The sequence below is a fragment of the Halichoeres trimaculatus genome, unplaced genomic scaffold (genome assembly GCF_033239565.1).
Source record: "Halichoeres trimaculatus isolate MK-OKI-2021-1 unplaced genomic scaffold, fHalTri1.1 fHalTri1_scaffold_5, whole genome shotgun sequence".
NCBI classification, from domain to species: Eukaryota; Metazoa; Chordata; class Actinopteri; order Labriformes; family Labridae; genus Halichoeres; species Halichoeres trimaculatus.
This window is the reverse complement of record NW_027437183.1, coordinates 17,658,197-17,878,965: the sequence shown is the minus strand read 5'-3', so window position 1 is coordinate 17,878,965 and position 220,769 is coordinate 17,658,197. Positions and strand designations below refer to the sequence as shown.

Here is a 220,769-nt window from a genome sequence, read left to right as displayed (position 1 = left end):
CTGATCTGCAGGATTTTTACTCAGATATTAATTATGTGAAACAGTTTCTTTGGATACCATTTTTTTCTTTAGTGGAGAACAAAAAGGAAAACAGGGAAACAGAAACACTGGCTCTAGAGCAATGTTAATTTAGTCAACGAAAACGTTAGGTATTCATTGACATACTTTTTTCATGACTAAATAGAAACTAAAATATAAATGGTAAAATAGCTGACAACAAAAACGGTGGTGATATCACAGTCCTTGGTGCCCCGATGATGTTAAAGATGATGATGGTGACTGCCATGGCTATCACCACCTGATTGGTGAACAACAAAAGTTGCATCACTCTGTTCCCCTCTTTAATCCCTCCAATCAGTCATTTATGTGTTACAACTGCAAGAATCCACAAGCAAATATTTTTCATTGTCATAGATACAGTTGGCATTGCGTCAGATTTTGAGGGCATATCGTTACCAAAATTATCCTTTCCAAAGACTATCCTTACAGACCAGTTATAGAACAGGATCAGATTGTCGTTCAAATTTAACAACACTAAAAAATGATCCTCCTCAGGGAACAAATTATATATCATGAATGGAATTTTATATTATCTCATGGAGACAAAGGTACACATTTTTATGAATTCATGAAGAATTAGCATCCACAATAAGCAACACTGAAAAAAATCCCTGCACTGTTTAGGGAGGTGAATATAACGTCAAAGTTATTATATGGCTGGCAGACATGCACATAGTTGGATTTTGGATCCCAGGGGCGTCCTCCCTCTCAAATGACAGTCAAAGTGTTCAGCAACCCTGCTCTGTGCTGCTTTTTAGTTTATGTATCGTTCAGTAAGGCAAACAACAGCTCTTCCGCGTTGTAGGTGGTGGTTTGTTGTCTTCCTGAACCGGATGTGACGTTTTTATGGGATGGATGCTGACTGTATTGGATAATTGTTGCCCGATGCAGAAGTCTGTGTGAACTGTCTCGTGACGATACAAAAATAGGTTCCTCTAAGCTCGCGTGGCAAAAGTCCTACCAAACTAGCACTGTCCGCTGACATCGTGAAAAATGAGTGCCCGAGAAAAAACAGCTACCCGTAAGGTGGGAAGTAAGACAAGAGACGACCTGTGGGAACATTTTTGTTATATTAATAACGAAAATAAAACTGAGTGTACCGTGCCCGATCATAATGGAGAGCCTTGTGGACACAAGATGGGAGGGAAAAAAACTGCGAGTTTAAAGAGACACCTGGAGACGAAACACCCAGAAGTCTCTGCCCAGGTAAACAACAAGGATGAGTGATGTATGAATTATCTAAAACATATGTTAACACAACTGTTTGCGTTTGTAAACAGAAAAGTGGTCGCTATGAATACGCGCTTCGGTGACTCGACATAACATCTAACTATTGTCAGGCCCTGCGACGTTAGCAGAAAATCAGAGCAACATAAATTGTATAAATGCAGTGGATTGGGGATTTGGTTTAGGTGTGACTTTGCACTTTTTAAAAATATTTCTTGGCATTATTTTTGAAAAGAAGTCAGAAACGCATTTGCAGTCTAGATGACTAAAATAGCAACTTATTCTTTCTTCCTACTGATATTTTACAAGGAAGTATCTTACTGTAAACAGTTAGAATAGAACTGAGAAAATGGGAAATAAAACCGACTGAAAAATGAGTAAATGAACACAGACTAAATTGGGATTAAGTTGCCAACTAACTTTCACTGACTGATAATCAACCAAAAAATCAAAGACTAAAATATGACCGTGTCCAGGTTTTTTTTTCTTCTAGATACTAAGTTTCTGTTTCTTGTCAACACTGCTCTAGAGTAATTGTTTTAACATGGTTGGCATACACCGCAGGTTTTCCTGCATTAAGAAGGAGCGGGTGGAGGAACCATTTTGTCTATCAGCTGCATTTTGCAGACTCACTGCTTTGTTCCACTAAATCTTACACCCTGGTACTTGAAGTTGTTGCTGTTTTTCTCCCTGTATAGCACAGATTAAAATAGCAACTGATCATGAATCATTGATGATGTTACCTAGAAGTTGTTACATATTGTGAAAATTGAAATAGGTAGAATCATCCTTAACTCTGGTTCTCTATGGTCTGATCTAATTTGCCTTCTCAGTTACAGCCGTGTGTGTAAACTGTATAGGAAGTAATACCTTAACCAACATTGTTCATAAAAAGTTGAATTCGATTACTTTTCTTGCCCACAATATTCCCTTCCCTATCATGATTTGCTGAGACGCAGAATTGAAGTTGAAGTGCCATGTTGTCTCTCATCCTCAAAGTTTTAAAACACAAAGCCATGTGTGCAACTATGAATGTGAAAGTACAGTTATGATGCAGCAGAGCCATAAGGCATGATGTTGGTGTGATACAGATAACAGATTACTAATGACCTGCTCTTGGTTAACAAAGCCACAGTTTGACTGCTGGTTTATGGGAAAGATGTCCTGAATATTTTGAACTCTGTAACTGATGACTGCCATTTTGCCCTGACCAAATGGAGTGAGTATTGCTGAGAAATTTGGTCTGGTGCAAAACTTCTTGTAAATGTTTGCAATTTGCACTAAAGAATATTCATGTGAGATTATGTGTGTTTGTGTACAATCTGTAAAGGTGATTGTTTTCAGGTATTAAAACATTAAATAAAACAGAAAGCTTGGACTCGATTGCACTTCATTTTGGCTCCAGACCAAATGACATGAACTGATCACTTTCTCAAGAGTTCAACAGAGTGATCTCAGGGTTAAAAACAACAAAAAGCTTTTATCATAGAGAGAAAAAGTGCAAATTTCATAATGGAAATAGGAAAAGGGTTAAAAACCACACACAAACAGTATCTGAGTTTCAGTAATCACTCTCTATATTCTAGCCTACCTTGTCTAGGGATGGGTACCTTTCACATTTGAAACCATACAGTACCTGTGCCCTGTACCTGATAATCGGTATTGCAACTCAACAGTATCAACTTTAGGTACTTTTAGGTAATAGTTTTTTTTTGTGAAATCTCAAAACTTTTCAATTTGTTTCTCAGTTTTATAAACTTGTAATGCTGTGTTTAAATTCAGCGTGGAAAATCGCCTACTCTTCCACTCTCTCACAGTCCTTGTACCTAATTTGGTATCCATCCCTAACCTCATCTGCAAACAATGACAAGCAAATGAAATTTTGAACACTTGACTTTATTGCTTATTTCTTCAGGAACTTTAACCACTGCTTTGCAAACTAACCTTACTAATGTTGTGGTGGCTGAACTTGTTTTCATCACTGTAAACAAAGTCTGACTGTAGAATGTTTTCAGTTGTTTCTTGCATTGTTACACAGCTGACTTAATACAAACACATTTTATTCTTTGTGACCACATACCCTACTTTGAGCCTCAATCAGGGAAATTTATTCAGCTACTTTTTGCTTGGTAGCTTTTTTTCTATCCAGTAAAATGCGTCTGAAGGTGAGGTTGATGCGAGGCAGGATGATCTTCTTGCGAGCAGGAAGGCTGTGATACCAAAAAGTGTTTGTGGGAGAATTCATGAGGAGCAGACTTCCGTGAGCAAGCTCCAACTTTACAGGCTCAATGTGTCGGCGGTTCTGTTTCCCCCGATTGTCTCTGTGTCTGAATATAAAGTCTCGAGCTGCTCCCAGAGAGACTGAGGCAATGGGACAGAGGGGGTCCAGCTCCTTCTCATCATCTCGATGCTCCCCCATGTGATCCCGGCCATCTTTGTACCTGATAGAGAGAGGAACACAAATACCAGTCTGACTTTAATGAGTATCACTTATCACTTAGGGGTTGCCATGCTCTCTCCCCTGAAATCTGTCTGCTCATCATAAAATCCTACACCATGATTGGCTCTATGGCTTAAGCTAAAATCTTTTTTAATCTACTACACATACATCCAAATTCATATACACAGGAGTATAAGATCTGTTTTTGTGACGTGTATGAAATGTGAGTAGTTAGGGTGTTAATGTTCAGACAGAAGAGGTGAATCAATGTAATTTTCCCATTTTGGCCACCCCATCCAAAAAGGTCCGGCTCCAGTCCTTGTCTCACCTGTTTACCAAAACAAAGTTGAATGTATGTCCGGTTGTTTCTGTGACAGCATCCCGGATGTATTCCAAGGTCGGAGTCCAGGGGCAGGCTAACCGTGTCACTCCTGAATAAGTGTAGGTCAGGCCTTCATCTCCATAGGTCGCCTGCTTTCTAGGTATGTTGTACACCTTTCCAAACACCTGCACCTTCGCTTCCTCCCCTGAAAGACAAATAGACACAACTGTCAGAGCAATACCCCAACCTCTGATTAAAACTGCAGTGTGAAAGGCAGAAGTTGCACCTGTTGAGTACACCAGCTCCTCCTCTAGCCGTTTAAAAAGCTGGTCTGCCTCCTCTTTAGAGAACAACAAAGCATAATCACAATCCAGTCCTTCTGCCTCGATTTTCCGCCAGGGGACAGGATTAGAAAACTCTTCTAATAATGCCTGTTCATCCTCAGTGTCCTCCTCCAGCTTCATGTCGTCATCCTCCAGTTTGAGTTTCTTACATGGACTTTTCCCATCACTGCTGCTGGAGCTTTTCTTCCCTTCAACCACTAATTTTTCCATTGAGAAGCTGGTTTTTTTTTCAATGAAGCCTGAATGTTAAGAAAAGAATAAAGCAGTGAAATTAATAGACTGAATTATTTATCTGTGAAAAAGAAACAGCTTGTTGGTCTATCGTTACAAGCTCATTTCCTAATTTCCACCACAAGCTTGACAGAACAGCACCAACAGTTTGTTTTGAACAGCGCTCAGCTCATTATCATAACTGCTTACGTCACTTTGATTTGGCGCGAATCATTTAGGTGAGTTTAGGCTCTCGTGGGCTAAATCGCACTTTTGCCTCGCCACAAGAGAGGACAATAATTTTACAGGATCTTACTGGCGTGTTATTTTATCCAAAATGATTGGACAAAAGACCATTAACTCGTTTTTTTCGCCTGTCTCGAAGAAGCGCCTCTCTCAGGAGCTGAATGAAAAAGAAGAGGATGCTAAAGATCCGGTGAGAGTTGCTTTAGCCACGAACTGTCTACTGAAATTAGCCACATTTTTGTCAGCCTACCATTGACCATAGCGATATTGATGATTGGACGACATTAACAATGCACTTTAAGTCATTGAAACTCCTTTGTGTGTTCAGAGTTTGCAGTTTGATGCCAGCCGGGCAGCGTGAATTAAGCTGCGTTCACAAGCACTGATGCGTTTCAGACTGTTACTTACCGTGATGCTATTAGCTTCGTAAACACAAGCATGTTTTCTGGACGGTGTGGATGGTCTCTACGCCCTCATTCATTTAAAACCACATTGCTCTTATCTTCTCCGTATTCTGCCCAATACACTAAAATTCTGCAGAAGAAGCTGAAGCCTTCGACGGCGGAGTCAGAGCGGTCCAGTCCGCCTCCTGCGTCCCTGTCCCAGGAGCAGCTCGACAGGATCGCCCGCAACAAGAAGGCGGCGTTGGAGAAGCTTGCTTCCGCTCAAACACCTCCAGGGTTCGGGGAGAGCTGGAGAAGCGGACTCAGAGCTGAGTTTGGAAAGCCCTACTTCAAACAGGTGAGAGGAAAAGTCAGCGTACTTTACACTGTGTCCCTTTCGTTTCTCGTGATTTAAACAAACGTATTTCTCTATAAACAGCTGATGACTTTTGTTGATGAAGAGAGAAAACGCAACACCGTGTACCCACCTGCGGACCAAGTTTTCACCTGGACTCAGATGTGTGAGATCAGAGACGTAAGTGAGCCTGTTATGACACTTCCTGGAAACCTGGCTTGCAATCAAATCTGAAACGTTTAACGTGAATCAGAAGATCTTTGTAGATAAAACGAAACCCAAGGAGCAGGGACGTACTTACCACAAAATCAGAACTTTTACATAGGGATGCACGATATTATCGGCACAATATCGGTATCGGCTGAAAAAAAGCTTAAAAAAACGTTTATCAGTATCGACAGATGTGAACATTTCTGCCGATAGGCACAGCTGATAAGGTGCTATTCAGTTAGGATTATTGTTATTTTCCATCTGAAAAATAAGCTCCTTGAATAAAATGTAGCACTTCATTTATTTGCACTGCAGAGCTCTGTGTCTGTCACCAGGTTGTTACAGTAGCTCTAAAAAAATCAAATGCAACTTGGTTATGTCTAAAAATGCATTTTACATTCATAATGTTCATGTGATCTAAAGGAATTATTTTTCTGTATTTTAATACTGAATGTCTTGAGTTTGAAAAAATGATACATTTCTTATTTATGGTAAAATCAAACGTTTTTGTCTTGTTTTATGTGTGTTTCTTAAACAAATAAGACAGTCACAATAAGAGTAACATAAATTCCAGTACAGGACAGACTTAGCTTTCTTTACTGTGAAAAAAGGGGTCAAAAGGGGTTTCGGTATAATCGGCATATTGGATATCGGCAAAAATCCAATATCGTGCATCCCTACTTTTACAGTTAGAGATGCATTCTAAGATGTTTTAATTGTTTTGCATTGCTGGGACAGTTTGGTAAATGTTCAAGAATGAAATGTTGTGTTGCAACCTCTGTACACAAAGACTACTCAGTCAGGTGTGATTAAACTTAAATATTGAGTTTCCTCTGGCATTGACACTTTTGAATGATATCACTGTGAAAACATGCTTACAAAAACAATCAAAGCTCCTCCTTTTGTAACTCCAGTTTGTGAAATGTCTCTTGTCCAACTCTAAAGATATTGCAACATACACAAACAAACCAATTTTTGTTAATGCTTCGAGTATGTCAGTTTGAAAGGGGTTGTCCCAGCAACACCCCTTTAAGATGTCTGTATTTTTTCAGGTGAAAGTAGTGATTCTTGGGCAGGATCCGTATCATGGTCCCAACCAGGCCCATGGACTGTGCTTCAGTGTTAAAAGACCAGTGCCACCTCCTCCCAGGTAGAAACCGTTGTTTTTCATACATTTGAAACTATTGTCTGTGAAATGACAGTTTTCTGATGTAGAATCTTATAATGACATGTTTATTATGTCCCTGAAATTTTTCATTCTCCAGTTTGGAGAACATGTTCAAAGAGCTGGTGTCAGACATTGAGGGCTTCCAGCACCCAGGGCATGGAGATCTGACTGGGTGGGCAAAACAGGGTAAGTTTAAACCAAGTCAGTTGAGTTTGAATCACGGTGACACAACAAGAAATCTGTTGGTTTTTAACCATCCCCTACCTTAAACCTTTCCCTCCAGGTGTTTTGTTGCTCAATGCGGTGTTGACTGTCCGAGCACACCAGGCAAACTCCCACAAAGACAAAGGTTGGGAGACATTCACAGATGCTGTGGTGCAGTGGCTCAGCAACAACCTGGATGGCCTGGTCTTCATGCTGTGGGGATCATATGCTCAGAAGAAAGGAGCTGCTATAAACAGGGTGGGTCTGCAGCCTCATTCTGATTCAAACACTGAAAACCAAAAATGTTTACATGTCATTGCATCTAAGAGGAAAATTTCTCTGTTTGTAGAAACGCCATCACGTCCTGCAGGCTGTGCACCCATCTCCCTTATCTGCTCATCGAGGATTTTTTGGCTGCAAGCATTTCTCGAAGGCCAATGAGCTGCTGAAGAAATCAGGAAAGTCTCCAGTAGACTGGACAGCACTTTGAGCTGTCATTCATCTCAGCTTTTCCAACATGTGCCACTAAACTGACCATAACCATATGCTGCCCATAAGCTTGTTCTGTTTAGCATTAGTTCAATGCAGTGATTTAGGTTGCACTGTTATTTTTGTGCTTTACACTGAACTTTCATAAAACCAAATCAGAAGATGTATTGATACACATTACTATCTGCAGCTGCCAGTTTGAGCTTTGTAAATATTATTTAGGGTTTTCTTTGTTTTATGATCAATTTATTGTTTCTATTAAAACAGTTTCAAAAGAGGATGCTGAATGCTTTGTCTCTACATTTTCTTCACCCTTAATATTAGGACTTACTGTGAGGCCAGGGCCAGAACCTTAGAAACAAGCGTGGAGTGTATGCACTGATGTTCTACACTGAGGTTAAAAAAATAAAATAATAAAATAAAATGGTAAAGAAAGGAAAACATCATCATTAAAAGAAAATGTACACAGCATAGAAATTCGGATGTTTCTTATTTTGTGTCCTTATATTTTATCTGTATCCTAAGCAGCTGACTTTGAAGGATTTTTGACAACTAATATCACCCCATAATTGAATCACACATGACTGTGTGTTATTTATTATTTTTCGTGAATTTATAGGCCATTTTTTGCCTTAGTTGATGGAACAACTGAAGAGAGAAAGGACATGTTAAAAGAAATTCACAAGTCATCTAGCAGAAGTGCCAAGGCCGGGGTTCAATCCGACCGCTTCTACAAACTTTTCTCTGTGCCCTCGGGTGTTTCGACATATCTAAAATCAGACACGTATGTTGAACTCCCAGAGTACTGTGGAGGTCTGTAAATAAAGTCAGAGGGTCGGAATTGAAAAGCAGAACATCTCCCGTTGTCCTCAGAAACGCATGAACATATCAAGACAGGCCGCCCAAGTAATTTGCTGTGACGAATGGAGTCCTGGGCATTTATTGGTGGACAAAACCGCCCTCTTAAGCTGGCAGGGTTGCCAGGTCAACATATCCTGCAGCGGAGCGCGAATTTAAAGTATTGGCGTGCAGCTTTGTGGTCTACCCATCTTCAGACAGTTTACATGTTTACTATGTAAATAACACAGACACACTCTCAAGCAAGCAAAACACAAGACAATATTAGGGAACAAATCAACAGCCCTGCGCACCAATAGCCCCCAGCACAAAGATAAAAGTAATCATTCTCATGTTGCCAATAGAGCAGTTGGTTAACACTTTGAATTACCTTATTACCGAAATTTTCTATATAAATGCACTTCCCTTGCCTTGGATATTTATCTGTACAATCTGCATTACAGAAAAAAATATCCAAATTACACATCCACAGGGATGTGATTCATCGGGGTCGTGATTTAGACTAGCATGGTGTTCATCCTACCTTAGTAAACAAACATTTGTGTTAAGGATAGAATATAAGCTATATTGCAATTTCGACAATACCTTGTGTAAATATTTAGTCAACAGGCACTGTTTAAGTGTTTTTTTTTATTAATCGTAACGCCGGACGCAATAGCTTTGATGATTGGAATTGTGTTTTTTTTTTTTTTTTTGGAGCACAGAATTAAGTGTCATTTGGCTGGATTTGTTGTGAGAATCTGGCAACGCAATGTGCTGCATTCCAAACTGCTTCTTGCACTGTGGAAGGTTTTTTGAATGTGAAGAAGGGGAAAAGATGTATCGCCCGAACAGGGACTTGAACCCTGGACCCTCAGATTAAAAGTCTGATGCTCTACCGACTGAGCTATCCGGGCTCATGAAAATTGCTCGAGGTGTATGTTGAATTTGAAAAAACAAAAAGATAATGAAGTATTGAAATACTATTTCAATGATTTTTTTTTCTCCACGTACCATTCACCATCTTCGAACACCGGCTACCGTTCCGTGTATGGAACCTGTCCAACAGTTACAGCTGCGCTTACGGAAAAGATGACAACAGTAGCTACAGATAGACATAACGAAATCTGTGTGTTTTATTGTCGTTTTAATCAACAAAAGTTTTCTATGGTGTTTCTGTAAAATGCAATGACAAGCACCTCAACAATCTTAATCTATCTCCAAAGAAGGTTTGTAAACACAACGGCTGAATTACGTTGCCTACGAAACAGGAAGTGAGTCGGAGGGAATACTCCTCTCCTGTCTCGTGCTGCCTCTATCCTGTCTTGCTACGGAAACCGGAAACCCGTGTGCTGTAATGTGCCCCTTACTCTTATCCCAAAACTGACCTTCCCGGTGATTTAGTAAGGTTTAGGAAAATGCTTTGTACTATTTTATATATAGTTGGATAGATGAGTGTTCAGAAATGTCAGCGTTTAGCCTCGTTGTGAAACACACACACTGTGGTGTGCTGTCACGTATTTGGTGTCCCTCTTTTAACCGGTTAAACAGCGAAGTAAGCCTAACCTGCCGCAGAAGAAGAAACCTCATCATAACCGCAACACGACTATTTTGCTCAAAATCGCTCAACCCCAAGGTATGTGCATATACTTTAAGTTACGGTTCGGTTATTGAGTTTTTAGCGTTCTGTGTTGATTACTGTGTCACATCTTATAGATTCCGAAGGTTGCTACATGGGAACCAATACCAGAGGACCAACTTCCACCGGTAATTATCTTTCAGTGAATATGAACACAATTTAGTTAAAGCAAGTTGTTACGACAACCCATGCTTGTGTAGTTAATCAAAGGCAAAGGGACCTACTTTTCTAAAATTTCACTGAAGTTGTTTAGCAGAAGTGAACTAGACTTTCTTGAAAGAATCCCTCTTTTAATGCAGGTTTTGTACGCTGAATTTATTCACCTGTCTTTATTTTCCGTTAAGTGGCAGCTTACTTTTTTTTTAAGCCTAAACAAATCTCATGGCTTCATTCTATACTTTCTTTTATACAAAATTATTTGAGTGACTATTGAAAGGGTGCTCTAAAATTCACAGTTCACACCTTTGATTTGACAGCCTTCTCAAATCCCTGCTGACCTGGTGGACAAACTGGAGCGTCTTGCCTTGGTCGATTTTCGCACCAAACAGGGTCTGGATTGTTTGGAGAAAGCTATACGGTTTGCAGATCAGCTCCATGTTGTTAACACAACTGGGGTTGAACCGATGGATTCGGTGCTGGAGGATAGGTGTGAATATATTTGTGAACAAAGAACTTGTTCCAATGCTTCTCTTTTCATTTTAGTAATAATCAAATAGCACAACACATAACAGCTGTAGCGTCATCTGAAACTCTTGAGAGATCTATTATTATTATTTAATTGTTTTATCCATGCACATTCAGAGCACTATACCTGAGGGGTGATGCTGAGACAGACGGGGACTGTGCTGATGAACTGCTTCAGCTTTCCAAAAACACAGTTGAGGAATACTTTGTGGCACCACCAGGTAGGGGAGAAATGTAAATATATATATAAATATATATATAAATATATATATATATATAAATATATATATATATAAATATATATATAAATATATATATATATATATATATATATATATATATATATATATATATATATATATATATATATATATATATATATATATATATATAATCTCAAAATATAAGAGCTAATTTTGATGAACTGATGAAATATCGTGTGATACTAAGGATAAGTAAATGGATGTAAACTAAAATACTGTTTATTGCACAGGTTTCTTCACTAATATTTTTCTCATTCTAGGCAATATCCCTCTACCACAGAGAGAGGAGAGGACTGCCATGCTGAAAAACTCAGAATTCTGATGCTTTTGAGTTTGCCATATTTTATAATGTTTTTTTTTTTTCTTTTTTTTTTTTTTAACTTTTGAACTATTAAAAAAATGTTTGGGTACTTTGTTATTATTTTCTTCAGCTGATTTCTTCCATCCTCTCTTTTATTTTTAGTTTCATTTTATTCAATTTGAAAGTTAACAGTGCTTTGGACACCAGTGATATGCACCCTTATTGCCTGTTGTTGGTACATAGGTCCACTCTGTGCTGTGCGTGATGCTCTTTATCAATATCTGTGTGTTCCGTTCCTCCAGAAACTTTTTAAAAATAAACTTCCACATAACCCCAGTCATGCAGTGTTTTGCGAATTCAACAGATGATATATATATTTTTTCCCGCCCAGAACAAAACATTCTGACTTCACATTACCTGAGCAGGAAGTCCCCTTCAAACCCAGCGTTGATTAAGTCATACAAGATTATGACCACACTATGTTGTTCTTTTATTCACCTGCTTTGAACCTTAAACTTCTAACGCTGCGTCATGTTTTGAGAATGGAAACCGAAAGTTATGAGGCAAATGGGAAAACGAATGTTAAGTCAAGTGGGCGTGCTTGATCAGCTGCGGCAGGCTGTACATAAACAGTGCTCAGCTGAAACCCGCTGTTACAGCTACTACACTGTATCGTCCGGAGATCTGTGAGTGACTTCAAACTTTGTCAGAAGTTTCGAGAAGGAGTGCACGACGTTAATCGGAGGTGAGATTCTCTCTTTATCCACTCCAAATTTCAACTAACCGTGTTGTATTTTTAAAAAAGGTTTATTAATGTTTATTTCCCCCTTTTATTTCAGACATTTGGAATGATGGATATCGTCATTGCAATGCTGGGTGAGTCCCACACCCTGACCCTGAGGGTGAACCCTAACGACACAGTGGCCTCTCTGAAGAGACTGATCCAGCAGAGTCTCGGGGTGCCCTCTGAGAGGCAGAGGCTGGTCTTTGATAACGGGAACAGAACACCTCTCAACGATGACACGAGGTCCCTGAGCTCTTATTCCCTGCAGCCCGGCTCCCGGGTCAATCTGCTGGTCACCAAGCCACCGGCGACCATCGAGGTGTCCCTCAGGAATGAGAAGGGGAAGTTGTCAACATACGACATCGCACCGGATGAGACTGTGAACGACTTCAAGATCAAAGTCCAGGACCGAGAGGGGGTCGCTACGAGTCAGCAGAGGCTGGTTTTCCAGGGCAGAGAGATGTCGGGGGGAAGACTTTCAGACTACCACGTCAAAGAGCACAGTACCATCGACATGGTGATGCGACTGCGAGGAGGCTGAGGACTTTTCTGGTTAAGACCTCTTTCATTCTTCTGTTCTACTGTTAATTGTTATATTTAATACAACAAGCAATATACAAATGCCGTATGGCTGTTTGTTATTTATCACTTTTATTTTGATCAATGCATTCCTGAACATTTGTGTCATGTAAACAAAACATTTAATTGCTGGCTAGTTCAATTTTATTATACGCAAGGCACAATGTGTTTTTTTCCTTCTTTTGTGTTGTAAATTACATGTTGTTATGGATGATGTTCAAAAATAAATCTAAATTGTGAAATAATGTGTCTTTATATTTTATGTCCTGGCCAAATTTTTTAGCTCAGAGGAAATAAACAAAATTAATCTTTTGCAGTAAAGTATGAAACTTGACGTTACCTAAATACAGCAGTTTCAAGAGCTCTTCCACTCTTTACAAAACTTTGTCAGTGTTTAGTGATAATTTATTTTTGTAAGCTATGTTTACTTAATAATTACAAAGGCAGTGGTGTTCAAAATGTTACAGCAGCATTTTATGAAGGCTTGATGTGCAGTACTTTGGCAGACAGTCATCACCAGAGTTAATGGAAATTATTGTCCGGATTAGAAACCGAAAGAGCTACATTAAACAAATTACGCTGATGCCACTATAAGACGGAAGCTCTCCAGTTTCACTTTCCTCCAGTTAAGGGACTTCATTTCCTCACTGATGCGAGGTAGGCATACCAAAACAAGGCAACCATGTTGGCAAACAGCACTCTAAACTGAAAACATAAACAGACAAAAACATTAGTGGTGTCATTATGTGACTCAGCATGTGATCAAAGACAGCTTGCCAGTAAAATACATACCTGGACAGGCACAAAGTTGATATTGACAAACTGGAAGGGAGTCCACACTTTCCAGTTCATCTTTAAGGCTGACCAATAACTTGCTTTCACCTTCCTCTCGAAGTCTTCCCAACTCCTAGCCTTAAAGATAATACAAGTATATATTTTTAGCCCATACTGAGGATTAAATAGGTATTCACAATAAAATCAACACAATAACACGGAGGACTACATACCAAAGTAAATTTAAAAGATGGCATGAGTTACTACAATGTACATTTAAAGGGCAGTTTAGCATTTCAACACATAGATAAGATGCCACTGGGAGTTGAAAAACTTGTGTCTTATCAGCTTATGACAGAAAGAAACAGTGTTACAAACTGGATGCATGAAGTTTGATGTGCCACAGAAAGAGGGTATGATAAATAATGCCTACTAGCTTCACTATGGGAAGCATAGGACCCTGAACTTCAACCCCAAAGTCTTAAAAATATAAATATAAAATCAAGAAATCCTTGCAGCGGCAGTAGTTGTATTTTTTTCTTCCAAACTGATTATTTGTGAATCTGACAACCTTCAATCACTCTCAAATAACATGACTGAGGCTTCTATCTATTGGGGTGATGGGAGATTTTCTGAGAAGACCCACCTCCAGGATATTCATAACAAAGTAGAAAAGAAGGAGAAAGCCTGGTGCAAAAAATAGTCGGTCCAGAAGCAGACGTTTGACAATACACAATGGATCTGTGGTGGGTATCCAGTACTCCATCAGCTGGTAGAAGAAATGGCTCACTGGTCCTGTGATAACAAACCTGTAACAGATATAAAAAAAAAAAAAAGGACATGGGTGTGTTTGAGTGAAGTTTGACAGATTTCAACTTGGGACACTGCATTCTTACCAAACATTTGATCTTAGAGATAGCAAAGTGCTAAATGCCATCATGTCTCAAACTGTCAGGGACATAGATGACATTTAATAAGAAACAAGGAAGAAAAATTATCATCAACTCTGTTTTTGCATGAAGTCTCACCCATAGATGGCGTATCGTGCAGCTCCAACTGTATCAATCTCACTGACTGGGGCTCCATTTTTGGCTTTTTTTCTTGCCTCCAGAACCTGAGACAGAAGATTTCCTAATGCTGAGAGGATGCCACTGAAAATATCAAGGACAAAACCAATCACATATGTTTTAATCCACAGCACAAGTATGGACAGCTGAGAAATAAAGCATTTGCAAACTTTGTAGGGGAGGTTCTCCGTGCAGATGCTGATTGGTTAGATACAGAGTGTGGGGTCAGTGTGTGACCAGTTCAAGTTTGCACTGGTCACACACTGACCCTGCACTCTTCATTCACACAATAATGCACCCTTGAAGTCAACGATCAAATAAGACATGTTTTAAAATCGCTTTCCAGCAGTAATTTGATAAGCTTAACTGTTTTTAGGAAAGGAAGTCAATGACAACGCCCCGGATTGTCGGGCTCTAAAACACACTCCAGAAATCAGTGAGCATGCAGCAGAATAACTACAAACCAGTCAGTGAACAAACATGTAACAGACCTCGTAATTGACTTAGTGAGGATGGGGTACTTCTTCAGAAGAAACAGATACTGCTGTAGTAAACGGTAATGTACGGACGCATCACGGACTGGCACACTCTGCACAGGCATCGTCACTCGATCAACTGTTAGAACATTTTCCAAAACAGACCTAAAGTTCAACAGAAACTCTGCCAAAGACTTCCTGTCAACGTAATTACGTCACTTTTGGAGACACGCCCTCTGCCTCCAACATGACGGCAAAAACGATTGTTTTACACAGTCTGTGGGCTGGACTCTAAACTTTCTCATCTGAAACTGTTACAGAGGAGTTGATTTAAATAGTTACTAACTTAACCCTACCATTCATAAAAACGTCAAAGAATAAAAAATTTAGAATTCTCGTTAGTCAGATACATACTTAATTAATGCTCGTCGTTTTTCCAGACAAAAAATAATTAAAAAAAACAAAACAAAACAACAACAACAACAACAACAACAACTAAAAAATGTGATTTTAGTTACTTTCTGACAGTTATTGTGGTCCCACCGTGTGATTATATTCTTGACTTAAACTAAAAAATAAAACCCTGCATATGATACATTTCTGAAGCCTTCGAGGTGTCTACCTTGATTTTATGAAACAAATAATTGTGTTTTATTATATCCAACAAGTGTGTCTTAACTTTAAAATGTAGTGGACTCAAATCATCATTTTGTGTGAAGTATTTTGTAACTTGGAACAACAGGTTAGATTTATATGGACAGATGTCAGTCATGTTGACCAATTGCCTTAAAACCTATGTTACTGGAAAAAATTAAATCAATTTGAAGAAAAAAAAAAGTGTTAAATTAAGCCTTTCTTTGATCACTACTCTGTACTCATCAGTGGCTCCTTTAATCTCTTTCTGCATTCAACTTGTAAGTTTTCTTTCTGACAATTTTCTTTCCACTTTCCTTTGCACTGGCATTGAACAAAGTAGGCTGAACCATAGACAGGACAGAGTGATCAAGACGAATGAAGAGAAAACAAGAACTGGTTTCAACATTCAGTTATTATAGGTGCTTTGACACCACTTACCCATTTAATGTTGAAGCCCCATTTTGTTTCAGCTTTGCTTGAATTAAATTAAAATAATCAGGGTTTGTTTAAACAAATTGTAAGGTCTGAACATGACAGAGTAGAGGAATTAGCTTTTAATTTAAGTGTTTTTTTTTTTTATGAAAAATTATATACTTTAAAGTTAAATGTTGTCTGCATCTCAGTGAATCTGTGCTAACAGAGGTGTCAAGTGAATCTGATTAAAGGCCTGCAGCTGTGACGTCACTCCATTTTTTTCATGTGATTTTGGTCCAAATCAAGGTCTCTGCATTAAACGCTTGGAGTTGTACCTTTAAAGGCTGGAACACAGAGCTGCCTTCTTAAGCTGTCCCAATTTACCTGAATCCTTTCTACCTCCTCATCAACATGATTCTTATACCTGCATGGTTACATGATGCAAATCCAACAACAGCTAACAACAACCATCTTCGATAATTTTCTTCAATCTCAACGACACATTGGCTATTATTAATTCACTACTCAACCACCAAGGGGGGGCAGTTAAAGCCCTAAATCTCTGTGAATTACATTAAATATATTTCGGAGTTGATGGTGGGTTTTTTTGTTTTTGTTTTTGTTTTTGTTTTTTTGCTTACTCATTCAAATTTAGTTAATGTCTAGAATTTGAAAATAACCTGGGATACTAGTAGATTATACCTTATACCATATATATATATATATATATATATATATATATATATATATATATATATATATATATATATATATATATATATATATATATATATATATATATATATATATATATATAAACGTTATGCTGTTAAACGTTATCGCTATTAAATTTTTATGCAACCATCTTTACTTTTGGGTTGTAGACACAGCATTAAAGTTTTTGACCACATGGAGGCGGCAAAAATCCGGCTGTAAATGAACACTCACATGAGACGCCATATCAATAGTGTAGTTGACTAAGCAAAATTCTTTTTCTGCAGATGATCAAACTAGAGAGGATATACTGATTTAAGATGTACTCAGCGACAAGTTATAATTATCTTTCTGCTGTTTCTTAAAGTGACATCACTTCTACTACTGTCTAAGATGAAAACACATGTCAGTATGTTATGGAAAAATAATGATAATTCCATTTTATTATTTTATTACAAGAACATATACCATTCAATATATATTGTGTATAGACTCATAGAACTCTAAGCTTAGAATTTGATTGTTTTACAGTACACATTTTTTACTGGCCACAAAATAAAAATATCAGCTTTTACAAATAAAGCAGCATATGACAGGGAAAAAAAGAATAAATTATTAAATAAATAATTTGGCAAATACATGTTACAATAAATAAAAAGACCTTTTTAGACAGCAGTCAGAGTTCACAAAAACACAAATATTAAAAGCAGTTGATCTCATCACATTGTAAAGCGACACTTAAATACAAACCAACTGAAGTTTTATGTAAGAATGACACTGATGAAGTCTAGAGACAGACCAACTTTAGTTGTAATATAACCCGTGAAAACAAATTTTATGTCATCTTGAGCCAAAAGTCTGTCAAAATACCAAAACAATTTCCTTTCTAACAGGGGGTCATGCACTGTTCTTGAGAAACTATATCAAACTTGTCCTTTTACTTTTATCTCCCTCTTTAATCACCGAAGCCTCAAATATCAGAGCAGCGTGTTAAACCTTTTACTCTCTTCTTCATAATCACACTCACACTGAAACAGTGCTAGACTTACAAGACAAAGTACAAGGTGAGTAACAATGCAATTTACAAAATATACTGGATCACTTCATGATGAAAAAGATCAGGTTTGATGCTTCATATAAATCTCCACTTACACATCCAAAAGTCACTTAAATATCAGGTTATGATTTTACAAGCTTTAACATAATTTAACCTTTATAAGTCACACACATCTATCTCTCAGTACAGTACACACCACACATAACAAATAGGACATAATATTTGGCAGAGAAGGCAGTCGGACATTAAAACACTGTTGGATGCTTAATCACTAACATGGTGCAAAAGCAAAACAATTCTCATTGATGTGTGTTGAAATAACAGAGGGGTCTACATTAAACTACAGGCCAGTGTTCTCATTCAGTCATCTGTGAAAATTAAATGTAATTTTGGGGCTTTTTTCAAATTTCTTCTTTTTTCTGACAGTCTTTTGTAAAGTGAAAGAATAAGAGGTGCATTCTGTCAATATACATTCTGTTTAATCTTGTTCTATTAAAATACGTAGTACAAACTATCATCTTTACGTCTTCTCATAAATATAGCTTCTGAGTGAGTTCTGCTCTGTATTTCTTGGTTCAAAATATGCAACAAAAACCATCCTCACCTTAAAATATTAAGCTCATTCAGATTATGACTGACGCTTGAGGGATTTCTGACAAATTTTTAAAAATGAAATGTTTTTGTTATAGTTAGGTTATTCACTCAAACATACTGACAAATACAAAGGAAAATATACTCTTACAGCTGTTGACAACACAAACAACATCGTGGGTACAGTTGATAAGGCTCATAGCAGCAAACTGTGATTGTAAAGGCCTTGTGTAATATATGTGTGTTTGTGTGTGCTCAGAAGTATGTTTCTCCAATGCTGCTACAGCTGTTTGCACATCACTGGGAAGGAGAGCAGACAAACAGAGCCATCACTTGTTCTCTATCAGCATCTGCACTTTGCACACCAGATCCCTGGCCTGGGTCAAAATCTGCTTTATGTTGTGGTGTTCAGCCATTTCTGAAAGACAAAAGCATATTTGATTATTTTTACTGCAAAGCTGAACTTTGATAACAAAGAGATAATGGACCCTGTAAACTTTACTAAGTCTGTAAGTTTAAAAAAAATTTAGCCAGTGAAGCATCAGATTCAGTCAAGGTAGTACTCCAGAAATGTATTATTGTACTATCAGATGGTGTCCTGGTATAGGACCTAAAACAATCTAATATGTAACATTAGTTGTACTTAAATAATAATGGGGGCTTTTCCTGTGTGAGCGAGTGCAGCCAGGTCATTCAAAACTCTATCTTGACGCCCATTCAGGGCATCATCTTATAATGTCAGAGCCTAAACAACCTAAACAAAGACAAAATTATCTAAAACTAATAAATCATCATCTATAAATTAGATGGACCTGAAAAAGGGAAATGATGGTAGCAGATCCAGGTCCCAAACACTAACAACGCTTGTACCCACGATTTCTATAATTCCTGACCAGTCTTCACATGTAACTCTCTGCTTAAAGTAAGCACTGTGTCTATTATAAAATTATTGTCTTTGCTTCAAAGCTGAGAAAACTCCAATGAAATCGCTCAGGTGAATTCATTTAAAGGTCCCATATTATGCAAAAATCACTTTATTAAGTCTTTAAGCGAAATTTGTGGGTCTTTGGCTTTCCTCCCAGCCCACAAAATGTGATATTTAATGACAAAACCTGTACTGAGTAGAGCTTGTGAATGTAAAATCCTGACCTAAAACGAGCTGTTTGGATTTGGGGATTTGCCGATGTCGGTATCACTGCTCTATTTTTGGCTGTAAACAGCCACATCGTTCCATGCGCAAGCTTCCCATCTCGGAAGAAGGCAAGTCTAAGTGGCTAGAGTTCATTTATGAGGTAAATGTGCCAGCTACACTCAGTAAAAATGTGCATGTGTGTACTGGTTACTTCACGGCCGACTGCTTTTCCAACTTTGGACAGTACAATAGAGGGCTAGCGAATAGACTGGTCCTGAATCCAGGCGCATTACCAACCATCTGCCAACAAACCTCAGACCCTGGAAATGTGAGTATTTTAAATGCTGTGTGCTGTGGAGCAGATGTAAGAGCTTTTCCTCATTGTCCCCCCTGTCTCTGTGTAAGCTTCAGGATGCTAACTTTAGCTGCAGTTAGCCTGTTGTTTTAGCCTGTAATGTTATGGTAAATGAGCTTTGCTGTTTTTTGAACGTTGTGTACTCAGAGCTCGTGGCGCCGCTCTCAGTGGCGTGGAAGAGCGGGGCGGTATCAGCGTTGGCTCATTTACATATGAAGGTCACGCCCACTAAATCAGAGCGTTCTGAACAGAGGGGCTATGAGAGCCTGGAAACAATGCTGCTGTGCTTGATTTATTGGCTTTTTGGATGAAAACATGTTACTACCATTTCATGAAGACATCAATGATCCATATCAAACTGCAGAAAAGGAGCACAATATGGGACCTTTAACTTGACAAGGCTTCTTTAGGCTCACATACAACATGCCTTTATTTATAATGTGAGCTCTGTGTCAAGGGGAAGAGGGTATATGTGGATTTCAACTGTGGAGGGACATGATTTACCATTGAAGAACTTAATGATGTCGGTGAAGTCCATGTTGTTCTCCAGGATGATGTCTCTGTAGATCTCCACCAGTGCCAGAGCAATGAAGAGGACAAAGTGACTGGAGGAGACGTTCTTTGCTGCCCAGATAGTTTCCCAGACTGAAAACACATCGTCATACACCAGCTCTGGAGAACAGGACACACAAAGAAACAGGAGTGAAAGTGCGACAGTGCTGGAGGGCTGGAATGGGAGGCAAGCTTGAAGGAAACAAAGTTATCAGGAGAGAGGGGTAAAGGAGGGGGCTGGTGTTTGTCGGGTGTGAGAGACGATAAACTGAAAAACCACAGTGAGAAATTTCACAGAAAACAAGACAGTGCATTGTTTAATCTCAGTTTTATGCAGGCAGTTTTTCTCAGTGAATGCCTAAGCAGCTCCCAGTGTTGTTTTCCAGAAATAACATTGATTTCTAAATCCTTACCAGACCCTACTAACTGGATGTCTTGTTAACAAACTGTCAAGAAGTTTTCATCCACCAAATGAGGATCAAGAACAGTGCAACTCCCTCTCCTCTAATTGGCATAAAGTCTTTCAAACCCAGCCATCACTGTACCTCGCTTGAAGTCGAGGAGAAACCAGCGGTAGCAGAAGTAGAAGTGGGTGTAGTCTCCATTCTGGTGCATTAGTTCAAACAGCTCAGAATCCAGGATCTTCACAGAGAGGGGATCAAAGAAGATTCAGAAGAGGATTTAATGAGACAGGTTGAGAAAAAGCAGGTTGTTTATGGGGTTAGACGTGGATCAAGCGGAATCAAACAGCTACTTTTCAGCGGCTGTGTCACCTGGATTAAAGAACGCATGTTGGCAAAGTGAGTGTCCATAGCTCCCCCATGTGGAAAGTTCTGATTCATCCTCTTCATGAGCTCGGTGAAGCAGCTGAAGGCGAGGGCCTCTGAGACAAGGAGAGACATGGGAAGCAGGAGTGAGAAAGTGAGTGGGCAAACTGTTCACTGCTGTTTCATAAATAACTGTAAAAAATACACCAAAATGTCAGGGAGGAGGAAACACGAAGTGATTCAGAGTGTTGACTCACCATCATCCAGAATGACTAGAAGAGGAGCGAGCAGATCACACATGCCCTGCACGTAGCCGATGTCAAGGTGCCTCCAGATATAGCTGAAAATACAACACTAAGACATGTGAGCTTTACCGTCCTCGGCTGGCTTTGTCTGCCAATCTGAGTCACGCACTGCTGGTAGTGTTTAAATTTTACTTCAGAAAATAAGTTCAACAAGTTATTGTTTAACAATTATCTAGGCAGTTGTTGTTACTTAAATACTTATAAATTAATGTTACATCAGGATTTGTTTTAACTGAAGAATAAAAAATATAAAATTTTCCTTAGGTGAATTCACGTTTCCTATTATCAGGACTAGTAATTTTCTATCCCAGTATAAAAACCTTGAATTTGTCAGTCTTTCACCTGCACATGATGTTGCGCAGCTTCTCCAGGTTTGCAGGAGTGAAGTACCAGTAATTTCTGTCACATCGCTGGACATCCTTATCAATGCGGTGCAGGTTTAATGTATACAGGTCCAAAAGCTCATGCTGAAACAGACAAAGAGTTAACAAAGAATAATGCCACTGCAGAGTTTATTTGCAGCTGAATGAATCTGAAGCTGAGAATAAATGTGCATACAGAGAAGGTGCCCTCAGAAGACCCTGGATGAGTTGCTTCGTTCTTTGATTTTCCCGGCCCCGCCTCAGAATCAAACTGAGGGTAAAGGCTCTCCATCTCCGGCTCCTCGGACAAAATGGACTCTGTGCCTTCTGGACTGGGCTTCTCCTGCCCCACCTCCTCCACATTAGGAGCAGAGTCCTCAGAAAAAGAAGACCCTTTGCAACGCCCCTTCCTGCTCCAAGGCACCATGGAAACTTTGGCTGTAGGGATTTCCTCCATCTCTATGGCGGAGGGAGACTCATCAGATTCGGTCATGACCTGAGCCTCCTCTTTCTGAGGAGTGATGTAATGGTCCCTTGCCTGTGTTACCCCAGTGTCTGCTGGGAAAACAAGGCTCTTCACAACGTCAGTTGCTACGGGTTCTGTTACATTTTCTTTACATTTGTCCAAAGAAATCTCATGTGGTTTGCTTGAATCTGATTGGTCCTTTGTCTTTTCCTCATCTGTTTCTGCAGCTTCCTTTGATGTTTCCTCGGTACTCTTTTCCACACCTTTTCTTTGCTGATTGAGATCTTTTAACATTTCTGCTGCAGCTGCTGAGGCCATCAGGGTATCCTCATCAGACACTTCTTTTTTTGTTTCTTCTGACTCTAAAGATTCAACTCCTTTGAAGTCTGCTGATGCATCTTGGTCTTTAATCTCTTCTTTATCAATAACTCCAGGCTCCTCCTCAGCTTGTTGTGTTTCGTGCTGCATGCTTTTCTCTTTGTCCTCCTTCCCAAGCCCCTCTTCCAAGTGTTGTATCATGCTATCAGCTGTTCTCTCACTTTCTGTATTTTCAGCAGTTTCTGATCCTTTCTGCTCATCCTGTGTGTCATTCACTTTACCTTTCAGCTGGCTTTCTATTTCCTCTGTCAGACCTTCACTCTCCATCCCACCCGGTTTCACAGTTGTAGATCTCTGAGACAGATCAGGTGCAGCGCTGTCCTCTGTACTAAGTGAGCCATCTGACAGGCCTGAGGTGACGGAGAAGTTACGGGAGGAGGGATGTCCGGAGTCAGGAGAGCTCGTTCCATTCTGCAGAGCTCCATTTGGCATCTTTGGCACCTGTTTGGTCTCCTCAGTCTTGGGCTCCATCTCGATCTGGTCCACCTCCTCCACGGACTCAAACACCTGAAAGAACAAGCCAAAGGGAAGCAGGCTACTCCAGGGGAAGGGATGGGAGGATGTGAAGAACTAGCAGGAGAGAGTGCAGGGATGAGGAATAGTGGTACAAACAGTTGAAATGACATACTTTAATTTAGCCACCTTTAGGAAGAGCTATCAGAAAAGACTTGATGAGGCTGTCAGTGCTGTTCAGTTTAAATGCTGCTCGGTGAGAAACCTGAGGGCATATTTCAGGCTGTAACAGAGAGAGCTTTGATACCTGTGTGCTGCTGCTGGAGTCACTCTGCAGGTGAGCCAGACTCTGCCTGTCTGAGCTCTGGGAGGACTGGGACTGAGTCATAAAGAGATTCAGGCAAAGCAAATTATTATTTTATGAAATCATTTCTTTTTAATATATAGGTTTAATGTTTTTGTCTGTGCTCACGTCATACTCTGGTGGTTTAACATAGCTCTTCCTGAGACCACCCATATTGAGTAAATCCTCTTTCTTAGCTGTCTGTTTTGATGATGATTTAGATAGTTCTTTTTAATAGAATATGTTCAGACTATGCGACTGGAATGAGTAAAATGAAACCACCAAAGTAAAACATGCAGGACTTTTTTGTTCCAAAGTATCGACTGAGGATACAAAGGGCTGCGTTATCATTCCTATACATCTGATTCTTTCTCTGAATATAAAACTATTTCCTCCTTTCACCTCAGTACTGACAGTTGAATCGTGGTGGACCATCTTCTGGCTGGAGCTGTCCATGCTCGCTCCAGAGGAGCACTTTGCTAAAGCTACAGCGTGCTGCTCCTTCTCCCGCTGCTTGACAATCTCCTCACAGCTCAGCCACTCACGCATGGTCTGCTGGTAGCACACTCGGACCTGCTCGTCCACCTGTGGGGGGGGGGTTCAGAGATAGGAGTTTAGATAGGAAGTACTGAAGAGTGAGTAAGGTCATAGATCATCAAATACAAACCTCCTTTCGCTCCTCTTCAGACATCCCAAACTGATAATGACCCAGCAGGAAAGGCCACACCTCTTTTCGCAGCGAAGCCTCAACACCACCAAAGTAGACGAGACGAAGCAGCTCCTTCTCCTCATACGCCTGAAGATACCAAAGATATCTTCTGTCAACTTCTATTTAACAGGATAAATATCCTCTTTTGTAAGACATTTAGAGAACATCAAAACAACACAGCGGTCTGTCAGGTCTCTGACTCTGTCAGCGTAGAAATTGCTGCATCTCCAAGCTGTCATTCAACATTATGTGCTAATTATGTGCTAATTATCTAAAATTATCTACACGAGAGGATAAATGAAAACCTTTTTTAGATGTAAATTAAGTCCTGGTTATTACTGAAACTCAACGAGTCTATAGTCATTCTGCTATTAATGCATTTAAACGGTGAAATCACTCTCTGAGAAGTTTTATTTTATTTAAAGGTTTCATAAAATAGCTCACAAGTAATTTAATCAGTGGAGAAAAAGTTCAAAAACAAATTTTGTTAAAAGCAACTTCTTGTCATTTTATCCTTGGGTCTTGTGATGATAACACATTATCTCCATAACCATGAAAACTCTATCTGCTTTTTCTGATGTGCAACTGAATCTTCTCTCAAAAAAACAGACAAAAACAAATTAATAGACTTTTTACCCTGAATCCAATGTTGCTGAGTGACTTCAAGTGGGATTGAGCTCACTCTTTGTAGAAAGTAGCCCTCAAATATACCTTGTTTTATTGATCCATTAGTTACTGCCTTCTTTGAGCAGTTTATTCCCTTTATTTCACATGCTGGCAGTGCTTGGGTTAAATTTCTGGGTTGATTCTGCATCTACCTGTCATCCGTGGGCAGTACACTTGCTGGTTGGTCTCTCACTTTCTCACAGATATAAAAAAGGGTCTATTTTTCTATGAGAGCTCCCTGAAATAATCAAATATTTGTTTTTAACTTTTCAAAAAACACAAAACAGTTAAAAGGAAAAAAAAGCATTACAGGTAAGTGAGAAAATGTTTGTATTTGTTGAGGTCAAACTCTCCGTGGTTGCAGGTAATAAGCTGCTGATGTGGACAGGCCTATTAGTCATGCTTCATGCACACTTCTGTGAGACTAATGTTGTGAGCTGCATAATTAGCAGAGGATGAATATGGATGAGACGGACCAGTGACAGAGTGAGAGGGAAAGCCTTGTGGTGGAAGTGCGTGTGTGTATATGTGTGTGTGTGTGGACAGAAAACTAGTGGCAGTCAAGCATGTGATGTTTGTGCTGCGAGACAAGCGATGCTTACTGTGCAGTCCTGGAGAAACGTCTGCCACACGTCGGTGGTGAGCCCTTTGTAAGCATCACACGGCACATCGGGGGCCACAATGGTGTGGTTGACAAGAGCGGAAAGGTGTGTACGCACAGTGGACAGGTGACGGCAGTAGGCCAACCCTGTTAGACAACACAGTTAATCATCTAATGCCTCTGGGGTGCACACTGTATGCTAATAGTGAATGTGAAGACAGGACCAATGCTTCTTAAAGAGAGCACCAAAAGTGACCACATACAGCCATAAAACGCCCGAGAGATGATCTGATTCTTCATGTTGTCACACAGCATTTTCAGAGGAGTCCTGCAGGCAGAGAAAACACACTCACAGTATGTTTCTTTCCTTTCATTAAGAATGTCATCAAAAATCCTCTGTATGGTTTTTCAGGAATGTATGAGAGACTTTATTAAATGTAGATGTTGTAACAGTGTTCAGCTGAGCATTTATACTTCAAATATTAACCTACTGTGCAGCTGTATAGAATAAATTAGCCTGGCAGTCTGTCTTTTCATCCGCCGTGTTCGCCTCGCTGCTTATCAGCTCATTTTCTCAACACGTTCTCATTCAAGCGAGCTAAATGTCACATAATTGTCTCCTGGGTAATTGCTATGTTCATTTTTTTTCCCGCTGTTTAGAATTTCTTGTTGGCTCTAAGGGATTTTAGGTGATTCTTCTGTGTCTCTGCAGCCTTCAGCCGTTTTCCTGTCACAATCTAACACAGTTCTGTCTGGCTACAAAAGTGTTTACCACCCACCTCTCATGGTTGCACCCCTTGGGTGTCGAACCATCCGAGAAGCTCCCCTGAGAACAAGAGGAACACGAAGCCTTCCTGAGAGTGGGATGCCACATTGTCGCTCCCTGATCCATCAAGTCTGGAGGAGTCACTGCAACAAACACACACATACTGGCGTCACGAACAAAACATCCTCCAGCTCAGACGTTCAATTACATTTTATCAAAGCAGAAACATTTCACGGAAGCATGATGAAGCTAATCTCTCATCATCAACTGAAAGCACTTTAGAGCACAGTTTGTTTGTGCTTGGTTCGTGTTAGAGCAAAGATAAAGCACATCAACAAAACATTCAGGTTAGATTTGATGCATAATTTTGGGGTAACACATAGCTATCAAATCCAATTACATTATTATCAAGAGAAAGATGAATTGGGAAGGAGCGTCTCTCAGAAATTGATTTATCAGTTGTCAACCCATCAGCTGTTAGAAGGTTACAGCGCTGTAATGCAGTAGAGAAGTCGTGGCACAGGGTTGCACGGGGTGGGAGGGGCTTTAATAAAGCACATTGATAAAGTTGGCCAGAGGCGCAGGAGGATATTAGATGCTGTGAATTAAAGCAAGACATGCTGACAGACAGACAGGCAGACAGATAGAAGCGCCGAGGTGTGAAAGTGTTACAGATGCTTCCTGTGAGTGAGGGAGATTCTTCGGGACAGATGCAGGACCTCTTGGGTACAACCACAGTCCCTGTTTGGGTGGGGAGCTGCCCACCCAGATGAAGGGAGAGGGAGGGAGTCAGGTGTGTTGGGTGAGGATGGGTTACAATCACTGCAACAAACAACGAGTCACATTTTCACAAAAATGCAACAACACAGAGCAGCCCATGGATGCTGCTCCTAATTTTGCTTCTCTGGAGGAAACCTCACCAAACTCCGACTGGCTGTTTGGGAAGAGGATGCGGAAGACGTAGTCTGTGGCCTCATCCTCCTCCTTATCCGAGACTGAGTCTGAAGATCCAGATCCCTGAGGGACCCTCTTTCGCAGCTTTGGGAACACCTTGCCCTGGAACGAGAATATAACTGATATTAAAGTAAAGCTCTTAACAAAAAAAAATTACTCAGACATTTAAGCCCCGCTAAGCTCTCTGTGTGAATTAAAGATGATCACTGACTGCATGCTAACGCCGATTAATAGTGAGTGGATATGCGTGGGTGGTTTAGCTGCAGATATAATGCTGCTCACAGTCCCACAGAAACATCCATTCATTAAAATGGGCACTTTGTGTGATGCTGTGGTGGGAGCATTAAGCCACACATTCATCAGTATCACTCCAACCAATAATACACTCAGGCACTGCACCTGCATCAGAGCACTAAATGTGTTTTTTATTGACTTATTGATCAGATTTGATGTCTTGAATGCCTTTTACAGGTCATTTATACTCTCAACCCCTGTGACAGACCCCCTGTGCTGACCTTTCCCCTCTGGGACCAAAGAGGAGGATCCAGCTGGCCATGAGGAAGCAGGCCGTTCTCCAGGCATGAGAGGAACTGGAGTAGGTGTCCTCCTTTGGGGAAGCGAAGTGGAGGCCTTTGGATCCCATCCTGACTGACCAGCACCACCGTTCCTCCACTGTCAACTACAGGACACAAGCAGGACATCACTTCTTTACTTGATTGATAATGACAACATTTTTTTGATAGCTGTGTTTAGACACTAAGGAGCTGAGAAAAACTCACAGTAAAGGTTTGTGTGCACCCACCTTGTTGATGACAGTGCAAGTAAACTATCTCCTCCAGAGGGATTGTCATGGCATAGTCCCAGTAAACACTACAAAACATCAAATTATAACACACCATCACTAAACTCCATAAGTCTGAGCAAAACAGGCGCACCAACAGCTCACAGCAAAACAAAGAAACCTCAGGGAACATTTATGCATCATCTGTGAGAGTCCAATCTCAAGGATCATTAATTTAATGGCTAATAAAGACAGAAGTTACAAGAGCGCACACAAAGGACCAGGAGCGGAGTCAGATAATGGGATAATCAATTAATGGTGAGAGGAGCCATGCAAGGATGCAGGAACAAACCATGGTATGCTAGTTTGAGAGAACACTGACAGTGACTCTGTCAATAAACCATCTGCTGGCTGCTGGTGTGCTGAAAATAAGTCTCATATGATCAGATACCCACTGAGCCCCTGCCTTACACAGCACTCATAACACACTGCATTATTTAGTTCATCTCCTCAGGGTTACACAAACAGCCGACAGACTGAGTAAAGAAATAATGCAGAGTGTTTACAAGTCTTTGAGTCAAGGAGGATTACCAGCTTTGCAGACACTCACAATCAGCATTACGACACTATTACAGTTTATTCGCAGTTGAATAATCCCGCACCTGCGTTCGTAGTCCAAGTCTCCAACAGAGCCATTCATTAGCTGATTGGGTGTCCACTTCAGGGTCATGATATCAGCATTCTGGTGCAGAGAGAGGTAGCCTGGGATGGCCTCCATGTCATCCCTCTGAAACAGCAAGAGGAGGGGTGTTTTAATTTGATGAACAAAAGAGACATTGGTGTCCAAAAAGCAAAAGACGGCTTTTTTTCTTTAGAGGACGAGGCAGACATGTAAAAATGTCGAGCAATTAAAACAACTGTTTTTGTGAGTAATCAGACGGATGAGAAGGAAAAAGTTTTTTAAGGGTGCACGCATCTCTTTCAGGCTTTTAGTCATTCAGTGTTTGAAGCCTTTAGAGAAAATAATTAAAACTTGAATTAGCTGCAGAGGATTTCAAGCACATTATGTTCTTATGCAATATTTTGTGATGTTTGGCATGACAACAAATTTAATGACTGGCTTTTAATTCAGGGCTCTAACTTACAAACAGAAATTTCTCTGGTTTTAATGATGCTTTTAGCACTGACATAGCTGTAAAGTGTTATCTAAAAACAGTCTAATAAAAATGTTCTTTCAGCAGAGTGTGCAATGGCTGTGAAAACAGCACCCTATCTACACAGAGGAAAGAGAAATCAGATAGTTACCGGTTGTACAAGCACATTGTTTTTGCCAAACAGCAGGGTCACTCTGTTGTTTTGATGCAGTGATTCCACATAATCACGAGCTGATGGTGAGGGAGAAGGGCGCTCATCCATGCTGCTGCTGGAGTGCCGCTTCTGGATCTGCAGGAATATGTCAAATCAGATAACAAACATCGTAAACTGGTGCTGAAGCGATGACTGTCTTTGTAGAAAGAAATACAGCTTGCTTGTCAAAGTGTAGCTGTTTCAAAACACAGCAGTCATTCATGTGCACCAATGCCTCCTCCCTTGATCTTGATTTCTGAGACCAGTCGACTTCTACTCTGGACACACAATCACACAGAGTGGCAAAAAGTTTTGCTATGCTGTAAAATAGGCCAAGTTAATATTGGTTCAGTGATAACCTGAAGAATAACAAAGTGTGAAAGTCTCAGATACACTCTGTTCTTCCTGCCGGGACATGCTGTGCTTCATTTAACACAATAACTTTAGCAGGTCCTCTTTGATCTGACAGATGGCACTTGTTTTTTTAGAGGTGCGGGAGAAAAAAAGGACTCCCAGATTTAAAAGATAGATCAACGCCAAAGTGTAAAAAACTTCTGCCTGGCTCCAGAAACCAAGAGGGAACATCATTAGAGGTCATATTAAAAGGCAATAGATCACTTCCTTATTCATACATCCCTTAATCATTTATGATTTTGAATGAATAAGGGGGCACAGGGGTTTAAATTCTATCTCTTTTCTGGTTAGTTACCCTTCAGGGATCAGTGAGTGACATCCCAGAAACTACATCCATGTTTAAAACTGCCTGTGTGTAAAATTAGTGTGGCCTGGCAATAATTCTAACTGAGCCATTAACATTAACCAGTTTCAACACTCACACACAGTGCGGGCCTTTTAGTGGGAGAATCCTGTCTGCAGTGGCCACCATGGATGCGATGTCTTTGTACCAACTCGTCAGCAGATGGGTCTGTCCAAAAGTGGTCTGCTGTCTTCATCTTTGTGTACTCTAAGGCGCAGGGTCCCACTGTATGTATGAGTGAATGGAGGTGAAGAGTAACACAGTGTTGATAAAAGCTATGAAACATTGTTCACAGGTAATAGGTCTCAGAAGTTTTTTTTTTAACATCAGTGAGAAGGTTTACAAATAGATCTGTGAAAGCATTTAACTGCTTTACCAACAGTTGGAATTGTCAGAGATTTTGTTTTCCATAGAAGGTACCAAAGACCTTTAGGAACTACAATGTGTTATCTTTGCAGAGCAAAGACAAAACAGAAGCTCCACAGAGTTTAATGCCAGGAAGCTAGCGAGGGATCGTACCCCTGAAGCTGCAAAACAGACTTTGACTTCTTACCCTGTCAGTTCTTTGATCTACAGGCCCTGACCAAGAGCAGAGGCAGGGGGTTCTGAGATTTATAGAAAGTTCAATTCTGCTCTTCTTGTTTATAAGTCCACCAAGATCTCACATTTTGGTGCAAACAGTAGCCTGGGTGAGATTATGACACAAAACGACATGCGGTTTCACATTACCCAGCAAAGAGGCCAAAATAGGTCCGTCCACAGGGTCCATTAGAACAGCCTCTTTCTCGTAGTATTTACTGGGAGAAGAAGAAGAATGGGCGGTTTTGAAGGGACTTTTTGCAACACTAACAGTAGAAGAAAATGTCACAGGCCCATCTTCACTAACCTGCTGTTCTCCACCAGGTAGAGGACGATCTTGTCCAGCACTTTCTCAAAGAGAGCTGTCCGGATCCACAGGTTCTTGACTCCCTGAGGGGTGAGGCTGGGCAGTCGAGGCATCTTACGTAGACTGTCTTGACTTTGCAAACTTTGACTTCTTCTACAGATTGACAGAATCAAGTTTAAGTCAAACCAAACATAATCATGTTTTTATGAATTCCATTAAATTCCATCCACGAATCAAGAAGCTTTTCAAAATAAAAAATAAATCCTTTCAATAAGCAGACAGCTGTTTTTTGGTTGCTGCTTTCATTTGCTCTGGGCTTTGATATCTGCTTTGAAGTCTACTGTGATGTGTGAAATCATGCTGTGACGTCTTTACTCTCACTTTGTCTCGATGATCTGCTCCACTTCCTGGGCCTTTCTACACAGCTCCTCAGCCGGGGCGAAGCTTTTCCCCACCTTCATAAAGAGAGCTGCTATCTTGTTGCTACGCAGAAAGCCGGCTGCTCGCCGTTTCAAGCCGTGCAGGACACACGCCTCCACTGCAGCTGTGGGGACAACAACACACAGTTGTGCATAAGATGATACAGTGTATATGATAAAGGGCATGGACTTCATACTGTGACAGAAATCTGTAACAGTAAGGGAGAAAAAGGTGAATTTGTCAAAAATGTATTTTTACGGTTATAAGAAATCATATATGTATGTACTTTACTTTAAAAAAATGCCTTGAAACACATTTCTGGTACTTAAAAAGAATAAATTGGCAGAGGTTATCCCACTTATTCTAAATTTAGTTTATTCTATCAGGAAAATCCACTCTGAGGTATATCACTGCCAAGAGTCTTCGCCATAACTTTTAGAAATGAACAGATTACTTGGACAGATTAAGTCCATTTTGCCAAATTCCACTTTCTGCAATACATTTTCTCAGACAGTTTCCTTTGAATTTCTTTGAATTAGTCTGGCATCTGGATATTTTTAATGGCAGATTTTACTCTTGTTTTTACACTACATACTACAAGTGGCTCAATCAGTATATTGCTTATACAGTAGGCGTTTTCAAAAACAAGCTCTGTGTTTCCTTTGACAGCTCATTATGATCTGCCTGTGTCTCTGCCCCTGTGCTTCCTAATGTGCTTTATCACGGATTTATTGTTTCCTGTGTGAGTTCAGTTGGAATTTCTTTTATTTCATCTCAGTTGGGTTTATCAAACCCTTTTTTAAAGCCTGCAATTTGGGTCCTCCTCCTTTGTTTTATCTGTAAGTGTCATAATGTTATTATTATATTCAAGGCCTATCTGCTGCTCAAATTATTGACATTAGCAGCAGCCAGTGAAAAACTTATTGGTTGACTACTGTTATTATAAAACATTTAATATTAAGCATCAGTTTGTGCGCAGCGTGTCAGATGTCAAGAAAGCATCTCCCCTTCCTACAGTTCTGTAAAGAGCACATCTCCTGTTTCCTTTTTTATCCTGATTCATTTAGTGCAAATTGTTACTAAGTGTGATTTTTATAAGATACAGAGAATGTGGAAGCTGACCTATAAACGTCTCTCTGCGTATCCAATGTATAAACATGAATGAGGGAAGATGACTCAACACTTAAACATACGATCTGTTGGATTCATGTTTTGGATTCTGAATGCTTTCTGCCTCGTGTTTTTGGAAACACCCCCTTTCACTGTTTCCTCGGTTGAATATGGCATATTTTTAGAATGAGTTTTCTCATTGATAACTATACTCCTGTTTACAGAAGCCTCCTGTGATCGGTCTCATTCAGGGAGCTGTAGTGGACACGTGGATGACGAGATGAGACACTTGTACGATCACTCAGCTGTGCAGAAAAACAGACACCACTCTTTCCTCTCAGGCCTACGTGGCAGCGCCTGGAGCTGTGTTGACATTTGAGTTCTCTTTCTGGACTAATCCTGTGGCTCTGTTCACATGGGGTCGGGGGAAGGCTGGGGTTGTCATGGAAACCCCCGCTGATGGAGCGATAGAGCTCTTGGAGAGACAAGCGGAGGGAGGACTGTCTGCAACTCATCAGCATCCTGATTTCTCTCTTTCCATCAACCTCACTCCTTTGAACATAACCTCTTTCCTGAATCTAGCCTGCTGCTCTGTTAATCTGTCACCGCTGCAATCACTGTTCACAGCGTTTTACTCCAGCACAAGCAATAAAACCACAATTACAACTCCCATCACTCACTTTTTCATTATAAATTCAACTATATCCTCATTACCTTCCCTGCATCATCATTTCTTTGTTCATTCGCTCTGTCATAACGCTCCTTACCTCTCTTTTCCTCCACATCAATACAGGAGCAAGAGGTAACATGTCAGAACAAAGTGTTGTGTTACAAGGTCTGCAAATACAGCTCGTCAGCCAACAGTCTCAGGTGGCAAAAGTGCAAAGATGAAAACTCCCAAACCTTCACACTTTTTCTCTGTCGACCCAGTTACAGAAAAATCTCAATTTTTCCACAATGTCTGTAGCTCCAGACTCAACAGCGAATGAACAATAAGCTGTGTGCCTCACACATGGGAAATTTGTTTGTTATTGTACAGTGTGAATAAAGAAAATCAAAAGGCTCAGTTGGAAGTACAAAGAGCAGTCGAGAATATAAACCTGTCATCTTTGACACAGATGAGAAGGTGAAGTTATTGAATGTTCAGACCAACAGCAGTTTAAAGAAACACCACATCAGTGTGGGCTCAGCCCTTTGTGCAGTCCATCCTGGTAAAAAACAGCCAATGCACTAAATTGCCTCTAATCTTCTGTATCTGTGGCAACTGAGTGCATTAAGAGATGAGACACAGCTGACCAGCTCTTCACTCAGGGCAGCCACATTCACAAACATGAGGTCTTGAAATAGACTCTGGTTCAGATGGGGAAAAAGCCATTTTTTAGACAACTCCTGAGGCTGTAGTGCTTGCGGAGTTTGTAATTATGACTTGACATTTTATACTCAGAATGATTCACATGTTGTTTACTAAATTTACCCTTAAAAAAGAATCAGTTATGAAACAGCAATTTGCCGCCAACCAAAATATACACACAAGGCTCTACCATCATCGCCTCTGAGCAGAATAATCTAATTTACTTTTTGACATTTTGTAATAACATGTTATAATTTTCAAATAGAAGGGACATTTTAACCAGACACTTTATTAGTTACACCTGCTCAGGTGCTTGTAACACAAATATCTCATCAGTGGGGGTGGGTACCTTTCACATTTGAAACGATACGGTATCATTGCCTGGAACCAACTGGTATCAGTACTCAACAGTACTAATTTTCGGTACTTCTGTTTGTGTTTATGTTGTAATACATATTGACTTGTTGAAAAATAAAATCTCAAAGTTTTTAAATTAACACATCTATTTCTCAATACACAAACTTGCAATGCTGTGTTAATGTCCAGCATGAAAAATCTCCAACTTTCCCTCTCCTCCACAGTCACAAAGATGCATTTAGGTACCTAAACATTAGAGGTAGACCGATATATCAGCCGGCCGATATATCGGGCCGATATTTGGACATTTGTCTCTATCGGCCATCGGCCGTATTTTCTTTTAAAAAGCTGATTTTTGATCCGTTGTATAAAATGACGCAATTTTTGATCAGGCACAAAAAAGATGAGCACCTCAAACTTGTGGAACCACTTGGATACATTACATATTTTTGTTCAAATTATATTAATAAGTTTAAATTTCTTTTTGACGTTTTAAGAAGAGTGTGAATGTTTACTACTGCTTGTTACATTGTGTGTTTACTCAGACAAAATATTTCATTGTTTTGAAAGCTGAATAAATGTTCAGAGGACTGGACACGACTTGTTGTAATAGATTTCTTTTAGTTGCTCAGAAATTGCTGCGTTTCACAAAAATGTGATAAATATATATTTATTTAACAATTGGCCTGAATATCAAATTGGAAAAATCGGCTATGCATATCGGCATCGGCTGCCCAAATTTGGAAAGCATCAGCATCGGCATCGGCCCCCAAAAAACCCATATCGGTCGACCTCTACTAAACATGGTACCGCTTGATTTACATGAACCTGTACTCAGTACTACAGACATAATTTGGTTGGTACCTAAAAAAATACCTAATCCAGTGCCCATCCTTACTCATCAACCAATCACAACTTAACACTTTTAGGTTTTAGGGCTGAGCAATTAATCAAATTTAAACCAACATCGCACTGTAATAGAATGCAATTTTCAACTCACAAAGGCTGCAATTTAAAAAACAAAACAAAAAAAGTTAAAGTGCATTTATTTTAGTTTGTGTTTCATTACTGATGAAAGATCAGTATGAATTCTATACAATAAATATTTAAATTTATGTTCACACAGTGTTTCTTTTTCATTTTATAAAAAAGTGCATTCTACATGTTGACATATTTCAGTGGTTGAGCAAGGGATTTGGTCTTATTTACATTTCTGCGCTGTATTTTATGTGAGATCCATAGATGATAGGATTCATGTTTATTTTTTCATTTTATTGCTTATAATAGGCCTGTTGTTCTGCAGTGCTTTGTTCCTTTCTCTGATTTTATTCAAGGTAATTAATGATAATTTTATTTTAGGTCTATGAGGCCTAAAGTTAAATCAATGAGTCAATATTCTTCTGCGATTGTAAGAGTTAAATAAAGGTATATGTTATTTGTAAGCATGACATGTAGGCCTGGCAAACAGGAAAAAAATGTTTGTATGTTACACAATCCTTTGTTATGTTGGTCATATAGAACGGTTTATTGCTTGTGTTAAGTGAATAATGTAGAAGATGAATATAACCCTCCAAAAATCGCATGCTAAATCGCAATATTGGTAAAAAAAAAAAAAATCGCAACTAGATTATTTTCCAAAATCCTTCAGCCCTATTAGGTTTGTAGACATGGTTAAGACGAAATGCTGGACTTCAGGCCAAGCATCACAATAGGGAAAGAGATTTAAGTGACTTTCAACTTGGCATGACTGTTGGTGCTGGGCTGGCTGATTTGACAAAGAGTAGATATTTAGTGAGCAGCAGTTCTTTGGGCCAAAAATGCTGAATTAATGCAAGAAGTCATAGGAATGGACAGACTGTTTCCCAATGATGGAAAGACAACAGTAACTCAAGTAACCACTCGTTACAACATATACAGACAGAAAACCATCTGAACGCACAACAACCACCCCAAAGCAGATGGGTTACAGCAGCAGAAGACCACAATGAGTGACACTTGTGTCAGCGAAGAGCAGGAAACTGAGGCTAGAATTCACACCGGCCCACCAAAAAGTGGAAAATAGAAAGTTGAAAAAATTTCCTGGTCTGATGACTCTAGTGCTCCACATTCAGACTGTAAGCTCAGAATTAGGCGTTAACAACATGAAAGCATTGATCCATCCTGCCTTGTATGAACAGTTCATGCTGCTGCGGCTGTATCGGCACACCCCACACCCCTTAGTACCAGTTGAGCATACCTATCTTCTGATGGAAACATGTCAAATCATCTCAGGCTGCTTTCTTGAACATGTCAATAACTTCTCTGTACTCAAATATCTCCCATAGTCACCAGATCACAACCTAACAGAGCTCCTTTAAGACGTATTACGCAGTTCTAAAAGCAAAAGGGGTCTAACACGATACAAGTAAGGTGTGCCTAATAAAGTAGCAGGAAGGATTATTGATCAGACAGCTAAAGAGAGACAGGAAATGTGGGAGTAGTGTGTGAAGGAGAGCAAGCAGAGAATGGTAGAGGCAGGGAGGGGAACATGCAACCACTGCAATGAGGACTACATAGCCTCTATAACTGTGGTGTGCACTAATACTGCCGGGACAAAAGTGCCCCTGGTTCAATATTTTGGCAGAGAAAACAGATTTCAAATCAGATCACTGTGCCATTAATGGAATAAGTGGTGCAAACTTGAAAACGAAATACTCTTATAAAGAAATTGGCGTTAATGTTTTTTGTCTCACAGAGTTCTTGTAACACTTGTTAAAGCACAAGTCTGCCTTTGGCTATCTTGGCTTGACCGCCCTCACACTACACATCTTAAAACAGAGTGGTTCATCTCTTATAAAAGCTATGGTTGTTTCCAGCTTTGTTGAGCTTCTTTACATTGCTGTTTCACTGAAGTTAGCAGTAGTCTTCTGACACACTTTCCCTCGACATGCTCCACATTTGAGACTGACTGGGCAGCTCATCAAAGTAGCCATGATGGCGGGAGCTAATTGCTCCCTTATGTGCTCTTGTACCATCCTCCACGCTGATCCTTTGACAGAGCACAGCTGAATGAGGGTGAGTAGTTAGAAGAGGATCACATGAGGAGTCAGGAGAAAGAGGAAGCTGGCTGAAAATACAACACAACAGAGATGAGAGCGATAACCTGGGCTGCTAAGTGTCCATGGAGATGTGTAATAGTAGCAGATACGCCTCAGAGTGACAGGCAGCTGTTAAAACAGACTATCAGGTGATCTGGTGGCTGCTGTCCAAATCACAGGCCAAAGTAATTCATGATTCAGGGATACTCAAGGTCTGACAAAAATCAATAGATGTCAGGCAATGCTCAAAATACTGGCGTGTAAAGAAACATACTCACTGACAGAGCCTGTCAGAGGCAAAATACATTCAAAAAATGAGAACTGGGGAAAAACTGATTACATGGTGCGACACATTGACTTATGCTGGTTTAATAAGTTCTCAAGCTGTGCAGCAAATTTCTTTCACAGCAGGAAACCCAAATCCACTTTCCTTTCATCCTGGAACAATGAAGTCACCTTCAAGAAAAAAAAAAACATGAAATGTCTCCTGTGTGCTCCAGGATACTGATTATATGAAATGCTGGAATCACTGTGGTGAAGTCTGTTTCAGCAAAATGCTTTGTTTGCTGACATCTAATGTGACAGCAGTGAAGATGGAAAGGCAGGGCTCACTCAAACTGTGACTTTGATACTTTACCATACATCACACACAGATTTCAACCTTCTTTACCGCCCTAAATATTGAGTATCTGTCGCAACATCAACACATCAGTTTAGAGATACTACCTTTTCAAGACCATACACGGCTGATCACCACAGATTTTATCACCAGTGTGATGAGGAAAAAAAAAAATTGATCTATTCTGTTTAAATAACCTTTTTGTGATGATTCCTTCTTGAGTTTGCTTTTTGTTGATTTTTGTTTTGGATTTAAATTCCTTGGTTATTCTTTGTGATTCTTGTCTTGAGTTTCTGGTGTTTATCTCAGTTATTCTTATGTGTGTTCTGTGTTTCCTGTTTTTGTCTTAAGTTTGTGTTCCTTGGGGTTCTTGTCATGTGTTGGTCTTTTTGTGATTATTTCTTAGTGTTTCATCTTGTCTCTGTCTTCAGTTCCCCTGTGTTGGCTTAGTTTTTCTTGTGTTTCCTTCCAAGTTGATGTGTTTCACCTGTGTCTTGTTTCTTGCCTGTGTTTGATTGCTCACTAGGGCTGCACGATTATCTCAATCGCAATCGCAATCGCAATCGCAATCCCAATCGCAATCGCAATCACAATCGCAATGTCAGCACATGCAATTCAGATTTTTCTCCATGATAACCAAGCAAGTCTGTAGACTCATCATGACACAACTTTTTTTATTAAATCGCAAGCACAATCGCAATCGCAATATTGTCCACCTAATCGCAAATCCCACCTTTTCCCCAAATTGTGCAGCACTATTGCTCACCTCCATATATAGTGTCCATGTTTCATGAGTTCTTTGTCGGTTCATTGTCTTTGTTGTCTTCATGCATCTTCATATGCTTCTTGGTTTTCATGTGAGTATTTTGGCTTTGTCTTTTGTAAGAGTTTTTGAACTTAGTGTTTTTGGATTTGGGGTTTAGTTAAATTAAAATTTTTGGTTGCATCTGCTATTGGGTCGTCCTCTCTTGTTTCTTGTTTTCCCGTGGTCATTCCGGACACTTTTTTTTTCTGAATGTTTCTACATTTAATTGGCTTTCCAAAAGTCTCTGGCACTTTTGTCAGTACATATGGCTTCCAGCTTGTAGATACACAAATTATCTTTACAAACTGAGAGTTTATTATCACACTGCAATCCTAAAAAATACTGAGATACTCAATGGAGCTCTAGACTAAGACAGATTCCTACTGAGGCTGATTTTCTGCAATGTGCTCCTCACAGTTACAGCTCTTCACTTTGTTTTAGAGACATTTCAAGGTAAAGTAACTTAAGTGTTGTTTATTTCTTTCTAATTATAAATATACAACTGGGAAACCTTTAATGATGTGCTTCTTTGTGTCCATTAGCTGAAAGCCTGTTTTTTTCATATGGCAGCTTAAGTCTCAACTTCCTTCCTGATTAAAGAGGTAAGAGGCATACATACTTCTGCTGTTTGAAAAAGACTCTTGTTGTAGACAAACTAATCCAATAAAAAGGAAAAACATCTTAACTGTATCCGCTGCAATGAGATAAGCTAAGTGGAGGCACAGGTGAGTAAAGACGTGAAGCTGCCTCATTCTTTTTTCGGTTTAATGAAGTTTTCCTAATGATGTCATTTACACTCGGGCGTTTTTGTTTACATCCCTGTTATGACTGAGAGAGCACTCTTGCTTTCTGCTCGCAGACCTGGCTCATTGAGTTAGTAGTCAAACCTTAAATTGGACTGAATAATTTGTAAGTAATCGTCTGCAGCTTGCTGCATGTTGAAGTTAAATGCTTTTTTAACTCCTTGTGTATTTTACCCTTAATGAAATAATTTGTTTGTTAGATCCAGGTACGGGTGCTTTGTTACATATGATCTGTGACCAAGGCTACATTTAAATATTTGAGGAGGTAAATTAAACAAACCCAAGCGACAGATGTGTATTTATGTAAAGAAAAAATCAGGAACATTCTTTGGAAAAGAAATCATCGCTTTGATGCTTAAACTCAAAACCTACACATAAGTCTGACTCAAGTCCTGATCTGTAGAACCAATGTCTCAAATTGTGCACTGAGAAGATGGACACAGCACTGCAGCACTGACTTCATGGACAGTTTTATAATTTTTGTTCTTTCTGTCTCCCCAAATAGGAAATAATTTAATCAGCATGTTCAGAAACAGTTCTTCTTAAAATGAAGAAAGACAATTTTTACTTTGTTTTGCTTTCAAGACTTAATAACTAATGCTAACAATAGCAGGGCTAGATACTAAAAACTAAAGATGTAAAGTTAAAGTTAACTAGTGCAATGCATCAACAATTTGGTAAAGGTGCTGTGAGGACTATCCTGAAAAGCTGGCGTTTTTCGGGGATAAAGACTTAGTTTCCCAAGAGCACGAATGTCATGCAGAGAAAAACACAGATCTCTTCTCTCACTGCTGGTGTGATGCTGTCTCGGAGACTAGGGAGAAATAGCATTCAGAAATCACCTACTCTGGTGTGGATAATCTCATTTTAAATCCTGGAGTACGATCAGACATATATCTAGAACTGATACTTTTTCGAGATCACTCAGTCCCATTACAACTGCATAGGTGAAGCAATAAAATGTTTGATATATAGAAGAACTATCAGGGCAGTGACAGGAACAAGCCTAAACTTAAACAGGATGTACCCAGAAGACTAAGTGAGCAGAGTTACTTGGGTTGTTGATTATGTTACTGCTAGCAAGCTGCTAGCTAACGATGACTCAAGCTTCAAAAGTGACTCAAGGACCAAGATGTTTGGTGGGTTAAATAGTGAGTGGGCTGCAAGTATTTTTGAGCTCATCAAGCACCTGCAGTGATCCCACAGAAGAAGAAACAATAACTATTGCTCCCTGTAAAGGCAGCCACTATGATCCTGTGAGCCTCTTAAATCATTTAAATCTCCAGACAGGATCAGTCATAATCTAAAATTAATAAATGAAATGTGCTTTCTACGCATCGCAAAGGTGGTTCACAGTAAGTTGAACTGATGCAGAGAAAAAGTGAGGTTTGGAGTGAAACAGCAGCTTAAGCTTTGGTGACTTGACAACCACACTCTGTCAAACATAAAGTGAGCTTACAAAAATGAATTGTTAGCTGTCAGATTTAAGTCAACATGGAGGTGATGACACAAGTTACTAATAGTCACATTTGTTAAACTCAACCAGATAAAATAAATGTTTTGCTTTGGCCCTTTTCAAGGCTCACTTAAAAGCATGAAGTCATATGAGCTACATGAATCACTCGTTTGTTTACTCACCACAAAAGGACACAATATGGCTGCTGTCTTCATGAACAAATTTCCTGGTGACAGCTTCCTCCATGATCTGCTTCACCTGTTAATGACACGTCAGATGCTTGATGAGTCATTCGTTAACATGCCACGACTCGTACAAGCACACACAGGGACACACACCGGGACACACACACTCAGGGGTCCTTCTTTTGAGTTTGACTGAGTGTATCAGAGAATAATGTTAATGAAAGCAGTTCTCTGTCTGAAAAGGGTGAATAATTGGAAGAGAGCACAGTTCTGGGAGATGAGGTGGGATTGAAAAGTTAAGAGGAAGAGAAACACTGAGGGGGGGGAGTGCATGTTAAGTTGGTGGATGAGTCACCAGCTCTCATCCCAAGGACCTCTACAGGGAGTTGGAAGCGGTAAACTCGGGGGATGTGGGGATGAAAAAAGGGAGGAGCTTTTATCCATCATAGACCCCCTTACTCTCCCTGAACAGTTTGCTATCCTCAGTGGGAGTAATTGATTCTCTTGCGTCAAAGACCCAATGACGAAACTTCGTATTTAAAAGAAAAGGAGAAGGTCAAACACACTGGCTTACAACATCATTCATTAACTAGATTTTATTGACCCTCTCTGTTTACAACTGATGCATCAGTACCATCTGAGCATTTGGAGACATCCCTCTATGTGGGCACTGCTTTATAATCTGCAGGGGGAATATCATCCTCTGGACACAGTCACACAGATCACTGCAATTTCCTGTCAGATGAGTCTGTCCACAATGACCACATTACACTTCCTCGTCAATCTACTGCACGTACACACAAATACACACAAATACATGCTTTATATGCAGCACCACTTCTTCACTTACACATTTTATTCCAGTTAACATATTGAACCAATCATCAGGTTGATTGATCTTATCACTGTAAGCAGGCCGTAAAGTAGACGGCTCGTATAGTTGCCCTATAGTTTAACATTTACAGCTTGAAGAAAGATAAATTCCACCCATGGGCTCCGTGTTCACTAATGCTCCATTTCAGAGATCAATAACTTTCATACTTTGCTCACTATAAAGTTTATGGAACCTGAAACTGTCCGCAGATGAGATGTATTAGTTACATTACATTAGTTTCTTCAAGTAATTAAAAACAACCACTACATTATTAGTCGCAGTCAAACATTGTTGGAGCAATGGTTTGTTTTGTCTGCTTGTATTAAAATGAGTGCCGCGTCATTACAGCTGTTTGAAACATGCAGAAGTTGTGCCATATAACGTGCAATGTCCTTATCAAATAAACCATATAAAATTATAAAAAAACACTTTAAGCCTTTTTTATACTTTGCGTGTAAATCAACATTGTAGCAGATAGTGTAGGCCTGTGTACCACTTTTCCAACCAAGAGGACTATGCACGTAGCTTGACATACGCATATCCTAACCCTTACCCTAACCCCATATGTAGCTACTTGTCAAAATGACGCAGACTGAGAGCCCTGTAATTAGTCCACTTGGCAGCACTGTTTCCTGTATCAAAACATTTCCAGTACTGTTTAACATAAGCTGAACATTACATCTCCTCTGATGTCTCCTCTTTATTCTTACTGTTTATTGTTGCCTTATGCTCAACAGCAACACGTAACTGATCCAATAAACCAAAAAAAAGCAAAGAAAAGTGAGTAGAAAACACACAGCAGGACCAAGAGCAGGAGGTCTGACTGTCATAGAGATCACAGTCGTTCTGGCAAAGTACTTCAGAATGACAAAGGACACAATTGCGCACAAGTCCAGTGTTTATGACCATGTCAGCCTCGACAGCATGGGGTAACATCAAAATACAAAGCTTTTTTTTTTGTCCCCAAATTGGTGGTTCTATAACAAAGTGTATTCTTTCAAGAGATGTTCAAATACTACCAGTGAAATCTTGGTCTTTAAAGCAATTGGTAGCTGTAGCTATTGCACAAAGGAATAGTCATGGAGTTAACATTACGAAGGAATTTTAACTGTGTTTCTGAAAGAGTAGTGGGTAGCATATAATGACTCTTTGCAATCTGGTCACAGCTTTAGTAGTTCTGAGGTACAGGAAGATCAGGCACCAAGCTAATCCCAATAAACCATAAAAAAAGAAAAAATGCAATTCATGGAGTGTCCACTTGAGGCTGACTTAAGAAACCTCAATGCCTATTTTTACAGCAGAATTAAACATGGTTACAGCCTGGCACCTAAAGAGTGGCTGTCTCTCAAGCGCATTTCTCTATTCATTAAAATTTGCATGTGAAGAGAACTTTTGTCTTCCTTATTCCTTATCCTTTTCTCATACCAGCTAAAACATATACACATAAAATCAGCCAGTAGTAAAAGTTCACTAGAATGGTTTGCTGGTCAACATGGCTAGCCTCTACTCCCCATCTTTCCTCTTTTTTTGTTTTAGAGGTTAGTTTGAGTTACGATTTCCAATATGGAGACCACTGCTGTTAGGCTCGTCCCTCATTGGTTGGAGGTTTGGTTCTACCTCCTGCAGTCTTTGGGCAAAACACTACTAAACCCTGAATGGCTCCCTGTAACAGGCAGCAGTGAGTGTAAAGGATTAATTAATACTGATGTACTCTGTACATGGCAGCCTGTGTTCAGTGTATGAATGAGCCATGAATGAGTGAATGTGACAAGTACAGTAGAAGCCTTTTAAATGGTCAAAAGACTTAGGAGTTACATAAGAACAGTCCATTTACCAGTAACCATCAAGAAACTATTCAGAGTGGCTGACCATCACCGTTATCAACATGTATTATGAGGAGGACCTTCAGTTTCACAGAGTATATCAGTGAAACTAGATATTTAAAAACACAGTGTGAAGTAGGGGGACAGAAAACCTTGTTTCAATTGAAAAAGTAAAGATATCTGACTGCACGCATCCCCATCTGTCCTTGTTGGCTTGTTTTTCTCTCAGAAAAAAAAAATTTGGAGGACAAGGAACAAGACGTGTGGAAATCAGATTTCATTGTGCCATGCAACAACTTGTTTTCCTATCATAGTCCTGGGTGTAATCTTCTCACTGAGCACTGATTGCATCCTCACTGTTAAAACACAACAAGAGACTAGAAATGATTCCTCTCTCATTGCCAGAAGAAAACCAAAAGGTTTTCAAAACACCTTGAAAACAACCCTGCCACCATGGAAAACATTTATGAACACATTCAGTAATTAGACGGAGTCATCAGGCACACTTTGGTCTGTTCCCTTCAGCAGCATTTTAGTCTTCAGCATCAACAGATATGATTCATGCTGCCAAAACAACACAGACAGTGCCAGTCTGATGGGATGTACAATTGCTCTGCTGATGATCACACTTGTAGACTGTCACCAACACACACAGACACAGACACACACTCTCTCTTTCTCTCACAGTCACACACAACCAGAACACAGGGGACCTGTATGAACTAGTTTTCTTTCTGAGTGCACCTGACATACAGAAACCTGATTGATTTTCCAACCTGAGGGCGTCGACTCTTTGTGCTCCCCTCACATCGTCCGAGTCACAGATTAGGCCTGTGAGGAATTTAATATGGTGAAGTGTCTAAGCACAGACAACCAGCAGGTTTCTATGGAGACCGCACGTGTTACAGAGTGGATCACTTCCGCCTAAGGAGATGCGTCAACAACATCCATTCATCTCTGAAATGAACAAAAAGGACTGCAGGCTTTTGACAGTAACCAATAAGACTCTAACTTTATTTCTTTGCAGCATTACACAGGACATTCAACAAAACAGTGTGGGAATTTGACATCAATAAAGATGGAATCTGAGGTAAATTTACCACCCACGGACGACACAACTGTTAAAAAGAAACCACTCAGATATTGAGATAGAAAATGCATAGATAAAACAACATGCTCGACATGTAACAAGTCATTACCCTCTCTGTTATCCCTGATATGCCTGATTTAACTGCTCTGACTAGCCTCTGTAGCTCAAAGGCTTCAGTCAGAGTGATGAAAGATCTTCAGAGTATTCCAATTAACCCCTTTAACAGCAGAGCTGAGGAATAAGAGCCAGAGAAAAAACCTCATCCATTAACATCAACCAGTCTTCATTCATCATCTGTGTTGAAACTGATGAATGAAGGGAGCACAACGCCAGTAAAATAGAAATATAATCTCATTAATCTGTACATACAGCAACACAAATATGATTCAAAGTGACGCTAGAACTATTACACATTCTAATTAAGAGTTGAATACTTGAATAACAGATTAGTGCTAACTGGATTCCATCACAAAAATCAATGCAACCACAACAAAGCCTCGACAATCTCATCTTTGTGCAAGGTGTTCTAGTTTAAACAGCATTTCTAGTTCAGGGGCATTCTGACGTTATTCTATGGAAATCATGCCCCATCAGTATCGCAATCTGATTATAAATGCAATCCTCTATATGGATTAAAATATATAATATATAAATAAACCATATGTAAAAATGTATATGCTTGCTAGGCGCCGCCCTGTTGTATCGTTGTTTGTATTGTATTTGGAGTGGATCATTACTTTGTATGGCTCATTTGTTGGTCATGGACACCAAACTTTTTGTGGTTTAAGCAATATTTTTACAACTTTTTCTCCTGTGTTTGTCTGGAAATCCTACATGTAACCATGGCTGCATTGTTTACATGTGAACTCAGCTGTTTGCAGCCTGTAGCATGTCAATGCTAACTGGTGTAAGGCCTGATGTCTTCTCACAAGGTGAGGAGAAGGAGGTGAGGACGACGTGCTGGTTCTCAGGTGTGAGCTATGAAGTGACGACATGGACCTGTCCCTCCATCCATCGTTATTGGGAACTTAAGATCTATTTCAAATAAGATGGATGAGCTAGCTGTGCTAACCCAGCAACAGAGGGAATATCAGAGGGCAGAGTAGCATCATGCTATTCACAGACATGGCTAACGGAGCTAACATCAGACACCAACACCACATTGGAAGATCTTCACGTGCTGTGAACAGACAGGATCCAGGAGACAGTGACTGAACAGACTGCTTAAGAAGCTCAGTCCTGGTCCCTGTGGAGGTGGAGGCTGGCTGAACTGGAGAATGATGGACAAGCTGTCATCATCTATTTTCTTATGGACCTTTTTGCACATTCCATACACTTTTTTACTTTTGTTTTCTTGATTGCTGCTGTGACTTCAATTTGTACTTGTTACAATGACAATAAAGTTCTATTCTATTCTATTCTAAAAACTGCATGAATGTCTCAGTATGATAATATCTGTGACAGTCTTTCCTTGCAGATCATTTCTGCATTGGGAATCAGTCCTGTATAGATGTTTATGCAAGCAGGTGTAAGTAAATGTAGAATAGAACACAGAGTAAACGTGGTGGCTTAATACACTGTGTGAAATGTAATCCTAACTAAGCAAAAGGCCAAAAAAGGTGAAAACAGGAAGGCCAGGAGCGCTGCAGCCTGTTTTCTGACTGTCTGTCCATCCCTCTCTCTCCTTTAGCAAACACAGGTGTGTATTTGTGTTTGTGTGCACGGGATGTACGAAAAGACAAAAGGGTGGAGCATTATTCAGAAGCCTGATCAAGAGAAAGATAAAGAGACAGGCAGACTTTGAGGGGCTCTGTATCAAAGCTAAGGCAAATTAGAGCTCTCATTCAAACCAATTTTGTGCCACTGAGTAATTCTGCTGCTACACATCCGGTGCTTTCTGGATAATGGCCCACATCCAGGTATATCTGAGCAGACTAGTCACAAACCACCAGCTGGGCTTTGAGAGTGTGAGGACACACAGCATAGGGACAGCGTATGGTAAAACCCACACAGAGTAATGGTGATGATAAACTGACAGGACACAACATTTATCTGACCTGTAAAGAAACAGATGTAACAGAAAAATACTAAAATAAACTTTTCTTTATCTCCTCTGACTTTTTAAAATAGGTGCCATCTGGGAATTAAGAGAGCCATCATGCTGTGCTGTTGGTTCATTCACAGACTCCATTAGGCTACATCTGTGGAACAGCCACTGTTAACGAGCAAGGCCTTATCAGCACAAGAAGGCAGGTTTAATCATGGGAAGGGTCTGGTTGCTACTGATAAGACTGCAAACAGGACATAGGGAAACATATCAGACCAAAGTGTCTGCATTTCTCCTTCCACAAGATCCAGGGTGTGATTTTTATCCTTGTTTGTTGGGTTGAAACAAATCTCTGCATTTACTGGACACTCTGGATTGACAGTAATAGTGTAAATCTATCAAGGCTGAGCTATATTAGCAAATTAAAATGAATAACACTCTCCACTTTAAGAAATTTCAGTGAATATTCCTCAGTTTTAGTTGAGTTTTGTTTCAGATGAAGAGAGCTAACACTGGAAGAGGAGGTAAGGTAATGTTTGTGAGCAGTGAGGGTTAAGGTTGTTTGCTTTAAGTGTGAAATGTTGAGTGAGGTGTAAGAGATTTCCTAAAAGACATACACTTCAAAAACAGAGGAAGAAAAGTTCAAACAAACACCACCCACCACAAAGCACAAACTGCTGAAGGACACCCATTAAATAGGAAGTACACAAGTCTGCTGATATAATCAGTTATCATTTTTTTGCTAAAAAGCAAACATTAGCCCTTTCCCATAACATTAATGTTAATATTTATTAGCAGACAAAGTTATTAGAGGATTACAATTTTTACAGTCAACATAATTTATGGCCTAAAACTTGATACAATATTAGAGAAACAGACTGTGTTTTCAGCTTTAATAAATGACAAAACAATATCCCAGTAAACTTAAATTTTCCTAGCTTCAACACATGTTTGTTGGTTTGAACTATACACCTGTACATGACTTAATGTATATATGAAACAGGCACCTACATATGCACTTTTTTTTTCTTTCTACATTCTACTTCTGGAGTGGTTATTTTAAACTGGTTTTGTAGCTTAACTTCAAACTTGCTTGATCCTGATTGGACATATTTGGTCTTTAGCCAATCACTTTAAAGCCTTCTTACCACCTTTCTTACTTTGATGAAATCTGAATTGATACATTACTCAGTAGTTTGCTAGCTGGGATGCTTCCTTGAAATATGAACAGTAGATTTATGATACTTCAGTTCTGTTTTTAAAGTAGATAGCAAAGACAAAAAGGGGCAAATACTATTAGGCTGAATGTACACACACATACCCAGGCAAACCCTGGGCTATGTGAATATCCCCCTTTGCAAGGCAACCAAGTCAAAAAAGCCTGGACACACCCCAGGTGTTGTAATGCAATTTCCCTATCTACATGCAGCGGTTACCCCCCTTTTTACAAAATTTAATTGGAAAAACAAACAAAATAACTCAGTAAAAGCTGTCTATGTTATTCTGAAGTGATGAAGTTCATCTACTGGAGCTTTATTATTCTGTGTTGTCATCAATTTCATATTCTTTTCCAACCTTTAGACCCATGTGTTCAATGTCACGCATCCTAACTGGTTCAAATTTAATATCTACAGAAGACTTATTCAGTATCCACAGCAACCTCTATTCATGAGTGACATGAGGTGAAGAAAAACACATGAGTAAACCACCTGAGCTACGACATATCTATGATTCCATTCAACGCCAAATAATCCATCACTGGCACCACACACACACACACACACACACACACACACACACACACACACACACACACACACACACACACACACACACACAGTTCATGACGAAGAGCTGATGGTTTTCTGTGCCATGAACACCACAAATACTGACTACAGACTGTTTCCTGAGTGCTGCTTCTCCACCCAAATAATTATTTCAGAGCTGCAGCATGTCCACCAAAAACAGACCCCTGAATACGAATATTTACACAGCTTTCAGATAAAACAATTAACTTACTTATGCTTTACACCAAACTAAAGCTGTCGAAGTTAAAAGTCTTTATTTTCTGAGATAGAGATGAGCACCAAATCCATTTATCTGAGGAGTCATCACCTGTCAAAGACTCAGAGAAACACACATGAACCAGCGTTTGTTTGGGATCACCTGAGAAGCCTCTCTTTACACTGGTTAAACAACACAGCTTTATACAGTTCAGAGTGTTTGTTTTTCCTGCTCGATAACTGCCGAGTGAGCTGGGGGAGAAAAAAAGAAAAACACCCACCTCCTTCTTGACGGTGCGCAGCAGCCTCTGGCGGGTCTCTGCCTCTGAAACACAGAAAAGCCCAAACAGTCTTTTTTACACACAGTCACTAGTTAACTTACAACACATTCGCACAAGAATGCTAAATAAATTCAGAGATATCATCTTGAAGTGCTTTTTTCCTGCTCCCACCTGCCATGATTGTTGCCATGGATCCTGTCTCCTGTCTGCAGGCAGCGACCCTCCCATCCACTGACTGCTGCTCGTGCACTGCTCTGACTCCTCCCCCTCCCGTACACGCCTCTTAAAGACACAGGCACCGTGTCCGTTGAATGGTCAACGCATAAACAGGCTCTTGGACTTTTTTTATTTTATTTTATTTTTAATCAAAGTAACGCTTTGAGCAACAGGAAAATAATATAGACCACATATAAAAGGTTAAGATTCAGAGGATTAACTCATTTAAAATAGGCTACCTTACATTTTATTTTGAAGAAATAGATGCTTTGATTGATTTTCTATTATAATGCTATAGTTAACTTGATCTTAGAATACTGATCAATCAGTACAAAAATAAACCCATAAACTGAACACAAACACACAATAACGTATGGTTTGTTATGAACTCCCTGTAATTGAAACACTTTTCTTTCACGCCATCTAGTGGTGAATATTGAGAAAGACTTTGAGACAAAATCATGCCTCATCGCCACATTGCAGTGATATCTGACAAGTCACCACGTCACTAAATTCAAACCTGGCAACAGTTATGCCCACAACCCTGAAAAAGTAGTTGTTGCCTGGAATCACTCACACTTTGAAAAACAGTACTATCCCCTGTTTAACAAGCATCTTTTTTTCTGGATATACTTAGAAAAAAATTACCTGGAGCACAACATTGAGGATTTCAGGTCTAATTGCTGGATTAAAACCAGTAGGAATTTTAAAAAAGAACAGAATTTTTTTTTTCAAAAATGTAGGCCAAACTTATCAAGACTGAATTTCAACATTTTTGTCGAGACTGAAAGGTGGTCATCTCAGTTCTTTTAAAAAAAAAAACACACAAGGCTGATGTCCAGAAGGTGGCAACACTGTCATATTTTAAGCTCCAGAATCCAAAGAGGTTTTTCTGTTTTGCCCCCCGGAAAAAATAGCGAGAAATTTTAGGTGGAGATGCAACAAACAAAAATATGAGTAGGACAACTTTTTTTCTGGATCAGAAGAGGAGAAGGAAGTCCTGCAACAGTGCACTGGAGTGTGGAAGTTCGTTTTAGGGAAGGGGCTGATGTCCAGCTCTGCCTGCAGGACTCAGCTGTCAGGTAGATGAGTAGGCAAAAAGGATGGAGGGTTAACATGGAATGACAGACCCCCATGCCCCATTCATCCTCCAACACCCCCTTGCCAGAGCTTCCTTCTTGGTTAGGAAAGCAGCAAAGCCCATTGTCTTCAACATGTGGGCACAGATATATGATTACTTCACCCCGTGATAGTCACAAAAGGAGACTAGTTGTCTTCAAACTACTTTTATGCATTGGTAATTTTAATGATTTTCACTGAAAAAAAATAAATAAAACAATGACAGGTAACCCCCCTCTCCCTTAAAAGCAAGACAACTTGATCCTGTTTTCCCGTTATTTTTTTTTTCTCTCTTGAGCCCAAGATTCCCCTGCTAGAATGACTAATGCCTTACAGTGGCCTCAGATAATATGAGGTAGTAGCATGTTTGTTAAATGCCACACCAGGACTTCTGCTTGAGTAAACAGCACACCAAAGCTCCCCTCAAGCTTGCAGCTTTGCTTACTTTTCAGTGGAGAAAGACTTTTGTATTCATAAGTACATATTGATTAGTCTGGTGCTTTTACAACCAAATAAAAACATAATGATTAACAGTGAGTGCATCAGGTCATGTACAGCAACTTAGACAGGTTTGTGTGAATAGATGCCATGTTTCAGCAGATGGTCAGAAAATCCAAGTGTCGTAATCACATGAGACAATCAGTGAGACAGTGGAACACTGCAGCCAACAGAGAATGCTGTTCAAAACCAGATCTTTCCCTAAATTTTGGAAACATCTGTGCGGTGTCATATTGTTGTATGTATGCCCATCAGCAAAGTTTGCAGGCATGGCCAGCACGCACATGTCCATGTGTGATTTGAGTCGACATGCTTAAATAGGCACCAGGGCATGCAATACGGGCTCCTGTCAGTCTGATGTTCTTCTGCCTATGTGTGTCAATGCAGACTGACAGATTGTATGTTAGAGAAGGCCAGCACTGTTTGGTTTGTTGTGGCTTTTGGCCCTCAGGGGCCCCAGCACCTCAGCTGAGCAGCAACAGCCTCTTTTCCAACAGCCAATAGTTTACTCCCACTCTGTTCAGGCAAAGACAGGATATGTTGAATCTGAAGAAATCTGTCCATCTATCCATCTATCCGTCTGTCTGTCTGTCTGTCTGTCTGTCTGTCTGTCTGTCTGTCTGTCTGTCTGTCTGTCATTCTGTTTGTCTGTCTTCCTCGTGCATCCAGAGACCAGACACTTTGGCTTCCTCCTGGCTTTTAAGTGACAAATTCTTGATGGCGTTGAGTATCTGTTTGTGTCTGTGTCATATCCATTTCCAGGAGTAACTTCATTTGATGCACTCTCTTCTCTGGCAGAACCTGCGTGACTGCAGCTCCCTGAATATCCAGTTAGCAGCCTTTTCAAAGGCCTCAGTTCTGAAAGCGTGGATTTGATTATGAGGTCTTTTTATTAGGTTTTTCCTAATGAGAGCAGTTAAGGGGCTGTGATTCTCCTGCTGTCTTCACCAAACTATATTAACAAGGGATCAGGAAGCCAAGATGGCCCAAAGTGCTATTTATAGCATCTTTGACTCAAAATTGAGTCATTTAAATAAACAGCCATCCATTGGTATGAGCAGTGTTGTCTTTGTATTGTTTTTCTCTTTAATCTGCTGCTTTCATGGGTACTTTTCATCTCTAAAATGTTATAGTTGAAGCTTTTACTGCGGCTGATGGCATGAGACACTGTTTAACGGTTGCTTTGCAGCATGTGCCATGGCTGACACTTTGTCTTTAGGGTGCTTAGGCAAACAAACCGATGGGTAGGCGAGCAACTCCCATATCCTGCAACATTAAAATTCCTTTTGTTGTGGTACTTTGGTATTCTATATTGTTAGATTTTTTTTTATGAAACATTTGTGCAGCACACTACAACATTTTTGCTGGGAATTCTCTGTGATATGCCACTCCACCTCCAACAATATAAACCATTCTTAAAGGCAGGTGCCACCTGAAAATGGGAGGCCACAATAGGACAATGCAGTTGCCAATGATAACTAAAACTACTAGGCTTGCTTAAAGACAGTTCATAGCCATGCTCTTGTTAATGTAACCAGTGAGTATGTAGCAATGAAGACACCATCGCATAGGCAAAATATTCAAAAGCAAAATGGAAGCCAACATGACACCATAACAGGCAGTCAAACATCTTTTTCAATCATAACTACACCTGTAAGGATGAAAATGCAATGTAAATGTCAAAAAGAGGGCCATGCAGACATACCTGCATGTCTGTCTTGTGATAGGCACTTACTGCTGGCACCCTAGGGGCCTATCTTTAGCCATACCATGTGGATACCCCACCAATTTAAACAGTAGTGGATGCCGTGGTATACCAACAGATAAAAAAAAAATGCTTTCGTTTTTTGTTTATTTATTTTGCCATGACTCTTTCATTGAAAATTTCGTTGTAAGAAAAAAATAGTTATTCTTTTCACCCTGAGGCTTTTACAGTTTTTCTCTGTTGCTTTGGTTCATTTCTCAGATCAGAATTGAAATTCTCAAATCTACTTGTTCGATCTTCACATCATTGTGTCACTTGTCCACATCAAAAAAGCTGTTTCCCATTTCTTAGGACAAGTTGCAAATGCTTTGGGTCAGCCATGCAAATGATTATGTACAATTCTCGGATGTTTCCTACTCATCAACTGCTTATGTCATGCCGATCAAAATGGATTATTATGGTTCTCTGCTGAATAGTCTTACCCGTTCATTGCACAAGTCTTTACATGCAAAAAGGTTGAACAAGTTATCAGAATATGTCAAACATCTTTACACACAATTCCATTAAACTTTTTTTCTAAATCTGTCTTGATTGGTAAATTGCTCCCTGGTCAATCTTGACTTTCTCTAACAAATGGAAATTTGTGAAGCATTAGATCAACCAATGATCAACCAGTTTTCTGGAATAGCTCAAAGGTACATCTCCTGAACCATCACCTTGTAAGTATTATTGTTAACTTTCCTCTGTACAGACAGTGGCAACAAATTTCCTGTAAAGGACAATAAAGATCGATCACACTCGTGGACCATGTTCTCAGTCATAAGCTTTCAAAGACTGCGGTTGGTCCAAAATCCAAAAGTTGGGAGAACAACTGTGTCCTCAATCATTCAGGCTTTTTGTTCACAGAGAAGATCTTTGTTGTGATGCAGATAACAATTTGTTGCCCATTAACAGGAACATAAGGAGGTGTAGGAAGACTGCACTGCACTGTAATTCCCATAGCACTGTGTATACAGTTTTTCCTATGTTCACATTTCTTTTTTTTTTCCCTTTGTGCTTTCTTCTCCTTTCTGTATTGCAATAATGGGGTCAGTCAACAAACTACAGCACAAACAGTGAAAGTGAAAATGTGTATTTTGTCCAGTCTCTTGTAATCAATCTAGTACATACACTAAGATGTAACTTATCATTTTTAACAACTGTTATCAAAACTTCAGGCATAGTTTACATCAGAACGTTCCTCCAGAGTACACTGTTATTCTGAAAATATGACCAAGCACTTTGACTGTCCTATCCGTACACAATGACACAAGGACTTGTCAGTCTGATGGCACTGACATGTTCACTGACACAGACATTTACTTTTGAGATATGACCTCTGAATTTTGAGTAAGAGATTTGCTTTTGCAGGAAATCCACGTTTGTTTGTTTTTTTTTTTTTGCTATTTGTATGAACTGTTTTCAGAAATTCACTTACTGTTTTGCAAATGGTGAGGATGATTTTAGAAATGTTCCAAAGAAAATTGTGTTTTAAATTGGTCTCAGAAGATCCACACAGTCCCCCATCCTGTTTTTCGTTTCAACTAAGGGTGACCCACAAGGTTTCAGGTTCCTCACTTTTCTCTATTTATATGCTTTTTATGGGTTAAATTGTCAGTTATAATATGTAGTTCCATTCTTATATGATAACAGTATGTCCTTTTCCTTAAGAGAGACGGTGAGTAACCCAAGGCCCCTATCAACACAAGACCAACTGCAAAAAACAAGTTCTGGAAAGCTGAACCTCTCTGCATTAGCTCCCTGATCATTTCTGCGTTGATTGAAAACTGTGCTGGCATCAATTAAAGTCTAAGAGTTTGAATATGCATAACCCTGTAACCCCTGTATGAGGCTGTGTGAGACCAGCTCATATAGTTTCTCCAGCTGTGACTGCAGTGTGACTTATGAGGTTGTTAAACTTTACCAATCCTCGCATCCCAGTTCTGAAACAACCTGGTTACCATACTCAACAGTGTGGCTTATGCCTAAAACGTAACTTGTTAGAGATATTAGAGATATATTTTAAGTAGGATTGCCCTGATCCGATCATATGATCGGACTCGGGGCTGATCGGAGCATTTTTTAATGATCGGAGATCGGGGGAGAGGGAATCGGAAAAAGCCTGGGGCCTTAGTTCTTGTTTTTAATAAAAATGTGTATAATAGCACATCATCATTCATTTTAGAATATAACTTAATTTGTCATTATAACAAGTACAACAAAATTGCAAACAAGAAATTGCAACCTTATTGTCACACACATACAAGGTAATCTTGTGGCGCACCACTGAGAAGCTTTGTTTTTATTTTGTTGATCCAATGCTGCACCAAGTGGAGAAAAAAAGCTATATCCATGTTGGCTAGAATGATACCTTCATTTAAATCACATAAAAAACCTCAAAGGGCAACTTGTAGGAGTTTTTCTTCTTTTCTTTTTTCTTAATGCATTGCTGAAAGATCGGATCGGGAAATATCGGCATCGCAGATACTCAAAATAAAAAAATCGGATCGAGAGCAAAAAGAAACATGATTGGAACATCCCTAATTTTAAGCAATTTCCTCTCGGGGATTAATAAAGTATTCTTATCCTGATTTGATAATCAGATTTTTATGAAAAAATAAATCTACATGAAAACACACTACAAACCTACTAAAATAAGAACTCAGCAGAAATGTAAAACCATGAAATTAGTGGTTACAATGGGAGAGCTGGAAAAAAAAAACAAAAAAAAAAACAAATTCTATCTCTTCATTCGAAGGCCATTTAGAGAAGATTAGATACTTCAATAGCACGGCCGTTAGTTGTTCAGAACACCACGTCGTAACTGTACCAAACAGAAGAACCTATGACTTCTGGAAAACAATACAAGCGTTTTCACAGTCGAAAGCTCTGGTTGTTTTAAACTGTCAGTTCAGTGGATTTTCTAATGAAGTGAGCCCCACACAGCACTGTCACTTCTGGGGTCTTTTTGTCTGACATGATATTGAAGTAATTTTGATTAGCCAAACACTCGTATGCATTAAAGAGTATAAATCAGCAGTCTGTGGTGAAGACGTTGAACCTCCAAGTTGCAGTCCCTGCCTGTGAGCTTGTTAAAACTTACAAAGCTGCTGTCGATCAAGATCCAGGAAACTGAACAAGTGGTTTTGGCTCAAATTGCTGAAAAGTTGGTGCGTTATTTCTCTCCTCCAACAGGTAGCCTCTTCTCAGCTCCACCCACTCCTCCAGCCGGCCCGTCTGTCATCACCACAGAGAAACATCCTCCTCCGTGTGGAACTGCTCCTCTGGCTGACTTTTCACAGTCCGATGCCCCGACTGGACTCAGCGGTCATGGCCGGCAGTCAGACCCACCAAGGCTCCCCGAACCCCGGCTACACCGCAAACAACAATGCGGTCCCGGTTCCGGTTATGACCCAGACTAACTCTAGGGACAAGTGGAGCAAAAAGATGGATTTTCTCCTGTCAGTAATTGGCTTTGCTGTGGATCTAGGAAATGTTTGGAGATTTCCCTACGTGTGCTATCAAAACGGTGGCGGTGAGTGGATTTGACATTTTCAAAGGGGTCATTTAGCTGAAATTGATAAGTTAGGAGTGGAGCCACTTGGCAAACATTTTTAAGGGTCCTCATATCTAATTAATGACAGAATTCACATCATTGAGAGACCAGACTGAAGCTACGCATCTGGCTGCAGAAACTGTCCATGGTGCTGAACTGCACATCTGTAGCCTCCACGTCCCTTAAAAGCATTTAAAAGTTTGACTCTTACCTACATTACTTCATTCTTATTTTACTAGGCTGCTTTTTCACTTGTGTTTATTTCACATGAGCTTCAGAAATACAATTTTTTCCATTAAAAAGAAAAAAGTAACTTTTTATGATTAAAAAAACAATGTTTCATATGCATTTTCATTCATATATAGCTAAAAACATTTTGTTTTCACTTGGATCTAGGATCTGGGCAGCAACTACTGAAAAGCAACCGGAGTTTTAGAGAAAAAAAACAAAAAACAAACATTTAATTTCAAGGAATTTCAAATTGAGCATTAACATGAGGTAGTGTATAAAAAAAGAAAGCAAGAAAGCTCCAAAAACATGAAATTAATAGAAGTTTATGCACAATTGCAGTGCAGAAAAGGAAAGTGTTTGTCATCTGTTCCATGCTTGCTTAATTTTGCATTTTACTTTGGCAGCTGTAATAGTTGGTTTTCCTGTGGACGCCCTGCAGAATGTGTATCTTCTTGCATGTGTACAGGTGCTTTCCTTATTCCATACATTACCATGGCTATCTTTGGTGGTGTGCCGCTTTTCTACATGGAGCTGGCACTTGGACAGTTTCACCGCACTGGAGCCATTTCCATATGGAAACACATTTGTCCCATTTTCAAAGGTAAGTGCTCACTGGCAGATGTTCAGATGCATAACTGAAAATTTGCTCTTTAAAGCAAAAGAGTTCATTTATTTATTTTTAACCTCTGACTGACCTTTTTTCTGTGTTTCAGGAATAGGATATGCCATTTGTATCATCGCTCTGTATGTGTCATTCTACTACAACACCATCATCGCCTGGGCCCTCTTCTACTTCTACTCCTCCTTCTCCAGCATCCTGCCCTGGACAAACTGTGACAACGTGTGGAACACCCCCGACTGCACCAACTACTTTGGCATGGACAACGTCACCTGGACCAATGCCTCCAGGTCTCCAGCAGAGGAATTTTACACGTAAGTGCATGTAAGTGTGAGTAACAAAACCACATATATAAATAGCTTTACAGTAATGCTCTACAGAAATAGATTAAGAAGGAGGGAGGTTGGCTGCTGTGCTGAAAACACACTGAAATGTGTATTTTGTTTTTCCAGGAGGAATGTTCTGGAAATCCACAAGGCATCAGGGCTGAAAAACGTTGGCGGTGTTCGCTGGCAGTTGATGCTTTGCCTTTTTCTCATTTTTACCATTGTCTACTTCAGCCTGTGGAAGGGTGTGAAAACTTCAGGGAAGGTAACACAATGCAGCAAGTTAACAACAATTTAGACATTTTCTGCATTTATTAACACTAATCTTATACAACCATCATTTATCTCATTCTCATCTCTGGTTTCTTTCTTCCAAACCAGGTGGTGTGGGTGACTGCTACTTTGCCCTACATAGTGCTTTTCATTTTGTTGATTCGAGGGGCCACTCTGCCCGGAGCATGGAAAGGTGTGGTGTTTTACCTGAAACCACAATGGGAAAAGCTGCTGGAGACAAGTGTGAGTTGTAGAAAGTTGGTTTCATAACTGTTGTGACAGTAAAGGGCACAGTGCATGGTGAGCATGATTTAGCCTTTTTGCTTTTGATTCAAAATGCATATTGATTTTATAACAAGAACTTTTTAAAAAAAATTGTCTGTAGCCTGATTCATTCATGAGGAAAAAACAGCTGTTATTTAACCTGGTTTAGCCTGTTTTTCCAGCTATGTGTCAAATCAGTTACTCCTATTATTTTTGGTCTTTTTTCCCAGGAGACATTACCTCCCAAAAAGGCTTTAACTCTTTCACCAGAGTTAGGACTTACTGTCTTATTGTGTGTTTCTTTACCATCCCCCCTGAGTGACATTTAACCTACTGAACCATTATAATAATACATACATCTTTCATACATGACAGGCAGTAGCTAAATATAAACCATAATTTATTTATATCTACTACTCTGATGAGAATCTGTCTAAATATATTTTTTCACATCTATTAAATGTCCTCATCTCCCTCTACAGCTCGTGGTGCTTGGTTTGCTCAACATGTGTGAGTGCTTTGGTTGCAGGAGAATATGGATGAGATGAAATGAGATGCATAAATAAACCACAGAGCAGGATAATAAGATGCATAATTGGTTTAGATTTTCTGCCCATTAACAAAGGCCTCCCTTTCTATCTCACTCACCAATACCCAACACTGCCCTCCTCTTTTTACTGCCGAATGCGTGCTGCTCTTCAGATCTCCCTGTGTACAGCTGTGCGGCCACTACATTACTATACGACTGATACAACACCTCTCTGCATGGAGAATTAAATACTAAGGGGTCACAAGAGAAGTAAGAAAATAAAAGTTGACAGATAAAGTTACAATAATCCAGAGGAAAGACTTGGCAGACAGTTGTTTAATTCAATGATACGGTAATTATGCTTCTAAAAACATCTCTTGAATTGATCTGCCAGAATTCTTCAAAGGTGTAATGCCTGTTTTTGTCTCTTTCTAACATTTTCAGGTGTGGGTAGATGCTGCAGCGCAGATATTCTTCTCTCTGGGGCCCGGATTCGGGGTCCTCTTGGCTCTCTCTAGCTACAACCCTTTCACAAATAACTGCTATCGGTGAGAACTGACGACACTGAGTCATGAGAACTCATATTTGTGGTTTGAACCAAGCAGGAGCAGAGCATCCAAATGAAAAGCCAAACACTCTTCACCCTCCATTTGATAAGAAATCACACCACCTGCTAAGAATCTGTTTTGATGCCTTTTTTTCACACCCTGTTGTCAGAAGAGAAGCTCCGGGATTTGTGGCATGACACTGATGCTCTTTTTTTAAATCATGACTTCTTCTGAAGAGCTCTCATGGAGACAGGAGACTTTGTCATTCTAAGCATCCTGCAGACTGATGCTCGCTAATTAGCCTGAGAGTTTTATGTCTCCAATGAACACACAGTATACATACTCCTGCAGAGTATCCCTCATTAGTGTGTCAGGGTAGTTTTGGTTGCTATCACCGAGTACCTCTATGTGTCCAACACAAAGCTTCAGAGAAACTATAAAGAGCCATTCACCACGTGTCACAAAGGTTGGAAGAGGTGCGTTTAGAGGGCAGAAAAACAAGGTCTAGCAGCTTGGAAGACAATATAAGATGTAAAATTAAAAGTTTGGTTTTTCAGGTTGATAAGCACAACCAATAACAATCAGAAATATTTTTCTCCCTGTTTGTGAATTGGATTTTATCTCTTCCTCCATAGAGACGCCATCGTGACCAGTTTGGTGAATTGTCTGACCAGCTTTGTGTCAGGGTTTGTGATCTTCACCGTGCTGGGCTACATGGCAGAGATGAGGCAGGTGGATGTGGAGGATGTGGCCAGGGATAAAGGTCAGCAGATGTATTCAACATTTAAAATAATGAAGGGAAGTAAGGAGAAAAATGGTGTTAGAAGTTTAAATGCTCAGCCTGACATATTTCGTGTTCTTTCAGGACCAAGTCTGCTATTCATTACCTACCCAGAGGCCATTGCAAACATGATGGGCTCCACCTTCTTTGCTATTATCTTTTTCACAATGATGATCACACTGGGACTGGACAGCACGGTATGGACTGTGAACTCAGGTTGCAACTTCACAACATTATTGACAAACTGCCTATTATCACTTTGAATGGAATATTTATAAATTAATAAATTTGATTTAAAAAAAATAGATCTTAAAAATATAGGTTTTATTTAAATTCAGCAAAATCCTTACATTAATTTCGTTTCACAAATACTTTAGTTTGCCAGTGTGGGCTTGAATTCAATGCTGCAGTGAGGACATATGTTCCTAACTATCAGTTGACACAGACTATCCAAATTAATTGAAAGGCTAATGAAATATAAAGCGAAGGGTACAATGCATTTTGATAGATTAGGATCTCTTTGTGTGTGTTTTAGTTTGGTGGACTGGAGGCCATCATCACTGCCGTGCTGGATGAATATCCTGATCAGTTCTCTCACAGACGTGAGCTGTTAGTCCTGGGCTTGGTAGTTGTCTGCTTCTTGGGCTCTTTGAGCACCCTTACAAATGTAAGTCTTTTCACATTTTATGCAACTAAACCAAAAAGAACAAGAGATTTGTATCTTTCAAGAAATGTCAAAAGAGTGAAGAAAAATAATAATGTTATTTACAGGGTGGTGCCTACGTAGTGAAGCTGCTAGAGGAATTTGGAGTTGGGTCTTCCATCATAGCTGTGGGTTTCCTCGAAGCCATTGCTGTTTCTTGGTTCTATGGTAAACAAGATTATTACCCGCACCTGTCAACTGGTATCCTGTTTGGTACAGTTAAAAACCAACACTGTGGGAGACTGTGTCCTTTATTTATTTGGTTGTTCTCAGGTATCAAAAGGTTTAGTAATGATGTCCAGGCCATGCTGGGAAAAGCTCCAGGGTTATTCTGGAGGGTGTGCTGGGTGGCCATCAGTCCTGCATTTCTAGCGGTAAGATACCAAATATTCTTATTACATTACCATCAGCAGGGGAATGCTTTCTAATGTTATAAAATATTATATAACAAAATAACAGAGCTTTCAGAGCCACACAGAGGTCCAGGGCACAAAAAAGTTCAGTAAGAGATCTAAAACCAACCTGATGTGGCCTTTGAAGGCTGCTCCGCCACTCCCTTTCTTTAGATTAGATTCCCCAATATTTTTATATTGTAAAATACTTGGCTAAATGTCAGAGCCCCCTCTCTGATAATGGTTTCATATTTTTAGTCTTATTTGACTCTGTCTCCATAAAGAACCCCCATTTGACATTTTGTATTATTATTCTATCATTCCTTTTTCCTTTATAAATATCTATTACAACCCATGTGGACAGTTATATTACTCTACCTCAGTATAATGTGTTACAACTCAAAAGTGACATTTGCATATATAGCAATAACGGGTATGTATTCCAACTCCTCTCAGTACATTATCGTGAGCTCCTTGCTGAAAACACCACCCCTCACGCTGTTTGACTATAAGTACCCAGACTGGAGCATCACCGTGGGATACTTTGTGGGCCTCTCATCCTTCATGTGGATCCCCATCTACATGGTCTACAAGCTGGTGTGGACTCCTGGGTCCCTCAAACAGGTCAGTGTGAGGTTGTAAAATGCTCAGATATTTAACTTAATTTGCAGTTTCCTTCAACTTCTATCCTTTTTCTTCTTCGGTTTGTTTTACACAGAGGTTGGCAGTGTGTCTAAGACCAGAAAGGACCATACCCGACATCCACACCGACAACCTCACCATGGTTACTGTACCTTAGGAGGATGAGTACTTCAGTGTATGAAAAAACACACAACTCATTCCCTGCTTGTAGTCTTTTTTTTTTCTACCCAAGATTTAAGTGATGTGTGTTGGAACCTGGACATCATCTGACATCATGACTGTGACCTGCTCATGATGCCGACACTGTAAAATAGAAAATGCTGCTAAATTTGTAACCCTGAAGAGTTGACATAGCAATACTCATCTTACTGTTTGCTCTGTGTGTATTCAGAATGACCTGCGTCACTTGGACAGTACATGACTTTCACTTGTTACTATCTTCAGGTGTTACATTTGTGCAACTCTAGGGGTCGTGCTTGTCTCAAATCAGATACTTCTGTAAGTACACTCACATGAAGTGCACTGTGTACACACTGTAGTTACTAGAATGGTACACAAAATCTCACGTTGTAGTGTTGTTTCAAATCAAACACTGCTGCTTCACATTTAACCGAAGTGACGACAGCATTTTACAAGCGTTCACAGGCGTTCATAGGCGTTCTTCCGTTATTCATTAATTGCAAGTATCAACCATTGTGAGATCTGTTCCCACCCCTTCCTCTGACTGGTCAAGATGGCGACCACTGAGGAGGGAGAAGTGTCCAGAGTTCAACACTCAACTTTTTGACTGTTTCGAGTGCGTCAGCTGAGGGATCAAAATGCACATTCTTCCATACTCTCAGTGTGAATACACTTATACATTTAAAATTGTGAGCGTAAGTGCAGAAGTGCACATTTTGAGACAAAGCCATATTTATGTAACTGTCTGCTTCCCCCGTAAGTACAACATGCCAAGGAAGTTAAAAACATGTATTTCTGCAAATGGCACATCTTTCATAATTGCATGGGGCTGTTTTTCTTGTTGAGGTGTTTGTTTCTTTAGTTTGTCAAAGTTGAAAAAATTCAGCTCAGCATGCTTTTCTACAACATCAGCTTTCTACTTGACATGATAGCAAAGTAACAGATTTAGAACCCCTATAGCATGTATTATATGCATGCATATGTGCATTAAAACTGTGTACCAGGGCTTTTGAATCCATTCATCGAGCTACATGCTCTACAGTAAGTTATTGTTTCTTTCACAGCAACCATTTTTCGTGTAGAAGTGGATGTGAGTGGTCTGAAGTCCAAATATTGTCATGATGAGATTAAAGAAAACTAGATCCCAATAAGTCCAACAATGAATCATAACCGCTTTATTATTTTTTCCACTGCTGTAATATATATTAAACAGTAGCTATGTAATGGTGTGCTTGTTACAGATCTGATGCCAATTGCTTGTTATAGCTGCAAAAAAGCTGTATTCTCACCATGTGTTTGTGTCAGCGATAAGATGGCCATCAAAAAGACCACAACAGTTCATTTTAAATGATTTTTTTAGACTACAGTACAAGTATTTTTTTTTTCAAGAGCCCGTGTACTTTGTGGATATCCCACTCAACATTACTGTATTAATTCACTGAGTTCAAATGAGCTTTTCGATCTCCAGCTGATGGCTCCATTTGACTACAGATAGCCTGTTTTGCCTTAATCAGCCTAAATATTACAGTCTGTACAAAAGTGTAAAGCTTGTATCAATATTGTGGCTCTCTGATGTTTACACTATCATTTAAGACTGTTCAGATCTCTTTGCAAGGACAATAACATCGCTCATGTTTTTGTCCATGTGTTTAACTTCTCTGTGAGCTCTTTACACTTAATTTGGAGAAAATAATGTGGTGAGCAAGGTGATGATTGTTGTGTGATTTCAGCCAGGTTTATGTAACTGTCACATGTGTGTAAATTGATCATAGTTGACATATTTTATCTGTCTTTTGTTTTATTCCTTGAGATTAAAAGTGAATATGAACTGCCCAAACATGAAGCAGTATTTCAAGCGTTTGTATTCCACTGTGTGCATTAAAAAGTGGATCTTTTTCCACTCTGACTGTAAGTATGTAGGATATCATGTGAGAGATTTGCTCTTGTGAATCTCTATATGGGGATCTTCTGGTCTTTGTAATGGTTGTTGGCTGTTGCTGCTCACCTCTATTAGATATTCTAATTAACAGACTAATTTGCAACATCCAGAATCCATCAATATACAAAGGAATAGAGCAGCTTGTACCTTCAAAAACACAAACACACACACACACTTACATGTACTCACTAACGGTAGTCTTCAGATCTTTACTCATTCGGCAGATTTATATTCTTGGGTAACCCTGGCCTGATCTTTTAAAGGATGACAGGTATGAAGCCTCACAGGAGCAGGGAGTGGATGGGAACATATGATTCTGTATTGAGGTGCTGGTTGATGGACGTGCAGATCAAAGGCCCTTTGTGTCAGTGATGGCTATTGAAGCAGAGAACAGGAGAGCACAGGAGACACATAAAAGGGACACTGCTTGACACATGCTTCTTCTCTATGTAACAGAGGCAGCTTGACAAACAGTATTTTAAAGACACAATGACAGCAAAGGTGCTGCATGTCTTACGACTAAACCTGCTACTGAGCATTTACTCATACTCATGTAGTTGTAATTGTTAATTCCTACAACATCCTTTAACACCACTGGAAAGTGTTTGAATCTACAGGAAAGACTGTCAAAACACTATTCACATTCAAGCTACAATTTGCTGACATTACCCTTTCATAGATTTTGATTGTTGTGATATTTGTATCACAGTATCTCCCTCTGAAACATATTTCAATGTATGAATTAATGTTTCAAAAATAATAATAATATAAAAAAAATACATACAACAACAGTCCTATCACTTTTATCCCAAATTATAAGTTATGGGGAACAGGTAATCCAGCTCCTGTTATGAATAGATCAGTCTTAAACTTACCGCAGTTGGGTATGATAGAGATGAGGTACTTGTCAATGGTGGGTGTACAATCCACCAGCTCAACCTCTGCTCAGAAACCTGCCACACCCACAAGCTAGGCTAATAACTACAGCAGAGGAGGTCAGCTGTGATATGTTTAGATATTGTATGTTTAATAAAGCTCATTTTAAAGAATTTAGATCTTAACACTATTTTAAGCGTAAGTATACACTCGATTAAGGACATTTTCAGCACATCTCCAGCACACTACTCCTTCTGCCCTGCAGCACACTGATCAGCTCATCAGTTCTTTAATAAATAAGCCACCTTGACTTAAGCATAGTGCACTGATATAAACTATTTTAATTTTCAGTACATTTCCATTTTAGTGTGTATGCTGTAATGTCGGCATGATTTGTTATTTAAGCTCTGCCCTTCCTTTCAGTGACTGACACACTATTTTAATAAGGTAAACATATCTTGGAGTGTCATTAAGCAGGAAAACACAAACAAAAAATCAACAAAATGAGAGACAAACACTTTTGGTATAGTGTAATTTAAGCTGCCTGGTTTCTGATTAAACCTCTTGACAAAGAAGAAAGTAGGTTAAAAAAAAACAACAAAAAAAACCTAACCCATATTCCAGTTAGCCCTTACATTTTCCCTTTCTCTCCTTTGGTCCACTGAATCTTATTCCCCTTCTGTAAACTCTGGTTGTGCTCTGCAGATGTGTTCTGTTGAGTCCACAGTAACCAGCATCTCACTGTCAGCATCAGAGACTAGAACTCCCTCCATTTTATTGTTTAGTTATTTTTTTGTCCCTGTTAAAGCTGGTTGGTGTGCTGTAGGTGGGGTACGCAATGTGAAGTCAGTTATGTAAAGAAAGCATGTTGCTTTGACACTGCAGCCCACTGTCATCAAGCTGAGAACTGGTTGAGGAAAATATTGCCAAACTCTCTCAATATCACCCTACATCAAAAATGTATTTCAGGAGAAAAGTGTTAATCCAGCTGCTGTTGAGCTATGCACAGGTAAATAATTCTTTATGTGAAAAGATGTAATGCCTGTGATTATGCAATGCTCCTTCATACCTGTTGTCAAAACAATGTTCAAATACACATGAATCAGCAGGAAAAGAATATGGAGCTCACACTCCCAGAACAATGCTTAAAATAAACTTACAACAACATTTTTTTTCCATTCATACTTTGTTTACTTAATTGCTTATGGGGGAAATAGAATAAATAACTTGTTGAATTATGTTGAACACCTACAGAACAGGTTCATGCTGTAATGAAATGTTACTTTGTTGATGATGCATTTATCCAGGAAGCCGTGAAAGACATTTGAGAAAGCTCATTAAGCTTCCCTTGCTATTAATTAAGAGCAATAAGTGTATAAGTGTGCAATCTTAAGTTCTGCGGTGATAAAGGTAAAAGGCCATATATCAGTCATGCAGAGTAACTATATAAGGATATAACCCCGAGGAGCTTGACCTTTATCTCCATTCTTCATTGCTCTTTGACATTTCAGAAATGGGAAAATGCGATGGAGGCCTCACACTTGTTTGATGGTTACCAGTAAGGAAAGAGATTTTATACACAGTTTCCACAGGAAAACCATCTTAAAAAATGGCACAGCACTAATCTGTAGTCAGGGCTGCAGAAAAGGTTGTGCAGTTGGGATCATGATGGAACTGGCCAGAGCTCAAATGATAAACCTTTTTCCTCTCATTAACAAAACAATTTATAATCAACTCAATACATAAGTCAAGCCTAAAGTAAAATCACACATTGCTGGTATAGAGTTCTCAGAGCAAGAGATATTCATAGCACAAGCTATTCACTGGGTTATTTGACACATACCTGGTTAGCAGAAAACCAACTCGCGTTGGTCTTTGTCCCGAGCTGCTCTCCACATTCCCTAAAGCAAGTGAAAGTCAAACCAAGCCTTACGTTCACGCTCCTCTTTCAGGAAAAGGCTTTATCTGTTTGGCTTTTCGTTTTACTTTGGTTGTTTTTCTTGCTACATGCTATGTTAGCTAGTTGCTGCTCAGGATAGCTTCTTCCACTCGCTAATCAACACGCAAAGTAATTTGCGCACAGGGTGCACTGTGATTGGTTGATAAACCTCCCTGCCCAGAAACGTCCCGTACAGATACAACCAAAACATCAACATACTGGTAGAGGAGGGGTTCAAGGCACACACTGGCAAACAAATGCCCAGAAGTGATAATCCAGCTGGATTATTCCTGTAAAAGTTGACATTCTGTTTTTTTTTTTTAGGAAAATCCTGCAGACTCTACCTTTAATTTCCAATTCCCAAGGTTTCTGCTGGTCCAGAAAGAAAAGGCAGCGTTTTTACAGGATAAAGACTGCATTTCCCTTGAGCATCACCCGCTTTTGAAAGGATGGGGCTCTCGCCAAGCATCTGTTTTGATAGCAAATTAATGGAGAGCAGATCTTTTTAACAATACTTTTCTTTGACAGACTTTTGCAAGATGCAAATTAACAAGGGTATGTATTTATTCGTAGCGAATTTCATAGACATTGTTTAAAACAAGACAATGTACAAACTTTTTAAACTCAGTTTGTAATTTAACTTAGTCACGGGCTACACTTAAGCTAGTCTGGCTGATTTAAATGTGGATTATGAACAGGGCTTGACATTAACACCGGCCAACCGGCCAAATGCGAGTGGATTTCGGCAGTGGCTGGTAACACTGCTGCTCCCACTGGCCACTTTGGTGGGTTGAATTTTATCTCAAACATGGAGCAGAGAGACAAGCAAAAAGATGACTCTTATTATGAAAGCTCTGAGGAAATTTAATTAACCTCTCCTTAATTGTCATTCTCATAAAAAAAAGAAATGATTTTCTGATTACAATCATTAATAAATATTTAAGCAGACAGTGTCTTTTGCTGAGTTTTTATCAGTTCAATTAATCCCCTTTACCATTTTATTATAAGCAATAACAAACTACTATTTTAATTACTATGTCTTAATAGACTGCATATTTTCATATGAAAGGAGCACAATGTTACACACAACTTTATCAGAGCTGAATTCCTGATTAAGGACCTGTGGATTTTAACATTGATGTAGTCTTGTTTTGAGTGTGCATAGGAGTCATTTACATTTAAAGAGGTTGTAAATCTTTTTTTAAGTAAACTTTAGCATGTTATCATCGGCTTTAATCATATTGAACATAATTATCCAACAACAAATTGTGGCAAGTGAAAATACTGAGTGGCTAGTAACTCAGGGATACCACTAGCCACAGTGGCTGGTGAGCAAAAGAAATAATGTCAAGCCCTGGTTATGAACACACAAATGTATTCAAGTGAGACTATTGCAGTAACGCTTATAAAATCCACACAGGGGCTTTAACTGCCCAAACATACTTCGTTCATGCACACTGGCCTTCTAAATAGATAATCAACCAACCATCTCTGTGGTAAATGCCAAGAATCTCAACCCAACGGCCTTAGGACCCGGATCCGAAGTGCGGAAGAAGCGGAAGAAGAAACGCCTCACCCTCATTCAGCATCATCACCATTATCATCATCATCATCACTCTCCTCCACCATAAAGGCATGTCAGGCGCCATCTCTGGGCCTAATGTTAAAACTACATCGATGCTGCAGCACTATGATGCCAAACCTCATTTTACCAGCTTTAATGATGTATTTTATTGAGCTAGTGAGTGGGCAAACAGAGGACTTCAAAGCGGGCGAGAGGCCTTATGTGGTCCTACAGAAGCAGAATTTAGGTAAGACACGATGGGAGCTCATCCAAGGCCCAGATCATGTGGTGATGCTTGAACGGGGTTAATGGACTTCTAACCCGACTTCGGCTTTCTGTTTGAGTGACAAACCTGAACAAAACGTAGTAACAGTAGTGTATCTGTGCATTTATTCAGCCAGTTTACGTGTGGTCACCGTTTATTTTTGTCCCCACAGTCACGCTGGGGAGCGTCCTCGCAGTGCTGCTATTGTTGATGGTCATCATGGCTGTGTGTGTCTACAAACCGCTGACTCGCCGGTGAAAACTGGACTCAAACATCCCAGAGAAGCTGAAGACAAGAGGACAAATCTGCTCTGCCCCGTGTGGGCCACCGAGGAGCTCAACCTGGGCCCAGCGGATATATCCGGGCTTATGGGAGAGCCACCATAGCTCCCAGACCGCAAACTGGACTTTATTTTTAACGAAATCAGGTCACCTGACACTTAACATATCGTACTTTATCATCATATCAGTAATTTATTTATTTAATTTGTCTTTAAATTAAACCATGCTTTGGCATACAGATGGAGAAATAAAAGGAAGAATCTGCACAATATATTTTATTATATATGTTACAGCTTAGCAGTCACCTTCTTTCTTAAATTAGGCCTGAATACAGTTGTAAGTTAAGTGGTGCAAAACCCAACATCAAAACCCCCATATTAAAAAATAATGATCAGATAGACCCCCTGCCAAACCCTCAAACTTTAACCAAGAGCAGTTAAGGCCTGAATGGATGACCCCCACAGTGAGGTGATCTAGCCCCTGCATGTTGTGGTGACATCACTGGCATGGTTCCTTAAACAGGAAGGGCTAAGCAAATCAAAGAGGTTTCCCTAAGTGATCCTAGATATCCTTGTAAAGCGTATACAAAAGCTTTACCCTGGTGGGAATGGTATCAAGGATTAAAATGCCCACAGAGCCCAACGCATCACCAACAGTTTGATAAGTGTGAAAATCAAGCTAATCATGCTTCATGGTCTCAAAGTTGCTGGATCTCAACTTAATTCAACACCTCTAAGAAACTCTGCCATTGAAAACAAAACAAAACAAAAAATCATTATCTACACACTGATGAGAAAATGATTTTAAAAGACTGGTGTTTGTCTCATTTTGGTTAAGTTCTGGCTCTCAGGTACATAATCTGCTCTGACAGCCTGTAATGGTCCATTACTTGATTTGACTGAGATACTTTATGCCTCATCTGATTTTTCACAATACATCCATTTACTGGAGTTTGCACTGATCTTTTTTCTGTATGTAAATCTGCACATACATTTTTTTAAATGAACTGGAGACAATGTTTATTTTTTTGTGTCCCCTTTTAACTTATTCCTAATAAAATGTTTTAAGTATGTTTACCTCGCTCGTCTTTTTGAAAGCTTACAAACCTGTAAGTTTGTTATGAGACTGAAGATGGCTCAGCTGTTTCAATACACAGTCACTTGAGAAAATTTGACTATTAAATTACAGAAACCATGAACACTATTAAAAGTACAATTGTTAGGACAATAATTACTAGATCACCTATTTTTTTACGTTGTCTTTGAAAGATAAAAATCTGAGCTAAAACTAAAGGAACCCCTGGTTTAAGACAATATGGGACAAAGTAACAGTAGTACTGATGTTCATTAAAACACATGAAGTCAGGTTTGATCCTCATTGAAATAAAGTGCTTTTATTTTAGTTTCAACATTTAAAAACCAACACATTTTCTTAGAATTTCAACTTAAAAAAAATCTTTGCAGCTGGAACGGTGCAGTTTAAAGGTCTGCATAAGATGAACTAGAACGTCTGTTAAGTCAGCTGTTCAGTCATTGGCTTTGTTTTAAGCTGAAGCTCCAGCAGACAGACGCAGCCTCACAGAGACACTTCTTATATGTGGCCGATGATCAGTGAAATCAGCTTTAGTGGTTAATTCATGTACCTCAGCGTCACACTGGTACAACTGAAAACTTTCTGCTTGTATTTTGAACCAACAAAAAAATCTTAGGAGTTAAGTTGGAGTGGCACCACAGAAAATTGTCCACACCTCTTGCAAATACAAAGCTTTCCCTTGGCACATGCTGAAGAAATACCTCTTTCGTATGGCGAGCATGCTTTGTCTTATTTTCTTTGCTTGGAGGTGTGGAGTTGTTCATGGCTACAAAAGGCTAACTCACTGCTTTTTAGGAATCTAGGTAATCTCTGCAGCAGTTTTGTGACCTCTCGTTGAAACAGCTGTAAATCCACAGAGGGTCTGGTCTCTATTGTTATATTTCTAACATAAGTGATTGATGTTATACAAGGCTGCTTTGTTAAAAACTTGTTTGCGATGAAATCTGTTGAGTTACTCAGTAACATCCTTGTTGCAGCAAAGCCATAAAAATTCCATGCAGCCAGTTTTAATTTCCCTCACATCAACATGCTTTGTTTTCCCATCTGCAGAGTACATTCACTACATGATTTACTCATAAACTTTTGACTCAATGAACCAAACTTTCTAAATAAATGTCAATATGGAAAATAGTGATATGCTTTAGTCTCTCCAGAGACATTTATCAGGCTACAATTTCAGATAGTTTCATAAATGATCAAGAAATTAAAAGTGAAGGGAAAATATGAACCCTGAGATTTGTGTTATTCAGTGTGCTCATGGTTCTCAGCAGCTGACTCTGCGAGAAAGACTTCACCATGGAAACACTCAAATCTGTCCCTTTGAGCCCAAAGAACAAGGAGCTTTCTATTATGCTATTCTATTATTGCGCAAGGTTGTTTACGTTCTAGCTCTAAGAGTGACTGAGGAAACTGGTACCAGGAAACAACATACAAAGCACTGGAGCTTGAGTGAGTGCTATCACTATATGCATTCATTAAAGTCAAAAAATTTGCTCACAGAACTTCAATACACTGATATGACACCCCCCTTTCCTAGCATGATAGGAAAAATGGGTTGCTGCCAAGTTTCTGAATTTGAAAATAACATAAGGAAATAATTTAAAGGAAGAAACGCCCCAAAATAATGCAAGAGTCCAAGAATTAAGTTTGAAGGTGAAAACACACACACACACTATACTGAGATACAAATATATAAAGGAGTATGCTCTTACCAAAAATACCTTTTGGAAATTCTTGGTTACCGAAAGTCTGCTATTGCAAGAATGATCTGTTACAGAAAGAAATCTGCGGTTGCATAGATGACTTAAGTGGTTAGGAAGGAAAACTGAGGTGTGGTGGTTGCATCTGCATCTGCACAAAGTTGTATTATTATTCCCTTTTATTCCCTTTACTTCTCAGTGAGAGATAGCTGCAGTATCCTTTCCAGCTCCTCTTCCTCCTGCTTCCTCATCTTCTCCTCCTCTAGCTGAGCTTTTGTAGAGAGCTCCATGGCCAGGCGGAGGTCTGAGTCAGGGCTGGATGCAGAGAGGGAGCTGGCAGGGCTGGAAGTGTCTCCGTATTCCACCAGCACCCCCTCTGGGACACTCCTGGAATGACATTGAGAAGGGAAAAAGCTTTGGTCTGCCATCATACGAGAAGAAAACAAACACATTTGAATCCTCGTAGGACGAATAAGTAGCATGTCTGATGCCTTTAACCACATGTACTTAAGTAATTGCTATGCAGGTAACTCTGACATGTAATCCTACCTGTCACTTTGACTGCTTGGCATGATATCAGAGAATTCCCCATCAGCGTCATCAAACATCCTCTCCTGCAATGACAAAAACATCAAAGGGCTTCAAGGCTGCAGCAAATCTCAGCAAAAAAGGAGAACAGAAGATAACGAGAAAGAGTTGTTGGTGAGCTGTGCAAGTAGTAAAAGGAAGACCTGGCTTGGGATACCACGAGACTCTAGGAGACTCTGATGGATGGCATACTGCAGAAGCTCCTCATCATTGTTCGACACAGTTGTGTGCCGGTTGCCTCCTCTACGATGGTAGCTGACAGGCACCTCAAATACTGATGGACATACTTGAAATGGAGGCAAAGCTAGAGTGATAAGAATGAAAAAAGAAGAAGTTTGGAGATTAAGAGTAAGTTTGAATTCATATGTGATGTTTCTATTTTAATCAAAGGTCTGTTGTGCTCCTCTCTGTTATTTCCCCTTAACCAGGGCCCAAACAGGTCACATTCAGGCTTAAACAGGCTTGACACTTACCCGCAGCCTCCTCTTCTTCTCCTGAAGATGTTGGTGTGGCTGCAGGCGTTGGCTTTGCTTCCTCTTCAGTACTGCATTTATTGACATTACCAAATGTGATCCTGGCATTTAGCACATGAAAAAGTGGGATCTCTGCGCAGAATGAATAACAACAGACTTGATGTAAAAAAAAAACTTCAGAAAGAAGATGAGAAAAAAGTATCTTAAAAGTGTGACAGGAATTTAACACACCTATTTTCACAGGGAACCCAGGAGGAAACTTCAGTGTCACAAAGTCTCGTAGCCGTGCAAAATGGGAACTGGTGCGAGCCATGAGGTCAATGATGGGGGTCACCTGCTCTACCAGGGACAGGGGATGTTCCTCACTCATCCACAGTGTACCTTTGAACCTGCACAAGAAAAGACCCCAGTACAAAGCTCTCAAATGTTCACACTACTTCACTTTGGATTAAAACAAAGAAAAATCCCCCCAAAAACAGTCAGCTGTTCATCTTACTTTTGTGTGCGAATGCTGAGCTCAATGGGTCGCCCGATGTCTCTGTCTCCCAGGTCAAAGTCAGGATCAAAGTACTCCTCTGGAGTGATGGCAGTGGGGTTGGTGGCAGTTGCATACTCAAGAGTGAGGTCCTACAAGTCAAACAGTCATATCACATCAGCAAGCACATGGCATAAAAATGCATGATTTTAATGTAATCACTGAATTTGTGTTTCACCCCTTGTGCACTTATGTGCTGCTCCACAGTCCCCAGCAGAGACTCCAAAATGTTCCTTTCACCTTTGGACAAAAGAGACCAACTTAAAAAAATAATGACTATTAAAAAATCTACACATAACATCAGACCAAACATTTCACTTCAATTTTTATTCATTTATATCGAGTGATTTATATTGATCACATGAAACATAACATAACACAACATAACCATCCATACATCCATAAAAAGTATTTTCAGTCCAGCTCCACTTACTTTTTATTCTGGCTTTCTCCTCGTCTGTGAGGTGCTCCGTCCTTGTTCGGATTACCACATTAACATTGTTTACACTGAAAACCTAAGAAGAAAAAAAAACTGAATTTATTCTTTCATTGATCATAATAACACACAACCTTTTCATGGTACTTCAGTTTAGCTTTGTTAGGGGGAAATGTGTAACTTCTCTGAACCTTTGCTTCAAATCCATTGACTATTTCAGTTTTGTCGCTCCTCCAGCCCCAAATTCCAGACTTGCTCCTGGGAAAACAAAAAATTATAATAGAAAACTTCATAATCATTCCTATTTTAATTGAGAGAACTAATCTGGGATTGGTTCCCCATTTTATAGACCTGAACTTTGTTACAATCCATTGCTAAACTTTCTGTTTAAATCACATTCCTCTCAGCCCAATAAGGCTTTTCACAGTTTCCATCAGACATATTTTCTCTTATCAGCCACAAAAAATAGAATAAACCTTACTCAGCAGATAAAAGAAAAACTAAAAACTAATATTATGAATGCTGAGTATATTTAGGTATGGAATAACAACATAATACGATGATGATAATGATGATGGTATAATATGTGTCCCCTCATACAACTGACTATCACAACTAGTTTATTTTTTTCATATTTTCAGCATGAATAAAAACTTAATGTTGTTAGTTCCTCGTAAATTCTGTTTACTGAAAGGTGAGCACTGAGGCTAAAAATTCCTCTGAATAAGTGCATTGAAATATGCTATTATAAATCTTTGTAATGTTGAACAGAAGTCAGAACACTTCATAAGATCCACAGGTGTCTCACGAAAAGAGATACAACTCTTGCCTCTCAAAAGCGATATCCTTGGTGTCCAGGTAAGTGTTGACGATAGGAGTGGTCAACCTTTTGGCAACTTCCTGTTCAGCTGGCTGCATGGATTCCAGAGTGACATCCTCTATTTCTTGAGAGATGTTGAAGCGTTCAGTGTCCACTACTTCATCGTCATGGTTCACCTCCATCAATTCTGCACAGGAATCTGTAAACATAAAGTCATGGATGAATTCAGATCATTTTGAAAGTAACAGCATGACTCAAAGAGATCACTTTTTTATGTTATAGTTAAAAATCTAACCATCTCCTCTAAAGATGTAGCTTCTACGCCCTCTGATCCACGTCATGTTTTCAAAGCCAAGAAGAGTAGCATCCACTCGCAGGCTGGCGCCACTTTTCCATATGCGACAAACGTCACTTGGACAAACCCGTGACAGAAGAGGGACTGTGACGAAACAACACATGAATGTCCCATTGTGGAAAGAGAAACACAAGTAAACACAGAGTGAGTGAGTGAGTGTTAAAATGGAACCAATGCTTCACCTATTGAGAAGAAGGTATGTTGTTATTCCTGAACTACCTGGTTAAACCCCTGGGCTGCCAATGATGATTTATTTTGTCTGAATTTTCAGTTAGAAAATAACAGTCATAAGAAGATAACTTCCTCTTTTGCATACTTCATCACTGTGAACCATTCTGTCAAGCATAAACTGGTTACTCTGTGCACACAAGCATTAAGAACTTACTCCAACTGGTGAACTCCCACTTCATTTCCATATAGAAGTCTGGAGACTGTTAAAAAAAGAGGAGGAAAATCAATTGTTTTCTTTGGAGGTAAATATTTCAAGACACATTTACAGATGACTAATAATGTAATAGCAAAACCATATGTGCAAAACCTCTCGGATCTTTGACAGCAGCTCAGGCACTCCTCCCAGAGCAGTGGAGGCTTTGAGGTAGTCTCGTCGTTGAAGCACTAACTGAACCATCTCTGGATCTCCTGTGCTGACAGCCTCCTGCAGCACTGCATACAAACAGACAATCAGACACAAACCACTAAACCTTTTAAGGTAACAGCATCTGCTTCCCAGGAGTGGCAACTATCCATTAAAATAACCTCAACAGTGACGGTAATGACAGTGGAAAGTGAAACCATTTTGCTGCAGTCAGTTGAGTCAGTTTGCACTTTCACTACAAGCCCCATTAACAGCAGATGATGTGAGACGGTCTCTAAGTGATCTCCAAACCTTAGAAGAATATCTGCTTTGTACTTGAAAAAAGATAAAGACTTTCTATGTCTGTTATTGAAAAGGTCTTTAACTAACCTGTCCAATTGTAGGCGTTTTCTTTTGTCACTTGAGCGCCATGTCTAAGAAGAACCCTCACTGACTCCAGGTGCCCAAGTGACACTGCCAGGTGCAGAGGAGTGCGACCTCTGGGGTCCACAGCCTCAATATCATTCTGGGAAAATCAAGGAGAAATGCATAGTTATGTTACACATTTGACTACCTCAACAAAAATACATACTGCAGAGATGACGTCATTACTTGAGGTCATCATTTTAGACCATGCAGTTTGGGCCAACATCGATAATGATATGGGATTGCAGTGATCAGCATACTAGCAATACTAAGCATCAAGCCTGGTCCTTATGCCAGTCATGCTTTTGACGTAAATGTGTCATTAGTGATCATTTAAGGTCACAAGAACAACTGAATAACAGTTGTTACACTGAAACAACACCATGTATAAACTGTGAGGTAAACAATGATTGAATGACTTCTGATAAAAATAATAACACATCCTGTTCGATTATTGAGCCCGAATTACATGCATTGGCAGTTCCAATTAAACTCCCAATGTATGTAATTCTTATGACTGTCTGCAAATTCCACCATAAACTAGTACATTTATTTGGTAAAGCTCTTAGTGTGCTACATTACACGGTATGAAATTTCGCTTTTTTTCAGAAATAAATTAATTACCAAAACTGAATCAACATGTACAAGAATGTATACTGAAATGAAATTGTGGGTAAAACGGTGAACCTGTTGATGGTTGAAAAGCTACAAATCTGTTTCAATCTGTATTAGACTCTGTAAGGCATCTGTCAACACGACTGGCCTACTTAAAGTGTGGCTACAGAGATTTATCATCTTACTCCAAGCTTCATCAAGCTAGCAGGCTTCAAAGTGAACGTTTGCTGTATGATCAGGCAATGTTTCACCAACCTGTGGTATCGTGATTTGTTGTTCTAGATTCCTGTAATCATTCTCCCACACTGCGGAGTGCAAGGGAAACTTCACTCGGATGTCTTCGCTTATGTTAGCCATGGACATCTTCCTCTTTGTGGAGCCGCTCAGCACAACGTTAGCCAGCTACTTATTATTACAGCCATGGGACTAAATACTTACACTCCGTTCATGCCCAAATGTGTGATGAACATTTTCCGTGCCCATATTATTATCAATACAAACGTCAAAACATCCAAACCGGCGCTTAACTTTTCCCCAAGCCTTCCCCTAAATAAAACTTTTGAACAAGGAAGTGCCAGGAGCAATGCCCAATAACAACAGGGGTGTCCTATTTAGAAACAGACGCAAAATCCAACAAACCCCATTAAGTTAAAACTGCGTACTGTGACCTTTAAAAACAAACAAACATTGTTTTTGTTTAACAATGTGACTTCAGAAAGTAAATGGCACGGTTTTAACGGTTTAATAATGAAACGTAGCTTCAATTAAAAAATAGACGATTCCAGTTGGACGGAACCATTTTACATGTCCGCATGGGGGGTTGCACTGCATTTAAACACTACATTGTGAACAGAAATAAATATTTACAAACGTATTTCACCTTTATAAAAATGGTAGCTTAGATACATTTAAAAGCGACCAGTGATAAAACGAACTATTATTTTCATATCTAGCACATATATTGACGGTGTGCGAATAACTCAAAGATGAGATCGACGTGTTGACGTCGGGTAGAGACTGGGAGGTTGAATATCTGGTACTCTGCCGCCGGTGATACCGTCAAATGGTTAACGTTACTATGTTGTTCTGAGCTACCAATACCAAATATGTTTTTAGAACAGTTTTTTGGCTGGTGATTTGCTCTATTGATATATACTTACTATTTGACCACATAAACTTTTTAAACCCTATTATTGGTCAGTTGTCCCGAGGCTGACATCAAATGTACAACAATATTGATCTATTGTGAACTTATCATTTCTGAGTAGTAGAGCAATGTAATTGGCACGAAAAGATGGTATCTGGTGGTCAAAAATGTTGACACCATGGTCAAAGTTTCAGTTATAGAACGTTTTTTTAATGTACCGTGTCACGGTGGTGCATAGATCAAGCTCACCTTATGTGCGTGGGCTCCGCAATGCGTGTAACCCCTGAGTTTAGACTGTAAGGCGTAACACCGACCTAATTTACCGTTTTAAACAATACAAATTGGTCAATTTTTACTTAGCGATTGGTACTAGATTTGCTTTTGTTTATGCTTTGGCCATGATGTGGGCATTATTAATTATAAGAAGGGAAAGTGTCTCTAATCAATAGCATTTAGGTAGAGGTTTACCTCCTGTAAGTCCCAGCACTGGGTACGGTATACATCCCTGCATAGGTCAGAGTCGCAGCTGCCACTGGGCTTGCTCGGGCTGTGTTTAGTCTGCTGTCTATACAGGCTGAGGAGTAAACTACCGAACTGGCAAAGGCGAGCTAATCAGGTGCTAAGTCAGCTAAGTTGCAGGCAAGCAGCCGTGTACCCTACTCCTGGGGGTAGCCTCATAATGGTTATAAAGCAAATGGTAGCCCAGTCAGAAAGGCCAGCAACAGTTAAATGAGGCAGCAGCTCGTTGTTTGGATTGTTTTTTAATTAGCTAAGTCTAGCTAATGCGGAAGGCACCCCCCAGAGTGATCAATGGTTAGCGTAACGTAGGGGGCACAACAGTCTGTTCATTTTAAAGGCAGGTCTTTTCGACTTAAGGATGTCTAAACGTCTCAGAAACACGGAGCTCTGTGCCGATTGCAGTGTCCCAGGTAAGCTAATTCTCGCTTTCCCTGAAACGTTGGGCTGAGTCTTTATTTTTCAACAAGCGTTTGGTGAGGGGGTCCGTAATCCAAAGCTTTGCACCAAACTGGGTTTTGCCTAAATCTGATTATTGGTGCTACTGGGACATGCTGCTTTCCTTTCGGCAGTACATTTGAATGCAAGATGAACTGTTATTTTGACAAGCAAGTTGTTGCTGACGGGTCCCGGGGATGGAGATGCAATTAGACCTGAAGCAGCTGCCTTATCAACAGTTAACATCCGGTGATACTTGCTTTAAATAACCAAGGCAGCACTCGTGAGGTGTCCTGTGAAGGTTTTCCACAGGTAACGGGTAAAACGAATCCTGCATTTGCTATAATGAACATGAAAAGCCTATTGGCTTCATGTGACGGAAAATGTTCTTTTTGAAGAAGTACCTGGAATTAAAGAAATGATTTTATTTGGTTTCCACAGTAAGTCAGTTGAACTGTGAAAGCTCAAGTTGCATTGTGTGTGAGGTGCCTTCAGAAGCCCCATTTATACAGAAGTGATGTAGTGTTTTTCAGCAGGCACAGGAAGGAAGCAAAACAGGATGCTGAGTGAATTGACCACATACTTTCAATGCAAAGGAGTTTTTGTCCTCTTTTGTGACAATTCAATCTGTTAAATATAAGATAAATGTTAAAAGAGTGCAATGTTGTCTTTAGATATGTTTTTTTAAACTTACATGCTCAATTGCCAGGGACACCATCAAACCTTTAGAAGTATGTCAAATATTCAGTAATGGTACCTTGTCCCTCATCATGTCATTCAGGCTAGTTACAGTCCTGGGTCTTCACAGCAGCTGGCCTGGGTTGCCCTCTCATACAACTGTTGCCAGTTGTTGGGTGTGAATATTTTTAGAGTTTCAAGATGTGGTATTAAATTTAGAAGCACTTGTTGAGGAAAGGGTAAAACAGGCCTGTCAGCACCATAGGTCTCAGTGAAAAGTTAAGTTAGAGAATAAGACTCTGGAAACGAAGGGACCAGGTGCACGAATTTGATCAGCAACTCCTGCAGCTGTTCCTCCTCTAACTCAGCTGCTGCTAAAACACTTAGAGTCCTCGCTGTCTGCCCTGTCACAGAGCCAGCAGCCTCTCAATCTGCTTTACAGTTTATTGGCTTCGTGAGAGCCACATGAATTTACACTATTACTGTTCATGAGTTGTTTTTGCTGTCAGAAGAGTCTCTGAGAGATGACTGAGCTCTTTGACATTTGTCTCGGATGAAGTGTGTGAAATAGGTCAAGGTTAAATAAACACGTTTATTTTAGTCAGTGTATACTGTATCAGTTAAGTGTACCATGTATCAGTGTTTCAAATGAGTTTCTTCTATATGAATGTAACTCTTCATAGTATTTGTTGGGAAATTTTAACATATTTTATGAAAAGAGGAAGCAGCTCTATTTCTAAACAATAAGGTGGAGGTGCTTCAGGCTTCAGCTGCTAGTCATCGCTTCCTGTTATACATTGAATTGCTTTAAATCCAGTCTCTAAAAGACCCCAGTACGTATTAAAGCTTCCCCTGTTACTGCCCATGGGCTTTCCCCACTCTACACTCATCTGGTGGCATTGTTTTTGTCTGCATGGGATTTGAAATTTATGATCCTGAAGGCATTTCTTGAGAAATGAAAGTGTACCAATGTTGGAAACTTTTTTTTTTAACTGTCAGGAATGTGCTTTTCATTGAGTTATCTCAGTGAATCAGAAACTAGCAGTTCTGCACTGCCTGTAAAAATAACTTTCAAAAAGACTGCTAGGAAATGTATGGATAGAAAATTTACACCAGACATCATAACTAGTAAAAAAAAAAAAAAAGTCATACCTTACCTTAAGTGAGCTGCCCACATAATTGCAGCTTCACTCGTAATTGCTTTCTGTATTGAGAAAAAGGTTTGATCCCGCAAGGCTTTGCACATAATCTTCACATTCGTTCTAAAGAAAAATGGCTTTTTTTGGCAAAAGGTGTGTTTGATATTGTTGTTTACTTTACTTTGACATACTTGTAATCTACCAAAGAGGGGCCCTGCAGAATTAAACTTCAGCCTCAGAAATACTTCTTATTTATAATCCTCTTTAATCATCAGCTAGTATCTTAGCTGTAAACTGACTCTGAGTGAGCTTTACAGGATGATGCTAACATTATTCTGTGCTTTATTTTTGTCTGATTATTTAACAGAAAGACCAAAACCAACAATGCTAATCTGTCTCTTGGGACCTTAAGAAAAATCTGTGATTGGGGAGGATGTTGTTCAATCCTACTATTACAGTATAAAGACTGATAAATAGAGAAGAAATAAGGAACACATAAAAGCTTTAGGTCTCAGTTTTAAAAGTAACTGCTGTTCTGCATATTCTTCATATTCCTCCCAATTCCTGTGCCTAAAAGCATTTTTATTTTTTAGCACTTAACAGGCACCTTTAAATCTAAAGAGGTAAAGCAGGTAGCTACCTTGAAAGCACTTTTGCAATGTGTTGATTAAGAGTGTGTCTAATGTAGTATTGATGGAAAAGCTGTTAATTGATGATGGAATGATGTGGCTGTGTAGCACAAAAATAAGTTGCTTTAGAAGAGGAGAGGATCATGGGAAAAAGGAAAGTAGGATGGAGCGTTGTAACAACAGTTGGATCCCTCAGCGATTCCTCTAACTACATCTGTAATCAGTTGTGAATCGTCCTTTGCATCATTGTGAGCGCCATGATATTAACTTTGTCGTTTGCCTCTCAGAGCCTCGCTGGGCTTCGGTGAACCGAGGAGTGTTGATTTGTGATGAGTGCTGCAGTGTTCATCGCAGTCTTGGCAGACACAGCTCCCAAGTCCGTCACCTAACACACACACCATGGCCTCCTACACAGCTACAGGTAATCAACCTTACCAAGAACACTGGAAAGATACATTTATTCCTAATCTTTTCTTATCAGCTAAAAATTCAAATCTCTGTCACGATTCAATCACTTTTCCCCTTCAGTCCCACATTCAGTATTCCTGCAGTTTTAATTCAGCTTCTGTCCTCATCAAGAAAAATCTGATGTCTGCAGTTTCTCATCAGATCCCACCGAGCCGTATTGATTTTGACTAAATATAGAAAATGTTGGTTCAGGGAGAGGACTGTTAACAGCCAGTCAGCATTATACAATGTGAATCAATGTGACACATTTTGAAGTTTTTTTTTGTCATTTGACCGTAGATGGTTCAGACATTGTACAGCAATGGTGCAAACTCCATATGGGAGCACTCCCTTCTGGACCCTGCGTCTGTGATGAGTGGGAAACGCAAGGCCAACCCTCAGGACAAACTGCAGTGAGTCATTACTGTGTGACAATAATGACAAAGTCCTTTCTTCTCACTGGGTTTATACTTTGGTAAACACAAAACTTGGTTGTTGATCTCCCACTCATTCATATCCTTCTGTGTTTCTGTTTGAACCTGCATGAATTATGTTTGTCCAAAAGCCCAAACAAATCAGAGTTTATCAGAGCCAAATATCAGATGCTGGCCTTCGTTCATCGCATGCCCTGCAGAGAGGATGACAGCTCGACAGCTAAGGATTTAAGCAAGGTGAGGAGAAAACTAAATAAAATCCTTGTGAAGTTCTTTACGTTGAAGCATCTTCAGCACAAAGTGACATGTTTTTCTGTTTGTTTTTTTTTCTTGTTTCCAGCAACTTCACTCAAGCGTGCGCACCGGGAATCTCGAAACGTGTTTGAGGTTGCTTTCTCTGGGAGCACAAGCAAATTTTTTTCACCCTGTAAGATCCAGTCTCTCAAGAAAAACACAAGAGTTGCCAACTTCATTTTTGCCCATTTGATATCGAAGCTATCTGTCCTTCTGCAGGAAAAAGGAAACACTCCGTTGCATGTAGCAGCAAAGGCAGGACAAGTATCTCAGGCTGAACTTTTAACTGTTTATGGGGCAGATCCTGGAGCCCCTGACAGCAACGGCAAAACTCCCATTGACTATGCAAGGTTAGAAATCTTCAGTAGTCAAAAAACAAAATGTAATTGGTGATTCTCTGTTTCTGGTACTGAAAAAAGATGTTTTGATGTTGTGTTCAGGGAAGCTGGCCACCTTGACCTGGCGGACAGACTGGTGGAGGTTCAGTATGAACTAACTGATCGACTCGCGTTCTACCTATGTGGGAGGAAACCAGGTACACAGAGAGGAAGAGAGATCTGCATTTGAAAAGGCAGAGAGTTTAGGAGGAATGTGACTGTGTGATTAGAGTTTGATCATCTCTCCAAACAGATAAAACTTAATCATGCATGTCATTTAATCTGCTGTGTGAATATTGATTACGCACTATACCCACATCATGTGGAACAGAGCGTTGTAGGCAGTCATCCCAAAAAATGTTGTCTCTTCCAGATCATAAAAACGGGCAGCACTTCATTGTTCCACAGATGGCTGACAGGTGAGAAAGCATGAACTATAACTCAGCGTAAAGTAATTTGTGTCTCGTGAAAGAGTTCAACCGAAATCCAGCAGACAAAGTGAGCAGGGTAAGACAGCTGTTTACGGGTGTAATTCTGCTCTGAGGCCTGTTCAAACATGCTGTTAACTGCCTGCAGTGTCTATTATCTGTGAGAGGGCACTGACTCTCTGAAGCAGCTGACAGGAACAAAAAATCTCTGTGTTTAAGCTCAAATATTGTTTCAAACAAACAGGGTCAGTCAGGGTCAGTCATTTTAAATCAATCATCAAATTAAATCATCCATTTGATTTCTTTTATTGCTCTCTTTGAATGGATAAGGAACGTGTAAGTATCTCTCAGACTGAAGTTTCCATTACATCCACCGACTGATTCACCAGCAGGGTGTTAATGAAAGTTATTTTTCTGTTTTTTAGCAGCTTAGATTTATCAGAGCTGGCCAAAGCAGCAAAGAAGAAACTGCAGTCTGTGAGTATTTTTACAGAGTTGTGTTGTTGAGCTTTATTTCCCCCTGTACTCTGACTAAGTTTAATTTTCTCATGTATGCAGCTGAGTAATCATTTGTTTGAGGAGCTTGCCATGGATGTGTATGATGAAGTGGACAGGCGAGAGACCGATGCAGGTAAAATCATTCATATTAAGCACACAGGCACATTGAAACGTTCACATGAGCTGCAGATATACTCACACTTCTAACTGGAAAAACATCTTTTTTTCCCTGCAGTGTGGCTGGCTACACAGAATCACAGCACCCTGGTGACAGAGACGACCGTGGTGCCTTTTCTTCCAGTGAATCCAGAATATTCATCAACAAGAAACCAGGTGAGTCAGCTCTGCACATCTCCCATAATGAAAATGCTTTTTTGCTCTGCATGTATGAAGTTTTATTAAATGATGTGACTCTGCTTTTTCTTTTTAGGGCCGACAAAAACTTGCTCGATTTAATGCTCATGAGTTTGCCACACTTGTGATTGATATATTAAGTGATGCTAAGCGCAGACAACAAGGGAACTTAGTATCCAGCCCTAAAGGTTTGTATCTTCTTTCATGTAACCAAAGTTCTGACTGACACTGAAGTGTGGCACAAATATTCAATGCTAGTTTGTGCCTGTTCATTCCAGACAATGTTGAATTTATCCTGAAGAGCGTGGCTGTGCGGCATTGCAGTGACAGTCAGGACAATGACCAGCCAGACTATGATAGTGTGGCGTCTGATGAGGACACAGATCAAGAGCTCCCCTCCAGTAAAGGAGACAGGACAAAGGTATCACCAACTCATTTTCAGAAATAAAACGCACTGACAGGCCCAGCCTCTACAAGTGCCTTTACTTTACCCTGTACCTTTGACAGAGCCTGGACTCTGACCTCTCAGACAGCCCCATAACCATGCACGAGTACTTGGAGGTGAAAAATGCGCTTACAGCCTCTGAAGCAAAGATCCAGCACCTCATGAAAGCCAACAACAACCTGAGCGACGAGCTGCGGCTGATGCAGAAAAAGGTATCCTCCGCATCCCATCAAAATGATCACTAACCCCGGGGGGGGCCAGACCGAGGGGGGGCCACAGTGGTCAGCAGAGCTCTTCTCCTGCCCAGTGCAGTCGCTCTCTGGAGTGGAGGCCGAGCTATCTGAACAAGAATGCTTTGTAGAGCGATAGTGCTGCTGTGACACCCTGCTGGTCCGCCCTCTGTTTAGGCCAGCATGTTTTCATTTTGAAACTGGAGATTTTCTTTTCTTTTTTCTTGATCTTTTGTTTGTTTCTCCAGCTAACGACCAAACTAGTATTGTTAAGTCTCTTTTTGTAATGAATTAAGACTTGCGCCTAATGTAACTAACATGCATGTTTGAAACAAAAAAGCATGACGTAATTAACAATGAATTTTTTTAACGTTAATAGGGAGTAGAGACTAACGGAAATTGTATGTGTCCTTTGCTTCATCACATATATTGTGTATGTTTCATAAGATGTTTTTGATGATTTCTTTGAACATGTTTTTTTTTTGTTTGAAATCTTTTTCAAGAGGTCAAAGTTAGAAAGTGAAATGCTATAACTCTGTTACACCAAACTGCTGATTTTATTGGCTCTGCAAAAATGTTTGCAACAAGCTTCATCTTAGCGCGAAAAGAGAAGTCTGATCACAGATGTTTCCAGCATGTTACAGCTTTTTGATCATTTTTGGTGTTTAAAGGTTACTTTTTTATTATCAGTTCTGGTTAACTTGACCATCCCCCCAGCACTGTAGAATACTGCACTGTTTTTTATTGATGTGTTTTAGTGTTGTGCTACTGAATAGTTACACAGGTTCTCAAAAAATATGCATTTTGCTCATCATGACCTAAAACAGTGACAGTTTCACTGCAAAGAAACGTTTCCCTCAATTTACAAATGTTTTTTCAATTTAAATGACAGCTTTAACCCCTAATACTGGAAGTTAGTCACTGGACAGAACTTCCCCTGTTTTTTACCGTTAACTTTGGATCAAATGCAACTTGTATTATTAATCGAGGCCAGTTTTCCTGCACCCAAACTTTTGCATCTGCAACAAAATCTTTGTGATTTTGTTCAATCACAGATGCCTCTTGACCTCTTATAGTTTTTCAGACATTCCATCTGTACTCTCAAACTTTCACTAAAACTGCACCTGTGTTGCTTACCTATGCAAGAAACTTTTGCTTTCTTATCACTTGCTTTGCATTTTTAGGACTTCAGACCCAAAGGAAACATTTATCTTCTTATGGCTTTGGCCACATTGATTGATATCTTGTAGGAAATTGGCATCATTTGCATACAAGATACCATAAAATTGGTTCTCAGGGTTCTGTTTTGATTAAGTCCAACTAGTGGCTTAACTTTGATTGATTACAGAAACTAAATAGATAAAGGAAAATTCTGCAATCTTAAAGCATGGTTCTTCTCAGAGATGTGTGATAACCTTGGCAGAAAGAAACAAAAGCATGCTGGCTGTAGCAGACTCTAAGCATAATGTAGCTGTAATCAGAACAGGGATCATATCTTGCTTTGCTGAGAGCTCCTCTTAGTGTGTTGCTGCCCGTCTCTTCCAGCTGCAATCTCTGCAAAGTGAGAACACCTCTCTCAGGCGGCAGGTCACTACCAATATCTATCAGGTCCCCAGCACTTCAGACTACCCCGACCCCTCCAGTCCCTCAGCCCTGAAACGCCGGCAGTCTGCGCGGGCCAGTCGGCCCATGTCTATGTATGAGACCGGCTCAGGCCTGAAGCCCTTTCTCCCTAAGGGGGAAACCCCCCACCCTGAGGAGGCCCTTCCCACCCTGCAACCCTTCCCATCTCATGTAAGTAAGACCCGTTCCCTGCTCTTCTCTGCCATTTCCTCTCCTCTGCCCTCTTTTCCACAACTTTCCTCTCATGTTCTTCACCCTGTTTGCAAACCCTGTCCTCTTTAGTGTCTCTCCTTCCTCATTTGTCACTGGGTGGTTTTCTTTGATATCAAAGAAAAAGTCATCAAAAAGAGCATTTGGACACGGCCAGTCACATCCCATCTTGTCCAAATTCATGTTCACAACTACGTGTATCTGCTGTTATTAGAGTGCTGCTTGACTGTACATGCAGGATGCTGTGATTTTTAAAAATTGAAGGTTTGTATTATGTTTTATGTTGATGAAGCATTAAAACTACCATACAAGTTCTCCGTGTTTTTTTAATGCATGGCACTTTTTGTTAACTCACTTTTTCTTCTCATCTGTTTGAGTCTTCCTGTTTGTCCGAAATCACATTTTTGTGAGTTAAATTTTAGTGTATGGTTCACAGTTTTGGGTACTTCATGGATTAAGTGGAAGTTGTATTTTTTTCTTTTTTTTTAAAAGATAAGCTAGATTATTTTGTGGATAGATCATTAAAAAAGCTGTGATCGTCATTGCACAGCTTGAGTTTTTTTCCCTCCCAACTTAGTATTTGTGACGGACCCTGGCCCAGAAAGGGTTTTGGGACTATAGCCTTCTCATCACATTTGTTACAGATATTTCTATTTTAATTTGAACCATCTGTGTCCTTTAAATGTGCATTGAACCCTGTCTTCAGACGGAAAAGGGCGCTTTTGTGACCACATCTTCATCCCTCCCCTCATTTCCATCCACCCTCTCCTGGCCGCGGGACGAAAGTGCGCCAAAGGTTAAGTACATCCTCACGCGGTCCACATCTCGTGGGATACAGCGTATCCCTTGCCTTCCTCTGTCCTCCATATGCTGCTCCATATCTGCCCTGCTGCATGAGCCACCCCTCCACCAGCTGCCCCCACCATCAGATACCTGCCTTCATTGTGCAGCCAAACTACTGGAATTGTTTGGTTTTGTAAAGACAAAATCTCTGCCTGACTGCTGAGCACTTAGAAGAAAGTTGAGCTTGAGATAGAACCCCTGCTTCTCCTAACACTTTCTTCCTTTGCTACAGAAACCTGCAGCTGACCATGTTGAGAGAGTCTGATTGACCAAAATGTTCACAAGAAGTGTTAGATTTTAGAAATCCTTGTTTTGAGAAAAAACAATTGGAGCACCTAGTGAGTTGGATTGTTAATTTTGTACAAGTGTTTTTTCTTCTGGAATGGTTAATATCATCACGTTTTTCTGTTTACACACATTTAAAGCAGATAAGTTGTTAAATTCAGTCATGTAAGAGCCAGGCGTACATATGTGTTGTTGGTACTGCAGGAAAGAATTTGTTGTGGTCTAATTTAAAGAGAATGAAAATGTATGAGTGGGCTTGAGTGTAAGTTGTTGTTGCATCATCCTGTCAATGTAGCGCTGTGAGTAAATCTATAGAAAGACAAAAAAAATCTTAAATCCTCCTTAGTGAGGTCTATCAGTATAGGTATTGGTTTAGTTAAGTGTGATTTGGTTTGATTGATTGGCTCTTCTTACACTTCTCTTCTTATCCTGATCCTGAAGCTGAGACTCTCAGAGGTCTACCCTTTAGTTTGGAGGACGAGTGAAGCTTGCATGTCACAGCTCTGATGTAATGTTTTTGCCATGTGTTGCTTATTATCGGTGTTGGCTTTTGTTTAACTGTTTAGTTATTTGTCATGAGTGAAACAGTCCCTACTGCAGGGGTTTTCATACATCCATAAACATTTGATGATCACATGAGTGATCCAAGAAGATGAGGTCAATTTCATGAGCAGAAAGTTACTTTCAGTGGTCATGACCTACTTATTTGAATAAACATTATTAACTCTGTATCATCTCTCTTACTAACCCCAGAATGAATGCTTCAAATTAATGATGTGCTTAACAGCTTCACAGGCTCGTTTCAGTCCAGGTCGTCTGCACTGCTTTCTGTTGTTAATATTCCTGTTTGTCACTCAGCAAACAGGAACAGCTACGTTACAGATGAATGCTTTGGAAGCATTGAAATCATAATATTCCCACAGCCTTTTCTTTTTCATATAGACTGTGATTTCTTTTTCAAGACGCATCATCAATATTATCATCCTCTCTCTTCTTTCCAGGCTTCTAAGTTAGAGAAGCAAAGCAGCATGCCTGAAAGTGACTATGACAACACATTCAATGACTCTGAGATGGATGAATCAGGGTAAGAGATGTAAACTAGGAACACGGTTGAAGTGAAAGGATGTGCTGTGTTTTCTTTAGACTAATAACATTGGGGGTTTTGGCAGCAGAGATGATGTGTTCTGAACTTCCCTCTGCAGTTTGAGCAGGAGAGTAAGGCTGAGGAGCAGCGGCTGGATGGGTGAGGGCAGCTCCATCCCTGAGCTGGCAGATGCGGAGATGGAAGCAGACCCCACACTTCCCAGCACAGAGGACGTCATCCGCAAAACTGAGCAGATCACCAAAAACATTCAAGAGCTTCTGCGAGCTGCTCAGGAGAACAAACATGACAGGTCAGAGTCTGAAGAGAAGAAGAATATGTCTGTATCAGTTTACTGTCTGTTTTTTTTTATCTCATTTCCTTTCTTGCATTTTCAGCCCCAAGTTCCTCTTACATTCATCATTGTTCAGTTCTGTTTAGCTACGTTTATCTTCTGCCATTTCCTCTTTTTCTTTATCATCTTTACTCTTCCCCCTCTTTTCACTTCCACTCTTCTCCCCTGTCGTGATGTGTGTTTAATGTCCCTCCCCCATGCGAGCAGACCATGTGAGCGGGAAGGTGTGCGCAGGCTCAGGCACAGCCTGGGATGTTTCAGCACTCTGGTGCCATGGGCCGAGAAAGCCCCCCCTCCCCTCCAGCCTCTCAGCCTCCGGTCCCCTGATCCCTCCTCCTGGTACTCTGGCCTCTGTCCCTGCCTCCCAGGCACAGTTTCATTTTTCTCCCTCACGCAGTTCCAACCTCACCCTCTCTGTCCTGTCTTACCTGCTAACATACTGCCTCTCTTTCTGTGATATAACATTTTAACATGTTTGAAAAATTACAGTTTTATCTCCTGAAACACTGACTTTAAGTTCACTTCAGTGGGTTAAAGATGACTCACAGGTTGCACCCTGCAGTGGCTTGTATTTTATGTAAAGGGTAGGCAGAGTATTTAATTGAAAAAAAGTGTACAGATTTCTCTTGTGTGGCTTTTATTTTGAAATACAAAAAAGGTTTGAAACAAAAATTTCTGTTAAATAGCATGTTAACCTGAAGCTAAAGATGACATTGCACGTTGTGCTCAGAATACTAAATTGCCATATGACATGCATGTGAGAGCTTCTGATTGACTGATAAAGAGATGTGCTATTAATTTAGTTATATATTCAAAACATGTTGAACTGATCCTCTCCCCTCTTCTCCTCACAGCTTCATACCCTGCTCAGAAAGAATACATGTGGCTGTAACAGAAATGGCAGCTCTCTTTCCTAAGGTAAGGAATGTCTTAGCACAAATGTGTTAATTTTTACACTTTCCATGGATATTAAAGTCTTTAACCTCCCTCTGCAGAAGCCGCGCTCAGAGACAGTGAGAGGGTCTTTGCGCTTGTTGACCTCTAGTGCGTACCGGCTTCAGAGTGAGTGCAGGAAGGCGTTTCCCTCAGAGGGCTGCCCGGGACCGGACATGCAGCTGGTCACCCAGCAGGTCATTCAGTGTGCTTATGACATTGCCAAGGCAGCCAAGCAGCTTGTGACCATCACCACAAAGGAGAATACAAACTAACACTACTTACAGGCTGCAAAGCAGTCAGCATCTCAGTTTTGTTTATATATGAATATATTTTAATGATTCTGTTGTTTTTTGTAATTGTGATATATGCATGCATGTTTTTTTTTTAATTTATGAATGATTATTGACTATATCAAAGCCAACTCTGGACAAAATATGAGTGCTAAGGGAGGTCAGCAACTTTACTAAGTGATGCCTGTCTTATGTAATAGCACAATTTCTCTTGAGGTTATACACACAAATCATGTTGAGCCTAAATACAGCAGCTAGTCAGCCTGGGTACAGTAATATAATACCTTTCAGAATGCTCTCAAACAGTTCAAGTAATGTCAGTCCGTTGTCAGTTTGTGATGTAGATAGCTATAACTGAGTGGGAGCGTTAAGCACAGTACAGCAGCTCCACTTGATGATATTGGTTACTGAATTAGTCCAAAGCCAGACATGGATGCTGAAAAGCCATAATGAAGCCATGAATCCACGGTCACTGAAGGCTTTTGCTTACACTCATAGCTTAAAGAGCTTCCTGTCATTAATTGCACTGTGCAAGAATGATCATACTGCAAAGTGAAACTCCAAAAACAAGCTGACCATTTTGCCAACTTCCAATCGGATGTTGGGAACTTAAGTCACGCACATGTTGATGTAGCTCTGTAATGCTAATGTTTCTGCATCTAAGAAGCTATTTATATGTTTGTCCTCCGTCCAAGTGTAATCTAGTCTGCAGCACACTTGTTACAGCTATTAATGTTTGCACATTTGTTAAGTCAGTGAATGCAACACTTGTTCAGGGGGGCAAAGTGATCCTCTTCACCAGTGCCAAGATGTTGTTTTAATTTCAGATGGTCAGTGTTTGTAACAGGCTTCACACTGGGTTGTACTCTGCAGTCTTGTGCTTCATTGCATTGCTGGTGATGTTATTCAGAGCTAATAGCCATGCTTGTACGTGCATTCATGTGTTTTGTGCTGTTCTGTTCGCTGCTAGTTCTGTATTATTGTGCAACATATGGGATAGAACAGTCGACATCTCCTGAATATTTGTGCCACTCAACAGTCATCCTCAGCAAGTGTTTCAGAGTTCATCATCTTTTTGAAATCTGATCAAGGTAATGTCCCTCTGTGTGCTCAAGTGGAGTGCAGAGATGTATGTGATGCAGCTATTAGGTTGCACTTCCAAAAATAATTATTTTCTAAATAAACTTAATTTATAACTATTTGTTTGTGCTGTTGTCTCAGAATTTTCTTGGTTTACATTTTTCATTAATACAGAACACTGAAGTTGTTTTATTGGTTTTATTGAAAATATTATAAATTCAAAATAGAAAATATACAGCTCAAAAGTGCAAAAACCAGTAAAGAACTAGTATTTAATGGTTTACAAAAAGATGGCAAAACAGAGGGCCCCCTACTTAACACTAATTATCCAGTCCTTAGAAATTTTGCATTCACAATTTGAAATCAGTTTATAACAGTGCTACCATTTGAAGAAAGAATCATTTAACCATACTTGCCTTAAAAACATCACTTCATACAAATCCAGTGAGAAATGAGGGACAAGACACACCAAATGTACTAAAAATTCGACAACCTGAAGAGAGGAGTACTACTTTGACAGTAGGGTGGTATATCTTTCAAAGAAATTCTTTTTTTTCATTTGGTAAAAGTGAATCTGTCCTTTAAAGATTATGAAATACATGTAAAAAAATACATCTAGCCACTTCGTTTTGATTGTGTTTCTCCAAGTTGATCATGTCCAAGCTGATCGGGGTCTGCTACGAATCTATAAGAAAAATAATTATCATGAAAGAGCTTTTTGATGCATTGCAGAAGTCATAAATGATAATCAGCTTCCTGCAGACTTGACTTCCACTTCTTACCTTCTCCTGGTACCCTCTATTAGCCATCCTCTGAATCTCTTCTCTCAGCTCCTCCTCCTGGATTCGGAGAGCCTCCCTTTCCTCCTCCTCTTCCTGCTCTATCCTGCGTTTCTCCGCCAACTGCTCTTGGTGCTTCTGCTCCACCTATAGTAAGCACAAACAACTACAGCTTTAAGGCTTCAATGACTCAAGAGTGACCTCCAGTTATGGCATCATTGTTAGGGACCAAGAAGAGGTTTCTTGAAGGTATTTGTTATTGATTAAGCACAATGAAAAAAATCAATTTGACATGCGCTAACCTGAGCATTTATCTCTTTCCTGCGCTCAGTCCTGCGCCCCTCTTCTTGTTCCATCTCCAGTTGTCTGATCTCTCTCTCCTGTTCCAGCTCCTGAATCAGATCCTCCCGTCGCCTTAGTGACTCCTCCTGAGCCTCGCGGTTCTTCTGCACCTTCAGCTGCAGCTGTTGCTGTCTCTCTACCAGCACCTTTCCAAGAAAAAAAGAGCTGTTACTGTAAAGTCTTTTGAATTACACTCTTAAAAAGCTCAGCTTGCTTTGACAGCAATTCACCTCTCGCATGAGCCGTTCTCTGGCTTTCCTCTCCTTCTCCCACTGTGCTTCTCTTTTATCCCACACCCGTTGGGCTTCTTCTCTGAAATGGTTTGAGATACGTTGGTTTGTATTTGAGCAGAGGCCTTTTCCAACAGAGACAGAGCTAAATGAGTATGTTTGCTCACCTCTGGAGGATGTCAAACTCAGCCTCCCTCTTCTGCTCCAGTTGAAGCTGCTCTTCAATTACACGTTTCATCCAGGCAGCATCTGCAACAGCCCTTTCCCTTCTTGCTGCCTTCATTTTTTGGTCCTCTTCCTCTCCTTCCAGCAGAGCAGCCAGGATCTGCCTGTCCCTCTCCTGGTGGACACAGAGGAATGTAAGTGAGGCATTAAAGCAGGCCAACTGATTTATATGTTGATAAAAATAAAAGCTATCTAAATAGGATTATGTTTACAAACCAGTTCCTCTTGCACTTGCTGAGCTCTCCGCTTCAGCTGAGCACGGTATTGACGGATCAAGAAATGCCTGATGAAACACAATCCAGTGAATGCAGTGCCACCTTGTTTATGATAGCTTCTCGGCCACAAGAGTTTCCCTTACCCCATCTCAGACTTTTTCCGCCTCTCCTCCACCTTCATCCTCTCCTCCTCTATCCTCTCCAGCTCCCACTTCTTGGCCTGCAGAGCCTCTTGTTCTTTCTTAAGGCGTGTAGCCTGAGAGAAAAAAAAAATCAAACTCATCTGCCATATCATTATTAAGAGCAGAACTGCTCAGACCAAATACTAATTACCTCCTCTTCCCTCAGCTTCAGCTCCTCCATCTGTTTTTGAAGGTCTTCCGCTCTCTTCTGCTCCTCTTTTTTCCTGTTTTCTTCACTTAACTTCATCCTCTCCAGAGCATCTTTTCGAGCCCTCTCGTATTCATTTTCATAGCGTCGCTTCTCTTCTTGCTCTGCCGTTTCTCGCTGTTTATTCAGAGATATAGGTTGAGGGTTGAAACATGTTGGAATGGTTGATGAGAATAGATTCCAGACTTCATACTGATGAGTAAAATTTTATTTTAAAAGTACATTGTTACATAAATAAGTAGTCAAGGGACCAGATCAGGAAAAAATCTGTGGGTTATGTGTGTCACTGCTGTCTTGATCAAGGTGGTACTTTCGAGTGTGAGGCAGTATCTCTTCATTTCAAATTAAACGGCATACTAATGCATAACAGGTGTGAAAAGTGATTTAAAGATGAAAACACTGATGCTTTCTAGGCGGTAAAAACCCTTCAACTAAAAGTCAACTGTTTGCTTTGATAGCTGAGTTTCTTACCTCTTTCCTCTCAGATATCTGCCCCTGCCATTGGCTGACAACATGATCTTTATGTAACGCCGACTCGACCTGTGAGCAGATTAAAGGAGCAGGTACAGACAATGACTAGACAGATACTGATGAACTTGAGCCTCGGCTAAAGAGATGCCAGAACATTTCAATCTCTCAGGGTAACCGAAAGCCACGGAATATCCACATCACAAGCCCTATTAGTTTCAAGATCAAGTGGATGACTTGACAAAAAAGTGTCTATCGTCTCTTCTGAAGAAGCACAACATTGCCACAAGAATCCTGAGAACATTCATCACTTCATCGACAGTCAGACTTGGTGATAAGAGGTTTGGCAACATATCAAGACTTTCCCATGAATAGTTAAAAATCAGACACCTCTCTCAGCTCTGGGTTGTTTTTCTTCCAGTGTTCCCGAAGGAGCTCTTGTGCAAGCTGGGGTTGTAAAAGATAAGAAGAATTCAAGTTATAAACTAAGAGTAAAGCAAAGAAACCATGACACAGTGCTGAAAATGGCATATTAATTCTATAAGTCAACCTTTTTTTTTCTTTCCTCTCTCGCGGTTTGGAGCGCTTCTGCTTTTTGCACAAACTGTCTCGCTAGTGTTGTCCTGTCAGGAACCACTTGTCTGAGCTCAGCCTCCAGCTGGTCCTGCTCTTCTTTAAGCATGGCCCTGAGCCGATTCCTGCGCTGCTCCAGGATGGCCCTCTTTTCCTCCTGCAGTCTCTGATTGTGATATGCTGACATACTGGAAAAAAAGAGAGGTTGTAGAAAGAAAAATATTTTTCTGACAGAGAATGTCAACACTACAATTCTTATCGTTTCCAATATATTTAAAATTGTTGGTGAATTATTGTGTGAAGAAGTCATGGAAGTTATGTCTGATAAGTTACCTCTGTTGGTAGGACTGTCGGGAGCTCCACACAGCCTGTTTTTGGCTGCGGACATTCTGCTCTCTGAAGTACTGAGCGTGCAGCTCCCACTGCTGCCGCCACCGAGCCTCCTGTTCCCGCTGCCGGGCCAGCTGTCCCGCTAGCACCCGGGACCGACTGGGCACATGAGCTGAGAGGGTAGGTAGAGCCATTGACCTGAAGGAGAAGTAATGGGCAGCATATGTACTCATTACCTCAACCTGATATTTCATCACCTTCCATGTTAAAATGACGATAGCCAACAAAAGACAAGTAGTTGTAAGGCGAGCATCCGGTCCAGTCATTCACACAAAATATCGAAAGAATCGTTTATCCTAATGCCAATTTTAAATGTGTTTTGGACTTTTAACGTCCAATTACAAGGAAAGAAATTAAAAGGAAGCATGAAAAGTCCAAATACATACAACGCTATTGTTCACGTCACTCTTTCAATCTGCCACACTTACTTAAGTAATTACGAACTGCTAGCGCTAGAAAGAAAAACTTTCTTACTATCTATTGCAGGTAGAGTGGGCTATTCTCTGTTAATATCCATTAAGTCTTCCACATCAACACAGAAAAATCTTCGTCTTTCCGTTCCACAGCCCTCCTTAGTTACAAAGAACACTTCCTAGTTACTCCCACGCTACGGGGCGCGGTAAGGGTCATAACCGACGAACTAACGCGACGACCGCGAATTTGCAATAGCAGTATTCGACGAATTTACTGTTGACTTTATTAAACTTAATTATTCAAAGTTGGGGAAACTGTTTAATATTTTGTCTCTCTCACCAAAAATTTCCCTAGAAATAAAAATGTGTTTCTGATTCTCATTCGCATAAGAAAGTCTTAATAAATGTATTTGTCAATTTTGTTTAAAAGGAGAGAAACCTCTAAAAGAAAAATGATCAAGAAATTATTAATAAGAAAGTGCAACACTTATTAACACGGACCATTACAGTAGATATCAATACTATTACATTGAAAAAATAAAAACAAGACCGAAGCACGCGTGTATGCGTGCACAGAGAGAGAGAGAGAGAGAGAGAGAGAGAGAGAGAGAGAGAGAGAGAGAGAGAGAGAGAGAGAGAGAGAGAGAGAATATTTAGTTATAAAAGGCCACAATGGCCAGTTACAACTGTTAATACAACTGTGAGTAGATCACAGAGAAAAACCATGTATGAAGTCGTAAAAAATAAAATAGAAAATAAAATTGTGATCGTATTAGTGAAAGTAGTGATAGCAAGTTTCCTTAACACTTCTCTTAAAACACTTCGATTAAATTGCACCTTGTTGTAAAGTCAAATAGGCTATGTAGGTTAGCCCAGAATCATATCTTGCCTTTGAGCTGTGGCCACAGCTGTGTATACGCTGATTTCTCTCTTAGTTCTATTTTTTGTAAAAACAATAAAAACCGCAACATCACTACCAAAATATGTGACACAAATATTCCAGACCTTTGAATTGCAAGCTGTAATGGTAAATGTAACATCTACAATGAACAAAATTAATGAAGTGGAATGGGAATAAGCATTCGTAGTGAGCAGGGTATCAATGTGAATATTCCACTGAACTCCATTAGTTGGCAGTAATGTAGCATGTGTGATCAAGCAGAGGAGGACCAGTGTCAGCTGATTAGTACACATCAGCTGCCGGCTTCTTGTGTTAGAGCTGGACTTTTTGTTTTAACGCAGTTTATCGGGTTTTTAGCCAACATGATGCGAAGACCAGAAAATATCAGCAACGAATGGATTGTGCGAGCCTTCCTGTGATGCTCCACCAAACATGGGTTCAGTGTAAGTGACTTTAGTTCGTGTGTGTGTGTGTGTGTGTGTGTGTGTGTGTGTGTGTGTGTGTGTGTGTGTGTGTGTGTGTGTGTGTGTGTGTGTGTGTGTGTGTGTGTGTGTGTGTGTCCTCTCAGGGTGTCAGGGTAAATCTTCGGCGGAGGGCTGACAGGCTGCCTCTATCGTTTCAGAGGTAGGAGTTTGTCCGGAGCGCAGAGATGGCCTTGCTAATGGAGCACCAGTTCAGACAGCTGCCAGCTGACAGACAGGTGGAAACCAGACCGTTTTTGGAGGCTGTGTCATACCTTCCACCCTTCTTTGGTGAGTGAACTTTCCACAGTGTGACACTCTGTGTAGGTACCTCTTACACTCCCGGAGAAGAAGTGATGTGGAAATAAATGTGAAAAAGTTACTCTCAGATCTCGGAGCTGCAAAGAAATTGAACGCGTTTACAACTGAGTTGTCAGGAATGTACTAAGCAGTAGTAGCCAGATTGAAGGCACAGACACTATTATATTAACTTTGAAATGGTCCAACATATTATGTAAAACGGACAAAACTGCGCAGAAATGAATGATTATATCTGCCAAAGGTCCATTGTCATGGACACTGCTTCCACTGTAATACCCCTCTTATGTGGGATTTGTTCACCTTTGATTAATAAACACAGGACTTCCTGCGACAGAAATCTGTCACAACACTTGACCCAAGCCCAAAGATATAATCTTGCACTTTCCAAATGATAATCTTTTTGGGATCATGTTTCTCTCCATCAAGTTTACCACAATCCCTTATCATGCATAATTTAATCTACTGGCCTGGATTTTAAGTTGTGAAAATGGACTAGTACGGTGTTGAGTTCCCCTTGCCCATTCACCAGTACCATGGTGCATCAGGGCATCTTTGTGCTGCTTCATTCTGTATTAATATGCCAAAGGCCTTCTATTGAATCTGCCATGTGAAACCCTTGAGAGGCACCAAGTCTGCTGTTGATATTAAACTCTTTCTTCCTCTTCACCATTGTTTCACCTGACCTAGAAGTTAGTCAGCCAACTTTCCAACACGCTATCAAAGCCCTGTATGGTCTCATAGGACATTCATACAGGTGTTTTAAATTAGTGCCTAATTAGACCTCTTTTTAAGGGCTGTCTGGACAGTACCCCCACAGCCCTTTTCTACCTGTTGGAGCAGGACAACTCACAAATCGGTAAATTTCCAGCATTTCTTTTTCCAACTTTAACCTAAGAAGATGTGTAGTAATTCAGAATAATTAACACCTGTGTATCTTTGAAGAGCCCCCCATAAATTATGCTGACTCATTCTAGCTCAAAGTGTGCAGTTTTTGGCTCTTGATGTTTTTGATAGAGAGAAACACATGATGACGATGTTTCCAAAACAAGATATGCCAGCATCAGTGTTGTTGTAATGCATCACATCAGCACAGCAGGGCAGACTTTCGTGAGCTGTTTCCACTGACAGCTCAGGAGCTGATAGCTTTCTGTGGTGTCAGTGGGTCAGTTGACTGCCCTGTGAGGTCTGGACTCTAGATGTCTCATTGTTTACTCTCCTGTCACTGAATACTCAGGCCCTCTGGAAGCCTAATTAAAGGCATCTATATAATGCTACAAACAGGACGTGTCTATTGACAGCAGAAGCGATAGACCTAGTACAGCGGGGACTGATCAACCTTGAAGAACTGTAGTAAAAGCAGATTGAAATTGTCTCATAACCATCTGAGTACATGTCTAGTATTCACTCCAGCGCTCTTCAGTAAGTTGTAGTGATGGTGGTCTCCTCTGATATTTCAATGCCAACACTTCTCACTTTGCCTATTATTGATGGAAAAGTGGTTGAAATTTTGATAAAGACAAAGCAGAAAATAAATCTGTTTAGTTAGTAGCTCAAAATCAAAGTAAAAAATTATTCACCCAATATCTGATTGCATTAAGCAATATATTTCTTATCTGCCTTGCTTAACACTCAACAAAATCCATATCATACATCATTTTATCAGTACAATAGATGCACATATTGAAATATGTGCAAATATCTTGTTAATCTCGTGTCATTTAATGCAGTGCCTTCTTTCTGTTGCCTGAACTTGGATATATTGTGTTTTTATTTTAAATTGGTTCAATAATAACTTCAACAATGGCTCAACAAAAACAAAGGTTGAATATCAAGGATTATCAAGATGAAAATTAAGCATCTAGATTTAATTTTAACAAGGGATTGCGTATCGAAAGTAAAGTTAGCTAGCCAAAGATGATAAATCACAGCATTGAGTGAAAAGTCATCTAAATACATCTGTGCTTCCACGTTATTAGAGGTTATTTTTCAGCACAAGAAGCTTTAAATGAATTTAATTTTCTCATATAACATCAAGAGTTGATTGACTGGCGACCAGTCCAGGGTGTACCCCGCCTCTCTCCCAATGACAGCTGGGATAGGCTCCAGCAACCCATGACCCTGAACAGGATAAGCGGTTCAGAAAATGAATGAATGAATGAATGAATGAATGAACATTAAGATTTTTTTTCACTGTCGTGTGTTGTGTGAAGGTTATACCATCCGAAAGTGTTGGTCACATGTAAATAATTCTCCTCAGACTGCCTGGGCTCTACCATTTTTGCCCCTGTAAAGGCTGACATATCAGGAAACATCATTGTAAGTATTGTTATTATTCTTTTATGTGTTTTAAGTTAAAATGTGTCAGTTTGTGCCTACAGTACCCTGCAGCTTTTTAAAACAATGAGATTCTTTTTTTAACAACAGAAAATCAAGGCGGTTTATGACACTAACCCTGCACGGTTCAAGACACTCCAGCAGATTTTGGAGGCTGAGAAGGAGATGCATGGAGCAGAATGGCCTAAAGTTGGAGCAACATTGGCACTCATGTGGCTGAAGAGGTATAAGAAATACATTTTTCAGGTTTTATAAAATGTGTGGCTGTTTTTTCTTTTAACTAAAAAATTGAACCAGACATCACTATTTTTTTCACCGTCAATCAGAGGCCTACGGTTTATTCAAGTATTCCTCCAGAGCCTGGCAGATGGTGAAAAGGATGAAAGCAACCCAAACCTCATTCGAGTCAATGCCACCAAAGCTTATGAAATCGCCCTGAAAAGGTATCATGGCTGGTTGGTGCAACAGCTCTTCAAGGTGAGTTAAGAGTCTTTCTATCTGAGAGCAGGTATTCACATACCATATAAATGTTGTGCATTCATTTCCTCTTTCAGGCAGCTCTTTTTGCAGCTCCATATAAGTCTGATTTCCTGAAGGCCCTCTCAAAGGGTCGGGAAGTTAAAGAAGAGGAGAGCCTGGAAAAAATCAGAAAATTCCTTGTCAACTTTTCTGCCACCGTGGATGCTATTTATGAAATGTACAATAAGATGAATGCTGAGCTCGACTACACAGTGTGACCTCAGGGCATTTTCTAACCTCCTCTTAACCACTAAGTTTACAACATTTCACATTCTGTGGTCTACACCCTGGTTCAGCTGCAGGCCCTGCAGGTCACTAAACAGCTCAGTGTGGGAGCGTATTCATATTACTCTGCTGCTTCGCACCAAATCTGTGTGCACTTTGATTCTTCTGCGTGCCTATCCTAACTTTCACAGTGCTGTATGACTTTGGGGCAAAAAAAGCTGCAGAATCAAATTGTGTATTTCTTCTCAAGGAACCAGATTTTTTTAGCAAAGTTTGTCAGATACTTGTGTGCATTCAGCTCAAGTACTAATGAGTGATTAATCCAGGAGTCAAATGGCTTGCTCATGCATTTTAAGCCAGAACAGATCTAAAGAAATAATAATGTGACTGATGTCAACATTTCCAATTACAGCATCACATCCCATCATCATAATGTAACCAAATTTAAATCATACACTCAACCTTTGAACTCTTTTTCCCTGCACGGAGCATTAATGCAATAGATACTAAAATGAAGACAATTTTTTTCTGAGGTATGGGCTGCCTCGATGTAAACACGGTTTTAAATCTCAGCTGTAATACGAGCTACGTTTATTTTAGATTGCACAAAATGGCAAAACAACATTTTAAATGTGATGTGGGTGAAGTAGAATAATTTTCTTGTCAGATTTCCTGTTATTCTGGCATGTTTGACTATTTATTTTACTTTAAGACTTTTTAAGCTTTTATTCCACAAGCTTGAAATATTTATGATGCACTAAACAAGACAGAACTTATACCTACAATTTGCTGAGGTGGTTTTTGAAATCTTTACAAAGTACAAGTAAATATGAACCTGATGCTGTGAGAAAAATCAAGGATTAGAAATGCTGTAGGCATAGAGTATTTGTCCATGACAGATTTTTTTCCTTTAGCTCTTTATATTTTTATACATGTCTTTGAGTGAACAACGTAGGCTTTCAAGAAAAACTGCTGTTTATATCTGGAGGTGTGGTCAGCTGCTTTTTTATTAACATATATGCAGCGGTTTACTGGTCTTGAAAGAAAATGTTCTTCTGTCCTCTCAACATTCAGATTTCAGCGGAGTGTGTAATTGCTTGAATTTTCATTTTCTGCCCGGTGTTAAGTGTTACATCCTGACTTATTGCCTTATATGATTATATTAATAAGATACGAATTTAATAGCATTGACAAATGTCTATCAACCTTGTTGGGCTTAGTGGCCTTCCTATACTGATTTGACTTATATTCTTGGAATACCATCTGATGTCTTTTGAGGTTTATGTTGTAGTGTGAATATTTTGAAGAAGAGTAAATCCTGTATAACGTATACAAACCAAAATTTGCAATAAAAAATATATGGAACAGAGTTTGTTCTTTAGTTTTTTTTTTCTCCTTGCAGTTTCACACAGTGGCTTTCATTGGAGTGTATAATTTTTTGCTACATATTTACAGCTAGTGGCAGATAATATATATATTATTGGCTACGTTCAGCAGTTTGGCATCTGCTGCCCTCTCAGCACCCATGGAATAATAAAAATGATATTAAAAAGCCATATCTTATATATTTATATCATTATTTCTTATGGACCTTTTTGCACTTTCTATACTCTTTCTTACTTTTGTTTTCTTAAATGCTGCGGTGACTCCTGAATTTCCCCTCGGGGATAAATAAAGTATTTTCTATTCTATTCTATTCTATTCTATCTGTTACAACTGGAAGCGCAGAGAGGGATCCTTTTACAACTCAAGTAAAGTTATTGAAAATTACTTGTCATTTTTAACTTTCAATGTAATATACATGAGGTGCCACTTGATTTTATATGATAAGTTAATTCTGTACACTATTATTCGTGTGTTTCACATTGCTTAAATAATATCTGTATCCTAATATCAATAAGCCACAGCAACGATATGCGCGTGACGTGTCATCAATCAAGGCCAGTTACCTTTTTTTTTTTTTTCAACAAGGCCTGTATTTTTTATGCATTTAAACTTTTGAGGGAACCATTCTGCTTAAACGACACAGTCGTAGCCTTCAATAACCTGCATTTAACGTTTGAAAAGTGCGCTTAGAGGTCTCGTCACTGAAAAGAAGAAAACAAACCTTGCGCTGTTTTGGAGGTAGCAGCATCTAGCGGACACCGCTGGTATTACATCACCTCGCTTGTTAAACTGGAGTTAGTGATCGGCTACTTCGTCCCACCCAAAATCAGTGAAAGCCTCCGTTGTTCTTCGTGTTTTACCGGCGCTCAGACGCATGAATGAAAGGCACGCTGTCATATAGTAGAAGCCGTTTGTGTTTTCTGTCAGTAAAGGTGAGAGGAAAGTAGAGATCAGCGCTGGAGAAAAACTGAGGAAAGAAGGTTTGCAAAGTATGGAAAAAAAGTCGTGAAAAAGTTTGTTTCTGGGGGAAAAGAAAATGAGATCTTTGGTTTGAGGTGAGTAACAACTCTGATTTTCGGTTATACCTTCTAGACCTAAGTATTTAACGGTAATATATAGCCTACATTAAAGCCTATTTCAGTTGAAAAACGATTGTGAAGTTTAGGGAAAGTTTTATCCTTTAGTGTACTTTTTCACTTTAGACATTCCTTTAAAGAATCTCTAGAAATTGAGATATTTTTGGCTTTTCACTTTTTAAGTTCTTTTTCATTTGTTTGCAGTAAATTCATTTTTCTGTGATATTTGATTTTGAGATTCATTGTGTAAACTTTTAAAGCTTAACATCAATTTATAATTAGGGACATTTTTTCTTCCCAGCACTCATTTAGCTCGGGTTAGAGGCTCCATCCTCTGTGACTGGATAGTGTCTCACTCTAAACTGTGACAGATCAGGAAGTCCTTCATCTCTGGGGAAACATAAGAGTCACTATCAATAAGAAACTTTCCCCGGTGGGTTTCCACTTCCTGTCCCAATAAGTGGACAGTGATCTTGAGGTGTTGATTTCTCATATATCACCGGCAGGTTTAATCCTCAGTGGGTCCTCCCTATTCCTACACACCTCCACCTTCCAACATAATCACTCACTCTTTGTCTATTAGAATAGTTTATCAAGAGTTGCCTCCCTTTGCTCCTCTTCCTTTTTACTATCCAGTGCTCACCGAAGTGTAAAGGCATGATAATCCTGTGTGTCAGACAGAGATGTGACTCATGCCTCCCCCTCAGAGGGACCCCAGCTCCTGTGTTTTTGTTGCTCCTTTGCAGAACAGTCTGGCTTACATAGGTTGTCAATGTCATGAACAAACTCAGGGAAGTGTGTAAGGAAGGGAGGTTGTTGTGTTGGAGATGTTAACACTCTGCAGCTGTGTGAAGCAAAGTGTGTGTTCCTGTATGAGGAAGAATCAATGTCTGTTTCAAAGCTGACGCTGTTGGAGCAGATATGTGGTGTGATCCTGCATGATGGAAACATACTTTTTTGACCAAGAGGCAACTTCATAAACGTGTTGTTTGTGTTGGCATTAGTCTTTTCCTGTGTTTTTCATACCGCCCCACCCAAACAACAGAGCTCTTTTAATAACGTACAGTTCCTGTAAGTTTAGTTTCTGTAAGTATTTTGTACTTCTGATTCCATTATTCATGCCTAACATCACTCTGCTTTGTGTTTCTTCAGGAAGCCCTCACGCTTCAGCATCATTTCCAGTTCCCCCCTGAAGTGGAATTTGGCACATTTTTGTGATAAAAGGGATGAATGAGGTACAGAGGGCTCCGATGCCAAATGTTTACTCTAAAATGTCTTGCAAACTTTAAGTGAGATATCCCACAGTGCTGTTGGTAATTGTAGCCATAAGGAAGATATGCTGCTGTGTGCTCTCAAAGGTAGCAAGAAAGACAGCTAGAAGTTTAAAGATAGGACAAAATGGGTTTTAAAGATTGACCCTTCTTTTTCAAATATTTTTTGGGAACAAAATATATCTGGGAATTTCCTAAAACTTTAGAAATGATGACAACACTCCACTGTTCCTGACTTCAGGTCACATGAAACTGTTGTTTCTCTAGGGCCGCTCTGCTATACTCAGAAGGTGCCACCTCGCCTTGTCCAAGGCTGACACCCTCGGCTCTGCTCCTGCCGGAGCTGCTCTCTCTTTGGATGATGGTGGGCCCGCTCAGCCTGAGAACGACGCAGCGTTACCCCTGTGTGAGATCTCAGACCTGTTTGAGAGTGAGGATGGCTCTCCATCGATTCAAGACGCAAGTCAGAGTTCGGCCCAGGAGCTGGTCCAGCCCAACCAGCCTGCAGACAGCAGGCAGAATCTGCGCATGAAGTTCCAGGGTGCTTTCAAGAAAGGCATTTCTAATCCTATGGACCTACTTGAATCAACCATATATGAGTCTAATGTGGTTCCAGGCCCTAAGAAAGCACCCATGGACTCGCTCTTTGATTATGGCACCTACAGGAACACCAGCAACCAGAAGAGACGGAGGAAGAAGTTACCAAGAGGGTGAGAAGGGCCCCACAATCTCTACAGCTAATAACTCAGCGCTTCTTTTCAGTTCACAGATTTACAGTCCGCTCTGTACGGGGGTAAACCCAGACTGGACATTAGGGCTGGTTTGGAAAAATGTCATAAAAAAAACAAACAAAAAAAACCTCCCACAACTGCCACTGTAGACAGAGGTGTGCCCCATGAGCAAGTACACACACACACACACACACACACACACACACACACACACACACACACACACACACACACACACACACACACACACACACACACACACACAGCGTGTACAAGCACACCGTGAACCAAGCAGTGCCTCATTCACTGGTCTAACAGAGGACATGTTGTTGGTCAGTCTGTAGCAGTTGAGGTAATATTTATGCTGCTTGTAGTTCCTGGCTGCTCTACCTGACCCATTCATACAGATCTCTTTTTTTACTTCAGCACCCAAGGGTGTGGCTGATCGCTCAAAAGATGGTTTGAACATCAAACATACCTTTAGTTTTCGTCAATGAAAAGTAAAATGATTAAATGGAAAGACAGGTTGAGATGTTTTCAGATTGCACCCATTATTAAATTTGTGAAAAGGAACATGACATTTCTTTGTATCTTTCCAGTAAAACTGAAACATCGTGTGATGATGCTCAGAGCCCTGACCCCCCAAAAGTGATGAAAATTTTCAACCGCTCTTTGCTCTTTGACTGTGTGTCACGTGGAGACCCTGAGGCTCTCGAGGGTCTGTTGGAGTACCTGCAGAGCCAAGAAAAGAGGTTAACTGATGAGGACTTCAGAGGTAAGATTCAGATGTAAAGCTTCAGCTGATCAGATTTTCTAAACCAACCACTAAGAGTCAAACTAAAAGGGAAGATACAGTCATTTTGCTGAGAAAAAAACATTGATATGAGTTCACTTTTTTGCCTCTATTAGAGGTAATAGTTTGAAAGAGGCAGGGAGCAGACAAAGGGAGGAGACAGTGAGGTAGATATAAATGTGAATAAGTAAAAAGCAGGAATGTGTGGATTACAGCCTCAGTATATGGGCAACTTCTCTAGCCATGAGCTAACTGAAACCCCAATGAGCCATTATAATGATGATATGACAAATATTTTTACACTTTTATAAAGATCCTGTCAAAATCCTCCATTTGAATCTTTACTCAGCCCTAGCCTTCAAGCTTTAATACAGCCTTATCTTGTGACTCTTTCACCTTTGGCCTTTTGTATCCTCCTGCCTCTCCCTTTCTGTTTTCAGCTCAGAGGATGTGATAGGGGAAATGTGGAGTAATGTCAGAGTCTTTGTCCTGCCAGAGGCAGGCCTGAGGAAGCTTCCTGTATGTGTCTAAGTAGATTGTGTTTCAGGTTTATAACAAGGAGCAGAGAGAAATCACAGCAAACTGTCAACTCATTCAGAGAGTTAAACTGGGCTTTTCAGCTGCCTTTAAAACTGGATGACTAAAAATAGCAAAGAGGTAGCTTGACCCTTTTTTCCAATTTGATCTTATGAGCCATAAATGCTCAGCTAGCCTCCCAAAGAAAAAATGGACATATCTACTCAGAACACGTGCTGAGGGACACAAAAGGAAGTCACATTTTATTCTGAATTCAAGGAACTTAGCAGTTATAAAGTTTTTTTTTTTTCTGGAAAGATTTCATGAAGGACTATAGATAAGTTTACATAGTTTAAAAAACAACAAAAAATGTGTTTAGGAACCCCAAAAAAGATAAAATAAAATAATATAAAGAAAGTTCCTGACAAGTCAACTCAAAAATCGAAAAACCCACTTTCAGAAGAGAGTGTGTAATGTTGAATCAAGTAGAGAAGTTTGAATAATCAGAAAAGTTATGGCTAATTGCCTCAAATTGTTGGCTTTAAAGTGAATAAAGTATTCATGTGTGAAGCTAACAGAGCAACAACAGTTCAAACAGCAGACTAAAAGTTAAGTATAAAAAGCTAAAAGAAAAAAACTTTCTTTTTTCACTAAACAATAACATTTTGGATGAATGCACTGATAAAAAGTTAGTTAAATAAAACATTTAAATACATTAAGCTTGAATACTAAATGGCTAACTTTGCTGGGATATTCATCAACTGGTTGGGCTTGTTGCCATGTGGAGCTCAAACAACGTAACATTTTGGTGTCGCTGAAGGACATCTTGTTCAAATTAACTCAGCAACAAAGTAGGACCATGTATTTCAAAACTCTAATAAACACTTTGTCTTTTTCCATAATCCTAATTTGTGATAATTATTATTTCTCCTAGAGCCATCCACGGGTAAAACCTGTTTACCAAAAGCCCTGCTGAACCTTTATGGAGGACAGAATGACACCATCCCTCTGCTGGTGGAAATAGCAGAGAAGACGGGGAACCTGAGAGAGTTTATAAACACTCCTTTTAGGGATGTCTACTACAGAGGTATGTTAAAACCAAATAATGAAAGCACATGTTAGTGAAAAAAAAATGAATACAGCTTAAAGTGTTATTTCACACACATGTACTTTAAATCCTTCATTCTCTGCTGAGTATCAACGGGGAGACAAAGTTTTGTTTAGAGTGACTGTAGCCCCCTCGGCTGGTGGATGAGGCCCAAGTTTAGGGTGAAGGGCTGTATTCACAGTTTGAATGCAGGGGTATTAACAGCTCTGTAAATGAGAGGATCCAGGTCTCTTGTGTTTTCTCCCTCAATGTGTTGTGACAAACGGAGGAGGAGCCCTTTTTAGGATTACACAATGTGGAACTAACAACCAGCGTTTTTCCATGACTTCCTATTCTGCCCCTTACCGAATCTCTGCAGTTTTCACACACAGCAAGTTTGTTAAAGAAAGGATTGGGTTATTTTGCAGTTTTTATGCGACAATAAAACTTAGAAAAAAAAATCAAATGGCAGGAATTCACACTCTTTATACACTACTTAATATGCTCCTCAATGTTGTCACAAAAAAATAATGGGTTAAGAATAACTCAGGTTTTTCTTTTTGGTGTGTGTGTGTGTGTGTGTGTGTGTGTGTGTGTGTGTGTGTGTGTGTGTGTGTGTGTGTGTGTGTGTGTGTGTGTGTGTGTGTGTGTGTGTGTTTTGTGACAGGCCAAACTGCGCTTCACATTGCTATAGAGCGACGTTCTAAGCAATACGTGGAGCTGCTGGTGGAGCAGGGAGCTGATGTTCATGCCCAGGCAAGAGGACGCTTTTTCCAGCCCAGGGACGAGGGGGGCTACTTCTACTTTGGTAATGACCTTTGTAAGCATATAAATGTACCCCACAAAACAAAAGAGCTTATTGTTTTTCTGCGATCTGTGTTTGGAAACCTTACACTTGAACCGTCAAGTCAGAGGCTGACAGTGGCCTGGAGAGTCTGAGCTGTAGCTGTTGTATTTTCTGCCTCATATGCTGATAATAATGCCTTGTGTCTGTGGTTTCTATGACTTCACTCTTTTGGTTTCCACACCGTGTTGGAGTCAGCATGCTGCTCAGAAGTGGTTGTTCTGTCTTTTACATCAGCTAGGTAAAACCGAACTTCTGTGACGCGCTCTGCAGAAGCTGCCAACATAAAATAGTTATGGCCTTGTACAGAGTCCTGGCAGGGACACAGTGGCAGCTACTGGGAGATGAGGTCGCATTAAATCCGTCCTCTCTCCTTTTTAACGTGGTAAGTCTTGGATGGCAAACACAGACTGGATACTGCTCCATTCCAGAGGTGAAGTCCAACTTACACCCAAATGTTTTTGAAGCATCGTACGAGGAATCGTCATTAGCAGCGCTCCAAAAACACATGAAAAGTCAGGCATTATGTCATATGTTCACAAGGCGTGTCCAATTTAAGGTGTCTGTGTTCTGCAGTGAAGAAAGTAAACATCCTCTGCAGACCCTCCTCCGGACAGGACCTCACTGACCTGTGTATAAACAAACCAGGGCGTGTAAACTTTACTCAACACTGCCCTCTGCTGGTGCCAGTCAAGATGTCTCAGTACATGACAAAAAGTGACACACAGAAGAAATGGGTGTTATTCATAGCTGTGCATCATTTCAACCTTGTGATGATACTGAAGTAAATATAATTTATTTTAGTTTCATTCTTCAAAACAACTTCAAGAAGGCAGACATGGCTTATTATGGATTCTTTTTTTATTTTTAACCCTAACTCATTTTCAGAATAGCTCATTTGATTACATTCATGTGTTATATTCCTCACTCATCACACAGGAGATGATTTCTATTTGCACTTAGCACGCTTGTCATTCCCAAATCCCAGCGTGTCCGGGCACAGTGTGAGTAATTTGCTGCGGAGCTTTGCAGCGAGGTGAACAGGAACCTGGCAGGGCTGACGGCTAATGGGATTTAGACTCACGCTAACACTCTGCATGCACCCGTGCAAATCCATGAAGAGGAGCGTTTCTATGTGAGGTGACAAAGTAATCTGTCACCCATGGCAACGGCTCATTTTCAGCAGCTGCTTTTGGCACTCTGGCCCCATTGCGCCCCTCCCTCAAACAACTGCTAATTGTGCTGTTTTCATAGCTAGGATTTAAGTCAAATCTTTGATCCATGTTTAGTATGCTTTGCAAAAACATACAGATGCCAGCTACAGTTCTTAATTACCCCTCCTGTTGATTTGCTTAATTTTAATCTGAAAAACACTTCCTTTAATCTCTTGTGAATTCAGAATGAAGTGAGCTCTTTCTCTGTCTGCACAGGTGAGCTGCCTCTCTCCCTGGCTGCATGCACCAACCAGCCTGACATTGTGCGCTACCTGACTGAAAACCCACACAAGAAGGCCGACCTGCGACGCCAGGATTCACGTGGAAACACGGTGCTACACGCCCTAGTGCACATCGCGGACAACACCAAGGACAACACACGCTTCCTCACAAAGATGTACGACCTGCTGCTCATCAAGAGTGCCAAGCTGTACCCAGACTGCAGCCTGGAGACTGTGCTCAACAACGATGGCATGTCACCTCTCATGATGGCTGCCAAACTGGGCAAGATAGGGGTACGGATAATGAAACAACAGTGGAAAGAAAGGGCCAGAACATTTATTAGTCCAGGTCAAAGGTCAGCAGCTCAGTTTCTCCATGTTTCTTCAGGTTTTCCAGCACATTATCAGGCGTGAGATCAAAGATGAGGAAGCTCGTCATCTGTCACGTAAATTCAAGGACTGGGCATACGGGCCAGTGTACTCGTCTCTTTATGATCTGTCATCTCTGGATACGTGTGGAGAGGAGCCATCGGTGCTGGAAATCCTCGTCTACAACAGTCGCGTTGAGGTGAGATAAAACAGTTGTTTTAAGTTTTTCATTTTAAATATAAAACAGACGTGAAAAATGATCTCTTTTCGATTGTTTACAAGGATTTCATTTTCACTACATGTGAATGTTAAACGTCTGTTCCTTTTGTCAGAACCGCCATGAGATGTTGGCTGTGGAGCCCATCAACGAGCTGCTGAGGGCCAAATGGCAGAAGTTTGCTGCCGTCACCTTTTACATCAGCGTGGTTTCCTACCTCATCACCATGATTATTTTCACCTTTGTGGCTTATAACCACCCAACGCAGGGAACAGTGAGTGAATTAAAAAAAGAGGACACATTGTCAATGTGGTCAAATGATGAAGGAACTGATAAATGACTCAGCATGGGAAACACTTTTTTCATTCAATATCAATTAACACAAAATCATAATGTGTTGCTTACAATAGTAGTGTATTAATGTTGTTTCTTAAGCACTCTGACTATGTTTAAGCCCATGCTGTAAATCAGCTTTAAACAGTTTGCATAAAATGTAACTTCAAAATGATAAGATGCAAACATTATGAATTTTGTATCATTACCAAAAATGAACAGTGAGCAGCTGGTCAGGTATGCTTTGCACAAAGACCAGTGAACTGGGTTGAAAGCAGCTGGTCTGGCTCAGCCCTTGTTGATCTGGTTTTCCTCACACTGAAAGAAGAAATGACTGGTTTGGGTTTAAAATGATAATATGTGGTCAAACATCTGCTTGGCTATGTTTTGAAGCAACAGGTGGAAGGTTTTATTAAGTGTGATAATTAACTGACAACACTTTTAGAAAATTGAATCCTAATGAAAAAAGTGTTACAATAACTCTCATCATGTTTCTTTTCAGCCTCCGTACAGCTACACAACATCATCTGACTACCTAAGAATGGCTGGGGAGATCATAACCTTAGCATCAGGAATTTTCTTCTTCCTCACCAATGTGAGTCCACACACTCTGATGCCTTAAAGTTAAACTTTAAGCTCATCATATTTATTCTTAGAGTAATGATTATTCAAAAAATGTTGTTCCTGTTCTTTGCAGATTAAGGACCTCTTCTTGAAGAAATGCCCCAGGGTGAAGTCTTTATTCATTGATGGATCTTTTCAACTGCTGTAGTAAGTCTTCACTTCCTTGCTCCCCTCCTTCTCACCTCTGCTGTAGCTCCTGCTGACTTTCACTGGAGGCAAACTTTGCATCTTCTTAATTGAGTCATCTAATTAATTCCTCAACCTCCTCCCTGGTACTTTTTTATAGTTTACATCTTTAATTAAACACACGACACAAACACAGAGCAGAGTATACCAAGCACCTCTATGAACTCTGTCGATGTAAATCATTAGCAACCTCGCTGTGATGTGTACGCTCTGTTAAAAATGCCAGCAGTCATGTTTTCATGTCATACATTCTTTCCCCCTAAAACCTTTTTTTTTCTCATCTGTAGCTTCATCTACTCCGTGCTGGTTGTTGTCACTGCTGTTCTCTACCTATCTGGAATTAAGGCTTATGTGTCTGTGATGGTGTTTGCGCTTGTGTTGGGCTGGATGAACACACTTTACTTCACCAGGGGCCTGAAGCTCACTGGCACCTACAGCATTATGATCCAGAAGGTCAGATGAGAAATAAAAATAAGAAAAAAAGGATTCACTTTGGACGTCAATGTCCTGTTTTGCTTCACACATCTTTTCTCTTTTTGATCCTCAGATTCTGTTCAAAGACCTTTTCAGATTTCTGCTGGTGTACGTGCTCTTCATGATTGGATATGCATCAGGTGGGTGACCAGCCTAGCTTACTGATGGATGTCAGTATCATATCAGGCAAAAGTTCAACACTCTGACACTTGTTCACAGGGGACATATCCATAACACTAACTGGTTTGTGAAGTAACAGGAAGAGGAACCAACATAACGGATAGGAGATAGTTAGCTTAAATAGCATACAACAGTGCTCTCTTGATTTCAAAGTAAGTAACTAAGCTGAGTTCAATGTCTAACTGCTAAAAAAAAAAAAAAAAAAAAAAAAAAAGCCTTAATGCTAAGCAAAACAAACCATCTGGCTATAAACAGTGGGCTAACACAGCAATAAGGGATTGCTAGGCTAACTGCACCCTGACATGAGCTGGCTCCATTAACAGGAGCATGAATTACCCTCAAACCCTTCTGTAGTTTAGTTTTGAAAGATTTTCTCATCTGACTCTAGATGATAACCTTACCGTCTCTGTGTCCTGTCACAGCCCTGGTGTCCCTGCTGACAGTGTGTCCTCCAGCCGGCACAGACTGTGGTGGAGAGTGCCCCACCTACCCCAAATGCAGAGACCCAGACACATTCAGTAATTTCCTCTTGGACCTGTTTAAGTTGACAATCGGGATGGGAGAGCTTGTCAGTATCGACAGTGCACAGTATCCCGCAGTCTTCCTCATCCTGTTGGTGACCTACATCATCCTCACCTTTGTGCTGCTGCTCAACATGTTGATCGCTTTGATGGGGGAGACAGTGGGACAGGTTTCCAAGCAGAGCAAGAAAATCTGGAAGCTTCAGGTGAGCTGAGGCTTATTGTTAAGCTTATTGTAATTTTGGTATAGGGAGCAAAGGGTTGTTGTCAGAAATACAGACAACTAAAGTTTTTGGGGATGCTTACAGTTGGAAAATAGCAGACTTGAAACTTATTAACTCAAGCATGCAACTTGTTTACAAGGATGATGCTAATGTTCCAAAGCTAGCAGGTCTAATACCGCTATAGTAACTTAACCAACTACATAAAATCACAAAGAAGCCTTCAACTTTAAAGCACATACAGTATGTGCTTGTTTTAATGGAAATTTTTTCAAAGGATTTTAAGCCACAACAGTTGTTGTCTTTATCTTTCACCAAATATCAGTGATTCAGTCGTGTTTAAATTGAAGTCATCATGGAGAAAGGAAGCTCAAAAACACAAACAGAAAAACATATGTTCTATTTGAAATTGTATTACCACTTTTCAGGCGTGTTGATGTAATGTTAATTCACAGTGGGCAACCACCATCTTGGACATAGAGCGATCTTTTCCAGTCTGCCTTCGAAAGTCTTTTCGAGCAGGAGAGATGGTGACTGTGGGGAAGAACTGGGATGGCACACCTGACCGACGCTGGTGCTTCAGGTATTTTGCATGTATCATTATCACTGTCAGTCAGCAGTACTGTGCCACTTCAAAGAAAAACTGCCAGCCCTAAAGGTATGTTGTTGTATCAGGGTAGATGAAGTGAACTGGTGCCACTGGAATCAGAACCTGGCGATCATCAACGAGGATCCAGGCAAGAATGAGACGTGCCAAGCAAACGGCCTGCAGCAGAGCGTCAGGGCCCTGAGGAGAGGTGAGATTTTCGCTCTGCCCTCATGAATGATTTCATAAACAAATAAGTGTATATTCATATGAAGGGCACTCTTTCATGTTCAAAGAGACTTCAAAATCCATTCTCTTTTTATCTCTCTCCAGACCGCTGGTCCACAGTGGTACCCCGGGCACTGGAGTTAAGTAAGGGTCCGCGGAGTCGTGATCTAGTGGTAGAGATGGAGCCACTGACGCCCAGGCACTGAAGCTGTCCTTCTTATGAGGAGACAGCAAAGAGCAGTTAGCATCAGTGGGATCACTCTGCAGGGGACGTTTGGGCCAATAAGTGGACTCATTTGCACAGATCTCATGTGCCTTTTGTGCAAAGAAAGTATAATATATTTTGCAGTTAATGGTCAGTATTAGAGGACTACGCACATGGACACACTGGACATGTAATGAGTATAAAAGAGCAACTACTATTGAAAAAACTAAGTAAAAATTGTGACTCCAAGAAGTAAGTGAAGGACCAATTCAGCATTATTTTGCGTATGTTAACTTGTATTTTTCACACAAGAGTAGAAGATGTATTATAAATCTGTATGATACCTCTGCATCAAGGGCATCAGTGGCTAAGCACTCAGGGATTTAAAAGGGTGAAACATTTCAGCATATCCAGTCTCATTAAAGAGTTACAGAAAACAGAATCATTAGTTAACTTTTTTTTTTTTTTTTTTTTTTTTTTTAGAATAAAATCAAATTACTGTATTACTGCATTAGCACTGTAAACAAAAGCTTTTGTAGAAATGCCTTCTAAAGATTTATAAGCACTGCGAGATATTCCATTAAGAAAAAGTGATAAATATTCATAGAGCTGTAGAATAAAATAAGCTTTTAATTTGCTCGCTAGATGTTTACGGTGCTCCTTTATAGGGAATTTATTACATACAATGATTTAAATGGTCATGGCCTTCAGTGTATATAAAAGAGGAAAGGAATGTATTTATGAAGTATGTTTTACTTCATTGTATTAACTAATAATTTTAAAATTATAAAAGTGTCAGGCTTGGACTGCCAGCTGAGGCTGCAACGCTTTCATTTGAACTGAAACAATGCACTATGACAATTTGTGATGTGTGCATTATTATATGAACACAAAGACATTGTTCTGAACAAGATGGGCATGATGAGCAGGTTAGAGTTGTCAAGCAAATATGCAAATGCTAGACAATAGCCCTCCGTGTTATGGTTTGTCTTTGAATTTCCACAGTTATTGTTCCTTTGCAGCTGGGGTATTTGCATAATCAACTCTCAGGCCTCGCCATTATGTGCCTTCCCCCTATTCGCTGCAGTGTTTTCATTGCAATTGGCTCTTTGCCCTATATAGCTTTTTGTATATGCAACTACTGCATGTATGCATGTTTTTGTGTTATTGTGCTGAATGATGGTGTTTGATTAGGAGCACATAGACTCCAAAGTTCATCTTTGATGATTCATTGCTGTTGAAGGTTACAAGCCATTGTTTGCTGAGTTTACAGAGCTTTAATAGAGAGGAATATCTTCACATTTTATATTGTGCTTACACTGTTGCATAGGACAATAAATACTAAATTTGTTTTATAACTCACACGGTAGTCTGCCTGCAATTTTATACGAGAAATGACTAAAATTTTACTTTATGACAGATGCACCTTTTAATGCAAGAAGACTTACACATAATAATAAAAAAACTGTTTTTTTAAGTATATACAATTTGATTAATTGAAAAAAAAAGGCGTCGGCATTCAAAAAAAAAAAGAAAATGACAAGAGTGTTTTGGATTTAGAATCTTTTTTTTACTGTTTTCAACAACAATGAGGTATTTTTCTTTCTTTTTTTCTTACAAAATGTACTTCTGTACAGTTTTCTACTATAAATATATTTTCATTCTACTTTTCTTTTAATACATATATTTAAATTAACTATACTAAACTATAAAGCCAATGTTTACTTTTTTCATCCATAAAATCTTTTTCAAATATGATGATGACCTTACGGGTGTAAAAAGATTTGCAGTTCCTTTTCATTGAAAAGTGCACTCATTATCAGACCCTTTAAAGCTAATCCTCAAAAACTCATTAGAGGTATTGTAAGCATTTTCATTCTTCATCTGTAAATTATCTCATGCAGTTCCTTCTGTGGCCTGCCTGTGGCAGCAAAGGCCTTGGATCCTCTGCAACGCTCCATGTGCAGCTCACGTTGAGGCAGAGTGTGTAAGCTGTGACTTTTCAAGCAGTTACTGCAGGGCAGAATACTCGCTTTAATCACATCAGTAAATATTAGAATAAATACTGAATACTACTACTATAAAAGGTTTTACTTTGCAGGATGCATTATGATGTGTTTCCTGTTTTTCTACCCCTGGTCTTATTGACCTCTTTCCAACACCTGGTCGGTAATTACGGGCTTCTGCCTCCCCAATAAAACCACAAGCTGGGAACAATTTACGAACTGCTTCATTTCCTCTCACCTTTCATCATTACACTGCACCTTTCCTTTTCCTCTCAAAAATGTCACAGTGCTGATTCTCACTCCTGATAACTTGGGCCTCACCCCTCACCTCCTCTTCCTCTCTCCTCTCTGTGAAGCGGGCAGCGCTGAAGGACACAGGGAATCTCTCACCACCTCAGAGAAGAAGCTAATCCTCTTTGCCCCAACTTTAACTGGGCCACTAATCCTCTAGGTTTATCTAAGCAGTGAGCACCTAGCGCTGCTGACAACTTGGCCTGCCCTCCTCCCTGCAGCCTGTTAAGTAGGGCAGGGCTCGGTCCTGCAAGTGTCACTGTCAGCAACTCTGGAACCGCACACTTTGCACAGGAAGTGTGAACTGTTAACAAAATGGCTCACTTGCTTGCAGCATGTGCGTGTGTGCTCACTGCCATGAAATGTGTCTCAACAAACCGAGTGACAGCCAAACAGGAGGGTGTTGTAACGGCCCACGTTTAGTTACCACACATGGGGAAAAGTTGACAGTTCCCGCCAAAGGTCTTAGGTAAAGTAACTAGCTTAGATATTGGCAGAACAAATAGTTCAGCTATTGGCCATCCGTTTAAACTTTAAAGTGTTAAGGCTGATGAGTCTCAAGCAGGTAGTGGGATGACAACTCATCCTTTATTCACTTAACAACACTTCAGACTGGCTGGTGGCTTCAAGTGCAACATTTATTGTCTGTGTGAGGTCCAGCAGCTGATACAAAGAGAAAAGAAAACTTACATAATGGCCACTCTCTCTTTGATGGTCCTCTAGGCTAAAAGATAACAGATGACTCCCAGAGCAGGTTTCTCACAGTTTGAAGTCAGTGCTAATTTTCCTCCTGTAGGAAATTCCTTGAAACTCCTTCCATAATCCCCAGTGAAATATTTGACTGAGGTGTGGTATTTCTAACTGGAACGAGCAATCACTGGAAGCACTGGGAGATGAGAAGCTGGAGACATATTGGTGAGGTTGCCTGTGAGATGACCTTTCAGTTCATCTGAGATGAAACGAGGCTGCTGAACCTGAAATGATTCAGAGTGTCTAAACTGACAGGCGAGGGCACGGCGGCGGCACAGCGTCAGCCTGCTGCTGCCCGGCCTCTGTAGGCATCTCTCATGATTTATTGTGAAATTGCCACAGACTCAATGTGGCGTGCAGGTGAATGAGTTTTGCTAATAAGAGAAGCATTTCTGCTCCACAGAGCTCTTTTTCTGTGTGAGCGAGCGTGGATGAAATCAGTGTGCAGTCTCCCAGTAGCACACGCTCTGGTGGAGGCGGCTGGCTCATCAGTCTGTGGCTTATCTGATGTTTTAGGTGGGTGGAGAGGTGGGGAATGAGAAAAGAAGGGAGGTGAAGGCGTCAGTGTTGAGTTTTTGGAGTTACCTGTGTGTTGTTAAACATTCAGATTGGGTCTACGTGTTCCTTATCTTCAGGTGGTGGTGGATGTGCTCTACCATGTTGTGCTGGCAAAATATCTGAATGAATTCATTATAACTGTGAACACAATGTCTTTTGATTGCTTGGCATTTGAATACAGACCAAAAATGATTGAGTTAATCTCAAGAATGGAGACAGTTTGCTGTTATTGAGTCTTTTTCATGTAAATGTGTTATATGGAGCAGAAGAGTTGGAGCTGTGTGAAGAGGGAAAAAATCAGTGGTTGTGCATTGATTTGAAGCAAATGGGCTCAGCCTGCATGGCTATACTAAGACGATAAGTGCATTTTAATTGCTTAAAAGAGTGCTTTAAAGTTTTTCTTGTTATTAATGATTACATCTATCCAAAAAGTGCCCTGAGCTAACACTTTTGTGAGTCAAGGAGCCACTCCTTTCTGTGCAATCTCAGAAGGAGCTATTTGGGAAAGCTGATATTCCCTTTAGATATGGCTTGAAAGTCCGAGCTTAAAGGAAGGACACCTTGTCTTTGCCACTTGTGGAAATTGCATGTAAAGAGACTTAGCCTTTGCCTCTGCTTAAGAGCAGTTTCTCCAAGTCATGCTCCAGGGGAAATGCCAATTATTCTTCCAGTATCAAAGGTTACTGTCAGTCTTCCCTCTCTCTGCCCTCGACTGTGGGATTGTACAAAGGTAAGGTTGTTTTCCAATAACAGAAGGACACATTGCTTGTAACAGGTGAGGTGTTAGTAACGTCACAATATACCACTGCAGAGGTGAAAAAGGTCAAGCGAACAACAGGATTGCAGGGGCCGGCATATGGCACTGATGTGCAAAGTGCATCCTAAGACTAATATGCTTACCTTCATTACTGTAAAGTCTCATTCCGCGTCTTAAAAATGATTGTTAAAGAGAGGGGAGGAGGGAACAGGAAGAAAAGACAGAAGAGTGGCCACAACAGCTGATTATAGCAACAAGGCAGGCATGGAAGTCATCTGCTTTATTTACTTATGTCAAACAATAATACATAAGAGGAGAGGTCAAATGAAAACCAACCATCCACATCAAAATAAAGAAATTTCAGTCCTGAGATTGACAAAAGCAGGGAACAGACAAAATATCTGGTGTGGTTGTTGGGATGAGGGAGGACAGTGGCAGTTTGAGCAAATTGAAGATGATGGTTGAGGGGAGATTAGGGGGAGATTGCAGAACTGCAGAGGGGGGAGAAGGTAAGCAATCACTGGGATGCTTGGCTGTAGGCACATTCAAAAGTTGAAAACCCCACAACTTAAGGATTTTACAGCTTTTTTTTTTATATTCAGACTTCTTATGTCGAAATCTAACTCGTATATTATCATCTTCCAAAAAAGCAAGGTATTCTTTACATTTTTTTTAATCCTGAGGAGACAAAATTATTTTTTAAACAGAAATACAACACTGCAGGGAGAACAATAAGAGAGATGCTTTATAGATTCCCCATTTCCATATATATGATTTTCTCAAGGTTGCAGCACCCTCAGACTTTGGCAGCGTCGGTGCATTTGAGATCATTCGGGGGAAAACAGCCCTGTTTGTCCACAGGAACATTCTGAGAGCCACACAAACAGTGAAAAAAAAGAAACAGGAAGAAAAAAAAGCAAAATCCCCAGACTTTTGTGTTTGGATTGGATACAGCAATAAACCCAGCACGTAAACGAGATGAATATTTGGAGGCCATAAGCTTTTTCAGCTGAACATACATGGTTGTGAATCTGAAGAAATAAAAAGCTGTAAGCTCCGGGAATTACAACCTGCTGCACTGAGCTTTTAGAGATGGTCTCTGGGGCTGCGCCTTTCAGGAGAAAATCCTGATTTATTTTTTGATCTGTGATGATTTTTACCTTTCTTTTTTTTTCTTTATCTGGTAAATGTAAAAACAAGATTCTGTGATGCTCAAGTGTGAACCTGCCAGTTTTATGCACACCACTGAAGAGATTAAAATGTGCCTGACAAAGAGCAAATCTTTAAATGACATTGTGCAACACAGCCCTTAGGCTGCTGGGTAAAGTCTACAAGCCTCCTTAGGACCATCTGTATTATTGATTAAAGTATTTTCTTGCTAGGTAGGAGCCAAGCAGAGAGGACTTTATCTGCTGCAGACGCTGAGGAGGGATGCTGGGAAGGACTCTGATTTGAGAGCCCCAGGGGCCCAAGGGCAGCCAGGGGACAGGACTGAGTTTGACCAAAGCGTCGTGGAGGGGACGCCCTCCCCCATCTCCTCCCTCTGCCCACCCCCCTTTGTCATCTGTAGGTTAGAGAAGTAGCGCCAGGACTCTGCAGAGCGAGCAGCTGCCTTTATTTTCTCTGTCCCTCCCTTCTCTTCTCTGTGTTGTTGGAGTGAAAAAAGCTGACCCCGCTCTGAATGGGCCATCCTCTCTCTTTCCCCCTCAGCCGTATTTAAAGTTCACAATACGTGACCAGACCTTTGCACCAGGTAAAGGTCCACATGGACTTGTTGGGCTTTACTAAGGGATTTTTACACCCAGCATAAGTCAGTTCCCCTCCTATTTGCCCTCAGGCCATCCTTGTGAGCGTCTCATTGCCCTTGAAAACATGTTAACAGTCAATAGCGTGAAGCCTTGGAGATAAGTTATGGATCTAAGTGTCCTTCTTCCGATGGAGCTTTGATGGTGTGATTTATCATTTCCTGGGCAAACTTCATTTGAGGTTTGTTTTAAGTTTATTACATTTAATCACACATTAAGATGTTACTTTGTAGGACTTAGTAAATTCAAGAATAAAGAGTGGTTTCTGTGAGGAATTTGATTTCCTCAGGGCTTGAGTATGAATATGAGGCCGCGGAGCTGAGGAGGGGCGGCTGAAACCAGCACCAGGAACATGGCAATTATCCTGATTACTGATGCTTCGAGGCTTCTCTGACCCCAAAATCCCTCCCTGTATCTCTCTCGCTCCCTCTTTCTGTCTTTTTTTTTTTGCAGAGATCTGTCACATTGCAAGGGGCCCCTCAGTCAGGCAGGGAGCAACCATGTATAATCCAACAGAAAACAAATCCCCTCCATCAAACACAGCCTGGCTTTTAAAGCAGGCCTCCGAGCACAGGCGCCATGGTGCGGTGCTGAGGCCCTCTGAGACGCTGTGGAGGCTGTGATTTAGCAACCCACCCACCTACCCCCCCTCCTCTTTTTACAAACCCTGCTGTCCTCCCCTTCAACGCCAGCCTGCAAGTTCTAACCTTCAGTTTGTTTAAGCACTGCTGAACCCTGTTGGCCCCGGACAGGGGGCGGGGGGGCTTAGATAATGACGTGCCATATGCCACTCTGCCTCTGCAGCTGAGTGAGCTGTGCATGGATCAGCTCAGGCACAAATCTATTTGAAATTTAATTCTATTATCCTAATATGGGGCTAAGCGTCCATTGTCCAAATCGGGAATTGTGGAATGGACCCGAGTCGCGGGGCAGAGATGCTTCCCGTCAGAGGGAGCTTAGTGATGTGTGTAAAGAAGCAGAGGGACAGACAGATTGGAGCCAGTACTGAGGAAAATTCAGATGCAAAGAAAAGATTGTTAAATTACCATAATTTGATTTATGATAAAACATGTCAGCAAAACATTTGAACTTTGCTTGAAATCTGCTTTCATGTCATCGGTTTGCTCAGCTCAATGTGGTCAGATTCCTCTCTGTACCTAATAGGAAATCCCTTGCTATATGAAGAAGGTTCGATTTCAACCCTCTGCCTGAATAAATTCTATCCACTGGCAGTGTCCAGCAGCCAGACGTCACCCAATATTCCCATTAGTGGAAAAGCCTGGTGCCTCAGACCTCCACTGGTGGGAAAGGCCAGACACCAGAAACTCCAGTGCCTCAAGTGTCTCCCTTCACTTCAACATCATGTGACAGGGTTTAATGCTCGGATGCAGAAGCCAAACGGAGGGGATTTAGGGACGGGATGTATCTGTAAATCTGTCAAAATATTTCTACAAGACAGAAAATATGCTGGGATCACACTGTGGCTGGGGTATTAAGCTGTTGAAACAACATGAAAATTTTTCACTGGAATGTTAAGGAGGCTTACAGTGCAAATTTAAGTCAAAGGGGGCTCGGGTATTTTTTGACTGAAATCTTTGTTAACCTTCAAAGACAGAACGGTGTCTACCAACACCTACAGCTCATAAATTAAGGCTTAAAGTTTAGATTAAGAGAGGACTCACAGAGCTCTATTTATGGAAAACACAGGGTACAGAAACACATCTCCTGCCTCCACCTTTGTCCCTTTGTTTTCACCAATAAATCTTTCCTTTTTCCGCAACTCTCATCTTTGGGATGTCCAAAATGTAAACATTTACAGGATGATAAAATAGAAAAACTTGGGTTTGGCCTGTGCAGTAAATGATTGACAACATGCATCACGCTCCTCTCTGGGTCTCACCGAGTTGCTGAAACATGGGTTCAATTTCCCCTGATCTCAAGAGGACAAACGTTAAAAAATAATGACAGACTTCGGAGCCAAAATGTGGCCTGAATATCTTCTTAAAGAAATTTATTTTACACCTCAAAACAAAAAAGGAGAGGGATTAGGGATGCGGTACATTGGGAATGTATTGACAACTGTAGTTTACATTTTTTGGTGTAAGCTCAGAGAAAAATGTTAATACAGTCATAATAATTGCACTTCATAAATCTCGACTGATGCCAGTATTTCCCCACAAGAAAGCTCCAGCTCTCTCTCTCTCTCTACAGTTACCAAATTCAATTTAGCATTGAAATTTGACGGACAAAAGAAATGCTAATTTAGGACCAGAGGACTGCTGCACTGATCCAATTTTTTCTCTTTCACTTGAGTCCCACAAGGCAATAAAACATTGCAGTAATTTAAGTGCAGTACATTCAAGGGAATCTCACAGTCATAATAAATATTTCACTGCTCTGAATCATCAAGTTAAGACTGGCCCTAGCTGAATAAAATCCCAACCAGGGGCTGAAATGGACGAGAAAAGCAGTGAGCCTCGTCTCAATTCATCTGATGCCAGAGGACAGGGCATGATTGTTTTCATTTTGTTTTTGTCTGCAGGATTAAATAGGACTTCCATTTGTTCCCACCTCTTTCTGTCATCATGACAACATTAGACAGAAGCAGGATGTAGCACTGAAACTACAGGAGCGCTGTGAGAAATGATCCTTACTCTAGCTTCCGGAGAATAACAAAACCTCCAAAAACAAGGAGCAGGATTTTTAAAGAATCTCCCGTACATTACTCAGATATGATGTTTATGGAACTAGTGAATCCGTTTTCAGTCTTAGTGGTATAAAATCTTGTAATGAAACAATTAAAATTAAAAAAGTCTGAGGATTTTGAAGAAAATAAAAACTAAAAAAAATGCACACCACACGCGCATGCACTCAGACACATACACACAGAAACATACACATAAGGTTATGTTAATAACCTCCCAGTCACATTCTTCATTGTAACATTTCTTTTACTTTTTTTTTTGCAACATTTTCTTTTTAAATAAGTATTTCAAGATTTATTGTAGATTCCAGTGTTGGTTAGGAAAAAAGAGCTCTCCAAACAAGGTTCTTACAGAACCAAAGCAGCGACTATGCCTCGCACCAGGACATAAGAAACTGCACATCAGCTTGAGGAGGAATTATTAAATCATAAAAACAAAACTGGAAAAAAAAATTATAATAAAAAGCATTTGAGACACTTTCCCCATAGCAGCCGATGCATATAATATACCTACAAATATATAAAACAACAAAAAATAGGTTCAAGTTTTTCAAGTTTCTTAAATATATCATATCCAAACTACCCAATTCCAAACTTCAAAGTTAACAAGATTCAAGCAGTGCAATTTATGTATCAATTAAAACAGCAATAATAACTAATATTGTACTATCCTTTTAATTCAACCTTATGATCTTTGTACATTTCCACCCGAGTACCGCCTATATTTTGTCCTCATGTATCAGTACATTTGTGTATGTGTTTGTCTATGTGTGAGAGAACTGTGTTACAGAGTTTTGGATCCCGTGAGCAGCCCTAAACTTCGGCCCTTCAAAGACCATATCAGTGACAACCTACACAGTAGCTTCATCTTAGTATTTGGAAGGGGATACAAGTGGTGTATGCACTTCATGTCAACCTATGATTCTCATCAAAAATGTTCAGGCAAGAAAAACAACAAAAAAACAAAAGAAAAAATATTAAATCAATCCAAAATTCCTATTGGCAAACCACACAATGGAACATCTGGAGAATCTTGAAATCCCTTTTCTCTCCCACTGCACCTCAACCTCCGATTATATTTGGGATTCCCACTGCTTCTTGGAACCATCACACCTATGGTCACACAGCACAGCAACACCTGCTCTTCTCTAAGCTCCCACACTTTGTTAAAGCAGTGCCACGCAGAAAAAACATCTCCGTTCTTTAACTTTGATTTTCTTCTCATGATTCTCTGCATCTACGTCCTCCTCTATCTGTAAACTGGGAGGCGGATGTGTGCATGCTGGTGGTCTAACAGACGTGGCACTGACACAGTCTCGTAGCCTTTGCCAAGCATCTGCTCCTTGATGCAGGGCGGGTGGATGTCGTTGATCAGGTACTCCAGAGACTGCAGGCTGCTGCTCAGCACTGACGTGTTGCACAGGCTCTTGCTGGGCAGGCTGCAGCACAAACCTCCCCCACTGTCTATGGCAGGGTGATGATGGTGGTGGTAGTGGTGATGGTGGTGGGGGTAGCCCATCTCTCTGTGCCCAGTTACTGGACCTCCTGTGGAGGTGCCCAGAAGCTCCTGGGGGTTGTAGCAGTCACTGTCGGGAGTCACCAGCACACTGTTCCACGGTGGGGCAAAGTACTGACCCACTGAGAAATTCCCATGCATGCCCACACAGTTCAAGGGGGAAGAGGTGACTTTGTCCATCCCACCTCCTCCTCCGCCAGCACTCACTGTCAGGTGGTATGGTCTGGAGGAAGAGGAGGACACTTGGGCGGCCATGATCCCTCCACCTGGGACACAAGTTTCCGGGGACTTACTGATGGCGCCCCCTCCTCCACTTCCTCCACTGTACATACGGAGCACAGCTTGTTGCTGTGTTTGCTGTTGTTGATGTTGTTGCTGCTGCTGCTGCTTCTGCCAAAGGATATAGTCCATACCGTCTGCGTACACCCCACTCTTCATCGCCTCTGCACTCTGAGCTGGCAGCCCAGGCCCTGCATACACCATGTTAGCCTGGGGAGCCATTCCTACCACATAGCCTCCCCCTGAAGAGCTTGAAGAAAGCCCCATGATAGTTGTGCCCTGCTTGGAAGGACTGGAGTTTGACGGTGCAGCAGTGGTGGCGGCCCCTTGGCACACCTGTTGCAGAGCTTGGGCCTGGCAATGCTGGTTGATCTGGTATATGATGCTCTGGATGGAGGGGAGGTTGGACTGTGCGGGCAGGGCCAGGCCTCGGCCCCCTGTTACAGGAATCACTGAGCCAGCTACAGTGACATTCGGGGGGACTGATAGTCCGGGACCTTCTGGAGGCTTCGAGGGCCCCGTGTGGTAGACCATTTGGCCGTGGCCACTGGCTAAAGTGCTACTACTAGGGGGTGGGTATGGAGCAACAGCTATATGGGCTGGAGAGAGCTTAGTCCGTCTGCCATCTGAGTTTTTAAGAACACCTTTTGAAGGAACAAAGGTAGATGAAGATGATGATGATGAGGAGGCCTTAACAATGGCGAGCAGGCCATGGTAACCCCCCGTGTGGAGATGAGGGTAGGGACTGTAGCGTTGCCCTGTGGTATCATATCCGTTTACAGTCCGGTTAAGGTGCTTGTGCTGGGGAACCCTGATGTTGGTGGGGAAGATCTTGATGGACAGCGGGCTGTTGGCTGTCTTCTGCGCATAGGCGTCGAGTTCTGCCGCAGTTGGGTAGCGTGGGGAATGTGTAGGCACCACCAGCTCACCTACAGGACAAAAAACAGAAAAAGTATGGGTGAAATGAACATTAGTGACGGCATGTGTGTTGGATGAGATTATCAGACTTTAAGTTTAATTACCAGAAGCATTTAAGGAACAACTATCATTGGTAGACTACACTTAAAGCAGCGGAAAAATGTCAGTGTTGAAACCAGATGTAAACAGGAGAACGACTCAGAGAGTTTGGAAACTGCAAATCAAGACTGACGTGCATTTATGTTCCATCACTCTGCTCCATTTGTGCTTTCTCTCCGTCTCATTTTCACACCCTCCTGTGAAGGTTCATCCCTAGACAAATGGATCTTTTTTAAAAACTCATTCTGTCGAAGCCTGGTACCTTAGGCGCTGTTAAATCAGTCCATTGTGAAATTAATTCAGACTCTCTTTAGCATTGAATTGGGTTAGCCTTGGATACTGGGCGAGAAGGGATGAAGGGGAGGGGATAAAAGCTTGTTTAATTGCAGTGGCACATTTGAGATTTATATGTGATATCACTGACTGGATCTTATCCTTGGTCACAGACTTTCTACACTCATCTAAACCAGCAGTTTGGAAAGAGGCCCTTGCAAAAATAAAAGCAATTAAACATCTGTGGGTAATAGCTGGTAAAGGTGAAATATATCAGCACCACTCTATCACTCTCTGGTCTAAGACTTGCTCTGGTCCCTCTCTTGCTTAAAACATATCTAAAACACCACCAATATATTGTTTACAGATGGGAACATAAAGCTGATAAAGGTGGATATTTAACAAATCAAAGCCAATGGTTTATCTTTTTCATTACTTTATATATTTTTTACTAACAAATAAAAAGCATCATAAAAATGATTTTGATATTAAGGTGGATTCTTCTAACATGCCTTTATTTTGCATACAGGACAATACATGACAGAACAAAGAAAGGTAGGTAAAGATGATGCTCTGAATATAAATGTAAATGCTCTATACTGTTTGCAATAAAAAAACAATTCAACGCCCAAAATTCAATTCGGTTGTGAATGTGGCAAGTAAGACTTGCTTGCCCATCACTCAATGAGCCAAGGCTTGGCCATTGTGAATCGAGGTGGCAAACAGGAAAATGGCAATTTCTAAAAAGCCCACCATGTGTCATTGTTTGGGGGCTGGGTATGGAGGTGAGGGGCCGCGGTGAGATTGGATTTAAACGACATTATTCAGGCAATTTCATGGCTACTTAGCTCAGTGTAACAAAAAGGGTAGGGGGTTGGGAAAAGAACTCAATTTACAAGCAATATATCAGCTGCCACCAATGACTTGCAACCCCTTCAAAAATGACATTTTTATGCAAAAGCTAACAAAACGCACAAAAATTAACTGCCATAACTGTGCCGTCAGCAAATGTCCTGGCAACCCAAGGAGTGTGCAGGGTGCAGGCTGTGACTAGGACTCACTCCATTTCCTTCCCGATTGCAAAATCATTTTAAAAGGACTCCACAGCCAAGTAGACACAATTCTCATTTCTTTGCTCCCATTACAGATAGCATGGGGAGTTCATTTCAACAACCCTTTGGGTCTCCAACTGTGAAAATGATTAAATCTACAAGATCCATATCATAACAGAAATAAATTGGGAATTTAGCAGCAGAGAGCAGAGGGTGACTATCCCCACCAAATTTAGTGCAGTCTATTCTGCTCGGTATCCTTCAACCTGCTGCAAACGTGTTTAAAATCAGTAACAGTATACGTCAAATTAATATTTTAATATGTTGAATAGTCTGGATGTAATAATTCGGTTTCAATCAGACACAGGGAGCCTGGTGTCTTCCCAATGCGTGAGGCTGATGGAGCCAGTCCAGCCTATCTAAAGCTAACTAACCTTACTGAAGCAGAGCTCTGCCTCCCTGGTGACAGCAGTGCCATTTGCTTTGATGTTCTGACTAGCAGTGAAAAACTGACAGAAGACTTATTTCATTTGCTCAGAAGAGAAAAACACGCTCATTTCAAAGCACATTGCTGATCCACATGCAAATGGAATGGCAGCATTTTTTCTGATCTTCTTTACATGAGGGCAAAAAAACAGTCTTTGATCATCACATGGTCTAAATGAGGGAAGATACTTGGCTTTCAGGCATATCAAGGGCCTGTGCCCTGCCGCCCCTATGAGCCCCCAGCTGCAATCTGCCCATCATTCCACCTAATTACTGCCACATGAGGAAAAAAACTATAAAAACAGCCAGGAAATTCATTAAAGGGTGGCTAATTCTATTCCTTCTCTCTGACTGAGTCCATATTTTCCATGCCTGAGCCTGCATTTCTTCTGAGAGAGACGAGAAAGCCCTCTTCCCTCCGTCTTTTCCCAGCTTGGCCCTTGTTTGTCAATAGGCAGAGCCTTTGGCACACCAACCTGGCATCAAAGGGTTTCACACTTCACAGGCCACAGGGATTAGAGGCCTTTCAGGCCTACAAAACCCATCTCAGCTCCACAAAGGCTTCCGGTTATTAGAAGCCACAGGCATAAAGGAAGAAGAGGAGGAGGAGGCAAATGAGCATCTGGATGCTTCTGATTCCAGCTTCCTCTTTAAAAAGTTCCATGGTATAAATTTTACAGCAAACTTGATTACAGTAAGTACGGCCACAAAGCGGGGTGTAATTTCACTCTCATACACAGACTCTTATACACACTGTGTTTGATGTGCAGGGTCTCCACATCTCTCTCCTCCAGAGCACTAAGTCTATAAGTGTGGACATGGAGGTTAAAGGAGAGAGTCTCTTTTTAGGCGGGCGCTCTGTGACTTATTGGTTCAGGCTGCAGTAGATCACAGCTCTGAGCAGCAGCATACAGATGGTGCCGCCTGATAAACAGCCTCTGAGGCAGCCAGCACTGCCTCTTTTGTGTGAGCCCTCACCTCCTCATAAGGTAGGGGGTTTCCTGCACCTGTGCACACTCTGCAGTGTGGTTGTGCATGCAAACAAAAAGCATGGTAACACAATAGAGAAATAGGCAAAACACTCACAAATGCATACACACCCAAACCTGCATGTGCAGTTGTGTGTCTCATTTGGCATCAGTGGAGCATGTTGTTATCCTCTGCTCAGCGCTCTCTCATGAAATGTAGGGCAGGGACAACAACAGGTGCCTGTGCGGGCGACAGCCTGCAATGCCTCCTGGGCTAAATGCTTCACACTCGCTTCATTTCGACATGCGACAGCCTTGTAAGGATTAATTATTTCCCCTGGGGATGGAAGAATATGCTTTTTCCCTTCCTGAGAGCAGGAGAGGCTATGCACACTCACAAGCACGCCAAACAGCTATCAGCACAGGCACAGGGAAACCAGGGCTAGCTAGCTCTGCTTTTACAATAAGTAGGAGGGGAAAAAAAACTTTCACATGAAAGGAATGTAAACAAACCAAGCATATGATTGAACTGCATTGGAGATGAGATAAAAGGCGAGGCAAACACATGCATTAGTTCTGAGAGATCACGCGCCAGGGAGCGGAGATGGCAGGGAGGCAATTAATGGGCTGACCTTCGTCCTTAATCACCCAGTGCCTGGCACACAATGCCCATGTGTCAGAGCAGCACATCTCTAAATGCCACCCCTCATTAGCACCATGCACGCAGTGAGAGACTCTATCTGTGCGCTGTTACTCTCTCCAGCGGGCGGACAGAGATAGCAAAGACTGGGATAGGATAACATGGCAGCATGGAGCCGGACTGAGCCGCAGTAGGCCCTGATATGATCTAGAAATCCCATTTCACTTGGAGGATGGGCACTCTCCTTTCTCTCCATTTTTGATTGGCATGAAACTCCCCAAGCGCGACGTCCTTGGTGTACCCCGTGCTGTCACTGTGATTGCATGTGTGTGCGTATATGCCCGCTTTGTGTATGTGTGTGAGTGTGTTTGGTGAAGGGGGTACCCAATTCTGAACACTCAATTAACACTCCTTTAATTAGCTAGCAGTACATTTTGAATTCTGATGAACTAATTTTCTTGGTGTGAGGGTGGAAGAGGTGGGGGGAGGCCTGGTAAAGATGAGGTCCACTGGGTACAAAACAGCAATAAAGAGGGAACTGGTTAGATTAGACTGTAAAAAATCCATTAAATTCTGTGCACTTCTTCCAAGTGAGAGGTCAAATTGTGTTGATCACAAGAAGCAGAAGCAGACAGAGAGAGTATGAGAGCAGGGAGTTAGGTGAGGTGGAAAAGGAAAAGGAGGGGGAGGAGGGAGGGGGAGAAACAGGGGAGGAGAAAAAAAGGAAGAGGAGATAGGGAGTCAGAGGCTGAGTGAGAGAGCAGCACCAAATCCAGAGGACCATGAGAATGCTATGCATTTTAATTAGAGGTTTAAATGAATAAGCAGAGGAAAAAGTTGGAGAGAACTGCCTGAAATGCCCTTGCTCCCATTTATTAGTGTTCCAAGTGTTCTAAAATTATGGGGAGGCTGGAGAAGTTTCTTCTTATTAGCAGAGAAAGCTCTACCACACATCAAAAAGCCCTCGACGTTTTCTCACTCACTCCTGCAAACTGCTATCCCTACTTATCACACACACTTTGATCCACTCTGACCGTGTCGGGGGGAAAAAGTGCTGTTTAAATGAAGGGAGAGGACCATTTGGTAGAGCTGCAATTAAGTTTCCACAGAACACGGAGTGCATAGAGTACACAGTGACTTTGACCAAACAAACAGATCGGTCAGTCAGCGATGGTCAGTGATGAGGTTCAGACAAACAAAAGGAGCAGAGATTAGCAGAAAGTTGAAAGAAAACACGAGGTCAGCTCAAGATCAAAGTTAACAATCGGTCGCTGTATGAGCAAAACAGGGCATCAACTGCTGCACAGACTGACAGGCCTTTTAAAATGTCAGCTCGCTATGACACCTGGGTCCTTTCTGGAAGGGGATACATAAATCCCTAAAAAGTGCAGATTTAAAATCTCACAACAGTTTACATAAAGGGTCTGAATCCAGTACAACAGTTAAGTATCATTAACACTGTCAAGAGTGAGCACTTGGCAGCAGCAGGAAGGAAAAACTTCCTGTTAGGCAGATACTTTGAGCAGAACCAGACTCATTACTGACAGCCATCTTCCAGGACTGACTGGGCTGAGAGCTCACGTCACTTGTGTTTTACCAGCAGGACGTCTCCTCTTTCAGCATTCTCATACCACATTCTGCCACTAGTGGCCACTTTGAGCTTACTATAATGAAGTGATTCAAATGAATAATTCACAGCTAAAACAGTTTCCAATCCTTCAAACCAGAATCCTTCAACATGGAAAATGTTTGACCTGTCCGCCTGGAGAAGGCAGATTGAAACAGCATTGTTCCACGGAGAAACCCTTGACCTGCAGCTATTGTTCAGCTCTCAGCAGATAGGATCAGGGTCTATGACATCCTCTCCCCACTGCCGTTAGCTTGCTGTAAAAGGACAGGCAGGCAGGGGGGAAGCCAGAGGCAGCACCGCGTCCTGAACAATACCTGCCTTGTGCTAATGGAGGTGTCATCTGGCACAGGGCTGATTAGTCAGCGATTACAGCCGGGCCTCAATTGCCGTGACAACTGCTGCAAACACAATGGGCCCTGATAGAGCCAGCTGTTTGGTCCTCTGCAATTAACCCTGCATCCCACTCGTCTCCGGCAGTGCGCTGCCTCTAATTGACTATCGGGCACACAAAGCAGGGGCTGTGGGCCAGACCCCCTGGACGTAGCACCCCCTCCCTGCCCCTCCGCAGAGGTAGAGATGATAATAATAGAGGCGTCCCGTGGACTCGGCCGCCAGTCAATCAAAGCCTCAGAGCCCCGCAGGAGCTTCCTGAGGAGCGAGGGAGCAGAGGAAGCACATGTATGAGCCAGTGATCAACAGGGTAGCGCAGCCTCGTAGGGGGCAGACATGTTGAATGTGCCCTCAGCCAGAGTGCTAATCAATTCAAGTGCACGTGACGGGAAGGGAAACCCTGCTGCTTGCCTGATATCAGAAAAGCCATTTTTAGGAACACTCATCTGCCTCTGTTCATCTCAAGGTTGATTTTCTGTGCACAACAAAGAAAAAAATCAAGGCAATTATTTAGCAGGCCTTTGCTATCTATAATTACAAAGATAAAAATCAAACTGCGGTGATTTCTCAGAGGATAGAGTCGTCTGAATTTGTGGCTGCTTGTGTCATCATAATCATCAAACTAATGCATACTTAGAGACAGAGAAAAAGTGTGGTCTATACCCAACTCCTCCCAATCTAATCATTTTCTCAACAATCTGTATTTGCAGATTTCAACAAACTATTTCTGTATTAAACTTTGGAATTACATGTGCAACAAAAAATATGAAAATGATTTTATTTGATGAGTCACTATGTAAGTAAAGTCTGTAGTTTTATGAGAACAAGGGGCTAAATACTGCAACCACATATTGGGCTTTTAACCTGCCAGCACGTCTCACAAACAGCAGAGGATAACCAGTTTGTTAAAGCAATCTGCACACTGATCCGCCACAGGCATGCAGACATGGCCCCATGTCAAAAATGGATTTAATCATTAAAAGAGATTTTAAGAAAACAATCTTGGACAAAACTCCCCAAACTAATCTTTCATTTCATTAAACCCAATCTAATCTGAGATTTAATCTATCTTATTTCCTGCACAAACAGATGGAAGAAATTCCAAATTGGGAGCCTAATTGTGGCTTCATCCTCACACAGACTGCAGCACGAGGTCATTTAGAGAGCCTGCAGTGAGGTGGTGCACGTGTGTGTCTAAAACAGTACTGAAACACAGATAAGGTCCACAGATACCGGATACATTTATTTGAACTATCAGCTCTGCATTTCTGTCTGTGAACATTTGAATCATTTCACAGCTCTGTATATGTGTTTAATGTGATAGTGGACAACATGTCAGATCAAAAACAGCTAATTAGGTTTCTCTTATAAAGCTTTCCTCCCAAGAAATGTGAAATATTACACCACCAGGACACTGTCATGTTTACATTTTCTCGTTAGAATTTATCTCTGAAGCCAGATGTTACTGAATCAGCCATGAAAATTAATTAGCTGGTTTGATGTGGCAACCTCGTGCTCCTTCCAGACAGACCTGGCTTTTATGGGCTGTAGGGGAAATTACTGAGAATTGATTGATCCTGAAGGACTCCCTCTGTACACACAGCCTGGCACACAGACACACACAGACACACACAGAACGATACTCTTCCACCAACAACCAATCCAGACATTTTGCCTTCTATTTGAACCAGTTACCTCTCTTTTTACACCAGACTCAGCGCATTTAAATCCAGACAAATAAGCATGCTACTGAAATGCTCTTTATTTCTTTACCCTTTAAAATAGGTGAATAAGTGTCACACACAATTAAAATGAGGTTAATCCGTGACTTCTGCACCCTCTAATCCATAAAACAGAACAAATGCTTATATTTTCTCTTTAAATGCTTTTTGATCTTTTCACTGCTGTCTCTCAAATTCATCCCCTACCTCCCCTGTTTATTCTATTTTCTCTGTCCTTACTTCTTTCCACAGTCTGGGTCCCTACACCCCGTTATCCCTTCCTTTACAACCCCCCCACCCCCATCTGTCTCCCCATCCCTCTTTTGCAGTCTCTTCCTCTCCTCTCTCTGTCTCCTTCGTCTCCCTCTCTGAGTAAGTGAGTTTCATCTGGGGTGCTTGCCGGGCGAAATCACCTCAGGGCGAACACTTTATTATCTGTAGTCAAAGCGTCACCACAAATACCATTCTACACACACAAGTGTCACTTTCCATTTGTCTGCACTCTGGCTGCATTAGCAGAGCCTCGCCAGCCCAGAGCCTCGTCTCAAACGCGGCCGGCAGAAGAAAACTAACAGCGTGGGAAAGTGCTCGTCCTGCATTCCTGCCCCATTAACACCACTGACAGCACAAGAGCAGACCCTCTGCCTCTGAATTAAAATGTTATTATCAGCTTGTGGAGACAGCATTTTAAATGGCAAAAACATAAAAACATGTACATCTTATGGTCTCCTCTTTTTGATACAGTAAATCATGCCATTTCATCCTTAAAAGAAGCCTCTCTGGCCTACCCTGGAATATTTTCAGGAACATTTTTAAGTTGATCTGCCCGTGTCAATTAGTGTCAGGAAAACAAAATATGACTGAAAGAGAACCGACTATCAGATCCTTTGGGAGAAGTGCACGTGTTAATTACTGATGATCGAGCGCACTGTCCGACAGAAACAACAGCAGTGTGTAGTTTGTGGCCTCTGTGAGCCACAGAGGAATGCAGGCCAGCAGCCATGTCAGGCCTTTTGTGGGACACCCGTGCACCAAACAAACACAGAAACTGGGGCAACATGTTTACCTCACACCACACAGTGCACTCCAGAAACAAAACCACCAAACAAAAAAGAATGACCTCCATGTTTGTTCCCATGACAGCCAAAAAGAGCATTCAATAGAAAAATATGAACCCTGAATATTTCAAACCGTGAACAGAGCTACGACCTCATTTCAGGCACGAGTTTCTCCTGCAGCTTTCTTTTGCAATAATTTATGGGAAGCATGATAGATAATAAATGTAAAAAATAACTATATTCATCACAAACTGCTCTCTGTTTAATAATCAAATCTGGCCAAAGGGCTTAGCGGAGTCCATGATTCTGTATGGATGGGGGGGATCTTGCTCCCCCATTTGTGGGATGCCTGTGATGATCCAGCCCTCAGGCCTGCCCAGGCCACCCTCATTGTGCATACAGCATGGTCTAGAAAGCAGAGCTTTATCAGCAAATACCCCAAGTCAGCACAAGCAGCGGGGCGGTTATGCGTTACGACTGGCACACCAGCCGATATTGTCATGTGCGATTAGGCCTGTGCTCACGAGCCTGTGAACTCATTCCTATGGCATCAAAGTCACCCGCCAACCCCCAACCACCAACACTACTGCAGCCCCCTGCTCTTGTCCAGTCGCATCCCGGCCTCTCTGCTGCCCTCTGCTCCCTCTCTAGGATTTTCCATTTTACACTGAGCCCTGCTACTCTGAAAAACACCCTCACTGAACCCTGTGGAGAGCTGTGCTCCAGTGCAAAAACACACAGAGGCAAAATACAACAACAGGTTGGACTGGACCAATTTCCAAAACAAAACTCTGCAGCTGAAATATGTCAGTCCAGAAGGGTCATCCACAAGTTAAAGCTAGCCGGTCCTGCGAGAGACAGCTGGAGCCTGGCTGGTTGTTTTGTCTCGGTACACCTCTTCAGATGACACGGCTGATAGAGAGGAACAAAAGATGGCTCAGAGAAGAAAGAAACCATGAGGCTGGTTATAGGAAAACACCAGAGAGCAGAAACAGAGATTAAATCATCAGTGATGAGGCAGAGAGCAGTACAAGACACAGAAAATAAAACAAGCTTAAATCCTGACCTAAAACATTCATGTTTCACCCTCCCTGTCCTGTCTTTAAGAGAATATGCCACACTATGACACTGTTTTCTCATTGGGCTACATGAACAGCCAAGAGCAAGTCATGCACAAACTCAAATGGACAACAACACACAAACACACACACACAGGTTTGGAGTAAAGGACCCCAGAGGTAGAGATTGTAAGCGCATACAGAGATAAGAAAAGGAACCAGAGCAGAGAGCAGGAGGAGGAAGAAAGGCAGAGAGTGGGGGAGAGATGAGGGGGGAGATGAGGGGAGGCTGGAGGCGGCTGTGCAGGCCTGTCAGACCGGAGGAAGTGCTGGTGCGCAGGCCTGCAGGTAAATGGAAGAAGAAAGGCGCCTGCAGGCTGCCTGAGGCAAGCCTGGGCCCTTCTGTTCTATCATTTAGGAGACAAGTCCTCCACTGATTCCCAATTAATATTTAACACTGCACAGACAACAAGGCAGGCAGCTACAGTACACATGCCAAAGAGAGGAGAGGAGAGGAGAGGAGAGGAGAGGAGAGGAGAGGAGAGGAGAGGAGAGGAGAGGAGAGGAGAGGAGAGGAGAGGAGAGGAGAGGAGAGGAGAGGAGAGGAGAGGAGAGGAGAGGAGAGGAGAGGAGAGGAGAGGAGAGTTGAACAGCTGCATTTTTAGAAATCTAAAAAAGACAGAGTTGTAGGGCTAGTTTTTAAAAGAACCACAGAAGCACTTTAAGTTTTGCTTAAAGCTGAAATGTGTAATGTTAATTAATACGTCACTTTTTATCCTTCTTTCAGGGAGCTTTTCCTTCAGCCTTAACTCTAAAAAAAAGTTGAAAAGCAGCAGTTAGAAATCTGTTCAAAGGATCAGAAAACCAGAGTTTTGGAAGCGGCAGCCAGAGGTCAGCAAAATAACACACCCTAACCCCAAAGCTATGACCAAACAAATCTGATTCATCATTTCTCAAGTCTGAAAAGAGAACGAAACCACTGCATGTAAAGATGGCCTTTAAAAGTGTGAGTATCACAAGCAGACCACAGAATCCAAAGTAAAACGTCCCAAAGGGGCAATAACTTCAACATTGTGCTGTGGTCACTTTGCACTCCTGTTCTTTCCCCGGCCAAACCATCCGCACTATTAGAGTGGACTGAAAAACCACATCAAGAGATGGTATTAAAACTTGGTGCAAGCTCATGACGGGTCAGATCAAAGACTGCATAGGAGGGTATAATCTGGTAAATGAAGTCAAACCAACAAGAATTATTTACAGCAATATATCGTTATACACTTTAACTGATGGGCAAATTTCAAAAAGATACTTTTGGGGTTTTTAAATGTGTTGTGATTTTTGGTGTTTTGAACAAAAAGTGGAAAGAAATAAAATAAAGTAAAAGCTGTAAATCTGGTTAAAAGGATACACACTGTCAAAGTCCAAATTTTGGCCCCAAAAACCACATTTTTATTCAGGACTTGGATAGAAAGACCACTCGCAAACACTCTCAGTATGCCAGGAACGTGCAGCACCTCCTCACTGCCTCTCATGGTCAGTGAGCTCTGAGATGGCACGGGCCGCGTTGTTTCCTGCGGGACAGCGAGGAACTGCGGACACTCTCTGTACCCTCACTCACATCCCCCTGCCCACCCCCGCTCTCTGGCAGGCGAAGACAGAGGGTGTCGCTGCCTTGCACCTGGGATGCCCAAATGCCAGCTCGGAGGCTTTGGAACCAGAAACCTGTTTTTCAACCCAAGTCCTGCTGCGACCTAAAACTGAAGCAGAGCCCCTCTTCCTCAAACTCACCACCCGAGGCAATAAGATTGCTTGGCCCCCCGTGTTCACAGCAGAAGGCAGAGGGCAGAGGGAAGGCATGGCGCGGTGGGACGCCAGCAGCCGGAAATGATCCTGTGTGTGCCAGCGCTGAGACGCCAACACCACAGAGGAGTCTGTGGTATGAGGTAAGACTAGTGGTACCAATACTACATGGCTGTCCCCCCCGAGATGAAGTGAAACTCTATTAATGCTCTGGATTTGCAATATCCAAAGTGATGAAAGTGTGTTGACACTTTTCATGTGGCTATGCAGACCCAGTGGTCCCCAAAATGACACTGCATAAGTAGGCACCCAGGAGGAGGCAGGCCGTGGATAGCTGTCAATCACCTTTCAGTATGAAAAACACCTCCTGACCTCTGCTTCCCTGCTTCAGACTGAGGAATAATGACAGTCTCTGTGGGCACTCTGTGGAATTCCGAATGGGAGTTAGAAACGAGGTAGTTCAATCAGTGGGAAAAGGTCAAGTGCATGCAGATTCTCTTTCCCTCGCTCACTCTGTCACCGCTTTTTTTCCCCTCGGTTCCACTTTCTGCCCCCCACCTCCAGGCTTCTGAGGCAATCAGGGAAAAGGTTGTTATTTCTGCAGCTGCTGGTGACCACTTTTAAATATTCAGCTGCCCCCAGTTTTTCCCCCTACATTACAGACGGTGGAGTAACCTGCTGCAATTTGATATGGCCGGTTAATTCCCCTGTTATGTCTCACAGCGGCTCAGACAACAGTGGAGGAAAGGTGGCTGGAGGTCATTACCTGAGCATATTCCCTCTAACAGGAAGTGTGGCTTATAGGAAGAGAAGCTGCTAAAAGCAAAGCAAACTAATGGCTCTGGCAGCTCTGTCTGCACAGGCACAGGGCTATTAGGAAAACTACAATCCCCAGGTGAACCTCTGTGTCATGTCCTAAGGCTCTATGTGACACGACCAGGTTGTCTCTGTCCATCAACTGGCAGAGGGCTGAACCTGGCCCGACATGGCATGAACCAGGATATAAGGCCTTCAGGGAGCTTTTCATTTGCGCCTGGCTGATTGGCACTGCAGGCCTCCTGGGTGGCGTCAGGGAGGGTTACAGCTGCAGGTGTGTTTGTGAGTGTGTTACAGGTCACATTTAGAGACTAATTTCTGTCTCAATAAGGGTAGGACAAGTGTAGGAAGTGTCACACTCATGGTGCGAAGCCTGGGTGCTTCAACATGCGCCGTGATCAAGTTTTGAAGTCACATAAAATAAGAGTGTCTTAAAAGCTTGGACATCATAATTCAACCACTTCCTTATTATTTGTTAACTGAAAAGACAATACCCATGATTCCTCTTTTAGCCATGTCAGGAAGGGGGTCACATCAGAATTCAGCCACTCACTGTATTAGCTGACATTACCATTAGCTAGAAAGGTAATAAATGCTAACTCCAGAAGGAAGTGATACAATGCTCACATTAGCTACTCTCTGAAGATAACAGAGAGTAAAGTTCATGTAAAATACAGTAGGAAGAACTTAAATTTAAAAACATTAATTCTGTGGGAAGCACCAAAATGATAGCAATTGTCACAAGTCCAGTGTTTATATGACTTACGACCAGGAATACAGTCATAAAACATTAAATTAGCAGCTGAATACCATCTAACATGTGACTCAGAACAGAAATATCTATCATGGGACAGTTAAATATAAGTCAAAGAGTGTAAAAGTGTTTTTATGAATATGTTTATGTTTGTGGCCAAGGAGGAGTTTGAAAAAGCAGGAAGACCCAGGTTTAGCCCAAAGTCAGAACCAATTATAGGGCAGCTATTGGAGCAGTGGTAAGCTGTTAGTAAGAACAGCAGAACCAGCAATGGGCCCAAATACTGAACAAAAATATGCACCCTTAGTTTGACAATGACATTCTGAGGAAATGTCATCCCTGCACTAAAGTAACAGCTAAGTAATGAATGAACAAAAGAAAATCTGCTGAAATCTGAAAAGATATTATTTCTGGATGCAGCCTGGCAGAAATCTCCTCATCAAGCAGTGAATTGAGGGAATCTGGACCTGTTAGTCTCTAGCTGACATGTGGCAGAGTAATTGCTGTCTAGGCCAGAGAGGAGGCAGGGTGGTGGGGGCCACTTGGCCTCCTGTCCAGCCATCTCGGTGTTACTCATCATTGGACTGGTGCACCACTGCTGTGCTCTCCTTTTCCTCCCTGGAACCACAGTGGAGGAGGACGATCAAGGAGAGGGACAGACAGCAAGAGTGGACGCCGCTGCCCGAGGGTGGCCAGGGTCAGTGGCATCCATTCACCCCTCTCCCCCCTTGCAGGGCCTTTCTCTCTCATCTGTCTGGATGGGTGCCCTCTCTCTGGGGCACAGCAGGATGAGAGGCCCTGGCTCCACTGCCGTCTCTGCCTTTCATGTCTCCATCTAGGGCAGTGGTAGAGAGATGAGGAGGGGAGGACGAAGGACTGGGGGTGGGTGGGCAAACTACAAATGTCACCCAAAAGGGGGGATTTAATTAAAAATGACAGGGGCTGGCGCTGGAGAGTGCAGCCACATATGCACAGAATTTGGGTGCAGAGAAAGCAAGTGCCTATGATTTATAATTCAAGTAATGCTCCGCACTCCTTTTAATTCTACGGCCAAAGAAAAAAATATCAAAAGGCCGTCTCTGTGAGGCTAATCCAATATGATATTTTTAAGGGCAGGCGGTCAATGGCTTTTTGAAAAGCCAGCTTCTCTGTCTGCCTTTCTCCTCTCTCTCTCGCTTCTCCACTTGTCTGTCTTTCTCCACCTCCATTCTTTCTCTCCCTCTGCACTTCCAGCACTACAGTGCCTCACCCCATCCCCCCAACCTCAGCCCCCCGAGTCCAGACATAGAGCGGGGCTGTGATAATGGAAACATCCCGCTCTCCGCCTCCCGTTTCTCCCGCTAAGCTCTGTGCGCTTGGGGGAAATTGATTGTCTGGCGAGCCGATCTGAACGCTTCCAGCTGATGGCAGAGCCAGTTAAGTCCTTTTTTATTGAGGGTATGAAGGATTTTTAATGGGAGTCGCATCAATGAACTGTGCAGCCACTCAGCATCTGCATGCAGGGGCTTTCTCTAAAAATCCCCCTCACCCTCTCATCCCAACTGCTCTGCCACCCTGATCTTCACACACACATGCACACACTTTTCTCCGTAAAAGGATGCAAATGACACAACTCACCTCTACCTCACTGCCCTGTATTCCACCTCAAATCCTCTCACTCACCCTCTTTGAGGAGTGTATTCTGGTATTTGGGCTCCCATCGGGAGCCCAGGTCACCTTACCCACAATGCTCCTACCATGTTGGCACAATCTGGGTCACAAAACAATCAATCACAGGGCCCTGCTCTACGATGGTGACCCGAGTGTGCCCACTTCTGCTGCCAGACCCACTGTCTGCTCCTCTGCACCCCTTCTGGGCCTGGACGAACAATCACCTTATTGAGGCCAAGAGCTGCACAGTGGTGGAAATCCAACACTTGCTTCTCCCCCTCCCCCTCCCCCTCCAAGGACAGAAAGGGGGCTATTATGTTCAAACATCCTCATTATGGACCTCAAGTCAGTTGCTGTGGTAGTCTTTCAATCAAAGGGTTTAACAGGTGGAGGAAAGTGAGTGAGAGAGAGGGGGTCAGAGAGAGAGGGTCAGTGAAAGGGTAGGCCAAAGGGAGGGCTGGAGACTGTTCTTTTTTTCTATTGATTTGAGTCCTGACTCCCACTGGCTGCTCCTCAATAAAAGGACCCTGAGAGGAAGTGGGCTAATCCTGCAAAATTGGAAGGATAGAATCGATTAAGACGGCTGTTCAGGACTGCCTCCATTTCCCCCCCTTCCTCTCCATCCTTTACTTCTCTAATTCTATTTTGCAGAGTTTCTCTTTGACCTTCCTGTCTTTTCACATCTCTGAAACCTCATTAGTGGGCCCAGTTGAACCCCTATCGGCATAAGTGTGGCCCCTTCCCAAATGCACCAAGATATCTGCTTACTGCTCTTGTTCTCTTGCTGTTTCCTGCACATCTATAGGCCTGAAACAACGTCCCTCTGCTGCAGAAGCACAGAATCTGCTGTTCTCACTAAGCCGTGTAAGCTGAGGTAGAAACCAGAAGGTTTGTGTTCCCCTGCTCTCCATCTGCAGTCCTTCTAATCAGATTGAGCTGAAGTGCGGGCTTGCCATGTAAACAAAGGCCAGTAAATTCTCCTGGACTGTTTAATAGAGAAAATAGACCCACTGTAAAAAGCTTATCCAAAAGCTTCAACAAAATTAGTGAAAAATTCACCTTCCAGATGCCCGAGCGGTGCTTGCTCTAATCCCAAAACTGGTTGGAACTAGTTTATCCGGCTCTGGAACAGTTTTCAGCCCTAGCTCATCCCTGTCCCTTTACACCGTTTTGTGAGTGGACAGAGGGAGGTGCTCAGGGAGCAAACAGAGCAGCTGTCATGCTTTACAGGCGGCCGGCACAGCCAGGGCCAGACACTGTAAATGTTTACAGACCCTCAGGGTCACCCGGGGCCAGTGAGGCACGTTAAACAGTGTCTGTTCTGCCCTGTTGCCACGACTGCACAATCAGCACAGCTAAACAGGCCTCACAATGATTGGACAGACAATCCGGCAATCCAAAGTCTAAGTGCAGAGTGAATAAAACTGTTAAGGATTCCTCAGCGATAAACAGAAACTGGAGAGACCATTCTCCTTTCTTTATTATGTTGGGGTTAACTACCTGTTTCCATCCTTCACCATGACTAAAGGATGGAATAAAAAACACAAGCGTTTGTAACTCTCTGAACTCCTGACCTCTATGGTTCCCTATCACATTCTCTACTCACATTTCCGTCCGAGGGTTTGTGGGGGCTCCAGGGTCTTGCTGGCACACACCGGGTGCTGGGGTGGAGGGTTTTGCCTCCTCTGCAGACAGGCCAGCATGGCGAGGTGGGCACGGTACTACAGCCGGGGGAGTTCTGCGGCCAACCTAGAGCAGAGAAAGAAAGAAGAAGAAGAGGTAAGTAAAACAGGATGATTTAAGGGTCAAAACCTCAGTGTCCAGTGAGCCTGCAGGAGCTGGCTCTGGGCTAGGAAGGGTTAGTTTTTTCACCCAGGATTTAATTGGGGAAGCATGCCTACAGCTGTCTGCCTCTCAGCTCTGTGTGCTGAATGATAAACACACACCTGCACCGAGGCAGCACGGTTGACACGGTTTCAGAGCACAGTCCAGGGCCAGTCACTCTGCAGCTTCTCACAGCACATCCACACAGCCATTCAACCGCATCTCCTGTCTATGAAACCGTCCTCAAAACAAACACATAGGCTCACACAGAAAGCAGCAGCACTCAGGCACATTCCTTCCAGGGCAGCGGTGTGTATGTAGTGATTGATGGCGTTATCTATGGACAGAGAAAAAAATGGTAATGCTGAGAAAACAGCAGTCTGTCTGCTGCAACTTAACATGCAACAGCTCTGGGGGACTGTCAGGAGAGGCCTGGGGGACTGAGCAGTGTCTGGATGTGTGTGTAGCTGTGTGCTGGATGCATGTGTGTGTGCAATGGATTGGGAGGGGGAGACTGCCAACCGTACATCAGGGCTAGTGACGGCACTAATCAATCTCCCTCTAGGCCATAAATCTCCAGCTCTGCACTCCCACTTTTCCCCACAGCCACCTTCAGTCAGGAAGAAGGAGGCAGTGCTGTGAGTTTCCTCTCAAAAAGCCCATCAGAACCCCAGTGGAAACACAGGACACACTTGTATAATGCTATATATATATATATATATATATATATATATATATATATATATATATATATATATATATATATATATATATATAAAACACCACAGCTCCCTCACTAAAAACCCTCAACAATCGAGTAGCATGGAGGGTATCATTCATCAGAACAACACAGCAGTGTCGCAAAGCACAATGATGACTGATTACAAACTCTTCTACTTGTGTTATGTGCCAGATGAGAACAGCTAAAGTTAAACATTCGGGTCCAGACAGCGACTTTATAAGATAAGGATCCAGATTCATGCCTCTGTAGTTCAATTACAGGAAAACATATGTGCTCACTGTGCTGAGTATAATGCTACAGAAGCCCAGAAGCTTTTGTGGCCTTAGTCTCTGAATGTTTGATTCCCTCGTCCAAACTGCATCAATATGAAACACTATCGTTTCCATCTGGGCTGGTCTCATCTCATATTAAAACAAAGAGCAGAGGCAAATATTTCATCGGTGCTGTCAGCGCCAGCGTCTCCCGCCATGATGCGTGGCAGATTATTGAAAAATGATTTCTCATGCGCCTGTCACAGGCTTGTCCGCTGTTATTTATTTTCTCAGTGAATCACTAAATGAACATTTAGCCACCTGCCATCAGTCCATTACTTAGTTGTATGGATTATCATTCTTTATGTGAAAGAAGGCAATTACAATGATTACCAGATAAATTAATGGCAGCATGTGGAGCTCATTTAAGGGGAACCAGGAAAATAGACGGGCATTGAAATGCATCAAAATATTCAAGCAGAAGCATTCGATCAAACAGACTTTTATAATAGGACAGAGTGTTCCTGAAATATTTGACCAAGGTTGAAAGCTGTGATGTTGAAGTAAAAGAGTTAGATTTGCACAAATGCAATACACTTACTGAGGGTTATTTTACTGTGACTTTAATGCACTGCCTGCTTTCCAGACCATGCTCAATCATCTGACCTTGTAGCACAAATCTCCTAAAAATGAATAAAATGCTGCTTTTATTCTTCCTATGAGTTCACATGATGCATCCACTCAATGCATTCACTTGTAGAAATGTGGATGTTACTTTTTTAGAGGTAAATTAAATTAAAACCAACAACACTGAACATTTGTATAAACTTTTACAGTCCTCTTTACACAGATTACACTTTTTAAATCTGAGGCTCAGAGCAGTGGATCCATGTTTACTGCCACTGTTTTACTGCGCTGTTTGCAACAAATAAAAAAGACTTCCCACAGATAAAGTCAAACTTGATTAAAGTAAGTATTGACAAATGAAAGACGGGAGCATCATTGACAAACACAACTCAGTTTGCTGCCTGTAATTAAGGTTGAATAAAATTCCTGGTTTGAATCCTCAAAGTAGACGCAGGTGTAAGAGGAAAAAAAAAGACACCATCCTTCTAAGAATTCAGTCTTTTGCTCATTAAAAAGCATTTTAAATAAAACATTTTCACAAGACATTAAATTTGACCTCAGACCCTGAGGCTTGTGTAACACACTTAACACGCTAAGTCAGTGTGTATTTTTAAAACCTGTAAGAAGCAGCACACAACACTTTTAGCACAACCTTGATGGTGTAAAAATGTGTTCACAGAAAGGCTCCTCTCTTATAAATGTGGGTAAATTAAATCTTAAGACTCTACTTGTTAACTCAAGCACACACACATGCTAACACACACGCACACACACTGCAGATGGGAGAGAGGGGCCACTCTATTTCTCGCCAGGTGCTTGAGCAAAAAAAGGTCGCTTCCAGTGCCATTTCCTCTCTCACACAGGCAGGCCTGGCCCAAACACACTGGCACTTTGAGCTCATTACGGGCTATTCACATAATCCTTTCTCTGTGTCCTCTCTGTGAGGATACTAATTTCACAACCAGCCCGTCCTCACAGCCCATTTGTTAAGAGATAGCGGTTCAGAGAGAGAGAGGGAGAGAGGAGCAGGACACATGGAGAAGATTGAGACTAAAAGCCGGTCCTAACGGGGGGATACCTCCACAGTTTTCCCCTCTCTGAAATGAAAGACAATCGTCTAACTACCCTCCATTTTTCTCCATTTGCTGTTCACCAAATGTATTCTGGGGCATTATACTTGGCTGAAAGAGACCCACTTTTTTTCAATTCAATTTCAAGAACCAATTTTCTCCTATTATTGCCTTTAAGAGCGAGGCAGAAGGAGCAAGTCTTCGGCTTGTTTGTCATGTCTCCCTTTCCTCTCATCTCCTCCTATTAGCTTATTGTGCTACTTAGCAGATATCTATCAGGAACAGGAAATTATCTCCCAACCAAAGATCTGTGACCCATCATCCAGCTGCCCTGACACAGCGCGTCGTGCCCAGGTCAACCCCTGAAAAGGTGAAGGACAAACACACACACACACACACACACACTGCTCCTCTCACACTGGTAGAAAACCCACCTGCACTTCACTCACTCATCAAATCCACTCTCAGGTCTCCTATTACACCAGTGCGGGGATATCTCAAAAGCCAGGATGTCTATCGGCTCTTTCCCGTTCTGCTAACGCTGCTGCTGGGTTTGCAATGGGGGCGGAAGATCAGTCCCACGAGATGAGGGAATAAGCCGGAATCAAGAGGCGGTGGGCTCGGCAGAGGGCTATTTCTGAGTTAAAAGGTTCTTAAACTGCAGAGGAGATCAGAGGAGATGGCTCCCCGCGCCCAAAGCTGTCTGCACAGATAAGCATCCTGCCAAGTGCGGGGTGTAACAGGGTGGTCATGGGTGAATAAGCGGTGTGTTTGTGAGTGTTTTGAGCTGCAAATGTTTCAGGTGCAAGACAGAGAGAGGCAGTTGATATTAGGGTTACGAGTGGACCTCAGTCCTCTTTGCTTTGGACTGAAATATGCCAGAGCATCAGAAACTACTTACTTACCAAAGAAAGCAGATTGTTTGGGCAGATTTATCATCTCAGATGATTTATCTTTAATTTGCCAATAACAAATCTGTCGAAGTATTGTATCTTGCATGTTGAGACATCAACTTATGTGAGGTGGGTTTCTTTCTGCACCCAATTTGTTAGAAAAAGCTGCTTAAAAGTGGCCTGTGCCTATCTAAAAGTTTGCATCCAGGGTTGGTATTAGCCTTTGTTCTTGATGTAGCAAAAAGCTTTAATGGATAGCATGTCTGACAATATTACAAGTCAGCAGTGTTGACCCCATGTGACAGATTTTACAACAATCATAATCACATCTCAACTGTAAACTTTACTCTGCCACTGTCCTGTTTTCCATGTTGTTTCATCACTGAGAGACACAGAAACATAAAAAATGTTTGCAAGTTAAAGAAAACCCAAAACTTTGCTTTGCAAAATCTTTAAACAGCTGTCTGGCAGTGGTGCCTGGCAAAAACATGCTTACATTTCTTAAAGAAACTCATTAAAAAGGTATAATTTGGGGGTTGGGGCTGGAACTTGTGCTGTATTAGGAGCAGCAGCAGCCCTGGCTAAAATTATTGTGCTTTTAATAGAAAATCCATCATCAAGCTTTTAAAAAGTCTCCAGTGAAACTCCCCCTCCCAGTGCAGGACCAGCGTGGTCCTGGAGCCTGGCAGACAGCCGCTACAATGAGTGGGGGGCGGGGCTTCAGCCTAATTGAATGGTGACCCTGCCGTCTCACTGTGGGACGCCCCATGCAGTGCTTTTAACAAGCTGCTGTGTCTCCCCTCTTAATAAGCCCAAACAAGTTAATCCAATCGACACACTCAAACCCTTTCTTTTTCTTTAACAAGGCACTGCCTCTCCCCCCTTAATCCCTGCACTCCCCCCGCACCCCTCCACCCCCTCCTCCGTCACCATACCGTCACATGAATGGAGGCAGAGTGAAAGGCTCCATTAGGAAGGACTGGCATTAAAGCCCTTCAGCTCGACACTTTCCACACAGCCACACTAAATAATTTGCACTTATACTGTATGGTGGAAACACACACACACACTACACACACACTCACACAAAAGCTCACATGTACCTGATACAAAATGGGTCTACATGGACGTGGCACACAATAAGAGGGTTATGTTCGCCGACCCAGATCCACACCCACACAAGCACACCCACAACAAAACAACACACCAACAAAAATTGTGAGGGGACGTTTGCCGACATGCATGCACTGTGGGACATAAAAAAGGCATTGTTAGCAAACCCTCCCAGCACCACAAACAAGAGCCACTGATTCCCCAACAATACAAGCCCCTGGATGCTCTGCACAACCTCACACCAGCACAATAAATAACCTGCACAACAAAAGGCCATTGTGTGTAAAAGCCTGCAGTTTAGGCATTACTGTCATGATATACAGTGCTGGAATAACATATTGGCAGCTGATTCTTATATATACGATGCAGCGTGTCACTGTTATTGGGGCTTATACAGCCTCGTCTGCCACGCAGTCGCATTTATAAGAGGTTTTTCTGCAGATGAAGGGCATCTTGGCAAAAACACTCAGCTGTTAGCTTTCCATATTCCAGTCAGCTTCAATAGCTTCACCCAGGGGATGAAGGGTGAGGAATGTCTGGCAATCCAATAGCAGCGAGTCGTCTGTCATCTCTAATCAAAACACGCCTGCCTAGACTAATGTCAACCCTGTAATAGCAACGAGGACTAATTGACTTCACAGCCAACTGCTGCATCTCTGTGCGAGGCTAGGTTTCATTAATGGTAAATGTGGTGCTCAGGAGGCAGTGAGCCATTATGACACACAGCAGCCACATTTTAAAATGTGGAAAATACAAAGAGCTGAAGCAAATGAAGATAAATGGAATGAATGATAATGATGCCGATTCATACAGTGACACTTATGAGTTTGATTGCTAACAAAACTCAGCTTAGGCTGTGATCGTACAAACACATCAGGACTGCTGAAGGTGAGAAATGGAGAACATTGCAATGAATTATTAAACTTTAAATTTTCAGCCACTACCTGAGCAGCATTTGGGGAATAAATTAAAGTCTGACTTCTTACTTATTGCTGCAAATCATTGCTATCCAACCTAGTAAGGGAAACAATGGATCTTGCAATGCAGACCTGGGAAACATCCAGAGACAGATATTCTCTCAAGCATTACACACACAGCTTTTGATAGATTTGACCTCTTCTTTTTTACACCTACACCCTTTGTCCAGCATACAGTGAAATAAGCCCCGATTAGGTTGACCTGAAAATTAGATGATCTCATGTGAAAGAAACTTACAAGAGCCCTGAGCAAAAACGTGTAATGCATGTCAGTGTGCGCCATAGCACAGACTGATTATTCAATATGTTTACTAGATGCTTTTTTGTTGACCTCACAGCTCATGGGAAAGGTGGAACTAGGGATGCGCGACACTATTATTGGATTTTTTGCAGATATCCTTTATGCTGATATTTAACAACTCATTTAGCTGATACCAATGTCGATACCGATATTTTTTTCTGGGCACATAATTGTAGAGATCATCAACTGTCTCCTGTGTAGGAAGTAGCATTCTGTGTTATGGTGCATGCTCTTATCACATTTGTTACGTAATATTAATTTCTTGCGCAAAATAGGAAAAATATATACTTGAAACTGTACATTTATTGATGATGACTGCTTTCAAACAAAAATATCAAAAGGATAAATCCTGCCTGAAAGATGGATGATGCTGTTCCTAGGAAAGTCATAACATCACACACAACCAGGGCAAACTTGGCCAATTTCATAATTGACATTAAACATAACCTCTGTTCACAGGGAACGCATGACAAGTCCAACTGTACAACAATCAAACCCAAACTGAATAAAATGGTTTACTCTGGTAAATATTAAATGTGCCTAAAGTAGTCATACACATGGACCTTACAGACTGCTGCGTAAATTCAAGTGTAGCTTAAAACAGGAGCCAAATATGGCACTGCTCAATCTGACTTGTGCAAACAAAACCAAAAAAACTTAAAAACTATCTGCAGCTTTAGCCCATTATTTTATCGGTTTATTATATCGGTGGAATTTGGAGTGTTGGCCAAGATCCAATATTTTATTTTTAAGCCATTATTGGCTGATACCAATAGCGTGCCGACAGTATTGTGCATCCCTAGGTGAAACAACATTTTAAGAAGCAAAATTTCGATGCCACTAAGCTCTGTCAGACTTTCATGGGAGAGAATAAGTGTGGAAAAAATTTAACACTAGAAAATGTCAGAAATGTGGTTTTAAAGGAATAATAAAGGAAAAAATATCAGGAGCTGGAAGAGAATGCAGTGTCACACCTAACCAGCTTTGGACTCACTTTTGTCCATTCTTTGTCCCAATCTAATTTTTGTTAACTTTTTAAAGTAGAATCACCTTCTTAAGTTCAGGAACAATTGAAATGATGTTTTGGGATGTAAAACATCCCTGCAACAAACCAAACTCAAACCAAATTTGTGTTGTAGTTGTGAATTTCAGAGACAGAGTTTTAACGTGTATTTTTCACCAATGTGCAGTCTGAAACCCAACTAAAGTCTGCATCCCTTGCAGGGAGAGTCCCCTTGGTAAAATCAGTTTGCAGCTCAGTACAATCCAAGGTGCTCTTGCAACATGACTGAGCCTCTGTGCTCCTGCTGGTGCCAGCGAGGGACTTTGAGCAATGAGAGCATGGCTTAAGATTGTCAGACAAACCACAGGGGAAACACATCCGCTTCTCCTCTTATTGCCTCAGCTCTTTGTTGTGTTGTGCTGTGTTGTACAGCGGCGGCGTCGGTTGTCATCTAAAACCACTTTCACACTGAAACCCTGCGAATGCTGTGACATATCGAACAGATGTGGAAAGAAGCTGCAGTTTGATCACAGATATACCAGGGGGCTTCTGTTAATTGAACAAAAATCTGGCTGCGTTTAAGACTAGATATTTGTCTCAAAAAATAATCCTTCTTCTGAATTTTCCCACTAACACTGCCTCACCTCACAGGCAGGACAGTCAAACGTAAATCAAACCCTCCAACCTAAATTCAGCCAAAACTGCTTTTTCGTTTTCATGCTTGGATATATAATTTTCTGGGTAAACCTTATTACACACCATTTGTAAAGCATTGTTGATATTGCAGAATTTCTTATCCCGATGTGACACAATCCTTTATTGTCCCAGACAGGTCCATTCACGGCTTAACACAACAACAATAAAACAAGGGCTCTTTTTCTCCCTCTACCCATCCTACGGTGGCTCACTTGAATATTCAAACAGTGTTCATTGTCTTTTTGTGTTTTGTTCATTGTTTGTTGTGCTGTCATTCCTCAGCTTGGCTCCTGAACTTCAAAGAAAGGCTTATGTCAATTTATGATGAAATGGAGTGAGCAGGCGAGAGAAAAGATGAAGACAGAGAGGGAGAGAAGGAGAGAGACGGGAAAAAACCTTCATGCAAAGCGGCCTTGCCTCAGAATGTATGCTCATTAATGGCTGTTCAGTAAATCAATGGAATATAATTAAATTCAAACAATGTGATTTCTTCTCTTACTTGCCGGAGCCTGACTCCAAACAGCGCTCACTGCAGGGTCTAAGGTGACCCCAATTCCCCCGGTCCAAAGGACAGCTCCGCCGTCTTTCACTGGAGGGTGTCATGGATCCAATACTCATTCAAGCATAACATTAGTGTGTTGTGGAGCCCACAAGGCAATCAAACGGTGCACCGTTGAAATGTTGACACTGATCTCATTTGATATATCTCAAGTGTGACAAAGCCATTTTTCCTCTGCTGGATATTAAGGACTAGAAAAGAGAGGATGACACAAGTGCTCACAGCTAAGACGGCAAGGAGAGGAAGCAGACATTTATTTTTTCCTGCACATATTTTCTCTTCATTGCAGCCTTTCCCTTCACTCCATAAATGTGTGCTATCCAGCTGTTGTCGCCCTGCTCCCTCTGAAAGCTGGCCCTGACCGTGCCAGCAGTCGCAATCCAATTGGACAGAGTGGGAGGTGAATCTGCGGTTGGTAATCACCTGCTGGCTAAAGGCACAGATGGCACAAACAGCAGCAAGATGTTTGTGCAGCAGCAATCCAAGAAGTCTTCCTGACAGGCCCAAAAGGCAGACATGGAAACCTGAGAAACTCACAGCGAGGACGAGGAGTAACTGCATGCAGATTTAAGCATAACCCTTGCAGCTGCGGCGAAAGAGTTAAAGCATTGATCTCAGTTTCGCAGGCAAGGTCCTTGGTGTCACTGCTCAATGATGAGGGACAGAGTGAAAAAGTGGACAGGTTGTAATGATTTAAAATGCTCTCCATGACAAAAGCAGCCTGATAAGGGTTTGTGTTATCAGTGAGATTGACCAACCACGCAGGGAATCAAGAAGCGAGGTCATCGCTGAGATAACGGCACATGTGCAGACTGATTATCTTCCCCTCCCAAGGATTTTTGATACATTTCGTTGCTTCGGTGATTTATTTTAGAAGACTTGCTTTCAGTTTCAGGTCTCAAGGCAAACACGATTGGTGTACACCTGTTAAGATTTACTCTTGAGCTGCCATGATTTTAAATCTTCTGACACACCGAGAGACAGTCCATTTAAGTTTCCAGCAGGATTAACAGGAGATATATGTTGATACTTTCGACTACAACAGTTTGAGCAAACGTGCGGCTGTCACTGGAATCAGCCGCAAAGCCTGTTAGTTTCTCCGCCTGAGTTGGACAGAGCAGTTTAGTTTATTGATGTTGCTAGCAGGGATTTTTTATGGTCGTCAAAGCTCCCAACACATCAAACATATCGGGGTAAAAGTGGCCCCGGAGACATGTGTCTTCCTGAAGACTCCCCAGAAGATGAGCTCCTTCTGCTCCGTGTGTTACTGCTCTGTGCCTTAGTTTGTCCTTCACAAGAGACAGGTAACACTGCCAAGACCCAGTAATTAGTGCAGATGGAGACTGTAATACTCTCTTCCCCTCCCTGCAGAAATGCCAAGGGAGGCAATCTATAAATTCCTGCATATTAATGCAATTTAAAACCACTCCAGACACCTTGCTGGAGGCAGGTGATAAAAAGGTGAAAGGCAGACTACAAGGCACACAGCTGCTGAGATGTGGGTGACATCAGGCCTGTCTCAGCAACTTCCTCACACAACACACACACACACACACACACACACACACACACACACACACACACACACACACACACACACACACTTCTACACACACACTTCTACGCACACACACAGCAAAATAACCCGATAATCTATCTCCTTTCTCAGAAAACGCTCTCAAAATCCTGACCTTAGGCCTTACAACTGGGTCTCTATCAATAATTAAACAGTAATCTAAAAACCCATTTTAGTTGGGTCATCCTTCTGCGCCATTGTCCCTGCTCCTCTTCTTCCTTCATCTATTTTTTCCTCTTTCTGTAAGATCTAGTTAGAGATTCCATTAGCATGAGAAAGCAGGCTGGTAATTGTCTTCACCCTACTGAGTGATCCCTGGATAGAGGATTAGGCAGAGAGAAAGCCTGGTTTCAACTCCGAGCACAGATGCTGCCCACAGCCACCCACTCCAGATTAGATTAGCGTGCAGAGGGATGAAACCGGCCTGTAACTTCAAGCAACATTTCACAGAAGGCATGGGCAGGAGGTGACAACCCAAAAAAACTTTTCTTCACCTTCCCCACCAGCTGGGACCCTTTGTTTCCTCTTCTCTTCTCTTTGGTAAATTTTCTTTATAATCTACTAATATGCTTTTCTGTTGAAAACGGGGGATTGGAGGAAGGCAGCTTACGATTTCCCACTCCCTCTCTCTGATATACGCTGCGTATTTAGAGCTGAATCTCCCTAAATCATCCCCCTGGGCCACCCTGTCCGTCACTAATCTGCCTGCCTCCGCCCACTCATAAGGAGGTGTCACATTTCTGGCGCTCCTCCACGGGATAAGCACTTCAAACACCACGGCTTCTCCTCTTGACCTTTCCACGGAGATGATCGATTAAGCCTGTTGGATTTATTCCATAAACAGGCAACTATTACATCAAAAAGGCAAGGAATTTACCTCCCAGGCACAACTTCAAATCCATATAAGCTTCATGAGGTTCCAATTTTTATTGGCTTTTACAATCCACTTCTTTCAGCACACTAATAAGCACAGAGCCTTTTCAGAGGCTGTTTGGTATCTCAATTGCTGCACCTGTAATTACTGAAGCATGGCACAATGGCAACAGAGGGAAATTCTCTTCCTATCTGTCCCCCATAAAACCTCTGATGCAGAAAAACTGTTTAGCTCCCCTGCTAGTGTAGGATAGAGTGGAAAAAAAGTGCAAATATAGCTGCTTTGTGAAAAGGAGCACATTTACTCTGGTGAAGTCTTCTCTTTTCTTTCCACCTGTCCAGGGAGCTCTGTTGGGGTAAACCAAGGAGCACTGAGGCCAGTAAAAGGTCTGCTGCTCACTAGCTGCATGAGCCATTAAGTTACAGCACTGCAGGCTTCCTGTTTTCATGCTTGAACACCTTCTACATGCTTTCAGCGAGGACACGACTAAACAATCCTGAGTAAAACACCAGGGAGGAACAGGAGAAAACAAAGAGCGTTTCAGCAGCAGAGTGCTCGAAACCACAACAAATTGCACATCCCTTCCAATCCTATTTGAGAAAGATAAAACCTTAAACCAGCTTCATTTCACCAGAAAGAGGAGCTGCTCTTCTGGGGGGACCAAACTCTGCTCCTTCTGTGTGTGTGATCTCAGTGGCCAGTGAGCTCTGCCTCAGCTCTGAGGGACTCCTGCTCTATGGTAATCATATCCTATTTGAATAATGAGGCAATAGCAGCACTCCTGCCGCCCATTCCCTCTGCATCCTTGACTGGAGTCTTTGATAGACACTAATTCTAGCTCCATCTATAAAGCTCCTCTCATGCATTTTTAATAGAATCTATTACTTTAGGATTAAATTATAAAAGACTGTCCTCCTTAAATTTTTAATAGTTTGCATAATTGGTATCAGGGCCTGAATGCGAACCATAAAAACCCAGTTTGTACAGGACTGCACTGTGGAACGAGCCGCACAAAAACACATGGCACCATCACACAAAATGACCCACATGGCATGACACTATTACTGAGAAGCCCAAGACTGCACGAGTCTACGCACGCTTTACGATGAAGGACGTTAAAGCTGCGGGTTCATAGCTGTGGAGAAAAAGGCGGTGTGAGCCAAGTAGTGTGAATAAAGGGGACAGTAAGGTCAGGGACCATGAGAGCTGCTCTGGACTCCTGCAGGAGCCTGAGGCAGGAGGAGGAGTCAGCTGTGGGAAACAAGAGATGCGAACCAGGTGTCCAAAGACAACCTGCTGCCACAACACTCACAGGGGCAAACAGCAAAAAGTACTTAGCAGGTTTACAGCTGTCTTTGTCCACACCGAGGCTTCTGACCGTGCTCAGTCAGCTCAGATGGAAACGTATTTCCCTCTCTCTGTTCTTGGTTCCAGGCAGATCAGCCGTGAGTTAAATGTCATCTGCACTCTCAGTGTCTCCTGCTCAGACAGAGCGTACAGGAGAGCAAATGTGTCTGAGGCATCTCCTCTAAACTACAGCCCCCTCAGAAATCTACGCACGTCACCATCCCCCAAATTAGCACCACAGGGACACCCCCCCTCACCGCCCCTCCGCCTGCTGGCGGCAGCTCTTTGGCATATCTGTACCGGGGAAAATATTTCACACTGTATGAATTATTAAGTGCAGGGCCAGTGCTAAGCAGTGTGGAGATAGACCGGTTATTCACAGCTCTATTGGGACGGATGCGTTGGAAACCCGGGCCGCTCGCCTATCAGATCGTTTGTCACGAGCGATAGACAATTTACAATGAGAGACTTTTTCAATTTATTCATTCTGCTGTCACTGCAGTTTTCTACCTCCACTCATTCCACTCAAATATCCCCTCCCTCCTCCTTTGACTCCGTCTCGTCTGGTGAGGGGGGCTCAGCGCCTGCTTCTCGCTCTGATACTGTTGCTCACTTTGTCGTCTCTAAGCGCGAGGAGCAAGGTGGAGGTGAAACACATGTGTGAAAGACATGAGGAGAGCAGATCGGGCTGCTTTAATCATCCTAACGGAGTTCGAGGTGTGCTGGGGACAGACTGTGACAGCTCAGGGGTGGAGGCTCCAGCAGTGGAGCTGTGGCTGAGTGATAAAGGAAAAGAAGCAGGAAATGAGGCAGATGAGGGTGCTTAGATGGGCCCCTTTCATATGGAGCTCCTGGTGAAGAGAAAAAAACCCAGAAAGACCACCCTGATAGAGAGAAATAAAAAGAAGAACTGGATTAAAAAGCAGCTTACTTAATAACCCTGTCAAAATCTAGTGAGAGCGTAGATGATAGACTTGGGCTTGACAAATATACGTACTACTATCCAACCAGCGACGAAAGAATGAATTTATAGAGTAAATCCCTTCAAACAGAGGTTTTACTTTTAGCTGATGTAAATGCTGGAGAAATAAAAGGATCCTACGGGGCAGAATCTTGCTTATTCTCATTTAAGAGGAATTGCCAAATAACAACTCCCACGCAGACAGACAGAGGACCTCAGCACAAATGTCTGGCAGACTGCAATTTCAACGTTAATTACTGAAGGTGAAGCAGCAGTCACAACAGACACAGATTTACTTATTTTGGTTCACCAGCACTTCCCATGAAAGAGGAACAAAACGCAAAACGGAAAGCCTAAGACACAATCTTCCACAATGTGCCTCAAATTTGTTAAAAACACAAGATTTTTTTTTCTTTCAGTAAGTGGAACAGAAAGTAACACAGGCAGCTTTGTTGGTCTAAATGCTCAGTGCGAGCAGTTTGACCTGTGAAGCAGCAGGGTGTTTCTCTCTCTCTGATGTCCTTTGAAAGCCGGACGCAGACGGGTTGCCCTGAATAAGCCCTGATGTGAAAAGCAGGGATGTTAGATAAATGTCCTCACAGCCAAGGCCTCTGCCCTCTTCCTGATGATGCATTCTTATACTCAAATACTCACTCCCCCCTCTCTCTCTCACACACACACACACACAGAAACACAGACACGCAGTGCCAACAATCCCTCTGAGGGCAACGTTTGTTTGGGGACAAGGTGACCCTGTTGCCTAGGGGCCTGTGAACAGGCACAATGAAGGCCTCTCATCCTGCACACACCCAGCCGGCTGTGCTGGGCTGATGACGGGTGGAGGGGAGAGGGATGGAGATGTGAGGGGCATCACAACACCCTGCTTCTGCAGTTTAAACCCCCTATTCAGGAAGCCCCCTGAGATAGTTCCTTTCACACCCTGCACAGACGGAGCAAAATCCCTGCTTGTAACCCAGAGTCACGCAGTCAACAGATGGAGCGGCTATTGAGTGAAGGATCGCGCCGGCTCATCCATCCCCGCTGGAAACAATGGGGCAGCAGGTCAAGAGTGCCGTCTCCAAAAGGAGGGGTCAGGGAGGAGGGGTGTGCTTCAACACTGTCAAGCTATGCGGGTGCTTTGAAACTGGAGGAACAGAGAGAATGTTTTTTTTTTGGGTGACGGGCAGAGTGGAAGGAGGAGGAGAGGAGGAGGAGGAGGAGGCTCGTGGCTGCATGTGAGGCGCTCGGGCTGGTTGCTGAGGATCAGACTCAGGTGGAGGGGGGCTGCTGTGTGAATCTGGGACAGCAGTGTTTATGTTTAACCTGCAAACAAGATCATAAAGACATCCCTGCGTGCACACATTTGCATGTTGAGAGGAAACACTGGCTTGTGGTTTTAAGCGCACTTCAAGGACCAACTGTTACAGACGCTTGCTCATCTTTGTGTGCAAAAAGCTGCACGTAAAGCAAAGAGAACTCTAAAGTTTGCAGAGGAATGACATTCAGATGGGAAAAGAAAACCTCTACCTCTGCAAAACAGGTCCAGTACCCTGAGGACAAATTCAGAAAATACTGGATTTAAATCTAGTGTTAAGGCCATCATTTCAGGTTGTTTTGAATCACTTAACTAAAAAATGAAATCCTTTAATGCACCAATATTTTTTTAGACTCTTAATAATCTTAGAAGCCCCATGTTAGATGACAGAGCTGTGCCAAAAGCCACATAAACAGAAGTGTTTTGTTATTGAGGACTTGTTATTAATGGATTGATAGTTTTCAAAGTGAGGGAGGCACAGAGGATTAACATCTACAAATAGCTGTTCGCTTAAATGGTCATGCGTGTATGTATGCATGGGAGCGTGATCACACAGATGATCACAAAGCAGCTGCAGCTCCCTGTAGGGGAAACTATATCAATTTCCATTGACCTGCAGTCTTGCTATCATGTGGCTCTGACCTGCAAGTCAATTAGTCATTGAGGTTGCACTGCCTCACTGGGTTTGTATGACCAGGGACCAGAAAAGGTGCACAATGGACTGATAAATTCAGTCAATTTTAGACATCCAAAGCTGCAGGGATGCCAAATAGTGCCACCACATGTTTCTCATACTCAAAAGGTTTGCTTTATGAGACTATTTCACATATGATGACACTCCTTACAAAGCAGAGGGTGCCAGGAACGTTGCAGCATTTCTCCATCAAAAACTACTTGACAAGAAAGGACAGCGACTCCAAAAAGACTTCCTTCCACTTGGAGAATGTTCACAAATCACACCTAATTAAACACAAGAGCTGAGTCCATGAAATCAGACTGCAGCAAGCCTTTTCAAAAAAGAGGCACATAGTTTTTCTTGGTAGTGAGAAATGTTCTTACATGAAGGACATCTTATTTCATTCATGTCTGTGCCTCCTTCAAACTGCTAAGTACGGAGGGACAAAGGGTTCAGCTGTTATTCTTCCTTCCCTAGGTCACATCACAATACACCAATGGTTCTTGCTATTTCAGAATATGCTGCTGTTATGTGGTTTGAGCCCCGGATGGAAAAAAATAAAGCCTTTCGCGAACAGTCCTGAAAGGGATCAATAAGTGCATAGAAAAAGAAAATGGCTATAAACACAGAGGCTTTTATTCAGAGTGCCACGATGCAGATGAAAGCCCAGAATGCACCTGGAGAGCAAAGCTAAGAGCCCACAGAGTCATCAGGTGGGGCCAGAGAGCGTTGGCTACACTCAAACCTCAGCAACATCTATCCCCACAGCAGCTATTAGATTTCTAATATTGTCGGTTTTAAGGAGGCTCGGCTTTCCGGCCACAATGAGACGGATTCAGCCCCTGTTGCCTTTTTTTCTTCTCTCAGTGTGGTCTCACAGGGTCCTCTCGGTTTTCTGCAAACAATACTGCTGGGCTGCGGCCCTTATTTAAAAGATTAATAGGATGCTGTCTTGGCAGAGAAGCAATCAGCGAGGTTTCTGTGACAGCAGAAAAAGTGTGAAAACAAGGCAAAGAGGGGAGACCATTGTCACGGGTACCAACTGGCTGCCGCAGCTCAATTGAGATAGCTGTGGCTTTCAAGCCCGGCTGTCAATCACAGCAGCGAGCATCAATGGGCTGAATTTGAATGATAAAACGATAAGTCATGAGCAGGCGATTTCCCCGTCATCAGCACAGAGTGTAACTCAAGATGGGTGGAGACATTTCGCTGCAGCCATATGGAATTTGGTTTTCGCCTGGAGTCGCTGGCTTCGCCCCTCAATCATGACAGAATGTGTAATCACCAAATGTCTTCCTCTCAATCCCTGTTACAATTGGCAGCACAGTGCTGTCACGGGAGATGGGGGAACAAAATGGAAAGCTGACTAAAAGACAAGCTTTAAGTGACACTTAATTTGAGATACCCAGGCATTCTCTCAGCTCCAGTAAACAGGATCCATCAAAGCTCGCCCAGAGCCTGTATGAGTCTGCAGCTGTCTGGTGGGAGAGGCACACAGTATGCCTGAGAGGCCCTCAGTCACCGAGAGGACTGATGAAGAAATCAAGTCCTTTAAAAAGTTCTCAAAAACAAGAAGAAGAAGCACAGGGATGATTATGCCACTTTTAAAGAGCAAATTTACATCTCAGCCATGTCTGCAGAAACACTCAAAGCGTTTTCTCCATTTTCAGACAACTCCTCCATAAAAATAAGAGCATGACAGAAGCAAATGACAGCCTGAGAGAAGACGACAGAAAGGGGAAGAAAAACCCAAGTGAGCTGGTGAAGGAGTAAGAGAAAAACACTGAACAGCTGTTTGCGCGTCCTAGGAGAGAGTCCCATGTGATCTCCCTGATCCTGGTTTGTGGCTGACAGAGGGGACCACAGCTCTGTTCAGCTCTCCACTCACATGGCTCTTTGCCACCCCCCTCTACACACACACACACACACACACACACACACACACACACACACACACACACACACACACACACACACACACACACACACACACACACACACACAGACACACTAACCCCCCACTGCAGCCCACCTCACCATCACTCTGCTGCCAGGAGGAAAAGATGTTGGGGAGGGGGAGCTACATCAAGGAGAGACTCTCCCAGTGGGTTCTCGTCAGTTCCAGGCCATTGCACCTTGCTCGCTGGGATTTTGTTTACACACACACACATGTGCGCACACACGCACACACATGTGCGCACACACATATCAGTGCTGAGCCAGATGACTATTAATGGGAACGATAATGTGTTGTGTTCTTTTGGCTGCACAGTCCTGTGTTTAGATTCTCAGAACTGTTGTGATAAGTCCCTCCAGTAACAGATCCCTGTAAATCGGTGACAACACATTACAGTGCGATGCCCAGTGGAGCTGATTTAAGTGACACAGACAGGAGCAGATAACGTTCAATCAAAACCCAGTGATACGGTTGATGTGGTCAGCCATAATGTGCAGCCAAAAGGCCTGACACACTTCTTCTGTGGTCTTTGGGGACGAGCAGAGAACGGCAGGCCACCTCTGTGCGCTCAGTCTCTGCAGATGTTGCCTCGGAGAGCGGCTGACTGGCTGGCTGCGGTGACAGCTGGACAGCTGTTCCTATAGACGCAGCCATGGAAGCATGCCATGGAGATGGGGGTGGGGGATAGCACTGTATGTTTAGTTTATCAGTACGAGGTTCCCAGGACGTGCAGAGCTGTCAGTCGTAGCAATGGAGCATGAGCTCGGATAAGGAAAGATGGCACTGAGCAGGATATTGAGAGAAGGCACAGATGGGTAACTATCAGACACGGACGCTGATGCTATTTGAAGAAGTGATAACAAAAGAAGATTTTTTTATAAATTATAATTTGTCTTTCCATAAATGAAGTTGAAATAAAAACCAACCTCACGCGTCCAATCTGACGCACAAAATCTGTTTCTACACCAGCAATCTTTTTTTATCACCAACAAATATGCAGAACTTTTATTTGGACTTCACAGGGACATTCAACCCTTTTTTTCTTACATAAAACAGTCCTTTCTCCCGAGCAGAAAGGATAATTGGCTACACATTAAAATGAATCTGGAATTCGTGCCAACATTAGTGTCTGCTGGCGATGAAAAGCACTTCAAATTGGGGTCATGCTCAGATATTATACCTTCATCCTGCCACTTCAAAACACAGTTCACTTAAATTATAGCATCCTGCTGTAGAACAGTACAAATTAAAGACAGTCACAGATTAACACCTGACAGAGAATTGTTAAGGGAAAAAAGCAGCAGAAACAAGAATTGAAATGTTGGGGAACACTCAGCTGTATTAAATGTTGTCACCTGCTGAATACACGCACTGCAAATCATGAGTTAAACATCCTGGATTGACGCCAGTCACTTCTGCCAAAACTCTCATTTTTCTTGAGCTGGCTGAGCTATTCATTATGCCACAAAAGGTCAGCAATTTGTTCAACTCAATAAAAATGTTAATAAAACTAAGAGCTCACAAGAAGAAGCACTCGAAGCTTCTAGTCAGCCTTAAAAAAAAAAAGGGTGAATATGGGAGTGTGTATGCTTGTGCAGATGCATCTATTTAAATGGATGTTGCCGCTGTGGCATTACGTGGGTCAAAGGTCATACAGAGGCAGCTATCTAGCAGGAAACATAGCTTTGGCCTTGTGGTAATCCAGGTCAAACTCCACCAACTGCTCAATGCAAAGCAGATACAAACACATACTAACACACACACACACACACACACACACACACACACACACACACACACACACACACACACACACACACACACACACACACACACACACACACACACACACACACACACACACACACACACACACACACACACACACACACACAGTAAAGCATCCAACAAAAAAATTGGAGCTGATAAGCAGCCACCCAGCAACACCAAAATCTGCAAATTCCAGCTCCCTGCACCCTCAACCCACTCTGCTAAATAACAGCAAAGACCCATTAGGCTGATTTCAGCGAGCTTATAATTATATATGAAATCTTTTAGAGGAAAAGTGATTACTGGATGCAAGTCTGGAAGTGGGTGGGGGCGGGTTATTGCTAAGCAACCAGTCATTATCCTCCAGAGTGCAGCGAGGTGACCGGCCATCCGTCTAACTCCGGTGGCTTGCCTGGCTCCTGTGCAAACCCCTTCTCTCCTCTCTCCTCTCCTCCCTACTTTCCCCCACTCTCTCACCCAGCACCCACTCTCTCTCCCTCTCCCTCGCTCCCTCTCTCTGCCGTCTCCCCGTCCGAATACAAACAGAGATAAAGAACGCTGCAATCGCTCTTGACACACAAATAGGTTAACACAATAAAGCCGGCTTTGCCTGGCTCACTCGAGGGAGGAAAGCAATTCCAGCAGCAGGCAGGAGGTAATAAAACAGGGCTAGGAGTGTGTGTGTGTGTGTGTGTGTGTCTGTGAGTGTGTGTGTCCATACATGTCCTCATGTCAATGTTCCTATGTTTTTGTATGTGAGTGGAGGCAGGCACACAGAAGCTCTTTGGCCTCAGGGTCTAATATCCCTCGGATTTTCAACCCTTTCTTGACACAAAGAATAACAGTGGGGGATGATAGAAATTCCAAACTTTCCATACTTGCATGAAGGGAACGGTGGCTTTGCATTAACAACACAGCTGACCAACAAATGAACGTGTCCCTTCAGGTCACAAGCCGCTTCTCTTTTTTTGTAAACACTTTCCAGCGTGGTTAAAATTCAACGAGCAAATTGAATGAGTTTTATCTGAGCGAGCCGCAGCTTTACGCTCCCTGACGCTGCTGCCAGGCCTGGCAATAAATGATAAAAATCTCCAGAGTTTTATTAAATCGTGTTGCATTCACACTGAAAAAACGGCAAGGTGGCTTCTGCAATTACAATCTGGGCCAGACAACATTGTTTTCTCCAGTCAGTGGAAATTTCATTACCTTACAGCAAACCGCCTTAGAATTGGGTAATAGCCTCTTTTTGTCACAGACACAGGCCGTCTGCGGGAGGTGTGACACTCCATAAGTGTTATCCATTTGCAACAATATGCATCCATGCAGCAGCAGACATATGCTGGTCAGCATAATGTGCAGTTATTCAGTGATATGGAGAAAGTGAAGGCAGGGGAAAGCAGTCAATAGCTAATTCCTGCATTGACTGGGGTGTAATCAGATGCATTGAATATATCCATGCAGCCCATGTAGCTTTCCCCCAGCTTTTATAGACTGATGACGCAGGTCATGCACGACCCAATCTCCTGAATATCAATAGATAGAGAGAGAGCAGGAACATTTTCAAGTCAAAATACTCAACTTTGAAGAAACCTTCAATCAAAGCTTCTGGGAAAGTTTCACATGATTGGGTCATCCAGTATCATTCAATTCCTGTGTTTTCTACCAGCTTTTCCTTTAACCAGGTAATCAAACAGAGCAGATGTAAAGTGGCGGCCATTGTCAACAGGGAATAAATTACCAAAGCATGAAGAGAAAACACCTTATCTGTCTGATGTGTTTCCTGCTTCTGCACAAAGCTACAGAGCCCGAGGGGGGAGCAGTCAACCAAAATGCAGCGAGATGGAGATTAGGATGATGTGCAGTTCCTTGTTCCATTAAAGTTTGATCTTCCTCAATAGCCGAGGAGAATCAGATATCTCCCATTCAAGATTAAAGTACACCAGCATAGAGGGGGAGATTAATCAGAGGCCTGCATGAGATAAAAACAGCCTCGCTTCTGGCATGGAAAACAGCGGCAATAAAGAGTTCAGCTGATAATGTGAAACATGGCGAGGCAACAATAGCAAATCAAACAGAGCGTACGGGTCTCCAAAAACAAATCAAAGCGCAGACTAGACTAGCGATACAGCGGCTGAAGAAGTACAGCAGGGCCTGATCTGATAGTAAGCAGGGCCATCTTTTTATTACTGGTTCAGGTTGAGGAGGGCACACCGAGGATTTTCCCATGTTGCTCTCTGTCGCCAGCCTCTCTTACTCCTCCTCTCCTTGAGATCAATGGCGCTGGGGTGATTTCACAGCAGCCTGCACTGTCACCCAGAACAAATCAATGTGACCATGAGGAAGGCAAGAGCGGCATTGTTTTTAAGGAGAGCAAATTCGCTGTTGGAGAGCTTGTCAGATTTGCTTTATTCTCTTTCTTCCCCCCCAAGAACACTTAGAAGGGAGCAGGCCTCCCCACATTTTCCAGGCTGGGTTAGAGAGCAAGCCGCTCAGCACACTAGTGTACTCATTAACCACATATAAACTGCACTGTTCACTTTGACTATATTTCCACATGCCTGAGAGCATTCTCAAACTGAAAAATAGACTGAGCGCCCTAACCTTTCCAAATTAAAGGCTATACATTAACCTCAAGGCCTGCTGAGACGTGACTTCCATTCAGTGTGACAAGGAGGGGTGAGAGGAGACGGAGGGGAAGGAAGGAGGTCTGGGGGGAATCATGGCTGTCTGTCATGGGCTAAGTGGCTGCAGATAACCCTGATGAAGAACTGCCAACATCTGCCACCTCAGCTGAGCAGGTGTTGTGGTCAGGTTTACCCCACAGTTAAGATGATGAGGTACTATCTGCAGCATCTTGCTAAGATGAAACTCAACAAAAACACAAAAAAATGATGTATTACTGTCATTTATGTTGTGTGAAATGCCTTTATTCTACAATAACTTTTGGAAAAGGAGAAAACCAATGTAAGATGTTAGTCACAGGTGAACCAGAACTTTTTCAAAAGTTTGTCAAATTTGATGCTGGAAAAAACAAAACCCTCCAGCAAGAGCTGTCAAACTTCACAAGTCTGGAGGTCAGTCTTCAAACAGGAACACAGAAGTGCAGGCTGATGTGAGGTAGCAGACAATGCAACAGGTTCATGTAGTATATGTCTAAATGTCTTACTCTCACGCTGTGAAATTGTAAAACAAAGTCTACAGGGGTAAAAGTTTATAATCGCCTCAGCTTTTGCTTCCTCTATGGTGCTTTTAGAATTTCTTTCCTCTTCCCTTTCTAACTTTTTCACCCTGTGGGAGACGTGAATGTCATTACTACTTAAAAATTCATTATCCCAATATCCCTTTATCAATCATTTTGACAGTTAATTCCTTTTCTACTTTATTATGTTTGTCCTAACCACTCAGTTTTACTTTTTCAATGAATTTGTACTGAATAAACAGATGTTTCAAGAGCGAATGCTTCTAAACCAAAGCTTCAGTGATAAACTTAGCCTTTGTCAAAGAGGTTGGCTCTTCTGTGTGCTGTCAGTCATATGGTTTGAGACCTACATCCCCGCACACCAGATTCAAGCATCAAAAACTAAGATACAGACTGTCTTATTTCTGATGATCTCTTTTGCTTTTGGAGGTCATACAGAGGCTTTAACGTTAATTTCAGTCTGTTTTACACCCAGGAAAAAACACCTCACATGAGCTCTAAAGTAAAAGCAAACTAAACAGATTTTTTTTTTCATTTGTTACAGGAGCTGGATTAACCTATTAAATTGACATAAAGTTATTTCAGGTTGTGTTCATTAAAATAAATGATGGTCACGTAGCATGTCCACATATCAGTCTTTTCTCCTCAACCATGCAACACAGACCTCCAAGGTCAAGCTTGCAGAACCAGAAAACATCCCTGCCAGTCCTGCTTGTATATTTAATGTGTAACTCAACAACACCATCATTTCTGCAAGAAACTAAACATCACATTCACCTCGACTCATTCACACCGCCTGGCTGCAGGCTGTGTTGGTTTCCCTTTATAATCATTTGTATGTAAGGCCTCTGTTCTACCATGCTTTTATCACGTTCTGTCTTCACATCCCTGAGTGCTGATGTGCGAGACAGATCTCTCTACTCGGGCAATGAAGTTTATATTAAATCATGTAAGATTGTAAAGTACTAAAAAAAGGGCACGTCTCTTTTGTTTGCCTGCACATGAAAGGTGTTAAAAGAAGAATTGTTGTAGACTTTTCCTTGATATGAAAGTCTTTGATCAGGTATCTAATGAGCTGTTTTTGACGCTGCTTTGAGAGAAAACGTTCATGTTTCTTGAAGAATCCGACGGTGTTTCCAACTAGACGCTCTGTGCTTTTTAAAGATATCAGATAATCTATGACGAGTTGTCTGTTCTTTCCTTTGACAGAGGTAGAAAATGTCTTTAATGTTACCTGGACGGACTATAGACAGTTCTATAAATTCTATTTCATCTGTGTGAATAAAAAGGAGAACTTTCATTAATAGAGTCCACACAAGAATGGACATGCAGAGCTTAAAGCCTTCAGGGGTGGGTACATCTGAAGCAACACACACACACACACACACACACACACACACACACACACACACACACACACACACAGACTTTTTCTCACATGCGCACACACACATCTGTATCAACTATTTTAGTCATCTTAAGTGCCAAAATGAGTTTTGCTGCCTGTGGGTAGGTGTTGAGACAATCAAACCATGCAGGGATTAAAAAAGATTAATACACAGTGCAGGAAATTAAACTTCAGAGACTTTAACGATATTCATGAGTGCAGCTCACTTCTTCACTTCAGGCAGCCACTTTAATAAGCAAAGAATACAGTAAGGAACCCAAAAGCTATCAATCAACCAAAGTGATACACTATTTGAGCTGAAAATTGATAAAAAAAAATGTCAGACTATTTGAAATGACTTATATTTTATTAATGCCACGCCAAAATGTGTTCTCCAGCTAAATGTACAGAGCAGATTATCAGTGTGATCATTAAGATTAAAAAAAATCATTAGAGAGTAAGATATTACATTTGAGGGGTGATCAATCTAAATACAAATAAGTTTCAAACCTAAAAAGTGCTTTAAGTTAAGATTACTTATGGACTGTGCCAAACCAGTTGAAAGTGTGCAGCAACAGGAAACATGGTGAAAGCACAGGAAGATGAAATTTTAGAAAGGTCTTGCAGCAGGACACTAAAAGGTTCAATGTTACAGAGAAAGAAAAGATCAAAAAGCAAGCCAGAAAATAAAAAGGAAAGAAAAACAAGAGCTACAAACTCCAAAAGGTAATTCAGTGACCTAGATATTAAAGCTTTCTGCCCGTCCGCTCTGCCCTGCCTTGTCCAACCATCATGTTGAGTTAAGGCGAGCATTATGCTGGGAAGACTATTTGTTTAGGTGAGGAGCAGCCGCAGAGCTAATATGAGCACAATTTGCTCAGCAGGTCACAGGCGCAGAGTGGAGGAAGTAAATGAGGCAGTTCTGCCCCCTCGGGTGCAGCCCCTGCCTCATACATCACTGGATGTTTTATTCAATACAGGCAGGAAGGCTCTATGGCAGGTGCCCTGACTGTGGGGGCGCCTGCCCTGCTGTAGGGGCCCATATTACATTCAGAGAGCCGGCTGTCTGCAGGGCTGCTGAGGAGAGAATGACTGGAGCCGGTGAGGAAGATAGATTTTGAGGATGCTTGTAGTCTAATGATAAAACATACTGTGTGCAGCTTTCTCACTGCACAGTCAGCATAATGTGCAGCCTCATTTATGTGCAGTGTGAGCGATGAAGCTAAATATTCCAACAACAACCTCAGCAAACCCTCAGGCGCAAAGTTCACAGGAGTCCAAACAGCCCAAACTTTATCAGCTCAACATTCCAATTCAAATAAAAATGAGGACTTCGGTTACATGCGAGATAATCAGACTTTGCTATTTGCATTGGAGGCCTGGGCTTCGGAGGACAAATTTGCAGAAGAATTCACAGGACAATGACAAATTGGCTCGGGAGCCGAATGCAGCACAGAGCATCATGCATTTCGCCGAGCACGAAGTGAAAAGTTTTACTGCGTTACGCACACATTCCCCTGGATTTTATGAGAACCTTGATAAAAGCCTGTCACAATATGCAGGCACGCCATAAAAAGAGATTGTATATCATTAACACTCCAGGGTGAAAAATCACTAATTGCAGCAGACACTGTATAGTCACCCTCCCCACGCGCTGTGACGCACGGGGGCGTGCAGATGAAAAATTCGCACCTTTTGCTCTGAGCCGCAACTCCTCCAGTGCCACATACTCCTCCTGCGGTGCCTGCGGTGCAATCCCCGCGACAATACACTTAATTGCCAGCCATACTTGAAAAGACCAATATTACACATCAAAGCAGTTCCTAAAGCCATTCGGGAGCGGCTCTCTAACAAGTCGATTTTACAACACTTCCTTTATAGAGGGTCACGCATGGAAACAAAGGCTTTAAATCAGAGACAACGTTATATGAGCAACACCCTGGTTCAAAGGGACATTCGTTATTTTCAGCTGTGAATCCTTTTTTTTCCAATTACACTGTGTCAGCGACGCTCCTACAGTAGCTAATAATAAGGAATCAACCAAACCATTCAGACACTGTCAGACTCACAGATATAACCACAATAACAAACATTTCGTTACTATACTTACCATAAATTGCTCCGTAGTGCAGACTAAGACTCCATGCAGATTGTAGCATTCACTGAGCAATCTGCCTCATACTACTGGGGTCCAAATTAAAAAAGATTCATTCTGTTCTCCAACATCCAGCAGCCGCTTCGTCGATGTAAAGCGTTGATTAAGTTTATCCTCCTCTTCCGATGGTATATGCAAATACACCGGTATAACCCTGCGAATTGGATTCCACACTCTAGCCTCTAGCATGCAAAGTTAATAAGCCTTTGCCTTTTTCTCGACTCGGCTGCCAATTTTGTCGAGGGCAAAAGCGCAGGTCGGCAATTTCAGGAGCGTCCTCGGAAGAATTGCGCACCAAGTGCACCTCGGGTTTTTAGCGTTTAGCCTCCAGTACAAAGCAAAGGGTCCTGGTGCTCTTCTCTCTGCTTGCAGATATTTCCAAATAACAGAAATATTAATCGAAAACTAGATGGTTGAACTGCTACGCAGCATTCCAAAATCCACCGCTGTTACGCATGGGCTTAAAGTGGTCCGAGAGCTCACTTTAGACCTTTGGTGATTTTTATGAAAAGAATGTTTGTAATATTTTTGAGGCAATATTGTATAAAGGGACCCTGAAAGATATCAAGGCTGGGCCAAAGCAGCTGCCTGGAATATCCGAAACTGACGCGGTGTAAATCCCGGTGCTCAGACTCTGCTCCGTCCGTCACTTTCTCCGCGGTATCGGCAGCCTCTCAGATGTCTCTCCTCCCGATTCAGACTCAGATATCCAGCTGAGGCTGTGGAGTATGCTCGATAGCAGTGCTCCGAGATGCTTTCCTTGGTGTTAAAACCAAGTAAGAAAAGGTTACGTCTGAATAAAGAGCTAGCTGCTTCGGGCAGCTCCGGGACGCGGTCCTGCCCTTGTGCCGAGCTGCCGAGACTGACAATAACCCGGAACGCTGCAGACTGTCAGGCTGCTCAGACCGCCCACCGACCAATCACTGTGCTGAGGGAATAGAAACATTCCCACGGGTTGGCCAATCATCGGTAATTGAGGACTGTTACCATAGAGATGCTCGGCGTCCAAGCGTCTGAAACCACGTTGTTTATTCGCGGAAATAGGAAAAAAAAAACGTCTGATATAAATTGCCGAGGCAGGATGCAGATTGAGATCTTTAATCACTCTTTTCTCTTTATCAGCAGCTCAGTTAAAGGGTAAAGGCAGCGCCCCTGCATGGAGAGAGCTGGGCTCAAACGTGCAGGCACCATCTCTGCAGATGTGCCCTTAAGCAAGACACTGAATAACTCCGAGCTGCAGGAAAGCTGCTCCGTGGTTAATCTTCAGGGAGAAATAAAACATTATTATGCAACCAGAATACAATTAAATGTGATTAGCATGCAAAATGAATCTACTGTTTATGAATTGGAGACTGTAAAACGCCATTTAACTTAATTGGTTTGAAACTCCTATAGGAGAAATATCCTGCGCAGATAATAAGAAGAGCAATAATTGGTTGATAATATCAAAAGATGGCTGCCTTGTGATCACCCAGGTGCAACATGACACAGAGTGTATTGTCCCTATGAGCAGAGATTAATAAAGCAATCTATTCTGTAGTAATGTCCCAGAATGCACTGGCTCGCACATGTCCTGCGAAAACTTTAAGTCTTCTGCCTCAAAGTGTTGATAGCCTCTATTTCAGTTAGAAAGTCTCAAAACATATGGCATATGTGACAGTCGATTTAACTTAGTTGAATTCCTTCACTGACATCTTCAGCTTATATGAGTCACAGGAAACCTTGCGAAACACCTATCTTTTTTTGCAAAACGTCATTACTACACTGTAGAAGTGGAGGGTTTTACTGTGACAGAAGCTCTCAGCAGTCCTCCTCTTCTCCGTCTTGCACACTATGTCCAGAGCACAGAGCAGACCCTGGGACACACAAAGGCAGAACAAGCAATCACACATCATGGACTCTCATAATAAGCTGACGCTGGGAAGTGGGTGATGCAGCACTCAGCTTATGCCAGTGCTGATAAGAGCCTGAAAGTATTACCTCGGTCTGGCAGCCCGCTCCAAGAAATCCATCCTGAGCCAGGTCATCAATTCTGCCCTATCTGATTGCTCACCAATCCCTGGCAGCTCCATGTCGCCGTCCTGGCTTGTGCCTTTGAAATTCTCTCCATGACTTGCACTTTCATGCTAGTTGATTTCACAAAAAATAGGTACAGACTGTGTGTACAAATGGGGTCTTAAGTGTGGTCTTACACCGAAATGACACAAAAATAAAACAGTAAAAAGTGTGGCCGGGAAGGTAAAATTTCCAGAATAATAGAGCCTCTGACTCGGTCTATCCTTAAATGTATTCAGTGCAATCACATCTCCCCCTCATTGCTGCAGAGGACCTATAGAGCATACATTAAAGCCTGTGGTGTTCAATCATATCACCTACGCTGCTGTGTGGCTGCACAGTCAATCAAACAGATGAACAAATTAATTGAAAAATATTCAACCAGAGCCGTGTTGTGCTCCAGTGAGGCAGGCAGGCAGGCAAATAAGCCATTTGATTAGCTGATAAGCAGATGACTCAACAAACATTCAAGGCATGTTTACTGTGGTTTGATTAGAGCGCGCCCAATACGCACAAGATTGGACACAAATACGTTGTGAAAACACTCAGCTGTTCCAATCCCCAAGGCGGCATGAGGGCACATAAAAACAATGAATTATTTATGGGGGAGACAAGCGAAATATCACAGCAGATAATTTTCTCTGGGCTATATTAAATGTAGTTTTCAAAATAATACGTCTGAGTTGGTTTCATTTCCCAGAAATCATTCCCAGTGACAGGATCTAAAGCCTTGGAATTAGATATGAAATCACATTTAAAATTTCCCTGCCAAGAAACCTAGGAGCATTTCACTAAAACACCAATGCAAGGGTTATTCACATGCTAATTGGGCTTCCTTCTTTCTTAGTAAATATGATCAAAGAATATTTGCTTTGTCTCTGGTTAAGGTATTAGCTCTGGTTCAAAATCAAAGATCAAGACAAGCCTACAGCATGCTTCATCTGAATGAGAGTTCACAATAAATCTAGGTTCAATAAAAGCCTCTGCAGCTTCTCTTCCAATAGAGCATCTCATAAATAAAGCTCTTGTTCGCCCCATCCACAGCCAACATTAGTGTCTGTCTCTGAGCTGAAAGCCTTACGCTGTTACAATTTGTTCCTGAAAGTGAACTCAGTTTAATTGAGCAAAGTTCGAGACTCCACAAACAGCAAAGTAACAGGGGAAAAAAATCGATGGCAGCAGAGGCATGGAAAAAAGAGATAGCATTGATTTATCTGCCATTGATTCGCGGGGGATCGCTGCATTGTGCCCTGCAGGGTGAAATGCACGCTGTCTGCCAACGGATGGGGACGGATCTGAAAAGGTGTCAAGTGGTTAGAGGACACAGAGGTGGAGGAAGAGATCAGGGGGCATCCATAAGAGGAAAAATCGTGAGGGCACAAAGTACATAATCAGCAGAAGCTTTGATAAGGGAGGATAATGTTTGGAGGATGGCACAAACCCTATATGCAGGGTTTAGTTTCCAGAGTTTTGCACTAAATGTTTTTGACGGACAAGATCACCAGGACAGCAGAGTTAAAAAGCCAAAAGCAAAAGCCATCAAACCACCAGTTAAAATCAAGACTTCTGTCCTGTTGACAGTTTCACCATCTTAAATTAACATCACCAAGCTGACCCCTGTTTCAACACTTATCAGCACAACAGGGGCCAACTTCAGTCAAAGGCTGCTGGCCACGATAATACTGTACGAGTAAGCACATATTCAAGTGCTTGACAAGACAAGCATCTTTTGCAATATTTTAAGTCTCAGCAATTGGCAAATCAATGTCTCCCTGGAGACTCTTCACTGACAGCCAAATGTTGATGAGACGAGGGGAAGCCAGGACAGAGATCAGAGGCCAGAGAACCAGACGGAGAAGTGTTACTCCTGGACTTTGGTATTTTTACAACATCCCTCTGTCTCTTCTGTGGCTGTTCTCACGTCCACACTGAAACTGAAGTAGAGCTCTGTGTTTGCTATGAGGCCCCCCTGCTTTTGGAGCAACTTTCAGAGGAGTGTGGTTGGTATTTTCAGGTATTTTCCCAGACTGCTCTTTTTCCAAAGTTTAGTCTAATTTTGTGGGTTTGTTTTTAGGTCTTTTTCACCCACCAGGATTTGAAAAGGACAAAGTGTTCCTAAATAGAGTGATCCCCTGTGACAAGCCTTGAATCCTTGTGTTTTTTTTTTATCCAAGGTGCAGGTTTAAGTGAAGCTGACTCGACTTGACACAAGGATTGTCACATGTTTACGTCTTAGGAGGCTGTTTTCTTAAGCAGTGTTTGGGTTCAGCCCTCAAAAGCATCTGCTTTCCTGTGTGACCAGTCAGAGATGTTTTCAGGAGACACCACCCACAGCCTCAACATACACACAGGAAACTGTTCACAGACATACTGAGCTGAGGTTGTGTTGTGCTCTGTATATTTGGGATGAGTTTGTTTTGGGGTGATGACTGTTTGTGTCGCTCACATGCCCATGTGTCATATAAAAACAGCCAAATACACTTACAGCAATAGCATCAGAATGTGAAAAAGAGAGGCTGAACTTGGAACAAGACAGTAAACATTAATTTCTACATCATTCATTTCAAACCTCCTTCAGGCAAGCAGCACAGATTATATGGGGGTGAAAGATGTGATTACTTTTTGTTGCCATGTCTTGTGTTTCTCCATTCATCATAGTGAGGGACGGTCATGCACAGTTTGACCCCTGTCACAATCAGGTCTGGTAAACCTCAAGGCAGCTCTTGAGGTCTTTCCCTGGTCATAAAACCTGAAGAAACACAAGATGACACTCACACTCACAACTATTTGTAGTTGCTTCATCTGTGCAGGAAGTTATGGTCCAGTGGCTGGGAAGCTTTGAAGCAGTGGTCCTTAAACCCAGCTGTCGCTACCCTGTAAAACACTTTTCGTCCTAATTTTTGTACTTTTATACAATTTTCAGCTCCTGGGAGCATCTTAAAAATGCAAACTTACCCCCACAATTTCAGTGACAACATGCAAACTTCTGCTTTTTTTATTTTACATATTTATTCATTTTTCCTGTAACTGATATTCAAAGAGGGGATTTTGATTTTTTAATACTCTCATCAAAATGTCAGGGGACAAATAAGCTCCCTTCATGCTTTTTTATTTTAAAGAGGCTGAAAAGACTATCTGGAAAAGCTGGTGTTTTTCAGGGATAAAGACTCCATTTCCCATGAGCACTTGCAACCCAATAAATCCAAGGAATCGTTTTCAGCAGAGGAAAGACAGATTTTTCTTCTCACTGCTGAACTTTTTTGGCTGGCGTGGTTTAGTCATAGGGACTAGTGCCATAAATCAATCCTGTCTGACCCAACCAGGAAGCTGAGAAATAGCATTTAAAAATAACCTACTTCTCTGATACACTGCACTGATAATCTCATTTTAAACTGGGGATTACAACCAGGTATATATTTATAAAAGAGATTTTTAAAACATCATCGGGGCGCAGTCACACCATCCGTACCGTGCCACACTCAAACATGACTGGTCCCCCACAGTGCCATTCCCCCACTGACCATACAGCCCACAGTCACACTACTCCATTATGAACCAGACTAATACAGTACATCATAATACAACACATATGGCCAGCCTGCGTCATCATAAAGTGTCTATTTACAAAAAGGCCAATCTCATCAGAGTCAGCACAGTGGGAGACACAGAGAACATAGCTACGGCTTGAGTTACTTTTTGGCTTATGCAAAGCTGTTCGGGTGACAGCCCTCTGATACCCCCGTTATTGTCAAAATTATTGTTGAGATGAGTGGTCACTCTGATTTTATGTCATGAATTTAAGTCATGTCCTCTTCACTTCACTTGTGCATGAGGTGTTGTGCACTGAAGTGTGCCAAAGCCAAGGAAGTGTACCTTGCCTGAGCACGGTACTCTTTGAAATGGACTTGAGGGTTGAAGCATGACTGGGCATGGTATGAATAGCCAGTGTCTGTGCCCTTAACACAAGAACTTGAACAGACTGCAATTTAAATTACCTTCAACAAAAGTCTTGAGATTTGTAACCATCAAAAGTTTTTTTAATGAACCTTTGCCTAATGGTGGTTTTTCCCACCTACCATGAACGCATCCTAAAAATTCCCTTCATCAAGTGGTTTGGTTGACTAGCTAGCCTCCATCTTTCTGATTTTTAACACGGGTCAATAATGGAATACTATTTTTTTATTTGTGGATTTGCAATGAAGTTTGGGTAAGACTCTATGGCTGGTTTGAGAGGACAGTGACTTTTCATCCTCACAACAACTGACCACCAGAGTTCATCACTTTGTGGTTTGATTGCAGTTAACCAGGAGTTCAATTTTATTCCACAACTGTGTTTGTACATCATCGTCTAGTTTAACCACTTTAAAACCTAGAGATTCAAACATTAACAGCTCAAATGAAGCTTTATAGCTCCAGGAAGCTTTCATGTGATCAACAACACACACACACACACACACACACACACACACACACACACACACACATACACACACACACACACACACACACACACACACACACACACACACACACACACACACACAGTGTGTTTATGTCAGCTGGTTAAGGCAGATCTGCCAAGAACACAGATATATCCCTGATGTTTGAGAGCTTCACATGTTGAGTCGCTACCCCCTTCACACAATGCAGCGTCAGCTTAGCACTGGTGTCTGTGACAGGTGAGAGGCCACTAGATACCCTTTATTTCATTTAAAAGCAACTTTAAACAGAATTATTATTACAAAAAGAAACACAAAAGAAAGTATTCACATTTAATCACTGTATGTTTGAAAAACAGGACCAGTATACAGGACTAGCACATATTTCCTCCTATACATCAAGCTTAAGTTCCCCCACGGTAATGAAAAGACGGATTGTGATGATCTCTTCACTAATTCGATACCTTAATCTGATTTAAACGTGACTGTAATCTCAGTACGAGTTGATTAAACTCCTTCACTGTGTCCTAGTATCGTTCTGCATCTTCAGGTTTTCAGGTACCCTGTTCATTTTATTCAAACTGAAGGATGTCTAAATAAACTTGTTGAACAACAAAGATTATGTTGACAAAATTGAACTGAACAATACCAACTCAGGCATGAGTCACTCACCACCCATTGACCCGAGCATTCAACCAAAATATCCTTATCCTTATGTGGTTTGCTCACTGATTATAGATAAATTGTCTGATGTCTTAACCTACAGCACTTTTAAAAGTTTATTCTTGCCAAGCAAAAAGAATTATATTAAAAATAATAATGGAGTTATCAATGTGAACTTTCAACCAAGTCATATCTTTGAGGCAACAGCCAAAACAAGACACTAAGTGTTACTCTGTGAGGGCTCGTAGAGTGATATTTCAACCTTTGTAAGAGTCAACCTTGCTACCGTCCTCATTAACAGTGTTAAAAATAAGCTAGCTCAGTTGCTCCTGACTCCAGCTAAAGGTGGTTCAACAGGTAAAGAGGGATTTCAATCCTCAAGTCAAACTTCAAACAAAAGGCAGCTTTTATTGCAAAACTTTTCTTTAAAGTTGCGGCACAGGTAATGCCCATTGAGCAACAGTATTGTCTTTGCATCATGGATAAAAAATACTGATTTTTCATATTTTGTCATCACTCATGCCAGCTACTGTATGCTGAATTCCCTGTGTTGCATTTTGAGAAGCTTGGGCTTGTTCATTTCAAGTTGTGAGGCAGCTGGTTGAACACTTTCCTTGTCTCTCTGTCTCAGTCAGTCAGGCTCCAGTGGACAGAGGGACCATCATCCTCTGCTTTGCGCAGTGCTCAGCTCTGCCCAATTTTGCACCTCCGTTTGCGAGTGATAGAGCACTATCAGTTCTGACAGCTCCCCAGAGCCACTGGGATTTGAGTGCTCTCTCCTTTCACCCACCCTGCACTCCCTAACAGACACACACACACAGACACACAGACACACAGACACACACAGCCCCCATTTTTTAACTGTCTATTTCTTAAAGGATGAGGGCTGGAAATGAAAGGCAGAACAAAGAACTAAAGGAGTGAGGATATCTGTTAGGATGCTAAGGACAATGGGATACTTTGTCCCTAGTTTCATTATTGGCTTGTGTTTAATTTGAAACAGACAGCTAATCACATTAGAGACAACCTCTCCACAACACTTGAGCACGGCTGCCTCCTGGAAGTAATCACCACGCTGAAACTGTCTCATCGGATTCTTAGTCCAATTACTTAACTCCACACTTATCGTCCTTGATAAAACCAAATTGTAAAGCTGAAATGTTCGAAAAAGGAATGCATAATATAACTTGGAAAGTTTTAACTACAGGAGGCATAACCATGATGATAATGAAAATGTTGATGATCATTATATTAATGATAATGACAACTGTAATGATGCTAAGGATGCTTAGCGTGTTATATTTAGCTTTTATGTTTGCATTTGCCTTTAAAGGGGAATACGTTTGTCCTTATAGTTCCTGACTTACAAAACAAAAACACAACAAATCATTTCAACAAATGTTAAAACCCATCATTGTTAAAGTGAGAAAAAATACAGCAGTCTATAGCCTTAATACCTGTCTCACTTTATTTATCAGAAAACATTAGATATGTTTTTTTTTTTTTTTAAGTTAGAGAGAGTGAGCCTCCCTTCCAAGGTCACCGGGGCCTCCCCTGGTTTAACAAAAGGAACACTACCAATGATAAACGAATAATCCACTCTGGGTTACAACCACAAAACATTTGGGTTATTATTTTGAGTTCAGTTTAGTCTCTCAAATTTTTACCCATTTTTAGCAAAAATGGGTAAAAATTTGGATCAATGCCTATTTGTGCATGTATTGTTATGACCATAAAATGAAATGACAGCTCTTGAGCCATGAAAGAAAACATTGGACACTGTGTCAGCAAAAAATAAAAGTTCTTTCAAAATGCAGTAATTAAAACATGGTTTAATTACAGATAAATCATAAACAGAGCTTTTTTTTGCAAAATTCTTAATAAGGTGACCATTAAAAACAGATTTCAAATGCAAATAGTAGATTACAAATTCTCAGTCCACAAACAAATTATGGCCTTGGAGCATTCAGTTTAGGAAAAGCCAAACTCTAAGTATCTGTCACCTTTACTGTGCAAAAAATCGCCGGTCTATGGGGGTCGAAAACCCATTAATTGAAACAATAGACCCCTGAAAGCCTCAACTGCAAAATCTTGGTCTCCTGAGAAGTATTTTTGGGGCTGGCTCTGTACATGGTTTCAAGTCTTTCTGCAGCCGGCTGCAGATTCTCAATGAACAGCAACTTTAAGCCATTCGCTTCATTTTTCTAAACTGGATCTTGCCCTTTGACCGAAGCAACTTAACATAAGCTAAAAAGTCTCTAAAGTTGAAGCAGTGTTCCCTGTGTCTCACTGTGCTGACTGATGAAATCACACATTGTGTCAACAGACGCTTCACACAGACGTAGGTGGGCCATGCGCGCGCCTTACGGTCCCCCTTTACATGGAGACTCCTGCAAATATTCTTCCTTTGCGTTGCCAAAAGCCACCCGCGTTTACATGAGGACGGCGTGAAAACGATCCGGGTCCATACGGCTCAAGGAGGACAAGTCACTTCTTCTGTTCTTTCTTTTTCTGCCGTTTTGTTGTGTGAGACGGTCGGCAATCCAACCATGACGCGCATTACCACCACCTACTGGACCGGAATGGCTCAACTGGAAATGTGGCCGTACGCAGAGCCTTCACCTGAAACTGCGAGTGCGCAAGCGGTGACGTCAGCGTTTTACACTGAAACGCTCTGCTCTGTGTTTACACGAGGCTGGATGGAGGAGCGGATTCAAATCTTTCCACTCTGGGGAGCGTTTTCAAAAGTTTGCGTTTTCACTGAAAACGCAACGTGGTCTCATCTAAACGGAAGGCCAAAACGCAACGAAATGTTTGCGGAATTGACCGTTTTCGGCGGCATGTAAACGGGGCCTAAGTCTGTAACTGCTGGCCGTAATCCTCAGTGGGGGAACACCACTGGGGGGGTTATGCTTGAGTAGGGAATGGTTAGAATAGCCAGTGTGACCGCACCCTTTGAAAAATGAACAGCAAGCAAAGAGCTGTTCAAGTCCTTCAGATCTTTATAGAAAAAATGAAGAAGTTAAGGTATCCATGTATGATTGCAGGTAGAAACATCAAAACAATGGTTTTTAAACATGCTACTATTCTCCTCTAAAGTCAGTGTAAAGCAGCAATACATTTGTGTTATGAGGTTGTTACACAGCAGACACATGTGTCACTGACCACTGAGCCAAATTTGAAAGATTAAAAATAATTTTAAGTATTTAAATTAAAGTCTCAAAATCATGGCAAAACCAGCTGTCAAACGCTGGGGGCGTGTCTGTTCGAGGTGCTAGAACCGCGCCCACACGCGGGAGGGGAGCCTCCTACAGTAGCAATGGAAGCTAGCGCCAGTAGCCTCATCGGTTGAACCCAGCCCTACCTGTTTGAGCCATCAGAGCCAGAATTTGACTCTGAATCAGACTCTGATAGTGCTCAGTCTTGTTCCTCACAGTCTATTAGTAACAAATGCTATCTGAGATCCGAGAGCAAGCGTGAAAACCACTGAAGCTGACAACGCTTAAAGTATTTATACCACACCAGCAGCAGGGGCAGGGTTGTGCTAATGATGGCCCTGTTACGTAACGCGGCTGATTTCTGACCTGCCCATTAAGAACACAGACAATTTTGAAACACAGTTTGTGAGCCAAGCTCCACAATTAAACCCTATATGGTTGAAATACTTTTTTCATGTGTTAAAGAAATACATTTATGACCTATTTAATGCGTCTGAATTTGCTTTACATGTACTTTAAGCTAGCAGGAACTAAAAGGTACTCTGACAAAGCTTGATGGAATAACTACAAGGAACCCCTTTACATACAGGTAGTCCTGTGGTAAGAAATAGGTGTCAAAATGTGAATTATGGCTTGTGAGTAGAAAAAAATATTAGTGAAATTGTGTTAAGAGGCTGCTTCACAGAGACAAATACAAAACCTGTCAGTCAAAAAATAAGCACACAAAAGAAGACGAGGAAAGTAATAAAAGCTTTCAGCAGAACCATGATTGAGAGAGCAGGTTAAAAGTCTTTGTTGGAAGCTGGTTAACAATCCCAGCAGGACATCTAAGCTCAAAGTAGAAAAGAAAGAAAGAGATTAGAGAAAAATCTTAAACCGAGGCGCTGAGAGCCAGAACAGGATAGAGACATGCAGTCACCTCACATGGGAAGAGACACCAGCAGAAATAAGCTGCATGCAATTAGCCCCAGTTAGAGGTTGCTTTGTAAAAATTAAATAGTCCATTTCCCAATTCACCATGACATAAATGACTTTTGAGTGATTTGTTTTTGTTCATCTTAAATTACCTTGTAAGAAACTGGATCTGAAGGAGCATTTGGGAGCCCAGGTGTTCATTTACATGTTCTTTTTTTTATTTCATGCCTGCATGTCAGCTTCTGGCTAAAAGGTACACAGCCAGAGGGGAAGTCAGACTTCAGACAATTGATGCTGGATGTAGATTATTATCACATATAGCGACCTCTGTCTACTGCTGCTAACTTTTGTTCCTTAAGCTGCTCGGTCTCCACTATGCTTCAGTTGCTTCACAGATTTCTCTTCCCCACCCACCTGACTCATTTCTATCACTCTCCAAAACTGCTTCTAACCTTTGACTCTCCCTACCACTCTTAATCCTTTTTTTTTGTTTCAAGGAAGGATCTCGGCTGTATTATTCAATATTCATATTTCCATCTCCATAATTCCTCCTCACTCAACTCTGACCCCAGAAAAAGCTGCCTTTCTTGTGCCTGGTGAATTATTATCCCATCTTCTGTGAGACCTTGCCAATCTATTAATCTAACTTGCCATTTACTGTCTTTTCTCTGCAGCTCTGTTAAAGGTTGGCTGCCTCTCCTCTCACTCTATCTGTCAGTCAGTCTTTGTGTGCAAATCCCACGTCTTTCTCCCCCAGACTGAATTATTCAATTTAGATGCCATTTGTTTCACAGTTGGCAACAGGGACCGCTGCACTCTCCTCTCTATAAACTGTGCTCTAATCGCCAACTGCACGCTCCCCTCTCTCGCCCCACCACCGTTAATATTTCCCATTTCTATTTCACATTCATTTTCTGTCCTTTCCTCTAAATTAGCAGCATATACGTGTGAAGAGGGTTTTTGGAGCTGTTGTCTCCGGGGATGACTCTCTGTTTCACACATGGAAATCAATTTGTCGAGACGAGCGTTTCACTGAAAGGTGCCATTAGGACTCGCTCTATCAGCAGGGAAGGAGCTGAGGTGTCTGCACCCAGGACTTTGCTCTTTTTAAATGAAGCTCGGCTTAAGATCAAGCAAGACAACTGTTTCATACTCATTCATTCATCCATTTTTGAGTCAGTCACTCACCCAGTCTGTCTCTCCCTTTCTTTCTCTTCCTGTTCTGGTGATACGCAAAATATGGGCATTAACTCCTCCAAATACTAAAACAATCAGATTTGGCCTCTACATTTTTTAAGTAATCATCTTGTTGTTTAAAAAAGCTCCAAACCAAGCGGCAAGCCCCAGTCTAAGAATATGAGACAATGCGAAAGTGCTAAAATCTGCTGTTTCTTGAGTGTCCGCTTGAGGCTGGCTCCGGTTGCTGATTTTACTATCGGCACCCACTTTACTGGGGGTGAATTTTTTTCTAACGCAGCCGTTCAGAGAATATTAAGATCGCGAGCTCCCCCAATCAGAGGCACAGCTGAGGGTCATGTGACCAATAGGCGCCCCATAGCTAAACGTGAAGCCCTTGCCACTACCAATATGGCCACTGTAGCCAATGTGCTTCATTTACAGTTTCAGAAACAGACGGGTGAGGTTTGCGAGACTATGTCCATGTTTTATACAGCATGTGCTTTAAACTGTCCTCCTTCTGCTCTAGATCTGGTTGCTTTATTTCGATCACAGCAGCAGTTCTCCACCTGTAATTCAAAGACTTTGTATCTTCATTAAATCCTCCAAAATTATCATTTTTTTTCTAAACTTATCAAATATATTATTGTTCACTTTTCATGATGTTAGCCTTGATTAAAATGGGCTTCTCCCATGGACATCACTTGCGCAGACTACAGAAGAATTTTTTTTAGGAAGACTTTTCTTGAATAGCTTTTAATTGAACATTACAGGCACTATGAGGAGGACCTGTTTGAAAGGGATTGAAACAACACCTTTAACCCAGAGTTGCACGCACACTGTTGTGAAGATGTGACTCTTAGGCCCCGTTTACATGACGCAGAAAACGGTCAATTCCGCAAACATTTCGTTGTGTTTTGGCCTTCCGTTTGATGAAGATGAGACCATGTTGCGTTTTCAGTGACAACGCAATCTTTTGAAAACGCTCCCCAGAGTGGAAAGATTTGAATCTGCTCTTCCATCCAGCCTCGTGTAAACACAGAGCAGAGCGTTTCAGGGTGAAACGCTGACGTCACCGCATGCACACTCGCAGTTTCAAGTGAAGGCTCCGCGCGCAGACACATTTCCAGTTGACCCATTCCAGTCCAGTAGGTGGCGGTAATGTGCGTCATGGTTGGATTGCCGACCGTCTCACACAACAAAACGGCAGAAAAAGAAAGAACAGAAGAAGTGACTTGTCCTCCTGGAGTGGTATTAACGCAGACCTTTTTTACGCCGTCCTCATGTAAACGCGGGTGGCTTTTAGAACTGCAAAGAATCTTTGCGGGAGTCTCCGTGTAAACGGGGCCTTAACAAGCAACGTGGTAAGGTATCTATCAACAGTTACACAGCGCTGACACTGGGAACCTGACAACATGCAAACTTTGTCAGTTTGTACCGTAGTTTAGTAGCCGGCTGTACGTAGCACCACTTGCACAGATCTCTCTTCTTACCACTAAACTTTGTCAGCCTGTGTGGTGCTGTCATAATGATTCTGACATGCGTAATTAAATTCCAGTCTTACCCGACCCGATCGGAAAGCTAAGAAGCAGCATATAGAAATAGCTTACAATGGCGCTGATGATCTCGTTTTAAGTTGTGGATTATGATCAGGCATACATCCGGCTTAGAAATTCCTTACAGTCCCTTCAAAGGGGACATATCATGCTTGTTTCTCCTTTTCACTATGCCAGACTAGGATGCCTGTAAAGCATTTCTGCCCTCAGTACAAGTCATTTAGTTCCTTCATTGCCCCACAATAGCGTTCTCAATATCCTCAGTTAAGGCCATTCTGAAGATCTAATTGAAACGCTCCGTTTTGAGAATGATCCCAGTAACCTCGCAACGTCACAGCCCTTTGTGCTCTGATTGGTCGTTTTTATCAGAGGGGGTAGAGCCAGGGGGGGGGGGGGTTGCAGCATGTCAGTATTTACAAAATCGCCATATTGAATGGAGCAGACCGAGCGAGTTTGCTGTTTGCCAAAACTTCACCGCAAGGCATTGATAGCAGTAATAAAACAGCAGAGTGAAAGATACGTCCTTTTGTATTGGACCCCGAGTCAGACCCGGACGGTTCTGCAGCTCAGCAGGAAGACAATCCACCTCAACACAGATCATCTTAGGACGCTTCAGTGTGGCGAGTCAAACCGGTACTGCAACATGTATAGTTTATACATTTATACTCTGATCTTGGTGGGTGTGTCCCTCGATGGCGGTTGTGTGACTAACTGACATCACAGAGGAGGAGCTGCTTTATCAGATTACTCCAATAAAAAGAGAGGATCCTCGTGTCATCATGACGGTCGAAATCTCGCAGCCAAATGTCAATGACCTATTTTCAGAGGCATCAAATCTCGTTCTAGGATATCAGAAAAAATACAATATCTCATTTTTTGAAAATTCAGGGGGTGTAAGGTCTTGTTTTCAAATTTATTATATTACATGTAAGTATTAAATCAGAGATCAGCATGACATGTCCCCTTTAAGAAAACAAAGAAAACAAACGGACGACAGAGAGACCGAGTATTTGGGCCATGCTGGAGAAATTAATGGAATAAAGTCGTAACATTCTGACATTTAAAGAAAGTCTTAAGTAAGGGTCAAAGCAAAATGTACCAAGATTTAGGTTGAAACATCTCGTTCATAATGTAACATTACAATTTTATTTTGACCCTTTATCTGTGACATTAATATTTTCAACCTTACATTCATACATTGTGCGTTGTTGACCTTAAACTGTGTAATATTGTAACTTTATTTCTAACCCATACATTACAACTTTTTTGAAACTTAAATTCGTACATTAAGACTTTTTCCAGAGATCTTGTATTATACACTTTTTTTTACATGTCATAGCATTATGACTTTATTTTTACTTTAAACTTGCACATTATGCCTTTTTTGACTTAAATCTAGTAGCATTACATTATATTTTCATGTTTGTTGCTCAACATTATAGCTTCATTTTACTCAAATCTCATATGTTACAACTTTACTTTTGAAATCTTTTTGATTTTTTTAAATATTTCCCTAATTCTCTGTTGTGAGACAGCTTAATCACCACTAAATTTAAAATTCTAATTTTTACATCTTTGTAGAGATAACCATTTGTAACTATCAAGCCCCAAACTATGGGTATAAAACTTTGTCCTGGTTATGAATTTTAATTAACAAAAGCAATTCCCTCTTGATAACATTAAAACTGCTCAGGAAAGGAAAAAAATTCACAAGAGAGCCCAATTAAGGCCACTCTAAGTCCATTACACCTCTCTATAGTTCCCAACAGGAAATCAAAAGAGAGAATTGACCCTCCACTGCCCAGTATTTATGGATTACTGCTACAAACGTTTCCCCATTCAGATATGGCTTTTTGTCATTTATCTGTAAAACTCAAACATGTAAAACAGTTTTGCCTCATGGGGATTATGATCTATGACATTTTCTGGTGATAGAAATTGTATTTCTGGATTCCCCAGAAACAAACCAGAGTGTTACAAATTTCACACTGTTTGACATTTAAGTATAAATTGTTAAATGTATCACGTCAAATGTAAATGTGTGCTCTGATGCAGGCTAAAAAGTCAAGGGTTGACCTAATGCACCTGACGCTTTATAAATTCTCTTTAAAGCTTTTTGAAAATGTGAATCAATGATAGCGGCTCTTTCTTGCACCAGTAATGCACTCTGCTACCTCAGCTCTGACAAAACATGTATCCGTCTAATCTGATCTCTGATGCCATGGTTTCCAGCTCCTCTAGTAACACCTCTGCTCCGACCGCAGATGGAGGCAATCCGTTACCCAGGAAACAAACTTCTCCTCTAGCTTCTGTCATGCAAATCCCCTCTGAAGAAAGGGCAAAAAGTTAAGGAAGCCGATGCAGCCACTTTGCGGGCTGGTGTGACAGAGACAGGATTCAGCGAGGGTGGAGAGGGTCAGCTCTTAAGAGCTGCGGGGTTGTCTTGCTCTCATTTCCATTCTCTCATCTCCAGTGTTCCCATCTCTTCTGAAAGGTGGTCAATACAGCATGGAAATGTTACAGTGCAAATTACTCGTTGGCTTGCTTGCCTCAAATCCCAAAGCCCCCTCTGTCAGGTGAATATGAAATTTAAAAAACCCCAAAACATATTGTTCTTTTATCCAAAAGAAAGAAATTACAAAGTAGACTGGGGTAATAACATTCAAAGATCTAAAAGAACAAAGAAGAAAGAGGGAATGACTGGTCTGGCAAATTAAATCTACAAGAGCCTCGGTGTACCCAGAGACCCTCACTGGGGCATTTTCTCCTCGGTGGCCTTAGAGCACCCTTCCTCCTAATGGAAGGGAAGCAGAACAGATGGGACACAAATTGCACTTTCATACACCTCAAGGTTCAAGGCAATTTCCCCTCTGCGCCTGTGAAGTTCTCGGATTGCCTCTCCATCCTTTGAGCCTTTCACTCTTCAAAGGGGTTTGGGTTTGTTCAGTGCCCTGACTCATACACACACAGACACTAAAACAGAATCTAGCACTGACATGTGAACACACACCCACACACACATACAGGAACCTAAAAGCTGCTTTCATATGGGTCACCATATATGTTTTCATGTATTTGTGACTCATTTTGAAGAAGACACTGATACAAGCGAAGACAATAATTAATCATGAAATCACCGATAGGGAATCCTTTTTTTTTTGAGCCTGGCTGCTCTCTAATCCATTTAAAGCAGTTTGTTCTTATGAAGGTTTTAGATATGTCAGGAATTTTTGCAACTTGTAACTGACCATACTCACATGGTTGCCTTTCCTGGAAATGCTATGTTTAGTGTGGGCTATGTCTGAGAAAATGGGTAAGAAACCTGACTTGTGTACCAGCTTTTTCCTTTGAACAGATCTACAAATGGGCTGATGAATTTTCCAGATCCAGAAAGGTTAAAAAAACTGGGATGAGGTTTCAGTTCAGGGTCAGGCTTCATGATATCATGATATTAAAATAACCTGAAACCTCAATGTTAGCACTACTAAAGTAGTTGGCTACATGCAAACAAACTAGCTAGAGCAATATGAAAATTTAAGTGAAACAGCAGGGTTAACATAACACGGTAGCTGACTGACAGGAGGTTCAAAGCCTGCCTCCTGAGTCATCTTTTCCAATATGGTCCCTGATAAAAGTCTGCTTCATTACTCTGTATCAGAAACATACAGGTGATATCACAGATACTACATCATCATTATCCAGTCTATGGCCATTCTTAACAGCAGAGGATTTTTTTTATTTTAACAAGCTGTTTTTAGATCACTCCTTGAAGTGAGCTGGTTATAAATAGTGAAAACTGTGTCACATCAGTCATGAACTGACTCCTTAATATGATGGTAAGGACTTGCTCTCACCATCCATCTCATCATGGATAGAATTTAGCTCAGTGAGAATGAGAGCACACAGCCCAGATCTGCACTGCACAGTCGCTTACTAGTCTCAGTCACAATCAGGTGCAAAGCTGGAGCAATCTGCACAGAGCTGCAGAACTTTGTGAAATTTTTGCTCTTGAATATCTTTACAACTATTTGGTCTGTGAGACACAGCAGAAAAAGAAGGCAAATGATGCAAAATTAGTTGCTGCAATCCATCCTTGGTGAATTTTGATCCTTTCTTAACCTTCGGTGAGCAAAAGTCCCAGTTTTTTAAATAGCAATACATCTGGTAACATTAGAATTTATGTCTCCGGAAATGGCTCTGTGCAAATATGGTCAGCACAGTTTGATGTATCTGAGGTCATCACCAGTTTCAAGTTCAACCACAGGAGCAAAAAATAAAAAATAAGTCAAAATGATAAATTCAACGATGTGTGGATTTCTTTCATTAGATGTTAAGTGTACAATGTGCAGCTAAAAGGCCCAGGTGCTGGCAGAGCTGCTGAGGAGGTTATAAAAGACCTCCAGCAGTATTGTTTACTGCTCCATTAACAAACAAACATTAGGGCCCATTTGACTAAATACTGCTGACAGAGAATATGGTGATCAATCACCATGGCAACCATCCCCATTAATTAATATTGCACTGGGAGATTTAGGGATGCTTGGATGATGAAGACAGAGTGTGCACAGATTTGTGTGTGTGTGTGTGTGTGTGTGTGTGTGTGTGTGTGTGTGTGTGTGTGTGTGTGTGTGTGTGTGTGTGTGTTGGGGGGGTGGTTGTGGGCGGAGTTTCCACTGCACCATCTTTCATTTCTGGCCTTTGTCCGACGGCAGCAGAAGTAGCCTCGCTCTGCATACCAACCGAGGGGTTAACTGTGTCCCCAAAGCAATTATGGCCAATTGTAGAGCTAGTTAGCAATTAGTGGATTAAATGTAATGAGTCTACCGTTGCCATGGCTACTGAATTTTTTCAATGATACTTGTCCAAATGAAGAGCCCTTTATAAAAAAATTTAAAAAACGGTCATGGTTTTAACAGATGGAGGAAGATAGGTTCAGTCCATTTAGTGCCATCATCACTTTAGTTTGGTATTGAATGTAATTAGTTGTTTTTCATTTGTACGGTGAATTTAAATAAATAAATAAATAACATCGTAATTAACCTGCAGATTTAATGTAGCTGGTAAAAAGGCAAAGCGTGAGATGAACCCTCCTCACAGGATAAGAGCACCTGGTGTGGGTGGTTTGAAAGCTTCATTTTGAAGGTCTCTGCTTGTTTATTATGTTTGTGAGCATTTTCAAAAAAAAAAAAAGAAAAAAAAAAAGCTTCAGATTTAATGTGCATATGGTCAGACTCATACAGAGGCAAGCTCCTGTTTTAACAAGTTGTGTGCGCTAAGCTTGTATGTTGTTCACTCAGCTGTCAGCCATAGTTATTAGACTGCTCAGTCATATGCATATTGCACATATAGAGTACCATCTGTGCTTTTGTCCCTTCAGGGCCAGAGCTGACATATTACAGTGAGAAGACTCTTATTGAGTAGTATAATGGATTCCAAACTACAGCATTTCATATCCCGTGTAATTTGATCGCTATTTAGTCTGGATATCTGATGCCCGTTCCTCTCCCTTTATGAAACCGTCTGTGCAAACGGGGCCAGAATCCAAAAATGATTTATGACAGATTCATGAAGAGAGGCCAAGGGGAGAGAAACAGATTAGGTAGAAATCTGGAGAGATAAAGATGAGACGTCTGTCTGCTGCTGAGGGCAGCGAGACAAGCCCTGTCTGTATCAAGCTCAGGGAAATGTGCTCAGGGCCCTGACAGACAGCATCGAACCATCTCAGAGCTGACACAGACATCATCTTTCTTTTCTTTTCCTAGGGCAAGGATGGAGCTGTGACATTGCCAATTATAGAGTCCTTAGGTGGCTGTCTTCTACTTTATTTAGCTGTTTCTGTGGTTGTATATGATCCTGATGAAGGCTAGTGTAGACAAGTATTCTCTATAAACATGTCATTGTGTTTCCAGCCAGGTAGTGACACAAGAGAATGGGATATGATGCTTCGAAGTGTGTGCAGTTGCAGCATGTGATAGCAGCTGGAGAGGAGAGGTCTGATCCTGCCAGCTGAGCACATGAGCAGTGGACAGCATGATTTATCCAGTGTGCTCCTCTGCTCAGCTCGTGGCAGCAACAGGAATCAGCGCAGCCCCTCAGAGTGTTCAGATAGCATACAGATCTCCCTTTTGAAAAAGCAAACAGCCACTGCCTGGAATTCAAAAACCCCTTATCATTCAGGGACTGTCTGTTCAAGTCATATCAACATTACATCACCCAGAGCTCAGGGTCGGGCGGACTTTGACATTCGATCACACTGCAAGTGTTGATGTTTCCTCACTGTGTAAAGCGGCGTTTGTGCTGACAAATCAACAAAAAAAGCAGGCTGATTCAGCCCATTTCTCCAGTTTTCAGCTTCCATCTCCTTTTCATTTCTCCCCTCCTCTCAGGTATGATGACTGTCAGCCATAATGCCGGTCAGCGTGAGCCCGGCTGCAGTCGAGCAGAGAGCTGGAAGGCCTGTGCGATTACCTCAGCCCCCCTGCTGCGCGCGCTGCAGCGGTGGAGGGACTGAGAGGGAGAGTGGTGAGCTTTTAATACCATGCACAATAGGGCACCTCAACCCCAGACAGGCACCATATTTACACTGAGCTAAGGCTCTCCCTGAGCCTTATGACAGAGCAGGCGGAATGATCACCCCTCGCCTCGCAGCCAGGGATCCATAATTCATGAGGAGAGGTGGATGGGGTGCAAACAGGGCATGCTTACAGAAGGGGGGGCCGCCGCCTGAGGAGTGTGTCCTGAGCCCTGTGTGTCTAAGTAATTAAATGGGATTAGGTATGCGCTGAACCCATTTTCAGAGAGATTGGCTGGCAATGCCATTATTATTGGAAAGGATCAGAGGGGCTTATAGGCATTGGGGAGAAAGGTAACTGAAGAGAGAGGTTTGAGGAGATTTATTAAAAGAAAAAAACTACTCTCTCAAATGTGGGTGGTGGGTTGAAGACAATCATCTTTTATGTCCCTCTTCCTTCTTTAAAGGAGGGAGAGGTGAGAGAGTCTCGGCCCCGCTGTTAAGCTTCCTGTGGAGGTGTGGAGAGAGACACTAACACGTCAAAGGAACCAAGGCTAACTATGTCCACAGACTCTGCAACCTCGGCTCTGCCCAAAACATCCGTTTCTAATTTGTGTGACAATGCCAGTGCGGATGGCACCTGATTTGCAAGAGGGTGCCTGGAGCAAAACCCATTTGAATAAGCACACATCCGAGTTATCAGGGATCAGGAGGAAGAGCTCACAGGCAGACAGGGCTCTGCCTCTTTCCTCAGCAGCTCAACACCTCAACACACTCTGCTAACAATGTGTCTGCGTGCACCTGGACTGTAATCCTAACAATGCAGCCAACAAAAAGGCCCATAAACAACCACGCGTTGTAGCCCCAACATCTTACTCCTAATCTGAACGGATGGTAAATCCCAGCTAGTGTGCCCTACCCAGGGATGATTTCCTATTCCCAGAAAAGCTAAAGCAACTTCTTGTTTGTGCCTCCTTTTCCCTCACAGACAGAACCTTTTGGCGACAGCAACCCTGGGAGAGATGCAGAAAGCACGTCCCCTGGGGAGAAAAGCTGCCTCAGGCTTCAGAAAGCCTATTTACAACAAGCTGTGCTTGTTACTTTCATCAAAATAGAGCACTGAGCTTTTCTCCTGCCTTGTTTTTTTGTGCTTTTGGCAGGAGGTTGTTATTGTAAAGCACTGACTCCATTGTGCTCAGTGGTGCGGTGAAAGTCTAGCTGTCCACGGCCATGGAGAACGCAACAGACAAGAGACAGTTGGACAGAGGGTTTGCATTTTTCCCCAAGACCTGGACCTGTTTTATAGACTTTGAAGGAGTGTCTTTGGGAGGAGTAGAGAAACCTGCTCTGTCACCGAATTTTCCCAACCTTTGATCCCCAGCTGCACTCCATCAAGTTCAATTAGAGGATCGTTGGTCTCTGACGGGCACGTTTGTCATAATCTATTGGGTATGGTGCATTCCAGATGTTGAAGGAGAGGACAGAAAATCAATAAACTGTATTGGTCTGCCAAGCGCAGAGGGAGGTCTCCTTACCCTGAATTGCATAGCTCAGGCTTGACTCTCTTCCATCAAGCGTCTCTTTTTTTACCGCTGTTTGGGACCTTCAATTGATTTTCAGCAAAAAAGGGTCTCAACAAAAAAGGAAAGATATATAACATAAGGCTTTTGTATTCCACAGACTCTCAGTTTGCCCTCCAGACAAACATGCAATCACATACAGTTAATGTTCAGGAAGGGCTGCTGTTTGCTTTTGATTTTATAAAAAGCAAACACCATCTGAGTTATCACTCCAGCAGTCTTTACTCACCAGTCGAGGATAGACCCTCACTTTTGTTTGCCATCATCAAACACAGATACACATAGCGTTGGAAGGGAAAACTCTGAAGTATTTCAGACCAAAAGTGTTGATCTGACAGGTCTTTGATGATGCAGGTTTCTTGTTTGTTCTCATCAACCCTGAGCTCCGGGACATGGGAAGAATCAAGGTCAATGACTCCTTGACAACGCTCCATCTGTGGGGTATTATCATTTCATTACCTGCCCACGTCAACAGCCACCGCTGTTTTCTTTTTGACTCCATTTCCATAGTAACTAGTGATTCATTGTTTGTAAGGGGCCAATCATTCTTGGACAATTGCCTCTTGATGGTGCAATATCAGTGGCACTTTTCAGCTGTCTGAAAACTCTGTTTATGTGTGTGGGAGTGTGTGTGTGTTTGTGTTGGGAGGACAAGGCTAAAGGCAAAACATGCTGTCTTATGTTCCTGAGAGGTAATAATCATTGCAACAGTATGCTGTTCTCACACAAGGCAGAGATTTTCATATACATGACTGACTGTGTCGCTGATCCAGTTATTGTCACTGTCACCATCAACCCCTGCGCTCACTCCCACTCTTACATCTCCTCTCATCTTTCTCTCTTTTACCTCAAGTATGCAGAACAAAAGAGAAAAGAAATATCACCCAAAGGAGGTGGTCCACCTACAAAATCTATAAAGTCCTCCATCAAAATCAGCTCCCTGCTTTATGAGGACATTAATCTGCTGCTGCACTGCTCTGCTCTTCAAAGCACCTTGACAGCGTGATCGTCCTTTTTTTTTCATGCGGCTGCTGTTTCTTGTGTGCTTTGTTATACAAAATCTCAAAAGTTTATCAAGCGGAGGGGGAGGCTGTAAGAAAGAGACAGCACCTCTGAGAGAAATAAAGGATGAAGATGAAGAGAGGACAGAGATAGATAGAGAGGAAGAGAGTAGAGGGAGGAAAGAGCAGCGCTTGTGAGTAACAGCCCTGCCAAAATAAATCCTCTACGGGAAAAACAAAACATCCTGTGAAATAAAACTCTAGCATCCCCTTCCAAAAATGCTGCAACCTTCATCTATTACTCTCAAGTGTCGGATGAATGTCTGCAAGAGATGGAGAAGTTGTCCTTGCAGTTGTGCTTTCTCTGCCTAAACTCTGCATGTGCCCACTCTACCGCCAGTACGCTTTACACACAGCACACACACACACACATACACACATACACACTCCTGCATTCTGTCTCTGGGTCAGGCGAGTGAGAGCATCCAGGTTAGACCATATACTGATTTAATTGTCTGCCTGAAGGTGCGAAATGAGTGATGTCTGTCACAGAGGAGACAAAGTTAAGATCCATGGAACCAGTAGGATGTTATTGTCTTCACACTAGTCATGATAAATGCAGCTCACGAAAGCTCCCCATCCGCTATTAGAATCAGATTCATCTCTGGCCGAGCGCAGCGGCCCCAGTAAAGTCTGCCACAGAGATTATTTACGACGCAAGAGGAAAGTTCGGCTCTGATCTTTAACAGCTCTGCCAGTGTGGAGAGCGTTACTCAGAACATGAACAAAGCTGAGCCAATGCTCTGTTAAGTAAATAAATTAAGTCGATGAAAGGGACCCTGCTTTTGTTAATTACGGCCTTCGCTTCTGCTCTGGGACTCTTGAGCTAACAGGTAGGGCCTGGGGTACTTTAGTTTCCAGGTGGGGTTGTCAAATCAGGCCCCTCTAAAGCGTGCAGGCGATCTTCAAAAGGATCTGAGACACAAATTATGTGCTGTCGATGGAGAGAAGGCAAATAAAATGCTTGCAGAATAATCTCCACTAAGGAGGCTCCACTCCAGTCGTTTCATTTAACAGCCTGTCCTTTTTTTTTTAAGATTCACTTCGTAATCACAGATGAGAGATGTGCACATCAAACAAGACGAGCGACTTTGGTCTACACAGCTGCCTTATAAAAAGCAAACAAGCTATAAATAAAAGAGAATTTTATAGAGGGGCGTCTGTCGGGCATGTGGGGTTGAAATGGGGAGAGAGAAGTAGAAAGGAAAGGAAAGGAAAGGAAAGGAAAGCGGGATCTGTGAGACATCAGAGACTGCAGTGCATGACATTACCTATTATGAATACAATGTGATGCTATTTAAATGTGATGGTAGGAACAGGTTGGCTCAGGGTGGGGGTGGTGTCACCGCTCGTAATGAGATCCTTTGATGTGGCAGATAAGGGGGGAACTGAATAAGGGAAAGGGCCCTCAGGGGAGGAGAGGTGAGAGGACACCCGGCCACAGCAAAGGAGAGCGAAATGGAGACAAGTGTGGGTGGAGGCAGGAAGCAGCGCTCAGACGGGCCAAGAAGGGCCCTGCATGGAGACGATAAACAATTTGGTAAGCCGCGCCTTTAATTAACGTTTATAGCCCTGTCAAGAAACAAAACAAAAAATGCCTGTTGAACAGACTACACTGAACTCTTACAGAGTATATTTAAACTGTTCTAAGTAATGTGATAGCAATCAACAGACACAATAATTAATAATTAATATATCAGAAGTTTGGGCATAGTATCTAACCTTTAGATGCTGAACATGCTATGAGTTGAAATGCCAGTGTAATAAAAACATGTTTTTGTTTTCAAAAATGACTCAATGCAGATGGGTGTGAGTGATAACAACACTGACTTATCTTTCTTTGTAACAGACGTGGCATTAATTTAATTAGAGTTTCCTGAACACAGATTTAAAATATGTCGTGGTTTGTCAAGCAATATAAACCTGCCCAATTAATGAACAATGAAATCTAAATCTTGGACATGATGAAGTGTTGTGGTTTCTGAGCAATGGACGATCAATCCACCAAGAAGGTCTTTCAGTTATCTTTTGTTCACTGAACGCCAGTAAGTAACACATCCTGTATCACACATGGCACTATGCTCTGGCAACTCACTTTGTGTGTGTTCAGCATGCAGAGTACACACATACACACATCTCTTCCCTGACCTTAAGAGAGCAGCACTCACTCCAGGTGTCTCTGTGGAGTCTGGCTGGGCAGCTCTGCCATTAACAGAAATCTCCACCTGCTGTCTCAGGCTCAGCTTGCTTTATTTTTGACAGAAATCAACCATCACAAGCCATCATCAGCTTCGTATGTGTTTGAGAGCATCAGACCTGCTGTGCACACAAAATCACATATACAAACAGAAGCCTGAAAACAAAACGCGGGCCCCTGCTTGATGTTTTTGATGGCAAACAAAGTGCAAAAACAGAGAGGAATCACTTGACAGAAAGGAAGAATGTGACAGTGTGAATTCAGAGGCCTTGTACTTTTGACACCTGCAAGCGAGGTAGTGTTATTGAAGCTTACTTTGAAGGCAAGGGCAGAACAATAATCAAGGCCTGTTTCTGAAAACACAGAGGAGTATGCACAGGGTGTTCTTTCAGATTGAAAACAAATTGGTTTTATTAGCGATGTCACCTCACATGATCTTACATACCAAGAGGCATGGGTGGTCTTTGATTTTTGGGTATGCACAAACAGAAACTGCTTTCATGTTTGAGAAGTTTGTTTTCCCCAACTGTTCCACTGTTGTACCTCTGATTATTTTGAGATGGGATATCTTGAGTTGATCAAGGCTCCTTTTCTGTTTTTTTTTAAATTTTTTTATCTCACCATCTGGTCAGATGTAGGGTTGACATAAAGCTGTAGCCCCACACAGCTAGCTGCCTCGTAACACTGGGACAAGATCCCCACCAGTTGTTCTTCATAAGCAGACCAGAATAATAAAAGGGGATCAAAAAAAACTTCCTGAGATGTTTATTTGTAATCAAACAAATCAAAAGTACAAAGAGTGTGGATAGCCTGTTAAATAAAATAAGGTGAAAGGGTGAGGAGGGGAATTCAACCCCTACTTGTGTGGTGTAGACAACAGTGGGATATTTACAGTCAATGTCTGGGAGATGGAGTTGCATTTCACCTGGAGACCCATAAGCTCACAGGATCATCAAAGCAACAACTGCCACAACCTGGCGTGTGTGGGCCCGTGTGTCACACCTCATTTCCCCCGAGTCTTCATGTCTGTTGGCAGGCAAATGACTCGGGGCAAACATTCACATTTACACACCAGAGGTTACGTGCCTTTCCTTTATTTCACATCAGGAGTGCTCCATATGGAAATCTGACTTTCACAGACTGGTAGTTAAAGAAATGTCAGCTCTGATTTATTAACCATGTTAGTGGTATCATTAAATATATATGCATCATTTTTATTACCATTCCATGGTAAACTTAATCAACTGGGTAACAGTTTCAACTATCAATATCTCCCGAGTCCAAACTATACTTGGTTTACAGCGAAGATTGTGATGAGTTTTCAATTTAGATATAAGGATAATTTTCTTCATTTTTATTTTATTTTGTTTCTAACTCTGTATTTTCATTGTAATTATTTTCCTCCTGGCCTTGTATGTTATTTTAGTGTGTAAGGCAATGTTTAAAATCACTCACTGCTCTTTATAGAGTCCACTATAGAGTGAATTTACCATTATGTGTAAATGAGAGCAACCAAATGTCAACTACTGGCTGCAAAAGTGACTACAACCCCATACGGGTGAAAACAAGCCCATGGTAGATATAAAAACATGAGTAGCGCCTTGACTTATTTCATAGCATTTGTATTTAGACTCTAATAACATAAACACACACACACACACACACACACACACACACACACACACACACACACACATATAAATATATATATATATATATATATATATATATATATATATATATATATATATATATATATATATATATATATATATATATATATATATATATATATATATATATATAATTTTTATTTTTTTTTTATTTATAGATGGATTGATGGATGGATTGAGAGTGCAGAGTTACAGGCTACATTTTATTTTATAATTTTCCGAAACTTTGATTACTCAAGTTTATGTTAGGAAAAAAATATATAGCCTTGTCTATGTTTTTTTTTTTTTTTAAACTATGATAATTCCTTTCTCACACAATTTTAATACCAAGGGAAAAACTACAAGAATTCACATTTTGCACTAGTGGATTGTAAGCAAGTTGTTATTAGAGCTTCAAAATGCAAAACTAAGAAACAGAGACAAGAGATAAAAACATGGAGAGTAAGTAATGTACTGAAACTGCATTTAAACGCAGCTCATCAGCTGATGTTAAAAGTTTAAGACCATACCCTTATAAAAGTTATCATTTATACATTTGCTTATATTTTGGCTTCAATAGACTTTTAGACTTCTTGTTATACTTTTCTTATTTTAGTTAAACTGCCAAAGACTGCGGGTCATCTTGAATAAGTTACTAAGGCACATATCGCTGCCAAATCCTGTGAGAACAAGTGAGACTTATGGTGGGAGCTCCCAAGACTTTAACGCCAGGATGTAGAAAAGTCCCACACTTATACCATACAGCTCATGTTCATGTTACCTTTGCTTCACACAGCACAGGGATACCTCTCTGACCGTCACTGCCGGCTGACTGACCAAACAAAAATCTAGTCACCAGGAAGAAGGTCAAAGTTAAGGGAGCAGGAGAACAATGAGCACAAGAAGAAGAACCAGGTGCCCCATCAGTTCCTGCATGCACTCAGAACTTTAGTTTTCTACTCCAGGCTACAAAAATAATGTCACAACAGACTGCTTTTACCCAATAGGAGGCGGTGCAACAAGTTCAGAGCAAAGTACCTTGATGGATGGTCTCATCTATGTCTTTCAAGGTGTAATGTTAAAAACCGCTTACTCCTGCACCAGATCCATACATTTTGTACAGACTTACTCTCTGCCCATCTCACTTTATTTTTTCCACTGTTTGTCAGTTTATAAAGCAGCTCATTAAGGTTTTTAGAAGCAAAGTAATAAAGCAAGTTAAAGAAAAGTAAAAGAATACTTCTTTCAGAGTATTCCCTAAATGAGTTGCCATAATGGTCACGTGGTTACTCTTCAAACTCCCCCAGAGTGCAGAACTGTTGACTTCAAGTTTTTATGTCAATATTATGTTGTTCAAGGAGTTCCTCTCATGTTTTATCACTGGACTGTAAACACAGGTGAAACCAGCTACAGGAGTCATCGGGTCACGGCAGGAGAGGTCACAGCAGGGGAGTGCTCCAGCCGTGAAGCTTCGGCACAAGTTTCACTTCCTGCCTTCCATCCTGACAGCAGGAGTGAGTCTGTAAATCTTTCCTTCATCAGAACGTCTCGGCTCAGGACTCAGTTTCCACCAGGCCTGCCCTTACATCCCCCGCATGCTGCAGCTGTGACCTCAGAGCTCTCTGTGCACCGCATGGTGGGAGGAGGTCACACGGAGAGGAGAGCGTGGCATGCTGGGTTAGTCTCTATGATGCTGGATATTTCTGTATGTCAGGTATTGATACTGTCACTGTCTTTTCAATGCTAATGCCAATACCAATGACATGATTTCAAACTTATAACCAAATAAGTCAAAAGTCCAATCACAGTCATTGTAAACACTGTATACTGGGTGCATAGTCAATTTGTTTATTGAAAAGACAGGCATTAACCCCAAGTCTTTAAACATGGATATGCTTGCATACAGTATACAATCATATATACATACATCAGCATATTAATAGAATCAGTGATTATTGACAAGTCTACCAACGTTTTGGAGCCACTGTAATTGTTGATAGTTCATTTGGTCACCGGCAGAAACATCTCACCCTTTTTTTTGTGATTGTCTCGAGTTGATGACCTCTGAGGCATCTGCTGCTAGATTTACTGTGGTGAAGTAAAAATGTGCTTCTCTTATCCCCTCCGATCACCAGAGGGCAGAACACACTCCTCTCCGGTAGTTGGGGTCATAGTCTATGAATTTCTGAGGTTCATACGTGAAGGAGAAAAAAATTCTTCAAGAGGATTGTTTTAAGGATTTGCATAGAGAACAAAGGGCGCTGTAAATCATTACTAATCAGACACCAGAAAGCAAATTAAATCGGCGGACAAATCAATGGTCTTGGATCAATAGGTGTAAAGGACAGCTGATTTGGCTCTAGAGAGCTGTGGAATTCCAGGGGCCATGCAGCCAGCCCTCGGATCTGTTTCCACTTTATAGCCACAGCTGTCAGAGCTCATTCCCGTCAAGACGGACCACCGTTTCTGAAGGTAGCTCAGCTGGGCTTAACTAAAACAAAACCTTCGAGGGCAGAGCAATATAAGGCTGAGAGCAGTCTGATGGAAGCTGACTGGATAGACAGAAGATTAAGGTGAGATTCCCCTCTGCCTGTCTTTGTCTCCTTCTCTCTTCTGCTCCTTCTACAAGTCGATAGATGTGCAGTGTGCAGATGTGCAACAGATGGCTTCAAGTTCACTGACGGCTCATTTCCACATCTTTAAGGTCGCAGACAACGACTTCACCAACAAATACAAACATACATCAGCATGAATGACCCCATAATGGCAGTGAAACATAATTTAGACAGATTGGTACAACATTTTGGCCACAGTAAGGATAAAATTATGATTAAATTAATGAGTCATCCTTCCTACCATCCATCCATCCATCCAAGCTCCCATCTGTTTTGGATTTTAAATTATCAGCTATGCTAATAGTGTGGCTCAGTGGAAAGTCTATCTGATGGGTTTTTGGTCAGACCAGCATTTGAGCCTAGAATGAAGTGTATTTCTAACTCTACGGTGGATGGGAATGAAAATGATTTCTAACTAACACAGATATAAGATAGATTGTTCTGATACTAATGTTACCAGGACAAAGGGTCTGTGTGACTTTGTTGACTCCCTCTCGTGCAGGTGTTGAACCAGCAATTTGGGTTCATTCATCTCCAAGTATTAGCAAAACTAATGAAATTATTAATATTCTTAACAGTAAGAGTGTTGACATCGCAAGCATGTAAGTATGCTAGGCTAGTAGCATTTACCTACAAGCAAAGCACCCATGTGTTCAGCAGCTTGGGTTAGCCAACATGTTTAGAGGGTGGTTCTTTTCTAAGCAAGTATACAAGGTGCAAGAGAAGTGTATTAACCACAGCAGATGTTGGTCAACTCACACCCTTTTATTGAGAATCTAGGAGAGCGAGGCTATGCACCACTAAAGAGGAGCTCTACTCTACAACATGATTTAGGTAGTTATAAGAAACAAAATGCATATTATGGTGCACACAAATTTCCCACTACCTTCAGAAAGTTACTTTGTTTAAGAATACAAAGCACTTTATTGTAATTGCACAAGGGTATACAGCAAAACATGGGCAGCATTTTTGTTGTTATGAAACACATTTCTTCACCTGCAGTGCATAGATCAGCTGCTCAGTTCTGTGGACTTTTAGAAGAGGAAAATTGACAACTAAAGTAAATACTGGGTGATTTTCCAAACGTCAGTGACATGCCAATTATTGTGGACACGTAATGACACCTTTATGACCACAGTTTATAGAGTCAGAACAAGACTTTACTGACCTAAGGAGAGAGGGAGGAATCTTCAAAGCTCACTGGCCTACATAAAAGTTTCCTATTGTACAAAATTCAGCTATTTTACTGAATTTTCTCAATTTTTAACTTTTAATTCAGAAAAGAAGAAAGCACTATCTGGCTTTTTCCTAAGTGACACAGTTTATGGTCTCCAAGATATGTTTACCTTATGGTATGCAGTATGCTATAAATAAGTATGAAATAAATAAGGTAAATTATTTTGAATATTGCTCATATCTTAGTTACATCTCACCCTGCATATATGTTTAGAAAATGTTTCTGACCCCCCAAAAAGTCTCCTACTGTCTCATAAATTAAAAATATTATCCATTGTGAATGTTTTTGTGGCAAAGTGAAAAAATCTAAAAACAGGATGTTTCCTCAGTGTGCTCACTTATGTCAGGTCCAAGCGGCAACCTCTGGTCTAAGAATATGAGACAATGCGGAAGTGCTAAAATCTGCTGTTTCTCCAGTGTTCGCTTGAGGCTGGCTCCGGAAGTACTGGAAGTCACATACACACCAAGCCAGAAAAAGCCGTTTTCAAAGCAGAAATAAACCCATTTACAGCCTGGTTCGAGAACGTCTCCTGTCTGAGTTGCTAATTTTACTATCCGCACCCACTGTATGGGGGGTTAATTTTTTTCTAACTCGGCTGTTCAGTGGATATTAAGTTCACGAGCTCCCCCAATAAGAGGCACAGCTGAGGGTCACGTGACCGACAGGCGCCCTATGGCTGTACGTGAAGCCCTTGCCACTACCAATATGGCGGCGATAGCCATTGTGCTTCATTTTCCGTTTCAGACACAGACGGGTGACGTCAGCGAGACTACGTCCATGTTTTATACAGTCTATGGTCAGGTCTGATACCTTTAAGTCCTGTGGTTACAGGTGCGAAAATTTACAATGAAGCAGTTGCCAGGTTTGTTGCTGATTGTTTTGTTCCATTTGTATGTAATAAAGATCAAATTGCTTTTATCCTTTCAGTCTGTTTCATACCCAGTTTAAAATCTCATAGAGTGTTATGAAAGTCTACATAATTATAAAACTTGACATGAAAATATTGAAGTCAGGTCTTACATTGCTTGATATCAAACATATTGACAAGAATGTCTCAGCTGCACCTAGGTCCTGCTTCAGTGTTTAGCATGGGGCATGAGTATTTACTCCTACATGCACCCAGAAATGTCTCTCTCTGTATGTTTCATGAGAAATATAGTTGTGAATTCCACCAATGTTTCACCTTGTTAGGAGCTTACAATTATAGCGCAGACCCCTGAGGCAAACCTAATCTCAAAGTGAAGGGAAATCTTCTATCATATCAAGTGAAATTACTGTGAGCTTTTCTCAGCCTTTTCCGATAAGATACCGATCAGCCAAATAGATTGGCTTTTCCATTATCTGCCAGGAGATCTTGGAAGGCATTGGGTAGATAATTTGCTAATGTTTCCTGTGACCTCCCCAGATTTAAATTATGTCTTTGGCTACATGTCAACTCAATCCTTCTGTTTACCAGGGAGCAAGCACTCAAAGAGCCATTAATATTCACTGCAACAGAACTGTCTTTTCACATATTTTTCCTCAGCATTTACAGACTCAAAGGAGAGTGGTTTCCATGCTTCTTGAAGGGTATGGATTGAGCTGGCTGAGTGCTTTACAGACCTTGTGGGTGTTCAGCGAAGAATTGATAGAGCCAGAGCAAAGAGGAGAAACAGGAATAGTATGGAACATGGGGACAGGGGAATAATAAAATATAATTTAGAGAATGGAAAACCACCTTTAGGTGCCTCAGATGTTGAAGAAAACTAGGCTACTGAAGTCCAATCCACGTCTCAGTAAATAACAGAAAACCACTCTCATGTCCCTGCATTTTGAAGTAAGGTTCTATTATGCTAGGTTTAATTAACGAAATGTAATGAGCTGCTTTGATGTGGGAATTTACAGAAATGAACGTGCTAAAATAATTTTAATAATAGAGTTGTCCTCTCTCATTAAAGCAGTTGCTTAATTCTTTTCATGTTTTTCTTAATCATAAATATACAACAGCATTCTTTAAACAAAGAGGTGAGCTGTTTTGTTTAATGTTGCCCACAAGTTTTGAATTATATTCAAATATCTAAACATGTACTCAATAAAACCTCGGGCTGATTCGTTTTGTCATGTTGAGTCTCCTCTTATATGAAATTAAGTCAATACGACTAACACTAGAAGAAGAATTCAAATCAGATCAGTAATTTATGTTAAAACAGAAGTGGTTTTTATCATTTTGAAGTGCACATAGAGTTAGAGTAGCTTTGGCCCAACAGGGAAAGAATGTCCTATCCTGAGCAGAACATGTTCACTGCTTCACTGCTCCTGTACCGATACAAAATCTACCTCCAAACAAATCAACCTTGATTATAACGAGAACGTCCCCTGTGGAAACATCAGCAAACCAGTCTGATCCTTCAAAGAGGACTTGAATTCCCTCTGGCCCCAGAATGTAAAAGCAAGTATTGTTCTCTGAGCACATTCTGTGCAGCATTGTAACAAAACTTATCAAAAATGGCTTTACAATAACTGCATGACAGCTCACATTCAGCTAACTGGTACAACACAGAGAGGAAAAAGAAATGCTATCTGAAGAGAAATGAGGGCAGCTGCCATTTCATCCTGCAATCATATATTTTAAAACCATGCTCAAATTTTCATTTAGCCCCGCGCCACCCCCTCCTTCTAGACTTATTAAATCAGCTGGAAGCAGTGCAGCTCTGTCACACACAGTATTAGTACGCCATCCCCCCTCCTATTACCAGGTGCAGCCCTGTGATTTAAAGCTTTGATTCTGTTCAAATGACAACAAAGGTGAGCCCAGAGCTGACGCTCCTAATTCATCATTCCCTGCTTGATAAGAGTGGGATTAATGCTTTTAATGCGACGGTCGCAGGCAATCATCCATTTTAAAGCTGGCTCCCTAGAGGATGCAGCTAAAAGGGGAAAACACCTGAAACACAGGGTGGAGAGAGGGCACATTAGAGGGATACACTGAGCACTATGAGGCCTCTTTATGAAGCCTGAGATGGTTTCAGGCCTCCTCTTTGCTACCAGAAGCCTACCCTGTGGCCTTGGACTGCATCCCAGGAGCAGATGGTTGCAGGACCCGGGGTAAAGTTTGACCTAAATGCTTAAATTCAAAATTCAGAAAGCACTAGAACTGCCTTCCTCAAAATCCAACCTCATATCCTCCCAGCTGCCAGGACCACCACAGGGGCCTGGGCTTTGAGACCCAGGACTTTGACTGTTTGGCATCAGTGTTCAAAATACCACCAAATTTGGTACACATTTTCCAGCCTTAGTGGCTCATTATGTATTCACTGCATGCTTAATTTAACATCTGCTGACTCCTCCACCCCTGCTCTTTGCCCCCTTAACTTACGCATATGCACGGGAGCTGGAATGAAATGATCCATAATCCACATGTGTCCGGCTAGAGAGCTCTATCACAGCTGTTTGTCTCTGGAGATCTCTCCTTTAATATGATCTGAATTATCTCAAACCCAAACCACTCACAATGAGAATGATCCTCACAGTTCAATGAAGTGAGACCTGCCATTGTTTCTCACTTGTAACCCCCATCTTCCACTTCTTATAAAACAAAACCGTAGTCATGAGAAAATCTGCCTGAGTCTGCCTTCACCACTTAGGTCTGCTATTCATATCCAAGATATCCTAATAAAATGTGGAAACAAGTCTTTAAAAATGATTTATAGAGATTTTAGAATCTCTAATGAGAAACAGGTCTCGCAGTTTTCTATGTTGTATTTAACTTTTTACCCTGAACCTGAAGATTGATAATCATAACAGAGGGTGCAGAGGCGGGGATAATAGAAGCTGAGTTTCATAAAGAAAATGTCTGGTTTTATGGTTATTTACTATTCATTTTAAAAGAACAGAATATAACATGAGGATGCGCTCAGCGTTTGATCCTGATGAATATGGAATGTAAGGATTTCTGCTCTGAGACCAGCCAAATGCAAAAAGACACCGCTGAGGCTGAATATATTTGAATAAATGTATTGAATACATTTGGATTCAAAACTCTGAATCTTTATATCGCGCTCAATTCGAATGACATTAAATGTTGCTGACTTAGAGTAATCATGCCATGAATTTCAAGAGTCATGGTGTGGCTAGCCCAAGGCATTGTTTTTGTTTTCTCTATCTCTAAGAATTCTATTCTAACACTAGTTTACAACCCCTGGTTGCATGTTTACTGTTGAAGCCTCATGTCATCAAAGGGAATGTCTCTGAATGATTTAGCTGATTGAGCCAATCCATCAAATGATGACACACATATTAAAGGCACAATAGGCCGCATTGTTAGCGTTTTTTAGAATAGAGACTCCATTTCCCATGTGCACTGTCACCCACTGTTGCAAGAATGTGACGTGTTTGTTTTGGAAGCAAATTATGGATATCAGATTGTCTTACTAACACTACTCTTTCTTAGTTCTAGACAAGCAGGACACAAAGCATTGAGGTAAGGTACTTATTAACAGTTAAGTAGAACTATAGTCTGAAATGGAACAAAAGTGAACTTTGTGAACTCAGTTTGTGCCGTAGTTCAGTGTACAGTAGGTAAAGAGACTATATGTCTAATGTTACAGTTAGTAAACTACACCAGCCACATCCTCACCAAGCAGAGCTAACGTAATCTCACTCTTCATTTTATTGATACACTCTCAAGTTTGAACAGACCACTGCAGAATAACTGCTGCATGTAGTTTTAATGCTCATTATCACAAATGGCTTAGCCCGCATTTTAGCCCATGCTCTATCACTGTCCCGTTCAGGTTTCTTCTACTTTTCTGTCCTTTTCTTTCTCACCAGCTCAGCTCCAGTTTTCACCTTTCTTACAAAATAAATCCAAAGAATTGTCTTCTTCAAGAAAGAGTTCAGGCATTGATTCTCAACTCACTTCTGAGAAACAGCACATAGCAAAAACTAGCTTTGGCACTTACAACAGTTTAAATCTTGAATTAAAAACAGGCAAACATACAAAAGTAAAACAATTTCAAAACAACACTTTTCAAAGTCACCAGAAAGACTTGAAGTACATTCTTACATAAATAACACAGATACGTAAATATCATATCTATGTATGATCACTTTAGGGGTGAGGTGTCTTCTGTAATGTTGACCACTTATGAGACTGTCAGAGCAGACAGGAAAGCGCAGGTGTCTGGTGGACACCTCAGCTCAGAGATCGGACATTAAGAGTTAGTGATTCATCCCTTTTTTTTTCAAATTCTGCATGACTGATACACTTTGTTCAGCCGACTGACATCTTTCAGGTTGCAAGCAGTGGCATTTCGGGTTGGCAGATTATCTTGAAAGAAGATAAGAGGAGTCAGACTCAAAAGATGAGTCACAGACTTTGCACAGTTTTGTGTGTGACTGGCCTGTGAGAAAACGGTGACCTTAGATAACTGTGATAGTGGATGATCATTTCTACTCATGTCCTTTCAGCTTAGTTGTAATATCAGGAGGCAGTCTGTGCTTCTGCCTGATGATCAAAAATGTTAATTTCACAAAGATTCACAACATCACAGAAGCCTGTGATCACTTTATTAACATCTACTGAGAGTATTTCTAAATTAGATCTTACTTTCCTATTAAGACCAAACACGTAAAAGCAGCAGCATTCTGGTGTGTGTTGGAGTATTAAGAATTAAGTCTAGGAACAACCTACATAATGACTGTGCTTCTAATCTGGGCTCTAGGCCAGAGTAAGGTGCTGCAGGCCCGAACTCTATGAGCTGTGATGTTTCATTATTATGCCCCTTTAGCTACATTGACAACACAGTAGGCTGCTTTAATTACTCTCCATCAGTAGGGGAGTCAAAGCCACTTCAGAGACACACTCTAATCCCCCCTCCCTTATTTTTCTCTGCAGGGCACTCATTGTCTCTTAAATATCATTTCCCTGAGCTCTATGCACACTATTGGATTAAAATGTGGAAGTTTTGCTGAAGGGGGTGAGGGGGTGGGGAGGGGGATGAGGGGGGTTGGCATTTGGGTATTTGAGCTTAGCCTGAGGACCAGGCTGTCTCTGGTTACAGCATTTTAGTTGCATCTGCTCTGCAGCCCACAGAGGAGACACTGAACTCACGTTGCGGTTCCTCATTTAGCCAAACAGACACAGATTACGGCCTTTTGTGCACAAATCGTTATTACTGTGAAGCTCTTCACATTTTAACCCCAGCACTGTGGCAATGCAGTTTCAATTTTGAGCAACAATGATTGTTTTTTTTCTCCTAGTGGGACCATTATAGATACTACTGCTTTACACCCTGCTATGTACTTACATATATACAATGAAATATAGTTTATTCCTTTCCTTTTTTAAGAAAAAGTTCAACAGGGCAGCATGGTGGCAAAAAAGGTCACAGCATAAAGGTGCTTTAAGAGGAAAAAGCCATTAAACACCAAATTCATGTTGTGACCTTGAGTTGAAATGTAAGATACTTTCACTCCATCGGTTTGCTTCCTTTCACTTCAATTGAAAAAGGGGTGTATAGCACTACATTTTTCAATTTGTTTGTTTGGTGTTCACCTTGTGATAATGCAAAGCAGACTGAGACCATACAGGCCTGTCCTACTAACATTACTAAAAAGTAACAAAGTTGATGCATATGCATGTGTATTGGGTTAAAAGAGGTATGAATGGTGATGACATTCACCAGAACATGTCAGAGGTTTATTGTTAAAAAATCTGTTCAACTCAAAAAATCCTCCTGAATTCAACGTGGTTTATCTTTTTACTTGAATCCGTTTGATATGTCTGTAATGAAAAACTTAAGACTACTATGAGACATCTTTTCAGACAAAAGTCACCAGATGGCAGGGTCACCATTTTAAGTGCAACACCAGCTTTGAGGCGGAACAACTCGTTGCCAGCAAGGAGGTCAAATGCCTCGCTGAATGAGCATATTTGTTAAGCCTCAGACACCGCTTACAAAAATACAGTTTACAAACTTGTGGCTCAGTGCATGAACATGGACAGTACCATGGACGAATTCTCTGATATAAGCCAGTTATTGAACCTTTTTGTGGAGTCCCATGATGTCGCTACACCTTGCACCAGCTCTTCTGCTGATGCTGACGATGATTAATGTTGCCAACTGTTATTGTGCCAGCAAACAATTGTAATAGAAATTGCCTTGAAGCTGTATGACTGCATCTGTTACCTCGAGTACTGTTACCAGTGTAATGAGTAAGCAGCTGTTTGGTCCACTTTTTAGTTTTGTTTCTGTTTTGGTTAATTGTTCTCATTCAAACAAAATATTCCAGGGTTTGTTTGGAAGTGAGCTGAGACTTCTTCCAGGTGATCTTGGCAGGAAACTTTTATTTTTTTCAAAGTTATTCACTGCAAAAACTGAAATCTTATCAAGTGTTTTTGTCTTATTTTCAGTAGAAAATTTCTTTTTAGACTCAGTATGAGCCAAATTCACATGACCAATCCAGAAAAATGTCTTGTTTAAAGTTATTTAAGGACAAAAATGAGGTCTGAATTGCTCGTAACCAGTAAAAAAAATCTGCCAATGGAACAAGAGAAAAGTTACTTGTACTAAGACATTGTTCTAGTCTCAAGGAACTTTTTAAGCAATTTTTTCTTGTTCCATTGGCTGATTGTTTTTTTACTGGTTACAAGCGATTCAAACCTCATTTTTGTACTCTGATAACTTGAAACAAGACATTTTTCTGCATTGATAAGTTGAAAGTGGCTCATATCGAGTATAATCAGACAGTTTTTACTTAAAAAAAGACAAAAACACTTGATTAGATTTCAGTTTTTTGCAGTGTTTTTTGGGCCTTTTATGCCTTTAATCAGATGGAAGAAAGTGGGCAGAGCAGGAAACAGGGCAAGAGCAGGGAGGGACATGCAGGAAGGAGGCCACAGGCTGGATTCGAACCTGGGCCACCTGCACAAGTGCGAACCTCACAGAGCGGGACTGGCAGCTCCACTAGGCCATCTGCACTACAACAGAAAACTTTTGAGAAAATGTTCATTTCAGGGATCATTGGGGGGATAGAAGCGATTTTACTATCAACCTAGCTGGGCATGAAGGGTTAATCACCCCAAATTAATCCAAAACACTAAAACCTGCTGACAGGAAGGTGATTTAGGTGCTTAGTGTCCAGAATAATTCCTCAGTGCCAAGTTAACATCAGTGAAGCTAAGGCCCTGTAAAAAGTAGACGAATCTGTTTTCTCAAGCTTCAAGAGGGGAAAAATGCGTAAAGAAAATTTAATGAAATCAGAGCAGCCTTTAAGAACAACAAAGATTGTTACAGAACTGGAGATAATTGTCTTGTTAAGAAAAGTGTGACTGTAGCAAAGTATCTCCAGCGATAACAAAAGACTCGACACTGCTACAGCTCTGGTGACTGATTCACTGTGCAGCAAGCAGCACTGAAACAAGTACGCACTCATGCCATTGTGATCCATTCTGGAGGAAAAAAGAGACGTTCTCTCAGTGAAATGACTTACTGGGAGTGTCTCTTCACAGAAGACAGGGATTTGAGTGTTGACTAAACCAGTTCAGAGGGGACAGCTGGTATTGTCTCTTTTTACTGCCCATGATAAAGCAGTATTAGAATTCCCACTTCCTGCTCCTGCGTGCATGCCAAGGCTCTTTGTTGGGCTGAATTCAGAGCCTATTCATCTTTGAGTGCACAACAGAACACTGTAATAACACAGTCAGGAGTTTTGACTGATGTCAGTGAGGCGCAGGGCTTCTGTAAGCAGGAACCAGCGTTGCTACACAGTATGCCCCCCTTCACCTTCTCCCCATTGCTGTGCTGACCACCCTGGGGCCCAGTGACCTCTGTGTGGCCCCACTCCAACTCCAACGCTGCTGGCTCTTTTACAGGCTCAGGCCCAACAAAAACAGCCAGGCTTTTTAATACCAAACCCAGGTTAACCCTTTGGCCTTCACTGACCAAAAAGAGACTCAGTATCTTCAAACCATTGGCTCACAGCTGATAATGTGGAATAATATTAGTGGAACTCCTCATCTGAAACTTCTTTTTTCTTTTGGTAGAGTTGATTTCAACCTACTGAAAAGATATTACTGCTGCCCTAATTTCCTTCTAATACACTCTGCTGTGTATTGTACTCTGCTGTGTTTTGTTGCAGAAATATGATGGCATAGCAGTATGGCAGCAGATGTTGCGAGCATCAAACAATACAGAATGGGTTAGGGGCTGTCATTACATGGGAACTAGGTCACCATTCAAGCCTACTCGCTTGCATTGACTGTTTCGAGTGACTATTGATTTTCTGACTAAAGCAATGACTTCATTAATATCACTGTTAGTCTGCCATCTGACACAAATGGCTATCTTGGCTGCTGGGCTAGACGATAATTCAAGTGGATATGAATCAGAGATTGGGCGGATTAAACATACAGCACATTTTGCAGGAAATGTGTATCACACATCGTAAAATTGGACAGGGTTGTAGAGCAGCTCCACTCGACCGCGTTTAAATGAAATCACCAGAGAAAACAAAGTCGATGTTACCTCTGCCTCAGCACGCACCAAACATAAACAGACATTACCCACAAATTCTCCTTTCATCGTTCAATTTAAACTTAATCTGTGAAAGATGAGAGAAAAATCAACAGATCGCTTTTCAGCAGGTTTTTCAAAACAAAAACAACAATGAAAGAAGGATTATTTTCACTTTAATCCGGGGGCACCAGCTTAGCTAAAACAAAAGCATGAGCATGGGAACGCATGGAGGAATGAGAAGGCTCGCTCAAACCCAGCTCTCCAGCAAACCACAAAAGCAGAACAATGAGTGTGTTATTGTGAGTGTGTGTGCAAGTGAAGGGAGAAAGGGAAACAGGATTTGAGATCTATATTAAAACTGCAAATAGCTTTTAAAGATTAGTGACGGGCAGAAGGAGGTGACAGCAATGGGATATGTGAAAAGTGGATTGCCCCTCCCTGCTGCGACTATTTTGATAGCGGGAGCTTTGACAAGCATCGACTTGATTGTGAGAGGGAAACGTGCGCTGAAAAGCCCTTGACAAGTTTCTTTGACGCATGTACGGATCTTTTAGTGACTGAAAGGAACACAAATCAGGATTACGTGTTACACAGCCACATTCAAACAGCTGGCATTAGGAGTGCTCAAGTGTCTGGCAAGATACTGTTCTTCAAGGATGTGCCTCTCTCCCTCTCTATGTGTGTGCTGTAATTACTCAGATCTCAGGTTTTTGGAAACTGTTTCATATAAAAGCCTGCAACGATGACCAGAATACTGATGTCTTTAAAATCCTGAATATTACACTGACCAGTAACTGAGAAAAAAAAATCCTCTAAAGTCAACTTTGTGGAACTGTTTTTTGGTCTTTTCCATTCAGTTAATGAAAAGATCCAAATATTTTTCTCAGCACATACATCTGTGTTGTGTGTGCAGGAGAGTATGTGCTGTGCTACACGCTTTTTTTAAATGGATCACCGTGGTCATCACAGGTTGTGGCGTTGCTCTGTTTTCAGAGAAGTGTCTCACTCTGCAGCATTTGTCAGGATTAGACAGGAGTAATCCCCAACCAAACTCTGGAGGATGTAATTTGGAGATATACGCTGGAACCAAAAACTGTGTCGGCTTACTCCCACAAACCCCATCTTTCACCCCATCTGATGCATCCAGCTGCTTTTCCCCAGCCCAAAGTCATGTTCAATATTTTGAAATGGTAGCAAATGTTAAAAACAGGCAAAAAAAGGAAGAGAGGAAGTAGACCTGCCAAGTGCCCTTCAACTCACTTTCTTCTCTTGCTCCACTTTTGGGGCGCTCACAATGTCAGGCCCCATCACTGATATCCACTCTAATATCCCCCAACACTCAGCTGTCGCATCACCACCCGCCATTAAGTCATCGCTTGTGCCCGACACAGGGCTGATCTGTGTGCTCTGGCCCGATCCCAGACCCTGTGCCTTTATCACACCCCAACCTCTCCTGTGACAGACAGGACTGATCTCCCCCGCAGCAACCCTCCACCCTGCCAGTAAAAGGACAGCAGTGGAAAAAGCCCCCCAGGGCCCACTGAGGATGGACTCATGAATCAAACATGCGCCCGAAGCTTCCTTCTTATCACCGAGGTCAGCCCGGGCATTAATACGCCATGGCTCCAGGGAGCTACCTACTGTGACCTCCCCCTGTTTCCCCTCAACAGAAGGGCACAGTCCTCAGGAGCCGGTCCAGCGAGAAAGGGCCTCCCTCCACCACAGTCACTTCACATTACATCCACAAACTAAAGGAGGGGGCAGCAGAGGAAGATAGAGATGAGAGGGAACCAAAAGAGGTGCAGAAATGAAGCATGAAAGATCAAATAGACAAAGAAGAAGAAAAAAACAATATATTCCCCTGTGCAATGCTAGGCAGAGAGTAACACGTAGGTAAAATTGACTGTGTATACAGACCCTTTCAAACACCACCAATCTTCATTGGCCAGACGGGGTGTGATATATGTGACTGTCTGCCAGCGTAAATTAGGCAGTCCAGCCCGCTGTGTGGTAAAGCATGACGGGGCCGGACAGTGCACTAACTCAGGCCGCCTGGTGCCACGCTCACCAGCTTCTCCCTGCTTTGCCGTGCCATAAATCACCGGCCGGGGGAAATGAATCGCTGTCCGTCCGAGCTGGATGCACCAGCTGGCACCGCCATCACCTGACCAGCAGGAGCCCATGCCGACACTAGAGCAGCTGAAATCAAGAAAAATGAGGCATGGAGGCAGACGGAGCCATACCCCTGCACTCTCTCATTAGTCTCCTCTGGGCTTCCTCCACACTGAGCTCGTCTGAAGTGAAAGGGCACACAAAATATATTTCAGAGTGTCACCTGAGGGGAGGGGGGAGAAAAGGGGGAAGGAATGATCACCCCTGGTCTCCTCACAGATCTGTGTAGAGCTGAACTGGCAGACAGCACTAGAGCTGAGGGAGACGGCAGGAGGGAGAGCAGCTCGAGGGAACAGTGCGGGGGGAAAGCTTTGTGCTCGTTCTTATTTAATGGAGTTATTTTACTGAAAGTAATGACTCAACCCTATCGGGACTTCCACTCTGCATTCAGATGTAGTTATCGGAAAAACATGTTGATGAATAGATTTTCACTTTTCAATATTGCTGAGTTGCTGGTTGAGAGCCCACTTATATGCTGACCGCTGCGATTATGAGGAGCTATGTGGGCGTCAGAACTGAGGCACTCATCAGGAAAATGGGTTGAAATTACATCAATAGAGTCACATAGAGAGTTGGAGAGCTCTAAAATAATATACACTTGATCCCCTACTATGGACATAAGGCTACTGTTTACCACTGATGTCCTGGATTATGGATTCAAAACACTTCTGGCTTCAGGCTCTACATCACGTTAGAGAAAGCAGCAACTTTTCAGAGGGAGGGCAATCAAAGTCAGAGATGGTAACATTTACATTATGGAAATAAGGCAGTGTAGATGAACAGATGCAAGCTAGATTGACATTAAATTTGAGGCCTGTGGTACAACACTGGGCTGCTGTGAATGATTGGCAAGGCCAATTTCCTGTGAACCCCCACAGCAGTTTTAGCCTAATTTCATTGGTCCTGTGGAGCAGCAAGTCTATCACTGTCTCAGATACAGAGGATTAGCTCCTCTTTCCTGCTCAGATGAATTTGCCTGTCATGGTGTGCTGATAAATGGCAGGAAGGGGCTGAGGAAATGTGCTGTGGGCTCATTGGAAGTGGCAAGGTGAAGGCTGGCCTGGCAGCCTGCCCCGGACCCGAACCTCACTGTAGTCGTGACCCCCCCACAGATGTCCAGGTGTACGCTCATGTGTCGGCAGCCAGCTCATCATTCTGCTGGTCAGTCCGTAATAGACCACAGCATCAGTCTGACATCTGTTTTGACAAGGAATCAGATTCTATCAATGTGTCTCAAGGTCCCAGGATACAGCAGGCAGTGTCCACTGCTCCTCCTCCCCCATCCATGTGAAAAGGCTAAGTGTAAAGGTCAGGTGTAGTTTCAGCACCTGCTTTCAGCTAAAAAAACAATAACATTTTTTTCCACACAGCATGATGATCAATAAAAACAGGCTTGGATCCATTCAATCTTTATAAAACAGAAGAACTGGCATGTGTGTTATCATGTGTAATTTAATCAAGCACAGTTTTATGGAGTGGTATCTGTTATTCTTTATCCTAAAAAGTAATTGGCTACTACCTGACAACATCTGCCTTGTGGAACAGTGGCCAAAATTTCATTGCCTCTGTAGTAGGCAGATAGCCCAAAGCTTTACTTTCTGTTTTATTGTTGTTAGCCAAATAAGAAGAGTGTAATGCTAATGTTTGTTTCATATCCACTTCCTCCAGAAAAGTCTGCAAAAAATACACCATCATTTCTTGATTCATTTCATGCGTTTATCTGTTTCTGGGAAGTCTTGGTTTTACTGTAAATAATAAATTACACACAGGCTTTCTGGCTAACTTCAGTGGAACAATTCCAGTAAAGGAATCTCCTTTGTTGATGTTGTATTTTTTGTCAGCCATCATGGTGTATGTTTGAAAAAAGTAAAAATGCAAGTCTGTGAGGTCTGACTCCAAAATGAAGAAAACTATGACACAGGCAGTGGTGTGAACAGAGGGAGGGCAAGAGGGCAGTCGACCCCTCATGACCCAGTTTTTGAAAATATGCAGGCTAAAGTGCCTTACTTGGAACCAAAATGTGTGCTAAAATTCACTCTTGGGAGCCAAAATGCATGCTAAAGTGCCTGCTTGTGAGCCAAAACTAATGTTGTAGTGCCCTATTGGCTGGTAAAACACGCTAAACTGCCCCTTTGGCTGATTAAAACATGATAAAGTTCCCTCTTGGGTGCTAAAAAGTGCTGAAGTGTCCTTGAAAAAATGTGCAAAACTTTGTGCTCTCTTTAGTGAGCATTTTTTGCCCTTCCTTTCAAAAAGTCTGTGCACACCACTGAATATAGGTATCTTACACCAAATGGCTTTAACAGCTAAGTGTCAGGAGCTGTGCACTTGTTTATCCATGAGCTCAGATATTTGCTCCATAACAGTTTGTTAGCTGCACTTGCACACAGGTATCTGTAAATCTATCAAAACATATTTGGTTGATTGAATTGGATGACAAAACAGTGGATCCCATTCTGCCTGCCTCTGCTCCTCATACAGGCCATTTTCTATCATGCACTAAAGCAGAGGCCTACATTTGGAAACCAAAATACTTTCCTTTTGTAAAATCTAGGGCATAGATAGATTTGTCTTTTTTGTCAGAACAGACCAATCATGCTTGTACGAGCTTTTCTAAACAGAAACAACCGCTTTTCCTTACCTTTTCTTTGCAGCTACTGGCATCACCACCTTCCACCCCAAGCCCGACCCTTATCTTCCCCATAGCTCCTCCATCTCAACTGTAATCATGTCGCCATGCAAATGCTAAGCACTGAGAGCTTTATGTTGGCCTCTTTGGGACTTCAGCCCCAGCTGCCTCAGCCCTCAAGTTGACCACCCAGGGGAGGGAGAAGAGGAGGAAGTCATTACTGCTATCACAGTGAGGCACAATCCCTACACTGCCAGACAGCCCCTCCAACCCATAAAGTCCTTGACGACTTCACTAAAACATCCAATTTCAGTCGGACCCCATTTATAATGACGAATAGAAATCAATCACTCCAACCTCTGCACACTCCTCCTGAATCAGTCTGCTTATTTGGCTGCCAAAAATGGCACAGAGAAAAAAAGGAGTCTTTCTCCCCCCCTAACGCTGGTATCCTATCCACATCTCCGGGATATTCATAATTCATCATCTTCGATTCCTGACATCTGCCACTGATTGTGCCGACGGGGTTGGCTGGAATTAGCCACTCCTGGGAGCGGTGTTAATGTGCTGGTGGGCCAGCACATGCACTCTGGCTGGGGAGGGGTGGAGGGTTGGGTGGAGGATTGAGGCCGGAGCGGCAGGAGCCTTTCACACTCCTAATGTGTAATTAGGAGCCATTTTGGAGCGCTGCCTTCCTCCACTGAAATTAGCTGCCTTTTATTAATCAGGCAGACCAGTTCAATGGCACGATGGGTCTCCCTATAATCTAACACAAAATGTTGCTCTTAATTACAGAGGGGGAGAGACAGCACAGAGAGGGGCTCCGGTTCATGCATGATCCCCCAATGTTCCATTTCTGAAATGCAAAAAGCAGGCAAATTCAACATCTATTGAGTATAACAGTCCACACGCTGCGCTAAAAATAATAGCTCATATTTTGTCAATCATTCTTCCCACCTGAGCATTACAGCCTCCATTTGCAGTGCTTTACATATATATATCATACCATAGCATGCAGAGAGGAAAACTCTCACAGCTACAGTCCATGAATACATTTGCATTAGCAGAATGTCAGCTCCACTTGAATGAGAGATCATACATATTATGTGATTACAAGCACTGGTCCTCCTTTGGAGAGTTAAGTGCTGTGACCCTGACTGTGCTCATCAGAGCTGATGCCCTCATGACTACAGATGAGGACTAAATACTTCAGTGTTCATCCACAGTGGCTCAGATTTTTTTTCTTTCCTTTTCGTGCCACACATCTAATGGAAAAAAATACATGTACATGAGAGGCAGAGCAGGCAGCGAAAAGTAATCACTGGAATTCTGATGTAACAAACGACTGGTAAGGACAGGATGCTTTGATATGTGTGTAGCAAGTGTTGAATCTTCCTCTGCTTAAAACACACGTTGGAGTGATATGAATGCATTACTGAAAGTGGCTACATTTTACTGTAAATACTCAGCAATGGAATTACCTGAGAAGGACACTGAATGGCATTTAATGTGGACCATTTAAAAGTCTAACATTTGAATAAAAACAGCTAAAATAAATAAAAGTCATGTAGTATATACCATTAATTCTTGCACCTAAATACCCTCTTTTAACAATGTAAAAAAATGCTGCATATATATATATATATATTTCTTACTACTGATTCTCTGTAACTCAAAAAAAATTCTTAGTATGCACTTGACCAGCAAATTTGATAACTATTTGACCTCTAGATATTAGTGAGGGGGATCCACCCCATCTCGAAGGTAACTTTGGATTGCATCTCTACAAAAATGAATCAAGTCCATAAAACCTTTTACTATTTCTTATCAACTTTTGTACAAACCATAGGTTGACGCAACTGAAGTGTTTCTGCGACCAGCTTCAGTTGTGTTTTACAAAACCAAAACCCTGTGAAGCATACTACAGAACAGATTGAACTCAACAGTTATACATTCAAAAGTACGTGAGCTGTGGATACTGTATACTTCATATATGTAGTATGTAGTAGGCTGTTAAAAAAGGCAAAAAAAAAGCAAATAGTCTTTTACTGGTTACACCCATAGACTGTATACAGAGTAGACAGCGTGGCTCCGCCATTTACCATTGTACGGTTTTGAAGCCAAAATTCCTCCGTCACAGTTGAGCCATTGTAGCAGTTTTGCAGCCAGAGTCTGCGCAGTAGAGACTGTGAGGGATTCTGGGAGAATCTAAAATAATATATTTTTTTTCTTTCAAGAGTCTAATCGCTTCCTGACTCTACCTCCCGACGTATTTGCAGTCACTGAAAAAAAATACACAAGAACGGCAGCTGTCAATCATCGTTAACGTGATGTAAAACCTCGTTTTTAACCTCTTATAGCAACTGAAAACTTTTCCGAAAAAAGAGGACTTGAATAAAAGGCAGCCAAATAATAACTTCAAATCACCACAACAATTGGATGCGAGAAACATTTCTACAAGGTATACTAATTTTTTTAAGTTTGACCACAGCCCATGTGGATTGACTGGAGAGCGGCATTTTTTGACTTATACTGCAGCCAGCCACCAGGGGGAGCAGTTTTCCTGCCGACCTCACTTCGAGCTAAGCAAGATGAAGTCCATTTTTTTAGTCTCTGGTTACACCTGAATTCATCATGTGTTTGAGGGAGTCACAGCAGGCATTTGCTTTTAAGCTGTTACTTTTATGAATCTTGTTTGTCGCCTATATTTGAGATTTTTAGTTCCTTTTTTTTCTTTTATCCATTGCTGTATACTGCCATTGCTATCTTGGGTACACTGAAAACATTCAAAGCTTAAATAGCCTGCCCTTGAGCTTAAATAAGATACTCTTATTGTAATCAATACGCTTTCTTGCTTTAAAAATGAAGTGATCAGTCATTGTTGTAAACTGCTGCCTTTAGCTCATCTAACATGCATACTCACAGGATCACAGTGTTTTATAGGTACACAATAACCAGTACACACAACCGTAGCGAATGTCCACACTGACTGACATCCTTCTTTAGTCCTTCTCTCCTTGAGTGCTCTGCGTCCAAACGTGGTTTGTTTCCTTCATTTTGTTTCTACTTAAAGAATCACAGTCACAGTCTTGCTGGCTAATCACAGACTTGATTTATTTTTCAACTCCTTAAAATTGCTTCCTCCACAGTATTATCCTCCCGTAAGTGAATGCAATCATGCAAAATGGCCACTTTCAGATTTCTAGTGTTTAAAAAAGCCAAATGCATATTTATGACTATCATAGCGCCAGCTATCACTGTAATCCTACAGGGAAATGCATGAAATAAACATGACAAAATCTTCAAAATGGCTACTTGACTTAAGTTTCTTTGAACACTGAGCACCCTACTTGCTGATAAACAAACAATCATCACACAGAGAGGACACATCAGATACAATGATGAAGACCCCCTCTTCTCCTGTAATGGCACTGCGGCAGGACAATCACAACACTGATGTCATCTCTCACTGAAAGGCCAAATCTGCTTTAGCACTCGACATTTAGCAGTCTGTATGGGAAGACAGCCTGCCACTCAAGCCTTATTGATGAAGTCCAGAACAGAAAAAAGTCTGAACCGGGGTCAGTGAGTGAAGGTCTAGGCCAATCTCTACTCTGTTTGAAAGTGTGTCCAGTGAACCAGCAGCTGTCACAAAGTGCTCACACAAGCATGGACAGCAGTTCTGAGAAATGGGGAAATGTCAACACAATTTATGGATTTGCATGGACTGAAGGCTACACTGTGACTGAACTACACAACAACCTCTAAACTTATGCAAATACAAACAGGGAGCAAGACTCATTTCACTTTGAAGAAGACTTGTTTTCCATAGAAAAATGACCACACCAGTAACTAACAACCATTTGTGTGGCATAAAAGCCCTTTTCCATTTGATGACGACAAATGTCTCTATACTATTATTATTATTATTATTATTATTATTATCAAATCAATGCCCAGATAGATGTGACAGTTACTGTACAAACTTTTAACAATGTCATTTTGTACAATGCTAATGCACGACCCCAATTCCACATTAGTTAGGATGCTATTTAAAATGTTCATAAAAACAGAATTTGATGGCTAGTAGATAATTTAAAGCCTATTTTTAATTGACAATTGCACAAAACCAAAGTGATCGACCAATAAATAAAAAAAAAAAAATGAGCTTGTTTAAGTTCCATGCAAGGAACACAGTTCAAAACAATTGAAACAGGGACGACTTAACACTGAAAAAGTTTTGTAATGCTTGAAAAACGCCTGAAGAAACATCTAATGAATTACACTGATTTGGGGGGCAAGTGTCCAGAATTCTACACTCATTGTTTTATAGTTTTTGAGTACACCAGCAGAGAAATAAAAGCATTTTTCTATACTGTCAGAGTAAATGCGTTGCACTCAAAACAGTAAAAGTATACAGAAGTTTGTGATTTGAGACACAGCCAGTGTTTTGCTAGGAAGGAGAAGCAGTCGCCCCCTCTGTTAATGACTGGGAGAAAAAAATGTTAAGCAAATTCAGAATAATTTTACCTACATTTTGTACCTTCTTAACTCTAACAGAACTTGGGTTGTACATCACAACAGTTAATTTCTAGAATATCACATTTAGCATAAATGAACAGACTCAAACAAAATCAACTCCAGTGGAGTAAATGTTCAGATTGTAAAAAAAAAAAAAAAAAAAAAAAAATGTATATATATATATATATATATATATATATATATATATATATATATATATATATAAAGCAGCACCACTTGATCACCAGTGATCAGAGATATTCACAAGTCTTTTTTTTTTTTTTTTTTTTTTTTTTTTCCCAAGTCCAAGTAAAGTCCCAAATCTTTGTGGGGTGATACTTGATCAAGTCTTAAGTTCTAAGACAAGTCTCAAGTCTCTAAAAATAAGTCTATGAGCGTTGGTCATCTGCTGCTACCCAGTCTACTAAGAATACTGCACATGGTGGTGGCAGTGGAACATAGATGACTTATATTAGCCTACACATTCGTCATGTCAACGCACACCAGTGTAAACAAGTGTGGCAAGCAAACTTTCACCCATCTTTTCAAATATTCAGTTATAAAGCAAGTAGAAAGCCAAGTTGTAGCCATGGCTATGCTAACTGTCAATATGCGCTAATGTGACTGACCAGGTGAGTTTTCAGGTACCTGCTAAAATTTGATGTGGTGGATCCAACATTCTCCGATTCGGATACTGCAGACTTTGCCCTCAGCACGCCTTTCGTTGGTGCCGTCCCGTTTGAAGTTTTTATAACCAAATGTAGTGACAAATTGTTCAGCAGCAGCTGCAGGCGTGCCGCCAGACGCTGTGTCCTTATCCGATGTACTTGTGACACTTCGTGATGACGCAAGGCACACCCCCAATGCGTAAAGTGGTTACCATGGTTACCGTGAAAAAGTAAGGAATCACATTAAGCTCGACAGACTTTCTTTAATCGTAAAATTCCAAAAAAGAAACAATGATTGTTCACAAGTCCCAAAACAGAAGCCAGAGTCGGGTAAGTGTTTTGAGCACGAGTTCAAGTCAAGTCTAAAGTCTCTGTGTGCGAGACTTAAGTGCGACTCGAGCTAGTGTCCCAAACTCTAGTCCCCCATCTCTGTCAGTGATGTCCTGTATATAACGTCCAACCAGCTCAAAAGTATCAAAAAGTAAAAGAAAATATATATATATAAATCATGCTGTATTATTTGGAACTAAGTAAAAAAGAAAGAACAAGTAATATTGATTTTACAAGACAAAATACTTGCGTTTTAACAATGAAGGAACACAGAAATCAATACCTGGTGCAATAGCCCTCATTTTTTATTACAGCTCACATGTTTCTTTGCATGCCCTTCACCAGTCTTTCTCAATGTATTACATCACCATGGGCTCAGAATTTCAGGCACCTGACTTGTGTTTGACGGCTTGTCAGTTGATGCTAATTGAAGGAAAGACTTGAAATGGTCTCCTAGTCATTTCTGGAGATGTATTCAAAAATGGTTGGTTCACTGATACATTTTTATGCATCAGTTTGCCAAACACGGAGGAGGTCAAACCCTGTTGTTAACTGCTGACAAGTTTCAGCTTGTGCTTCCTAACCTGAGGTTGACCCCATCAAGATTATCTGAGATAACTTATAAAAGAAGAAAGGAGAAAAATAATTTATCACTTTTGATAGGCCATTAATGGTTGGGGATATTTAATTGTTTTGGGATACATTATCAAATTTTTTTTTTTTAAACCAAATGTTTTTTGGTCAGTGGATCTAGAACTTCTCCTGCAGCTGAATAAATACCACTCTCGTCAAACAGGGTAGTGTCCCACTTCTCCATTCCTTTTAAAAAGATCTGCCTTCAGACTAATGGCAGAAGTAGCAGTGGAGCAGTTGGACTGTTATAATTAGCATTCAGAGTGAAAGCAGGATCATGTGACCGTTGGCAGAGTTTCTAAGTTCTGGCCCAATGGACACAGAGTAAACTCCACAGGGGGGGTCCCCAGGGAGCCAGACACGCTGGGTTTGAGAAGGGTTATTGGACTGTGCCGTCTCTCTGACTGTGAGCCACTGGGGACCGCTGCAGAGGTGCCTGATGGTGCACTGAAGCCTGAGTGTGACACCTGGGCTGTCTGTCATGGCCACAAACACACACAATGTGACACTTGACAGGATAGGAGTTGAGGCTGCAACAGCACAAGTCAAGACCCAGCTGACAGTAAGGATGAGAGGCGTGTAGTTCAACTCAATAATTTCCCAGACACACTTAAGCCTGAGCCTGTTTGTCTCCTTCCTCTTTTCTCTTGCAGTGTTCGTGGCCCTTTAAATGAATCAGGGTCCCGAGGAGGCTGAACCCATCAATTAGAGCCGTCTGATGAGCCTGTGTGTGTATTAATCAACACGGTGACAGGCTGAAAAGAGACAGGATGAAGGGCTGCGGTGCCAGAGCTTTAAGAGGAGCTCTGACGAACAGGCTCTTAGGACGCATTTCCCAGTCTGCATCGCTAAACTGAACTGATATCCAATTATGCTCCCCACATCGACAAGCTAACAGAGCAGCAGTGAGCAGTGCGGGCTTGCAGTGTCAGAATTGTCCAGGCGCGAGGCTGAGAAACCCAGGACCTTGAAGGAGATGTCACAAGGAGGCCGGAGTCAGCCGCTTGAGTGAGCGATGGTCCACACGCTTGCCTGAAAGCATGACATTGCCGAAGGGGGAAAAACACCATTTTATCATTCAGTGCGATTCGCACCCTCTCTGCCTGTCAAACATGCCATATGTCCCCGTCACAGGTCGTCTTGCTGGCTTATCGAGTGTGACAGGGCTATTCACACACTGCTCCCAATCAGACACCATCTCCTGCAGAAAAAAATCTCCACTATAGCACAGTGACAGGCTGTCAGGCAGAGGGCACCAACCTCCACAGGGCCTCGGCTGAGAGTCTGCCCATCTGGGGGAGGGGGGCAAAGGCCAGGGGTTACATGGGCGACACAACACAGGCCTACACACATCCACACACCTCGTACACCCTCGTACTGTTGACACTTTTCCATCGACATTCAGCTGGCACCATGGCTGCGCCAAAATTTTGTGGCATCAAAGTAACACATGAGCTTTGATCTGAAGTGCTAAAAAGCTTTTTGGTAAGTTCAAAATTAACTCTGTTTCATGGTGAATCTTTACCTTTAATTGTTTTGCTCCTACTGCTTAAAGGCTGACTTCAACACAGTCTGACACATGTGTCATGACCTTTCAATGGATGATGTAGATCACTGCAACTGTGAAACAGGTTATTTGCCTGACAGGAAACTAAAGTGGTATGTAAACCTCATCTGGGACTTTTAACTACATCCTGGTCACCGGCCAATTTCCCTAACCACCAGACCATACAAGGTCCTTATGTGTAGTGCCAATCTGAGCGAGGACAACCAGAGGTCAGTGAAATCCATATGTAGGGCTCACAATCTCAGAGCTTTGAGGAGGAAGATTTGCTTCCCTTGGTGCACTTCTGCAGTCTGCAAATGTTTACTTTGATGCCAGAGAATCTCAGCGGTACTTAGCCACTTGGCTCTGAACACAATAACACTGCAGATGCTGAATATATTCACTAAGTGAGCAATCAGTTGCAAAGTGGGCTGAAAATTACACTTATCCCCCCTGTGATGATATGCATGAAGAAATAAGTCAGAGAGCAAGAGCCGGAGCAGAGGGGCATGGGGGGAGAAGTGTTATCACCTGATCTGTCTTATCTTAAAAAAGCGGAGGTTTGTGTCACCTCAACCCTTCAGTAAAAGAGATAGAAATCCTCCTGGCACATTTTTATATGAGAGATTTCTGTGAAATGATTGCTAATCTATGCAAAAAAGCAATCAGTAACTCATTCATAATGCATGAGCAACGAGATACCAATTTTGCAACGCTTTCGGATTATTAGATGTTATCGTGAATGCAGCAGATGAAATATGAACACTCCTACCTGTCCCGTTGTAATTATATGACTGCAGCGGCCGAGAGAGATACACTGGGAGAGAATTGGAAGAAAGACACATACACAGACAGACAGACAAGCACATAGAACATCCATTACTATCCAGAGCCACATTGCTCTAGATGGGAATATTTGTTTCTAACAGCTTTATGTTTCCATTTGTGCCATGATTTATCAACCTAAAAGCTGTGGTTTTAAGTACATCTGGCTGACATTTTAATGGTCCATCAATCACAGCATGTCACGTGATAACAGTTGGAGATCATCCTTCTCCCCGAGCCTCTGAGGGGGAAAAAAACGGAATCCAATGAATTGGCTGCATTCCCGGGGAAATGATGAGAACCTATTTCTAATTCAAAGCAAGTTCAATGTATGAATGTCAGATAAGCTGCTGCTCAAATTAATGCAAAGCAAAATTCATCTAGGATATTTTTGTTTTGTAAAGACCCAATAATGTGCGTTATTATTCATGTGCCCGTTTCTGAACTGCAGTTTAAAGCCTGACAAAAACAGTTGGAATTAATGTTGGATTACCAGCTTCAGATTAACAAGTGCAATGAATAATAAAATTAAAATGTTTTT

The 220,769-nt window shown here is 41.5% G+C and overlaps 13 protein-coding genes, 1 long non-coding RNA gene and 1 other non-coding gene across 24 annotated transcripts; 8 read left to right on the top strand and 7 right to left on the bottom strand.

The window, feature by feature from the left end:
- The first annotated feature begins 1,053 nt into the window (after positions 1-1,053).
- On the top strand, positions 1,054-7,936 carry unga (uracil DNA glycosylase a). 3 transcript variants are annotated; one of them, XM_074669363.1, is made up of 7 exons: positions 1,054-1,266; positions 5,390-5,590; positions 5,672-5,767; positions 6,850-6,947; positions 7,063-7,151; positions 7,249-7,427; positions 7,519-7,936. In XM_074669363.1, the coding sequence occupies exons 1-7, from the start codon at positions 1,054-1,056 to the stop codon at positions 7,657-7,659; spliced, it is 1,017 nt and encodes a 338-aa protein (XP_074525464.1). In that variant the 3' UTR covers positions 7,660-7,936. The 3 variants fall into 3 exon arrangements, with proteins under 3 accessions (XP_074525464.1, XP_074525466.1, XP_074525465.1); XM_074669365.1 differs by lacking the exon at positions 1,054-1,266 and adding an exon at positions 4,806-5,039; XM_074669364.1 differs by lacking the exon at positions 1,054-1,266 and having other exon boundaries at positions 5,288-5,590.
- On the bottom strand, positions 2,944-5,396 carry alkbh2 (alkB homolog 2, alpha-ketoglutarate dependent dioxygenase). Of its 2 annotated transcripts, none has more exons than XM_074669366.1 (4): positions 5,100-5,162; positions 4,336-4,632; positions 4,056-4,254; positions 2,944-3,728 (listed from the first exon to the last, which is right to left on the bottom strand). In XM_074669366.1, exons 1-4 carry the CDS (start codon positions 5,107-5,109, stop codon positions 3,395-3,397), a joined length of 840 nt encoding a protein of 279 aa, XP_074525467.1. In that variant the 5' UTR covers positions 5,110-5,162; the 3' UTR covers positions 2,944-3,394. The 2 variants fall into 2 exon arrangements, with proteins under 2 accessions (XP_074525467.1, XP_074525468.1); XM_074669367.1 differs by lacking the exon at positions 5,100-5,162 and adding an exon at positions 5,258-5,396 and having other exon boundaries at positions 3,198-3,728.
- Positions 7,937-9,339: 1,403 nt separating the features above from the next.
- On the bottom strand, positions 9,340-9,412 carry trnak-uuu (transfer RNA lysine (anticodon UUU)). Its single transcript has one exon. It is a non-coding gene; the product is annotated as a tRNA-Lys (tRNA).
- Positions 9,413-9,792: 380 nt separating this feature from the next.
- On the top strand, positions 9,793-11,483 carry gatc (glutamyl-tRNA amidotransferase subunit C). The gene is made up of 5 exons (XM_074671197.1): positions 9,793-10,131; positions 10,212-10,262; positions 10,611-10,780; positions 10,936-11,039; positions 11,342-11,483. The coding sequence occupies exons 1-5, from the start codon at positions 9,961-9,963 to the stop codon at positions 11,401-11,403; spliced, it is 558 nt and encodes a 185-aa protein (XP_074527298.1). The 5' UTR covers positions 9,793-9,960; the 3' UTR covers positions 11,404-11,483.
- Positions 11,484-11,995: 512 nt separating this feature from the next.
- isg15 (ISG15 ubiquitin like modifier) lies at positions 11,996-12,744 on the top strand. The gene is made up of 2 exons (XM_074671198.1): positions 11,996-12,127; positions 12,222-12,744. Exon 2 carries the CDS (start codon positions 12,231-12,233, stop codon positions 12,705-12,707), a length of 477 nt encoding a protein of 158 aa, XP_074527299.1. The 5' UTR covers positions 11,996-12,127; positions 12,222-12,230; the 3' UTR covers positions 12,708-12,744.
- Positions 12,745-12,791: 47 nt separating this feature from the next.
- On the bottom strand, positions 12,792-15,285 carry pxmp2 (peroxisomal membrane protein 2). The gene is made up of 5 exons (XM_074671196.1): positions 15,078-15,285; positions 14,548-14,670; positions 14,166-14,328; positions 13,538-13,657; positions 12,792-13,450 (listed from the first exon to the last, which is right to left on the bottom strand). Exons 1-5 carry the CDS (start codon positions 15,185-15,187, stop codon positions 13,382-13,384), a joined length of 585 nt encoding a protein of 194 aa, XP_074527297.1. The 5' UTR covers positions 15,188-15,285; the 3' UTR covers positions 12,792-13,381.
- Positions 15,286-17,335: 2,050 nt separating this feature from the next.
- sgsm1a (small G protein signaling modulator 1a) lies at positions 17,336-49,598 on the bottom strand. Of its 4 annotated transcripts, none has more exons than XM_074669657.1 (25): positions 49,527-49,598; positions 49,356-49,399; positions 41,235-41,310; positions 31,436-31,598; positions 31,055-31,207; positions 30,898-30,965; positions 30,248-30,393; positions 29,370-29,507; positions 28,727-28,851; positions 28,086-28,153; positions 27,799-27,962; positions 27,250-27,385; positions 26,343-26,472; positions 25,827-25,891; positions 25,565-25,710; positions 24,255-24,383; positions 23,990-24,172; positions 23,552-23,623; positions 22,144-23,361; positions 21,928-22,052; positions 21,538-21,620; positions 21,287-21,396; positions 21,059-21,155; positions 20,466-20,633; positions 17,336-18,892 (listed from the first exon to the last, which is right to left on the bottom strand). In XM_074669657.1, the coding sequence occupies exons 1-25, from the start codon at positions 49,543-49,545 to the stop codon at positions 18,804-18,806; spliced, it is 3,915 nt and encodes a 1,304-aa protein (XP_074525758.1). In that variant the 5' UTR covers positions 49,546-49,598; the 3' UTR covers positions 17,336-18,803. The 4 variants fall into 4 exon arrangements, with proteins under 4 accessions (XP_074525758.1, XP_074525759.1, XP_074525760.1 ...); XM_074669658.1 differs by having other exon boundaries at positions 24,002-24,172; XM_074669659.1 differs by having other exon boundaries at positions 17,337-18,892; positions 22,144-23,298.
- A 6,640-nt stretch (positions 49,599-56,238) lies between these two features.
- slc6a4b (solute carrier family 6 member 4b) lies at positions 56,239-63,717 on the top strand. Its single transcript, XM_074669661.1, has 13 exons — positions 56,239-56,467; positions 57,186-57,320; positions 57,433-57,652; positions 57,791-57,929; positions 58,046-58,180; positions 59,175-59,278; positions 59,914-60,041; positions 60,144-60,256; positions 60,595-60,726; positions 60,831-60,930; positions 61,036-61,136; positions 61,611-61,778; positions 61,873-63,717. The coding sequence occupies exons 1-13, from the start codon at positions 56,239-56,241 to the stop codon at positions 61,951-61,953; spliced, it is 1,785 nt and encodes a 594-aa protein (XP_074525762.1). The 3' UTR covers positions 61,954-63,717.
- Positions 63,718-68,295: 4,578 nt separating this feature from the next.
- Positions 68,296-69,916, top strand: LOC141790761 (uncharacterized). Its single transcript, XR_012598282.1, has 2 exons — positions 68,296-68,541; positions 68,732-69,916. It is a non-coding gene; the product is annotated as an uncharacterized LOC141790761 (long non-coding RNA).
- A 302-nt stretch (positions 69,917-70,218) lies between these two features.
- On the bottom strand, positions 70,219-77,388 carry ankrd13a (ankyrin repeat domain 13A). The gene is made up of 15 exons (XM_074670782.1): positions 76,710-77,388; positions 75,804-75,939; positions 75,378-75,502; positions 75,225-75,270; positions 74,780-74,923; positions 74,494-74,683; positions 73,856-73,922; positions 73,662-73,743; positions 73,407-73,468; positions 73,190-73,320; positions 72,925-73,082; positions 72,694-72,825; positions 72,364-72,524; positions 72,182-72,246; positions 70,219-72,019 (listed from the first exon to the last, which is right to left on the bottom strand). Exons 1-15 carry the CDS (start codon positions 76,815-76,817, stop codon positions 71,821-71,823), a joined length of 1,806 nt encoding a protein of 601 aa, XP_074526883.1. The 5' UTR covers positions 76,818-77,388; the 3' UTR covers positions 70,219-71,820.
- Positions 77,389-78,120: 732 nt separating this feature from the next.
- git2a (G protein-coupled receptor kinase interacting ArfGAP 2a) lies at positions 78,121-91,330 on the top strand. Of its 2 annotated transcripts, XM_074670779.1 has the most exons (20): positions 78,121-78,530; positions 81,289-81,422; positions 81,749-81,861; positions 82,014-82,119; positions 82,223-82,309; positions 82,396-82,526; positions 82,617-82,711; positions 82,927-82,972; positions 83,407-83,458; positions 83,540-83,612; positions 83,715-83,812; positions 83,910-84,021; positions 84,112-84,254; positions 84,341-84,490; positions 86,054-86,302; positions 87,048-87,137; positions 88,471-88,553; positions 88,672-88,863; positions 89,760-89,823; positions 89,901-91,330. In XM_074670779.1, exons 1-20 carry the CDS (start codon positions 78,479-78,481, stop codon positions 90,111-90,113), a joined length of 2,283 nt encoding a protein of 760 aa, XP_074526880.1. In that variant the 5' UTR covers positions 78,121-78,478; the 3' UTR covers positions 90,114-91,330. The 2 variants fall into 2 exon arrangements, with proteins under 2 accessions (XP_074526880.1, XP_074526882.1); XM_074670781.1 differs by lacking the exon at positions 87,048-87,137 and having other exon boundaries at positions 78,123-78,530.
- A 116-nt stretch (positions 91,331-91,446) lies between these two features.
- On the bottom strand, positions 91,447-95,443 carry tchp (trichoplein, keratin filament binding). The gene is made up of 13 exons (XM_074670783.1): positions 95,298-95,443; positions 94,767-94,961; positions 94,411-94,621; positions 94,251-94,307; positions 93,864-93,932; positions 93,336-93,509; positions 93,146-93,258; positions 93,004-93,070; positions 92,730-92,902; positions 92,563-92,644; positions 92,293-92,478; positions 91,994-92,137; positions 91,447-91,896 (listed from the first exon to the last, which is right to left on the bottom strand). The coding sequence occupies exons 2-13, from the start codon at positions 94,955-94,957 to the stop codon at positions 91,864-91,866; spliced, it is 1,500 nt and encodes a 499-aa protein (XP_074526884.1). The 5' UTR covers positions 94,958-94,961; positions 95,298-95,443; the 3' UTR covers positions 91,447-91,863.
- gltpa (glycolipid transfer protein a) lies at positions 94,868-101,329 on the top strand. Of its 2 annotated transcripts, none has more exons than XM_074670785.1 (6): positions 94,868-94,943; positions 96,760-96,889; positions 99,177-99,235; positions 99,344-99,477; positions 99,580-99,730; positions 99,808-101,329. In XM_074670785.1, the coding sequence occupies exons 2-6, from the start codon at positions 96,787-96,789 to the stop codon at positions 99,988-99,990; spliced, it is 630 nt and encodes a 209-aa protein (XP_074526886.1). In that variant the 5' UTR covers positions 94,868-94,943; positions 96,760-96,786; the 3' UTR covers positions 99,991-101,329. The 2 variants fall into 2 exon arrangements, with proteins under 2 accessions (XP_074526886.1, XP_074526885.1); XM_074670784.1 differs by lacking the exon at positions 94,868-94,943 and adding an exon at positions 96,348-96,580.
- A 931-nt stretch (positions 101,330-102,260) lies between these two features.
- Positions 102,261-113,751, top strand: trpv4 (transient receptor potential cation channel, subfamily V, member 4). Its single transcript, XM_074670543.1, has 17 exons — positions 102,261-102,438; positions 103,612-103,694; positions 103,998-104,440; positions 105,061-105,236; positions 106,705-106,857; positions 107,525-107,665; positions 109,132-109,430; positions 109,525-109,704; positions 109,838-109,996; positions 110,558-110,650; positions 110,753-110,826; positions 111,153-111,318; positions 111,413-111,479; positions 111,942-112,246; positions 112,717-112,844; positions 112,937-113,058; positions 113,181-113,751. The coding sequence occupies exons 2-17, from the start codon at positions 103,686-103,688 to the stop codon at positions 113,279-113,281; spliced, it is 2,616 nt and encodes an 871-aa protein (XP_074526644.1). The 5' UTR covers positions 102,261-102,438; positions 103,612-103,685; the 3' UTR covers positions 113,282-113,751.
- A 4,139-nt stretch (positions 113,752-117,890) lies between these two features.
- fam222aa (family with sequence similarity 222 member Aa) lies at positions 117,891-217,026 on the bottom strand. Of its 2 annotated transcripts, none has more exons than XM_074670249.1 (3): positions 216,875-217,026; positions 140,866-141,008; positions 117,891-124,875 (listed from the first exon to the last, which is right to left on the bottom strand). In XM_074670249.1, exons 2-3 carry the CDS (start codon positions 140,960-140,962, stop codon positions 123,401-123,403), a joined length of 1,572 nt encoding a protein of 523 aa, XP_074526350.1. In that variant the 5' UTR covers positions 140,963-141,008; positions 216,875-217,026; the 3' UTR covers positions 117,891-123,400. The 2 variants fall into 2 exon arrangements, with proteins under 2 accessions (XP_074526350.1, XP_074526349.1); XM_074670248.1 differs by lacking the exon at positions 216,875-217,026 and adding an exon at positions 166,488-167,385.
- Between the last annotated feature and the right edge of the window lie 3,743 nt (positions 217,027-220,769).

Coding starts and splice junctions, on each gene's coding strand:
- unga (XM_074669363.1), top strand. CDS start 1,054: ATGAGTGCCCGAGAAAAAACAGCTACCCGTAAGGTGGGAAGTAAGACA. Junction 1,267..5,389: donor ACCCAGAAGTCTCTGCCCAG/GTAAACAACAAG, acceptor AAAATTCTGCAG/AAGAAGCTGAAGCCTTCGAC. Junction 5,768..6,849: donor AGATGTGTGAGATCAGAGAC/GTAAGTGAGCCT, acceptor GTATTTTTTCAG/GTGAAAGTAGTGATTCTTGG.
- alkbh2 (XM_074669366.1), bottom strand. Junction 4,255..4,335: donor GGAGCTGGTGTACTCAACAG/GTGCAACTTCTG, acceptor TTTGTCTTTCAG/GGGAGGAAGCGAAGGTGCAG. Junction 3,729..4,055: donor AACTTTGTTTTGGTAAACAG/GTGAGACAAGGA, acceptor TCTCTCTATCAG/GTACAAAGATGGCCGGGATC.
- gatc (XM_074671197.1), top strand. CDS start 9,961: ATGTCAGCGTTTAGCCTCGTTGTGAAACACACACACTGTGGTGTGCTG. Junction 10,132..10,211: donor CAAAATCGCTCAACCCCAAG/GTATGTGCATAT, acceptor CACATCTTATAG/ATTCCGAAGGTTGCTACATG. Junction 11,040..11,341: donor ATACTTTGTGGCACCACCAG/GTAGGGGAGAAA, acceptor TTCTCATTCTAG/GCAATATCCCTCTACCACAG.
- isg15 (XM_074671198.1), top strand. CDS start 12,231: ATGATGGATATCGTCATTGCAATGCTGGGTGAGTCCCACACCCTGACC.
- pxmp2 (XM_074671196.1), bottom strand. CDS start 15,187: ATGCCTGTGCAGAGTGTGCCAGTCCGTGATGCGTCCGTACATTACCGT. Junction 14,329..14,547: donor GCACGATACGCCATCTATGG/GTGAGACTTCAT, acceptor TATCTGTTACAG/GTTTGTTATCACAGGACCAG. Junction 13,658..14,165: donor TTGTTATGAATATCCTGGAG/GTGGGTCTTCTC, acceptor ATTATCTTTAAG/GCTAGGAGTTGGGAAGACTT.
- sgsm1a (XM_074669657.1), bottom strand. Junction 24,384..25,564: donor CGTTTCTCCAGGACTGCACA/GTAAGCATCGCT, acceptor TGGTATCTTCAG/GCGTATGAGGAGAAGGAGCT. Junction 22,053..22,143: donor CTTCTGAGGGCACCTTCTCT/GTATGCACATTT, acceptor TGTCTGTTTCAG/CATGAGCTTTTGGACCTGTA.
- slc6a4b (XM_074669661.1), top strand. CDS start 56,239: ATGCCCCGACTGGACTCAGCGGTCATGGCCGGCAGTCAGACCCACCAA. Junction 57,321..57,432: donor CATTTGTCCCATTTTCAAAG/GTAAGTGCTCAC, acceptor TCTGTGTTTCAG/GAATAGGATATGCCATTTGT. Junction 60,257..60,594: donor CACTGGGACTGGACAGCACG/GTATGGACTGTG, acceptor TGTGTGTTTTAG/TTTGGTGGACTGGAGGCCAT.
- ankrd13a (XM_074670782.1), bottom strand. CDS start 76,817: ATGTCCATGGCTAACATAAGCGAAGACATCCGAGTGAAGTTTCCCTTG. Junction 74,924..75,224: donor GTGGGAGTTCACCAGTTGGA/GTAAGTTCTTAA, acceptor GTTTCGTCACAG/TCCCTCTTCTGTCACGGGTT. Junction 73,744..73,855: donor TCAATGGATTTGAAGCAAAG/GTTCAGAGAAGT, acceptor TTTTCTTCTTAG/GTTTTCAGTGTAAACAATGT.
- git2a (XM_074670779.1), top strand. CDS start 78,479: ATGTCTAAACGTCTCAGAAACACGGAGCTCTGTGCCGATTGCAGTGTC. Junction 84,022..84,111: donor CTTAGTATCCAGCCCTAAAG/GTTTGTATCTTC, acceptor TGTTCATTCCAG/ACAATGTTGAATTTATCCTG. Junction 86,303..87,047: donor TGCAACCCTTCCCATCTCAT/GTAAGTAAGACC, acceptor CCCTGTCTTCAG/ACGGAAAAGGGCGCTTTTGT.
- tchp (XM_074670783.1), bottom strand. CDS start 94,957: ATGGCTCTACCTACCCTCTCAGCTCATGTGCCCAGTCGGTCCCGGGTG. Junction 92,903..93,003: donor AGCAAGTGCAAGAGGAACTG/GTTTGTAAACAT, acceptor TGTGTCCACCAG/GAGAGGGACAGGCAGATCCT. Junction 92,645..92,729: donor GAGTTTGACATCCTCCAGAG/GTGAGCAAACAT, acceptor AAACCATTTCAG/AGAAGAAGCCCAACGGGTGT.
- gltpa (XM_074670785.1), top strand. CDS start 96,787: ATGGCCTTGCTAATGGAGCACCAGTTCAGACAGCTGCCAGCTGACAGA. Junction 96,890..99,176: donor ATACCTTCCACCCTTCTTTG/GTGAGTGAACTT, acceptor AATTCTCCTCAG/ACTGCCTGGGCTCTACCATT. Junction 99,731..99,807: donor TGGTGCAACAGCTCTTCAAG/GTGAGTTAAGAG, acceptor TTCCTCTTTCAG/GCAGCTCTTTTTGCAGCTCC.
- trpv4 (XM_074670543.1), top strand. Junction 105,237..106,704: donor AACTGATGAGGACTTCAGAG/GTAAGATTCAGA, acceptor TATTTCTCCTAG/AGCCATCCACGGGTAAAACC. Junction 109,997..110,557: donor ACCACCCAACGCAGGGAACA/GTGAGTGAATTA, acceptor GTTTCTTTTCAG/CCTCCGTACAGCTACACAAC.
- fam222aa (XM_074670249.1), bottom strand. CDS start 140,962: ATGCTGGCCTGTCTGCAGAGGAGGCAAAACCCTCCACCCCAGCACCCG. Junction 124,876..140,865: donor ACAAACCCTCGGACGGAAAT/GTGAGTAGAGAA, acceptor TTTGTCCTGTAG/GTGAGCTGGTGGTGCCTACA.